Source organism: Dermacentor andersoni, chromosome 4 (assembly GCF_023375885.2).
Source record: "Dermacentor andersoni chromosome 4, qqDerAnde1_hic_scaffold, whole genome shotgun sequence".
In the NCBI taxonomy this organism is placed as follows: Eukaryota; Metazoa; Arthropoda; class Arachnida; order Ixodida; family Ixodidae; genus Dermacentor; species Dermacentor andersoni.
The window spans coordinates 151872119-152150404 of NC_092817.1; the positions used below are offsets into that span (position 1 = coordinate 151872119).

The 278286-nt window shown below is 46.7% G+C and overlaps 3 protein-coding genes, 1 long non-coding RNA gene and 1 pseudogene across 5 annotated transcripts; 3 read left to right on the top strand and 2 right to left on the bottom strand.

The window, feature by feature from the left end:
- Nucleotides 1–2312: 2312 nt before the first annotated feature.
- LOC126523490 (uncharacterized) lies at nucleotides 2313–232523 on the top strand (annotated as a pseudogene).
- On the top strand, nucleotides 95392–96812 carry LOC140217056 (uncharacterized). The gene has a single exon (XM_072287480.1). The coding sequence runs from the start codon at nucleotides 95392–95394 to the stop codon at nucleotides 96538–96540; it is 1149 nt and encodes a 382-aa protein (XP_072143581.1). The 3' UTR covers nucleotides 96541–96812.
- On the top strand, nucleotides 143459–146471 carry LOC140217143 (uncharacterized). Its single transcript, XR_011893652.1, has 3 exons — nucleotides 143459–145540; nucleotides 145678–145837; nucleotides 146034–146471. It is a non-coding gene; the product is annotated as an uncharacterized lncRNA (long non-coding RNA).
- Nucleotides 165593–168580, bottom strand: LOC129385628 (uncharacterized). Its single transcript, XM_055072456.2, has 3 exons — nucleotides 167386–168580; nucleotides 166254–167254; nucleotides 165593–166141 (listed from the first exon to the last, which is right to left on the bottom strand). The coding sequence occupies exons 1-3, from the start codon at nucleotides 168284–168286 to the stop codon at nucleotides 165908–165910; spliced, it is 2136 nt and encodes a 711-aa protein (XP_054928431.1). The 5' UTR covers nucleotides 168287–168580; the 3' UTR covers nucleotides 165593–165907.
- Nucleotides 200639–220970, bottom strand: LOC126537770 (uncharacterized). Of its 2 annotated transcripts, none has more exons than XM_072287949.1 (4): nucleotides 216069–216519; nucleotides 215539–215704; nucleotides 203478–205925; nucleotides 200639–202939 (listed from the first exon to the last, which is right to left on the bottom strand). In XM_072287949.1, exons 3-4 carry the CDS (start codon nucleotides 203485–203487, stop codon nucleotides 200661–200663), a joined length of 2289 nt encoding a protein of 762 aa, XP_072144050.1. In that variant the 5' UTR covers nucleotides 203488–205925; nucleotides 215539–215704; nucleotides 216069–216519; the 3' UTR covers nucleotides 200639–200660. The 2 variants fall into 2 exon arrangements, with proteins under 2 accessions (XP_072144050.1, XP_050040813.3); XM_050184856.3 differs by adding an exon at nucleotides 216526–220970 and having other exon boundaries at nucleotides 202852–205925; nucleotides 216069–216129.
- Nucleotides 232524–278286: the final 45763 nt, after the last annotated feature.

Here is a 278286-nt window from a genome sequence, read left to right on the forward strand (position 1 = left end):
GACTCACCTTAATCCACTCAAATCCACCTTAATTCAATCACTATTGAATCATTAATTAACTTGGCTAATCGTTCTCTTATACAGATGTGGACGTGCTTTGGGTCGCCTCTGGCCTTCCTTGGTTCACGTCGTATTCTCTGTTCACAACACGACCTTGAAACAGAGATCTAAAGGCTTTCACCTTAAAACTAAAAAAAAAAAACGCAATGTGGACTAGCTAACGCTCATTACCTGCAATACGACGGCACTAATTTTTTCAGGGCTTGCATTCATTGTATCTGTCTGACGCACAAATCGACGTAAGCTAGAAATAAAATAGCTCCTCAACAAGCCGCTATTTCAATTTTCAGTAAAACAGGCAACGGATTTTAACAATCGCGAAAAGTGCAATCGAGAGGCTATATCTGCGCACATAATTGTTCACAGCGGAAAGCAGAATATATAGTGCTGCGTTTCCGACTAATAACAACAGTTGGCGACGTACGAGGTGATGTAGCCGCCGCACCAGTGTAAGAATACTGAGGACAACCACATTTTTATGCAACGCACATTTTGCCGCAACAAAAACGCTGGTGAGCAGGCCGGAAGAATGAAAAAAAAAAAAAATGCAGCACTACGGGATCCTTTGCTACGAGCTATAAGAAAGACGCCTCACCTCGCAAACAACGCTGTTCTTTGTCGGAACAAAGTTCTTTCGGACAATGTTATGCAGTCACTGCTTCCTGCGCAAGCCGTCACGCTTGTCTTGTGGTGTCATAAAAACGGCATAACCATCTTCAGGCATCTTGCTGCAGTTATATGCGCAACAGCAGGCATAGCGCTAGCACATAGCGCAGGAAACACAGCGTACAATGTTCGCTACACCGAGTTAAAGCGCCGAGCCGAGGAGAAAAATGGCGCGAACGAAAAAGAAAAAAAAAACAAGCAAAACGCAAGATCCGCGCGTTTCCAAGGACGACAGCAAGGAGACCAATCGTCGCGCAGAAAAACGGGGGCAAGACTGGTTGCCGCGTGGAGGCAACAACCTGTAGAGAACTTAAGGCCTTCTGGCTGACCCTCTCCCCTTGAGCTACGTCACGCAAAAGAGGCCTACATAGAAGTTCCGTGCAGCGTGCTACGAAGCTACGAGCAGCGCACTTGTGTTGAAAATGAAGCGTGGAAGATATACAATGGTTAACACCGGCTATTCGGAGAAGACCGAGGGGACGACGGCGGCGACAACAATTCGGTTAGTTCCAGGAGCCCTGCCGCTCCTTGAATAGCTTCGGGGTTAAACAAGTCCCGGCACATAGCGTCCCGGCATGCTCGGCCACGCTGTTGCATGCTTCCGAACGCACATTTTTTCTAGACGTGACTAGTGCATGTAGTCTCAATACTTGTTCTGTGCTTGCGATTGTGTGTACCGCGAGTCTTCATTGCCCCGAAATGTGGAGTGTCATGCCAAGATGTGCCTAATAAGTGCTGCGTGCTCAATTGCCGGAGCAATTACATGTACAAATCGGGGCAGAAAAATCATGTCTTCAAGTTTCCGCAAGATGAAGAAGCCAAGGAGTGCCTGGATTAGGGCGCTTCCACGTGCAGACTTGATTGTATTACCGCTCTCCGGGGTAAGATGCTCAGATAGTTACTTTTGAAAAATAGGGAAAGGTTAACTGCTCAATTACAGAAAGTGGATTCCTCATAGTTCGACGCCTGCGAGGATGGACACTAATGTGAATTTGTGTTAAGGCATCTCTTGTGGTGTAGCACGAATATTTTATTGAAGAACTACTTCTTCAAGATGAATGACAAGATATTGGATGCCACTGCTAAGTATGCGGCCTGTATATATATATATATATATATATATATATATATATATAGGTGGGCAACACAGCAACAAGGAAGGTCAAACGGAAAGTGAGAGAGGCTGAAATAATCTCATGGCTGGGGACAATGGAAAAGAAACCTGCCATGAGTAACTGCTTAAGAGAAAAAATGAAATCAGGAAAGAAACAATTTATGGTAACTCAAAGCGAAGCTCATTACTTTACGAAGCGAGATGGGGATGCCTTATAACACGCACCTATAAAGCGAGATACAAGTCGAAAGAAGAAGCATGTGCTTGCTGCGGTAAAGCTAGGGATACTATGGAGCATATTTTATTAGAATGTAAAGACGCCTACCCAGCGGTCGATTTAGGCGCCACTGGCCTCCTTGAAGCACTTGGGTTCAGCGAGAGCAGTGGAAAAGTAAACAGGTCCACAATAACCATTAATAAGAGGCGATTAGAGGATTGGTGGAAGAAAAGTATGGAAAGGACAAAAAACGGAGAAGTTCGAAAGCACAGTTCGAAATAGGGGATCAGAAAATGTGGGTGTGGTAGTTCAGTGATTTTTTCTTCTTTTTTATTGTTTAACCTAGGTAGGACAGGACTCTGGTAGGACATTAAGCAGTATAATCATAGGGTATAATGGCAAGAGCTTGGTAGAGCAATCCACCACCCCGTTCCAAAGGGGACGCTCATAACATCCATCCACTTATCTATGACGCCGTTTGAGCCGCTTCCCGCCACCGGATCAATCCGACAGAAGCTGAGAAAAGTTTGCGCAGGCTGTGGCGTGGTACGGGCTGTTCGCAGGCATGGTCAGCACATGCCGGGCTCAGTTGTTCGCGAGTACCCACATGTGGACAATTCCGCGACGAGACGTGTTTAGCGGAGCATTGCAGGCAGCATTTTGGTCCGCTAATGTTGATTGGTGTGTGTTGTCTGCGGCTTGTCAAGATCTGCGCAATGGAAGAAGCGAGGAAATACCGACGCTCCTTGCGTGCCGCAGTGTGCGAAGTGAGCGCTTAAAGGAAAGATTAGTCTTCATACCTTTCCGAATGATGTGGCCAAGAGAAGAGAATCGATGTTGAGACTCTGCATCGACGAGCCGCTGTCGTGGTCGTGCAGCGCGAACTTCGTCTACAACGACTTCTTCAAGGGTAAACATTCATTGACTCGTCCGTATAGATCATAGATCGTTCTCACAACGTGCGCGGCCATTGTATTCGTCGTTGCAAATTGCATGAGGAGACATTATTCGAAAAATGAGCACGAACATGACAAGGACTCAAAAAAAATACGACGAGACTTACTTTCTTTGAGACGTGTTTGGCCGAAACCCCAGAATGAATTGTGCCAGTTCACCGAGGAGCCAACCAACCAACCAACCAACTTTGTGTCCCTGTCCTGCTCGAACTCCCTGTTTTAATGCGAAGCATTCTATGTCAACGTTAGGCACTTAATCATTTGGCCTTTTACGCCTTCGTGATTCCGTCGTGGTCGTTTCTTTAACTGGATCATATCAGGATTTGTGTGATGTGCATGCATGTCATGAATCACATGACGTGCACGACACGATATGAATGTCATGACAGCATGCATTGAAGACATGACATGGATGGAATGTCATGCATGTCATGAGGAGCTTGTTTAACATGACGTCTTGCTTCTGTCGTCACACAGAGGCTTGCATAACACACAATTGCTTACTTAATACAAACACGTTCGCCCATCTAGTAACTCCTAAAACTCCGCCCATCTAGTAACTCCTAAGAAACCCGCCGGGTTGCTTAGTGGCTTTGCGCTGCGAAGCACAAAGTCGCGATATCAAATCCAGGCCGCCATGGCCGCATTTCACCCCTCGAAATGCGAAAACGCCCGTGCACCATGCATCGGGTGCATATTCAAGAACGCCAGGTGATCGAAATTAATCCGGAGTCCTCCACTATGGCGTGCCTCATAATCCTCACCCCTTTTTGGCAGGTTAAACCCCAGAATTAAAATTTAACTAACTCCTTAAAGTGCCCTGAATGATCTTGGATAACCAGCTGCCTGCAAAATGTTTCGTGTATTGTTGATTCCCCAGTACATGGAATGAGGATAATTTTTATCATTGATATCTTACGAACTCACTCAGTTGATTCTTTTGCATGGGGAAATGTTTATACCACTTATTGATTTAACCATGCATTAGGACATTGATAACAATGCCAACCTGTCTAGTATGTGTGCAGCACTTATTGAAGCTGTAGTAAAGTGCGATCTTTTAAGCGTCTCGTCTTCTGAATGTTTGCTTTGCCTCTTGGGTCACTGTGCAGGCAGTGCACGAATTATTCTTTAACTATCACTTTATTTTGTACCATGAATACGATTTACTGTGGAACAGTACTAAGGAATTAACATGTAGAAAAGGCATTCAAAGCAACAAAAAATTTTACGATGTAACTCCAGTACCTCTGTGAATGAAACTGTTTAAGTGTACATTTGTAAAGGTAGACCAGCTCGTACATAAAGTTTCTTAATATAACACCTTGATTGAAATCTGGTGCCATTGTCAATGAGAGTTTCTTAGGGGCCGCTGTGCTGTCATAGGAATGGTGGTATTTGTGTCTGCAAGGCTTGTGTTGGCTGGTGTTGCAAAAGGCTTAGTCTAAAATGTGGATATGGCAACACAAATAACGCATTCTTAAAGTAAAATCTTCATAAAAGGTTTTCATTCACGCATGTGGTTACAACCACAGTGTGGTTTTCAACCACAGCAAAGCCGTGTATCCTCCCTCGGCACAGACTACCTCTCATCTACGATAAGTTTTTGTGAAAACCGCCAGGGACTGGAACGGTCTCTCTGCCGACATCACGCACCACTCCGACGCTCATTACTTCAAGGCTGCTCTCGAATCACTGTTTTGTTAAACTTAGCCCATCCCTCATGTAATACCCCATCTCTGGGGCCTTTGAGGTATAATAAATAAATAAATAAATAAATTATATATATATATATATATATATATATATATATATATATATATATATATATATATATATATATATATATATATATATATATATTGCATCTTCCAGTGAAGTTTATTCACCTACAATGCATAACCAAGCGAAGAAAAGCAAGAATAGACGACAAACTGTTCCAAAGCGAGCACGAATCTTGTCGTCTATCCTCCAACTTTAGCGGCCCGCGGATACTTTTTACGTTTCATGTAGTTGTACATTCAATAACAAATTCTCATAATTAAACAAAACATGTTTTTGTGTAATAACGCTAAAACAACTTCTTACGTGCTGTTTTAGTAGAAAATGAATCATTGTGACAGATGGAATGGTGCTTGCCAGGTGCGTCATCAAGGTGTCCTGGCTCTCCAAGAATGATGCCAATCTTAAGTCACAATATACCGGCCTTCCACAGCACACCAGCATCAGATTTCCCTCTAGGTAATATAATGAGAAATTTTCTGCGCTTGTACCTCCTGGGATGACAGGCACTGTGGGCCTCTTCAATGTGTCGTCCCTGGACAAATTGGCCCGCCCGGGAGTGCTCCAGACCCGCTTCCTTGAGCATCCAGTGAGCATTGGTGTACGCAGGTTTTTGACAGTCCTAGGCTGTCCGGGACGACAAATTGAAGAGTCCCAGGGCTGACACACCTCTTGGCCTGTTTTTCACTGTGAAAGGCCTGAAGGTATCTCCAGGTGTATTGATTTGTGAAGCACTGTTAACATTATTTATGCATGAGTTCTAGAGCACACAGACACATTTTACAACTGTCAACTGTAAGTGGCCTTCACCTCCACGAGTTCGCAATGCTTTTACAACCTGTCATTCTTACACATCCCTGCATGTCTGAAGTGGTATCTTCCAAAAGGAAATTTTGAGTGCTACTCTGCTACTGCGCAGAAACAAAAAATTGGCAGTGGCTTAGCTCGGCTGTTCCAGGATATACGTAGTGAAAGCTAAGGCATAGCATGGTTAGCCTTGGTTAATTTTGATTGCAAGTCCGGGTTAGTCTGGTTGTCTAGCTATGTTGTGGCGTTTAGCCAGTCATTCAGCGCGCTGTTCGTCTGTTTCCTGGGCGATTCGTTTCCTCTTCATCTCGTTTCGATGTCGATTCCATGCCGCCTCCTGCTTATCAGAATTGTCGCCTTCAACACTGCCGCCTCAACTGTGGTTGCGGTGCACGCGTGCTCTCCATTTCAATCCTCCGACACGTTATCAGGCATGCGACGCAGCTGGCGAAGCGAGCAGAGGCGAGCGCAACGACGAGGAACGCAGTGTGACATCATACCAAATGGTGGCGGCGGAAAGGCGCGGCGCTGCGCAGCAGCGGAACACCTGTGGCTCGGTGCTACTAGTGGCGCATGTGCAGTAGTGACTAAGGAGCGAGAGAGAGAGAGAAATATCAACGGCGAGGCACGCATTGTGGCGTCATGTGCCTCCTTGGAGCACATCCACGGCGAAATCGCACATTCGCGGCCAGTAAAGCTTTTGCTTTAATGAAGTGTAGTTCTTTGAGCAGAATGGCTTTCTTTCAGCATCATTCACAATGCAGCACATTCATGCCAGCATTTCTTGGGTGAAAACAAAAACAAAAGACAAGCAGCAGATGCCCACATCTTCCCATCACTTTATTTGCATTGTGGATGTACCCACACAACTTATTGATGACGACTGTAAAGCCATTAACATCAATGCATCTAACTGGAAGGAGGTAAAGCATTGCATGATATAGTAGAGGTTGTGCATGACCCTGTGCAAACCCTGCCCCCACTGAACAGCACCACTGTCATTAAACATGGACTAGTATGGGTTCAAGGGGAAAGCTAAGTAATTCCTGAAAATTTTCAGATAGAAATGCTGCATTCTGAAAATTGTGCAAGTCCTTGTTCTTAATAAAAGTTGCGACAGTGCAGGTCAGCTCTAGTTTCGGAACAGAGTGAAACGCATGTTTCAAGTCTGGAAACTGCAGACACTGCCAGCTTCACTATTTTGTCACTTCTGACAAAGAAATCTGTGGATTTACTGCAGTGGCAGCTACTTGCACTTTGTAATTTGCCACCTGAAAACATTTGCAGGGGAATGTAGCAATATTCTGTTATCCCACCTCGGAAACACTGGCATGAAGATATTGTGATAAAGATAAGACAAAGATAATGATGAATAACAGGGCAAGGGAACAAAAGTTCAGGATCACCAGTCAACTTCTAGAGTCAATGAAGGAGTATGTTTACCTAGGTCAATTACTCCCAGGGAACCCTGATCATGAGAAGGAAATTCACAGAAGAATAAAAATGGGTTGGAGCGCATACGGCAGACATTGTCAGCTCCTGACTGGATGCTTACCGTTATCATTGAAAGGGAAGGTGTACAATCAGTGCATTTTACCGGAGCTGACATATGAGGCAGAAACTTGGAGACTGATGGAGAAGCTTGAGGACAAGTTAAGGACCGTGCAAAGAGCGATGGAATGAACAATGCTAGGCATCACGCTAAGAGACAGAAAGAGAGCGGTTTGGTTCCGAGAGCAAACGGGTATAGCCGATATTCTAATTGGCATTAAGAGAAAAAATGGAGCTGGGCAGGTTATGTAATGCGTAGGCTAGATAACCGATGGTCCATTAGGGTTACAGTTTGGGTGCCAAGAAAAGTGCAGTCGAGGATGGCAGAAGTCTAGGTGGGATGATGAAATTAGGGAATCTGCGGGCACTAGTTGGGAATTGGTTGGCACAGGACAGGGGTAATTGGAGATCACAGGGAGAGGCCTTCGTCCTGCAGTGGAAATAAAATTGGCTGATGATGATGATAGTGATGAAGATGTGCTGTCAGTAACACCACTAGAAAAGCTGCTCAAAGAACTACTTTGCTCTCTTTGTTCTGTACAGAATAAAGGTGCTGTTCAAAAGCTTTTTTTTTTTTTTAGCTCTGGCTTATGCTGTGTTGTTCCAGAGCAATGGGTACATGTACAGCTGGCCACAAAAATATTACGGACCATGAAATCTGGTAAAAATCGAATATTTCCGCAGCCTCACAACGCAGAGTAGTATTTGCATTTTGGCCTTCGTTTAGAATATGCTAACAACATTGCCGTATACAGTTTTACTGGCTAATGCTACAGGCTGCTCGGGAATTGCATTGCCGTATACAGTTTTACTGGCTAATGCTACAGGCTGCTCGGGAATTGAAAGTTTTCTGAGATCTCGTGGTCCATGAGCTTTTGTGGCTGTGTGTACAACACATTTGGTGAATACTATATAGTGTTGCGAACTAGGCGTTGTCAGTTTCCACTTGGCTAACCAGTGTAAGAGTTATCTATACATTCCAGTATTGACTAGCATAATTACTATCATTACTTTTTAATGCTCTCTCCACAAAGAGGTGTTGGGTTTGAGGTATATTGTGCTCAGAAAGAGGCTTGTAGGTGTGCAAGTGCTATATATGTCTGTTGTCTTGACAAACAGCAAACTAATGTATCTTAGCAGATGTATGCCTAATTTTTAATAAATAACTTGCACTTATAGTGCTTGCTGACCTATGGTGTCTTCTATAATTTAAATTTTTTTCTGTGAACTTTGTACCTGTTACTTCATCAAGCATTGTTCCAAGATCAGTTGTAGTGCAATGTTTATCTTGCGCACTTCCCTCTATCTTTTTTAATGCTGGTTAATGGTGAGGCCTTAGCCTTAATCACTAACTCAACTTTCATGTCCTTATGTTACCGGATTTTGTACTTTTCAAACCCATGAGCATGTACAGCAGAGTGACAATTATTGCGGCTTAAGAAAACTGCAGTGCCGTAATAGTGCCTGCTTGTAACGATGGATGATGAACATGCTGAACTGGCACCAATGATGACTCATGATAGTATGTCTGTTAGCCTGTTTTCTACATCTTCAAGTAAAAATTGCGTGACACCGAGTGTAAGCTGTAGACATTTTCATTAGTGTTACTGTGAGCACACTAGCAAGTGAAAACAAGCTGAGGTGCTGCAAAGCGAATGTTCTCCGCCATTTTAGAAACGTTAAAGGCTGCAAGAACATCCATAAAGTGGTGTTGCACTATGGTTGATAATAGTGTGTGTCCTTTTGTTGACACAAGTGAATGTGTCTTGACTTGTGTGTACTGATTCTCCCTCACTAGTGTCGACAGTGCTTCACAAAAGCGACGGCACACATGGAAGACATGAAAGGGTAAGCGCCGACTCCTGTCATCAGATATGTGTTAATTTAACATTTTTTTTTAAACACGGCGTGTCACAAGTGATGGTGCTAGTATACAAGAGGGCCTCTAGGGTTTCTAGTTTACCGTGCATGAAAGCAGTGAAAGTAAAAAAAAAGTAATTGTGGGCTGTGTTGTCTACAGTTATGCTGTCTGTTAAAAAAAAAAAAGAATGCTAATGAGAATCCCATCCTACTAGAAGCTTGTTGGCATTGTGCTAGTGAAACGACATAGCTGTCATGAAGATGGCTAACTGCTATTTGAGCTTAAGTTGTGCACAGACATTAGAGAAGATACCCCACGACTTGTACCTAATGGAAACAATGGCTGGTGAGGAGGAGTCTGGAAGTAAAATGGTCGAAGAGAATAGTTGAAAATTGACTCTAGCAGTAATGTGAAGTTGAAGATTTAAATAAGAAGAAAATGGGTACCCATTACTTCTTTTTTCGCCCGGAAAACGAGATGTGTCCCATCCACAAAGCCCTTTTCACTTCCAGCATGAAGCAGGATGAGCCGACCACCTTAGCCGCTTGGTGCGGGAAGCCCAGTTGTGAGACCCTTGCCAAAGGTGTCCTCACGTGATGACACAATGGTTTCTTCCCACGTTCCCACGCCTTATCTTATGTGTGCCCAGCATTCATCCATGTCTCGTAGAGGTAATATGTAGTCCTGCAAAAGCAAGATAAATATGCGTCATTTTTTTTTTTTGTGAGAGAGGTCACAAAGGACAGAGAAGGCATTTATGGCATGCACCTAACATAATTATACCGTGCAGGCAGGTATTTGTGGCTTTTGGTGGTACTGCAATATACCAAAATAAACATGTTCGTAGAAGGTCCACCATCCACATGACCAGTGAAATGCCGCCATTGAGAGCTATCCATAATTCATTAGAACACGTCGAAACGTACTTGTCCCTTCCTTTGCTGTACCAGAACAGACAAAATACACATCAGAGGCACGGATGCAGGACCGGGCCAGAAAAAATATGCAAACCAAAATGAACGCCAGCATGTATGAGGAGCGGTGTTCCAGCGTCCACAAAGATGTTCTTATTCGTGTACAAATGTACACACAGTCTGGTGCTCATCTGCAGAAATAAATGCCTGCTGACCAATCCGTACATTACTTAAAATGCTATCACTGCCTATGAAGGGTACTTTCCGTTCTTGGAGTCATATATAAATAAAAAAATTCCCTGAAGCATAGCAAGTCAAGTCAAGTCAATTTATTTCAGCATCAGTACCTACCTTTTAGCTTCAGTACCATACCTTCGAATGCGCTGTAGGTGTGAAATCCTTCTGTGGAATGGCTCGCAACCACGCTTTCTTCAGTGCTTTATCTCTTGGAAAGCAGTAAACATGCACTTTTGGGCCATTGTCATAGTTTCCACGGCACCCGGGAATACGGCACCGGCCCATATTTCATGAAGTTACACTCGCCGCAACAAGGCAAGCATTCAGCAATGAACTCTGGGCAAACTTCCTATTTCTACGATAGTAAACATATGCACGCCACAAATGGAACAGCCACATGGAAAAGATACTGTAGACGTTGCAGAGGTGTTTAAGTAAGCACAAGTGAAAATAAAACACTGGTCTACAAAAACAGGAACTTGTATTGCATTAATACCGTTGCTCGGCGAAGAGGTGGCAGCGACTGACTGACGCTGCTGACGCTGCTAGTATAGAGGCTAGAAGGTTATCCTAGTGTCGTGAAGGCGCGAGCTGACGTGAAATACTTTGCTATGCTCCAACAGATGGCGCCAGCACTCGCTGGCGGGTTGCTCTTGCGGGCTCTGGCGCACTTTTCAGCGGGCGCTCGCAAGTGACTGGCGCTTTCCGCCGATTTGCAAGTTCAGATAACAGGCATGCAATAATCTATGAGGGCCACTCAACCTTACAAAATTAGCGAGCACGCTTATTGCGATGAGCGGTGAAATAAAACTGTTTTGGGCTAGTTTGCCCATAGCTGGTTATGACGGCAGCGTAACTGAGATGAAGAGACACAGAAACGAGACGGTGCGCTTGTCATGTGTTTTATGTGCCTTGTCTTCGTCTCTGTTGTGCTGTCATTTTAACCAGAGTGACGGAAACTGCGCAAGCAGCCGTAATAAAATGGGGTTGGTATTTTTTTTCTACAGGATTAGCGACACCAATCAGCCCACAAATGTGGAGAGGAAATTGAATGCATTCTGTTTGTCTCGTGCTTATAATTTATTGCAGCTTTAAAAAATTGCACACTATGGTCCGCAGAAACGCTGCATGGGGAGCGCTTTCAAAACCTATGTCACCAGTTTTTGTTTTTGTTTTATTGGACAACGAAGGTACGTTAGCGACTGTCGTTCTACTGGCATCGCCTCATTTTCAGGAGCTTCTGCTTTTTTCTTTGTGTGTTCCGTTCCATGTTCTTTGCTTTTGCAAAGAAGTGCAGCCTCATCAGTGCATAGAACTTTATTATGTTTGTTGTCAAACTCTGCCTATGCTCACTGCATGCAACCCACTTCTTTAAGCTTCGCTTCCTGAAGGAAATGCAAAAAGCAGACCATGCTTTCAGCATGAAGCTGATTCCTGCTGAAATACGCAGTAAATGTGTCCTCGACATTACAAACCAGCTCCTCAACAGCTTTGGCAGGGTAGATCAAGCCCCCATGATCAAACTGCCTTGTTAGTATGGAATTTCCATCACAATCTGCTTGTAGGGGCAAAAAACGAAGGCGAAAGGCATACTTCGGGCGTGGAAATTTTTTTAGACTTTCTGACAACATAGCGAGCTATATAATATATACTAATCTGCTGTCACTGTGCTTTTTCGACACAGTTGTCATGATCCAACTGCTTGCCTTGTGTTTTTAACACAGATTCTGCACACTCCAAATTGCCATCATCCAATATCTCATCAATAATTTCTGTTAAGTGGCCAGCCTTTCGTTTTCCAACATCAGATGGCTTTGAGAGTTCGGTTACAAAGTCTCCTGGTGAGTTCCCATTTTAAGGAGGCCTTGCCAGACTGTAGAATGACAAGCTGTTTATTATAATTAAAAACTGTTCAGGTGAAGGATGGTTGTTACAACCAAAGGATTGCCTTACGACATCAAACATATTTTCCATTTTGTCCTGACTAAGATTAGCTGTTAACAAGTACTTGTAGCCTAGTGAGCTACTTAAGTAGTCTAAAAGGGACAGAGTGCTTTTTATGGTCACACGCAGACCAAGGGCAGTTCCTGGGCTAAGAAATCCACCACCATGCTTGGCAGCATAATCTTTCCATTCTGAAAGGAATGCAATGAACTCTTCAAGAAACATTGCACTTGGAGAGTTGGGTCGGAGGCCCTTAGATGGTGTTCTTGAAGTCATTAGAAATATTAACCTTTCCATATGCTTCACAAGCTCTTTTGTCAGCTGAGTACTAAAGTGCCTGTCAAATGAACTCTATAGAAAAAAATCCCTTTAGTACCTCCTCGCTAAATAGCTGGAGGGCTAAGTTCATGCGAACAACAAATAAAGCAACACTGTAGATTTTGGCATTACTAATTGCAGTAAGAGTGACAAACTCATCTGAACATTGCACAGATGTAACTCAACTTTATTACAGTAGTGAAATAGTGTGTCGTTGACAGTGAAACTATGCAGAGCAGAAAAAGAAAGCTGGCACCAAAGGAATGTTGGAAGCAATGTGCTTCAGACAAGTTGTGTGCAGTTAGGCAGTAAACATACAAAAACATGACAGCTAATATGAACAATCACTTCTCCAAGGGTAAAGGCAATCTAGGAAGCATAAAGCCTTATGTTTGAGACTAAGTACTTCAGTGATGTAGTCTCAGGTACTCATGTAGATTAGGTGGATGAAGTTCAAAGTATTGAGACACCTGGCTGCCATACAAACATGTGTGACAGTCAGAATAGTGGCTGCTATGCACATGTGAGCGACTTGTCGCAGCAATTTCTGATTCTTTTTAAAATCCAGAAATGCAGATTCAGTGACCACCTTCCCAAATCCCCATTGAACAGCCTGGTGAACACAACTCATGCTACTGTTGAATGCCAACTGCGTTGTCATCAGGGAAGAGCTGTCATAGGGCTTCATTAAGAGTGGCTTTAGTGGGTAGGCAGGATCGCCGTATATCACGAACTGGCGGGTCCCCACCAACATTTCCAGTTTCGCATAGAGGCCACTGCACTGGAGTATCCCTGCAACAACAACAACAGAAAAGGAATTCAATTGACTAACAAAATGAGACTACATTGGTCATGTTAAAATGAGTACTTTAAATAAACAGTTGCGGGACCAACTATGCCTCAAGGGGTCAAGAAAGCTATCTGAATAGCAAGTGTAAACGTACGCGGAAAACTATTTAAAGCATATCAAAGTGGACAATGGAGGCAGAGAAGGTGGGCAGAGTGTTGTCATCGAAGAAGTGCTGTGGTGGAAAGGACGGCGAGCAGACACAGGGAAGCTGGATGATTTTGACCTGAGCGTGTTGCGAAGGGTGGTGCATGACTGCTTCCAGAGAGGGAAAATTCCAAATCTCGCCAAGGTGGTGTCGCATTTCAAAGAGGACGACACGCTACCGCCTGTGTCCACAGCAATGATGCAAAGGACACTGAAGAAGTTCGGCTTCTGATACAAGAAACGATCTCGGAATGCACTGCTGACAGAAGCGACGCACATCGTGCAGTGTCGCCGCCGCAACCTGCGCCAGGTAGTGGAGCTGTGACGCCAGGGTAGACCCCTCTGAAGGCATAACTTGTACAAGTCGAGATCATTTAGTACTGTCGCAGTGAGAGCAGCGAAAATGAGAACAAGAACATCACCAATGAGCCATGGCAGACGCCGTAGTGGAGGGCTCCGGTTTAATTTTGGCTGCTTGTTAGTAGAAAAAGAAATGGGGTCAGTCCCTTTGGAACAAGCGTTGCCCATCAAAAAAAAAAAAAAAAAAAAAAAAAAAAAATGAAAAAGACACGAGCGTTACCTGCAACAAAAATAAACAAGCTAAATATTAGTACACTTCTTTTAACATAAATTTAGCCACCTGTCATTATTATCATGGGGTGACAGGCGTGTAGGAACACAATTTTCTGATGCACTTCATCCTAATTGGCTAAGCGGCCCCTTTCAGCAACAGGTTGTGAAACTAAGTATAGACGTCGGCAGAGACGCCAGCTGCACTCAAGTTCACTGCACGTGCTCCATGCACGTTCGTGGCGAATGCGGGAACAGGGACCGCGTCGGCATTGGTGTTTGCGCTGTCTCTTGCTGCCTCAGTGGTGTCGCTACGTTACACTTGCGGCAGAAATGAAAATAAGTGAAGCGAACAGCAGCTAACCACTCAAGATGGCGGTCGTGCCTGCACTTGTCGTGGCAAGCGCGCCGAGAGAGGTAAGGTGACAAGGGAGTGTAGTGGTCATGCCGGTCAAGCAACCGGATGCATGATGTGACCTAGCGCGTGTGGAAAGGAGGGTCAGGAGAGGCCTGAAGAATATTGAGACAGTGTTGGTCTGTTACGCACGATCGTACCCATCAGTTTGCCGACACAAGGCGTGAGGGAGATGGGGCGAAGGTTCTCCACATCAATAGATTTGCGGGCCTTCGGGATGAAGGTCACAAGAGCAGACTTCAAGTCGAAAGGGAGAAGAGTCTCTTTGTCCCAAACGCTGTTGATCTATTTGAGGAGTGCGGTGTAGGCTGCGTCGGGAAGGTTTAACAAGAGCTTGACTGTAACCTTGTCGCACCCGGGTTCAGTGCCACGCTTCATCTTGCTTAAGGCTGCGTGCAGGTCGTGGAGCTGGAACGGGGTGTCCAGCACATACGAGTATGCAGCCATCCGGAGTTCTTTGGTGGTGCACAGGTATCGGTCCCTGAGCATGTGCGCTAGCTGTGGTGTTTCTGTAAAGTTGTGCATGGCCCTATGTAAGTGGCATTGGGTTTCCGTGCATGTTTGTTTGTGTTGGATCGATGAGAGCGCAGAGCAGGAACCACGTGTTGTGGTCAGGCATCTGACGTGCAGCCGTGTTGCACTGGTTCACCCAGTTATTGTTGGCTAGCTGAACAGCATCTTCTGCGGCCTGCTGTGCGAGTTCACGGATGGGCTTCTTGAGGCGTCTATGTATCTGTTTCTTCCATCGTTTGATGAGGCTGCGGCGGGCCCCCTAAAGATGGAAGAGGTGGTTGTCCACATCCGTTTGTGTTTCCGTGAGCTGTATCTGCTTTTCGTGTTGTCTGAGTGTAGACGTGAGCAATTTGGACCAGGTGTCGTATCCTGACTGAAGGGGTTCTACAATAGGTAGAGTTGCAGAAAGTCGTCCAGTCCTGGACACGAGCTTGTGTTGGTGGGCGTTTAAAGGGACATAAGTAGATGGTTGTGTTGATTTTACAGTGAGCACTACCGAGAGTGTCCTCTGTATTCAGCCAGCCGGCATGGCATATGTTGCATGTAATGTGAGGTCTGGGCAAGTGTCTCGTTGAATCGAATTGCCGACACGTGTTGGGTTGGCAGGGTCAGTGTGGAGGGTGAGTCCAAGTGTGGAAAGAAGTTCCGTAAGCTTCCTCCCATGCGTGTCCTGCCGGGGGTACCCCTAGGGCCTGCTCGGGGCGTTAATGTTGCCGACGATCTGGAGGAGGTCCCTTCTTGTCACCTGCATAGCTTGTCTGAAAATTTCGCTAAACGTAATGTTAACTTTCGGGGGGCAGTAAATGTTTAGAATGTGTACACATAAGTCGGACCGCTTTAGGGGCAGCACCGACACCATCGTGTATGGGAAAGGTGATGCTGGGGGGAGCGTGACCTCCTGCGCAGTATATTGCTTGTGAACACGTATACACGTCTGCAGATTGTGTTGAAATATAGTGCAGTTTGTTAGTTTGAAACTGGTGTCGGGTTCCTGAAGAGTAACTATGGCGACGAGGAACTCAAGGGTCTCTAGGTAGAGGCGGTGATGAGCCCGCTTCTTGCTGTCCTTGACACCTCTGCAGTTCCACTGTGTTAGTTTAAGCGGCTAAGTTGCTCTGGCTCGCGACTTAGGGTTGGGGGCCATGGTCAGAGACAGAGGGTGGGGTTACGTTTTTAAGACTCCCCAGTACGCTAGTGCACGGTGCAGATGTGCAGGAGTGTTCCGAAAAGTCAGACTAACTGGGAATGATTCTCAGGGTGTCTACCAACCGGTAAAACCGGGAATCATCGGGGATTTTGAGTAGTCTGGAAAAACTCGGGGAAAACTCAGGGAACGTGTGCCTCTATCAGGGAAAATTAGCTGTAATTTTGTAGAAAGGGTTGAAAGTCGCGGTAATGCTGGCTCGAGTAACAGACAGGAATCGTAATGAATCGTCTTTGGCGCCCAGTCATCGGCTGGAGGAGTTGCCAGTGTACAGTCAACGACCGGCTATCCGGATTCCCGATAATTTGGACGGCTTCGCAGCACCGCCACGTACCCCATAGAGTCAGTGTATCAGAACGTCTGAAATTTTGGACGCAAGAACTCTTCGCCGTAAGATTTTCCGGATGCTTTGCCGTGACCGCAGGTCCGAAACGGCATTAATCAAAGCCACCACCGCTGCCATTTTGATTACCTCGCCGTTTCGAACCGGCGCTCCCGCACGCAGAACCGCTGGCAGCCGTAGCCACCACTGCGGCAACGCTAGACCTAGCTCCTTCGACGTGCGTTATTAAGCTTCTTGCCGTTGGGGGCCGTATTTTTCATTGAAAGAATTCGCTGCTGTCATCTTGGCACGGTCTCCGCCTTTGTGGTCTAGAAGCTTGGAAAGCTCGGTGCGTTGCATAATTCCGGTTCCTGAAAGTCCACTTCGCCTCTGTACAGAAGTGTTACATGGTGAAGCGTACGCAAGATTATTGCAGTGAAGCATAACAAGCTTGAGAAGGGGCTATTGCCACGGGACACAGTATGTAATCCTTAATTGTACATGCGTTCGCCCGGTATTTCCTGTCAAAGTACGAGCACTTATATGCCTAATACGGGTACCGACAGGCCTTCAGAGCGTTTTCGAATGTGCCTGTGGCGGTTTGAGCCCTTAAGGGCAGTAAATGACATGCATTAATATTTTCAACGCCGATTTTTCGGACGTTTTCGCGGCCCCTAGGGAGTTCAAAAACCGGATGTGGACTGTGCAACTAACCAACAAGTTACTTCAAATGGTCCGTGGTGCGAACGAGTGGCGGAAGGACGACAAGAACAGAAAGGACCTACACATTGTGGAAAGAACGGGAAAGGAAGTGTGCTGCCGCTGTTTTCAAGGAGCTTGAGCTCAAAAAACAGTGTTGGCTGATGCCGAGGTGCAGGTGTCCCTCATCCAAACCAAAATAAACTCTTTAAAGCAGTGAAACACAGCCCTGAGGCGTCATGCGTGGGCTGATAGTATGTCAGGACAGTTGAGGTTGACTTACGAGCTGTTGAGAGAGAATCTCAATTGTGACAAAGTTCGGGCCTCATACCACAGAGTTTGCGATCAGTTGATAGAAATAGCTCATATTCGAAAATATTTGCTTCTATATGCATCTCCTTTTTATTCGTATTTGAGGATGTCCGACTCAATTTGCAATTTTTTTCGAAGACATTTTATTTGCTGTGCATTATACTAACCCCTCCCTTCTATTCCCTTTTTGAATAACATAAACACTACTTCTTAATATTGTTACGTAGGAAGACGCAGACGAAAAGCTATGTACAAATATATTTACAAGGAAAATACGCTGCGCTTGGCCAAGAGGCAACAGCCCGCGCTAGCTTCTAATCGTCGTCGTCGTCTTCACACTGCTGGCCTTTCGTGATCGCGCATATTGTGCCGTAGCACTACCCCCGGCTGCAAAAGCGCCGTCCCGGAGCGACTAAAGATCGGACTCGGAAGCAGTGTAGTAGGCCTTGAGCCTACTGACGTGTACGACATCACTAGATGCCACAGGAGAGGACGAGGTTGAGGCCACAGGAGCAATTTCGTAAGTCACAGGCGTCACCTGGCGCAGCACGCGGTAGGGCCCTGTGTATCGCGAAAGGAGCTTCTCTGAAAGTCCGACGTGACGAGAGGGCGACCACAGGAGCACGAGCGCACCAGGTGAAAACTGTACGTCACGATGGCGGGCGTTGTACTGACACTGCTGAGTGGTCTGTGAGGCCGTCAGTCGAGCACGGGCAAGCTGGCGTGCATGGTCAGCGAGGGCGATGGCGTCGCGCGCATACTCGCTTGTTGAGACCGCAGCAGGAGGAAGTGCCGTGTCTAGGGGCAAGGTAGGTTCGCGACCGTACAGTAGATAAAAGGGAGAAAATCCGGCGGTGTCGTGCCGGGAAGAATTGTACGCAAATGTTACGTAAGGAAGGGCAATGTCCCAGTCGTGGTGGTCCTTGGAAACGTACTTGGCCAGCATATCGGTAAGAGTACGGTTTAACCGCTCTGTCAGGCCATTGGTTTGAGGATGGTATGAAGTAGTCAGTTTGTGTTGAATGGAGCAGGAACGCACAATGTCAGCGATAACTTTCGAGAGGAAGTTTCGACCACGGTCAGTAAGCAGCTGTCGCGGGGCGCCATGAAGCAAGATAATGTCACGCAAGAGAAAGTCCGCGACGTCAGTGGCGCAGCTGGTAGGGAGAGCCCGAGTGATAGCGTATCGGGTGGCGTAATCAGTCGCGACGGCTACCCATTTGTTCCCAGAAGATGACGTGGGAAAGGGACCGAGCAGGTCTAATCCAACACGAAAGAACGGTTCCACAGGGACGGTGATCGGCTGGAGATGACCGGCAGGTAGCACCTGAGGTGTCTTCCGACGCTGGCAGGGATCACAGGCAGCAACATAGCGTCGAACGGAGCGAGCGAGACCAGGCCAATAGAAGCGGCGGCGGACGCGGTCGTACGTGCGGGTTACCCCAAGATGTCCTGAAGTGGGTGCGTCATGCATCTCAAAGAGCACAGTCTGTCGTAGCTGTTTTGGCACGACAAGAAGAAGGTCAGAGCCGTCAGGGAGGAAGTTCCTTCGATACAGAATGCCACCCTGGAGGACATATCGGCGAACGGATGCGTCGGTAGGTGTAGAGCGCAGACGCTCGATAAGTGCTCGCAGCGATAGGTCTCGGTACTGCTCATCGGCGATGTTACCGAAGGCAGAGACAGAGAAAATGCCGTTGGCGCTACTACTGTCGGCGTCGTCAGGCTCGTCGACCGGGTAGCGAGACAGGCAGTCAGCGTCCTTGTGCAGTCGGCCAGATTTATAGGTGACAGTATACGAATATTCTTGGAGGCGTAAGGCCCAGCGACCAAGTCTTCCTGTAGGATCTTTCAGTGAGCATAACCAGCAAAGCGCGTGATGGTCTGTGACAACGGAAAAGGATCGGCCATATAAGTATGGGCGGAATTTCGCAACCGCCCAAACTAGGGCCAGACACTCACGCTCAGTGATGGAATAGTTGCGCTCCGCGGGTGAGAGGAGCCTGCTGGCGTAAGCGATAACACGGTCGTGGCCACGCTGGCGTTGTGCCAGTACTGCTCCAATTCCGTGACCGCTGGCATCAGTACGGACTTCGGTAGGCGCAGAAGGATCGAAATGGGCCAAAACGGGAGGCGTTGTGAGAATGTCGATTAGATGAGAGAATGCAGAGGCCTCGTTATCGCCCCACTGGAAAGGAGCGTCTTTTTTCAAAAGGTCGGTTAGTGGTCGTGCTATGGCGGCGAAATTTCTCACGAAACGGCGGAAGTACGAACAAAGGCCGATGAAGCTGCGCACATCCTTGACACACTTCGGAACAGGGAAGTGCGTAACAGCATGGATCTTGCCTGGGTCCGGTTGCACTCCGTTCGCGTCAACGAGATGTCCAAGGACGGTAATCTGGCGACGGCCGAATTGGCACTTCGATGCGTTGAGTTGCAGACCGGCTCGCCGAAAAACGTCCAGGACTGCTGAGAGGCGCTCGAGGTGCGTAGCGAACGTTGGGGAGAATACGATAACGTCGTCCAAGTAGCACAGGCACGTGGACCATTTGAAACCGTGAAGAAGGGAGTCCATCATGCGTCCAAAAGTGGCAGGGGCGTTACATAGACCAAACGGCATCACTTTGAATTGATAAAGACCGTCGGGTGTGACAAAAGCAGTCTTCTCGCGGTCGAGATCGTCCACGGCAATCTGCCAGTAGCCGGAGCGAAGGTCAATAGAAGAGAAATAGCGAGCACCGTGGAGGCAGTCAAGGGCGTCATCAATCCGAGGTAGGGGATACACGTCCTTTTTGGTAACCCTGTTAAGGTGCCGATAATCCACGCAAAAGCGCCATGAGCCATCCTTCTTTTTGACCAGTACTACAGGTGACGCCCATGGACTATATGATGGTTCAATAATGTTCTTGGCAAGCATTTTGCGAACTTCTGCGTGAATAACTTGACGCTCAGCTGGTGACACTCGATACGGGCGGCGATGAATAGGAGGGGCATCGCCGGTATTAATGCGATGTTTGACAGCTGTAGTTTGGGCTAAAGGACGATCGTTAAAGTAAAAAATATCGTGGTAGGAAAACAGAACGCGGTAGAGTTCACGAGCGTGCTCGGAGGGCAAGTCGGGGGCAATCATTTTCCGTAAGTCAGCGATGGTACAATTTGCCGACTGCGATGGTAGAGGAGTATCGGATGAAGTGTCGTCTACTGCAATGGATGCTACTGAGTGATCCTCGAATGAACAAAGCTGGGCCAAAGACATCCCACGTGGCAGCACTTGTGTCGTCAAGCCAAAGTTGACCACTGGCAGGCAGACGCAATTCGCCGTAATAGATAAAACTGTATGGGGTACTGTGACCCCATGTGTAAGGAGGACGTCTTGCATAGGAGCCGCGATGTAGTGACCGTCGGGGACTGGTGGGGATGACACTAGGTCAACGTAGGTCAGTGCCGAAGGTGGCAAGCGAACGAAGTTGGCGGAACTGAGGCGACTGGGGTGTGGTTCAGCAGGATCCAGAACAGGCAGGTCAAGGCGGAGAGTACTGGCGGAACAATCGATGAGAGCAGAATGTGCGGAAAGGAAGTCTAAGCCGAGGATGATGTCGTGGGGACAGTGGGCGATGACTGTGATTGTTGAGCGATCGGCGAAGGAGACGCGGGCGGTACACATACCAATTACGGGGGCTGTTCCGCCATCGGCGACACGGACAACAGGCGTCGTGGCGGGCGTGATAATTTTCTTGAGCCGGTTACGAAGGTCAGCGCTCATTACGGACAAATACGCGCCAGTGTCTATGAGAGCAGACACAGAAACACCGTCGACTTGCACGTCAAGAAGGTTCAGATGAGTGGGCAAAGTCAGTAGAGGATTTGGCGGCGTAGGGAGCAATGCAGCGTCACCTCGAGGCGCTGCATCGTCTAGTTTTCCGGCTGGGAGCGGCGTCCGAAGGGAGTCGGCGAATAGGAGCGACGGGGCTGGGGAGAGCGAGATTGTCGTCGTTGGGGCGAAGGCGAACGAGAATAGGGGCGGTTCGTTGCAGGAGAATCAGTGGCGGCATTATCGGAGCGTGCGGCATAGGGACGAGAAGGGCCACCTGAGGGGCGAGAGTAGGCAGTATAAGTAGGCCGGCTCGGGGAACTCCAGCGACTACGACAGTGCCGAGAAATGTGCCCGATTCGATGGCAGTGGAAACAAATAGGCTTGTCGTCAGCAGTGCGCCATTCAGATGGGTTGCGGAAACGTGGTGGGTAAGAAGATGCGGGACGGGGCGAAATCGAAGAAGCCGGGCGGGTATTAGGGCGATGGGCCGAGCAGATGGTGTGAAGACCCATGTTTTCAAACTCCTGGCGGACAACTGCCTGGATCAGTGAGACCGTGACTGCAGATGTGTTGGTGGGACTGGAGTCGAAGGCAGCCGGATAGGCGGCCTCGATCTCACGCCGGACGATCCTGGTAACATCGGCAGTGTTGTTGGGACGAGGAGCGTCGGCACAGGAAGATGTCGCTGGGGTGTTGGGCAGACGGGCAAACTGCTGGTCAATACGTCGGCTTTTGGCGAGTTCCAGGCGGCGGCACTCTCTTATAACAGCATCCACCGTCGCTACGTTGTTGCAAACGAGCAAGTTGAAGGCGTCATCGGCAATGCCTTTGAGGATGTGGGAAACCTTGTCTGACTCAGTCATGTGGGTGTCAACTTTGCGGCACAGAGCCAAGACGTCCTGAATGTACGTGACATAGGGCTCTGTTGACGTCTGCACACGGCCGGAAAGCGCCTTCTGCGCGGCAAGTTGTTGACCGTAGGGGTTGCCGAACAAGTCTCGAAGCTGTGTCTTAAGTGAATCCCAACTGGTGAGCTCATCTTCGTGCGTGCGATACCAAACTCGAGGTGTGCCACCGAGGTAAAAGACTACGTTGGCGAGCATAATAGTAGGGTCCCACCGGTTATTGCGGCTGACGTGTTCATACAGGCTGATCCAGTCATCGACGTCTTCCCCATCTTGGCCCGAGAATACGCCAGGATCACGGGGAGCGGGGAGAGTGATGTAGGTCGTCGAAGTGGCAGCAGGTGTCGGAGCCGGCGGAGTCGGGTTGTCGTCGCCGGGAGCCATGAAGGAAGGCTCGACGTACCGTCCACTGCGAAGCTCCGTGACGAGGTACAGGGAACGTCCACCTCCACCAGATATGTTACGTAGGAAGACGCAGACGAAAAGCTATGTACAAATATATTTACAAGGAAAATACGCTGCGCTTGGCCAAGAGGCAACAGCCCGCGCTAGCTTCTAATCGTCGTCGTCGTCTTCACACTGCTGGCCTTTCGTGATCGCGCATATTGTGCCGTAGCAATATTCAAATTGAATTAAGTCGTTCTTATTTAATTTTTTTCATATGCTTAGTAGAGAGCGACAGCATCGGGCGATATGGTTTCAGCCCGTTTTGACATAAAACATAGTTCTGCATCACTCAGGGAATTTTGCAAAGGCACTCAGAGAAAACCTGGAAAACTCAGGGAATTTGAAAATGTCAACTTGGTAGACACCCTGGATTCTGTTAAATGTTTAGGGACGGTTAACGTCCCTGATGGGCCCTACGTGCTTAAAGGGAAGCTGAAACACTTTTCGAAAAAAATGAGTTCTCTTCGGCATTCTACAGTTTTGAGTCCTCTGAACACGAATATCTGGTTCAAAAAGGGCGGAAACAAACGCAAGTGGCTGTTTTTTCATGAAAACGCGCACCAGCGCCTCAGGGCATCGCGCGAACGCCGCTGTTGTCCGTGATTGGTCGGGACCGCTGTGACGTCATTCGCGGCAGTCGCCGGTCGGCGCCGCCGTTTCAGAGCGTAGCACGCTGTTCTGTTCTGGCTTCATAGCTGAGTTGTAAGCATTATGGACATTCTTGCTGTCTCGGACAGCTTGTATTTTCGCCGTACATGTTCGAACCGACAGCCGATACGGAAAACGATGGCGGCAACGACGATGTTGAGTGTGCCAACAGCGAGAGCGATGTGTGCACCTTCTCGCGCGTTGGAAATCTTAGCTGGTACGTATGTTTTTTTTTTTTTTTTTTCATGTAGCTATACGTTCCAATGACGGGAGAAAAAATGCGCTAAAGTGTCACTGGGAATATGCTGCTGGAAGAATGCTGAAGCACTAACTTCTCATTAGATTGTAAACACGGGTGCAATTCTGCGATGTCAAGCACCTTGCCGCTGCTTGTCTAAAGTCCCGTGGTTTTTTTAGTGTTGATACACGATCGCGAACGTAAGTGCTGCGTTTCAAAGCGCGCACATGCAGTGCTGCGATGTACAGTCATGGAAGTTGCTTATCATACACATCCAGAGATGGCCAGAGGTATTATATGTGCAATATTCATACTATGTTTCGACGACTTTGCGATTGTGGCACGATCAAGAATCGGTATGCATGCACCATGATAGTGTTGACATAAAGATATTTGGCAGTTTTAGCACCGCCGTGTGGTAAACACGATAACTGCTACCGTACGTCGAATGTCACTAGGCAAGCCTATACTCCATTTCATACCTCAGGTGCAACGCTGTGGAAGCTACGCACGAAGCCCGGTCACCAGAATTTATTACTGCGCGTGTTTCCGTCTATGCTTCGCAGCGTGCCAGCGGCGTTTGCTCGCGCGAGCATGCACGTGAAGCTGCCACGACGGGCTGCAATTAAAAAATGCCGAAAAGAAAATTGATTTAGAAGAACGTGTTAGCAGCCGTATAAGTACACGGATTGTTTTTATGGGTAAATTCTTTTTTTTTTTTCATTCAGAACTGTGCTTACATATGGAAAATTTTCTCAAAAATCGGGTCAAGAAACACCGAACTTTTTCTAAGTGCGAACGCAGCCACTGCAACAAGTATCTCAAGCCTCGATAGCGTTGCACCTGATGTATGAAACGGAGTGTAGCAACGCTAGCAACAACGTGTTTCCGCATTTGTCGTAAGGCTATCCGGCTATCGCGGAAATGGTCCGAGCACAGCACAGTTGATTTCGTCGGCACGAACTTATCTCTCCCCACCGCACGGACCCACTGCGCTGCAAGCTTCTTGTCCTTCGGGAACCTGTGAAACACCACATCGTCTCGCCCGCCGGTGTTCGCGCAGCCGAATGCTGCACAGAACGAGGGCATGTTGGGCGCCCTTGGCTGTAGGCACTCACGCAGCACAGAAGGAAAGAACAGTTTACGAAAATCGCAAAAGAAAACAAACGTGAGCGGCGGCGGCGGCAGATCTCTCGTAGCGTCGTTCAGTAAAGCGCAGGACGGAAAGAGGCATGCCAGCACATGCCAGTTCGCCGGTCCGGCAGCTCGGTCCCCGCGAACGATGTCACTCTCGCCGGTTCTCTCCTCTGGCAACCACCTCACCCGGCGCTCCGGGAGGCGATGGGGGCGTGTCCGCGGGGGTGATTTAGAAAGCGATTTCCGCCCCTTATATTAACAAAACGAAGAAAAAAATTTCGGACCGTAAATTATTAGGTCTGTTCTTCCCAATCCCAGCAATTCATGGAAATTGAAAACCCGTTTCAGCTTCCCTTTAAGCTTAAGGACGTGTGGATTGTCTTGTATCCATTTTTGGATAATGTGAGTTACGGCTTGTGTCACCTGTGCTATGACACTCTCCGTATGGCGCGTTGCGGTGTGGGTAATTTTGGGGAGGTCAGGCAATTGTGTTTCAATAGCGGTCACCTGGGTCTCCAGGGCCGCGACGCAACTCTCCATAGGAATAAGAATCTCCTTGTCTGTTATGTTTTCCTCCTCGTCGCTCTTGGAGGGTGGGGTTAGCGCATTGGGTTCTGAGTGAGTTAAGCTCACTGGCTAGTTTTTCATTTTGAGCTCGCAAGAGGGCGAGCTCGCGCCTGAGTTCATGTTCTCGGCAGTGCTGGTGGTGAGAGGAGACGACACTTGCCCAGTTGCCTACCTTGGGTTGGTTGTGGGCGGCGGCGCCAGGTGGAATGCTGAGAGCTGAGAACTCCGCTTCTCCGAGTGGTGGCGTTGCTGCTGCTGTCTTGCCAAGGGGTGTGCTCGCACCGCGGCGCGGCATCTCCTGGTTGACTTGCTGCCGCCCGGTGGCATGACTTCCTCGTGTCGCACCGGGATTGATTCCAATGGGTGACTTTATTGCCGCCTCGGTGTTGCGGGGGGGGGGGGGGGGGGCGATGTCCTGGGCCCTGGCTGCTGAAGCCTGATGAATTCCTCGATGCATATTGTCCTGACGACTACGGTAACAGCGTCCTAGGGGAGACAGTGCAGAATGGCCAGTGGAGGCAGACGGTAGCTCAGGTTGGTACTCCGGGTGCATTGCCAGCTAGCAACTGCCCGGCTAATGCTGCCATGGCTTTGAGAGGTGACATTGCTGATTATTTTGTGTCTGCAGAAGGCACCTTGCCATGGCAGTTGAGTGTTTTGACAGGCAAATAGGCTGTGGGGCTCATTGCTTAAGGCACAAGCCATGCTTTTTCACAGCCGCGTTGTAAAACATTGTGTGCAGGGCACTAATTTCTCAAACACGATCATGGTTGAAGGCACCGAACCTGCCTTTTTGGAGTAGTATATGTCATATTCCCAGTGACACTCGTTCGGTCACTTTATCTGCCTTGTCAGCAGTGCATGCTCATGTTGAACAGCTTTTTCCCCACCAAATAAGCGTTGTGTAGCAGAGGGAATACGAACGTTACGTTGCACCGAGAATTATGCTTTTGCAGTTTATTATATCACAGTTAAAATACTTTTGTACATATCACATTCGAAAACTTTATTTTCTATAATATTTGGAACTGCGTTACGTTATCTCAGTTACGTATCACAAAAGTTTGAAGCATGACATGACACACCTTGTGATATTCCAGTGATGAAATTTTGTTATCTGGATAATAAAAAGACAATCAAGAAAAACTGACTTCTCGGTTATCCTCGCTTTGCCTCGTGATCACTAATATTGCATAAAACTTTACAGTGCACTTTGACATCTAAGTCAAGCTGACGCGAAAAAAAAAATTAATATAATGAGAACCTTTGATACAATTGAAATAACAAAGGCCATCTCCACAATAAATTATTTCAAACATACAATACAACACGGTGCAAAACATGTCTTTTTTTTAGGCAGTGCGAGGAACAGCAGCCGTCTGCTTTATTCTGAACACAAGAGCAAAAATCATCGCAAAGTTCCTGAATGATCAGACATCAAATTCAGCAATAATTTCCATTATCCGTACTTTGCATCTGGCTGCTGCTTGCCTCGTCATTCTGACCAGGGTCATGCCTCTGGACAAGCCAAATGCCTCATTTTCGGCCATTATTTGTTGCAGATGGGATAACTGTTGTTCAAATACGTCATTTGCTTTATGTTTTTTTAATGTATTTTTTGGTGGCTGTTTTGTCGCCTGCACAGTGACTTCATCCTCGTGATGTAGATCCGTGTGGCTCGTTGAAAATTGTTCATGGTCGCAGCTGCTGCTCCCTGTTGATGGAGATGTGCCTTGCTGTATAGAGGTAAAAATTGCTTCTGCTGCGGTGTCGTGGTCTACTGCTGATGGTACTTCCTCGAGGTTGCACGTGGTTCTACAGGGAAAAAAAATATACTTTGCTTAAAAAGATAAGCAAGTTCACATGTCAATGTTTCGGATTAAAAATTTGATCAACTGCAATACGGAGTCATGAATTCTGCACTTAACAGTAAATTAGCTAGGTTCCCTTGCAAACCTTCACCTACGGCTTATTAGCACACCAAACAATGTTACTAACTTTTTTTCACTTGTGGACTCCCTTGACAGCCTGGAGAGAGAATAAACATTTTTATTCGGTGAATGAAGCTTCGGAGAGGCGTCCTCATTCCAGAATGCCTTGAGCTCGGGCCGCGTCCTGGGCCCTCGCAATCAGCCGTTGCTGATCCTCGAGGTCGGAGCTGGCCAAGGCTAAAACTAGACTGCATAAGCTTGCTGAGATTATGACTGCACAGAGGAGACAACCTAAACACCAACCTCTACACATAAATTCTCACTTTTAATATATATACATTATATATATACATATTCATACCTGCCATCCCTCCCGATTTGCCCAGGAGACGCCTGTTTTTTTACTGAACTTTCCCATTGTACGATTACTGTCTTATATCTCCCGAAAAGTTGTCTCTGTTCGCGCAACAATGGTTTTTGCGAAACCGGCACCGCGGAATCTGCAGCCACATTGTAATCGTCAGCATCACCAACAACGGCTGCACTAGCGCCATCGGTATCATCGACTAAGCAGCCTACTAAAGTGCCTAGTAAGCCGACCAAAGCCAGAGCCAATGTAGCTCTTGCATTTCATGCATGCCTTCCTCCATGGTGCATTGTTACTGCTGTTTGTGTGTATGATTAGTGTTGGCTAGGCCATGTGTGCGGTGCACCATGTAAAGTTAGAAACCTCGAGTGCTTGATGCAATGGCGCTATCAAAGCCCAAGAAAAGATATTTGCAGAAGTTTTTGCGATCTTGCACTTTTTGACATCAAGAAAAGAACATTTTGCATTTTGTACAACATGTGGATGCGAAGTCAGCGTGCCTCACGGTGGCAAAGGCGACTTCAAACTGCATGTTTCTATGGTGAAGCATCAAAGCTATGTTTGCACCACTGAGCAGCAAGACAACATAGCGAACTTTCTCCGGAACAACTGCGATGACAGTGTCATACGTATGGAGTGCCTGTTTACGGGATTCCTCGCCAAACACAACTTACCCCTTAGTGTCAGCGACCACATTTGGTCCTCTTCTATGGAAAATGTTTCCGAAATACGACGAGGCGAAGCGTTATGGAGTGGACGCTACTCTGAAGAATGCGGAGGTGGCCAACTTGAAATTTATTTCACAGGCATTGCTTTCGAGTCATCGTTTCTTTATTCAGAGTTTCCCTCAGCTGCTGCCCCAAGATTCTAGTGTATTTGCTGAAGATGCTTTAGATGCTCTCAAAGCTGAGTTTGCCACACTACAGGTGCAGTCTTCCAGAGAACATTCCGAATGAAGAAAGGTGGGATGTGCAGTGGTCTATGGTTGGAAAAATGAAAAGCACTCATGGAAAACATGTTTCACCGAGTTGCTAAGGTGATGCTGAATTTACTCGTGATGCCGCATAGTTACGCAGTGTTGATGATAGTTATGCAGACTTGATGATATAGTCCAATACAGGTCGTAGCTTCCCCAGCTTGTCATCAGATGCTGCAAGGTTGCTGTCACAGAGATGTAGATATCGGGAGAGCGCCCAGAAACGTTGCCTGGGCACCACCGTTGCAAAATATGGTGTGCAGATCACACTTCTTTGTGACCAATATGCCTGGATGCTGCTCTTTCGTACCTGGCTCATTAGCACACACAGTGCGAAATAAACTTTCATCTCTCCTGGTGTCGTTTCATGCCATGTGGGGTCCGGCTTAGAAGCCTGTTTCTGCCTTGCATAAGCGTTGCTGTGCCTTGCAATCATGTCCCAAACATCACCTCCAAGGAGAGCATTGAACAAACCCAAAGCACTAGGACTCTCGCCTACTTTGAGCTGGATCGCTCGCTTGACTCCAGGACTTCCGGTAAAAGACAGTTTCGAGACATTATCTGAATGGTCTTTTTCCTCCCACTGCCAATCTTCATTTCTTGGCTTCTTGGAAGGCGGTGGGGAGGAGAGCGGAGTGCCTTCAGATACACACAGATCGCTTTCACAACCATTGCTGTTCTCACCGTCACTCTCATCGTCGCCACTTTCTTGGTCCGAGGTAGCTTCTGGATTGTCACCACAGTCACTTTCATCATGACTTTGAACACCAGCTCGAGAATTTCCTCACATGTGAGAGCTGTTTTCCTTCACGACGCCATGCTCGATTCTCGAGACGCAGCGAACGACTCAACAGAAAAAGAGGAAATGCCAACTTCATTTTTTTTTTTTCGAACCAAGCTCAAAAATAGTGGACAACTATGTCCATCTGGTGTGAAAAAGATGAAACAACCCAACAACAGTGTAGAGGGAAGCGCTATCTATCGGGGCCTTTTAAAAACACATTTCTTCCAGAGGCCGGCGAACCGCCAGCTTATCGCAGTTTGGCCTTGGCCGATACTCCTAGCCATTTTAAGTGACTTCTGTTGCTGAAATGGCTTCGGACACTGTTCAGTGCAACTTGGTTGAATCCATACTTGCATAGTATTCCTGCTATTATTTGGCAAAGGCGAGCCTTTGATGGCAGTGGTAGTAGCTGCATATCAGCAAGTAAAGTGTAGGCCTTCGGGCTTGAGATATGAAGTAACAAACATGTCATAAGCCATTCATCATCATATCGCCTCCCATTTTTTTTACTTTGCTTTTGCAGCCATGAAAGCTGTCTTGAAAGCTAGTTGCTGCCTGGCCGGAAGAATATGAAGAGAGCTGTCAATTGTCTCTTCCGTAATTGCACTAAGCTTCCTCTTCATCAGAGCGACTTCTTCCTTCAGTTTTTCTCGCCTTGTGGTTGTACGAATGGCTTTGCAATGCAGAAACTTCAAGCGAGCAGCCTGCTTTTTCTTGCTATCTTTTTGCTGCTTCGTCCGCTGCAAGAAAAGCTTCTTGAGAGTCCAGCACAGAGCACATCTAGCATTCACACTCAACACCGTGCATGTGTTGCGCCTCCACGTTTCACCATGCTTTGATGCCACCACTGACGAAGAGATTTTCGGGTACTTCTTTGCAGGGGAGCCCTTTCACAGCTTCAGCTGTTCCACATATAGCACGAGGCATGTGAAGTCTTCCATACACTTGAACTCAGTGGTCTGCTTCCCGGCATACACACTGTGTGGCATAACTCGACCATCTGGGCTGACAATTAAGGCTGTCTGACAACACCACAGACATTTCTACAAGCGGGATATTCTTTCTTATCCCAAGCTAGTACAAAACGACCGTTGCCTGAACGTCAAGGGACCAACCTCGAATTTTTGGTCCCTGTTTCCCCATGCTACTGAGCATGTGAAACACATTCTCCACTGGCATGCTGTCATCGGTAAACAAACTCGCTTCGTCCTCGGCAACTCCGACAGCAGCATCCGCACACTCACCTTGTTTCTTATGACGCTTTTGTTTTGCTGGTGATCGTCTGTGAGCTGGTGCTCTGAAGATTCTGAATAGAAGCACACTTGGGAATGTTCACTTCCTTCCTTCTTGCCACTTCCACATACTCTTTGATGTCAGGCCAGAGAAGCAGAACCTGCTCTATCACTGGGATGTTCTCAATCTACTGATGTGCACAGAATTTGAGAGGAAACAGAGTTTGTCCAGTGACAGTTACAAAGTCTTCTCTCCGAGCAAGTGCATCAAGAAACAACCTGTTCACACTTGAGAGCAAAATGTCCAAGCTCTATTTGCTTGCTGTAAGATTTGCCTTGTAGGCATTATGCACAGTGTGCAAGCTACAGCTGCCCAAGTCTAAGCACCTCACCTGATGGTTCTGTAGATGCTCCTGCAGGCCTTTGATTGTCTTGAGATTCACGTTGGGCCCATCCATTGATATTTGCACTATTTTATGTAATGGATGTAGTTCTAAGGCATCAAGTAGTTTTTCTTGCAGGTCTTCAGCCCTGACATGACCCATAAACACAGATGTGAAGTAGCGTACGGTGACTGACTGTGATGCATCCCAATAGCTTGATGAACGTCCATTTGCTTTTGCTGGCAATTCTTATTCAGAGACTTGTCGAACAAGACAAGTAGTCGCTTTTTCCTATCTCCCGCCACAGAGAGGGCAGAAAGAATGGCCTCAAACCATGACATGCAATGTACGAGCACTTCTGCTATCCACATGTAAAAGCTTGTGCCACCTCATTGTCTGGAAACATCCTCTTAACTCTTTCGTTACCACGCCTATTCAGATCGATCACCGGTGAATGGTGCTCTAAATCTGCAATTTCTACCTATTGGAGCCGTTTCTTATCCATATATCGTTAGTACAGGCACTGCACTTTGACAATCACTTTAAATTTTCGCACTCCGGCGATGTCATGATTTTTGACAGACCTTTTTGTTAACTAATGTGCGTATGTTGTAGCGAAAAGAGGTGTGGCTGTCACGTTCTGCCGCACTCGAGAAAAAAAAGCATACCACTCACGATTATGCCACACTAGCATCAAAATTTTGTAATCAAGTGACTTCCAGCACATCACAAATTAAATTATATCGCCGGCTTTGCCGTCTAACAGTGCTGAGCGGTGATAATTAACCAAAAATGACGCCACCTGTTCACTAGTGAGCTTTGGTTTGGAGTCTGAGTCGTTTTATTCCAGTAAACTGTATTTCTGAAGATCTGCCGCATGTCCAACACGTAGACCAGGCTTTTGCAATCAGTTTCCAAGAGTTTCGGTAACGCTTCTCTCATAAAATTCCGCCAAGGGGTGCTGCCGGTGTCACTGCACAGTTATCGAAAGTCACTCCCATGGCGTCGTCCCACGCGGCTGCGTTGCAAGAAAAGTGTCCTGCTCGAAACTATGCTGTACCAGCACTTTAATTTAGTGATGAAGACTCCAGTTGTGATTCTGAAGATGTCAGTAAAGCAGGTTTAAGCTCTGACGGCAACAATGTTTTGAGTCAGCATGGGGACATCCGCAGCTGTTCACCGGCAAGTTTCTTTTACGGCCTTGAGCGATCTCCTTCCTTGTGCGCGCTTATCTGCCACTCTTTTTTCACGACCTGAGAGCTCTACTGATTATCTTCAGGGTGCATACTTCGCTTGGTTATGATGTGCTGCCATCGGCAGCAAAGAAACTTCCGTTTACAGCAAGAAGGCCGCTCGTAGCACATCTCAGCCCAGCACTACAGATCAGCGCAAGACAGTTTACAACACCGTGGGATTTCTTTCTACTGTTATTCTCTGCAGAGGTGATAAAGGCAACGTGTGAAAATGCAAACAGATTTGCTTGGATGCATAATGTTGCAGTTGACCAGCTACGCTGAAAGCGATCAGTCCTGGAAGAGGTGCATGACTCTAGACAACTGGCTAAGTACATTCCTTGAACTTCTAATCGAACCATCCTCAGAAGATGCCTAAAAGGCGGAAATGCACAATGTGTTACAAGGACCACAAGTGGGTTACAAGGACAACAAAAACCATGCGTCTTGTGCGAAAATTGTGGAGTGCACCTATGATTCACAAAATTCAGGAACTGCTTCACTGCATGGCATGAGCAATGACCTGATCTTAGTTTCTTTTTTGTATCCGAAGAACAGCGGTGTACTGAGCATTTATTTTTTCAGACACTATTCTTGGCTTTTTTATCTTTGAAATGTATATTCTTAATTTTCTTTTTATATTTTTGTATATATGCTTTTTATAGTTTTTTTTTCAACTGGCAGTAAGAAGGGCGCTTCCTAGAATTTTTATGTTTTCCCTGATATTTATATTTGTTTGGCAACATATGTTTTTGGAAAGAGCATTTCATTATGCACAATATGCTATGCTGCAATGTGTGCTGGAATATTATTAGTAGTGGAAAATAATTTTTTTTCTGAGACCTGTAAACACCAACCATTTTCTCACGGTAACGAAAGAGTTAAACAATTCATTCACCTTTGATGAATGATATGAATGATGCGATGTTATAACCTTCAATGTGCACAGAATTTCCGCGTCCATCGCAAGTTCATGCTTCTTGCATGCATCCATCAAGTTTGATGACTGCGACGGCACTGGTGGTGGTTCATTTGCTTGACATTCCCTAGATCCTCAGCAAGCTCCTTATCATGCAGCTACTCTGGGCGGCTTGCATGTGCTCTCTATGCTTTGCACTATTTAAGTGGCTCTTTAGTGCCGACTCCCCCATGGCAGTGACGTAAAAACACTTACAGCAAACTTCACATTATGCCTTGTGTGGATTCGACATGTCTGGCACAAGCCACTCCCGGTAGTTGTCGTTATTCAGTCACGACCGCTGAAATTGCATTTTCCAGGCATTGTTGGCACGCTTGTTTACAGGCACACACTGTGCTGCACGTGTACAAAATGTCACGATACCGCTGTATACGCACACATAAGCACTACAAATGCTCTAAATGTTGCAATAGACCGTACATACACATGAGCGCTACACACGCACAAAATGTCACGATACAACTGCACATGCACGCATAAGTGCTACACGTGCACAAAATATGATGATGCAACTGCACACGCAAGTGCTAAACACGCACAAAATGTCACGATTCAACTCCGCAAATTGCACACAATGTAGCGGCCATTTCTCTGCTCAACTGGAAAGTAACACAGGAAATGGGCAAGAGGAAATGGTGGACAAGCACGATGGATGGATGGATGTCGGCTACACCCTTTGTAACGGGCGGCGGCTGGTGCCACCTAGCCTTTAGCTCCCCCTCCTATTTTTTTTCTTTATATCCCCTTCTTAAACTAGTTTTCACACCCATCCTCCCCCAAAATAAATATCTAAAATAGTATAGAAAACATTAGCTCCCCGATTTAAAGTATTATCTCTCCCTTGACTTCCTCCACCAATCCTCTAGCCTCCCCTTCGTTACTGCCACTCTTTTCTCGACTATTTGCCCTTGTTCCAGGGGAAAACCTAATGCCCCTTCCATATCTGTCACTGTTCCCTCATCCAGAATCGGGCGAAGGTCTGTGCATCTCAGCACTATATGCTCTGTGGTCTCAATTTCGGCTCCGCAAGCTGTGCCTAAAAGGTCCACGTCTTCAAATTTAGCCCTGTATGTTTTCGTTCTCAAAATCCCCATCCTAGCTTCGAATAATAGTGAGTGGCCCCCGCAAGTTATCAAATAAGAGCTCTCTTTTTATCTCGTTTCTGTGTCCTATACATAGCTAGTGCTGGCTTTCCGAGCATTCTTTCTTCCCACCTTTTTCTTTCCATCTCCTTCACCTCCTTTCCCACACTAGAACGACGTTGGACCCCCTACCTCGGCTGTAGGTATCTAATCCTCAGCTTTCTAGTTCTGAGTGTTCACTTTGTGTTCAAACTTTTCATGTATAGATATTCGTACACTTTTCCCGCCCACCTTTTTTCCCCCAGTGCTGCGAGCCTCTGTTCATATTTTAGCTTGCTTATTGCCTTTGTACCTTCGAATGACGTACATCCTATGTCCCCTTGCACTCCCTCATTAGGGGTGTTCCCGTGTGCTCCTAAGACCAACCTGCTTACACTTCTTTGTCTTGTTTCCATGCATGCCTGAACTTCCGATTTCATGCACAGTACTGAATTTCCGAATGTGAGGCCAGGTACCATAACCCCTTTCCATACTTTTCTAACCACCTTGTACCTATTATAGTTCCATAGTGCCTTGTGTTTCATTACAGCTGAGTTCCGTTTCACTTTTTCAATCATAATTTTTTCATGTTCTTCCAAGTACTTTTTGCCTTCATTTGGCCATATGCCCAAATACTTGTATTTTTCAACATGATCAATCTTAGTACCTTGTATTTCTAATGGTACCCCCCTTTCTTCATTGTATACTAATATCCCAGACGTCTCTCTACTAAATTGCAGTCCCAATTTTTCTCCCTCCTCTCCACATATCCTCATTAGTTCCTGTAGCCCTACTCGGGTGTCAGCAAGCAGTACAATATCATCTGCATACATCAGTCCGGCTAGTACTTGAGCTACCTTCCGCCCTTCCAGCATATAGCTTATGTCAGTTCCTATTGTGCTCTGTTCTAGTCTCTTTTCCATTTGGCTCATGTAAATCATAAAAAGCAGAGGCGACAATGGACAGCCCTGCCTGAGACCTCTTCTTATTTTAGCTGGCTTTGTAGTTTCCCCCTCCCATGTTATCTCTACCTCATTATCTGTATAAACTTGTTGTAGGAACTCAATCATCTTTCTATCTAGATCATATTCCCTCAACTGGCTCCATAACTTTTCTCGGTTTACATTATCATAGGCTCCTCTAATGTCTAAAAATGCTATCCATAGCGGTTTCTGCCTGGCTGCCGCTATCTCTGTGCACTGTGTTATAACAAATAAATTATCATCTAGCCTTCTGTTCCTTTGAAATCCATTCTGCAGCTCTCCCAAGATCTCTTCACATTCTGGCCATTCCTCCATTCTCATTTTCACCATCTGCATTGCTGCTCTGTATATGACTGATGTGGAAGTTATTGGCCTGTAGGATTTAATGTTGTCCTTGCTTCCATTACCTTTGTAATCTAATATCATTCTGCTTGATTTCCAGTCCTGTGGAACATCTCCCCCTACAACTATTTGTTCAATAAGTTGTCGTAATCTTAATTTACTTTTCTGGCCTAATATGCTTATCAATTTCACAGGTATGTCATCAGATCCTGTCGCTGTTCCCACGGGGACCTTGTGTTGAATTCTGTCCCATTCCTTACTTGTCATCCCTCTGTTCTCCTCCTCTAATTCTGTCCTGCTGTTGTCATTGTTCTCCATTTTGCCACCCTCTGGCTCCGCAAATGCTGCCTCTATTGTTAACCTAATATATTCCTGAGCTTCCTCTCCCTCTACCTTTGTTCCTTCTGGTGTGGTCAGTGAGTGCTGAACCACCTCTGCCTTCTTACTGTGTTGCCTTATGTGTTCCCAAAACTTCTTAGAGGCATTTCTGTCTTTCTTTCGTATCTCTAACAACCACTGTACCCCAACTTTTGCTATCTTGGCTTGAATTAATGCCGATACTTCTCTTTTCATTGCAAGGTAATTCTCCCATTTTGTCTCCACCTCTTCTGGTGGGGCCTCCTTTTCTTTGCTGCTCTGTGTTTTCTGCACGCATCTTTGCATTGCTCTATGGCCTCCTTAACTTCTCGGTCCCACCAGCTTTTTGGTTTATGTTTTCCCTGCTTACTTCCTAGTTTCCTAATCTGTCCCTTCTCTAGCTCTCGTTTAAAAATACCTATTAAGTCGTCGTATGTCCATGCCCTTTGCGGTTGCTTGGATACTATGTTTTCAATGTTTTTCGCCACTTCTTGTAGCTGCCTGTCATTAAGTTTGCTCATACCTTTCCTTTCTTTAGTTTCTATCTGTGATACTGTCTTTACAAAACTGATTTTGAGTCGTTTGTGATCACTCCCCAGGCTTTTTGTACCTTGCTCATCAATTTCCATACCTCCCAACCGTTCATACAGTTTGTGGGACATTAGGCAGTAGTCGATTGTCGAGTGGGAGTTCTTTCCCATGTTATCTTCCCGTCACATTTAATTTCAGTATTAACTATTACAAAATCATGGGCCTCACAAAAATGTGCTAACATCTGCCCTGTTGCATCTGTTGTCCCGTCAAAGTATTCGAAATGTGCATTCATATCCCCTAGGATGATTATCTCCCGTTTCATAGCTAACTCCCTGATGTCCTTGGCCATACATTTGAAATGTTTTCTATTCTGCTCTTTCAACTCATTCCCTGTTTTCAGATACACATCTCCCAGGATTGTCTCTACATTCTCTACGGCGCCCTTGAGCCACATGTGCTCACTGCAGCTCTCCCTTACCCTTTCCCAGTCCTGACCCTTGTCAGAGTTGTCGGACGATCTCGCCGCTGCCACCATTTGAAGGAGTTGACGGTCGTAGAGAGGAACTCGGCGAACAGGATTTATTTACATTATTTACATCTCAGACAGGACATACCTCGACAGTCTAGCGTGACTCCCAAATGGAGCCCACAAGACAAAGCATACAGCAAACAGCTTACGAGCACACAGCTCACGAGTACATTTCGAGCACGACAACGAGCACACAGCTCACTAGTACATTTCAAGCACGGCAACGAGCACACAGCTCACTAGTACGTTTCGAGCATGACAACGAGCACACACTAGCAGCCGACAATCGCTGCTTATAAGCACTCCACTCGACGTCATAGTTCGACGTCATTGAAGATGACCCGCCCTTTTGGAGGAGGCGGGCTCACATACACGTGTTGCACAGGTTTCAGTGCCGCACAGGTTTCAGTGCCGCCTCGAGGGCCGACGACCTTTGCAGAACAGCCGTCGCCTCTAAATTCCAGAGCGGACCTCGCACAGGGGCCTCCACCGCGGTCCATTGTCTGGTGTCTCGAAAAGCGCATGGGAAGGAGCCTTCGTTGGCTTTCTCGCGGCAACTCCCCCACCCGTTGCAGCGTTGCAGATCAGGTCCGCGTTGTCGTGTTGCGCACAAAGCCTGCTTCGTCGAACTCCTTCACTCGCAACGGCGACAAGGCTAGAGCGTAACGGTGGCGGTTCCAGCACAAAGCCTGCTTCGTCGAACTCCTTCACTCGCAACAGCGACGAGGCTAGAGGTTGGCGGCGGCGTTCCAAGATGAGGTTACCACCACTGGCGTAAATGGCTGGCAAACTTGCACTGCAGCTGGCCATTCTTAACACCCTTCACTAGCGCCCCAAGGCCTCCTCCTCTGCGGTCTTTCCCTTTTCTGTTGCACCCTACCCAGGTGTATCCTGCAATGAATGGTGGCTCTTCCTCATCTCTTAAATGGGTTTTGGCGACTCCATAAACCTGAAAATTTTCCGTTTGTAATTGTTCTTCTATTTCATCCCACTTAATGCGATTTCTTCTCCCCTGCATGTTGATGAACACCACATTTACTGCCTTCTTCCTCTTCCTCCTCCGTGCTCCTGTCCTGCCCCCCCTCCCCTGTCCTTTATCTTTTATGTTTTGGCATGCAGGGTTGCCCTGCGTGCCTGCAAAAAAGCCTGAGCCCTACGACCCTCCGTCGTTCCTACCTGCCATCCCGCAGGTGTAGTGTAGTCAATGCCATCCGGGCCGAAAGGGGGGAAGTTTCTCCCCCCGATCATTCTGTTCACATCCACCACATCACACCTGAGGGCTCACCCCCACTTCCTAATCATTACATTGGCCATCACTACCTGTTCTTCAAATATTGCAATATATTGCAAATATTAAATATTAACCCTGGAAAGCCTGCACACAGAAACACAAGAAAAAAAAAGAGATAACTTGTTTATTTACTTCTGTGATGCACATGAGTCGATTAATTCAAAAATACTACAAAAATATGTAAGCATTACGCAACTGCAGTCCGTATCATATTTCATACAATGGGCTTCTTGGTTAGTTCAGGAAGGTTGTGCAAGCCAGATGTTCATTGCTTGTGGCAGTCATTAAATCAATTTCTGTCTTTGTTCAGCCAAAGTGTCACCTCGCATTTGGAACAAATAACAGAACTGAACGTGTTCATACTTGGTGAACAGTTCCTGCATCGCAATCTCTTTTTGGTGACCAGAGGAAAGTGGCCAACACCATCTTTCCGTACTTCACTTTGAGGTCGCTTTGTCGCCACTTTTCTTTTCTTTGGGACTGGTGAAGGGAGACTAGACGGTCGTCCTTTTCTTGTCTTTCCACAGAGCATCAAAGAATCTGACAGCTCTGCAATGAATACTTGTAACTTCATCGCTTTTGTTTTTAGCTGGACACATTGGCGCCTATGGATGTTCCAAGCATTCACCACACAGATAAACAAGCTTTGGTACAAAATATACATGTACCACCGCCTGGATCTGATATTGAATTTGTATAGAACCACCTGATAATTGTGCTGGTCTATACCACCAATGAAACTGTTGTACACCGCAACAATAGCTGGGCACGGTACATCTATGTGGACTTTGGCCTTGCGGTCATATCTCTTTGCCTTCTCAACAGGCTCCACGGACACAATGTTTGAAACTAATGTTACGGCTTTCCCTTCGAACCAGCGTACAACTGCAAGGCCTGCCCCGTTGTCGACACGATGATCGTGGGAACCTTGCCCATGTGGCTTTAGGGCTTTCTCGGACTTGAGTGAACAATCCTTTAGCCGATTTTGGCGCAAAGTGCCGACATACTGGATACCACGGCCAGTAAGTTCTTCAACGAGGTCCAAAGAGCTGAAAGAATTATCTGCGGCCACCTTGAAACCCTTGTCGGAAGGTAGTTTGCTGCACATATCCAGGACGGTGTCGCCACCTAGTCCAAATGTGTAGTTGGCATTGGTCTTGCCTTGGTACACGTCAAACTGATACAGAATACCAGTTGCTCCAGCACGACCCCAAAGCTTGAAGCCCCATGGTACTGGTTTGTTGGGCATATATTGTTTTAGGCTACTTCTACCCGTAAAAGGCACCATCATTTCATCAACTGCATTGTATTCCTCTTGTTCAATGCTTTCAAGGTTCCGCTGCAGGGCGATAATCCAAGGCCGCAGCTTTCAAACCTCGTCTTTTTTTTCTTCTTCGAGAACTGCGAGATTGTCAACAATGTGCAGGCATGCCATCAATTTCAAGAAGCGATTTCTTGACATTGTGTCAGCAACTGGTGAGTGCCTTGTGCCTTGTTCCCAGTAGCATCTTACATTTGGCATTTGGACGAGACCCATTTGCAAGTACTATTATGAGCAATATGAAAGAGAACACAGGAACACATAGAAAACACCCTCAGACCCAGCTATGTGGGTGATACGTAGCTGCCGCCGTCGGAAACAAAGTGGAAAGTTCTAACAACTGTTCGCACTCCCGCCGTGCGTCTGCAAAGTGCAGAACTTCGCATCGCCAGCAGGCGGCGACAACACTGTTAGATATTGCGTCACTGATAACTTTTTGCGCCGAATCGTTACAAAAGGTAGCACTGTTCCTGACTTCGATATTGATTTATGTTAGATCTTGTAACTCAGGAAAAAAATGGTCTTTAAGGGTGAGTTCAAAATAAGTTTATTGGCGCTTGCCAAATATTAAAACGATATTGAAGCAAATGAAATAAGGCAATAGCGTCATCGCAGCTTACGCTCGTCCTTTGTTTGGTTCGTTGGTGGCCTAATAACGCGTGATGCCACCGTCGACTTGAACGACGCCCTCCATTCTTTGCGGCAGAGACGCGTAGAGAGCCTCGATGAATGCGGTATCACACTGAAGGCACTTCCACTCCATTCTATTGCTTCCCATAGTTGGTCGGAGTTCGCCAATTCTAGTGACCTCTTCGAAAGGTTCACATTCATACGGCCCCAAACGTGCTCTCTAATGTTGATGTCAGCACCCTTCGCGCACCACTGAAGCTGCATTACCTCTTGCTCTTCCAAAAGGCGCACCACGTCCTTCGATGTGTGAATGGGAGGCAAGTCCTGCTGGAAAAAATAACACCCATCCGGGTGCGGCCCATTCAACACATATGGGATCATCTGGTGCTTGAGCAGAGTGCAATACGCAGCACAGGTGAACCTCCCATCAATTCTCACCAGTGGGCCTAGGCCTTCGTGGGAGATCGCCCCCCAGACGTTCACAGACACGTGTCCGCTGGCGGCCACCTCCTGGATATTCTGTGGACTAAAGCGTGTATTTGCGGTCCGCCACACTCTCTTTCGTTGGTCCCAGCGGCTCGAGAACATGGACTCATCAGAGAAAACTACATACTTCCACTCGCTCTCGCTCCAGCTGCGGGGTTCAGTAGCGAACCTCAGGCGAGCTGCTTTGTTGGCTGCAGTGAGCAGAGGCTTCTGTGCGGCGATGCGACTTCGCAGTCCTGCTTCTCTAAGCCTTTGTCGTACCGTGCTGTCGCTCAAGTTGTCCAAGCCAAGAGCACCTTGAACGTCCTTTGCACTTAGAAATGGTTTGTCGCTGATGGCAGCCACGATGCAAAGGTCTTGGTCGTTCATTGTTGATCGGGGTCGCCTGCGGTGTGGAGCATCGTTTATGCGTCCTTCGTCTCGGTAAGCCTGGATAATCCGGTTGACCGTTTTCAATGGGCGGCCTGTCACGAGGGCAATATTGCGACATTTCTATTATATTTTCCCGCTGTTTAAGAGGCACTCGAGGCATCTTGAGGCTGCAAAATCAGAGTTGACTGCTCTGTGTAGGCCACTACAGTGTGCTACGTGAATTTTTCTGAACGAACTTCGTGCAACGAAATCGCACGAGAGACAGTTTATCAGTGTTCTTTTTAAAAAGATTTCTTTCTTTTATTCCTCTGTCGTCATTGGTTCGAGCGCCGCCGCTGTTCGAGGTGCCACTGACAACCGGGTGCGTCGATTCAAATAAAGAATTAGTTTGAAATACAGGGCAAACGTGGTCTAAGAGTACTATTAAGTGGTTGCGTGAAGAAAAAAAAAAAAGAATGAAAGAAAAGGAAATGAATCAGTGTAAGTCACTGGCAACGATTACCGTCTTATCGGCTGTTGGACGATCCATGACGTAAGCTGCTTCTTTGTAGAAATGCCAGCGTGGTGGGAGTGCCAACAGTTAGTGGAAGAGCGCCCTCCTTTCCCTCTTTGTTTCTGACAGTGCCATCGGGGTATCGCTCCGAGTCTGTTTCGAGGCTGTTTGCCACGCGTTCCTGTGTTCCCTTTCATATTGCTCATGATAGTACATGCCAATGTACTGTTCGACTTCATGGATACTTGTGTTCGCCGATTTTTCGTATTCCGGCGTACTATACAAGTTTGTTGGTTCAACAAGCATTGCTAGCATATCGTCTGTGAGAAGCCTTCTAAAAAGCTTCACTGGAGATTCAAGATCGTACGGTTCACTAAATGTTCCCGAAAATTCTGGATTGGCAATCTCGAGCAAGGCCTTCTCCCAGTTTCTTCCAGGATGGGATGATGACGCGTCAGCTGAACCACCGCAGAAGTCCTCTGCCTCTTCGTCATCACTTGACACAGAATGGGCATCGCTATTTGTTGCAGTCCATTCCTCTTCGTCGCTGTCCGAAAGGTCACTGAAGTCACTAACATCGTCTCCAACAGCTAAACGCTCCAGGATATCTTTCACAGTGCCACCTAAAACAAAAAGAGTAAGATCACTGAGCAGAATACGCGGTAAACGGCAGGCTGCGCATTTGTAAACATCAATGCAATCCGAACAAAACTACGCAAACAGCATGACTAAATTTCTGCTTCAGGCCTTTTAGAACAGACAGCGAGAATTCTTTCGCGTAGAATGGGCAGCACTACAAGGTATGCTCACACAAGATACAAGAATCATTATGGGGAGAAACACACAAGAAAGGGAGCTCCACTAAAGCCCACTGTATCAAATATGATACGCGCAAATTCTGGACGTTGTCACGCAGCATAATACTGCTGTGTATCGAGGAAAATTACTTCTGGTGATTCGCAAACATACAGGGAACAATTATGAACCTGCAAATGCAATATATAACACACAGCTTACCTTTTTTTGGAGTAGAACGTGCGACATGGTATAGCACGGAGGAAGGAAACTCAGAAGAGGCCCTGACGTCACTCTTTGTGGGGCTAAAGTGAAGCCGGAAGTTGACGTTGCTTATGGCGTTGCTCTGCCTATCGGGCCAGCTCTCCTCTCTTGTTTACATTTCTCGCAAAACCACGCCGCGCTGCGCACAACCGGGCTGCTTGGACGCGCACGCTCTGCAGCAATACTAAACAATCGTTGGCACGTTAGCATGATTCTGCCAAAGAGGGCAAAATTTCCCACGGATATTCCTTCGTCTGGTGCCATTGTCGTGGCGCGGTACATTGCGTACAGCGTTGCATGCGCATTCATTTCATGAACTTTAGTTCCTCCTGTCCCACCTGGCCACAGCAACGTCCGGTAGAGCACGGTCCAAATAACGCAGTGCAACAAAACACGGAGACCAACGTGAACCTACCCGCACAGCGCCTTTGCCACGGTACGAAACCTACGGAGCAACACGTGTGAGCGCACAGAACAATAACAAAGCCACCATTGTGGCCTGAAAGGCGTGGCCACTAGAGCAAAGAAAGAAAAAAAACAGCAAAAAAAAAAAGGAAATCCTACTATGTCATTTCCTCCACACTTTTCCCCTAGCGCGCGGAGGGGGTAGGGCCTCTCCTCAGTTTCCTTCCTCCATGGTTGCTGGTGGACGCCATTTTTCAAAGACAACTTGCGACCTCCTGGTGGTAAGAATTGGAAGCAGCCAGAAGAGAAAAGAATTTTCAACGTGTCAAGAGAGACCCACAGCAGTTTCCGGAGTTCCAGTTTCGATTTGCTCCAAGAGCGGGAGATTTGAATGTCGTATCATTTATGATACGTTGGGCATTGTGGGGTTAAATATTGCAATAACACACTTATGATTATATAATGTATTTATATTCTTTGTTCGCAAATACTACCATATGTACTTGCCCTTCCTGTTATAATCCCATGAGAGATTGACAGTATGTGAAATAAATAAATGAAAGGGCCCTGTCCCCTGACCTCTGGGACAGTACCCAGGGCAATGTGCACAGCCTCAGCGGTTGCCCTTAGTTTCGCCACTCCCTGTTGAATCTGTCTGTCCAGCATTCACCCCCTATTCTACAGGACGTCATTCACTTCAGCATGCAAAATTACTAGGTTTCTTCCCTCCCTATTTTCCTTCAGCTTGTTTTTGGCTCTCTCTGCCACAGCTTCAAATCGCGTACCCGGCATGCATTCGGCCTTCACCCATCTGTCGTACTGCGCTAGGCTGCACGAGAGCAAGCCTGTGTCATTGTGGCCGGACATTCGCGAGCGTCTGCTAGGCGCGTGCTTACTTTGTACGAAGCTTGCACCATAGTTAAAGAAAATCGCAGCGAGAATTCAGGAGGCTTGAAATTTTGTCAAATACGATCACTGGGAGGTTATCAAGAATAAAAATGTATGTCCTGGTGCTCTTTGGCCTTAGATGCCCTTGTGCCAATAAAATGCAATCATCATCATCTACATGAAGTTGATTGTAGTTGGATGGGACTCATCTCCACCGAATGAATGCACTAGTCCAAAGTGTTGCTGAAAAAACATAAGTGAGTGAATTGCTAGCAAATAGTGCAATGTGAATAGTCACAACAAATGTGAACAGTGTGCCTTACCTACAGTAGATCTTGATTTAACTTCGCTTTCAAAACATTGAGCGTGCCTTGACACAGCAGATCATCGACAATGTCTAAAGTTGACATCAGAGTTACTCGCAGTGACTTCGTCCTTTGTCGGGATTCAAAAAGCTTCAGGTTCTTTTGAATTGCACTCTGTTGTGTCAAGTTTAGAAGTTCAAAAAAATCTTTGATCGCCTGAAATTATTAGTGTAACAAGTTTCTAGCCCTCAAGAAATATGCACGAAGTTCAAAGGATGTGGACTTGTGCATAATTTCATCGTAGAATGCCTGTAAGTGGTAATAAAACACGAGAAACCACGAGTAAAAACAAAGTGGTAGCTAGGAAGGGTGCCCTAGCTATCACTTTCTCTTTGTTACTTGTGGTTTTTCTTGTTTCATTGCTGTTTGCTGGCATTGTATGACACAATAATGTAATAACTCGCCCAACAAGCCACCCGTATGACGTATTACCTGTATTTACTTTGAGTGGCACCTGATTCCCCTGGCTGGCAGCTTTGTGTTCAGTGCATCAAACAAGTCATTCAGCATCATGGTAAAAGCCTCTGTGCCTTCCGAGCCTTCCATGCCTGCTGCCTTGGCTTCTCGGTACCCTCTAATACCAATGGCCGTTCCAAGAGCTGTTAAGAAAGAACATCTCAGTTAGTCTTGTGAAATGAAGAAATGATATTTACTGACCCATTTATATAAAAAAGTATGTTCTAACCGATAAAGACCTGTGTAGCTAGTTTGACGCTCTGCTTACGAATATTGTCAGGGGCAACATGGGCACTTGTCAGCTTTGGAACATCTCACACATGTTTATCCTTTTCTGCTTCATAAAGGGCAGTGTAATGTTTAGAGTTGATTTGATGATGACCGGCCTGAAAGAAAACCAAGTTGGGGATGTAACGTGGTCGCTTGATAAAGATAAAAAGTACATGTGTCAATACCCCCCTCTTAAAAAGCATCGCCCTGATGCTGCAAACAAACGAAAGTAATCCTCTGCCGGCGATGAAGACGCCGAAGATCTCGACGGCGTAATGACAAGCCGCCATCCCAACAAAGCCTGGAAGCACAGAATGCACCGGCGAACTACTTGACGACTATATGTACCAGCCACATGTCAACGCGGCTGTGTTAAAACTCCAGGCAATGACTATTGTGTTCTTACCATTCCATAGTCATGTTTCTGTAGATGATTCCTGATGCACTTCATCATATGGGGAACATCACATACGAAGTATGTCTTCTGGGAAAGATCCCAAAGGTTCTTAATGTAGTGACGTGTAAAATGTAACTTTCCAGACAGCCCAATATGATTCCACATTGACTTATTGTTGCCAGCCCCGTCACTGATTACAGCAAGCACTGAGGCGTTGTTCTTGCACAACTCAAGGATGGCACTCAGTACAAGCTCCAAAAGGATCCTTCCAAGCGCTGCTCCTCGTTGTGAAGCTTGCTATCAGCTGTCCTTGAAGAGCAGCACAAACATGAGGACTAGTGCAGGATCTGCGAGTTGATCTGTGTTTGCAGCTGTCACGTTACCATAGTCAACAAAACCTTCCATTTTACAGGAAGTTTTAAATGCAACAGCCTGCTTCAGTTTGATTTCATGAAGCAGTAACATCATTCTGGTTATGCTGATCCTTGTTGTGGAACTGTAGCTAATACTCCTCAAGGCAATTTCATTGAAGCCGAGCCTGCGTGCTTTGGAGAGAACTGGCATCAGTTCCACGTCATAAATTAGGATGAATGCTTTTGGGCATGATATCTGTAGCAAAAGGCAGCCACTCATTGTCGTACTGCCTCCCTTTTTCGGCCTGAGCCCTCGATGCCATCATTGAATAAGAGCTGCTGCTGATGGGAGAATGTGAAGTGCACTGTCTGTCTTCGCTTCAGTGATATTGTGAAGGTAGTTCTTCACGACAGCAAGCTTATGCTTCAGTTTTCTCTTCTAAGTGTTGCCCGAATTTCTTTGCGATGCAATTATTTCGAACCGATGCTTCCTTGCCTTTGTTTCTGCTGCTGGCTCTTTTTCATATGGTCCATGAAGAGTTTACTTAGCGTCTTACATTCTGCGCAGGTGTTTAAGCTTGTGGTAGTACATGTCTTCCGTCTCTACATATCGCGATCTTTCGTGGCAACCGTTGAAAACTCGATTTCTGGATGCTGCTTGGCAGGGGCACCTTCGCACAGTTTCATTTGGTCAATGTAGTCGAGCAGAGATTTCAAGTCATCAAGTGAAGTCATTTGGACAGACGCATTTGTAGCAGAAATGGTTGACGGTACAAGTAGGCCGTTCGCACTAGCAGTTAGCTTGAGCTCGCTTGATATTGTTATGCCTTTTTCAATGCGAGAAATAGCATTTTCCAGTACAAGCTCGAACAGCACAACCGTATCACCAACTGCTTCCGTCATCCAGCCTAGTTATGGTCGAAAGCTCGTTGAAGAGCAATGCAGGGCTTTCGATGACAACCGCATCGTCTGTGGAACACACTCGTTCACCATGGTCAAAATCATTGGGCGCCGCGTTTTCATTTTCACCTCCATTTTGTTTCTTGCAGCGCATAACTTCAAGACTTGGCCTCACAGTGGGTATCTTGTGCTTTTTTGGGCACTTTGATGACTATTTCGGGTGATTCGGAAAGACATTGTACAGCATCTTCCTTTAGCGCCCTCTTATCATGTGGTATGGTGACCACTTCACCATTTATGTTGTGGACGAAATCTTTAACCATGTTTTCTAGCTGGAAGTGCAAGTCACACTCCACACAAGAGCTGGAAAGTTCTATTTTGAGCCTTGGAAGATGCGCTTCATTCGCGAAAGCGGAAATGAGTTTTCAGCGGACTGAAAAAAAAAAAAATGTCTCCTCTTGTTCAAAGATCGCGCTGAGTTGCAGCCAGTCACAAAACACCGAGGCATGTTTGTTCACAAGGCAAGCGGCATTTTCCTGGTGCACAAATAATTAACACAAGCAAAAAATGTGTCACGCACCTATGCGCTTCAGCGTCTCTGTTCGCACCACCTGCCCGGATCCGACAGCACTTGTTGCGCCCCGAGAGCACGACAGAAAGGGGCCAAGTGTCATGGCAGTGTTTGACAACTGAAAATAGAATCTAGTAACATTGCTCACAGCCGTGGTGCTCAACATTTTGTGTTTTACTAGAGTGAAGCGCCGGCGTATGTTTGTGCATGCACGTCTCGTGCATATCGGAACAGCTGTCGTCGGATATTTTGAGGAGTCCTCTATACAGATACTCGTTCCTTGCCTATACCTACTGTTCTCATCTTGTTTTCGGCTCCCTATCTTGACTGGTACATTGGAAGTGCAGGCACAATGTCACAAAATAGTGCGTCAAGTTGTGCATTTAGCAGCATGTAGATCCGGTTACGACCACTCTGCTGTGCTCTCTTGGGCTGTCCTCCATCTATCTGCATTTTGAACATTAACTGTGACCGTTTTTCGCGCATTTTGCCTATATATGGGGTATGGGGCACAAAAGCTTTATCGCAGCACGCCGCGAAATTACGTGTGATATGAAAGAATTGTGATTTGATGTTTATTCACGAAGTAAATCATTTGGTGCCGCAGTGAGAGGAGGCTCAAAATAGCACATGGAGCTCGTTTTACAAATCACTTGGGTACCAAACAATCAAGCTGTGCTTTAGCATATTGAGTCGCAAGATACTATATTGCATTGCATGTCACAGCTTCCTTCGACACAAAAGAAATGAGACTTTCAATTGTGCATAAGTCTGCTATGATTGCAATTCACAACGACACGATAGATAAAGTTGCAGAGTTTGTGGTATATTAGAAACTGTCTTGCAGCCAACCACACCCGGGCTGCCGCTGAAATATATTCCCGCGCTTCAAGCAACAAACGTGCGCTCCAAATACGCAGTTCTTGGCTTATAGAAACATACTTTACTACGTTGCTCATAGGTTACTGCGCAAAGGTTACATTGCGCAATTTGTGATGGCAACCTATAGATTGCTTGCATTTTGCATGTTGTAACCTTTAGACCCCACAAAAATAGCGAAAACATGAAAGCTAACCACTTGTAACCTTTATTTCATAGGTTGCTCACACCTAAATGTTTCATTACAGGTTATTAGAGTTTTAGAATTGGGGGCCCAAGGCTCTGGGTCCCCAAGCCGCATTGCGTCGGTTGCTCTTGGGTTTAGAGGAGCAGCAGAGTTTGAGGATTGGGTCGAATGCAGATAGCGTTGGGTTGAGCGCTCGGGATGTTGTAGTGTGAAAAATATAAAGGTGCTTGAAAGCAAAAAAGAAAAAAAAAGAACCTCTTTTCTTACAAGGGAAAATGAACAGAATGCATTTTTGAGCAAAAAGAGCGAACAATAAAATGTAAGAAATGTAATCACTGTGTTAGTACCGGTTAGTATTATGAATTAGGTGTGCAATTATAAGCCAAGCAAAGCCAATCGAAGCCAAGTGCTCTTAGTTGGTGTTTTCTTGTGACGCACTGCGAAGCTGCGAGTTCACCCACGTGAAATGGCAAAAATCAGTCAACGTACAGCAAGTTTACTCTGCGACCATCTGCTGTACGCTGATTTGAGTTGGGTTGACATCTAAGACCTCTTTCTACCGTTGCCAGAAGCGACTTATTGACGACATGGCCAGTGACAGTATACGTCTTGCAAAGGATGGCTCGATGTCGGAAGTATTGAAGACTATGTCTTTCGGAGAATGTTCCGTTTTGAGAAGGCAAATATGGATGAATTGTCATCTGCTCTCTTAATTCCCGATACGAATGACAGCTTTCAGGGAGTACAAGTATCCGGTAAAGAAGCTCTCCTGATTGCCCTCCGGCAACTCGCATATCCTAATAGGTGGTGCGATTTAGAAGGCGTTTTCGGATGACATACCTCTGTGATGTCCAGCATAGTTGCCTCCATCTTCGGCCACATTGAGATGACCTTCGATCACCTCCTGTCCTTGACAAATCATCGTTGGCTGAACCTCGCCAACATCGCTCTGTTTTCCCAGGTACGTACATGCTGTTGCATTAAGGTTAAAAAACTTACATTATTGCAATTAGGTTAGCGACTGTAGCCGTCGCAGGATAACCAACTGCCACACTTGCCTTTATGGCAACTAAGTGGCAATGTTCTTTCACCTTCGTCCTCCTTCTCTGAAAGAATACCTTGTGTTACGTAACAGGTGAGAGAGAAAAGCTAGTATGAATATTATTTATTTGTCCTATTGAAGCAATAAATGAACTTTGGCTCATGTAGACTACACAGTTTGAAGCTGTAGTGTAACCAAAATGCGATTAAGTTGCTGGAGCAGGAAGCTTTCCAAATGTACAATGTTCACAAATACACATCTTTTGTGTGAATAACCAAAACATTTAATTTCCTTTATTAGCCAAAACTTCCTTCAAAACATCAAGCAGAGCGTTTTGTTGTGCCATAAACATATTTCTCTCTGCTTTGCGTTCCCTGTGTACTGCAGTACGTTCGCTTTGAAGCCTCCTTTCTTCAGCGCGATCTTCCACTTGGGCTTTCCATTCAGCAATATGTTGCTGTAGTTTCACCTGCTCGTGTAACAGTTTCTTTTCTTCAAGCTCCAGGCGCCGCTCTTCTAGTGCAACATCTCTCTCTCTAGTTGACTGTTCAAACCGCAGCTTTCGCTAAAAAATGCAAGGTTGGCTTCAGTAGGAGGATTGGCAGCTCTAATTGAAAGCACGCAATTGTTACATATAACTCTTCGAACAGCTCATAAAAAGTATAACACGCCCTAAAGTGTGTTAAAGTAAGTAATCAAGTTCCCTTTAACGTTCACCCTTTGACATTAAAAGTTTACCTTCACATTATTGTGGAGCTCAATATCCTGCATGGAGTCAGAAAAGCGGAACTGTGAGTTATAAGTGCACTCATGGACTACTTTTCAAAATGTGTATGGGCTAATTATGAACACTTGACCAAATGACTGTTTGCTGCAGCATCAAATTATTCTGAATAACATCATAAAGGTGACCTGCGAGGCATTAAATTATGAGGGAAAGAGGCAAACACTGATTTGCACAAGGCAGCACAGATATTCAGCGCAGAATGCTCTACACAGAGGAGAAAATTATGAGTTGCCTGCCTCTTTTCCTTTGCTGGGTGCTGCTCCTGGCGTGCATATGATTGCTGGGCTGGGCGTTGGATGGTGGAACCGTGTTCCTCCTTCCTCCTTGTGCCAAACTGCTCGTGTCGGGATGATTGGACTATGGTCCAGGTGACTCGGTGCCATTTGGGAGGCTCAGGACTGGAGGTTGCGGCTAGCTGTCTTGGGGTAGTGTGGAGGTGGCGTCTCCTTGTGGGCTGCTCGGGTTGGTGAATATTATTACACTTTGTGTACTTGGAGACGTAACATCTACATAATTGTCATTGTATATGCTATTCAGAATTTGTGATGCCTCCATGGGCTGAAAATCTTCCATGCCTGCAAGGAAAGCGAAAGTATGATTAACATTTCACATTGGTTTATTATTCATGTTGTCATAACTCCATAACCTTTGAATCAGTTAAGGTAAATCGTACTGGATGCAGTAGCTAAACAAACGTTTATTGTATACAAAATGATAATTTGCAGGATACATACTGCAGCTTAACAAAATGCTACAACATGCAATTAGATACAAGCATATTACAGCATCACACTTCTTGTTCCATCTTCATTATTTGATTGAAAAATATGCATTATCGTCCTCTTCTGCGTTTTCCACTTGAGCATAATGAGCTGCTGCTGCTGCTGTATCCCTTGTTTGAGCTGCAACCAATCGCTCAAAATTTGCAGCTCAGCGGTCAGTTGGAGTCGCTGGTTTTATGTCGGGCTGCATTCGAGCAACTACATTTTTCAAGGTGACTCCTCTGATGACATACCCAAATTCCTTTGCGAGAGCTAAAATTTCTGTGAGAAGCTGCTCTTTTTCAGCATACTGTTCCTCGGTTCCCGACCTGCAATAACAGATAATTAGCTTCCTATGTTTTCTGTATGTCACATACTTTATCTCGACTTGTTTCACTATTGTGTTAACCCTTTGGGAGTCACTGACTTAATATATGGCGCTGCGAACAAGTCTCAAATGGTTGATTCCGTTATTTATGGCACTCTCTGGATGTTTCAAATACGTGCCAATTTTTCAACTCTTTTCTGACCCTTGGTAGTACCCTGCAGGGAGGCAATAAATATTTTTCTGACGCCATCGGCCTTGTGTTTCACTTCCACAGTTTGTTTACGCCGGTGCGTCGACTACCGCTCATGTATACGGCGTATGCGGGTGCACGGTGATTAGTGTTGAATTCATCTCACAGGTGGTTCCCCTTTGTTGCGCTGGCAAAAGCTGACATCTCACTGGTTTCTAATCCTTTAAAGGGTGACCGCTCGACACTCACTCATTTATTGTCCATAGGGGCGTGATTACAGCTGTTCAGAGGTGGGCGCCAGCATATACAAGTTCTCTCGCTGCAGGTAGCTACACGTGCAAGGGGAAGAAGATTCGCATTACACTCGCAAGATTACGGAGGCAGCATATCAAAGGCAAACATTACATAAGAGGTTTGTTCGATTCAGAAAAGGTGCATGGCACCGGAAACGAAGAGGTGCAAGTGGTGCCAATACACGGTGCAGAAGTTCTCGGCACCTTGTGCGAGATCGCAAGATAGAACCTGTCTGCAGTGCCACCGCTAAATTGTCAATCGAATGTGTAGGTGCAGGCCTGTCGTCTGCTGCGTCTACAAAAACGTGGGTACTAAGCTGGTGAGATGACCGCAACGATGGCACGCGTGTCCAAAGAAGCCGTTTTATTTATCCTGTTGCGTCCACAAACCTGCTGACTTGGACAACTAAATGGATGACCTGCACGTTGTTATGGAACTCATACAATCTGAGAGCGAAGACGAGGAGCTCGATGCAGTGTTGTGCCAAGTTGGTGCTGAACTGGTCCGCAACGATCGCAACCGCATTCCTAGATATTACGAGGAAGTTGTGGCCAGGTATTTTGATCATGAGCTCAAGCGCCTTTTTCGGCTCTCCAGAGGCACATTTCAGACCCTTGCGGAGCGTTTCAAGGCATCTGTTTTCTTTTTCCAAGCCCTCGGGGAGGTCGCCCGCAAATACCTGCGGAGAAAATGTGCCTAATTGCTTTGTCTTATTTAGGTACTCAGAACAGTATGTACAGAATTGCTGATACCTTCGATGTGTCAGAGTCATCAGTGTCTCCGTGCCTTGAAAGGTTTCTGGACTTCTTATTCAGTATTAGTAAAAAAGAGATTGCTTGGCCTAGCCATGAGGAATGGGCGAATATCAAAGCACGCTTTCTTGCTAGAAGCAATGGCAAAGGACCAAGAAACACTATTGGGTGTGTTGGTGGCTGTCACATTGAAATTCCTCACCAGAAAGAGTCCCCTGCATCCTACTATAACAGGAAAAAATTCCCTTCAGTCGTTCTGCAAGGAATCTGCGATTCAAGCAGCCGTTTCATAGACATTTTCGTTGGATATCCTGGCTGCGCACACGATGCGCGCGTGCTGAAAGAAAGCCCCATCTACAGTGTAGCCGGGACCAAGTGCGCTAAGGACTACTTGCTGGGCGACACAGCTTATCCGCTTCTCCCATGGTTGATGCCTCCATATAGGGACAATAGGGCGATGTTTGAGCGTTACAAGTGGAATTTCAATAAGGTTCACAGCCAACAACGTGTAGCAATTGAGCACGCATTTGGCATTCTGAAACAGCGTTTCAGGAGACTGTATCTTGCAGACGCAGATTTAATTGACCAGTGTTGTCTTATTGTACTTGCTGCATGTGTACTACATTATCTGTGTAGCAGTAGCATGGAATTATTAAGTGACTGTGAACACCCCCCCCAGGGAGGACAACATCGAAAATGAAAACGATGGTGCAATCACCAGCACTGCAGCTGTTAAGCAGATGTGCGAGCTTAGACGCAATAATATTGCGGAAACACAGCGCTGAATGTTTACTGCTGCAGCCTCCACTTTCCTCAAAAATGCACTTTGTTTTCTGACTTGTTCTGACCACTATAATTTTGTTTTGAATGCTTTGCACTGTTTCCAGCCTCGTACCTTCTGTTTCATGTCAATGCCAGAAAACATGATTTGATGAAGACAAGCTGTTTATTTTTTTTGCTTCATAGGCGCTCACAAAGCGCTCCAGCAGGGCCATCTTCTTTTTGTGCCCACTTGCCCTATTTTTTTCAATCTCTTCTGGTTTTTGAAGGAGCTGCAATAAGGGCGGGCCCTTCTTTGGTTTGTGCAGCTCCACATGGGCAGTTGGGCTGTCCACCGCTTCTGGGGCCTGGAGTTCCCTGCAGCAAAAGTATTGTTCATTAGTAGAAATTTACACTTCTTTATAGAGGCTTGCCCGGCGACATGCCTAGCATATTGCTCAAAATTGCTATGATGAAAAATGCAATGTGCACAATGTATGACGGAAGCCTCAACAATCAACGGACTGAAGTATCTCAATGAGACCCGTGTCCTGTGCCTTCATTGGCATAACACGCAGGCAGTGTTAGTTATTGGGCCAAGAAAGTGATACCTGAAAAAATGGCAGTCAATGAATGTTCAGTGTGGAAATTGAGGCTCTTTCTAAGATAAACAGCCTGTAATCACAGATAAAGTGGACTATATCATCATGTATGTTGCACACAAGGCACCAGTATTGACCGTATCCATTTTATTTTAAATGAGAAATGTTTATTATTTGTGCCATTTAGTCAAATGCGGTGTAGGCATGCCCGGTAGTGCATCCTAAAGCCACATGGCATGACAAACTAGCTTATAGGATTGCAAGTACAAATAGGTCAGTACTAGCTGCTGTTCCCGAGTCTGACAGAACACCAAGTCCAGGCAGACAGCATGCAGGATGCTACACAAAACATAAGAGTTGCCACTTTTATACGGTCATGCTCCACCTCTCCCTGTCGTCGGGCACCATTTTACGTCCCTGTGCGTAAGTAACAACAGGACTCACGTGATGTTGTTTTTCCATGAAGTCCTGCAGGTGTCTAAAAAATTAAATGCAAGTAGCACCAGAACTTAGTACACCAGCAAAGCTGGTGCATTTGCACAGGCAAAACTTGGAACATTGTAGCAAAACAAAGTAAGTTTCTGCTCTTCAATTGATTTGTATGCACTTATACATATCCCATTGCCAACAGGGACCAGGCAGGAGTGAGAAACATTGGCATCAAACAAATCACTTAGCCAAATTGCACACATGGCTTGCGGAAAGCATAACTGCATACGACAGTGGTACAATTTCCTATAAATGGACAAGGATGGACAAGGATGCACTACAAGAATAAGCTATTCTCAGAATCTGACACTCGTTAACATTGCATGCTCAGTTATTGTTGATTTATTTAGCATAAAGTATTTCAGGAATTTGCTAGGTCTAGAAACAGCCAGTTTTGTTACTAATTTCATGTACACGCTGTGAATAAGACTTTAGGTACGTCTTAGTTGAACTATGCACTGGCATAAGAGACCATGAATAATATAAAAGCACTGCGAACACTTACCCCTCAAAACTGCACTCGGCAGCCGTGCTGCTGGATTTATTATTGTTCGTCCGCACTCTTATAAGCTCTCTCAAGTGATTTCCATTTATTGGTAACTTGAACGACGGTGAGGCAGCACCCGAATTCTTCATTGAGGGAGTCCGTTAAGAACAGCATCAGCTGCTTTTTGGTCCTGCGTGCAGAACAATACAAAATGCAATGCAAATACAAACACATCGAATGCCAAGCCTCACCTTAGTCCCCCCTTTTGCCCAATGTGGCCGAAGTGTTCCTTGTAACTTTCTATAAGGAATTTTGTTCTTCGGCCGCTCCACAAAGCTTCTTCACTGTCGTGTTGCTGAGTCGAGTTGGCATGGCTGACGCGTCCACGGCAGCAGCTTCGGTGGTCCGCGGCGTGGTTTTTCCGCAACGCGAAGTTTCGGCTCCTGACCGCTCTGTGTGTTCGGAATCGGCGGCGAAACCACCTGGTGTGCAAATCACCCGCACCCTTCTTCCATCTGCAAAAATAAGGGAAGAAATGTCGCCACTTCGCACGTATACAAACCATGCTATTATGCTTACAGAGTACAATGGCAAACTTACCTGCTGTAGTGTAAAGCTCGACGTCTCCATTGAAGGCAATCACGGCAAACTCGTCATAAATTGGGAACAGCTGTCGGGCTGCCATCAATATCAAACAGCACAGACATTATTTGCCGTCGTCTACTGCAACCCGTCTGCTATGGCGGTAGGTTTGCACGGGCTGCACCTCTTCCCAGCCAGGTTCAAAGGTGCACTGCACCGCGGCGACACCTAACCTTGCACCCCGCGCAATCGAGGACGAGTGTGCAGGGGGCGCCTCTGCACCTCAGGGAATCGAGGGGTTAGGTGCAGCGCACCCTGGATGAGTGCAGAAAGTGCAGAGAACCCAAGATGAATCGAATAGACCTAAGGGCAAGCAAAGCGCACAGCTAACCTATGCCTACTGCAAGCGGAAGAAGTTGTACAGTAAATATGTGCTTACTTTTTCAGATTTGCAGTATCCTTGTGCAAAAACTGTGCCATAAGCAACTCGCAGTGGTTGCGTATTGATCGCAGCGAAAACGTCTTGCTTGTTGCCTCTACAACATTTTTCGCAACCTGCGGCCACAGCCTGACGTCTTGAAAGGGATTCGTTCCGAGTACTTCTCGCAATATGCAGAGATCATCGTCTGCAGTAAACTGCGAGCACGGGTGCAAAGTTCTCAGAGCAGTCATGCTTGGCGCCTGAGAGACAACGGCTTTGGGTGGCTGCGTCTCGTTCGGCTCTCCTGGCTATCTCGCGATATCTCGTCACCTGCGAGGGTGGCCCAAGACGGCGTGGGGGCCCACGCTAGTTTTCGATTTTTGGGTCTTGGGTTAACGCGAACGCAAGAACCCAAGACTGGCTTGGGTTCTGCGCATGCGCACTGGCGGCCCGCAACTTTCTTGGGTCTCCAAGCCGCTTGGGCCGCCAGTTCAAAACTCTCTATTGTGTTTAGACTGTGCTGGGAGGATGTGTAGTACTGCTGTTGAGGGCAGGCGGTTCACCAACCCTGCCATTTAGGGCGTCTTGAAACGGGTGCTCTGGCTGCATGGGGTATGAGGGGCGCAGCTTGGGGGCGTGTGTACTGCAGCGACGAGGTGGTCTTGTCAAGAGATAGTTTCCGGTTCTTAGTTTTCTTTTTCGTATAAGTTGCTTACGAACTATATTTGTGATGGTAAAAAAAAAAAAAAAGCTGGTTGATTTAATGTGGAATAACCCAGGTGTACGTAAGAAATCAAATTTTTCTAAAAATTTCTCATTGTACCTACTTTGGCATATCAAGCAAACTTGAAATGATGCGCCATAATGGAACAGCTCACGACAAAACTGGGTGGTTTGGCATGAAATGACTAAAGTAATATGAAATAGTAAGGAAACTATATAAAAAATTGACATCAGAATGTAGTCAAGTATCATAAAGTAGAACACATTTATGCTGGTTTGAGCCACCCAGCGTGGGTTTTTCAGGAGACCAACATAAAATAAAATTGAGATAACAATGTCAAGGCTTACAAAGGCACAACATCTCTATGCTCGTTTGGGAAATTCGAATTGGGCTCTTCAGGAGACTAATGCAACAAACATAAATGAACATAAATATGTCGAGAGTTACAAAAGCACAGCACTTGTGTTTTGGCATGAGGTGTCCAACTTGGGCTCTTTGGAGGCTTTAGATCTCACGCGAGAAGCAAGGCCAGGGTGTTCTTTACATAATGCATGTTGGTACCAGGAAATTTGCGACACGTGAAGCCTGCAAAAACAACAAAAAGCGAGAAGTTTTAAAAACCAAGTTCCACATGCAAGAGTGTGGTATACAGTCGCAGACCGTGTATTTGGACCTCACGGGGACTGCAGAAATGTCCGAATAAACAGGTGTCCGAAAAAGCAGACTAAGAAAAAAAAGAAAGAAATCCTTTATTTCCACGCACTTATTCAGGTTCGGCAGTAGGCTTGAAGAAATCGTGAATGCGCCGTTGCAGGCTGTTCCGTTTACACGCAATCAGATAAGTCTGAATCTCGGAGAGGGTTGTACGGTCACTATAGGCGGCTGAAAGCACAGTCACTGCTTGTACACGTCCGTATGCGATGGCAGTGTAGCACATGGTGCATCATCTTCTGACTCGGAGTCATCGTCCGACAAAGCAGCAGAAACCTGACGAATGATCTCGCCATTGTTGAGTTCTGCGCATGTCAGTACAGCGCAGCACCTGTGTCAACACTTGTGAAATTGTCAAATGAGACGGTGTTCAGAATCACAATGCAACCACTGCGCAGGTCTCTGCAGAACATTTTTGGCGTCAGTAGAGAGCACATCAGAAGGTGACAAATCCTAGGCCTCTCGGCACCCGCTTGCCGGCATTCCCCAGCGCAGTCTGCGCGGGCACTGTCAGCGCCATTAGACACTTGACGCAATGTTTCCGTATGCCACGTTGGATCACTGCAACCTTGACACAGCATGCAAAGCAAACACCACCACGCTATCACGCCGACACCAGTCACACAAACGAAAAACGTAACCTACAAATCAGCTGCTGGATTGCCTTGGCATGGCTTACTAAGCTGGGACCAGAACTGCTGGAGCCACTCTATTGAACCAGGCAGAAACGATGATAAGCGGGGATTTGCAGTAGCGCCACTTCGTGGGGCAGCAAGGAGGCTCCGTTCAAAACAAAAATGGCATTCAGCAAGTCAAACCATGCATTGGTCAGAGTCGGTGCATGGTGCTCTCGATCGAGTTGGCTCAAGGAGTGTTCGAAAAATCAGACGAGAGGTTGCAAGGTGTCCGAACTTTCGGAAGTTGTTATACATTATGGTCTATGGGGAGAATGGCGGTGCTGCGAAGCAGACCGAATAATCGAGCATGTCCGAATTTTTGGAGTCCGAAAAATCAGTCGGTGACTGTATTTGTTTTTCTTTATTCCAACTTTTTGTGGGTACAACTTTGGTACAACCACTGAAATTTATTCACTGTGGCACAGGGTTCCACTTAGTGTCAAATGCAGAAAAGAGCAAAGACGAACAACACATGTAGCAAAATAACAGTATTAATATCCTCGATGTCAAAGACGGGAAATTTTCTTGCTTAGAGACAAAATGGTGAAAAAATACTTCTTGTCGTTTATGAAGAAACCTTAGGGGTGATTACTATAAACTAAAATTATTTTTGTTTTTCTTTTCTTTTTTTTTATTTATTTTTATTACTTCTAACTTTCATAATTAAAATGTGCAGCATTTCATTGTGCTTCTCCATGCTCCAAATGCAATAGTGTCATCTCATTAGAATTGAGTGCGGCTTCATTTGACATTACATTTTACGCGTTCACATGCAACTGGAGTGTACTTCTCGCCTTACAATGGCTTTCTAAGATTTTTCTACTTTAAAGAAAATACTGCTAATAGCAAAGTATTTTCTCTTTCAATGACTGTTATATGAGGATTCTCTGCAGTTGTGCACCAAGCCGGTTACCCTGACAAATGCAGAATGTGACAGATATGAAGCAATGCTCAGTGTTCCAAGAGTCATACGTAAGTGGACTGACTTCTTTAACCTTTTGAGGTTCACTGCCGTACATCTGTGGCGATGGCAGAACACTTAAAAAAAAAATGCACCTTTTCGGAACAAAATGTCGCCTAGCGTCACACTGGAGGTGCTGCAGCCTTCTGGGACATCTAGGAAAAATTATCATCCTACTGTCGCACCTTGGGTTTCTCCAAAACAAATTTTTCTCTTAGCTCTTTGGTGGTTGTGATTGCAGTAGTTTAGAAGTATTGCCATTTCACCTAGTCCACTATAAAACAAGTTTTGTAAGTTTAATTACATAAAAAGATTATGCTTCTTTATCCTGCATAGAATAAGCCAGGTGTAAAACTGCACATACTAAAAGGTTTTGTCGCTTTATTGTCACTTCAAAAATTATTTACCCACTTAAAAAATTATTTACCCATTTTTTTCTCGAAAAGTCACTCCGAACATAAATTTGCAATAAAAATATTAGGGATGTGCAAATAGCGATTTTTGAGACCGAATACAAACCCGCCGTGGTTGCTCAGTGGCTATGGTGTTGGGCTGCTGAGCACGAGGTCGCGGGATCGAATCCCGGCCACGGCGGCCGCATTTCGATGGAGGCGAAATGCGAAAACACCCGTGTACTTAGATGTAGGTGCACGTTAAAGAACCCCAGGTGGTCGAAATTTCTGGAGTCCTCCACTACGGCGTGCCTCATAATCAGAAAGTGGTTTTGGCACGTAAAACCCCATAATTTAATTTTTTGAGACCGAATACGAATCGAATAATGCCAGAAGTGAGTCGAATATTAGAAAGCTTTTGCATAATGAACAGCTGATATCACAATTAATATAAGAATGGTGTTCACATCCTAGTATTCTTAAAGTTAGCAAGTTTTTGTCATGCATACTATGCCGTGAGGAGCTGTTATTAAAAGCACAAATAGAGCACCAAACAAGTAGTTTTCTCGCATGCAGAGGACTCTTCAGTAAGCGTGAATGATTGCTGTACAGCCTCTAGGGTACAGCTACCTAAGTGACGCAGCCTGCTCTACTTCACGATTTCCCGTGTTTTATGTCTATGCTATGTCCTTGGGAGTGAAAATTTACCCGACTTTTGCTCAAATATTGTATCATTGGTGTCTTGAAATATTCAAAAAAGATTCGAAAAATTCGCATTTACATATAGTGACCATTCTAGACGAAGACCAAATTGAATAGGACACTATTCGATTCGTTATTAGAAAGTTTTGAGCATTTGCACACCTCTAAAAAATACAAAACCCCTAAATTGGGGACACGTATTTCACCGCAAAATGTTATCCTCAACAGGTTAAACAAGATCAACTGGAAAGCCCATTCATCTTTTCAGTAAATCTAAGCCCACAGGCTACTTAGCAATGATTTATAATAACCCTCTAAACAGGCAAGTGAAGCCAGGAAGCAGGAGGCACTTCCAACAATTTCAGAATGGGAGTTGCGGACATGTCCCATGGTGCATAAGTAGCTTTAGACAGTAGTCGCCAAAGGCCTATTCTGTGTTGCTCAATTTATTGAAGCACATGGGGAAAAGCCACACAAATACTTTTTTTTTGTCGGGTCTTAGAATATAAAGTGATAAAGTTAATGTTAATAAATAGGTTAGGTCCTTAGAAAGAATAAGCGTTCGCTAAACAGTATTGTTCATAGTGATACTGGCAGCTCTGTCCCTATTGCTGCTTTCATTGAAACAACCAAAGAAAAATACCACACAAGTCATGTTTCCCTCTGCTGAAAGGCTGCTCTATGGCATCGCATGGACCTCCTTCAAGACAGGAGCAAGTTTAATCAAATGTGGTCTGTTAAAATTGCTGAAACCACTGTTTTACATTACAGAACCTGGAGAGCCATTTTGATTGCTGAAATTGGTGGAAGTGCTGCTGCTGCTCGAGTTGAGCAGTAACTGCACTTGAGCATAGCTTCTCATGTATTAGCTTGAGCAGAGCTTGTCATTCATGTATTGTAATAACACTTTCAGGCTATTTAAACATGTCCTCCATGCCACTAGATTTGAAGCCTGCTTCAAAAACTATTCATTGCAATGACAGCCAAGCAGCACTAGTAATGCTCAAATTCACGTCATTTTGTCTGGTGGAGCCGCCAAGAACTTCTGGCAGTGAAGGCAGCTTTTAAATTTTAGAAGCATTTGAGCATGGAGGCATTAGGCACTCAAGAGCATATGAACAGTAATTCCAAATGGTAGGCCATTGTAGCACACCAGTGCAGACGCAGGCTACTTGAAAGTCATTTGTTACGCTAATGGCAAGTTGCTAATTTAAGATGCAAAATGTGAATGCAAAAATGCAACGGGAAAGGATGTACGGTACTTGCCTATAGCAGCGTTGACCCTGGTGGTATCGAGAGCCTCTTCTTGGCCCTTGGTGTTATTTACTAAGAGTAAACGACCCATGAGCTCCTCCTCTGTGAATATATGGTGAAGCAAGGTCCTTGTAAACTTTCCTGGTCCACTATGGCAGGCCATGGTAAGCTGTGCCAGGATAACATTCTCATTGCGCACTCCTCCAACCTATGTGAACCTGCATGTTTAGGTAAATGTTAGCAATGCTGATTTAAGCGTTTTAAACACATTTACAGAACATCCCTACTGCAAATAAATCACAACAGTGCCTGTTGCAGATCTAGAATGCTAATCTTACTTGATTTCTTACTAGCTTCTTATGCTGTTTGGATGCCATGAGCTTCAGAAAAACGCATTTATCCAGCACAAACAAGAATAATACTTGCACACAAAAGAGGAAAACTGTCCTCTGAGCAGCCACTGCCACTAAAATGAGTCTGCACCATAAGTTTCTCCCTCACGGCGCTTCCGAGCCGAGTCCTCGACATGGGCCTTCTTTGTCAGCATCCGCCGATGTGCTCTTGACTCGGCAGTCTGCTTGTCACACATTTCTTTTTTTTTGCGTGTGCTGTCGTGTGATGTGCCAAGAACAATCAGATCTCCAGGTGGAAGCACACCCAGCTCTACCAGTACACATTCAAAGCTGGAGTGCGCTCGATTGAACCATAGAACTGCCAAGGCAGCGGCCACTTTCACAACAAACCTCAAGGCAAATCGAGTCTTCAGACGTAGAAGCCATATTTTGCTATTTAGCAACTCTGCCGCATTCTGTGTTTTACCCTGAACACAATGGGTCAGCAGCTTTTCATCGGTTAGCCTTTTATAAATAGGGAGTATTGCCTTCCCTTGAGCCTTCGTGAGCAAGGCTGTGTGGGTTGGTGCAGGGTTACCCAATGCTTCAGCACACCTGTGTTTGCACCAGGATGCTGCTCCATCTGGGCAGTACTTGTGGCTGTTCGCACCATCTGAGGAGCAGGAATGAAAATACGATGCTGAAATCGCCTGGTGCATTCCTTTTACACTGCCCCTGTTGCTTGTGATGGCAACCTGTTAATAGATTTGCAGCTTCTGGATCACTGGATCCTTTAGCTTCTCCTCTCTTGGCAGCTGCTCTTTTTAGCTCGTGAAGAGCAGTTCTCAGGCCCTTCACCACGTGATTTGTGCAGTCTTCCTTTTCAATGTCTACAGCACCACCATAGACATCTGCCTCTACAACTGCGGTGTAGGCTTTAGAGTCTCCATCGCTCAGGAATTTCTTGAAGCACAATGGTGTGCCGTAGATTGGCTCTTTTGCCATATCCATACGGCGGCTACTGCTTCCGTTGCATGAGATGAACAATGAGCATTTTGCTCACACTGGGCCATGAAATGCTTGCCAGATTTCTTCTTCATCTGGCGGGGCCTTATGCCGACTGCGGGCTAGGCAAAAGTTGGGCAGGACTTCGAAGTCCAGACAAAGTCCAGTGTCAAGGGACACAACAGTTCCAATACCATTGTGGCTCTTATGGCCTTTTTTGAGCCATGTACTGTCATACATGACAGCAATTTCGTCCCCGCCCACGTCACTCGCTGTAAATTGCCTGGCTCGTGCAAGATTTTCGGCGATAGCATTCATTGCTGCATCATGAACTTTCCGGCTGACAGCAGCAAAATATTTGTGATGCATCGGCTTTTGCAAGCCGACAACTGCAGAAAATCTGAACAACTGCTCCCAATTCCTACAGAGCGCACAACCACAACAGCTTTCACATTGACAGCGAAGCTATCGTGTGCACTCTTGCTGTCATAGGCTCTTATTGCGCGCGGTCCGTCGTCTGCAGCACTCGTGCTGGCCTCCCCGCCCGGAGAAACACGCCGTGATGTGTACGTTGCTGAAAGAATGCTTTCGGGGCATGCACTGTTCTTGCAGCGTAGTTCTAGAAACTATGCAATTCCTTTGCACTTGTCGGCCCGTTCCCATACACACATTTCCGAACGGCGACATGTTGAACAAACCGCACCACTCACGAGGATGTTCAATGCGGTTAGATCAGTGATCGCACACCGATTCACTGTCTTGCACACTTTCTTTGTCGTCGAAAAGTCCTACTTTTTTTTAGAAGCACTAACATACTCCAACACCGCGTCGAATTCGCCGGAGCAGCGCCTCCTCTAGGAAGATGCCAGGCAGGTGCCATGCTCGCCCATTGTCACAGGCCGGTCGTGCTGTTGCGAGCTGTGGCCACGCAGTGGTGCCACCCTCTGACACTATCTCGCCCCGCACTTGGTACAGCTGCTTGCTTGCTGCGGAGAGTTATGTGCACATTTTGCAACAATTAAGGCTCAATGCGGCTTTGTCAAAACGCATGATGTTTAAAATGGTGCGCCTTGCATAAACCACGACCGGAAAGCATTTGCAGCGCCTTTTCCTACTAAAATTGACCTGATTTTGCGTGTGAGCACTACCAGCAAGAATAAATTATTCAAAACACGTAAATTAGTTTCATATAATGTTGCAAATTTATTGCCACATGCTTGCAAATGCATCACAGCTTGCGCACTTTGCGGTACAAGGGTTCTTGCTCAAGATTCTTCACAGCAGAGTTTCTGTCTGTAACCACCAAAGCATAATTAGCAAATAAAGGTTTCGTAAATTTTTTTGTGACCAGTTCGAGCAGCTGCTGCCATTGACTTCTGTCCTCGCTGCCACAGGTGAGGATAGGCACATCCATGAGTGTGCTGACACTCCTTTCCACAGAGACTTCCAAAGGCTTTGGGATGGACTTCCTATGGACAAGTACCGTCTCAGCGAACCTTTTGAGTGCTATCAGAAGCTTCACGAGCTCTTGACTAGGGTAGCATAGCCCACCCTGGTCTTATTGTGCAATCAGTCCTTGAAGTGGCGTGTATGCCCTTGCTCCTTGCATAAGTTCAATGCATTTTGCACAGGAGAGACTCTCTGTTGCTGCCCGAACACTGGCCACATCAGGTGTTGGAAAGCATGGCCTTGTCGAAAGACAATCTTCTTTCAGTCGCTCCCTTGCAAGTTGTAAGAACTTCTCGGCAGTGCCCAAGTCTTTGCGGGTGTTCTGCTGGGTTGTGATGAGTTGCCTCGAAGAGAAAGAAGAACTTTGGACATTATTTCCTTTAGATGCAGCAACAATCCCAGTCTTCAGCATCTTTTCGAGTCCATACAATGCACTCTTTACGTCCAGTGCATCATTGCATCCAGCATTTCGGCTTAAAAACCTAAACATTGATTCAATTGGGTTGCTCAACATTTTTCGCATCAACACAAACTTAAACTGTTTTGCTGTTAATAGATAATGGATGCATTCAACATTTGACTTCGCGGTGAACACCAGGGCATGATATGTTTCTTTGCTGAAGTTCTCAGGCCGACTTGCATTCTTGAGGTTTTCCATGTAGCTGAGGAAGTTTGTCTCCAGCCATTCCAGCCTTTTGTCATCGACATCTGTGTAATGTCGAGCATCTTCATTGTTGAGGTGGATGTGTTGCTGACAGTTGCTCACATCCATGAGGGTGAACCATTTCTGTATGGTCTTCATAAATGTTACTGTAGGTCCCACTGAGGCATATTGCAAGTCGCAGGTGTGGCCTGCCTGATCCTTCAAATAGCTGAATGCTGCTGTAACTGGAGGAGAAAACAACTGCATGGCCGACTTGACATTCATCTTTTCAATGTTTGAAGGATATAGATGCTTCCGTGTTAAGAACCGAATGGGCCTTACCGTTGAATGCTGCTGCATCTTGTAGAGAGTCTTCAGGTGCTTGGAGGACACTTCATGCTTTCTGCCAATGTCTTTAGCCAGGAAATGCGATCTAATATTTTTAATTATGTGGCTCTGATCGAATGCAAGAAAAATGGCCTTGGAGGGATCTGAAGGGAGTTTGGCCCTTGTCTGTGCAGCACCGTTGCACAAAATGTCCATAGCTGCAACACTGATTTTATGATTGTCAGTCACAATCCGAACAACATCGAAGCCAATTTCCTGAGTCTTTTTACTAACATAACTTGTCCTAGCAGCAAGCTGTTCACCAGTGCACCCCTTGGCGAAGAAGTAGCCTGCAGGTATCTTGTACCTCCCGTGTAGGCTACACAGCAGAAAACACAGAAGTGAATTTGGAACTCTGGAACAAGGTGTGTTGTAGGTCTGCGCTCATGTCTACGTCACCCACTAATGCATCCCTTTGTTTTTGGTATTCCAACCTTTGCTTGATTCGCACCTCGTCAACCACAAGTCCACATACCTTGGCCTGCGGTGCTTCCAGCATTTGTGGTTCCGTTTCTAAACGGCAGCCGATCAATTCGGTGAAGCCAACTTCTCCTGAAACAGTCCCTATGTATTTCCGGAGGGCATTTCTACGTGGCAGATGGAGGAGTCCTTCACCTCTCATATATTCATAGGACTTAGCAGATAAATTCCTGACCACTATGCAGTGCCTGATTGTCGTCTCCGACCACTGTGGCAGTTTTTCCCTTGATCGAGCAGCAATACTGCTCTGGCATTGCCTTGTTGAGCATCATCAACAACTTCCGTGAATGCGTTAACGTGGCACTGCTCTTTGAGCTTTCGAAGCTCTTCTTTGTAGGCATCAACAGTCTTTTTTAAACTGTCAGTTTTCACCTTTAACGCACGCTGTTTTTCTCGCCATCTCTTCCTTTCGATGTAATAGCTAGATGAATACTCTTTCTTAGTCTGCGGGCCGCAAGTGCGCCTCGCATACGGTTTGGGCATCACCACTCTGTCGGAGTCGGTAGAAGTATGCTACTCGAAAGAGTCAGTACTGAGCGTAATGCTGCCTGTTTCGTTCTCACAGTTGTGTGAAACTACATCAGAGTTTCCTTCAGTCTCTAAGGCTGCCGCAGCCTCATCACTCAAGAAAAAGTCAATAGGAGCACTTGCCTCGCAGTTCGGTGACACAAGTGTTCTGCTCTGAACATTTGAAGTGCTGTTGCTTGCGGGGCTCATTCTCTGAATGGTCCCGCTTGTGCTTTCGAATGCTGACGTCGCTTCCTGCTGCTGCCGCAGGCTTCGCCATATAGGACGGGTAAGCAGGAAACATGCTCAGCACAACACCAGGCTTTAGCTGCCGCTTCTTGCAGTTTTTCTTGAAATCGGACGCTTGAACATGCAAACTGCACACGACAGAGTAGTTAGACGTCATATTTGGCAACCAGTCCTTCCTCGAAATCGCCTTTAGCCATTGTACAAGTGCAGCATTGTCGGCTGGTATTTCGTGAAAAGAAACACCTGGAGCTTTTTTTTGCTGACTAGACGTACACAGTGGCACACAACAGTAACGCATTGCTGCAGGAGTTCATCCACAACAACTGTCAAAAGTTGTCGATCGTACATCGGCACAAAAGAAACATGCAACACATTCGCGCGAACAACATGCACAATAGCTCGGGCCGGTCTGGTTTCGTCTGGGGTTGGATGGATTGATGGATGGATGGATGGATGTTATGAGCGTCCCCTTTGGAAAGGGGCGGTGGGTTGCACCACCAAGCTCTTGCTATTATACTGCCTAATGTCCTACCTAGGTTAAACAACGAAAAAAGAAAAAAAAAAACACTATGAACTACCACGCCCAAATTTTCTGATCCCCTATTGCGAACTGTGCTTTTGTACGTTTCCGTCCTTTCCCTACTTTTCTTCCACCAATCGCCTCTTTCTAATGCCTATTGCGGACATGTTTGTTTTACCACTGCTCCCGCTGAACCCAAAGGCTTCAAGGAGGCCAGTGGTGCCTAAATCGACCACTGTGTAGACGTCTTCACATTCTAATAAAACATGCTCCACCGTTTCCCTCGCTTTACTGCAGCAAGCACATGCTTGCTGATTACAAGCACATGCTTGTAATCATTGTGCTTTATGTACTTTTTTTTTCACATGTAAGATGTGACATCTGCAACTTGGCTGTGTGCTTTTGTCTCTGCGTATAATGATGTGTTGTTCACTTACACAAATTTATGCAAACCTGCAATTTTTATGCTTGTTTTTTCACCTGTATCCCCCCCTCCCCCCAGCTGTGATGCCTGAATGGGCGCTGTGGGTACTAAATAAATAAATAAATAGATAAATAAATACTTGCAAAACGCAGTGTGCCGTGGCAGCGCAATCCTCATGTGGCCCACGAATGGCGGCCTGAAAAAATAAATAGCTAAAACAAGTTTGAAGACGTCTCCTTGACGTGAGGGTGAGCTGATAGGGCAGTTTCGCGTGCTGCAGCCAAACAGCACGGGGGAAGCGCTGGCACGGCGACAGCGAGGAGGAAAAACAGGAGGACAGCCGCACGGAGGAGAGTGTGGCGGCAAAAATCTAAGGGTGGTGCTACTTTCCAGAATAGAAGGGTTTTATCGTGGATGACTGGGATCACTGCTCCTTGAAGGGGCGACGACGAGTGCGAACGGCTGTGGTACTGCACGATGTCAGGCTGTTGCCTTGGCACCGTAGGGAGTTAGTTGGTTGTGCTTCATCGTCAGGGACATTTTGAGGAGAGAGAAGTCTGTTCTCTTCAGGGTAGTATCTGTGCTGTCCATAGATGGGGAGGCCTCCAGTGGGCCCTTGGGCTCTTGGACAGCTGGGTCCACACATTCACACTTTCGCTGAACGCACACTTTCACTGAGCACTCTGCTGTTGGATAAAATAATGAGGGGTGTACGATGAATCGTTCCGGCATCACACTGCTTAATGTTAGCAGACACTGGGTCACAAACCACAGTCATTTTCAGTTATCCTTTTGGATCAATGTTAGGCTCATTGAAAATGATTGCTCGTCTATCTTATCTTAGAAATCTTGGAATGGAAATGCAGGGTACTTATTAAAGTTACCTAAGTACCCTGCATTAAGATACCGGTCTTCAATACAGTCAAAGAAAAAGTTCTTGCTACCACCGTCTGATACACAATAGAGGGCATTTTTTGGGGGGGATTTTTTTCTCCATAATTTGGTAGACTTCCCAAATTGTATTAGCTACATTCCCTGTTTGAAGCTTTAAGTCTTCAAGAACTTGTACACTATCTAGCACAGACAAATATTGTACACAAGGTTTAAAAACACTGTTAGGATACTCTTGGTAATGGGCTTCAAACGTAACAAAGTCCCACTGAGCAGTTGTTACTTCCCATGCATGAATAGCATTCTTGTATTCATCATGGCTTGCATTCCACCACCGTGTCCCAGGTTTGAGCATCCAATATGTGCTATCGCATGTAACACGAGGAGGGCAAACACTTAATCTTCTGATCGCTTGTACAAGCGTCTCGTTATGATTTGAGCCTTTTGGTTGCAACACTGGTTTTGTACATTCCTTAGAGACTTCGCTATGTGGTTTTCCACTTCGTTTACTTCGGTCCGGCTTTATAATCCAATCGGAGCAGAGGTTTTCGCCACTACTGCTTTCCAACTTTCTGAGTTTGGCAGGTGCTGATAATCCTCTGCCCTCCACAACTTTAATTCCATCCAATGCGAAGACGATAGAATTTCCGAGCAGTTCACCGTAGACAAAATGTTTACCTCTTGTAAGGAGATACTCCAACAAGTTTTCGGCATATTGTTCGGTAATGTCTCCATCTGTATAGCCCTTGCCATTGCTGTGCTTAATTGAGGCTCCATTGAGTATGGTGCATCTACATTGTCTTGAGCTGAAAGTGCAGACATGGATGACGTGAAGGTGTCTCGATGCACATCCGGTGTGTATACAGATTTCTGCCTTTTCAAGGGCAGGTCCTCTTTCTGAGATTCTACAGTAGGTGTCATTATACGTTTTCCATGAATCATGTTCGACAATAAAGTAGAATCCTCTACCAATTCTCATTCGGCCTCCGTGATTTGATCATGTGGGTGATGTGGACATTGACCCGTTGTTGCTCGAAGAGGACTCCGAGGAATTGGTGTTTCCTTCCTCGTCTGTGAGACGTGGTGCTTTGGGCGTTGTGGGCACACGTCCGGGAATCCTGCGGACTTCTTGTAGTTTGCAGGTGGCATTCCTTACTCTTGGCGGTGACAGTACTCACAATGCTGTTTCAATGTGAGAACTTGGTAAATAAAAAATACCGCGGTACAGTACGGAAAGCACAGCGCCCCTTGCCACACGTCCTTCTCCTTCTAGTCTCTGTGGTCGTCTCCCCTCCAAGCTAACTTCTCAAATCCCTCGTGCGGAGCCGCGGTAGAAGAGGAGGAGCCTTGAAATGCTGCGTTGAAATGCAAATCCCTCTGTCAGGGGGTTCGCCTCGGTGGCACCAGGTGGGTGTCGGTGGCTGGTGCTGTGGGTGGCGTAGTCTGCTGCTCGTTAGCCGATTCCGCGCTAAGCAGGGAGAGAAGAGGGATGGGCAGCAGGCTGTGGTGCCTTCGCTTCTATTCAGTAATTATAGTTAAGAAAGTTTATTTGATCGCTTGTTGCACGATGCAATGAACACGTGCATCTAACTCCTCTAACGGAAACTCTGCGCATACTTGGGAATGCTGAGGAGGGAGGGCAGCTTCTGGGAGAGCTGTACCACTCACCTGTAAAGGCGTACTCTACGTCTGTTTCTGGTTAGGTCGCGCAGGCTAGTTAGGGTCGTCAGCAGCAGGCTTAGGTTTAGGTAGTTGTTGCCACAAGGATGACGCAGATCCTGTTGATTACATTGCAATTTACCTGTCTCACTGTCTGAAGTCCACCTGCTTGTAGACGGGCTTTGGTTTCTGTTTGGGATGATTTTTACAAGGCTTGCGGGTTTGCCTTCAGCTGCGGTTGCTGCTGCGGCTACGTCTGCAGTTGACGTCGAGGGCCGAATACCGGTTGTTAGTTGGCACGCCGGAGTCCTCTCGAGTAGGCGGTCATGTGAGACGAAGAGCTGCTTGATGATTCGGATTGATGCGTGTCGGTGGTTTGCGTCAGCAAGCTGCCTCCTCTACAGCGCGACGGTGTGGGCAGTTTGTGTCCGTTGCAGGGTAGTCACCCCCGCAGTTGTAGCAGCGCATATCGCACTCATGAGGAGTTGTTGATGTATCTGTTCCAGGTGGGAAATGTTTCCCACAAGATCTGCAGCACGAATATGTCTAGGCGTTTGGTGCAGACATCAGATCTGTGTTTCAGGCTGTAACAATGCCAGCACTTAAGGCATTTTGGCTTGTGTGGGTAGAGTCGGTATATCGCTGAAAACAGCGATGGCACTCTTTGGTATTTCAGGGCCCTCCACTGTGATGATCAGAGGTCTTGCCAAGTCGTCGAAGAGACAGGATTTTTCGGCCCTGTATAAAGAGTTCTTTCCGTATGGCATCTTCAGAAAAGGAGAGTGGCACGCCGTGCAGGACGGTGCAGGCGTTTTGTGGGTCATTGGCGCAGTACGCACTCATAAGGTGCGATTTTCCACGGACATACACAGACTGTAAGGCGAGTAATTTGGTGGTGGCCGATGCACGGTACACGTCGACGGTGATGAGGTTTTGGGCGGTTCGAATTTTCACGACTGTGTCCTGTCTCTCGAATTTGGCAAGGTGAGCCGCCTGATGAATTTGTAGGCTCAACTTGATTGGGGTTACTGAGGAGAGGTTGAAGCCATCAGGCAACTTCAGGACGATGGTGGTGGCCTCGTCCTGCCGTGGTGCTGAAGGGGTCACAGACATAAATGTGCCCTGTGAAGCATCACAAATGTCCATGCCTTGCAGGTTCAGTGTGGTGGATGGCGTGGGCTGCAATGTAGTCGTAGGTGGCGAGGGCTGCAGATCCATGCCGAGCGCGGCAGCGAAGCACCTGCAGTGCAGCGCGGGATCGGAGGGCTTTGTGCTGGGGCGAATGGAGGCCGCCGACGTTTAGGTGAGTCGCAGTGCGGCGGGCCAAAGTTCGTCAGGCCATGACAGTGAGCTTCCAGAGTTCGGCGGAGCTAACTTTCATGGACACAACTCCGCAGTGTCCAAGATGGGCTTCTTATATCGTCTGAGTTGCTCTACGTTGACAATTTTGTCGCTGACCTTGTCGGGCGCATGGAAAACCCTGCTAATCGCCGCGATGCCCTCTCCAGTGAGTTGTTATTTGGAAAGGGCCTTTGTACACTCTTAATCCAGTTACACATAAGTTCCACTTAGTAAGGGCAAATTTTTTACAAAAGAGTTTCCCTTATATAGGAGTAACACGTGAACCGGATAAATATGTAAAACATTGTTTCTCTTAAGTTTACAATGAGGTAAGAAAAACCACCCTCCACACATTAATACATAGAACAATGTTCCTCTTCAGTGCAGAATATTCCTGGAATGCAGTTGTGTATAAATCGACTACTATAGTACCTGGAACAATACTCCATATATTAATATGAGCAACACTTTTTCAGCTAGCCAGGCCGTCTACGGTGATAAATGGCAGGAAGCAACTCTGCAAAGAATTCTGCTAGAAGTCTTGCAGGAAAATGGTGCTGAAAACCAAGTCATGCTGTTTTAAAATTTAGATGCACTTATTCAGTAGTAGGAAACACTATTGTAAAAATTACACAGATGCTGTATTTGATACTTTATTATATAAAAACCATTTTACAGAATTCTTCAGAATCGCAGCAATTCAAAACAATAACATCCATACAAATTTCTAAACAAGCAACAGACCCGTACTCCACAGCAAAAAACAATGACCAAGGAGTAATACTGAAGGCTACTGCATGCCAACATTAGAATGTGTAATTATTAAGAAGAATGCTAAATAATACCTTTTATGCCATTCAAATTTTCTTTTGCCCTCCATCTTAAAAAAAAAAAGAACAGAGTTCTGCCACTGAATTTGGCCCTACGGTCTTCAGGGACCCAGTCAAGCTGCCTAGAGCAGCTTTTAGCCCCGAAGGCCATCCAGATTTTCTGGATAAATAAAGATTGATGAATTGATTAAAAACAGAAGCACAGATATATCAAAATCAAGGTCACGCCCAACAAAATGCAACACTGATAACATGAAACATTCAAACATACCGAGATGTCTTAGCACCACTACTAAAACAAGGTAGTGGTAAAAAAAATATCGATAACTTTTGAATACCACTCACAAGTTATGAAGCATATACAAGGACACACCTTCCTCCAAATAGGACTTTTCTGCCTGGCTAGATAAGACTAGAATATAAGGCAGCTTGTAAGCTTAGACAGGTACAGATACTTGAAATCAAGTATCTGGCTGTGATGCAATAGGGGTTCATGTGTGACATAACGCCAAGTTGTTTTTCATTACTTTTGCTCATTTATACAGTTCTGGTTATTTCGCAAATAAAGATCAGTTGAAGTCAGCACCTCCGTTGTGTTCTTCCTTCAGCCCTCGTCTTTTGCGCTGTGCACACATGTCGATCTTGCAGGAGGCTGTTTCAACTGCTTTAAAAATAGCTTGTTTGTTTGACATCAAGCACTGTGGAAATGGATCCCTCCTAAATAATGCTGTCTGTACCAAACCCAAGGTTTGACCAAATGCATGTGGGTACGTGACATCCAAGACAAATAGGCAAATGATTAGAGCATGCTCCAGTGATGATCTCCCAGTCAGATCAATGGTGTGGCCCTTGCAGATGACTTTGTGCCCTTCATCTCGGGGGACGACAGAAGGCCCTGAGATAGGCATGTCTCATTCATATGTCTCACTGAATAGAAACCTTGGTTCACTGCTGTGCAGCAAAATGCCCTCTGGCATTTGCCACAACTGGTAGCTATTAAATATTTATAAATAGCTATCCATACCTTTGCCAGAAGTAAACAAAATGGCATCTAAGTTAAAAAATAGTTTTTTTTGCTAAAGCATACAGATGACATCGATCACTGATGTTTACAATGTGCTAAAATGTGGACTAGCACGTGAGTGAAGGCGTGTTAGCATGTTGTGCATAAAGAACACTTACCAATGAGATCAGGGCAAATTCAGCCCTTTTTGGCCGAACGTACCCGTCAATCTCAATGAAGCTTGTTCGGCCCAGCATCTTTTGGATATCTGGAAGCTTGGCTTCTATGTCTCCAGACGTAGCTTCAAACCTCACTTCAGCCTCAAGTGCAAGCTGCGAAAATGCACACAAAGCGCTTAGTATACTTAGTAGGCTAGGCACAGTGACAAGGCTCAATCTCTGGAACTACACATATCTGAATTGTGGTGTCCTGTAGGCAACAAAAAATGGTGTCATAGAAAGCTAACACAACACTAGTTTTGTGTTTAAAACAGCAATCAGTTTTGAAAACACAAAAACTGTAATTACACAATGCTTGCACCTTTGTGTAGAAATGTGCACATTAAAAAAAATTCAGCCTGTGTAGTAATGTTCATAGTATCAACTTTTACAACTGTAACAAGCATTACTAAATCAACTAGAAGACAATGTGGACAACACACCTCATGTGCACAAGACATGCACCACTCTAGCCTCATCTATTGTATTTACTTCGGGATTCAACATCACCACCATGATTTTTAAGAAAAGCGAAAACTGTAATAACAATTATGAAAAATGGAAAGTCAAGAACTTAAATATAGTCATATCACATTTAGGTTCAGAAAGTACACAGACAATTCATTCTCTGGTCTTTTCCACTGAGCATCCAGTGTTGCCTCCAGAAAAACTTTCATTCTACTGATATCCAAATCTGCTGGGTCCGAAATGGTATTCTTGTCTGAAAGTAAGCGACATATCATTTTCACAATATGTAGCACACTAAGCATCCATTCAATAAGTATTTACAAATCTCCACTACTATGACAAGGTTTACAGCTGGTCATAAACTGCATCCTGTGATAGTAAAGAAAATATGGCTAATCTATGCTACAAGATAATGTTTACCTTGAGCTCACACTCTGCATCAGTACTTGATATTAAGGCCTGTCAGGACCATTGGCCGCACTCATTGAAGACAACTCAAGTCATATATTCATCCGTAGCTTCCTCTTCTTTCTTGTGCTTACTGACCACATGAAAGTGGTCTTTAAAAAGAAGAGAAGCCAGCATCACTAGGGTGGCTTACCATGAGTAGAAACTCCCTTGGGCAGAATTATTGCTGATTGCGGAAGCATTCTGTCACTTACCCACATTTGCAGTGCATTTGTTTGTGACGCATTTTTGCATCAACTGCTACTAACTCAGCCAAGTTCACAGTCAAGTTTCTACACCTTGCTGGCTCGTTCGGTTTCCCATTTCATTTCTGAATGTGCTTCATAAAGTGCCCCACAATATGCCTGATGCTCCACCTTCCAATTGCACTGTTGTCGCTTTCAATCAAGTGGTTCTTGCTGAAATAATTGCAATATAGTACAGGTACTGCATAAGCCATTTACTGTACCAATTACCAACCACCACACATATAAGTTAGAACAAAGGCACTCCAACAACTTTCTGTTACTTCGACATAGTGTGAAAAGTATAATGAGTCACTTGTAAATTTAGTTTGTTCATGACTCTAGCTCACTTCCTGCTACTTGTGAATTTTTACACCTTCATGTAATTTTGAAAGGTATAACAAAGGCAAATAATAGATAATTTCTACATTGTCACAGTAGAGAAGCACACCAAGGCCTCTGTCCTGGTTATTCAGCATGGCATAGTGCCTGAACCTCGAACCATCACACAGATCCCTCAGGAAACCATATGCAGAGAGAACAAACCTTCGCTGAAGATAGCTACTTGCTTCTGGATGTTGGTACAAATTTTCTAAGAGTGCCCTTAGCGATATATAATAACCACAGGCACCATTGGGAAGTGCTTTTTTGCAAGCTTTAAACATATGTGTTATTACATTAACACTGATCTTTTCTTGCCCTGTCAGTTAACAATCCTGATGCATCTAGATGAAGGCCCTTGGCATGCAACATTTCCTAAATGTTTTTGACAACAACACGAACAGCCGTTTTTGCACATGTGTGCTCACCCTCCAAAAGTCTACACATGTCGGAGAGCCTTGTTTTATCGCTGAGCATAGACTGTTCAAATTCTAAGAACACCTCAGTTTTAATGCACATTCCGTGGTGGACTACTCGACACATGCTGCTATTCATAGGCCACAATCAAGCTGTGAAACTCGTCAAAATGCTGTTTATAACGAGCAACAGCTGCAAAAGTGACCTTGCAAATGGCACAGCTGCTTTTTAGCACAAGGATGAGCAAGTTTCATGTGAGATCTAAAGCAACTAAAATAGTAATATGATAAAAAGTCGCAGTGTCCGCCTTTATGTTGTACCTTAGTCGAGCAACTTGAACACAAACCTCATTCGGATTCTTGCATTATTACTGAGGGGTAAGCACTTCCTGGGCGCTGAACTTCATCGCCTGCTGAACTGTCAAATGAATAATTCGCGACAGATTGTGCACTTCCTTGGTAAATTGTGGTGTTTCTTGACCAGTGGTCACGTGTTTGTCCAGCAAAAGACTGTTGTGCACTGCGAGGTCCGGCTTCCTGCGGACATCCTGTAGAAGCACAAAAGTACAAAGTAGTGAGGCCAGGAAATTTTTTTCAATGCGCACTGTGTGTCCTAAATCCATGCTCAGAAATTTTAGGCTCTACATCACGGTTTTTATAAAGCCAAAAAGAAACTCAGCTGATTACATGTAGGCATGGGCAATCAATTCTTCTCAGCTGCATGACATACGCATATCCAGGACAGGAAACACCAAAGACTGAAATGCCTCCTGGATATATGCTACAATTCCATATTTAATAGCATGTTCTACTATTCTTGCCACAAACAAATTTCCATGGGAGTACTTGAAGCTAAATTCGCTCATTCCTCAGGACTGAGAAAATTGTTGAAGTATTTTGTTTTGAACTACCAAATAATTTGCGATTGAATAATGTAGCAAAGACCACACTTTTTTTCAAAGTCATTGTGGTTGGAATAGAGATTTCACTGCATTGGCCCATGTGTTTCTCATAGATGCCCCAATAAGCCTGGTGCCTCCACCTTTTGCAGGAAATAAATAAAAAAGATGAAGTGCACTTTTCAAGAAAAAATTTATTACTTAGCACCTTTCTTAATGTGCCATGACAGGACTTTTCTATTCTGGGAACTGGACACAGCTTAATAGCAAGAAAAAATACTGTTAGAAAATATTTTTTCGCAGTGCGAAAACAGTTGCTTGAACATTTAACAGGATATGCAGCACTTCTGACAAAGCTTTTGCACTTGCTTTTGAATGCGCACAGCACCTCAACTTAGTCTCAAACAACTTTCACCCATTTTCACGGCCAGCTTTGTGCAGAATTGCCCTGCCATGAATTCACCCTTATAAAGGGCAGACTCAGACTCCTATCTTTATCAATGGCAGCAGAAAAAATCACCCTATTCTGCAAACCTGTTGTCAGTGGGGTTTGTTTGCTGCAGAAACCTTTGACCAAGTTCCTTATCAGTTATCAAAGCAAAAGTGTTATTCTGAAATTAGGTACAAAGGTGATTTTTTGAAGATAGTAATTAGCATAGATGATAAGAGATAGCAAAATAAGACAAGCACTCACTCAAAACTCAAGTTCATTTCAGAAGAATCCTGGATAAATTCACAATTTATCACGCATGTGCAACCTCTGTTTCTAATATACCGTATTTACTCGATTCTAAGCACCCCCTTTTTTTCACGATCATGATGCCTAAAGTGAGCAGGGCTGCTTAGGTTCGAAAAATCTAGAGTGAACCCCCCCCCCCTCCCTCTTTTCGCTGCGACATCACGATGAGACGGGTGCGAGAAATAATATTTTATTTTGCAAACATTCAAAAGAAAAATCGGTGCAGACAGTGAACCCACCGCTCGTGTCGGATGCTCAGTTACTATCACTGCCACTAGAGTTCGTCGCACCGCTTGAAATGCCGCTCTTGGCATCCCACAGCAGGTCGTATTCCGTTCCGTCGAAGTGGTTTGGGATCGAGCAATCAGGTGAGTAGCAGGACCCAGCAAGATGGCCACACGATGGGGCGGGAGGAGTAGGTCTCGCAGATGAAGCCAATGGCTTGAGCTCCTACCCAGTCCAGATACTGTCAAGGAGTGCGTGTTGAGACTTGAAGGGCATGTTATGGTGACGGCGATGACGTCTAGAGGTAGGTAGTGAATACAGCAGGACGGGAACATCAGGCGCCTAGAAGTGCGCAGGCCGACGCCTGGGGCTCGAGTAAGCTGAGGTATGTAGGTGATGGCAGCAGAGCATGATCATCACAGACGTCCAGGAAAGAAGGCCAGGCAGGTGGAGCCGATGCCATAGTCTGCACATGTGGCTAAGGACAAAGAGTGAGAAGGGCCAGAGTGCACACAAGGAGCAAGGGATGGTCATGCAGGCAGGGAAAAGAAAAGGCAGAGCCACGAAGGGTAGAAAGAAAGAAGCGAGCAAAATGAATGATGACGCATGTAGCTAGAGCCAGCTGACATGGGGAAGCCCCGCCAATTGTAGGCTAAAGCAGTGCATTTGGCAGAAGCAAGCATGCAAAAGCAACATGGTTGAAAAGAATGAAGAGATTGAAGAAATGATATAGTCGAGTTATGAGCCGTCAGGAGTACGAGAAGGAGGAGGAGAGGAAGGGGAAACAGAAAGGACTGCTAGGCGCGCTAGACACAGAAGTAACGCTCGTGAGCGTCGAGACTGTAGTAGACCAGCGTAGTTGGTTGGAGTCAATGACTGCACATGGGCGTCGTCACACAATGCCCGAACGACGTGCACTGTGTTCGGGCAGGTGGCAAAATAGTGCGATACGTCCGCGCATATAGCGCCACACGTACACAAGTTGGAAGGATGGAGGTTAAATCTGTAAAGGTATGAGACAAAATGGCCATGGCCGGTAAATACGTGGCCAAGAAGTTTATTCGGCGGAAACCAATTAGGTATATTGTGTACACTCGAAAGCGCGTGCGCACCGTGTTAATGGACGCCGCCGCAACACGGAGGAGTCCCGTGCGAGCCGCCAATGTTGCAGCGTGGTTAATGGGGACGCTTTCTGCAGCTTTTGCCGTACAGTCCAGCTGTACGGTGTACTCACGCCGCGGACTCCGTGCCACCTTGAGAACGGCTCCGGCTCGATGACAGAGTGAGCAAGTGCGCTTGGCGGCCTAGGCTAGCTACATGCTCTTCCTAACAAACAGGGGGTGCTTAGATTTGCATGCAAACTGTTTTCCCAATTTTCTCGCGAAAATGGAGGGGGGTGCTTAGATTCGCATGCAAACTGTTTTCCCAATTTTCTCACGAAAATGGAGGGGGGTGCTTAGAATCGCGAAAATACGGTACCATGCACTTTTCTCGCATTCATTTGATATTGTATTGCTTTGCTCTGCTTGTAATGTTTTCTAGCTCGCAACAAGAATTCGTGATAGCTTGTGTTATTTGTCGACCATTCTTCTGAAATGAAACTCGCTTGCAGTCAGTGCTTGTTGTTTCTTTCACTGTGCCTTGTCTACACTGTTTACGTTCTTCCAAAAGATGGACCAAATTGCCTAACAAGCTATTTTACTACAAGGTCATCACAGTACACGTTAAGCAGATAGGATATAGCGTTTGTGAAACCACTGCTGTAAGCAGCCCCTTCGTACTGAACAAATCATGGAAATATTTAAGACTGAAATAACTTGGAACTGCTCAAGCTTCGCTTACTGTACCACAGCACATCAGCATCTTTATGTTTTCCCTGCATTTCAGGGCATAGTATATAGAAAATATGATGAACTGGGGGGGGGGGGGGGGGAGGGAGTATCCCATTTAGGACAAAGCACATACTCGCACTGCTTTTACAGCGAGAACAAAAAGTTACATCTAGAAGAACGTAAGTGCACCTTACATTTGAAAGGACACAAAAGATAATTTCCTCTGGCATGCGAGTAACCAAATATGGAAGGAAAAATTATGCAGATCCCACGCATTGTGGGAATCGATGTAAGCGAAGCTTTCTATGCTGGATGCTTTGATTGATGATAATTAGTGATGTTGGCAGCTAAAGCTTAATTTCTTCAACATTTAGGCTAACACAAGAGTGGTGAGTTGATGTTAAACGTTACCTTGTGTGCGCCGCTGCTGTTTGTCTGTGTAGTACACAGAACACACAGTGTTTGCTTGAGGCGTTGTTGTGCGCCATATTTTATAACTTCTGAGAGGGTTGCGCGTTGTCATTTCTTCATATGGCACGTCGTATTCTGGCAAAAGTATTAAACTTGAATCAAATTAGGGGTCTGTACGTTCCAAAACCACACTCAGATTATGAGGAAAGCCGTAGTGGCGGACTCCGGATTAATTCTGACACCCTGATGTTCTTTAACATGTCCCAAAATCTAAGTGCACGTGCATTTTCTATTTCGCCCCCGTCGAAATACGGCTGCCGCAATTGCGATCAAATCCATAGCCTCTAGCAATACCATATGCGCAAAGCTAATGCAGCGGCCACAGAAGTGTTGATTTGACGGTCAACCGCTTCTGAGTGTCTCCTGGACCCTGCGGTGTGCTTTAATTAATGCGGCTCTGCTTCTGCACGCCCTGCGTAAGTTAACCACTTGACATATTTGCATGGCGTTTATTTTTTCAGAAATAGCAGCAACATACTGTACCGTATCTTGAACTTAAGCTTATCCTGTTTCCCTGCAACCGCTGTCATATAGTAGTGGGGTTTCCTTGCCTTCTCACATCACCTCCCCCCCCCGTCTTGTATTGGAACTGCCTCTTCTCCCTCTCCTTCTTCTCCTCTGCAGTTCTATCTGCATCCCCTCTGGCCTCGCACATTAGTAGAAAAGGAAGCGCTGCAGTTTCTGCAATGCTTCTAAGGGGAGTCACAGATAATAGGCCCCTTGCAAAAATACGCCACCTGCCGGTAAGTTCCAGTTTCGATTCGAAAAGTACTCTGGGAGAACATTCGCCATCTTAGGGGAAGCCGTCTCGGCTGCCTGACTGCCTTTCCGCTGCGTGTGGAAACACAGTGCTTGCTGAGCTCCGACTCGCTGTTAATGTGCTCAGCCACTTTTAGTATAGAGGCACTGTTTGAATGAGACTGCGTCGAAATGAGTGGCATCGTGTACCCGGTGCATCCATAGGAGAGCGACTTGACCAAGTTGCCGCCGCTTCGGAAGGCGCACGTTGATGCATATGTGTCGCAGTTGACAGCGACCACGAAATGCCAGCGAAAGGCATACAAGCTCGTCTCTGAGAGCTATGTCGTCACGTCATCTGTGTCAGCGAATTATTCCTGCGCGACATAAGCAGCTGGACTTCATTTGGGCATGTTCACTGATTTTAATATCGAACAGATTAAGCACACGTGTAACGACGGAGGAACACTCTGCGCCAGCACCCGCTGTGCTGTGTTTGCTTTGTTTTACGCTGGCGGGTTGCTGTGTGGGTCCTTCTGGTCAACTAACTACTCGCTGCTTTGAAAGAGCCATGTAAAGTCACGCGCAGGAAAGAACACATGCAAGATTCGGGTGTTGACATGTTGTGCATGTGTCATATGCGTCTTGTCTGGTTTAAGGCCTGTGTTCCCAAGTTGCACCTATCAGTAAGATGAATAACCAGGTAACCGCAGTTTTGGCCTTGCTTTGCTGTTGCGGTACAAGGTCTAGCTTGTTTCAAAGTTTCGCATAGGACTCGCTGTGCCCGCGCCGCGCGTAGGGGCTTCGCGCTATTACTGTAACTACAGAGTCTGCTGTCATTGTGTGGGCGTATTACGGCTTTGCGGCATTTCTTTAACTATGTAGGCTTTAAAGCTTCCTCGCAGTGTCAGTGCTTCTACTACGTCAGGCACGCTGCAATGCCCAGGCAATCCTTTCGTATAATGTAAGACGACGGTACTGTTTCAGGCTTGCAGGTATTGCATAGCAAGGGATAAAATAACCCCGTGAGACAGGGACAAAGGGACAGTGCTACGAAGTGTAGTGCTGTCTCTTTGTTTTCATCCTGTTGCGTTGTTCTCTGCCCTTAAGAATTCTTTGGGGTCAGGTTGCAGTAGTCATACAAGAAATGCTGATGCCAGTCACCGGATGCAATTGCCTTTGACCCCTGTGAGCCCTTCCCGTTGGGTACCGTGGAAGTGAAGTGCCCCTATTCGCTGAGGGTTGCCATGAAAGAAGACCTCCTGTCTCAAGACTTTTTCATCGAGTTTGACGAGAACTGCAGACCTGCTCTCAAGAAGGACCATGAATACTATATGCAAGTGCTCGGCCAGGTGGGTGTGACCAAGACGCAGTGGGCAGACTTTGTAGTGTTTCGAACCACAGTTCCTCATTGTACAGAGGCTGCGTTTCTGTGAGGAAGAATGGAAGGACATGGAAAGTGTGCTGGATAGCTTTTATTTCAACACTTTTCTGCCATTTGCAGTAAAGCACCAGGAGAACTGAATAAAACACCATTAGTCTTGCTTCAACAGGCCACAGGATTTGAAAAACGTCACTGTTCGCATTCGAGAATTAAAGGGCTTTGCATGTTGCTTAGCATTGCACAGACTGACCATAACTGGTTGATCAGCGGGCCAAGGGACAGGGGTATGGGGCAGTCAAAGATGTGATAGCACTTGATGCACTGTTTTTGTCGCTCAACCTGGATGCGACAAGATGCAAGATCTTGTGTTTCCTTGATGTCTTCCTCGTTGAACTGCCCTGTCTGAGGAATGGTGGAATGTTACGGCCAACTCCTTTTTCATCAAGCAGGTCCTTGATTTTGAAGCCTTTATCAGCCATGACCGAGTCTCCAGGAAAAAATTCCTAGTCCAGAAATCCACTTCAAATGACTACTTCTCGATCGGACAGTGAACCCATGAAAAGTTCCGAAGCGAAAGTCAGCAGACCATCTGGTGATACACCAACTAGGGCCTTAAATGTGTTGGCTGTTTTATAGTTTGAGCATGTTCCTGACTGCATTACAAGAGAACTAGGTACCTCGCACCTGATCTCTGTGGCGTCGATAAGCACTCTTGTGGATGGGTACAGGTTACTGAAAGTAGCAGGCATGTGGAGGTCAATCACACCAGGGGGTACCCACAAAGGGAGTTTTCCCAGGTGGAGATACATGAAGTTCACCCAGCTGGAGAATACCCTCGACACTGTGCTGGCCACTGTGATGCCAAAAATGTGCCCATGGTGCGGGTGAAAGAATCCTGTCCTGAGTATCACTATCGTGAGGAACAGCTCTTCCTCTGGTGAAAGCTTGCGAGGACGACCCCTGGCCTCATTAGGCAGGCATTCTTTCTTGCTGTATACACATTGCATGCATTTTCACCTGGTTTTAGCAGTAGCAGCAGCTTGTGAAAATCCTGGTAGTTAAGTAGTCCCCTGTAAAACTGCATGCTACTATCGTCATTCTTGAATCGGTCAGAATACCCTTTGGTGTTGCCTTTCAGTTAGAGCTTGCGCTTCTTGGAGTTGCCAAGTGGTTGCAACTGCTGCTGAATATTTCCATTCTGTGCTGCAAGCCCCAAATTCTTCTCTTTTTCTGCAACAACTTCATCTTTCAACTTCTGTAGAGAACTCCTCAGATTTGCTACATAATCATAGAGGCCTTTAAGTTGTTCACACTTTACCTGACGCTCCACCTTGACGATGGGGCACACAGAACAAACTTGGAGTTCCAGATGTCATGTTGGCTCAGCAGGCAAGTTCACTGGCTGGTTTTCCAACTCCATAGATTCGTAGTTAAAATTGCCAAAGACACTTAGGAAATTCTGAAGTGTGCTTGGCGAAAGCCTTGCGGTCAACCCACTGCATATACCATGTTGTACATGGCGCCCCAGTGGAATGGCCACAGTGTTCGCCGATATCCCTTTGAATTACCCAAAGGTGCTTGTAGTAAACGAGGGACTCTGTATACATTCTATGTGTCTTTATTCACGGTCACGTTCATACATTCATTGCACTAACCTGTTACTTCTCTGTGTATGCCATATCACGTTCATCAATTGCTTCGAGGTTGTCCTTCGGGAGGATATCTCAAACCGCTTGGCGTGGAATCACTGGGCCGCTTCGGAAACACTGAATCTGTTGGACTGATAAGGTACTCTGGAAGAACGCTAGTTTCATTGCTTTCAATGCAATAGGTTGGTATATTAGAAGAGAAAATGATGCTCAAAGTACCATTTGTGAATTTCATGCTGATATCCCAGGGTCGGCACATCAGTGTGACATCACGGATGCCACAATATTCTTCTTGCATACAAGTCGTTGTGGTTCATGTAATGTTCTTGAAGCTTCCCAAGATAACAATTTGGCTCTTTTAGAATTCAATGTAATTGATTCTGACCAGTGAAAATATATCCAGGTCTGAGGGGAACAAGTCTGAATCCATGATGTTACAGTGAGACGGTGCAGGAACTTCAAGGAAGTGTCGCCACCAGTCTCCAATTTTTGCATCTTTTCTGGCTTACCAAGCATCTTCTTACCGAAAGAGTGGCTGTTTTGTTATTGCAGAAGAGCAATGTACTAACACTGCTCAAAACAATTTTCTCTTTAGCATCTCTTTAAATGGCCTCAAGACCAAATTTATCATTGAGTATGCAGAAGTATGTCTTGTCACTGCAAACTACTGCAACACATTTTTGTACAGCAGCCATTGGTACTCTGATGTGTTCTCCAGTGCATTTGGCGAGGACAGACTGAGAGAAACTGTTCCTGCAAAATGTCCCCAACACTTCGCCGCACACCCTGAACACTTCTATGTGGAGCATGCATTTCGCATGCCCCTCGGAACAAACAGCAATTATGTCAATTAGATGGCCAAAGTTACCACCCACAAAAACAAAAGAATTTACTCTCTGATTTATCAAGTTCCGCGGTGCAAAATGTGAAGGTGCCTATTGCCATCTTCTTATAGTGAATGCCATCAGTCCTGTGTACAGCCTTGCCATAGAACATGACTTCCCCATTTTTCACACTTCTTTCTCAGCTTGTAGCCCTTTACTAGCATTTGGAAAATGTCGCCAACATCAGCGCTCCTTTTTGTGACATGATGCCATAACAATGGAACAGCCTGCATTAAACAAGACTTTTTGACAATATGCCTTTCAGGGTGCCTGGTACCCCTAACCATCTTTATAAGCTTGCCATTCATAGACACGAATGGGAACGTGGAGTAAGCCCATAGAGGGCCCCATTCTTTTACAGTGTCAGCCAGATGCAAAAGCAAATGCGAATTAAAAGTCACGTTACTAAGGCCACAGAGCTCCTCATATTCCCACAGAAACTTTAACATTCTAATCTTTATAGCACGTAATTTCTCAAGTGCGATCTGGTCACTCAACATGCAATGCATTATGTCCACAAAAGAAAGCCAATGCTTAAAATTTCTTGAAGGTATATACCCAGAGAGAACAACAGGTGAGTATAACAGTAACCAGTTTCGCCAGTCAGCACATTTCCAATATTTCACTTCCTTCAGGGACCTAGGCAGCCTAGACATTTCCCAGGCAGTACTTATGCCCAACAACCTTCCATCAATATCTTCAAAGCGATCACGAAGGTGAAAGCCCTGAGATGCTCTTGACTTCAGCCATATTAATGTTGTCGCTTTAACAAAGCCGGAGCACACTGCATGCATATAATCAACCACAAAGCCAAAACAAAAAGTGAATGAAGCCAGAAGTGTGAGAACACTTGTGCCTTTGACTGCATAACTTGTTTTCTGTCTTTGTGCTCTGGCTTTGTGGGCATGCTGAATGAAAGTCATTTGTGCGCAGCTTGGGCATAGATTTTGGTGCAGAGTAGACACGGCAGTGGCCATTGCCTCGGCAACCACCTGCCCTGGGGATTCACACCAACTGCAGCCATGTTTCCCATTAGATTAGGTTATGCCCATAAGTTCACTCCTGGCTACACTATCAACAGTGCAAGGACCAGGATACAATTTCGTTGTTCTCTCACAACCTTCAAAATCCTGCTACTTTACACCAGTAGAAGAAAGCTCATTCATCTTGAGCACAAAAGGCAAAAGAAAAGTGTTCATAGCAGGTTTCTGGTTACCGAACCACAAACCAGCTAGAATAAGATTATTAGCCCTCTCTTTAAATTGTAATTCCTTTACTTGGGCAAGAAGTCGCCAAATTCCATAGCTGCTGCTCTCAAAGAGTGAAACAGCATCTGTATTGAATGTCAAACTAATATCACTTGCGGAAAGAGGAAGCTTCCCATAACCTATGCTGTCAGTAATATCAGTAATGTCAAGCGAAGCTGACTGCTGAAGAGGTATGGTGCACCTTGTTTTCATGATATCGCGTATTTGCCCTTCGATGTCTAATACAAAAATGAACAATGCTTTTTTTACAAGGTCAGGCACCTGAAGCTGAGCCTTGCATTTGTCACATGTAACCTGTGCCACCTGTTCAAGAGGGTCAAGGTACGATGATCAACTATTGCAATAAAAGTGCCTGGCTTTCTTCATGTCAGCCCCATTAAAATGTCGGAAGAAAGTATACTTTGACGTTAGCAGCAGCGTTCCTTTGCGTACATGCGCATGGAGGAGCTTCAGAAGGCTTTCGATCGCTTCTTTTGAAGCGTTGTGGCGAATGCTGTGCCCCATAATAAGTAGAAGGCTTTCGGCCACAGTGACTTTTGAGCCTGGGTACAATGGCTGGTCCTGTCACAGGTACAGAAAAAGATTCGTGTTAAGAACAGTCTCAATCTGTCGCACTTACACAATGCTTAAATCAAAACTGAATAGCTTGCCTAAATAGGGTTCTGGAAACAAGCTTTAATAGGTCTTAAAATGTATGTTATATATTATATTATATATATTATTAAATATATACAATAGGTCCTACAATATATACAATAGGTCATATACAATGTGCTTTTATCTAAAAATAGAATTGATTGATGTTTTGTGGGACGAGGTACCTGGTGTCTCAATGAGCACACTTTATGGCTGAGCATATTTTTGCCATTGCGTCAGCTTTGAAAACTTGTCAGAATCTTTAATCTTGGTGCATTAGAAAACACCTTGACACAAAATGAATGTAACCCTTAATGTCATTGAAAGAAAGGTGCTGAAAATAATTTGATGAATACAGCAGAATGAAATGCAGGGAACTTAGATGGGAAATAGGTAAGCAATTTGCCAACCACATTATGAATGCAAGCAGCTGACACTTAATAGAATAAGAAGGCCCTGGAGCAAGTCTCTGGCTTGCAGTGCAAGACCTGTGCACACTTATGATGATATTGCAGTATTCATGGCAGGGACGGGACCATTCAACCTTGCACACTGTAACAGTCTGTATATCTCTTAGAAATCTTCTTGTACCAACACGTACAAACTGCATGTTGCAAACAGTAAAATCATTGATATTGTCCTACAGACAGTTTCCATGTTTATTGGATTCTCATTTTAACAGCTGACTTTAAACTTCCATACTGAGAGTTGGACGAGTTAGTGCGTTTTTGGAAGAGTAGAAACAGTGCACAAAGTATGAAGGACAGTGAAAACGCAACAGGAGCACTGACTTGCAACTGAATTTTTTATTCAGGTATACATACAAGAACAATATGCACACACCATGCAATGTGAAAAAAAGCAAGCAAATGAAGTGCAAGCTATTAATCATGATTGACATTGCTAGAAAACACAAGCATGAGTGACGTCGTGAGTTGACTGCGACATGGTACTAAATCCATGCAAAAAGCCATGTTAGAACTTACATGGGCATTATGCGATTCAATGAATTCAACAGTATGCTTATAAACTATGTATTCTAACATTTTACTTGAATAAGGGGCTAAGGAGATCAATCTATATATAGCTACAAATGCCTTAGTCACCAGATTTGAAAAGCGGGAGGACTTTTGTTTGTTTCAAAGATGAAAGAACTATACCTGTTGTGGGAGAATGCTGAGAAATAAAAGCGATACTGAGGAGTCCGTTGGGAATAATATAATGTACCAACATGCATTAGGAATTAAGTCAGGATCTCAAAATTTATTAAATTTGCAGACATACTTCTATATTTTAACAACATTATTAAGGCATACAAATTTAAAAAAGAAATGCCACTACGTTAGTATTTGCCATAGCAAATGATTCCCTAGGGGTGCATGTACAATGGCCCCCAATTGAATATTGTACCACTAATGCTCTACCACATGTGTTTGACCCCTGTTGATTGCAAGTCGTACAAGAGAAACTTGGCCTTCTTTGTAGAGCAAAGACAGTTGGCAAGAAATGAAGCACACAAAGGTAGAGAGGTTTTGGTATAGCCTGTACAGTGAAAGATCCACTCAAGATCCAGGTGCTGTACCGTATCTTCAGAAGATAAAGCATTTATCTAAACACGTGCATAGGGTGTAAATGATCGCACTCCGATTAATGTGATACATAATGACAATCACCACGAAAGCCTATCGCATTACTATTATTTCCACAGGTAATTTTCATGGCTGCTATGGAATGGCTGTCTCACTGCACCACAATCTATAGCAACTAATACACTGGGCATTTCAAATGGTTCATGAAGGCGGGTTGGGCCCTGGCCAGTCTGAAGCAGCGGCACTCCACACACTGTTCAACGCCCAGCCTCGTGTGAGTCACTGGACACTCGTCACGAACACTTGCTGACATTGCCTTCAGGCGGGAACAGGCCTTTCTGTTAGATTCGCGTTTCACGTCCAGGCTTTCGTTACTAGGCTTCTGCGTGCGTAAGGCGACGCGAAATGTTTGAATGCACTTTGCTCATCGACAAAAGGCGCCCTTACTTTGCAAAGCGATGTGGAAATGTGTATGCACCCTACATCGACGTCAATGCCGACGCGCACCACTTCTGCGTTTTCGAGCTCGTGAGCAGTGTGTCGACGTGAAACCAAGGCCAAACAGGCATCCAGCTTTGCCAGAAGGCGTACACCCAACTTAAAGAATCGCTACATATGACACACCCTGCAATATGCATTATCCGTGTCGGCACCATATGCAGTCGGCGCTGTGTTACCACGACTCTTCGAAACCGACAGTCCAAATGAGGCGACATGTCGTGCTGTTTCGTGGATGCAGCACAGTTCGTTCGAAGCTTCTGTAGCTTCGTAACGACAACGTTATTCGTACTCGCCGATATTACACAGTGATCCAGTACTACAGTACACACCACACGGCCACAAGGAATCACAACGGTCCTCCCACTGCGTGCACGCGTGTGTAGGCGCCCACAGTCATTTTCGATTTTAAAACGCAGCATAAAATAAATGCTTTATTTATTTAGGCGTAGTGCATTTACCAAAAAAACGATAACGTTAGCATTTCATGTATTTTTTATTAAGCTTTCTTTTTGTGACGTCATCATGCGTGGCAGCAGCGGACTCTACTTGGGGTCGTCTGCTGCCACGCGCGTGCACCCAGCGCCGGCCTTTTCCTTGCTCGGTTACCGCGCTGATCGCGTTGATTCCTGCAATGGCAGATGCAGACGACGATGTTCTGTCTGAGGACGATGAGCGTTTTGGTCATTGTGTGTTCTCTGCAGTTGCGACGGCGGCGCGCGCAAAAGGCACGCAGATGAAGCACTAGCGCTGTTTGTCGCGGCTGGCTCGGAGCGCTCGGTCGTCGATCGTGGTTCCGCCGCCGCCGCTGGAAGTTAACTTCGGCAGTAGCCAAGAGGTGGCGCTTAGGAGAAAGCCCGGACGTCTCTCATTGGTTCGCGGCACGCGGCAAGCCGCCGAAAATGGCTCCTCGACCCATCCTCTGCGCGGCAGACCAAACCGGTTCCGCGGCAGGTTTTGCGGCACGCGGCGCGCCGCCGGCGGCTTGCCGCGCGCGTTTTGACGCCAGTGTGTCCGTACCTTTAAAGTTGAGGCGGCAGTCGATGTGGAGGCCGAGGTATCGGACTTTTCTCTGCCACGGGAGGGGGCTTCCGTGCAGCGAGAAAGTTGGCACTTCGAAGCGTGCACGGTGTAAGAGTTGAGGAGGACGTCGGGATGAAAACTTGGGAGTTTATTTACATTATTTACAGTGAGCCGACCAAGAAATTAAGTCATGGAAGTCGTTACGGGCCGGCAGCGACTCGGACGCTGCGGCCCGTCGCAAGAAGTTCGAAAGAGATGAATCAAGGAATGCTCTAGGAATGCTCTCTTGCTGCTCCCGGTCTGTGTCTTTTAAGCCCTTCGGTGTCTCGAAGACACGTCACGTTCGGCCAATGGGCGAGCTCGCTCAGGTGACGCCATTTTCGGCCAATCGGCGAGCCCGCTCAGGTGTCGTCATTTCAGGCCAATGGTAGGCGCCCGTGCGATTGTGTCACACCCGGCGGAGAGAGTCGCCTGCTTGGTCCCAATTGTCCGAGTGCTTACTTCTCTCTGCGGTATTGCCGTCCCGGTCGGCAACTAGCGACACCAAGGCGGACAGGGTTTCACGGTGCCTTACAGCCGTCTTGCCTCTGGACCCACGTTACCTGTAACAGTGCCAGGCTCTCGCTTCAATTTCGGGAAGAGTCAAGCAGTGAATAGCTCCACCTGCGGCACACGAGGTGGGGGCCGCCAACTTGTTTGCACGTGCCGCGCCTCGGGAATGTGGTATCCGTGCTTCTGCGCTCCCTAATTAGCTGTGGTGCGATTCGATGTGGTCTGGTGAACTCGAAGTAGGCTCAGCAAACGGTTCCGTATCTAACAACGGCTCGCACGGGGGTGAATTAGTAGCGCCTCGGTTTTTGACGCCGAGAGCTGAAGCCCTATGCTGCCGAGATATTCGTCCACGGCGTTGATCGCCGACTGAAGTGATTGACGCACTTGGTAGCCATAGTCCGTGGGCCCGCAAGCAAAAAGAGCGATGTCGTCAGCGTAAATCGCCACACGGACTACGAAGGCTGTCACCTTCGGTATGAAATCAAGGAGCCTTGCCAGCGCCAAGTTGAAGAGGAATTCGCTGAGGACACTGCCCTGAGGAACATCAGAGGTCACGCTACGGGGGGTGCTGAGCGCGTCACCCACGCGCACTCTGAGCGTTCGGTCCTTAAAGGGGTGGAGACATGAAAATTTTCGTTCATGCGTTTCTTTATTCAAACGTTGCGTCATGCTTCAGGGAGCACGATACACACAGCGGGATTCATATATATCCGATAAATAATTTAATAGCATTATTATACCGAGCGATTTCGGTTTCTGGGCTCCGGGGGATGCTATGACGTCACAGAGGAGGAAACGCAACATGGCTTGGTCACGTGGGCTACAAGAAATAGTGACGTAAAACGATGCTGCGTCGTCTGCTCGCGCGTACGCTTGCTCTCCCAGCAGAGGTAAACAACTGGCGATTCGAAGTGCATGTCGCGATTATTATAATTATTGCGAAGAGCGACAACAACGGTAAGAATATATTGCGGCTTGTGAGAGTCGGTGATTCATTCCGAAGCGCCGTAAGCTTTAGCTTTGAAGTGAACCGGAAAAGGCCTAGCGACGATATCGGCGGCGCCGTACGATCAGAGGCGGTGAGGCTGCCGTCGGTGCCAGAGTGACCACTCCTCGGTCGCTGATTGGCCGCTTCGCCGTACGGCTGCCGCACAAATTGGTCCCGGGCCCGTCCTCTCTACGGCAAGGAAATCTCGCCGTTCGCGAGCAAAACCGCCGTCGCACGGGGGCCCGCGAACGGCAAACGGCGTGCGGCGAGTCTCCGTGCCGGTAACGTGGACGGGCCCTCACATTGGGAAAGGCCAAGCGAACGAGAGACCACTCCGAGCTGCCGAACTATGCGACTATGCGAGGAGAGAAGCGGACAACACGAACGCCGCATATCCTGGTCCCTTTCGGTTCGGCCGGCTAGTGTTACACGCAGTTTGCCGTTCGCGGGCCGCCGTGCGGCGTTCGTCTTGTCCACTTCTCTCCTCTTGTGTCCGTGTCTGCACGCCTTACCCCTTCTTTGCATTAAGAAAGGATTTCTATATGCCTGTAGCTCGGTCATAGTGGAGGCTATGCTCGGTCGCTCGGCTCAGCAGGCTCCGTAATCGGCATTCCATCGCTACTCATCATACGTCACGTTTTTGTGCTAGTGTGCTATGACGTCAATATTTTCGTTCCTCCTCTGTGACGTCATAACTGCCGCGATAGCGATGGGTCTCGACCACGAGAAGGAGTTTTTAATGACTTTTTGGAGCTGAATTAAAATTATTTTGAAATGTTTGCAGCGTCCAATACCTCGTTCTTGGTGTCCTTGCATACAGAAGCAGCCTACAACATGCTTTTTATAGCCTCAAAATTTGGTGTCCCAACCCCTTTAAGAAAGGCCCTGACATAGTCCAGTAGACGGCCGGTGATCAGCAGCTCGCGAAGCGCTTGAATGATGGTGCCGTGCGGAAGGCCGTCGAACGCGCGTTCCACATCAAGCAGCACCAGGTATCCAGCTTCGTGGCGGCTTGCCGCGTCCTCGAGCGTAGCGACAACGTCCGCGAGCCAATCAGCTGTCGAGCGCAGTCGGCGGAACCCGCTTTGTTCAGGGACAAAGGCATCTAGGGCGGAGGCAATCCATTCAAGGCGGTGCAAAGCCATGGACACCATTGTTTTGCCGGGTACCGAGGTTAGCGATACTGGGCGATAGGAGTTGATGTTCGAGGCTGGTTTGTCGCGCTTGAGAATGGGAAAGACGATCGCCTCAATCCAGTCGGCGGGAATGATGCCGCTGCGCCAGACCGAGTCGAAGACCTCGAGAAGTGACAGAAGCTGAGCTGCGTCAGTGTTCCTCAGGACTTCATGAGTAACGCCGCCGGAACCGGGAGCGGAGCGACGTTTGCGTCTGTTCAAGACGATGCGCAACTCGCTGAGCGTGAACTCAGCAGAACACAGCACTTCTACATGCTCCAGAATTGCGCTCTTTGGGAAATAGCGCATAGGAGCGAGGCGTTCAACCATGTTGTGTGGCGGAAGTTCGACGGGGGCTGTGACAGGGCACACAGACGGCGGAGCGAACGTATTCGCAAAGAGTTCGGCTAATTGCTCGGCACTCAAGCCCCGGGCCACTGCGGGGAAAGGTTCTCCGCAGTACGTGCCACATGGCTCTACATTGCGCATGCCCGGCAGTCGCCTGGCAACGGAGACGCGTGCTGCGCGATCGCGGCCGGAAGCAGCCGTAGAGACGTAAGCGGCTACACCTTCGTGTTTAATGCAGCGCGCACTAGCATACACCTAGCGCAGACGACTCAGAGGACCCAATAAAATATGTCGCTTTACAGTAGTCGAAATCAAGCTTCGATGAACTTGAAAGATACGAAAGCTCTCAGGTAGGCATATCTGAAAGAAATGTTGCACTTACAGCTGGTGCAACAGGCATTTATATGTGCTGCATGCAGGCAGCCGCCCGCGGCTGTGTCTTTGATGAAGATATGAAGATATTAAAGGTTAGCGCTAGTGTTGGTCTACTCTATCCGAACGTTTCTGCTGTACAGGTCATTCATTCGAGCATTTTAGCACCGTCCTATGGTAAATGCAGCAAATGCTGCAATTGCTACCACACGCAAACTTGGCGTGGCAAACACTTCGCAACGGTAGCAACGGCTACGCGCTTCCTTATTTACCGTACGGTTGTTGCAGCTGCGCTAAAGCTCTCCATTAACTGGGTGTCAGGAGGGTGCTCTGCTGTGGCGGCTGCGGGTATCTCCAAATAATGCGCATATGGCGCAGCATATGGGGCATATGGCTTTGGGGGCCAGTATACTGGCAACCAAAGCCATGCAAGCTAGACGTCCACGCATGTACAAGCAAAATATCTTGAACAACAACGAAAAGCCAACACTGGCAGCCACACTGACCACTTCATAAATGGCTGTTGCGTGCGCGTGCATTACGTTTATTGCACTGATGGGCATGCAAGAAGAGAAAATGAGGACTGCTGACCACGACGCATGAAGAATCAGAATATAGTTTATTTTTGCTAAAGCTTACTTACTATAAATACAAAGCACATAATTAAGGTCTCGTATTTGAGGACTTGCCGTGGCAAGTAAGACGGATGTTGCTACAAGAAAGCTACATCACAGGCATACATTTATTATACACCGTTACAAATGAGTGTAAGGGATTGGTAAATCAACATAAAACTTAGATTTGAAAGTAATGAGTAATATATATGAGGTAAGTACACATGGGCAGCAGAGAAATAAATATGCATAAAAAGTACTACAAAAACATTGCTGCAACCCACAAGGACACATAAAAGACTGGTATATCTGTAGCATTTCTTCATCTAGCACACAAGACACACCAGGGTGGGGTGAAAACACAGACATGTGCTAACTTCCAACAGATTGATTTTCAGAAGGATCCCACACATATATATGGCAATGAACAAGAGCATGGGCATTTACAACTGCGTTTGTAACATTTGACGTGATACAGGCACAACGAATAGGCCAATACAACAATCAAGAAAGAATTGACTTTCCAAACACATGATGGATAGTTCAGTTGTAAATTGCAATAAAGAAACTAAAATTTTTGTCGGGTGGTTTTTTGTTGTGCTTCCCGCCAAGTCTTTCACTCCTTATGGTTGAGATAATTTTTTGTATTAAATCAACTAATGGTGTGCACTCACACACACGTCCCGGAAAAATTTTCGACCAAGGTTCTCAAAAGCCATGGCAGGCTACGCAACCACTATTTCCAGCTAAGTATGAAATAAATGAAATACCAACATATTCCATATTTAGCATATTCCAGTGAACCACACTGCAGAAGAGCAAAATCACAGAACATCGTTAATGGAGTGTGCAGGAAAGAAACAAATGAAGGTGTCACGCGAAATGTCTCTGTCATCATGCCCAGGATTACAGCCTACCTCTCACTAACTCTAGCAGTACAAACCAACAAAGAATATAACACAACATAATTGAAGCATCGAATACGAGACAGGCACAGCTAAAAAAAAAACATTGGCATAAAAGCTACGAAGGATGAAAATGAAGAAATGGTTTCTTATTATAGTATTTTTACTTCCAAGCACCAAACATATATATAGGCTTACAATTATTACAATGGTGAATTGTAACATTCGCTCACAATTTCAGCCTTTCTGCCCACCCTTCCCTGTGAAACCCAGTGCTCTTTCTGGCGCAGATGGTCCTTGTGCAACTGCAATTTCTTCATTGCAACTCTAGTTGCCGGTGATGCCAATGCTCTTTTTTTTGCTTTCACACCTGAGCACCCTTTTGTCGGTGAACCTCTAACAGCAATTCCATTGCTTGTGGTCACGTTTTTTTTCAGCGAGCATTCTTAGCTCATGTAACGAGCCAAACAACTGCTGCAACACTGTGTCATCATGAATGTAGTGCAGGGAAGACAGTATGCGCTCGGTTTCAGCCCTTATCTTCGATTTGAAATGGTGCCTGCTCTGTTCAGATGTTTTCTGCAAATCACACTCAAGATGTTCAGTGTCTACATCACCTAGCTCTTCAGTGTGTCGTGCATCAGATGTGCAGCCTGTAACAGCATGAGCAGTCATATTCGGCCCTTCCCTGTATTCTGCAGGCAGACGTGAAAAACCCCACCCATCAACAAGCAAAAAAACTGCAGCAAAGTGCTTGCATGGCAATTTTGACCTGTTAAAGTCGAAGCATGTGCAGCTTGGAGTGCTGAAGTTAACTTTATGAAAGCCCCTCCCCTCATTGACAGAACGAATACGGAATGTTCCTTCCTCACTGCCAACTTCCACGTCCTCGGACCTGTAATCAGACGCTCGTGCAAGCCGCTCCATAATGTGTTTTGCTACAACAGGAGGCCTCTCATGGAGGAACTCGGGCACAGCATGGTGGTAAAGATGGTATGAAGGTGAAAAACTCAGATTCGCCTGCAAGAATTGCACCTCTTTCTGCGGAAAAAAATTTTCAACCAAGACTTTCAAAAGCCCCTGCAGACTACGGCGACCACTATTTCCAGCTAAGTATGTCTTGAGCTCCTTGTTTTTTGATTCAGTTCCATTGTTCGTGCCAAAAGGGAGGTCCAACCTATACATCTTTACCCACATTTCCTTTACTGAGAGCCATTGACTGCTTACATAAGGTCCGTTCGATTTACCTTGCACTGCGTGAACTAGTTCCTGGCAGTTCAGAAAAAGTGCCACACTCATGCAGTGCCAGTTCAGCAGTGCAGGCATAGCGCGACACTAGCGCCAAACTGAAACGAATGCTGAAGTGCAGGTAGTGCAGGCCTTCTGCTGGTCTTGGCGCTTCACCAGCTGCACGTCGACTTTTGTTTATGGATTGATCCAGCCTGCCCGCGGTTAGGCGAAAGTGTTTTGAAGGGTGTACAGGCTGGTTGATATGGTGGAAAGCGCTATGGATTGCAGCGCATCATCTGCAGCCATCGTTCAAACAGTTATTGAGCTGATGGACTCGGACAGTGAAGACGAGGACTTCGACTATATTGTCACAATTCTAGCGCTGAAGCTAACTAGGTTGCAACGCAATAGAATTCCTAAGTACTGTGAAGAAGTCGTGAGTCGCTACTTTGATTTTGAATTTAAAAGACTTTTCCGCCTATCGCGTGAGACGTTTGATAGACTTGCTACCGGATACATGGCGTCGCCGTTCTTCCAGAGCGCGACAAGAAGAGGACGTCCAAGGGTTAGTGCCGAAAAGACATGCTTGGTGGTTTTGTTTTACTTGGGTGGACAGTGCAGTATGTGCTCTTTGGCTGACCGCTTCGACCTTGCCGTGTCGACTGTACACAGCTGTGTCGTGCGAATGTTGGATTTCCGCAACAGTGTCAGTGAGGAGGTTATTGCGTGGCCTGGCCGGCAGGAGCAGGAGCGCAGCAAGGCGAGCTTCCTTGCAAAAACCGGTGGCAAGGGGCCCCAAAACACAGTAGGCTGTATTGATGGCTGCCACGTCGAGATCAACAAGCCGACGGAATCTCCTCATTCTTACTACAACCGAAAGAAGTGGCCTTCAATTGTGCTGCAAGGCATTGTCAATGACAGAAACAAGTTCCTGGATGTATTTATTGGATTCCCTGGCTCGGCACACGACGCAAGGGTGCTGCGTGAAAGCCCTTTCTTTGAAGAAGCCGCGTTGAAATGCTGCAATGGATATATCCTTGGAGATTCAGCATATCCCCTCCTACCATGGCTGATGACTCCTTACCGAGACAACGAGGCTACTTTCCCATCGTGGAAGAAAAAGTTCAACGTGGTTCATTCGCAGCAAAGAGTTGCAGTTGAGAATGCTTTCGGATTGCTAAAGCAGCGCTTCAGGCGGCTGTATCTCGTCGATGCTGCAAGCATCAAACAGTGCGTACTTACTGTCATGGGTGCATGTGTTCTGCACAACTTGTGCAACGAAGAGAGAGATTTTTTTGACGAACTGCGGCAGCTGCCAGTGCAAGAAGAAGTTGTCAATGATGAAGACACCGATATCTTCATTGACCGTGGTGTGGCAGGTTTCAGCAAGAGCTTGCGAGAAAATATTGCTCAGAATCAGTGCTGACGCTGTATACATTTGAGTGTACACATCAAGCATTTTTTGTCATGGGCATGTGTGCACAAGTGCCAGCAGCAAAGAACAGTGTATTGAATAGCACATCCATTTCTGGTACCTGCAGGGCTGATACACTGCCTTTATAGCTATTCTAACTACTCTTATAGTCACTGCAGCTATGTACAAGGTGCGGATGCACAGTTGTTGAATTTGAATGTTGCTGAAAGTTAATGCCATTAGCTATTGACCCAATAGAGAAAGTCAATAAATGGTTAATGCATGTTGGGGTGCTGTGTGCGATTTACTACATAGCCGAAATGGGGGCTGATGCAGGATGTGTTGCAAGACACATCGTTAAATGAGGCTTGAGAACCACTGCCAAACATATGCTTGTAGTAAAGCATGTTTTAGTCATCTTATATCAGTGACTGGTGAGAAAGCAACATGACAATCAATGTTTTTGGCAATTTATTCGACCTGGGTAGCTTTAGCCTCAACTGCTGTAACAAGCCGCTCCAGCAAAGCCATCTTTTTTTCAAAGCGCTTGGCCCGATCCTTTTTGGCCTCCTGGAAAACATCCAGGAGGGTGTTGATGGAAGTGTCCCTGCGGCACCGCTTGTGGAGTACATCATCCTGGGGCTGTTGCGATGGCCCTGCCTCGTTGTTGCAACTGGCCTCTGTGTCTGAAGGTGTACTGGAACAAGCATTTTAGGTTGAAAACACTTTTTGGAACTGCTCCATAATTAAGCTCAGGCAGTCTTACCATAAATCTTCAGCCTGTATTACTTTTCCTGGGGCTAAAAGGAATGGGGGTGCAATGTGATGCTCGCACTCCAGTACCTCACCTAGCTCCCTAAAAAAATACGTTCAAAACATTCATGAATGGCAGCTCAAGTAAATCCACAGTAGTAAGAACCTCGGAACATTTCATGATGCAGCACAAAAGGCAAAATGAGCAGGGGGTTTTTGGTGAGCCTCTGTCTGCTAACCAACATTCCAAGAAGTAGACTTGTCTGTCTTGGTGAAAACAAGTCCACTTGTTAAATGTTGGCTATCAGGCCAAAGCTCTCCTCTACCTCTTCTTCAGTTTGCTACGATTTTGACCTCCAGTAAATGTACTTACTCTTCATGGCTGCAGTTGACACGCGAATGGCCTGAGGAGTTGTTCTTCGTCTTTGCTCGTTTGTATGCCCTTTCTAAACTCTTCCATTTATTTTCGGCCTGAATTGGGCTCACATTGCAATCAAAGTGTTTGTTTATTGCATTGGCAAGGGCTTGCCACAGTGCCTTCTTCGTCTTGAAAAGATGCAGAGCATAAAAATAAATTTTTCCATTTAACAAAACAAAAGGCAGCAACAGGGGTTTCTCAACATGTCTGCAGACCAATGAAGACCACTGAGAACATTTAGAGGCTCCTGCACTGGTGTGATGACCTCTAGGGTGGACTCGCAAGGAGCAAGGAAAATGATCTCGTTCAGCACAGTTTCTGAAATTTCATAACTCTCAATGGCCAAATTGGCATTACATAGGGAAGGAAGCTTCATCAAAACGTAGTCATAGCAGCATGTTCTGATGATCATGATGTTACTAACAGGTTAATACCAGTTATTTAAACAGACGAGCTAAACCTACCAGTGCTGGCAGCATGATGAGAATAAATACACATGAAGGAATATTTCGACAGCGCTAAAAAAGACACACATAGACAGGGTCAGGACGGGCACGCCGAACTCCAGCTAGCTTTATTTTTTTTTTTTTTTGAAACAAGTAAAAACGAGAACTTTCTGTGCGGGCTTCACACTGACGGTAGGCATCCGAACCTGTATACATACATACAAATGTGCATATTAGCAGCTATATATATATATTGCATAGCATATATGAAAAGAACCAGGGAATGAAGGAGGAAAACCGCTAATAAAATTATGGTCAGTAAGCTTGTCTAATCACTCAGTAGCTTGGCCAAGCATGATAGAACCCCACAAAGATTAACAAAAAGCTTACCGGAAGCCCCCTTTTTTCCCAAGAAGAGCCTTCTTTTCCTTGTAGTCCGAAATCAGGAACCGTGTCCTGCTTTCAGACCACAGTTCAGTGGTATCTGATTCCGGCACGCCCCGTGCCACTTCTGCAGGTGCCTCCTGTGCCGCCGTTTCTGCTGCTGCTGGCAACTGGGTGCCGGTAGGCGGCTGCTGATCCGCAAACACTACGGACATAACTGTCCCGTCTGGTTAAGAAGTAGAAAATTACTCAGTGCAACATAATAATCTAGTCTGTGGCTGTACAATGCTGGATGTACAAAAGCTAACAATTTTTGTTTTTGTCAAGAGCAGTATATCCCAACAACGTAAACACAACTGTTTAGACGCAAGCGTACCGCACCCAATAGCTAGAATACCATTGAGTGCACATGCGGAATCAATATAAGTATAAAAAGTTACCTTTAAACGCTAACCTACGCACCGATATTGCGCCCCGTTAGCACACACAAAGAGGTATTAGTGCTAATACACACAAGTAGGTATCAGTTTACTACAGATAGTCGTGTGCCAAGGAAAGGTAAGCTGTCATACAGAAACTAACTCGGAGCAGTTAATGATGCGATTAGCGCGCTGACTACAGCGAAATATTTCTTGCGGGTATGACGTTACAAGCAAAATGCTTCGTGCACCCACGTGTCTCATGCAACATGGAGCTGTGCCCAAACATACCTTCTGTCCTGTACGCATAGCCGTTCTCTTGCCAAACACGGCTCCCATCTTCATTGACGATCGGCGTCAGCTTCGTTGCCATGCCGTCTATTGCAACGCAAATGCTGCCGTCGTCTGCTACCATGGCTGTTGCGCTTGTGCACGACCGGCACCACCTCCCAACACGGTGCAGGGTCTGCCTGAACTAGCCCTGCACGACGCCTGCACTTGTTTAAAACGAACGCCGTAGTTCAGAGGGCGCCACGTTGCACTGCCAAAACGAATGGCCGAGTGTGGCACTACATGAACAAGTTCAGGTAGTGCAGATAAATCAAACGGACCTATAGGCTTGCAACTTCTCATTTTTCTTCCATTGTGGTGACTGCTTCACAGCTTCAATAGCTTTTGTTAGATCATCCTCATTCGCACTGGATGCTACTTGCCTGAGCATTTTCTTCACAATGTTGACATCTTCTACTTCATTTTCTTTTTTTGAAATCCACCTGTGCCAAGCCTGTTCTCTGTGAAAATCGCACAGGTCTGGCCGACTGTTCGGGAAGGCAGCAGAAAGTGCGCTGATTTCCGCCTGGCTGTAGTCCACCATCCAAAACTTAGGACTCAGAGTTGGGTTCCAGGCCTTAAAGGTGTTTAGCGCCTCTTCGATGCAATCAGCTGTTTCAAATTGCACCATGAATGCACCAGCAATAGCATAGGAACTTGCAGTCTTCACTACAATAAGGAATAGTGGTAGGGCATAATCCGTTGTTTTATATGTGGCATCAAGACATACCACATCATCACTATACTTGAGCATCAGTTCCCTCATGAACTCAGTCTGAATGCAAAGCAGCAGTGTCTGCTCGCATTCCTGTGCAACAGTTTCCAAAGCGTCACAGTAAGGTAACTCATCCAGCGGCTCCTCTTGCCCTTCTGAATGATGTTCCATTGACTTCACATGATAGGGTCGAAAAAAACATCTTGTTCCAGGTGCTTTCTCAATCATTTGTTCAACATACATTGCTACATTTTCTTGATCAATTGAACTAAATCTATCCTTACGGAGTGCCTTCTGGATATGATTTTTTATGTCTGTCTTTGTAGGGTAGAAATCTCTGCATGTGGTCGGGGGGCACTGCTTGTTTGAGAACAGTACATCTCGGACAAAAAACCTCAGACAGCTCTCAACTGTTTTTACAGATGTCACACCTTGTTGTACAAGCTCACATATTTTTTTTGACACTTCTGAATTTATTGGCTGTGCATAGCCTGCGCACCGGGCATCAATGTCATGGTTGCAGTGACTTTCCCTGTCGGACATGCAGACATAGAAGCGATGGTGGCGCAGAACAGGTTTACCACTAGCTTCTTCTTGCAATGCCAACCGCAGCCGGGACATCATCTCCTTCGAAGCTGTCTCGTGCTGCCATTTGGTACATTGTTCTGAGATGTTAATCTAAAGAGAAAAGAAAAGAGCAGATGGTAAACAGAGTAAACAAAATTAAGTGGTTCTGAATTTTGTCTGAAGGAAATAATAACCTCTTTCAGTGATAGAGAATAGAGATAAATTTGACATACGAAAGCAAAGGCATGACAGCTTAAATGCATAGGCTTAGAAGCTCACGTCATTATATTGGTGACATTACAGAACATCAATACAATAACACTACAATAATTTAAAATAATTTTTTACAGCTTTATCAGCATTTGCCAGGGGGTCTATACATGGCCAAGCATCCTTTATCCACAAATACTGCAATTCAGTGCTATAAAGCGCGCTTTTTTTAATGCTTCTCAACCGACAGTTTCACCTGTGGCATCAAATGCTAAGATTTTGCATCAAGAATTGCAGTATGAATAAGTGAAAAGATCCAAACAAAAGGCAAGAAATAATAATGACAACAAACAAGAAAAATCTTGTACATTTATGCAACAGTCAAATGTATTACAAAATGGAGACTGTCCATGTTTGTCAGGATGCATTTCAAGGTGTCTGTACAACACTCTTGGTTTCTTCGGCCTTGTAACATGCAATTGTACTGTGAAATCAAACTCATGCGTTGACCCAGCATTCCAAAAGAAGTGTAGAGAGGGATATATCTCATCTCAACAAGCATACTTGGATTATGAGGTTATTGCCATGACATAGAAAGAAATTATTAAAACAAGTAGTTACGTTCACAAGCTGAATAACATTTCATTCAGTGACTGCAAAAACAGTCATAAATAAAGCTGTAAGACTTGTAGGTTGAATAATTGTCCATACCATCTCTAAAAAAATTGATTATTAAAACAAGGGCGGAGGCGGAGGCATGTACTTAAAATATAAAATTGCTCATACTCATAGGCATTACCCCGTCAGTTCAGCCACTTTCAACCAGACACATTTCTGCACTCGAAGAGGAGCAAAGAATGTCATTCAGTACTGATTGCACAATCCACATGCATTCACAAAAACATGTCTTTCGTAGCGCATATGTCAAACCACAAGTTTCTTTCACAAAATTAGTGACAACTAGTTGTGCTTAGTGGATGCCCCCAATTTTAACACCCCAAATTGTCCTAAAATAATTAATTAAAGTCAATGTATCGAGAGAGTAAGAGTTTTTTTTATTGGAAAAGAAAAATGAGAATTTAGGCATCATTTGAAATTCGCTGCATGTCAGTTCATTACTTATTTGGCTGCAAAAATCAACATTTTATTCATGACCGCTAAGCTGATGAAGTGAATGTCTAAGCTGAAATGGTCTAATTTCAAGTCCCTTAATTTAAAAATAAACATGCAGCTAAAGAAGGCTGTTTACGTTATCATCAATGTTGATCTTCCTGGGCTTCCAGCGAGTAAATAAATCCGAAAGTCAAAAAGTTATATATAGGCTATGTGTTTTTGCTTACCCTGAATTCCGGAAACTCCACTTGTTTTACATGCATCATTGCAGTGCAGCCCTTCTTCTTCGTTCCTTGTAACTTCACCTTTTTTCGTTGGAAGGTAGTTGCTGACCATTCTGCGTCTTTCTCCTATTGAATGAAGTGACATATCGAACATCAGTACGCTATAAATAATGACAATTACATTTGGATGAGTGCATGCAGTTAGTGCATTCATTATGAGTTCAGTATTGGTTCCTTGCTCATGCTCGTCCTTTATGGAACAATAAGTTCCATGGTCGCTTTAGCTCCTGCCAGTTGTCAATATTATAATTTAGCTTCGGAGCAGCACTTCGCATGTTCCCTTGGGCACAGGCACCAAAACATTTGGCTCACATTTACATTAGCATTATAGATCAACCCTCCCTCCCGAACTCCTCCCCTTTTCACCCCCCACTGAATTCCGTGGATTTTACAAATTTTTTAGTGTATAGTGATAGAAATGCTAATAGGGCTGGGTGCTTAAACACTTTAATCTGATTAATACCTAACATTTGAATAACTAACAATCTTTTAACTATCGCTTTACTGATTTACAAGCATATAGTACCTAAAATGGAAGAAAACTGCATTTGAACGAGACAGGTCATTTTTAATGATGTCCACTTTCACATTATTTGATGCTCCCTGTGCTACTCATTTATGGATTTGCCTGACCTCTGCTGTGTTAATATTGCAGCATGCCATTGGTAACAAATAAACCCTGCAACCAACAAGCTGGTTCCAATGTGTCTTACAAAACACTGGGGAGTTCATGCTCACTCCTGCTTTTTAAGCACTTCATAAGGCACCAAAAGAATGACGTGTGGGATGTGTTTTGCAATATCTTCACCAATTTTCTTCAGGTTAATGTCAATTGTATGAACGTGCCACCCAGTTACCTTCATATTTCTCCATGCTGCTAATAGCAGGCTTACAAATTTCGCTTATTATATTTTTCCGTGAATTCTGCCATGACACACAGCACTGGAAGTCCTGCTACTAGAGTACGGTTAACTTCAGTCTAACCTCCCACAAGTGCGTGTCACATTTTTAGATGGTATTTTTGACTGATATCAAGGTTAAGACCTCCATCGTCATTACGGGCATAATAAATTGATCAACAGGGGAATGGGTAAATTTCCACACTTTAAATATTAACTAATTAAAGAAATATGAAAGAATCCTGAATAAATAGTAAACGTTAACGATGTTGACATGCATAGACTTGAATGGATGCACTGTCCGCTTCTGTTTCTTCAGAAGCATCGCCATTGCTCAGTTTTAACGGTATTTTATCATTACAGAAACTATATAAATACTCACTTGGAATACTTGTCTATAAATCTGTTAACGGTAAGCTCCTGTTCTCTATAATTAAATACTCACGACCAGTTTCCTCACTCCACATCCACCCGGTTCACTTCTACTAACAGCTATTCATTACCACTACCTAGAACTAATCATGGTAAATTCACTACTAATTATTTCCGCCACACAACTCAGGAACTCATTAACTTGTTGTATTAAGATACAATGTCATTTATACACATTTAAATCGACCCTCTGTGAATTTTTTCACTTATGTTAATTTCATCATCACCATTTTATTATCAATTATTTTGTGTTATTAAAATACCTTGCAGTGTTAGCTATAGTATCTCATTTTTATTAGTGCCTTATGTGGCATATAGGTGCGTTGGATTTACTTATTCTACTCATCTCTAGCGGAAGGTTCCTTGTGAAGTCTGTTGACTATGGAACCTCCCTCTGTATGCATGTATTATTTCCCATTTAAAACCTAAAGAAAATTATAACATTTCACTGCAATGATGCGGACGGCATATATGCTATCGTGAACGCGCATAAGCAGAATTTCGTGCGACGTACCGATGCTTGCACGCTTCAGTGCGTAAGATATATGAGCGCGTTCTACCCATATCGGCTCTGCGTGGTATCCGTGCAATTGCCACATACCTGTCGAGCACTTCTTGAATCTTGCACCTTGTGAAGGTCTCGCCCAAAGAGGCAGCCCCTGTCCACGGCTTGGACAACCTTAAAAGGCATGTCTTCATTCACGACCACATGTCCGCGCTGAGTGCTGAACATCAGCCTGCCTGATATAAAATAAATATTTACATCATCGTACCGTCGATCCTGACGCGGTACGTACTATACGTACTACACGCTTTTGGCTTCACGGAGTGCTCAGTTTGGAAGCACACATTGACAGCGGCGAGGTCCCTCAGAAGCTCTTCGTATACTTCTTTGGAGTCTGCATAACCGGCCCAGGTGTTTCCACACTTTTTCAAGTCCCGCAGGTGCCTCTTTAAAACTTCTTCAGGTGCTATCGGCACGGCAGGCTCCATCGTGACCCCCGCCACAGAAAAAGTGGCGCGAAAATCTGCTCACGGCCACAGGCACACGGGCACGCCTGGTGGTGTAGTCGTATATTATAGTTTGTGATTCTCCAGTGCGCCCATTCGATTCTCGTCTGCTGCACGCGCCGGCGCAAGCGGTGGTACCATTGCTAGGCGACGGCCGGGCATGCGCAGTGTAGAGCCATGTGACACGTACTGCGGAAAACCTCTCCCGCCACTGCGATGGAGAGTGCAGGGCGGCGGGGGATCTTGGGACTAAGTAGGGCGGCGAGAATGCGCCAGGTGCGTGTTTTGTCGCGAGTGTCCTCCTAGGAGAGGCAGAGACTCTGCCAGCTCTGGTTGCGACGCTGCCTGGCATGCCGACGGCGCGGGGCATCAAGGCGGTTGTAAAGAGTCCAGTGCTCCACCTTGTCGCTTTTGATGGCGCGGCGTTCAGCGCGTAAGTTCAGAAGTTTGATGTCGGGTGCCGGCGTTCCAGCGGGCGCCGTACACGACTTGGTCGCGGCGACAACTGTTGCACTTCAGGGGCGATCCCACCGTTAGCAACCAGTTTGTTGCGTACTCCAGGGTAGCGTACCGTAGTGCTGCCGAGAAGTAGCGACGCCTGTCTATCGAAGCTCGACCGACATTACTTATTGGGTAATGTGGCGTTGTCGACGGGCTGCAGGCATCTGGAAGACCATGGCGACCGAGCAAGGGCGAGACGATTTGCTAGTGCGAAACTTGCACTGTTTATTCAAAGGTAGTTGAAAGAAAATAAGAAGAGCATGAAGTATGAAGTATAAAAAGTATCTCAAAAGTACATTTCGGAGCCCCTTAAATAGGCTCTCTGCAAGTGTGGGCGGGATCTTGCTTCCGTCGATAACACCTGACAGGCACAGAGAGAGGGCCCCTCCTCCTGCATTACCGAACATGGGAAGGAGAAGTCGATCCTCTTTTCGACGAATCCGGGGAGAAGGTCGGGTGAGTGACCCTCTTCGGCGCCGTGGGGTCCGGCCAAGTAGAAGGTAAGGGGATGACGTACTCGGTGATGCGATAGGTACAGGTCCGGTCGCGGCTCAGACCGAGCGGGTCAAGCGAGATCGGATAATGATCCGACCCCTGAGTGTCAAGGCTGCGTAACCACTCATAGTAGCACCGTTCGCTAAACAGCGATAAGTATATCTCTCCCGCGCACCTTCCGACGCACGAAAGTGGGACTGCCGGTGTTGATGATCAGCAGACCAGAGGAGTGGATGGAGTTCAGCAGGTTCCTGCCATTAGGCTCACAGCGGCTGCTGCCCCATGCCGTGTGGGGAGAGTTAATGCCGCACACAACACAGTCACCGTTGATGCGCGCGGTAAGGCTCTCCACGAAAGACGTATCCCATCGCTGCACGGGTTGCACGTACACGCTGGCTACCCAACTCGCACAGTCACAGCCACACACTCTACGGAGGTGGGAACGATGTCGACCACACGAACGATGGCTTGGGCAAGGCGCGCACGGATGTAAATAGACGCGCGGGAGCGACCGGGTGGATGGAGCGGATCACAGCACTGCACGTTGGCGCAAATCCGTAACTCGCAGGTGGTCGCACTGCATGTGGTATCTCACGAATCCCGGAAGGTTGCACTCCCCGTCACGCGTGTATGTCTCTTGCAACGCGAGCACGTCGTACTCGTGCAGGAGTAGATGTTCGGACAGTTCGGCTTGTCGTCGGCGCAGCGAGCGCACATTCCATTGCAGGATGCGCGGCCGACGTTTGGCTGGGCGACTAGCCATGGTGATTGTGTCGCTGTTGACATGCCACTGCCTGCAGGCAGATGGCCCGGAGCGGATGATCAGCTGGCAGCATGGTGCTGACTGCTTGCATGGTGAGCAGCAGGTTTTCCACCAGCTGATCCATAGTAGTTTGGGCGGCTGGAGCAGCAGTATCCTGTGTCTGCTGGCGTTGAGAGGCACCGGATGCCTGGGTGCAGGGCTGGGGCCCTTCAGCACGCTTGCATAGGACCGCGCCGGAGATAAGGAGGACTGCTGCGGCTGCTTCTCCCGGACTGCTGCCCTGACAGCACGCCTCGACAATGCCGAGGTGGAGGAAGCCATGATGGTGGCCACCTCCCGTTCTTCCTGCCATTTGGGGCAGGCGGGAGTGTCGGCCCTATGGGGGCCCCCGCAGTTCCTGCAACAGACTTTCTGGCAGGAGGCGCCCTCCGCGTGGCTCTTGCCGCAGGAGATGGGCTGACATTTGTGCGCAGCCGTATTGCAGCAACCTAGTTAGAATTGGCAAGCTTGATCGCATACTCTGCCGCCTTCTGGGTATAAGCTCTGCTATGCAAGATTTTAGCTCCCTGTTGTGTTTCTGATGGTACCAGCGGCGGACGAGGTTGTGCCGGGCTTCCCAAAAGTGGAGGAGCTGGTTATCCACATTCGAGACCGCCTCTGAGAGCTGGATCTGTGTTTCCGTAGGATGCAAGCTAGCAACCAATTGCTGGGACCAGGCCTGGTAGCCTTGCATGTGTATGGGAACAGTGTCCTGCCAAATGTGCCTCAATTGCGTCCAATCTGGGATGCGGGCTTGTTTGATGGGTCGTGCCATGGGACGTGTGCGAATGGTTGTGTTGATGAGGCAATGGTCGCTACCGACGGTTTTCTCAGTATTGACCCAGTCGGCGAACTGAATGTTGCGTCTAAAGTTGAAATCCGGACAGATGTTCTTGGTCACGGAGTTGCCAATCTGGGTGGACGGTGTCAGTGTAAATGGTGAGGCCCAGCGTGGATGTACGCTTCGCCAACTTACAGCCACGCTTCTGTTCACGGCGGTACGTTAAAGTCGGCCACAATCAGGAGGGCGTCCCGACCCGCAACTCTCACTGCACGACTGAAGAGGTCCGCGAATGAGACGTTTTGGAGTTTGGGGAACAGTAAACGCTGAGGATGTGAATGGGTGGGTCTTGTTTGTGGAGCGGGAGGAGAGTCATCACATAGGAATAGTCGGTTTTTAGGTCAAGATTGACGTGTTTAGCCATATAATTTCTATGGACGTAGAGACAAGATGAGGGGTCTTGTTGGAACGTCATAATTTGTAAGGGTGGCGCCCTTCCCTGGCTCTTAGAGGGCAACCACCGCGGGCAGATGCTCAAAGGTTGAGAGGAAAAGTCGGAGGTCCGCTCTCTTGGTGCGACAGTCGAGGCCTCTACAGCTCCACTGGGTTATCTGAAGGGGGAGGCCGATTTGGAGGGTGGAGAACGCCTAACTTTAGGGGTAGGGGTTCTAGCCATGATTAGGTTGGGTGTTAAGAGTGACTGAAGCTTCCCCAGAGCCACTAGGCATGACCAGAGGTTTGACTTCTAGGCCTGCCAGGGTGCAGTTTTCGTCATCGTCAATGTCGACAATGCCACGCAAAAATTTGTAGGGGCGGCCAGATACATCCTTAAGGGGAACCCGTCCCGCTTTGCGTAGCGTGCGGAGCTGCGCAGCGACAGCTTAGTTAACTTTAGTCGTGATCAGGTCATCAATTTTCGTGAGCATCTGGGCCTTCGCGTGCCGATCAGGAGCTCAATTTTTGCGCTGATCGCTGGTGTTCTTGGGTTGGTGTGGTCGACGCTTCCCACGCTTGCGTCAGCTTTTCTTGGGCTTCGGCATTGAGTCCGAGCGCTTGGGTTGCTGGGAGCGATACTTCGCTGTACACGTGCGATCTCCTGTCGCATGAGCTCCACTGCACAGCGACCACTTGGCGGTACACTTATGAGGTGGAGGGGCCCCATCGACGAGTTGGGCGGGTTGCCCACAGATGCTGCACTTGTCGTATCGCGGGCCGGGGCAGGCGTCGATGCATTGTCCGACAGCGCCGCAATGGCCGCATGCCGGGATGGTGCGTTGATATGGACGCATTCGGATAAGAACTGCGTCATAGTGGACGTAGTACCTCGGCTTCTCTTTCCTGGCTAAGGTGAGCCGGGCTTTGTTAGACGTCCCGAACTGCGGATGGTCAGTATCTTCCCTTGCCACGACTGGAGCGGAGGGTCCCCTCCGTATCCGTGTTGCGTACGGTGACACAGCCGTAGCATACGTTGCCACCGTCCTGCCGCACGTGCCCCGTGAGGGGGACGCGGCCGGCCGCCAAGTTAAGATCCAAATCCACAATGATCTTGTCGGCGATCACCGGTTTCGACATATATACGAGGATTATGTTTTGCTTTCTTGCCGGAGCACGGTGATGACTTGCACTGAGGCCGGACCCAGATAGACGATGAAAGCCCGGCCGAGTTTAATCCCTTCGGCCCGAGGGATTCAATTGTGTACAAATTTTCTTCTTTTGAGTACAAAATAGCGTCTTTGCGGTCCGGCCATCTCCAATTCTTTTTGGTCATCTCCATAGTGCTGACGGTGTACCCCTCAGGTTTGACTTCCGTCACTCTTCCAGGGAAAAGTTGTCCTTCAAAGTTTACTACGACAAAGTCATCCCCCTTGAAGGTGACTTCTCCAGAACCCATACCGCGGACCCTCAGGACGTTGCTAGTATTTAGAATCACGGAAGTGGTAGGAGTGTCCGTTTCCAACAGGTTGTCAAGACTTCCAGAGAGTACATCGGAATCACTTGCATCACCTGCCGACCACCTTTTGTTGTCGCCGTGCTGACCATCTGAAGACTTCGCTGTCACTGCTTCTGCGCTGTCGTCCTCAAGAGAAGACCTCTTCCTAGGTCGTCCAGCTCTGATACCGGAGGAAGAGCTGCCCTTCTTTCCGGTGGTCGGTTTCTCCCGTCCTGCTGGCTTCTACTTTGGCAACCTATATGCTTTTCCTCGCTGGGACGTTGAGCATCTTCCTCCTCTTGGTGGCCTGCTTTCCAGTCACCTCTTTTCTTTATTTAATTCCTCCAAGGAGACACCCATATACGACGTCTGTCATGGATTTCAAGCTTTCTTCGAGGACTGATTTTGGAAGCCGTTGGTGAACCTGGGTCTTGTCCAGAGGGAAAATCCCAGTCTTCCGGAATCGTGACTTCAGATTTGTTTTAACACTTTCCTTGAATTTGATCGGCATTTCTTTTAGTAGACCGGGCAATTCGTCCTTTGGCACGAATGTGCAGCGGCTTCCAAAGGTTGACTCTTTCCATTCCGCCAAAAGTGAACGCCAAATTATTTTCAGGCTACGAAAAACGGCGACATTGAGAAGCTGCAGTAGATGAGTAGCATTCGGTGGGAGCGCGATGAACTTTACATTATTTTCTTCGCACAGACGAAGCACATTGAGGCTAATAACTCAAATTGTCCCCGATGAGAGCTTCTGGACCATCTTGCTTTTTGAATATGGGGAGCATAAGTGACATGAACCAGATTTCGTTCGATTATACCGGGCCCCCTCTGGTCCATTTGCTGTCTATGTCGACCAAAGCTTTTCTGCTTTGTAATTGACGCAAAGCGGAACCAACTCTCCCGCAGCACTTCCACGAACCATAATCGAAGTACAGGCTTTTGATGCGTTTTGAATTTTTTCTGGATACTTAGCTCCTCTTCTAGTTATTACTTTTTGGCTCCCTGGATCATCCTATACATTTGTTTCGTCGTAGTTCCAAATCTTTTCGTCCGGAATACCATCTAGCTCTCTCCAGATGGCCAAAAAACTTGTCAACCACTTCTGCATCCGTTGAGGCCCTTGCATATGGCATGTTTTTTGACACGCGTTAGGAGAGGATATCTTTGTGACGTTTCATGAAAGAGTTTGCACACTCTTTACCGGGAAAGTTGCCATCTTTGAAAGCACTTCTTCCCGTTCGGTCGAGATACGCCTTCACCACACAACGCAAGTCAAACTTTGTCATTGGGAAGCCAAATAAAGACATTGGGATTGCATGAGCAATCAACCTCTGCTTCTCCTCTTCCGTAAAAACAGGTTGACGACCAACTTTTTAAGCCGGTCGATCGACTAAACCCCGAGCCTGTTTGGTATTCAACCACAAGGCATTCCGATGAATATTGAACCTAAAAGGAAAAACAAACACATAATACAGGTAACAGTAACGTAAGATAACGCTAATGCGTAGGTAAGGACCTAAAAACGAGAAAAAGAAAGATGTTGTAATAGTACTCGCGAACCTTTCAGGTGCTGTCCTCAGTGACAATTTCTTTGAAAGGACCAACTGAACGGCATTATTCAATGTTTCTTGGGTACAGTCTTGGTATGGCCGTGCACCAAGCTTCCTTTTATAGTTCCTCATATCTCTTAAACGCTGCAAAATCAACAACATATAATTTAAGTCAAAAACAGAGTGGGGTAACTTTGTGACAGTTGGCGTGTCGCAAAGTTACCCCGCGAAGTATCAACATGTCAGTTTCCTTTCTATAACCTTAAACAAACTGACTTGATTACATTTATATTACAGTTTATTTTAGCCTACATATTAACAATCAGAAGTACATACCTGTTTTCGCTGTTTTTCTCGTGTGGGCGGTTCGAGCACACACAGTTTACGGTGCTTCAACAATGCGCGCGAAAACAGCATTCAACCTTTCGGTGTCTAGAGTGGCTCCAAAGCGCGGGAACTTCGGCCGGCTACCGCTAGGTGACACGGCATGTCAGGCGAGCTTGTTGAGTGGCTCATAGTTTTTTGGCGACACCTGGTCGTGGCGAGAGATATAAAATACAGAAAACCGAGCGCGTGTCACAAAGTAACCTCATTTTATGGCAGGTGGACTCTTACAGAATACCTCCCCTAATGTGACCATATGACTATGGAGGAGAGTAGCGAAGCCGGTTGCCAGCGTCGGTAGAGTGGCGCAACATAGCATGCTTGGTCACTCGTCTTGTAGCGCTTGGAGACACCTTGCCGGGTTGACGCGTGGCAGCTCGGTAGAAGAGGAAGCGAGGGAGCTTCGTGCCTTCGAAGGTAGCCACCGCCGCCGTGGAGTCGCATAGTTTACGAACCACAAGGATGGTTCCTTGGGGCCAGTGAAGTTCTAACTTGATATTTTGAGGGGTCTCGGCAGGGTCGATGGTGATAACCCCGCTGCACGTTTCCCCGCAAGGGTTGGCGGGATTTTGGACGGGTAGCTGCTAGTCCCTCGCCGGCAGCTGGAAATCTCCGAGGAATTGTTGAGCCTTGGGCAGCATGTTGGTGCTGCAGATGATGTTCTGGTGCCAGATCGGCCACACTTGGATTTGTGTGCTGGTCGGGTAATCCAGGTAAACCTGGATTGCATAGCCCACACGATTGGCCGGGAGGAAGGTTCGGAGCTCGCAAGGAACGCAAGGCTTCAGGACCATGATGTAGTCGTCTCGGGAGAGGCGAGGAGTCTGACGCGGACGCCACTGGCATTGCTTCGCCGACAGCGAGGGAGCAGAGGTGCGCGCTCCGTCTGTGGGATGGGCGCGCACCTGTGCCTTGTGCAGCTGCGGAGTGGCGGCCAGTTGCGGTGTCACGTTGCAGGGATGTGGGCTTGGATTTCACTTGCTTGCGTTCCGAGATGTTCACCATGTCTTCGAGGTATTCGTTATCCGAGGGCCCAAGTTGGTCGTTGGAAAAAGTCTCCATCCTAAGCACTTGCATTGAGGCAGGGTCGTAGCCCATAACCACGGCGGCTGCCGCCATCGTCGGGCAGAGAGCCACGACGAGGGATGCTAGGCGTAATGAAACAGCCTAGCGAGGTGGCGTGGTAGCCGGGAGTCCAAACGGTTTCTCAAGGTGCCGAAAATGGGCCCACCTGGACGAAAGTGGTATTCCGGTAAAGCACAAAACTTGGCAATAACGACTGTGAGGTGGATGGTGATTATGGTGGTGATGGCCCACAGAAAGTCGAGAACATCTGCGGAGCCGATGCGAAGAATGTCCCACGCCGACGAGTGCTCGTAGCACCCCCTGAAGGGGGTGCCGGACACCGTGATGGCTGTGATGCATAGGTAGGCTTGAGTGCGAGTCGATTCCGCGATGCTGATCGTAAAGGTATTGTTGACTGCACTGTGTTGCGAGATGCGGGCAGCAGGTCTTGCAGGCTTGCTATTTGCAGTAAAGTGGCGTATAGTTTCAAGGCTGGAGCTTAGCGGGGTTGACGGGGGTCTTGGGGCGCCCGACGACGTGAATCGTGTCTTGATTCACGGTGGCAGAACACGAGCAGGCATGGTAGGGCATAAAACTTGGAGACTTGGTCAGAGAACATGTCGAGAGTTACGAAGTTCAAATGAAGATTGCATTGCGCGACACTGCGCCGCTGCAACTTTTTGCGTGTGGCGCGATGGGGTACTGCATCTGTGACGAAGCCTGCTTCCTCGGTGTTTCCACCAGGCCGATCGCCTGTCGGCGGGTGATGGGCTGCTTGTATGAAGCGCCTGTCTCTGCAACATGCCGCTGTCACATCAGGGAAGGGAGACACGGGACACAAACCCAAGAATGGATTGATCCTTAGATACAGTGCTGGTGACATATGCGAAAAAGTTGAGAGAAGAGCTGAAGGTTACACTCAGAATGGGAAGGGCCCAAACAGTCTTTATAGAGGTGCCTCCGAGGAAGTAGGTTGAACACGCAGCAGTTTTGTTGTGGCTGGTACGCATGGCAGCACTTTTTGCAGTGCTACTACAAAGTTTGTTATTGTAGGCCCAGTCGTTAACCTTTACGGAATGTACTTATTTCAAGCACATATGCTGTACATCGGCATAATGTTGCAGTGGAGGTGTTAACTTGTTAATCAAACACATTCTGCAAAGGTCGTGTCGTTGTCGGCCTACTATTACAACAATCGTATCTGTTTGCTATTCCCCGCATATTTAGCATAACATCACATCAAGACGTGTTTTTTCGTGTCATTTATTGATTGAATTTTAGAACCTTCAGTAAAAATGTGATAACGGAAGTAGTCACAGAATATGCCCGATGAAAGCGCATGAAATGCATAGAAGCAAGAAAATTCATGCTCATTTCATTGAAGAGGTCGGGCTTATACAAGCTTTGACATTTTGTGCAAGTCGTGGCTCTTTTTTTTCATCATGCTTGTTCTTCAATTGCCTGTAGTACTGACTTATGCGTAGGCATATATAGTAATGCAGCAACTTCGCCATCATTTCTTCTGTGTCCGTACTGCAAGGAAATATGAAGTGGAAATTGTCCGGCACGGCCTCAGTGATTTTGTCGTATGGATACCTGTGACCTGCGTACTTTGTGAACTTTTCCTCTGTGTATTTGAAGAAGTCAAAGAGGTGCATATTTGGATGCGTGAGTCAGTCCCTGGTGTTGCAGTCCACGAGATCGGCTTCGGACACATTTGGAAGACCTTTTTTCCCTTCAGAGCATCCTTGCAAATAGAGCAGGTTGTTCCATTGCGAATTTTTTTGACATGAACCCTGTAACATAGTAGACAATGCAGTCTTAGCGCAAGCAGTTTGCTCTCGATTAAGCCTGATTCTTTTACGAAATAGGTGTCCACGATTGGGTACAGCTGTGCTTGGCTATCGTTACTGCCATCTATGGCAACCGCACTTCTTTTTCAGGGTGCTCGCCGTGCTTTCCTGTGCGTGGCGAGCCATTTCGCCGACAATTTCTTAGAACATGCATAGCGCTTCACAACATCTGACTTCACAAGAATATTTTCCGCAGCAGAGGCCCCATGTGTTCAGAGACGCTCAGCGGGAGAGCAGTTGCATTGAAAACCGTAAAACATGGCATCGCAGTAGAGACGTCTCAGATCGATCGCAATTGGGCTTGCGCAAAACGGCCAACCACATTCAAGAAATTCGTTCCCGATTGGGCTTGAATGCGACCGAAAGTGCTCGGCTGCTTATGCGCCGGTAAGGAAACATTTTCTCTATTGGATATGTGCTCTTAATTCCGCTTTGCTGTTTTCTGACGTAGTTTATGTATTGTAGTGACTGGTATAGCCAGTTTACAGTGGATCGTGTTATAACTCTTCACTGACGTCCTTCCTTTAACACATCAAACACAGAGTGGTGAATAACAAAAAAGTTTGAAGAAAATTCATGGATTTATTTCATATCATGCGGTAACTCCATTCACAGTGCAAGGAAATCGTACAAAGGAAATAGGTTAATGCACAAATCATCTTGTTTATTATACAGAAAAAAAAATGCTGGCATCTTTCTTTCTGCATACACTTTAGCAATGCTGATGACTACTGGTTATTAAAAAGAATGAGCTTGGTCAGCCGTTTTCGAATGTAGGGACCATTTCTCATTCGCTTTCCTTGCCATGTGGTGCATCCGTACCTTTACATAGCACCCAATAATACACTTGACAAGGCGCACAAAGTGGTTTGAGTCTGCTGCTGACTTGAGCATATGTTTGCGGAGTTCTGGATCTAGTTTCTCAAGGTGTCCTGAACGATGCTTCATTATTTTTGACTTTAAGGACTTCAGCAAAGTGTCCGTTTTTAGGGAGCTTTCCCCCAAGTATCTTTTCTTCTTGTCGAATTACCTTTGTAATCGCCAAGATAATCTCCAATTGAATAAGGGCAACACTGGACTTCAGTCAACCAAGGGAACAGGCAGGTTCCATGAAAGGATACTCTACATTGGATCGTATCCATGCCATCAATCAGGGTAAATCCGCAGAGCACAATCAGCTTCTCTATATGGCTTTCATAGATTAAAAAAAGGCGTTTGATCCCATAGAGATACCACCAGTCGTAGAGGCATTACGTAATCAAGGAGTACAGACCGCTTATGTAAATATCTTGGAAAACATCTACCGAGATTCCACAGCTACCTTATCCTACACAAGTAGGAAGATACCTATAAAGAGTGGGGTCACACAAGGAGACACAATCTCTCCATTGCTATTTTCTGCGTGCTTGGAAGAAGTATTCAAGCTATTAAAGTAGGAAGGCTTAGAAGCAAGGATCAATGGTAAATATCTCGGCAACCTTCGATTTGCAGATGATATTGTCCCGTTAAGCAACACTGGGGACGAGTTATAAGAAATGATTTAGGACCTCAACAGAGAAAGTATAAGAGTGGGGCTGAAGATTAATATGCAGAAGACAAAGATGGTCATAAATAGTTGGGCAAGGGAACAAGAGTTCAGGATCGCCAGTCAGCCCCTCGAGTCTGTGAAGGAGTATGGTCACCTAGCTCAATTACTCAGGGGACACTGATCATGAGAAGGAAATTCATAGAAGAATAAAAATGGGCTGGAGCGCATTCAGCACGCATTGTCAGATACTGACTGGAAGCTTACCATTATCATTAAAAAGAAAGGTGTACAATCAGTGCATTCTGCCAGTGCTGACATATGAGGCAGAAACTTGAGACTGACAAAGAAGCTCAAAAACAAGTTAAGGACCGCACAAAGAGCTATGGAGTGAAGAATGTTAGGTGTAACGTTAAGAGACAGGAAGAGAGCAAACGGGTAGCCAATACTCTAATTGGCATTAAGAGAAAAAATGGAGCTGGGCAGGCCATATAATGAGTTGGTTAGGTAATCAGTGGACCATTAGGGTTACAGAATGGGCACCAAGAGAAAGAAAGCGCAGCCGAGGCCGGCAGAAAACTAGGTGGGGTGATGAAAAGAAATTCACAGGTGATAGCTGGAATCTATTGGCACAGGACAGGGGTCATTGGAGATCACAGGAAGAAGCCTTTGTCCTGTATTGGACATCAAATAGGCTGATTGATGGTGGTGATTATCATTAAGTGTCCCGTGCAAAATCATTCAGCATGTCATTTACTCTCATATCGTGGCATTTCTCGATAAAAATACTTTTCATTCATCCCAGCGTGGCTTTCAAAAGGGGTTTCTTATGCGAGACAACTGTCCATTTTCATTCATGATTTGTATGTTAACTTTGACACCAACATACAAACTGATGCCATTTTCTTAGATTGTGCAAAAGTGTCTGACAATGTGGCGCATCAACGATTTCTATTAAAACTAAACCAGTTAAAGCAGTGCACCATGATCTGTACGAACTGACTAACAAAAAAAAAGAAAATAAATATTGAATAAAAATTGGGGCATAAAAAATAAATATTGAATAAAAATTGGGGCATCGTGCATTCTGAAGACAAGGCATCCTCTATGCGTGAGCAAAACATTGAACACTTATGGCAACTCAATAAATCATCGCTAAATAAGCAGAATTAGTGTGGCTGATGAGGAACACATGAATTAAACACAAAACTCGAGCATTCATTCTCATGGCTTAAAAACTTCACAGCAAAGATACACCTCAACTTGTGCAAGGTAGTGTACCCTTCACTATACCATCAGAGCATGCTAAAACAGTGCGCTAAATGTGAAAACACTGTGTACTTAAATTTAGGTACACATAAAAAAATCCCAGGTGGTGCAAATTTCCGGAGTCCCACACTATGGCGTGCCTCACTATCAAATATTGGTTCTGGTACGTAAAACCCCCTAATTTAATTGTTTTAAAATAGTGCACCATGATCTGTATGTACCGAGATTAAGAAAAGAAAGAAAAAGAGCAGTGAACAAGAAATGGGAGCGTCATGCATGTGAATTGAGAGTAAGAAAAGAGTGAAAAAAGAGCACTGAACAAGAAACTGGAGCATCAGGTACAATTAACACTATTTTTGGAGCTTTTCCGTTAAAGCTTTGATCAGCTCCAGCTGGGCAGTCTGGTACACTTGGCTGCTCCGCCTTTCCTCAAGAAGTGCGGCCAGCTCAGTTTTTCGCAGCTCAAGCTCCTGTTCCCTCAGCCTCACGTTGTCGTCATGCTGGCGGATGTGGAGCTGCATCTTGTCGTCGTGCTGGCGTATCTGGAGGGCCAGTCTCTCCCGGTCAAGTTCATGACCGAGCATGCGCATCTGCATTTCTTGGTCTGACCGGGCCTCCAGATACGCCAGGGTGGCTTCATTATGCCCTCATGTGCCTGCACAAATCAAACAAGGAACATAAGAAATGTTATGAAGCGTTTCTGAACTTCATGCTTTGAAGCACAAGCAGTGCTTTTTTGAAGGTGACAAATGCAGCATTCAGTACAAAGACACACACGTGTGTCTTGTACTCAGGGACACTACAGTAAAAGCTCATTAATGCGACACCCGTTAATTTGGAAATTTGGGTAATTCGGATGGCTCTATTGGTCCCGGCCAAAGTGCATGGTAGTCTATGGGCCCAAACCTTCGTTAATTTGTCAGAATTCGGCCCCGCACCGCTTAATTCAGACAAATGCTGACGGTTGCCGCTACACGAAAGCGTGGTAAAGCAGCGCAGTGTCGCCGAATGTCAGTGTCTTCTTTCTTTGCTCCACTGCGCCTTCGATGCCATTTTTCCTTGTGTTGTCGAGTCGGCATCATCTCTTCTTGCGGAGTTGTCTCTTTTCGTTGTGACCATGTTTTGCATGCCACCACCATCCTGTGCTATGGTGATGGCAACGCCGGCAAAGCGGGAGAAGTACGAAGCCAACAACTTGGTGACTAAGGTGGAAATTTTGCAGGCTTTGAAGAATGGCGAATTGCGACAGCACATGATGACCAAGTACAACGTGAAGCAGAGCACGTTGGGAACGTACGTGAAAATGAACAGATTCTTCAAGCATCAAGAAAGCGGTTGCGAACCGCAGCTTATCCTCAGCTCAAAGAAGCTTTGCTCCAGTAGGTTACTGACTGCTGCAACATGCATCTGTCAGTCTGGCAGGCCCTAACTGACAGTCTGGGCCTGCAGAGAACGCTACAATGGATTTTCATAGTAGCCGACGTGAAATTCGCCATTCTCAGGGCGGATTTTCTGCGCCACTTCGGACTGTTAGTCGACGTGCATAACCGGAAGTTACAGGACCCTGTGTCACAAAGCGATGTAAAAGGCAAGCCTTTAAGACATACGCTGCTCAGCCCTATGCTGATCAAGCCAGCAGGCCCTCTTCGTTTCACTTCCATACTGAGCCAATTTTCTGACCAGACACACCAGCGCCAAGTGGGATCCCCAGTAATACACGACGTGTTTCACCACATCACCACTACTGGACCACCGCTTTACGCTAGACTATGTCGATTGTCGCCCGAGAAACTGGTGGTGGCACGACAGGAATTCGACCATATGTTGGAGTTGGGTGTCATCCAACCATCTTCCAATCCTTGGGCATCTCCCCTTCACATGGTTCCTAAGCAATCATCCGGTGACTGGTGTCCTTGTGGGTACTATCGAGCACTGAACAGTGTCACAATGCCCGACAGGTACCCCGTGCCACATATTCACGACATACTGGCACCTGCATTGATGCATTGATGCCTCGTGTACAGTTCGTTAAGGGGTCAACGTGCAACATTGTTGAAGGTACCATTAAAAACAAATAAATGGCCGTATCAAAAAAAAATAATAGAACAGCCTGATCTGGGTGTACAAACCCCCACCACCCTCCTTCTGTCGCATGCTAAATACAACACCCCTTTCTGAATGCATCAGAAGCCACAACGGGCCAGTAACCACTGTTTAGCTCACCCGAAAATGTAAAGTAGAAGTTTTAGCGTGGTCGCAGAACGTGAAACGCAGAAACGCTTATTGAAACCATGTATTACAATCGGCCACTAGGCCAATTTTTATGAAATTTGTTGCACTTGAGAGAAAAAAAGTCTAGTGACTGTTGGAAGCGAAACTATGATTTAAGGCCTGAATCTTTTTTCTTTCGAGGACTTCGTAAGTTTGCAAAAAAATAAAAGCACGAAGTTTACAACTTTGTAGCTCTGCACCAAGAACAGATGCGCAGTTCTGTAAGCTACGCCCATTACAGCACTCAAAACAAATTCGACATCAATTTATATTGTGCGTGGATTTGCTACACTGTTTATAAGAGTATTGCGAAAGTCCCCTACTCACATGTTAGTGGTCTATTTCAGAACCATGCATACTATGTCAACTATGTCCGCTTTAAATGTACAGTTAGATGCAATTCACAGAGTTATATTATTTTTCCTTACTGTGCTACATCGCTGTAAACTTCACAGTAACCTTTTCAGAAAATCTTGGATTTTAAGCCATTTTTATTTTTAAAATTGACAGCGTAAATAAAAAATTTACTACCAACAGTCATTAGATTTAATCTTTTTCTTTGAGATGCAACAAATTTCATCAAATTCGGTGCAATGGTTGCTAATAAAAATGATATCTCATTTTCTGTGGATTTAGATTGAAGCTCCTGAGCTAAACCTTCCTCTTAAGGTTGCAAAAGTTAACTACGTGATGATTCTATGTTCCTTGCTTGCTGCATGGCTCGGTCCTGCTCTCCTTCCCAATTTTTTTAGTGACAGCTCCTTGCACAGCATGCAGAAAACCAAACAGTCATGTCATGGAACTGGCCCAATCCTCAATCCATTCACACTAATTTTCAGAATTGTCCACTCATACATGAATAACACTTCACACTTGCTACAATGAAAGCAAAAGAAAGCACCACGCAGTTCGCACCCGGTGTAACACTGCAGAACCACAAGCTCGACCATGGTCGGAATATGCAACTATCTGCAAACAAGTGCCGAACTGCGCAATTCACGAGCCTATGCTATGCTCCAATCCAACTGACGAGTTTGCAGTGGCCACCGAAACCGAAGACTGTGGTAACAACAGTGCGCAAAACATACATGAGCGTAACACGAAGCACTCCACTGCATTCCACTGCACCCTACTGCCAGACTTGGTCAGTAAGGCAGACAAGCGCTTGTGACACCAGGTTCTTTGTGAAGAAAGTTAATTACCTCTCAGTGGTGTCCTTCGTACACGAGGGGTCGCTTGTATAGGGGCAGCAGGTGGCAATGGTCTGTTGCTGCTGCTGCTGTTGCCATGCACGGTCCCATGGCAGGTGCCCGTTGCATTTGCAGGAAGCTCTTAAAATGCAAAATTTAATATTGCCTGAGTGTGCATTTAGGAATTCTGTAACAGCAGGCAGTACTGGCACTAACTGCAGTAAAGCAGTGCTGAAAATTGGCTTTTCACTTGAATTTCAGACATGCAGTATTCACTGGACTAATGCAGCTTTGCTGAATTGTACATACTACAAACAGTATGACCATGTAGGTGTGACAATACTTTTATAGGCAAGAGGACAGTTATATGACATACACCAATAAAATAGTGTGTTTAAAAACTACCATCATTACCAGTGTGGCCTCACTTGATGATTATTATTTATGCAAGTGCTGACAGAAAGCATTCGGAGTGTGTTAAGTAGGCAGTTGGCAGCATCCAATCAGTTATATTATTGAAGCATAAAATACTGGCCTTACTATTACTGGCTGCACTACTAGTACCACAATGTATACAGCGTGTCTGTGGTGCCAGAGGGAAATGAATGAATGAATGTGTGGTTTTTATTGGCGCAACGGCCAGGTATGGCCAAAGAGTGCCATGCCAGTGTTAGTGATTTCGCAGTGGAGTGATACATTCTATTAAGTTGATGTGACGTGGCTGTAAAGGGGCCTAAAAAATAGTCGCTCTAAAGGCTGTAAAATCTACATGTAGTAAGGTTATGGCGATGGCTAACGACTTGTACTATCAGCCTTAAAGTACATTACGAAAGTGATGATATACAAAGCATGTCAGAATCAAAGACTGGCCACAGCACTATGGCCTCACCAGAGCCCTTGAGACACAAGGTCCTGGAGGCATGTGTTAGGCAATGCTGCTATCACAGCGGCATTCTCTGAAGAGAGGGAGCGCTACGAATGTATGGGACTAATAACATGTAGGAGAACATCATTGAAGAAACTGAGGACTGCTTTGGCGTTAAAATGCGGTTCTTTGCCAAGAAACGTAGCCGGGTGAAGCGGGATACAATAGCGCTATGCCAGAGGAAAATGTTTCTTTCTCTCAGCTTCGGCTTCCCGACACTCAAGTAAGATGTGGAGGACGGTCACCCTCTCCCAGCATCTACAACAGGTTGAAGGTTCATTTCTAGAAAGTATAAAATTATGGGTCCCAAATGTGGGTCCTATTCTGAGATGACAGAATAGGAAATCTGTTCGAATAGGAAATCTGTTTTTGTTGCAGAGGGCCAAGAACCTAATTGTGGCTTTATCACCTGCAGTTTATTATTTGTTTCTATGTTCCACATGCATTGCCAGTGGTTTCGCAGTTTCCTTCGTAAGAAAGGCTTCGGATCTGTGACAGGGACAGCAGCGGTAGGATTAACAGCATGTGATGCAATTGATGTGGCCATCTGGTCCGCCAGAATGTTACCCTTGATTCCCCTATGGCTGGGTACACAGCATATAATGATATGATGGTTAGCAAGATAAGCTTTACACAGCTCGGAATAGAGCTAAATAAGTATGCAATTTTTATGCTTACAGATTGACAACAAGGCTTTCATGACACTTAGGGAGTCTGTATACACAACTGCTTGTATATACATACAAGCAGTTGTATATACAGTATATATATACTGTATATACCTTATTTATGGTGCAAGAGGGAGTGAAACGAATAAGATAGTTACCTTGCAATGGCAAATGGGCGTCATTACCACCTGTGCCCACTGGTGACCTCTGTGTGGGGTTTTCGCGTGTGAAGTCACTGGGACTTGCCGGCTGCCCTTGAGGTGTAAAAAAATGGAGTATAAAATTTGCACATGAATCAGGTCATTGACAAATCTGCAGAGTACAATCAAACTCTCTATGTTGCTTCCATAGATTCAGGAATATAATCGATGTTATTTGTTTCTATTGTTTAGTGTTTTAACATTTTAATGTTATCTGCATGTTTAAGGGTCTAAAAAAAATTGTTCCCCGATATTTCAGAAGTCCTAAATCTGCCACTCACAGCAGTTTTATGTTACTGACTGACAGCTAATAATTGCAGTGTCTGGCAATATTTTCTCATTTATGCAGGACTACCGTATTTATTTCAATATAGGTCACCCTTTATTTTCTGGAATGGTATGCAAAATGACCTATTGCCTCATACTCATTGCAAAAAATTTTGATCTACATTCGTGAAAAAGCTAACAATATTTATGAGCTAATGGAGTTCCTTCGACGCGCAGGCCATAAAGTCAGTCTGGAGATTATCCAGACTAGCTTCAAGAAATGCTGCTATCCAACGAACTCGGAACACAGTATGAGCAAATGCACTGTTCTGTGGAAATCAGCAATGTGGGGGAAGTTTCATGAAAGGAAAGAATTGTGTTATTCATCTGAAAGTAGCCTACAGCGACTAGGAAACCCCCCCCCCCCTCCTTTTCTTTCTTTAAAGAAAGCTGCACAGTTCCAAGAAAATTCATCCTGGCCTTGGGATTCGATCTTGGACTAATGCCTTTCCAGGAGAGTTCCTCCACCGACTGAGCTAACCAGAAGACAAGATGAGGAAGAATTAATTGACAATTCAAAGCACCAGGATACTGATAGAGTAAACGAGTTCTGCGGAAACCCACGAAGTGGCGCCTATTATATGAGCACATTAACAATGTCTTCCTCAAGACAACAGGTAACAGATTACTTGAAGAATCGAGTACAAGCGGCACTATTTTACTGAGCTTTCATCATATGCACTGAGAATAAGGTACTTTTACATACGACAACATGGCTCAGGCGATGCAGGCCATCCGCTTGAGGCCCACCTGCCTGGGTCGTCAGGCTCCTCTTCTGGCTCCGGTACGAATACGTGCACGTCGCTGTTCTCCCCTACAGATAGAAAAGAGCATAAAATTTCATGAAATCTAAAACAAAACCAGTAGCTTTGCCAACACTTAGGGCAGGTTCCTTGTACTGGTTCCCAACAGTTCAATCATAGGGAGGCGCGCGTGGTGAAATGTTTGCCTAAAGAATTTGTGGGAGAAAACTGCACTTTCAAGAGGAAGCAGCAGCACAGTTCTACATAATTTACACATTTTAAAACGCGGTCCCATAAAAATCGCAGGCTTGAGGCATTTAGATTATGGTAATTACAGTAATTACTTGGCTCTCATGATTCAAAACTGCAGCTACACGGCTAAATAAAATGAACATGGTATGCATACTTGAATGCAAGCTTTCAGGAAGCCACATAGCGACCAATCTTAGGTGTGAAATGAATAATGATAGCAATGCATATGGTATGGCACAAGGGCATGTAGCATTGTATTTAGCAATCGAGTTGAGTGCTAACATCTCAACTCATGCACGTCACCCCCCCCCCCTCCCCCCAAAGAAGAATAAAAGAAAAAGTGAAGTATTAAGTCTCCTACCACAATCAGTAGAAGAGGCAGCGAAGCACTCCATGGCAGCTGTCTTGCGGATGCTGGGCTGGCGCTGCTTTGCCCCTGCGGCGCTCGCAGCAGCGCAGACAGGCCTACCCTTATTAGTGCCGCGGTGGCTCCGCACCGCTGATCTTGGTGGTCGGTAGCTGCACTCACGTGCCAGGTCTGCTATCTGCTGTAGCAGCCTGTGCACCACCTCGTAATCTTCCTCCGTCCCTGATCTAGAAAAGCAAACAGGCGCATTTAGAAAATTTGGCCGAAACATGTTAGCTTAGTATATCGACGAGTAATAAACGTCTGGAACACTTACTTTTTCCTGTTTTTTATGTCGTCCCGCAAGAACTGCGCCAGGAGGAGGTCCAGCCGTTCTCTCACGCTGCGGAGATTGCGAACCACTTGCGTGAGTTCGCAAAGTTTCTCGGTGATCTTAACCCACATCGTGGGATCGTCGAACGGGTTATGTGTTAGCTCTTCTTGTAATATAATAATATCGTCGCTCGGCATGAATCGCCTGCGCGAACGAACGACAGGAGGGACAGTCATTTTGTAGTTCTTTGTTTTGTTTTTTTTGGCTTGTCTTGACTCGGCTTATTTGGTCATCGGTGTAGACGCGGTAATCTGGCCACCTGGGTCGGAGCGGACGGTACCGGGATCCGGCAATCCGGTAACGCAATACGGTATCCGGTAAAGTCATGCGCATGCGCAGTTCGCACCCGGTAAAACGCCCCAACGCTAATGGGGCGGCTTTCCGGACAAGCTAAACCTCTCTAATGCCATGGCACACACCCACGATGGGGAATAGGCCAGGGTTCGGCGAGGAGCGTGCCGCGGTCGCATGGATCGCTTTCATTGTCGTCCTTTAGCGCACGCAGTTCTTTAGAAGGGCGAGCTATGGACTTACTTGCAGCATCAGTGCAAGTAGAGCCTTTGTAAAAAATTTAGAGCCGACGGGGTTCGCTTCTAAGCCACACCGCGTAGCTCGTAATGCATTTCAAGCGTTCCATATCTCCTGAAGGTAAGATTTTTAGTCCCCTTACCTCCAATGGGCTGAACGCCCAAAATTTCTACAGGCACCCCACTACACGGCCTAGAAGCAAACCCCGAGAGCTCCGAGATCTTGACAAAGGCTGACCAAGTAAAAGTGCAGTTCCAGTTCATTTATCTAATACCAACTTTCCGCGAACTTGACAGAAGCGCCAATAATAGGTCAGGCAAACTTTGTGCACGGCAATCCAGTCTTAAGGCAGCAGTAGCCCCCCCCCCCCCCCCCCCCTCCCCGCTTAAAGAAAGAATACATGCTCGCATAGAGACATTTCGTCTGCAATCAGCCCGCCGTTACACCTGAAAGGGTCAATTACAGAGGTTTTCTTCAGTGCTTCCAGCATGTTCCGATTGAACCCAGAACTGCCCATGTAATTTGGCAAATACTTTCTGATGGTACATCTGTTTGGAAGCACTAGGATGTTTTGCCTGCGGATGTATTCATAAAGCCTAGGGCTTCGCATCTTCAGGAGGATGCACTCAAGCATCCTATGACATGCCTCGAGTGCGTTTTCTTTTTGCAGCTTGAAAGCACTGCTTTACAGCTAGCTGTTGCTTAGGGGTCAGATTGAATTTTGTCCTGCAGAATGCTCTCGGCGGTGGCTGCAGCAGCTTTCTTCATGCTGGCAATAACACAACTTAGTGTTTTAACTTTGATGCAAGTCTATTAGCTTTTTTGTTTGAAGCTCGCAGTTTGCACAAATTGCTGCAGGTAGTTTCCGTCACTCGGCAGTTCAGGCGTGACTTTCTCGTCTTCAGGGTCTTGCGGAGGTACTTGCAGTGTATGGAAAGCAACACTGTAAAAAAAAATAGAAAAGGAATTGGATCCTCCAAATGCCTTACAAAATGTGTTACAGTACTCTTTAATATTTCTTGTCACATGATAAAACTTACTGAAGCAGGTATGATCATATAAAGAACTTATTTGGAGTAGGTAGTTTTACTTAAATGTATCTCCATGGAGTGCTCTACATTTCGTGAAATAATGAACATTTCAATCTTACCAGCATCTGGTGATCTCCCTGAGCAGTTCACACTGAAGAGGGCTCCTCTTCTTAACTGTATTTGTGCATGAAGAGCTTTTGTGAGCTCACACGAAGCCACAAACGACGCTTCCGCCGCTTCACAGCACACAGGAATGTTTGCAGCTCTTGGCAGGAGCTCTGTTGCTTCTTGTACGGTCATCAAACGTCACTTATTTACCAGCTTTTCTGACACAAACACTTTACACTCGACGCTGTCCTGGCTTGAGCAATAAAAGAACACGGCTCTGTCAATTGCGAACTCGTTTGAGCGGGAGTCCAGTGTGCAGGCCACGCGTGACACTCCAGGAAAGTTTGGAAATTCATGCGGTGCCCATGACTTTGAAGGAAGCGCGAGGTTGCGAAGATCAGCTAGACCAACGCAGTCAGCATTAGCATCGTTTCCTTCGTGTCCCACTGCACCACGATCAACGTAGTCTGATCGAGTAGGAGATAAAGCATCCGTGCGACGACGCTTTATCTTCTTTTCAGGAGTCACTATTTGTCATCGTTTCCTCTCTGGCCTCGGTGCCGGGGTTTTCACGCTCAGGTAGTTGTGCAAGTTCGGCAAGATTGTCAGCACCGCATCGGGGGAAAGAGGTGGTGATCCTCTTGGAATTCGCACTTCAGCACCATTCACAATGTGCACTTAGTCTCTTATTATGCAACGCGACTCAAAATGCAGCTCGCACACTGCCCAGTCGACGTTATGGGTTCCTCTGTACGTTTCCGCGCACGGCGTCGCCAAGTGGCCCCCGAGAAGTGGGGCCTCACGACGCAGCACGACGGCGCACGGCGATAGACCCACCGTAGGTTCGAGCACCGAGCCGAAAGGCCTGGCCGGCTCTGGCCGTACGCATGGGCGCTCTCCCAGGAACACAAGGCGTCCAGGACAGTTAAGGCGTTTATTGATCACAAATGGCCAACACGTACCAGACTGCACCCAAACACACGGAGTACACTCGGCGCCCGCGGTACCCGATGGCGTGGAAGGCGGGTTACACGCTGCGTTGAACAACGGTTTGCGCACGCGGGCCAAAATGCGTTCGCACACGCTACCTAGCGCTTCCCGTCACCGACAATGGTCTGCGACGGTTCGGACACGCAAAATGTGACGTACTGAGCACCTGCGACTACCGCAAGGGCGGAACGCAGAGCCACTCAGCAAGCCACACTTACGCAAGCTGACAAAGCACGTGAACGTCCCCAGGCCGGGGCGTTGGGGACACAAATAGCTGGTCGCTCACGTAACTTGCAGCTTGCCTCTCGTGACCGGCGCTCGTCCCTGCCGCAGCACGACTCCCCCGCGCACGGCGATCGAGCTCGCACTGGGGCCGAACGCGCTTCCTTGAAAGTAAGCTGGTTCGCTCAGGGTGCGACACGTGTCGTTATGAATAGAAGGCAGATTGAGACTCAAATGATAAAATGTCATAGTTTTGGCGAAGTCAAGAACCTCAGTGGCTGCCTATTAGAAGGTAGTCATTCTTCAGAAGCATACACACAAACGATGCTAAAGTTCAGCATTTAGAATGTGTTAGCGACATCCAATATTTTACGATACCTGTTATTTTCTCTGGCCTTAAGCATAACAATTGTGGTTATAGGAAACGTACGGCTCGGTTACTGTCGCTCTCTTTTAGGAGTACACCTCAACCGCGCCGCGGGCGAAGCAGTAGAGTAGGGAAAGAGAGAAGTGCCGTAGTGAAGGGCTTCAGAATAATTTCGACCACGTGGGGATATTTCAGGTTCGTTGACAACGCACTACGCACAGCTGCATTTTGCGTTTCGCCTCCATCGAAACGTTGCCGCCGCAGTCGGGCTCGAACCCGGGTACTCCGGTTTTGTACTCGAGCACCTTGACCACTGAGCCACTGCAGCGGGACGGCATTGAACAGAATTTTCTTAACCTGCCAAAAAAAAGTTTGCTAGAAGCGCAGCTGTTAGGAACTGCCGATCTGACGAACAATTCAGCCTATTAAGCTTACTTTGGCGAAAAGTTCGCGTCGCGTTAACTGAATATTTATTTTTCATTACAGCAAACCACTTGTGAAGAAATCACTGAAATAATCCACAAAAAATATGGTGTAGTGATAAAAAGCTTTGCGACCCCACTCCATCAATTTATTACAACAATGTGCGAAAAAATATGAATTTGCCATAGAAAAAATTATAAGTATACACCAGCTCTATGCACACTATCCAAATTATAGTTTCACTGTAAGTTGACTCCAGCACGCGTTTTGCTTCCGCGGCCGTTGATTTTTTTTTTCCAAGCTTACGCAGGTGAATGCATAACCTCATTCGGGCATAGGTGGAGATGAGAACCTTCGGAACAGTTGCATTGTGTACTTGGCAAGCATTCACGTTGGGCTTAACCATTTTGCTCAAGTACGTCACAATAGCCTGTAAAGGAGATTGTACAGTAAGAAGGCTTTCGGTTTATTTCGTCATCTCCTTGAGTAGTTCCTCGCACGAGTTTAGAATATTCATTACTTGAGCACTGGCGTAATGCAGGTTGTCGCCTTTTCAGATGTATTATTTAACCTTGTCAGGTAAGAATGCTGACTGTCTGTCGAACCTAGCAGAGCAGTTTTGCACTGCTCGCAACTGCTTATCTTTTTGATAATGCCTTTCACGAGGAATGCGGTAATATGAAAGAGGGTGCTACATTCTGTAGATGTCAGCTCTTCAATGAAGAGTATCTCAGAGTCATCCATTTTAGATGGGTCTGGTTCAGCTAGCTCACGCTTGCCATGTGTCAGTAGATCAAACAGATACTCCGAATCATCGGCAGCATAGCTGGTTGTCTTCGGCATGTGCAAAAATTGGCTAAGGGACACAAGTTTGAGAGCATATTTCTTGTCCAAAGAATCTGGAACCGGCTTCTTCGAGCGAACAACAGAGAAAATGTTTTCCAGTCAATCTTGTAGTATTTTGCGAGTGAGAAAGTGTAACTCGAGCTAAAAAAAAAGTAATTTCGAGCTCAAATGAATGTTGTGGAGTTGCAGTACAGCAGGAGTGGTGATTAGAAGGCCTGCTTGTGATGGCTTCCACTGTGAGGTGCTGCCCAGCTTGATAGTACAGACAGCTTCATAATGCTTCTCCATGTCTTGAAGACTAAGAGAAACCGAGGGGTGACGCGATGACATCAGAGTATACCACTTTGGTACAAGTCCTAAGAGCCATGCTGTGGTTTCGGCTTCTTGCTCCAGTATTTTTTTTTTCACGAAGTACCGGATTGCAGCGGGGGTCTCTCTGAGAAATTGCACTGCAAGTCCCACTTTCATCTTTGTGAAATGTCCTGAGGAAACATGTGCTTCAGCTCCCTTTCTTTGTCGAACTCTAGGACAACACGTACGTGCCCTAGTTTCACATTCTGTGAAGACAGGTTGTGCTCGCTCACGGTTGCATCACTTAATGTGAACACGATAGAGTTTAGAAGCTGACCTTTTATATTCTTGACCACATGGGCAGCGTCTGCATTGAAAACTAACTCCATTTCACTGAATGACGGATATGTTATAGAGCACGTAGTCTTGGAGTTCGATGGCTGGAAAACCCGGGGTCGCGCCACATCGCTCGGTTTGATGCGCCCATATCCGACGTTATTAGTTTGACTCTGAGCGGAATATCTGCACACAGGCGGACAATTTCGAGAACGCAGTCCTTGAGAGTATCGCCGTCGACGTGGCTCCCAGTAAAATGGTATGCGATCACCTGTTTCCATCGGCTGTTGAGGCCTCCTACCATGAACACCAGTGCATGACCAGCGGGATTATCTGGCTTAGGTGGAAGCATCACACCTCCGAACAAAGTGTCTTCAGCACGGTCAAGCTGAAACCCTTGCGCTATCTCCATTTCGTCAAATAACAAAACACAGTCTCTTTCGATGTCTTCCATGTCTTCCGCTTTGATCCTGAGGAGTTCAACATCATTCAAAATTCCCGGCGAGAATTTCAACCCCTGAAGGCGACGATTCAATGTTCTATTTGTCGGCAGTGGATACCCAAGCTGTATCAGAGCTCTGTAGCCAGACTTTCCGCAAGCAAACTACAGTTGCAGCCCTTGTTTAATTGTCCGCAGCGACCATGTAGAACATTGATTGCTGCTTCTCGAAAGTGCCTGCACTTGGTCTTCATTAAGAAATTTTATTCGCTTTTCGAAGGTTTCTATTTTACTTTCTAGTTTTTGCACCTTCTTTTTTAGGGACTGAATAGTCACGTTAGCCTTCTTGTGAACATCTTGAAGCTGCATGCAGCTTTGTCTTGCATCGTCTAGTTGTTTTTTTAGCTCGGCACCAGAGCTGGAGGAAGAATGTAGATTGCATACTTGCTCTTGTTGTGTTTGCGACTCATTGCAGACTGCCTCCTGATTGCAGTTCGTGCTGTCTTGTGCACTGCCAGAGTGTACTGGCAAATAATCTAGATGAGATGCTGAAGACATCTCGAAAGCTGCAGAAACTTCCGGTTCTCCTTGTGGCACCACTGTGATGGGTGCAGATGCTAGAACAGGTGTGCTTCTTTCCTTTGGCTCCTTTCAGTGGTGAACCAAATCTGCTCAATAAACAGGAAATTAATATTTAGAGCTCAATGGACTCTGTCAAAAGCATCGAAAGATGACACTATAATTTCCCAGTTGCGTGTACGGCAAGGCAGTTTCAAGTAAAGAAATGTAAGGTTGAGAAGTATGCGCGCTTACAGTTCGCAATTGCGCCAGTATACTAACAGATCAGCAATAGTGATATGCATTGCAAAAGTAATCACTACTGAAAAATTACGTACAACTTACGTCGGAACGAAAATATGGTTGGCACAGCGTTTCCTTTCAGCAGCTTTCGTCCGTCCGCGCGGTTGTTTTCGAAGCAGCTGTCCACAAAATGGGCCTGCGCACCAAATAAATAGTAATATTAACAGTCGAGTAATCACTGCACAAGGAACGAAATCCGCCCCCCTGACATTACATTTATTATACACAAGGTCATGTGATACTTGAGGGGTTGTTAAGCGTTTCACTTTTCTGTTGTTCCATTTTGTCGGCTTTTAGTGGCAAAAATTTTAGGAAATTAGTATAGGAAAGTAAGTCACTAAGACAAACGAACACAGTAGGCGGACGGCATGTCGAAAAAAAAAAAAACACAGTAAGAGCAAAACAAGTCCTTAAGGACGATTGATTCGAAGTAAGTGCGAAAGCATACGCCTCTCGCTTTTTAAGAATCAACGATTACCACATTAAAGTCCTTTACAGCTGCAATTTTTCTGTCTCATTCGATTGATCGTTTGTTCTGCTCAGTCCTTTTAAGCAACACTTAGATGCTGAATAGCTGGAAGTCATATGTATCTTGATCACTTATTTTTGGTGGTCGTTAATGTCGCTGCATTATCTTAAGCCAGTCTAATTTTTCTGCGTCATTCTAAGTCAATATTTATTTTGTTCAATAATTTTAAGCTATAGTAATTTGTATTGAGTAATTCTTAAGCAATAGTAATTGTCATAGTCATTAATCCCAATCTTATGCCTTCTTACTTTTAATTATAGTAATCTCTACTCATTGTACCACTAGCTACACAGTAATTACGCACAATCGTTAGGTTAATTAGTCAATGACATCATAATACACTCAAGTCAGTGACACTAATAATGTATTTATTATAATTCTATCACATATGATGAAGTAATCACGCATAGACTTCTGCGCTGAGACCGCAGACAGACGACGAAGGTCGATCTTTGACGACAAGGCACTTCTAATATGACCCTTTGAAAAAACCCTTCATCACGGCCACCAAACTGGTTTTGGGGTCAGAAATAGGGTGCAGCAAAGGAGACACATATGCCCTGAGCAGTGTCAGGTTCCCTGCCTTCACGCTGCCGCGATAAAGGAATCAGGCGCAGTTCTGCCAAGTGACTGCTTTTGTTGGAGAAGGGTGAAATGAGCCCTGTCAAATTGTTCGCTAAGTGCGAGCAAAGTGGTATGAGGCGTAAAATATTAGAATGTAGAGCTGCACCCAACTTCTAGGCCGGCCCGTCATGGTGAAGGGGCATTTGCTGTGCAGTAAAGTTGGTTTTCAGAATTTTGCAAATGGTGTACGAAACAATCACTGGTCTAGTATTAGAACTACTAATCACCGCAAAGGAAGTAAAAATCAACAGCTCGAAGCATTTCGATGTCATTATATTGGTACTCAACAAATGAAATCTTAAACTTCCATAATTTGTCGTGCAGCCTTCGCGCCTTCACTTATTTTCTTCAAAACCTCAGATAAAAGCTACGGTGTAACGATCTCTGACGCGTTCGCTTTCATCAGTAATCAGTAACATAGACATTTGCAGTGTTAGGCAAACAGATTACGAGCGGCAGAGGGCTAGAGCATAAAGGTCCGGGCACCACTGCAACACATGCATGTATTGTGTTCTGTTCAGATCAAGATCCCCTATTCCTTGCAACTTAGTCTCTTTACATTAAATATGCGATTCATGACCACAACTGTGCGTCCTGAAGTGTACGTTGGCTAAGCATTTTAAACACAATGCATGGTGCCGCGGTTTATGCTGGCATAAACGATCGTACTCAGTATCATGCGCGAAATAAAAATGAATGCCTACAAAAACTCTAACACCGTTTTTAGCACGCATGTTGGGTATTATTTTAAAGCAGTACACTTATCTATAGGGCAAGCAGCACGGAAACGAAACAAGGAATATAGTACTTACACTGCATAGGCGTGAAGTGTTGGCCGGCTGCCACTTGTCACGTTTCACTTTTACAGTCCACAGGAGCCTTCTTTTCGGATCTCTCAGAAATGAAAACATTCTCCAGCCATTTCGGGAGTGACTTGTGCACGCAGGCACGCAACACCCCTACATGTCTTCCCCGTCTTGCGTCCAATAAAAATTGCAACTGACGTGAAACAGGCCGCCGCACATGCAACTGACGCAGGCGGGACAGGCGGCACTGGCCCTTTCAAAGGATGTCCCCAACCTCCACGGAGCGGCGGAGGGGGGCGCGCGCATCGAGACACCCTAGTGAAAAAGGCCGATTGGTTTGCAGTTGGGCACGTGAATCGAACGGACCTATAATATTGTTGTTTACCATGTATAATTTCGGAGCCAAGAACCGTGAGAGGCAGCTTGCCCATGGAGAAAAACAACTTGCAAGTTAGGTCAGATATGTGTATTAGGCCTAACGGGCACTATAACACCATGATTGCAATAAGTAGTGGAACACTCTTGCTTAGTGAACCCATTTATTGAACTTCCGCATGTTATGGTGCTTTAATTGCGCACCCTCTTGCCTTGCCGTGCAGCTTCAGTAAAAAAAGTGCGCAGGTACTTTCTCACTGCGTTGATTCGATGATCCTTAAATGGCTATGGTGCAGGATGCAACTCAATGTACTTTGCCAGGCAGTCTGAAAAATATTGCAGAAGTGATTCTCTGTGGAATGCACTCAAACAACATGAGAGGAAAGAAAAAGTGTAGGGTTCAGTGAAGTTTCATTTAAGTGAAGGACGTGGATTGAGGATATTTAAGTGAAGAACTGTGCTACACTGTATGCTGCTTCATTTGCACAATATGTCTACCTGTGCACAAAAGGTTGCCGAAGAATAGTGCAGCTATCATATTCTGTTTAATGCTAGGTAATTTAATCTAGTAACTTGCTTTGATAGTCTATACCACTAGTCTCCAATTCATCTCTGGCCACGCACTGCATCCAGCCCACATAGCTTTACTAGGCATACGCGGCACTGTTTTCTCGTCTATTCCATTAGATTGTACTGCGGAGGAAATTTTTGGAGTAATGTTATTGAAAAAAAAGGTGCACCTTAAATTGAGACAAATACTGTATAATTCATTGTAAACTGTTTTCACTTCATAAAATGTCCACATGAAGGCCATAAGTGGGGTACCGTATTTTCCGGTGTATAAGACGCACCCTTGTATAAGACGCACTCGCCATATATGAAGGCTCTCATTGAAAAAGTTGGTATATAAGACGCACCCGTGTATAAGACGCACCCCAATTTACCCACTTAGGCTAGTCAGGGTTAATTAAACACGCTTGATCGACCATCACCACTCAACCACTGAGCCACCGCGGCGGCCTGTGAGAAGTTCTTAAGCAACGCTAAGTGATCGCAAAAGGCAACACTCACGCCATACCCGCCCACGTTTTAGCAAAAAAGAAAGAAAAATACGACGAAAGAACTCTCCCATATGTCCATAACAACATTTTATTTTTACTTAAAACCATCGAAGTCTTCATCTTCGGATGCGCTCTCAAAAAGCTCGCCCATTTCTGGAGGCAACGCGGCTGAAGCATTCTCTTCATACTCAGAACCGCTGGTCTGATTGTCGTCGTGCTCGGTTGGCGATGAAGCTAGCAGGCCAGCCTTCCGGAACCCTGCAGTTATGGTTGCCACTCTAACAGCACTCCAGGCCTCATGGACCCACTTCGCAACTTCGCTGTAAGAAGCGCGCCTCATGCGTCCAGTTGCGGTGTAGCTGTGCTCGCCTTCCGTCATCCACGCCTCCCAAATACGTCGCAAAATAGCTTTAAAGCTGCGGTTGACGGAAATATCCAAAGGCTGTAGAACCTTCGTCAAACCACCGGGTATTATTGTAGGGGTACAGTTCTTCGCCTTGATTTGCCTCAGTGTCAAGTCAGTAATGTGCGCCCGCATGCTATCCATAACCAGAAGGCCTTTCCGGGAGTGAAAAAATCCATCCGGGCGCTTCGAAAAGCACTTTTCGAGCCAAAACTCCCATCATTTGCTCATCCATCCAGCCCTTCTGGTTAGTTGTGACAATAACACCAGGCGGAAAGCTTTCTTTTGGCATCGTTTTCCTTTTAAAAATTATCACCGGCGGCAGCTTTGTTCCGTCAGCACAGCACGCAAGTACGACAGTGAAGTGAGACTTTTCATGCCCAGTTGTTCGTACTGTGACAGTCTTATCACCTTTCTGAGCGACACTTTTTGACATAGGGATGTCAAATGTTAGAGGCATTTCGTCCATGTTTACGATGTGGCTGTCGATGATGTTATTCTTTTCGACTTCCTTCTTCACAAATTCATGGAACTTCTCCACTTTCTCTCCGAAATCGTCTGGTAGTTGTTGAGACATTGTCGTTCGCGCTCTTATTGACAAGGCTTTGCGCTGCATAAATCTATAGCACCATGACGGCCCACCAACAAAATCAGCGGCACCGATTTCACTCGCCAAAGTGCGTGCTTTCAAGCGCAACTGCACGGTTGACAGAGCCCTACCTTGAGCCCGTTGTTCAAGAGCCCACTTGAGGAGCCGGTCTTCAAGTTCAGGCCACCGCGCCTTCTTCCCGCGGTCAGCCTTCTTTCCGCTCTTCATCGCCTGCAGTTTGGCGGACGACTGTCGCCACGTGCGAATCATCTTCTCGGTGACGTCGAAATGGCGGCCCGCAGCCCGATTTCCGTTTTCGGTAGCATACTCGACCGCAGATAATTTGAACTTTGCGGTGTAGCTCTTGCGCAACTTCGGTGGCATACTGTAGTAAGACCGAGCACGACAGGTGTAGGTAGTGGAAAACACACGCCGAAGTCACCAACACAGACGTAATACGTACACGGTTGCGAAGTTGCAAAGAATGACTAAAAAAGAACGCCGGCTTGGCTTGTCTTGACAATGTCGAGAAGCGCGACTGTCGCCATCTTTGGGAATTTCACATTACTTTTGCTTGCGCCTCCGAAACGACCGCGTGTTTGCGATTCTGGAAGTCGTCATCCCCGCCGTTTCATGATAAAGTTCACCTAAAAAAAGTTGCGCACGGCGGTCCCCGTATTGAAGTATTAACCGTGCTACTACCGCATCATTGGTAGTGATATTTTTTCGGTGAAAAAAGCTTGAGCATGAACCTGAGTAATTTCTGAACCCGCAAAAATAAAAACGAAAAATTCGCATATAAGACGCACCCTTGTATAGGACGCACCAGCAAGATTTTTGGAAAAAAACCGCCTCTTATACACCGGAAAATACGGTATTTGAAGGAAGGTATCCTCAACGCATTCACTGTGCCTTAACTAACACCAAGACAAATGCAGCAGCTATTGAACACCTCTCTGGGGGGTCACATGCATGCATGCTGATTATGGTTACCTAAGTTCGCATTATCTTGCAAACGCCAACTTTAGATAGAAATAATGCATTTGAACCACTGGAATTGTATGAGCTCCAGCTGGAGCTTTCAGAACAAGATCGAATTAACCGAACTACTTAACGGAAATATACTACAGTCGAACACGGATATATCGAACTCGAAGGGGATCGCGAATTAATTCGATATATTAAAACTTGGACATAAAAAAAACAGGCCCTGAGACTTTAACTGTGGCGGACGATGACCTACCGATCGGTGCATTCAAGAATGACAACTATTTCCGCGCACACATGGCAACGTAATGCTTTATTTACGTGAAAAAAAATCGCTTATGTTGGTCTGCTTCTTCGCCTTGGAAATGAAATTAAAGACGCCGACCTCGATCTTATCGAGGCTGTTCAGGTGCGAAAGCTCGGTTCCTTCCATGTCACCGCAACAACGGCGAATCAAGCTGAACGCTGCCGCCACTTCAGCGGCGGAGTACGAGCGTGTAGCCGCCCCCTCGTCCGGACGATCTTCGTCGCCGCTCGAGCTGTCAGCCTGGATCCCTGCAACTGCAGCTACAATGCCCTCGTCAGCGAGGCTCGCAACAGCCTGAACATTGCTATCAATGTTCACAAAATCGTCAGCAGACACTTCGGCTGGAAAGGTGGCCGGGAAAAGGGACAACTCGCGAAACGCGTCGTCCATACACTCGTTGTCGCCGTCTTCGCAGGTTTTGGGAAGTTTGGCCGTCACGAGGCCTGCCTTCCGGAAGCAGTTGGCCTCGGTATCTGGCTTCACGTCTCTCCAGGCGCCCGTCATCATTTGAATGGCCCCCAGCAGGTCATCCTTAAGCTCGGTGCCCATGCGGAGGTTCGCGAAAACTTTATCAATGAGTTGCCTCCTGTAACCGACCTTGACCGACAATGATGCCCTGGTCGAGCGGCTGCAACTTCGCTGTCGTGTTAGCAAGCAGAAACTTGAGCTCAATGTTTTCGATCTCGCAGGTGGAGTGATGGGCCGAGCAGTTATCGACGAGAAGGCAAGCGTGACGCCCCGACTTGCCCAGTTCGGCGTCCCATGCTTGCAGCCATTCTGTAAACAGCTGGCGCGTCATCCACGCCTTCTTATTGAAGGTGTAGCGGACGGGGAGCTGCTTAGTTTTTGAAGCAGCGTGGTGCCGTTGCTTTGCCGATCACAAAGGGCTGGAGATTTCGAGAGCCATCCATGTTAGCTGCGAGTAGAACGCTCGCGCGGACTTTGCTCATCTTGACCCCGTGACACGTGCTGCCCCGGACGTCGAGCGTCTTGCTGGGCAGCATCTGCGAAAACAACCCAGTCTCGTCGGCGTTGAAGATTTCCGCGGGAGAAAACTTCGCGCAAATTTCTGGCCATTCCTTCGAAATTCACTGCTGGATATCCTGGCTGATGATTTTTGTGGTTTACGAAAGACATCAAGGCCTTCACAACACTAAGGGAGTCCGTATAAATAACTGATTTCTGGAGTTTTGATTTCTTTATATGCTTTACAGCCGACAACAGTGCATAGGCTTCAGCCGTAAAGATACTAGTTTCCGGATACAGTACATCGGCGTCCGAGAAGGATGGACCGACGGCTGCATAGGACACCCCGTCGTGTGACGTCGATGCGTCTGTGTAGAACTCCGTGCAGGAGTGTTTGTACTGGAGTTCCCGTAAATGCATTTGGATTTCAATCTCTGGAGCGTGCTTTGTAACTTGAGTGAAAGATGTATCGCAATGTGTCAACTGCCACTCCCAAGGAGGTAGCAGCTTGGCTGGATGCATTAGGTGAAGCTCGAGGAGTGGAACATGCATTTCTTCACTAAGCTCCCTCACACGCAGCAAGAAAGGCTGTCTTACGGAGGGACGATTGCGAAAGAGTGTAGCATGTCATGTCGTTAACGGTATTAAAACACGGATGTTGAGGATTAGAGTGGATTTTCAGAAAATATGTTTGGCTGATGTATGTTCTCTGCAGATGAAGTGACCGCTCATTCGATTCTGCATATAAACTTTCAACGGGACTTGTCCTGAAAGCGCCCGTGGCTAAGCGGATACCTAGATGGTGAACAGGGTCTAGCATCTTTAGCGCGCTTGGGGCGGCAGAATGATATATCACGGCACCATAATCTAATCGTCAACGAATCAGGCTCTTATAGAGATTCATTAAGCACTTCTTGTCACTACCCCACGTAGTCTTGGATAGAAGTTTGATTAGGTTCATTGTTTTCAGACATTTTTCTTTAAGATGTTTAATGTGGGGGACGAAAGTGAGTCTATAGTCAAGTATAACACCTAGAAATGTGTGTTCTTTGTTTACAGGTATCTGTTGTCCACACAGTTCTAAGCAAGGATCTGGGATCAGGCCTCTTTCTTGTAAAAAGAACACAAGAACTTTTGTTAGGATTGATCTTAAATCCATTTTTGTCGGCCCACATTGACACTTTGTTCAGGCCATGCTGTACCTGTCTCTCGCACACTGCGAGGTTACTAGATTTGAAAGCTATTTGAATGTCGTCCACGTAGACAGAGTAAAAGATGGCCGGTGGTAATGAAGCACGAAGCGTAATCATCTTCACGATAAAGAGCGTGCAGCTGAGCACGCCTCCTTGGGGTACACCCGTTTCTTGCATAAAAGGACGTGAAAGTACATTGCCGACTTTTACCCGGAAGGTACGATTGGACAGATAGCTTTCTATTAGGTTAAGCATATTACCATGGGTGCCCATTTCTAACAAGTCCCTTAAGATTCCGTAACGCCATGTTGTGTCATACGCCTTTTCCATATCGAGAAATATCGATAAGAACTGTTTATGTATAAATGCGTCCCGGATATTTCCTGGTTTTTTAACAAGGTGCTTAGAGTGCTCCGAGGAATCCCGAAGGCGTCTGCCACCGTTTCACTTTTCTCGCCTGCCTCAACACGCTGAATGGCTTTCAGCTTTGTCGCAAAGTCCAGGTTCTTGCGCTTCGGCGGCCGGAGCGGAAGGGGCGTGCGGGGCCTCGGCGTATGTGGCGCTATGTTGCGCCTAGTCGTGGTGGAGCAGTGCTTCCTGCGCGGCGAGAGCCGCGTCAAACATCTGGCGTACATTGCCGTCGATATTTGGGCAGTTGTCCAGCAGGGCACGGAGTGCAGCAGTGAACGCGGCTATGACCGCGTTTTTTGGTTCGCTGCTCGGAGCGGTTGAAGGGCCGAGTGACGGCTCAGCTGCGGCTGTCTGGGTGCTGCGGCCACGCAGGGTGTCACTGTAAGATCGGCCTTGCAGGGTGTGAGCAGACGTAGACGGAGCGGCTGTATGCGTCTCGGTCAATGCGGCGCCGGCCAGCTCTATCGCTTTTTTGCGTGAGAGGGGCCGCTCGGACGACGACAACACGGCTGCTTTTCTCTCGCGCTGCCACTCAGGACAGCTCGGCTCAGTCGTAGAGTGACGGCTGAGCGAGAGGATGTGGATGGCGGATGCGAACGGTTCGGGACTGAGGGCGCAGGCGGGGGTGGGGAAAGAGGGATGGTAATGGGATAGGGTGACAGGGGAAGGGGAGTGTGGGTCTGGAGTCGCCTCCAAAGTGTGGCATGTCTGTTGTCTAGGGATGGGTGAGGTGGGGGGTAGATTTGGGCTCTATAAACCTGCGTCAGATCGCTGGAAGAGTGCATGCGCTCCTTCGTGAATCCCAGATCGGAGGCCACCTGAGCCCGGTTAATAGAACCTCGGGCTAAAAGGTTGGCAGCCTCGTTTCCGGGATTGCCGGAGTGCGCAGGCACCCATATCAGCTCCACATGGCGGGGTGGAGGTGCAACGGGCGAGTCCAGTATGCAAAAAGCAGGAACATGGACTCGGCCTCGTGCAAAATTTAGTATACCTTTTTTTTTAATCTGTTATTTACCGGGCTTCCGTATGGGTGATGGCAATCGCAGCTTCCTCTGCAGCTTCTGAGGAAGTGTGTGGGGGGAGGGGTAGTGTGATGAGAGGGGAGAGGGAGGAGTCCACCATGCGCCAACCGCTTGCTCTCCCATGCATGCGGCGTCCACCCATACGGCGTCCGGTTCGGGGCCGTAACAGCGATGGAGCGCCTTAGCTCGAGCTCGGCGGCGCTCCTCGTGGTGTTGTGGGTGCATGTTCCTCGGGAGCGGCTTAATAAGCGGCTCCCGGTGGATTTGGCATGGGGTGGCGAGTAGTGTAGGGTCGCTGGCCGGTATCCGGATCCCGAGGGAGTCCAGGATGTGCCGCCCAGTGGATGTCTGTGCCAGGCGAATGTATTGCGCCTGTCGGTGGGCTTCTACAAGTTCCCCGATAGTGTTGTGGAGGCCCAAGCCGAGTAGTCGGTCTGTGGGTGTGTTAATGGGTAGTTTTAGTGCTACTTTGTACGCCTTGCGTATTAAAGCATCTAGGGCATTAGTATCGTGTCGGGATAAGTGTAAATATGGGGTTGTGTAAAGCACACGGCTGAGGACGAAGGCATGGATGAGGCGACATAGGTCGCGCTCCTTCATGCCTCTGTGGTGGGCTGAAACCCGGCGAATGAGGTGTGAAATCGCACCTGCAGTCTGCTTGAGTTTCTTCAGGGTGGTGGTGTTTTTACCATCACTCTGGATATAGAGTCCCAGTATGCGGAGGGTTTCAACCTCCGGCACTGGGCGGCACTCCCGTTCTTGTAGCGATTCGGGAGGCTGGTTGAGCGGGGGGATATGTCTTCCGGCGGCCAGGTCGGCCCATGTGAGATGTCGAGCGTCCGAAAGGCGAGAAGCTGCGCTGCCGGAGCGTCGACGCGGGCTGGGACTGGATCGATGGTGTTGACGATGTTCTGTCTTCTTTTGAGTGGACCGCGGCTGGCGTGTAGTAGGACTTCTTCGATTTGCTTTGCATCCACTTGTTCCGGTCAGGTGTCCTCCACCGCAGAGAATGCATTGTGGAGCGTAGGTTGGGGGGTCCACTCTTTCATGAGTTTCGCCACATCTTGGGCATCGGTGGGAGCGGGGCAGGGTACATAAATCTGCTCGATGTCCTGGTTTTCAGCAGTTCGCACAGGCTTCGATGTGTCCCCGGTAGACCGTGCATAGGTGGACACCGCCGCGGTAGATGATTTTCCTCGGAACTGGTCCGTAGGCGAAGGTGACAAGGATTGAGCGTGTTTTCCCCATACGTCGGGCATCAATGATGGGGACTTCGGAATTTCGGGCCTGAAGGTCTGCGATGACCTCGCTGGGGGTTTCATCCCAAAATGCGTTCGTGATCACTCCGCGCACCGCCCCGGCTGGTGGGGCGATGTAGGCTGTGATAGCATATTTTCGGTCGCGAAGTGTAATTTCCTTGAGATTGACGAGTTTGAGGGCGGTCTCTTGGCACGTGGTGGCGATGATGCACGTGTTGTTTGTGGGATGTACTCGGATCTGGATGTCTTGTTGGCCTTGTAGCTGCGCTGCTTGCATGATTGTGGCGATTAGCGAGCGCGGTGGAATGTCGAGAAGCGCGAGCCCTCCCTGCGATCTGTAGACAATCTTGTAAGCGTCGGCAGGCAACGACGCGAGTTGGCGACCTTTGAACGCTGCTGCTCTCGCAGCGCGCAGCAGTTCTTGGCGAGGCTGGAACGCGGGCGGCGATAGCGTCGTGGCGTTTGCGTTCTGTGGCGTCCCCATGCTGGATCCTGGGCATGCGGGAGACGATTTGGAGGCTCCGGTCGTGTTCCGACGGGACGCGTGCATGGACAGGACATGCTTCCAGCCCCGGGGGTTGTATTCGGACGGGTTCAAGTCCTCTGCGGACACTGTGGTCTGCACGCTGGAGTCTGGGAAGTGGCCGCGCGAGGCCTAGTGCGGCGGCTGCGCCGCTGCCAGAAAGGAAGGCTGACGGCTCAGCCGGAGAGCGTCGTATCTCCAAAAATGTGGGGTCCTCGGGAAGCTCTCACCTTGCTGCGTTGATTCCACGGCGGGTTCGCTGGCCGCTGAACAGGTCTGTGTGCGGAGCCGATGCGGAGCGCGTACGCCCCCAAGCGGCCTTGCCGGGGCAGTCGAGCACGAACAGCGCGCAGTTGCTTGAAGAGCCGCACGTTGGTAGGCACGACGCTCCCGACGAAGGTGACAGTGACGTTTGCGCCACTTCGTGAGCATGAAAGCACCGCGACGGGGGCTTCAAGGTTTTCTCTGACTGTGTGGGCATCGAAGGAAGGGTCGACCCCATGGATGATGCCCACATAAGAGTTGCTGTGTAGCGCCTTCGAGCGCAACACCACGTCGCCGATGCCGCACACATCGAGGAGAGGCGTCAAGTCGGCACCGCGCGTCACATCTGCAACAACCACATTCCGACGGAAATTGACACGAACGCGTCTCACGCCTGGTATAGAAGATAGCTGGGCGGCGATAGTGTCCCGCGAGAGGGCCAGGAAAGTGGCTTTGCGCCCCATGGGCCGGTATAAAACCGTGACGGTGGGATCATGAGCGACACCGCCGTCAACGGATGGGGTTTGCGGCTCGAAGTCAACTAACCGTCGAAAACGGCGTCTCCTTCTGCTTGCGGCGTTCTTGAGCTGTACCACTGCGGGCTGGCTGGCTTGGGCGTCCTCGGTGGCCGCGAGCGGCAGCGGAGAGTTGCTCAGGATGTGCTCCCCTGTGCCCTCAGGAACTGGGGGCAGGGGTGGGCGTACAAGGCCGGTTGTCGTTGGATGAGGGGCCGTCGTAGGGATCTTCGTCATCGACGGGAGCAGCCACCGCCGCCGAGCGCGAGCCCTCCTCCGCCATAGGTGCGGTGGGCTCGGTGTTGTTGAGCGGGGGCGACGAGCAGGCCGCCGGCTACGAAAGCGATGGGTAATCCGGCCGGACAGAACTTGTCGCGGGCGAGTTGGTCCCGTCTACGCGGGAGAGCGAGGTGTCGGCATCAATCATACTGGCGGTGGGCAGGAAGAAAGTGCCGGCACTCTCGGTGGTGTCAGCGGTCGACGGGGAGCTGGCACAGTCGTCGGTGGAGGCAGCCGAAGTGGGGGCCTCCTCGGTGGTGTCCGCTGAAATGGACGATGCGGCGAGGTGGCCGCTGTCTGTCGTATTCGGCGCATCGAAACAGAAAACGCGGAGGGGAGTCTCCAGGACAGTTGGGTGTGCACGGATGGCGTCGCATTCACTTGCGTAGGCGGGCATGACGGTGCGGAGCGCGTCGAGTCAGCCGACAGAGCACGTTGGAAACGTGCTTGCAAAACGCACATCCACCGCAAGGCAGGAGGCGATTTGCAGATGCGAGGTTGCAGTCCACGTGGGTGGGGATGCATGGCTCGTCTGGTTTCCTTGGGGATCAGGTCGACGCGGGGGTGCCTGGACTCTGAGTCGGAGGTGGATCCGGGAATTGGCTTTTCCTTCGGCCTCTTCCTCTGCTGCTTTTCCGGAGGGTCATCCATGAGAGATCCGTGAGGTAGCGCGGCTCAGCAAAAGCTGCCAGCTGCCGTGCGAGCCCTGAAAAGGGCTGCGCTCATGAGCGCGGTCGTGGGCGAAAAGCGTGCACGCGCGAGAAGTAGCGGGCGTGCCGTAGTCGTCGGAGCTAGGGGCAATGCGACCGCTCGCTACGAGTGTCTGCAAACGTCTCGGCGATGTACGAGAGAGAGATTCTTGTTTGGGAAGGAGGAACATTGGGTAAAGTGCAGCGCAGTAACCTTCTCTCAGATGAGGACACCTCAACCGCGCTGCACAGGGGGGAAGGGATAGAAAGAGTGGTGAAAGAAAGAGGGAAGGAGCAGCAGCGGTCGAAACGCCGTGAGCGTGGGGAGGGGGCTTAGAGGCGATCATCTAGGGCGATGTCCTCGGCGAACACCATAATCGCTCGGAAGAGGCGCTTCTGGCTCGAGATGCAGCACGAGGGGTGCAGCAGATTGTCCACCGTTGCACAGGGATGTTTGTGTGTATGGTAGACGTTTGCGAGGGCCACGCGCGCGTTCGAGAAAGTCGGACACAAGGCACATTCACACCGAAAGCGGAGCGTCTAAGCGGACAAGCGGATTTTCAAAGCGGCGAGGCGGCGAGCGCCCGCGTCTGTTCAGACCGGCCGCGTTGCCTGGCTGGCCGCGCAGCCGGGAAGGCGGGGCATCTCGAAATTTCTTTAGCATGGATGGATGGATGGATGGATGTTATGAGCGTCCCCTTTGGAACGGGGCGGTGGCTTGCGCCACCAAGCTCTTGCTACTATGCTGCTTAATATCCTACCTAGGTTAACCAATGAAAAAAACAAAAAGAAACCACTATGAACTACCACGTCCAAATTTTCTGATACCCTATTGCGAACTGTGCTTTTGTACGTCTCCGTCTTTTGTCGTTTCCCTACTTTTCTTCCACCAATCCTCCAATCGCCTCTTACTGATGTCTATTGCGGACCTGTTTGCTTTACCACTGCTCCCGCTGAACCCAAGGGCTTCAAGGAGGCCAGTGCCTAAATCGACCGCTGGATAGACGTCTTCACATTCTAATAAAATATGCTCCGTCGTTTCCCTCGCTTTACCGCAGCAAGCACATGCTTCTTCTTCCTTCTTATATCTCGCTTTATAGGTGCGTGTTCTAAGGCATCCCGATCTCGCTTCGAAAAGTAATGAGCTTCCCTTTGAGTTATCATAAATGGTTTCTTTCCTAATTTCGTTTTTTCCCCTTAAGTAGTTACTCATGGCAGGTTTCTTTTCCATTGCCGCCACCCATGAGATTAATTCAGCCTCTCTGACTTTCCGCTTGACCTTTGTTGCTGTGTTGCCCACCCCACAGGCCACATACTTGCTGGTAAGCTTCCTAGTTCTTTTCCTCCACTGTGAATCAATGTTTTGCCTGTACAGATACCTGAACACTCTCCCAGCCCATTCACTTTCCTCCATATTCCTCAGCCGTTCTTCATACGCAATTTTACTGCAAGCTTCCCTCACTTCAAAACTAGTCCAGCCCATATCCCCTTGCACAGCTTCATTTGTAGTCTTCCCGTGCGCGCCCAATGCGAGGCGACCCACTGACCTTTGGTTCCCGTCGAGTACTGATTGTACCCCTGATTTAAAGCAAACAACCGCATTTCCAAAAGTAAGTCCTGGAACCATTACCCCTTTCCACATACCTCGGAGGACCTCATACCTATTGTATCCCCATAGCGCTCTGTGCTTCATTATGGCTGCATTTCTCTTCCCCCTGACTGTTATGGTTTTTTCTGTGTTTCCATATATCCGTTGCCTTCGTTTATCCATATACCAAGGTATTTAGATTGTCAATTTCACGGACGTGCCGCCATCTCGCGGCAGTTTGGGTTTGTACGCGCGCTTTCGATATTTTTTTCGTCGTGGGTTGGCGCGCTCCCGTCCATTATCTTCTTCTGCAAAATGATGAGCTCAGACGAAGAGATCGCTGGCATTTTACTCGCCACTTGTCTAGTCGCTTTTCAAGAACAGAAGCGAAAAGCTCGGAGAAAGAAAGCCCGCCAACGTCGCTGGTGGGTTCGGCCAGCCTTGCAAGAGCGAGATAGAATGGGCCATGCCAATGTGTTACTGCCCCACCTTCGTTCGCGCGACTTGGAGTACTACAGAGAGTGAGTATCCGTTATGTTTCTGGCACGGGCTTTGGGAGTGAAATATACGTTATGCAACACATGTTCTTTCTTCTGCAGCTATTTGAGGATGCCTCCACGGTGTTTCGACACTTTATTAGAACTCCTCAAGCCAAGGATTCAGAAAAGTGACACGAACTACCGAAAGGCGATTCCGCCAGAGCATCGGCTAGCGCTGGCTGTGAGGTAAGGCTGCAGCGGTAATAATTTAGGGCTTTTTGTTACTTCTGTTTTCTTAGCAAATGTCTCAATATACGGCAACTGAATGGCACCATGCGAACACTATTTCATATTTTCTTTTTTCGACGTGTCTTTTGGCGCAGGTTCTTGGCTTCGGGGGAAACACTCCGCTCCTCATCTTTCAGTTTTCTTTCTGGTCGCTCCACAGCTTGCATGATTGTCCCCGAAGTGTGCCAGGCGATTTGGGAAGTGCTTGGGCCGGTTTACGTATCACGGCCGTCAACTCCAGCTGAATGGCTAAAGGTAACCAGTTCATTGTGATCTATGCATGGTTAATGTCTGTAAGCAGTACGCTTACTACATTGCACAAGTAATTGTTGCAATGTCTTATTAACAGGATACATAGGAAATTTGTTTGTAAAAGAAACTTATTTCTGCACCGCACGTCCACAGATGTTGCTTTGTCTGAATTTATTGCATTTTGTGTCACTGACCGCAGGTTGCGAGAGAGTTCGAGGAAAAGTGGGACATGCCAGATTGCCTTGGTGCAATAGATGGCAAGCACGTGAATGTTGAGTGCCCGGCAAACTCAGGAAGCCGAGACCGAAATTACAAAAATACGTTCAGCAAATCACTGCTCGCTGTGAGCGACGCAAACTACAGGTACACACATTCAATCATACCATCTCGCATAGTGGCAGTTCAGCAAAGTCTAATTTTCAGAAATATTTTGATTCCATTTTCTTCTTGTCATGCTTGTCTTTCTTCGAAGCTTTAAATGAACTGCATAACCGCCATGCAGTACTACTTGGTGTTATTTTGGTTACAAGTTGTTTCCCTGACATCTCGTATGCACCAGTAAGCAGGTATGCAAAGTTCCTTCCAGCTATTTTTCGCACTGCAGTATTGGAGGAGTGTTTGTTGAGACTGGAAGAAATGTATCAATAGATGCATTGCGCAAAAACATATGTACCGCTTATGTAATGCTTCCTCACTGTTTCCTCACATGTATCAAACAAACACACATCCGCGGCTGTAAAACCGCACAGTTTGTAAATGCATATCACAAGCTGAAGCGCGGGCGTTGCCGACAGAAACGCGCAATTCGACGTGATCGTCGGATTGCGTGGAGCAACGCTCAAAGTATATATATGTTACGTGTTCAGCGTACAAGTCGCATATTATGCCTACATACGCTTTTTTAAACATCGTCGTGACACCGTCGTTTTAAACCGTCGTGACAACACAACGCGGTAGATTCCTCGTTGGTTTCACCTATTCTCTCACAAAAACATTCTTTAATGGTCCCCTTTGGGTTAAAATGTTCTGAAAAGTCACGGAGAGCACCAAACGCAAAAACCCGGCCCGAGCGAAGATACTGCTGCATGAGAGCAGACCCGGTCTCAAGTACGGCCCCTACTGCAGCACCGGTATAATCAGTGATGGTATTTTTGAAAGTAGAGCGCCGTAAGAAAGAAAGGTATAATTCGGGATGATTGATAAAACACAAGCGCTGCAGGCGCGAGAAAGACTGTCCGAACCACCCGTGCGAGAATAGGCGACACCAACGAGGAATTTACCCATTACGCTATTAACTAGGTGACGTGCACTTACCAGTCACACCCAAATCCTGCGAAATCTTCTTCCATATCTCTTTCTTATAATCCGCTTCCTTGTACCTTGGATGACTTTTGTCGTACAGGACCGGGTACTGTTTGATGATGTCCAGCAGCAGTTCCACGGAGAACACAGTTGACTCCGACATGGTGGACGCTGTTGTGGAATAAGAGACGGAGAACTTTGAACTGATGGAAAAACGACAGACGTCCTTTCGCTTCGAGCGCATCAAGAAGACTGCTTTATTTTTCACTAGAGGGTATGGGAAATGGGAGAGAGTAGTGAGAAGGAGAAAGTCACAATACACCATGCCACACAAGCATTCTTGCACCACGCACGCACCAAAGCCATCGCCACAGGCCGGGCTGCCAGGGTCATGAGCCTCCGGGACATGAACGCTTGAGTGCAGCGGAGCCGTGCGGGGGCCCAAGGACCTGCGTGTCCGCAACTCCCCTGTGTGCAATAAAGTTGTCACCACCACCTCCACACTTGGAAGGCACCACCGCACCGCCGCTCGCCGTTTGTATACAACGCGCCCGCCAGTAAGGCACGTAGTTTGAGGGGTATCAAATGTCCGGCGCCTCTGAGAAGTTCTTGCCACTTCGTCGGCGGCCCGCTGCGCGGGGGTTTATCTGGTGTCTGGCGCCGCTGGGGAGGGGGACATTTTGGCTCCAGAATGGAGGAAATACAACAACCTCCCCCGGATGAGCGAACTATTATTGAGCTCATTGCTCCACAATCTCCAAGGGATACAGCAGCTGTATCGGTCGCTTCACCTCAGTTCCCCCACTTAATACCAGTTTGCAGGACCGCACCCTGCCGTCTCTACCCTTAAATGTTTCCTTAATTCTGGCGGTCTTCCACATGTGGCGTTTCAAAGGGTCTTCCTTCAGGAGCACCAATGCGCCTTTCTTCAGATCACTCGATGTCGTTGGTCGGCACATATGTGCCGATCTGAGCTCCAATAAGTACTCTTTCCGCCACCGTCTCCAGAAACCATCGGCCATGGCAGTCCGGTACTTCCAGCGTCGTGAGAGATGCATTCCACCGCCAGGAATTTCGTCCGGCAGCAGGTGTGGAGGAAGAGTCGTCAACCTTCCGACAAGGAAATGAGCCGGTGACAGCGGTTCTGGTTCTTGAGCATCATCATATATGAAAGTCAGAGGGCGTGAGTTGATCACGGCCTCCACCTCATAAAGAACGGTGGTCAGTTCTTCGAAACTCAAGCTGCTCCGACCTAACACCTTTCGCAATGCTACTTTCACAGATCGCACCATCCGCTCCCAGAATCCACCCCACCAAGCTGCCCGTTCAACAATAAACTTCCATCTGATTTGGTTTCCGGCGAAGTATGACTGCAATTCCTCGACCTGTAACAGCATGAACATTGCCTTTAGATCCCTGGCTGCACGCTTGAATGTGAGCGCGTTGTCCGAATACACCGTCGAGCAAATTCCACGGCGTGCCACAAAGCGTTTAAAGGCCAACAGGAAGGCTGTAGCCGACAGGTCGCTGACAAGCTCAAGGTGGATGACACGTGTTGGCCAATGATAAGTGAGCCGAGCTCGAATGTTAGGGAGTGCCAAATGGAAGAGCGAAAGGTGACGGTGATGCCCATAGTATCATCGTCATCCATGGCAATTTTCAATGTTGAGAATTATAGTTCATTCAGCAGAGTCGTGCGAGTAACCGCGTGGGTCCGCCGCTTTGTCGACAACTGCCACAACAAAGAAGGAAGGACGATCGGCCCATTACGAGCTGAAGAAGTATTCAGCGCCGAAAGATACTGGTTGGCTAAGGCTCAACGAGATGCGTTCAGCGACGACATTTCAAACCTGAAGAATCAAAGACCGCTGCACAAGAGCTCTCCTGTTTTGCCTTTCAACCCGTACTTCGACAAAGAGGGCCTCATGCGAGTGGGTGGACGCTTGCAATTCAGTGATAACAACGAAGAGACTAAGCATCCCATCGTTCTCCCTGGCAATCACCCCCTCACATCACTGCTCATCACTGCTCATCACTGCTCATATGCCACAGCACACGATGTATGGTCGGACTCTGCACTGAGCATTAAAGTATCTGCAGCATCAATATTGCCCACATCAAGACGCATATCAACAAGCTGCTGCTTGCCAGAAGGACCGCTGTGCTGACTGGCATCAGGGCCTAAGAGGGAACTGAGTATTGCAGGCTCACAATTTCCTTTCGCAACCGAGTGAACAAGATTACTGAACGATAGGCAGTTTACAGCAACAACAAACTGCTGTGGCGTAGGATGGGCATTGCATCCACATGACTGCCGCACTATACCAAAAAGGTGCTCAATGGGGTCCTGGCTTGTCCGGCTCGTTAACAGGTATTTAAAACCTACGACTTCACAAGGGTATTTCAGCAATGACAATACACTTGAGACAGTAACTCGGAGCCCTGTTGCAGTGGACTGGCTCAGGAAGCCACGCTGTCCTTTTGTGTGACGTTCCCAGTTGTCCAGCAGTACCAGCATGTTCTTCAGTTTGTCCGCAGATGGTGATGAAAGTCTCAATGCTTCGGCAGGAAACCGGGAAGTCATTATCAAGATGAGGTCACGGATGATCCTGCATAATTAAGACGACATAAATACAATTTTGACTGTGCAATAAAGGTGATGCAGCTAACTAGTTGTCATCACATTTTTAATATGAATTACTAGTGCTATATTATTGGAGTACTTACTCAAAGAAATGTAGTGTTGCTGCAATATCACCGCACCGTTCTTCAATCTTTTCCCGGTAGAGCTGCAGGCCCTTGACAACTTTGTCACTGAATAGCTGGAAAGCTAAAGAAACCCGCATCTTTTCGAAGTTGTTCGGGTTAGTGTGGCTGGTGGTGATGCCATGTAGTGCCTGGAGTGTCACGTTGTTCCCATCCATTGCCACGGCTCTACGTACAGCTCGCAAGGAGACCTGTAATGAACAAAAAATATGCCGCCTTGGTTGATATATGCATATGCATCAGTAAATGAAAGAAGCATTATTTATGTTCGGATGTATTTGGATTGTAATGTATACAGTAGAAAACTCACCCGCCCTTCTGGCACCAAGTACTCATGGCTAAGCAGGCCGTTGCGCAAGCACTTGATTAAATGAGGGAAGTCGGAAAAGAAATGGAGCCGTCGCTTCAAATCCACGGAATGGGGCGCATTAATCCCCGTATTCATAAATGCAACTTAAGTCGAAGCCCATGCTTGACTTGATTTAAATGACGCCTGGCGTTAACGTGCACAAAGACGCTCACTGCGCTTCCTTCGGCGCGTTCGCGATAGGCGTCACTTAGATCAAGTCAAGCATGGGCTTCAACTTAAGTTGCATTTCTGAATACGGGGGTAACCGGTCAGAGATGCTCTGATGCCCATTAAGGCCCACATCTTCCGGTTCCATGTCGCACCGTCCGACGTTATGAAGTCCACCTTGAGGCCTGCTTTCTCTGTCAGTATGACAGCCTCAACCATAATCTTTGTGAGCAGGGTCCCTTTGATGTTGCCTTTTGTTGCGAAAGCCGCCAGGACCTGTGTCCATTTTCCCACGAATGGAACAAACATTATCACCATGCCATGGTCACTTACATTGAGCTTGTCTTCATCAGAAGTAAATGGACCAAGGTCCACAAAGCCATCTATGTGGCCAGCAGAGCTTACGGAGAGATGTTCAGATAGCTTCATCTCATCCACAATGAGACCTCCATGTAGATGGAATTCATCCATGGTGCTAGTAGCTTGTTTCAGCGCATCAAAAACTTTTGTATTGAATCCAAAGCCTGCCTTGTAGCAACTGAGATACTTGCAAAGAGTTGTTTTAGAGGGTAATGCAAGTATGTTCTCTTTTCGCATGTGCTCATAGAGCTTCGCACTCCTCATTTTCATCACTATGCACTCCAAAACCCACTGTGGCGAGTACTTCATGCCTTTCGGACTCTTGCGTGATGACGCTTCAAATACGTGGTGTACCGCTTCGCGCTGTTTCGGAGGAAGCTTAGCGACTCTGGCATCAAAATCTTCCTTGGCAATCTTTTTGTTTTTTGCCGCCATCGCGACAATCCGCTCTTCCATGGAGGTGGTGCGTTTTCTCAGACGAGCTGTTCTTTCCTTTTCCAGCTTGAGCCGCAATGCACACGCTCTCTTCACTGACAGATTGGCTCTGGTGCGTGCCGTCTGCGACTTTCTTGTAAGGAGCAACTTTCGAAGGCCCTTGCATTCAGCGCAAGGAGTTCCTGCAAATTCAAATATTTGACCATAAGAATCACATAGCGCAGTTGTACTTAAAAAAAAAAGGCTAAGAAGCCGAGCTTACCTTCTTGATTCACTTTTCCTTGACATTTTGTGCTGAAAATGCCACGCCCACTCACAATGCTTGCCGCCCGTAGTTTTTCTGTCAAACGCTCCGTTATTTGACTGAAGTCTGTGTCCAGCATGGCTCCCTTGCAGACACAAATTCCCTCTGTCTCTCGCAGCATTGTCCGCTTCTGCCAGCGAACACACGACAGTGTCACTACATATAACGCACCTCTAACGAATACTTGTGCGCGCACTTCATCTCCGGTGGCAGCAAACAAAACAACCTTGTCATGTACAACCTCAAGCCTAGGGCTTGTTTCTATGTTTGTTGTCGCAAAGCCAAGACTTGAGGCACCATCGTACATAAATCGGCACCAGTACTCAGGGGAAACTTCTAAACTACGAAGTGCACCAGTCGTGAACGCTTCAGTTCCCGATGAGTCCACAATTTCATTGTCGTCGTTCGCTGCGCTGCTGACAGAATCCTGGCGCTTCTTCTTATTTGTTGACACGCTTGCAGGAGCTGGTCTTTTCTGCTGAGTCCTTGCTCTCACGGGCTTCACGGAAAGATAGGCTGGGCAACCAGGCAAGAGCGTAGGCACCGCGTCAGGTGCCAGCGATGGCTTACCGCGTGGAATCCGCACTTGGCTGCCGTTGATCACATGAACGTAGTCGCGCAAAATGAAATGCGGCTCAAAGTGGTGCTCACATACCGCAGCGGTTTCTGTGAGAGGCTTGTTCTGTCTTCGCAAACTCCGCTCCCACTTTTTTCGATGCTCCTCGTCCCTCGGAGCAGCAAACAAAGATGCTTTGGGAGCACCCGGATAGCCGCTTCGGCATCCCGGAGCAAAACAGTGAGAGTCCGTCTTTCTCTTTGCCATTGCGTACTTCACATGGTGCTTTCGAAGAGATATAAGACGTCTTCGTTGGTGCTACGCGAAACACACGTGAAATTTCAAGGCCACAAGCAGAAAAACGTGCGCAACGTACCGAACGCAAAGCCGCAAAGACTTCGACCGACGCGCGCGCGGTCCTAGAAAAGAGACCTGCAGCGCCACCAGCGGCCGTCAGTGGCGTCCGGCGTGTCAAGAGCGCCCATTTCCCTTCCGTTCGCGCCACTAGAAAGTATTCTAGTTCACTATAACGTGACGTATGAAGAAGAAATGCTACGCGTTAAACGACGGCCGACCAACTTAGACAACTTCCCTATCAAACTCCGAGGCACAAGCAAGCTTCGATCACATGCCTCGCATATCTTAGATGTGTCAGTCGCTTTCCACTTCTCCCGCTTCACTTGAGCCTCCCACTTCTTTCTTCTCTCAGGGTCTCGGGGAAACCGAAAAGTCCGCAGTCCTTTTTTCCATGAGCCGGTGCACAGCGGAACGCAGCAGCCCGTCATTCTCTTATCTTGTTCACCCACCCACGGGTGAACGATAAGAATACTGTTACACTGCAAGAGCGTGTGCGAAAATGTTTTCAGTGTCGGTTGCTCACGAGAGCACGAAAATGCCGCCTCACCAACTCGTAGACCGCACGGGAGACACGTGCAGCGGGCAGCAACGTCGAACCAAAATGGCGGCGCGGAGCGGTACAAAGGCTGTCACCACCCTGGAACGGCGGCGCGGCGGGCAGGCATCGAGGCACCGTACCGCGCGCAACTCGGCCGTCTGGGTGGCGCAGCGCGAGCTCACGGCGGATTCTCACCGGCGTGGTGTCGAACGAGCTTACCCGTTGCGTGATTTGGGTGCTCGGGTCGCGCGAGCTTGTCGACGGCCTCATTCCCGGCGACACCGACATGTGAGGGCACCCACTGTAGGCGAAGATCGAGTCCCCGTTGCTGCAAAGCGTGGAGCCTGCAGGCGACTCGCTGGGCGAGCAGTGGGGCGCGTTCCTCAAGGAGCAGCAGCTGCAGGGCGGGCCTCGAATCGGTGAGTATCGCCACACGAGAGATGTGCGGCGATTGCTCGAGCACGTCCGCGGCCAGATGAATGCCTACGAGCTCAGCGGTGGTGGAGGATGCTCGGTAGGGCAGGCGGCACTGGTTTTCGATGCCGAGACTCGGGGCGATGCAGGCAGCAGCCGCGGAGCCGTCCTCGAGGACCGAGCCGTCCGTGTAGAGGTGGGCTCTCCCTGCCAGGTCGTCCTGTATCCTCGCTGCAGCCTCCTGCAGGATGGCGCAGAGAGGTGTGCGTTGCTTGGAGCGGACACCTGGCAGTTCGAGACACACGTCCAGGGGCACGGCGAGGCTCGGCGGCGGCCAGGCTGGTGGTGGAGCCGGCGGATCAGCCACGATGTTCTCAAACAGCTGCATCATCTTGCCCACGCTTGATGCAGGGAGATCCCGGAGGAGCGACAGGATGGGGCCCGTGCCGGGGGCTCGAGAGAGGCGCTCAATATAGGCGAGCGCGCGGAGATCAGCCGTCAATGAAGGGGGCCAGGCGCCAGTTTCGGCGAGCGTCTCCGCCACTCGCGACATGCGGGGGAGGCCGTGGCACACTCGAAGCACCCTGCGATGGTCGCGGTCAACGGCGCGCCACAGGGAGTCGCGCACATCACAGAGCGGCAGCGCGTAGAACACCCGCGAGAGCGTTATCGCTCCATAAACACTGACGGCGAATGATGGGGGGCAGCCTTGCCCGCGCGCGAGGAGGCGGCGAACCGCACGTTCAACACGGAGAGAGGCGGCGCGTAGGCGTTTCACAGCCGCGACCCAGGTGAGGCGATGGTCGATAGTCAGACCAAGGTATGACACCGTCGGTTCCCAGCTCAGCTGAACACCATCGATGAGCACGCGGCCGGTGTGGCGGCGAGCGCCAACTCTGTGATGCCGCGGGCAACAGCGATGCCGAGGACTGGCCAACTTGGGGTCCTCGGATTTACAAGGGAGCGCATGATGCGCCAGCCACGGTGCTGGTTTTGCTGGTCGGCGAATGACGCACAGTCTAGCCCAGCTGCGGCGGCGCAGCTGCCTGGCATGCCGTCGGCACACAGCGTCCAGTCTGTTATAAGTAGTCCAGTCAGACGCGGCACCCGTGCGGACGGCGCGGCGCTGGGCACGGCGGCGGGCGGCGCGAATGTTCAGCAGCTTAATGTCCGGGCAGGGAGTGCCGGCCGGCACAACCGCACTCGGCGACGCGCGCCTAGCACACTCCGCTATGTGCGCGAAAAAATCGGTGTCGCGCGACCACCCATGACACAAATCGCGGAAGAGCGTCCACCGAACTACAACGCACCCGCGAACGACTCCGCGGCTGGGGCAGGTGGGTGATAGGGTGATAGGGAAGTGATCCGATCCGCCAGTGTCCGGTGCGCGTTGCCAGAAATACGAGCAGCGCTCTGAGACAAGTGCCAGATCGATCGGCGAGGTTTGTACGCCGCGGCGCACAAACGTGGGCCTCCCGCTGTTTAGGATGGACAGGCCCAGCGTTGACGCGGTAGCAAGGAGCGCTTTACCAAGCAGATCACTGTGAGCACCACCCCAGCTACGGTGGTGAGCGTTAAAGTCTCCACAGACGACACAGTCCGCCGAAAACGAGGCGCTCAGGCGCATGAGGTAAGCGAAGTCGTTCTGCTGGTGGCTGTTGCGGCCGCGATTGGGGCGCATGTAAACAGACGCCACAGAGGTGTCGGCGTCCCGGACGCGCACGGTAGCGGCCACACACTCCACCACAGCACTGCACAGCTGACTTGTGTCGATGAGGACGTGCGGGAGGGTGGCGCGGATGTACAGCGCAACGCGGGGGCGCTTCTGCGGATGGGCGCTGTCGTGGCAAGGCGCAGAAGTACAGTGTGCCAAGGCGCACTCACTGGCACTGCTGTAGCCGATGTAACCAGGCAGCGAGACCTCCTCTGCACGCACATACGTGTCCTGAAAGGCGAGGACATCGTAGTCGCACAGAGGCAGATGCTCGACGAGCTCCGAGTGCCGGCAGCGCAGGGAATTGCAGTTCCACTGCAGAATGCGCGGCCGAGAAACACCCTGAGCTCTAACTGCCATGGTTGGTCAGTGCCCCGTGGGCGGCGAGAGCAGCGGCACACAACGAAAGGGCAGGTGAGTCGTGCGGCAAGAGTTCCGTGGCGCACTTGAGGGGGCAGGGAGCAGCGCGATCACGGCGTCGCGCGGGTCAGCGGGAGCCACGGTGACCGCCGGCGAGGGGGTCGACGTGTTGCCTGCGACAGGCGGCCTCGCCGGACGGTTGTTCGCGACATCGGCGAACGTGCGGCTGGCGTCGACGCGCGATGAAGCTCGAGGGGCGGCGAGGGGTTGAGGGCCTCTCGGCGCTGGCTTCTCGGCGGCACGGACGATGGCGGCTGCCTGGTGGCGCGTGATGGGTTCGATCGACGATGCGACCGTCTCAGCGATGGGGCGTTCCCGCTGCCAGTCAGGGCAGCGAGGCTCGGTCGCGCTGTGTCGGCCGCCACAGTGGAGGCACTTCGCGCTCCTCGCAGTGCAGTCAACCATCGAGTGGTTGCCACCACACCTCAGGCAGCGGCGCGCCGATATGCAGGCCGCGCTGACATGGCCGAAGGCTCCACAAAAGCGACACTGTGTGGGGCGGGGGCGCCTGGGGTTGACGGGCCGACGCATATTGAAGAGCGCGATCTCCTTTGGTGGTGTGCTGCCCGAGAAGCGCACGACAAAGTTGGGCCCCGCGCGATAGCAGCCGAGAACGGGCACCGCAGAATCAATGTTCGTGCGCACAGTGTCAGGGTCGAGGGACGTATCGACGCCGAAAAGGACACCGGTGCACGAGTCCTTTGGGGCCGCTGCGGCGCGAACAGGGACATCGCAGATGTCCGCAACCGCGAGAAGGGGTGCAAGTGGCGAGTCCGGCAGCGTACCGGAGTCGCCAAGTACCCTCTGATATTTCCTCTTCAATTTGTTTGGCCGCTATTTCCACTTGGTCTTCTGAGTAAAAAATCACATCTGGCGTGTTCGCGCACCCATTAAGGGTGCGCGAACACGGCGCTACATCACGCGGCAAGTGGACCTGACTACCTAAATAAATAAATAAAAACTAATAAGAAGAAATAACTAATTATCAGAAATATACTAAAAAGCGGACGGAGCTCCTAACGTGACCTTCTCGGTCGGCTGTCAGAGGCGAACTCCGGCGATGTACGAAAGGTGCGAGCTGTGTTTGGCTGAGCAAAACTCACGAAAAAGTAACGACAGCAAGAAAAGAAAAGGCAAAAGGAGGAGGCTGCCGGCGCCTTCGTTCCTGGCTACCTTTTCCGAGCCGATCACTCGGGGGAAGGATGAGAGACACAGGGAGAGAAAAAAAGAATGGCCAGGCTTAGCTTGGTTAAGCCAAGAATGCGTTGCATATTGCGCGGTCTTATTTTTTTTTTTTTTGAGGGCGAGGTATTGCTTGGCGGCACTCGATTTTCTCGGCAATACTTGGTTATACTTGGATTTACTCGGTAATACTTGGTTTAGCTATTTTAATTCTTGGTCATTCTGTGTGCAAGTACCAGTAGTGAGGCGAGAAGTGCTGTAGCGGCTATATACGTGGTTGCCGGTGAAGCTAATGCAGAATGTACAAACGCAGCTCCAGCACTGGCTACAACGGCGTTCTTGGCACCCATGGAAAGTACATTGGAAACACCCTTGGTTACCCCACTACTCCCACTCCCTATATGGACGTACCCCCAGCAGCAGCAGCGGCTGTAGCCCCAGCGGTTGTAGCCACGTTCCCCTTCGATGTGTGAGGATGTGGTTGTACACTAGTTTCAGCCTCTCTTACGCTAGGTCGTGGCTGAACATCAGTTTCAAGCCTACTCGGTTTAGACCTGAATGTGTAAGGTTGTATTCTAACCGGTGCTGCAAATGTCGGTCTAAGAGCGAAACGAGCCATTAGTTTAGTATTACTAGACTGGTTGATAATCTTAGTTGTACCAGTATTTCATAGCTAAAGAATGACAACGCAGGTGTCACTTTGTCTCATCCTTTATTTTCAAACTTATAAATACGCTTTGATGGTCTGTAAAGTAGTGGCTCTTCGTTTGTACATCACTGATTTCATACTTTCTTGCCACATTTCTATGCAGGATCAAGTCCAAGCTGCTTCCCCAATGGGTCGTAGAGTTTGGTTGCAATGAACACAGGTCGAAGGAGTACCTGGCATCAAGGGCTTCTATGAATGCTGCATCTCTTTTGGGGTCTTTGTTGAAATCTCCTGTGCAGATCAATGTTCTCTTGTCCATTCGTTCAGGCAGTCCATTTGCGAGGATGTTAATGGCATCTTCATAGCCAGTCTGCGGTGATATGTAGACTCCAGCCACAACTAAGTCCAAGGCTGGAATCTGTATGCACAACGCTTCTCCTCGTTCTGTTGGCACTGGGGGTGTTACAATGGTTCCTTGGAGAGGTTTCCTGACATATATAGCCACTCCAGCATTTCTAGTCTGGTTGACACGATGTGCCGAACCCGCATCATGGAAACCATCTATTATCACGGGATTTCTTGTGCAATCTCCAGTTTCTGTAAAGACCAGGACATGGGCAGACATAAGCAAGGAGTCCATACATATACTTTCACTATGGCTAGACAATGACCTAACGTTCAATGTAGCCACTGTAACCGTATTGTTCGCCACCAACTGCTCACATCGGTTGAACGCAGTCTCCAAGGTATGTTTCTGCAAACGGTCAAACTCTGCTTTGAGAATGTTATCCACATTGGGACCTCTGTGGTTAAACTTATGGCACCCTTCCTTGTTATGGCGTTTTTCACTGGTCGATCTGGAGCAGCCGCCTGAATCCTCGAGCGAGCGCTCGGCTTTCACCAATCCGAGTCTGCCAGTGGAGCGCACGAACGCTCCGCGGGAGATCACACAGAAAGTCTGCGTGCACGTGACACAAACCGGTTCCGCAAACTATGCCCAACACAGTGTTGTGCGTACCGACCGGGTACCGATTTCGCTTGAAGACGGAAGTGACGCCATGTGACACGTTCTATTTCCGCCCGAATCCGCGTCTCGGCGGCGGAGCAAGTGAGAGCGATCCGGCGCGGAGCGAGTTGATCCGAAACGACCAGTGGAACGCGCGAACCCGCTCCAGATCGACCAGTGAAATTCGGATTCGTTGCCGCGGAGCAAAAAATCCTGCTCCGAATCGACCAGTGAAAAACGCCATTAGTGAGGTACAGTCCTTCTAAACATGTGGCCCTACTCAGGGCTACATATACAAGTTTCTGCGGGTGGTTTGACGCGTACTCATACACAACAGCATCGAAAGTTCCTCCTTGAGACTTGTGTATGGTCATGGCACTGACAGGTATCAAGGGAAACTGTGTTCGTTTCTCTGACATATGCTTCAGCAATTTCCCCTTGAGTTGAAATTGCATGGACACCAAATCTATGGGTACACAACCGTTTATGTGACGGCCAAACCCACGCTGTGCAAGTTTTGGCTTGGCCATTACGCCAACACCAGCTGGACACCGCAGCCAAACCCTGCATGGTTCTGATTGTGCGTCATACTCAATTAGCTTGAGTGTCCCAACCATTCCATTCACCAATCCATCCGTGATGTCTATATTCCGGAGCAACATGTACGGTTTATCCATACACAAGACAACTAGTGCAGGCAAGTTGCCCGTCTCGGCTCGACTAAAGGTCTCCATTCCCCGATTAGCCAATTCTTTCTCTTGCGACCTGTGGCCCAACACCACATCTCTCGCTGGATGTTCCACTTTGTTTCGACTTAAATTGGCAACCTTTTCATTGTATGAATCCGCTTCGTTGTTGCTGTAGTACAAGCGAACTGCGTCGGGACACTGCGCTGCCCCATCTAGATCGACAAACCGAGACTCCAGTAGCTCAACTTCAAGGTCCTCCAACGGCGCGCCGTCTCCAATCTTGGTTAAGAGATTCGAGAACACCGCGTCGCTCTGGCGGACAACTTGGGTCAGAGGAAAGTATTCCAAGTGATGCCACGGTATAACTTCGGTGATAAACACGGATGCACTCGCCTTTGGTCGCTTGAACACCTCGGCTGCTCTAACGGGTGGCAGCTGCTTAAGTCCCCACAGAGAATGATATCAAAGCCCCCAAAGGGTTCATCCGTTCTATCACACCTTATTTGGCGAAGTCGCCGATCTACATGTCTTAGTAGGTCCGATGATAACATGCTGACCTCATCTATGATGACGCACCTCACTCCTTTAAACAGGACCCGAAATGTGTTCAGGTCCGCTGCAGAAAGGCCCCTGTCTTGTCCGGACGTCATGCCAATCTTGAAGGCCGAGTGCACAGTTATGCCATTAAGTGCAACAGCAGCCTTTCCGGTTGTGGCACACGCAATGTAAGCATTTACCCCGGATATCTCACTATCCCCGTAGCCAATCTTCTTACTTTTGCAGTACCGATTGTAGACATCCATAATTAAACGGAGTGTGAATGTCTTGCCACACCCAGCCGGTTACGTGAAGAATATTCGAAGAGGGTTGGCGTCCTCGTTGGTGACGCGATGTATAACTGCTTCGATTATCATTCTTTGACGATGGTTGGTCATCTTCATTCTCGCATAGAAATCTTCTAAAGGCATACAATCTTCCCTTTTCTTCACGCCTGGGCACCCGGCAGCGACGACGACGCTTGTAACTGTGCTTTCTGGTACAATGTCCGTATCGTCATTTTCTTGCACCAGTCTAGCACGTGATGACTCCCCACCATCTTCCTGTGCATTCCTAGAAGACACTTCCTGGTTATTCTTAGTGTTGATTTCACGAATCTTTTCCAGTAGTTCAGCTGTCGAAACCCCCTTGTCATACTTGGTTTTCACCTCCATGATTCTTTCTTTGTTGTCGTCAAAGATGGTTTCAAACTCATTGCAATCCAGAAAGTTATTCTCTTTTCTGAATGCCAAGTATAGCATCACATGCTCTCGTTTGTAGTTGACGACATCTGAGATTTCATAGCCCCGGCACCGAAGTATTGCCGTCTTCCTTCGCTTAGTCAGCTTGTTGATGTTGTATTCTGTTACAAACTCGGCAAGCGTGATGTCTTCCATTTCAGGAGGCCGCTCTTCATACTTTTCCACGGCACTCTTACGCCATATATTTGTACTGGACAATTCCAACTGTTCTTCATCCATTTCGCGTTTAGTCTTCCTACTTCTGATTCGCTCTTCTGGCCATACAGTGTTCACTAAGATTACATCTGTACTTGTTTGGCTCATTTCAAACTGAAGCAGCATCCACGCAGCTTCTTGGGCAGACATCTCAATGCCATTCAGTGCATGCACACCCAGTTTCCGTATCGCCTGCCCGTAAGTCATTTGAGTCTCATTATCATTGAGCAATCTCCTGATGGCTTTACCGAGAGACGATACACCGCGAGCAGCCTTATTCACATACTCGACTACATAGGCTGCACAAGCATATTCATCCAGAATTATTTGCAGATCCATGTTCGAGTTTAGCACTTCGGCTATCCAGGGATTGAAGGCATTGATGTTGTACTGGTCTAAATCTCGCTTTAACATCATGGTAGGCCGTGAGAGTCCAGAACGTATAACCCTCAGGTAGTGGTCAAAGTCTTCGATACCATGTTGTTCCCACATCGATTCATACGTCTTATAAATCGTTGTGTTCAGGGCTTCGTGAAGCGAATCTCGTTTCTCCTTCAGGATTTCGAAACGCTTGGCACCCTCGGGATCTGTTTCCTTGTCTGGAGAAACCATTGGAGTCAAAACTTTGCTGCAAGGCATCGGCCACAACGGATAATTAAATCTACATTTCCTATTGTACCCTCTATAGCAGGTGTGGGTATGTTCGTGCCGTTGACTTCTTGGTCTTTTCAGGGCATCATGGTTCAGTGAAAGGAGTCGTTCAGCTAATGCTATCGTCTCTGGCATGCCGTTGTTGGTGATCACTTCTTCTGGTGCATCGTTCAACCAAAGGAGAATGTTAGCATGAGCACTGCCTCTGTGTTGGAATTCAATACGCTTAATGTATTCCACCACATGACTGGGCTTAAATGGACTAAGCCGCTTGTTACAGAGAATTTGCATTATCACCCGCACCAAATGTTCAAAGTACACAGCACACATCACCGGATCTTCGTTCACCAAGACTGCGGCATGGTAGCTGTTCATCTCACCTTCGTCTATACCGAAATCAGATGGAGATGCCTTCAAGCTCTTCAGTAATTCTAGAAGCTGTGGCCAATGTACTTCCGATGCCGAAAGAGTTAGGAAAGCCGTTGGTTTGCCCAATTGGCGAATCATCGCGAAGAGTTCGGCTTTACGGGTGCACCAATATTGTAGTGTTGGGCACACCATTTAAGAATCCCATGTCCCTGTGAATTAAACTCTCCACTTTGTCGGGGTTAATCAGCTGTGGTCAACTTCTCCACTCCTTGTTTGTTCTTGAAAGTGGCATTCAGATTATCGCACACACGGTGACGAATTACCTTCATGGCCATATAAAAAACATGCATGGGTAGAGCTCCCCGCCTATCGCTTCTCCTAATCTCGGATGTTGCCATGGACGTAATTGTGGGCCTTGCCTCAGGCTTAATGTATCTCGCATGACCAAGATAAATCTGTGGAAATGACAACTCTTCTGCGTGCGTGTCAAACAGAATGCTTATAGGCCTCTGTCCTTCACCCGGGGCCATTGTCACTGTACGACGAGCTAGAATCCTGTCCTCGTCAAACATCACAGTATGCTGATCCATCGTTAATGCAATGGCATCTGACATGGGGTCACCTCCATCTTCATCACAGCCACATTCCTCTAGTTCCACCTCATTGTCCTGGACTTCATCAATCATCTTGTTTACCCTATCAAGATCGATCTTAATGTCACAGTGCTTATACAATGGGGAATCTTGCAGAACTTCTATCCAAGGCAGCCACTGTTGACGTGAAACCTCGTCGGCCAAATACACACCTTTATCAATGCGGCGCCTCTTTATATTCACCATGATCTGCTGTTGGTCGTCAACATCTCTGGGCAACTGCTTCAACATCAGGTCAGTATCCACTGGCACATTCACAATTGGTCCCTTGATCCCAAACTGACCGTTTCTCCAATTCATTAGTCTCCGGATTTGCACAAACGGTATCCGAGGAGACAGAAGACGCTCGGCAACGGGATTCAGGCGCGGTAGTCCTTCTGGCATCGGCGGATATTTATAACCATTGGAAGCACTGTACAGGGGTATCTTCTGCTCTCTAAGACTAGCCTTGCACGTGTTACACACCACAGCACTGTGTAATGTTTCTTCATCCCACTCCGGGTAAGCCCTCAGTAAAGTAGGAAACATGAGAGCAGTCACTGACGTAAGTTTGTCTCTATGCCATAGTCGGTCGCACACTGAACACGCATAGCCAAACGGATTGTTAGTGAAACGTTTGTTGAACTCACGAGTTGTAGACTCAAACTCTTGCACTCTTATCATGTGCTTCACGTTGGGCAACATCAGCATCAGTGAAACGTCCCTGCATTTCCAGAGCTGCTTCTTCAGCACGCCGTTTTCTGCGTTTCTACTTTTGCCTCTCTCTGGTTGCACGCTCCTTTTCAAGTCGCTGCTGTCGCTGTTCGGGAGTTTCTTGTGCACGCATCTGCCGCTTGGTAGCATTCCGCCGTTCTGAACTAGTAGAAGCACTGTCGGGTAAACTCATAACTGCTTCCTTCGCTTCCACCGTTGCTTCAGTAGAGGAACGTTGCCGCCGAGCTGCATACTGAGCGTGCCGTTTAGCGAGTTGTTCTTCCCGTTCTTCTTCTGTCTCCGTGGCCCGCTGAAGCTTTCGCTTTGCGCTCTGTCGAACTGCTTTACCCGTGGGCGGCATCTGGTTGTAATACCCCTGACACACGGGCAAAACTAAAGTCCTTTCCAGTAAACCCCTTTCGCTACTCTGAAGGACCCTTTGCAGAAAGGAGTTGCGCCGATGACACACGGCACCGTACTGAACTTCTTTAGGAAGTTCCTCAGATGAACGCCGCAAGAAAAATAGCGCTGGCTGTTAAAGCCACAAGAGAGAAAACATTCTTAAAAATTAGCTGTATATTTAATTACACTTAGCTACTGTAGAACCTAAAAATATATTTTTTCATTGTTGATGGCTAATAATGCTTATAATCGTGTATATTATTCGCGTTTTTGCGTTGTTAGCAGCCATTTAACTTGGTCCAGCAACTATGTGCAGCCGGTGTTTTGCTGTGCGTGCTGTTTATTCTGGTGATGCCCACGTTTCTGTCGTCCTTTTTCACGTCTTTGTCGTCCCTTCCTTTGTGCGCGCAGGCGTAACGCGTGTTATTCAATATGTTATTCCAACAACTGTGGTTTCTTCTGGGTATTTCCTGCGGGCGCTGATTGTGCAGTCTCCATCTCGCGACGTGAACACACCACATGCGCTACAGTGCTCTAGAATATTGGGTAGTGGGGTCAGGGAGCGGCTGCGGGTGAAGCGTCTCATGTCGATGACGAGAGGTGGCGCCACCAGAGCACGGGCTGTATGAAACGCGATGCGCTGTGTGTACTCGGCGTGGAATCGTCTGAGCCATCGACGAATAAACAAGGCTCTGTACGTTAATACATGTCCTAAAGTTAGTTACTGCTGTACAGAGGGATAGCCGGGCAACTTAGGAGGCGTAAATGTGATCGCGGCCGGTGGAATCGCCTAGCAAATAGCATGCAATAGCGCGATGGTACGAATGCGCGGGCACGACAGAGTGCACTTCAAATGCTTCGCACGGCAGACTGTGCTCTATTGGCGCTACCACTCCGTGTTTTAACACGTGTACGCGAAATAATTATCGTCACACTAATGAAAGGCTATAGGTAGAGGGACAGGCACAAAAGTGCCATCGATCACGAGACTCTTACGGCAAACCTCAAGCAGCGGGAGAGCAAATGTCAGCCGCATTTATTACAGTTGCGGGCCAACAAGAAATCGCAATGAAGAGACGTTTCTATAAAAGTTCCGCTTGGAAATCGTTCTGCGGAAACTGTTTATCGTAAACTGAAAGCAAGCGTGACTATTGTAAGATTGGCAACTTATGTAAACGACTGCTCTTTTTTAGTGCTCTCAGGCATGCATTTTTATCAAAACGAGCAGTCTTTTGCCGCCGATCTATTAACACGACTGAATACAAAACAAAAGAGTTTCCCAAAAACAAACCAGTTCTTTATTCGAACGCTGCATGCTGTTCAGCTCATCCTCGAATGTTTGACAGTTCTGTCATGCTTTTTTTGTAGATACAACTTGACACTACGCGCAGCGGCCAATCTTGGCATGAAGCTTCTTCTTTCTGCTTGCTTCTCGCGACTCATTCATGCCCCTTACATAAAAGTGCAGCCTTGTCAGCACATAAAACTTCACGATGCTGGCTGTAAGCACATCAGAGTGCTGGCTGCACCCTACACCACATAAAAGCTGAGATTTGCTCAACAGCATAACATCAACTATGCTATTACTGCACAGCTTTTCCTGGCTGAAGAAAGTAGTAAATAAGTCCTCCAGCTTCCTTACTGTCAAAAAAAGCACACGGGACGGGTAGAGCAACCCTCCTTTGTCGCAAATGCCAGTGAACTCACTATCTTCGCTTCTCTCGTTTGGTGCCTGCAAAAGCAAGTTTTTGCACTCTATGCAGTCACTACGCGCAATAAATTTGCGCGCAACATAGCCTGCCATGTAATGAATCAGACGGTCATCACTCTTTTCAATCACATAACCGCTGTGCTCGGCAGAAATGCGACTTAGTTTGGCTTCTGCCAATGACAGGTTTCCAGACTCAATGAATTTGTCAAGGTCAGCCTCTGCAGTGTGAGCATCGCATGCATCCAGCAAGGAACTGACTGGATCGTTACTGTCGGCATTGCCTGAGCTCACTGTGTTTGCCAGATTATAAAACGAGAGGCAATTTACAACTATCAGAAACTGGGTGGGTGTCGGGTGATCATTAGATCCACAGGACTGCCTTACGATGCCAAAGAAGTTCTCCAGTGGATCTTGGCTTAAGCGAGACGTCATCAAATGCCTAAAGCCTTGTGTGCTTAGGTATTCTAACAGTGCGAGGGTGCCAGAAAGTGTGACCTTAAGGCCAACTGCCGTTGACAGACTCAGGAATCCTGCTCCATTTGCATGCGCTTCCCAGCGTGATAGGAGCTGAAGGAAGTCCTTAATTATCTGTGCACTGTTAGAGCCTCGACGCAGTGCTTGTGCAGTGAAACGGGATGTCATGGTCCTGATGAGGCAGTTGACAGTTCTGAAAAAAAAAAATAAATAAACTTTAGCACACAAATGCACAACGACCAAATTATGTTGCTGTTGCAATGCAGCATCAAAGGAGCAAGGGTGTGAAAAGTAAGAAGTGAACAGAGCAATTCAATATGTCACGCAGCTCTAAACAAAGGCTACTCCTATCGGTGCTATTTCTTAGTGCCCGTCAAGCTAATTATCGAGAAGTAGTTGCTTCTAAATGATGTTTGCCCTACCTGAAGAATGATATAGTAGCGTCAATGTTGCCCCAGGATGATTCCAACTTCTCCTTGTAGAAGTGAAGACCGTTGATCACACGATTCCCAAAAAGTTGGAAAGCAAATGTCACCCTCATTTTTTCAAACCCATTTGGCTGAAGGTGCGCCGATGTCAAGCCAGGCATTGCTTTCAGGGTGAGCTGGCTCGAGTCGAGCTTGAAGGCCTGCCTTACAGGCTGGATGGAAACCTGGAACAGTTAACAATGCGAAGTATATAGGTTGAGAAAGATGCTACAGCTAGAACACCGCTTTCATGAGGTTTGCTGCCACAGGTGCATTTCATGACCGCTGAGCACTTACCATGCCATCTGGGGTGTTCAGAGGACCTTTCAGAAGCGAGTTCCTCAGGCATTTCAATAAATGCGGAAAATCCGACAAGAAAAACAGCCGTCTAGAAGGGTCCACAGGGTGTTCTCGGCTGCACGTTATCTTCCCATTCTTGACGCCAATTCCTAAGATGTTCCACATACGTCGATTCCATGATGCACCGTCGCAAGTGATGAAATCGACGAGAAGTCCACTAGCTTCGGCGAGAATTGTGGCTTCTATAAGTATTTTCGCAAGCACTTCAGCCTTGGCATTGCCACTTGTAGCAAAGGTGCCAATAACCTGCGTCCACTTGGCAGCAAACGGGACAAACATTACCACCATCCCATGGTCACAGGGAACATTCTGCCCTTCAGCTGTAAAAGGGCCCAGGTCAACGAAGCCCTCAATACGGCCTGAAGATGTCACATTCAGGTGCTCGGACAATTTAATCTCGTCAACCAGAAGGCCGCCGCGCAGTTTGAAGCTACTGATGTGTCGCGTCTTTTTCTTCAGTTCACACAGTACTTTGTGGCTGAACCCAAATGAGGTTTTATATGCCCGCAAATAGCGCTTGAGCGTACTCTTGCTTGGTAGGCAAATAATGTTGTGCTTTCGGAGGTGTTCATATAATTTTGCACCCCTCATTTTCATTAAGATGCACTCCAGAATCCAAGCCTTTGTATACACGTTTCCCTTGCTGCTTTTGTTTTTCGCTGCCAAGAAACATTGCCGGACACATTCTTGTTGTTTTGGATTGAGTGCCGAGATCTCTGCCTCAAGTACTTCCATAGGCTTAGAAGCATTTTTTTCTTGCATCTTGCAAAGCTCATCCTTCAGGTTACTCAGTCGTGATGACAGCCTTCGGTTCTTTTGCCGTGCTGAACGCAGTTTCTGTGCTGTACTGAGCAGATTCTTTTCAACTGACCGCTTTACCCTTGCGCATCGAGTCAGCAGGGCCTTCCTGAGGTAGCGGCAGGACACGCATGCTTGTCCTGCAAAGAAGAGCAACACAAAGCAAAAATAAATTGCCACAGTGTCGGTGTCGTTAGCCAATCGTATAGTGCGCGCATAAGTTTGAATAAAATTGGCACAATAACAACATACGTGCAAGAAAACTACATACCTTCTGATGGCTCCTTTCCAGCACACCGTTTGCTAAAGTATGTGCCCTCGTGCACAGTCGACTGCGCTTCGAGTCCTTTCGTCAGGCTGCTTTTTGGCACGCTGCTAGTTGACAGTGCTCCTCTGCACAGGCGATATGAATCTACTTTTCGAAGTAGTTGATTTCCCTCCTCACAGCTGGCGATGCGTCCCGTTTCTATCAAGTGGCCGCAGAGATGCGCGCTGTACGCGACGCCGGGCCCATCGTCTCTTGAAAGCACCACAACCCTCTCCGACTCCACGGTTTGATTTTCTTTCATTCGTAGCTTGCAGTACACAGTCCCACTGTAATCAGGTATGCGATTGCAGCTCCAGTATTCTGAAGGCACATCCAGCCTCGTAAAATCGTCCGGTAAAGACGTCTCGCCGTTTTCACAAGTGTCTGGGTCGTTTGTTAACACGCTGCACGCAGTGCGAACGTCCGTACACCTCGCTTCCTCGTCATCTACGGAATGACAACCTGATCGCTTTTTCGCTTCATCGGGGCAGGCACTTGTGCTTTTCCGCTTCCTCGGGGGCCTCTGTAGCGGCGCTTTCTTCGAAAGGTAGCTGGGCGCGTTTGGAAGCAAAGTTGGCACCGCATTCGGTAACAATTCCGGCTTTCCTCGTGGGATGCGGACTTCTTTGCCATCAATGATATGAATATAGTCCCTCAGAATGCATGCTGGCTCGAAATGTAACTCACAGACGGAGCAGGTTTCGTCTAAAACCTTGTCCTTTCGATGCAGGTTCCGTTCCCATTGCTTCCGTCGGCTTTCATCCTTTGGCACTGCGAAAAGTGACGGCTGCTCGCCTTTTGTCCACTGGTATCCTGTTTTACACCCGGGAGCGAAGCAATGACGTTGACGCCGACGACCCGACATTGCCTCTTGATGCTGACGCGTCAAGACGCGTTGACGCCGACAGGCCTCCGAAAAAAAAAAAAACGTCAGGTGCTTCCACGGAAAGTCAGGTCAGGGAGCACAGCAAAGCACGGCGACGCAGCAGCCGAGCAAAGCGAGGAAAGAAGCAGCCGAAAAGGGCGCGCCAGCCAAGCCGTACAGCCCACGCTACAACAGCGCCGCCGCATACATCCGGGACCTGTCGACATTCGCCGCCTCGCGAACTGCGTGTAGCCCGCCGGCTCCTGAACCCACTACCCAATATTCTAGAGCACTGTAACATGCGCGCAGCAAACGACGACGACACTGCCGGAATTCAACATGGCGGCACTAGCGACGTTATGCGAGCGTTTGAGAGTATAGCTAGAGGAAATCTTCACTATTCGACAAATTGTATTACCGCTAACAATTAAAACATTTTCGTAAGGTAAAAAAAAATACCTATGGGCACCGTAGTTGTGTGGCAGGTTTCCTTCTACTGACGAGTTGTGCACGCTGTGTGCGAGAGTTACTCCTTTTTCGCTCGAAAAGTAGTTGCGCGATCTCCTTTCCCGAAAAGGAACTTTGCCGTAGAGGAGATACTCCTTTGTCGTGTGTCACTGCACTTGAACGCCTTTCCGGTAGATGTCCCCTTACCTAAAGAACTTTAGAGTGCCCGTGTGTCAGGGTACAGTGGCTACAAGGGGGAAGTGTGAGGAGCGCGCCCGGGCAGGCGAAGCGCTTTGGAAGGAAAGGGGCAGATGGCGCTGCAGCGCGCATACACGTCAGATTCTTCGGCTGCAGCGTTGGTAAACGCGTGTTTTATACGCGGCGGACGCAGTTTTTCTTTCGTCATGTTTCCATGGCTCTCACTATATTACAGAAATCGGTTCTGCTGGACACTTGGTTGTACAAGAGAGCCGGAAATATTACTGAGTTAATTCCAAATTGAGCAGAATGTCAAGAGAAAGCAGACTTACCGTTTCCATGTTGGATCGCCCAACAGCGTAGATTATTTCGCGACGGGTTGATTTCTGCTGTACTCGGACAAAGCACCACATGTTCAAATGCGCAAAATTTCTGAATAAAGCTTTATTTTGCTAAGCTGCTCTGGTAGCGGCAAAATAAAATGATTTCCTGGTACTTGGGAGTGAAACCTCTTCCAAACAGTCCTTAGGTAACCCGCCTCAGTTTCAAGTGCTTCTTTTTTTCCCGCGATGATTCCCTCTCTTTGTTAAGGGAAATGAAGGCGTGTTAGCAGGAAAAACTTGGTGATGTGGTTGGTAATACTCAGCCCATGAAGTTCACAGCCAATCAAGACATTGTTCTTCCTGAGACAGCATGTCAGCTGATCAAGGCTGTCATAGTGCAGTTGGTTGTTGCTAAACCACATAGAAAAGGTGAGTTCTAACGCCTCTACAAACGAGAAAAGTTCGTGGGATGGGTAGAGCAGACCACCTTTGTCACAAAATTTGGTAAATGTCGAGAGTTCTTTGTTAGCATTCTCCGGATTCACGAGAAGCTGATCAAAACAGTCTTTGCAGTGAGTTTTCAGGATGGTCTTTCGTGCAACATACCCTGCAATGTAAAACACCAGGCGGCTGTCGCTCGTTTTTTCATTGTACACATGGTCAGAGAGAAGCTCAGATTTCTGGAGCCTTTGTGAAGCATCTTCTATCTGTCCTCTGTCAAGAAGTTCATCCACTTCACCGCCTGCTTCCTTCTCACCCAGCAAAAACTGCAGGGTGCCTCCTTCACAGTTTCCGCTGCTCGGCGCTTTCACTAAGTTATAAAAACTTAGGCAATTAACAGTGATGAGGAACTGGGTTGCGTTGGGGTGGTCATTACAGCCGGAAAACTGACGTATGACGCCAAACAGTTTTTCCAGGCTATCCTGACAAAGGCGGCTTGTCAGCAAGTACTTGTACCCAAGCTTGTCATGGACATACTTTAACAGATCTAATGTTGCATGGAGGGTAACCCTCAGTCCTTCAGCTGTGCTTGCTGACAAAAAACCTACTCTGGAAGGTGCCAAGGATCTTTCCCATTTGTTAAGGTACTCGATGAAATCTTTGATGTTTTTCTCTTGAATGGACCCAAGTCTTAGAGCTTCGGATGGAATACGTGCTGTCATCGCCTCTATTAGCTTGGCCATTGTGCTGACAAATGCCTCAGTTGCTGCTGGGTCACCCCAATTCCTTTGAATTTCATTCTTGTAAAAGAAAAGGCCACGAACGACTTCTGAGCTGAAAAGTTGGAATGCTAAGTTCACCCTCATTTTCTCAAAATTATTGGGCTTCACGTGGCATGCACTAATTTTTGGCATGACCTTGAGGGTGACTGCACATTTATCTTCCTCGTGTGCCACCCTGATGTGCTCAATGTAGGCAGCACCATCCGGAGTTTTGTAGAAGCACTTCAGGAAACCGTTCCTTACGCATTTTATCAAGTGGGGAAAATCTGACATAAAAAAAAGACGTCTTTCTTTATCAACAGGATGAGCAACCGACGACTTCACACAGCTCGAGGAACCAGATATTCCAAATATGCGCCACATAGAGCGGTTCCATGAAGCGCCATCAGCTGTCACAAAATCAACCTTCAGGCCAGCTTTTTCGGCAAGAATCACAGCTTCTAGGACGATTTTCGACAACAGAGCTGCCTTCACATTGCCCCTTGAGGCAAAAACACCAAGTATTTGATGCCAAGAACCGCTTAGAGGTTGAAACATGACCACTAGACCGTGATCACAAGGCACATGTTTCTCACTTTCGGGGGTGAATTTTCCTAAGTCCACAAGTCCCTCAATCTTTCCCCCTCCAACTACACTGAAACACTCCGACAGTTTCATCTCATCTATTATCAGGCCACCGTGGCACCTGAATTCATCCATGGTCTTCGTTTTCTTGCCAATCCCTGCAAGCACAAGGGAGTTGAAGCCAAACCCGCTCTTATACTTCCGCATATATGTCTTCAAGCAGGTTCTGTTCGGGAGTGTTAGTATTCCCTCTCTTCTGACGTGCTCGTAGAGTCTTGGACTCTTCATGCGCATTATAATGCACTCGAGTAGCCAATCTGGGTTGTATTTCATCCCTCTCAGTGATTTGCGACGAGCTGCCTGAAAACACTGCAGTACCGCGAGCCTTTGCTTAGGTGGAAGAGCTTTTAATCTGTCTTCCAGGACGCTCTCTTCCAGTTCTACACTCTGCCTCTCAAGATCCTTGATGGTTTGTGTGTAGACTGACAACTTGGCCTTGAGTCGCCGAACAGTTTGCGTTTGAAGTTTTTTCTTCCTTGAGAGTCTGGGAGCTGAATTCTGGCTACGACGCTTTTTTGATCGCTGGTTCAAAAGAGCTTTTCTTAGATGCTTGCACATCACACATGGCCTACTGTCATGCGCTACACCACGACACTTTATGCTTGAAATGATTGCGTCAAAAAAGTGAAATTTCTTGCTTCCCAACGCAAACGGAAATTCATCGACTGTGCCGGCTCCAACACAGACTTCCATGCTGTCGACCTCTTTCAAAAGAGATGTAGGATCGGTGGATGACAGCCCCGACTGGCGCACTCCCTTTAAAAAAACATCTTGTTTCACACAGTTCGCTTCTTGTGAAAACACAACCAGCTTGCTTGCATATAGGACCCGTTTATCCTTCCCTGGTTTGCACACACTGTAAGCCACAGTCAACGGCGAAGGGTTCAACGTGTGCATGCCCCACGAACACGACGGTAAAGTGAGGTCCTGAAACGAAGCTGTGCAGTACGGAACCTCCTCGAAGCCCACACTCACAGAAACGGCACTGTCTTCTGCACATTTCTTCTTGGCTGGAGCTGTGGGTTCAGGCTTTGCGGGCCGCTTCCTGTCAGGCGGCAGTTGCTTCGATAAATACTTTGGTAGGTTTGGGAAAAGCGTGGGCACAGCTCCAGGAAGCAACAGAGGCCTGCTTCTTTCGATTCGGACGAGCTCTCCATTCACTGTGTGCTCAAAGTACCTTGAAATGTACCTTGTGTCGAAATGAAGCTCGCACACCGCAGAGTTCTTCTCGAGTTGTTTGTCAGCACGCGGTATAGCCCGCTGCCACTGCGCCAACGCCAGTTCATTCTTGGGTACACCAAACAGCGACAGTTTCATCTTGCACGATTTGTAGCCAGTAGTGCACCCAGGCACAAAACAGTGGCTCTGTTTTCTGGGCATCACCACACATACAGCGCACAAGAAATAACTCACACAACTGCCGGCAAAGCCGAGAGAAACACGTGCAGCACAGCTCACGCCAGCGTATGCCACCGCGCCTTGCCCATCGACTGACGTGCAAACGTCGTCGAGCGCCGCCTGTCGGATCCTCCTCAAAGGCCTCAGTGGACCGCATACGGCGAGCGGCGCGCTCCTCACACTTCCCCCTTGTAGCCACTGTAGTCAGGGGTAGACTGTCCCGGCGAACAGGGTTGCCGTTGGGAATTTTTCAAAAAGAGCCAGAACTGAGGCTAAAAGTAGCCAAAAGTAGCCACGCCACCTGGTCTTGGCGCCAAATTTGTAGCCAAGTAGAAAAGTACCATTATTATAAGCAACTTTTATTAATGAACAATAAATAATATCATTTTGAATCAACACAGAGTAAATAAAGAGCAAGGAAATTTGGTTCTCTTGCTTGGCCTTCAAGCATCAGGTACGTTGCAAATAAATAAAAGTTCAGTCCGCGTAGTTTATCTAGAGTAGATAGTGTTCATGCCGGAGTAATTTTGGCACATTCTATTCAACAACTCAGCAGGAACGTCAAACGATGATGCTGTTTTTTCTTGAAGTCGTAGCCCAAATTTGATTCGCAGAATCGCCATGAGCAAGTCCAGCTTCATTTTGTTACGGATCTCTGTTTTCGTCAAGTTCACGCAAGAGAACACGCGCTCTGCATCAGCGTTAGAAATTGGAAGGGTCAAAATTTTCAGTGCTCCTTGCGCCAGGTGTTGAAAAGGGCATTCGCCGCAAGACAAGAAAAAAAAATTCGCTGCCTAGTGACGTAAAACAGCCATCAGCAAAATAAACCTGGACACACTATTGTAAGCAACAGCCTCAGCAGGATTGCAAATACGTGGGATTGGACCCCACCTGTGGCAAGTTGTTTTTTCATTTAATTTATCATTTAGCAAGTACAAGTAATTTCCCCTATGTTTTCTTTGGTGTCTTTGTTGGTTTCTGATGATATGATTAAAATTGGGCCCCTCAGTTAACTCCCTTTCTTCTCGTTCTGACATGACGAGGGTCTGGAATCTGGCAACATAGATGCCTTCATGTAGCGTGTGCGGGTTTATTGACCAGTTACCTTTACCCAGAAAGATCACGTACACGTGACGCCTGCAGCAGAAAGGATGTTCCACATCCGCTGCCAAGGTTTGTGAGTGGTGGCACTGGCTAACACTCCCAAGGTTCTAGTAGTAACATAAATACACAAGAAACTGGGTGGCGAAACCGCGCCGCGGTAGCTCAATTGGTTAGAGCATTGTACGCGTAATGCAAAGGCGTAATGCAAGGATCGTTCCCCACCTGTGACATTTGTTTTTTTCATCCACATCCATTGCCATTAATTTATCATTTATTTGATTCAATTAGTAATAAGGTAATTTCCCCTGTTTTCCTTGGTGTCTTTGTTTATTGGCTTCTCATGATATGATTAATAAAAATCGGGCTTCTGAGTTAACCCCCTTTCTTCTTAGCCTCAGGAGGAGGTTATGGCCACCAGTCCTCATCATACACCCATCAAAAACAGAATTTTTTTTTAGAAGGATGCTATCACTACCTGTATGCCATATGTAGCACCTTTCAGATTTAACTTCTGCAGTTGCTTGAAAATAAATACTAAAGCGAAGCGGAATTGTAGCAGTTTGTTTTTGTGCTGCTAAATTGATCCTAGAAATCGTTATCAGCAGAAATATGACATCATAATGGGCAGATTCAAATGGCAGTGTCATTCGATGCAGCAGCAATCTTTAAATGTCTAATGTACACAAAAAAAAAAAATGTGCCCCTACAGTTAATCTTTGACCAAAGTAAGCTCACGTAACACAAGTTCACGGTACTGCTGTGCACTATGCCCACATGTAAGCAAGTGCATAAAGAGCATACTTTGGTTTTTCCCACTTTGCTCTGAGAATGGCAGTGAGGTTTACAAAGTTATCACCCGTGGGTATACTACAACACTGAACTCCCACAACTTATGAAATATCGTTAAACCAGACCAAATAAGCTAAACAGCAAATACTGGACGGTATTTACAACATGCAGTTAATCCTTGGCAAAAACAAGTTTAACGGTCTGCACTAATTACAATCTCAATAAATCGTAAGCAGTGCCCTGTCCATTTACATCTTCGAACAAGCCTGCTGGTGCCTGGCTTGCGCTCGTGAAGCATGGGTGCGCTGCAAGTGCAGGCTGTTGTGTCTCTGCAAAATTGGTAGCGTTACATCAAAATAGTGCGCCATCGTGCTTCTTGAGCTTAAGTGCAATGCTAAAGGACACTGTGGGGGAGCATTATGCCCTTATAACAAAATACAGCTGAACCTATCCATATCAAATTGCATACACTTACATAGTGAACAAATACAATTACAGTAAAACCTCGTTAAACCGTACCTGCCTAAACAGTAGTTTCGTTTTAAATGTAGTCAAGTCAAATCCCTGACTCAGCGGCCATTAAGCATAATGCGGTTTGTATCCGCATAAACCGTACCAGCTTATTGCGTACGTATGGCTTAGCGCGTAGTGTCCCTGGTACGTCTTGTGGTGCAGGCCTCTGTGGGATATCCTCATAGCTGAAAATAAGTCGTTCAGCGCTGTTTGGCTGTTCCCACTACTTTGAACGGCACGCGCCTCGAGGATGTTTATCTCAAACGGGTTAGATTTTGCCGTTTCCAACATGCGCCTTGAGCTTCATTACGTTTCCAAACAGCCGCAAAAGTCGCGTTCCAGGCTCAGTTGCACCTCTGGAGATCGAAACATTATTACCTCTGCACTTATGGCACACAGTCTTGCGAAGCATTTCGTTGACAATATCAATGTCCACGACTGTGTACGTGGTGAAACCGTGTACGAACTGAAAGACATTCAGCGCAAATATCCCCGCGCGATGACCGCAAATGACGAACGCACAACCGCACACCACACAGCGTCCAATTCGGAACTTTGCCAATTCGAACGTGCCGAGTAGTAGTAGTAGTAGAAACATTTATTTCGAAGGGAAAGAAGTAGTTGTGGAAGACTTGGGCGGCGGATGGAGAACTTATTTCAGAACCCCTGTGGCCTGTGCTGCTGCCCTTGCCTGCTGTACCAGGCTGCGCTGGGTTGTCAGGTCCGAGCTGGACAGAGAGGCCTCCCACTGCTCCTTCGTTTGAAGTATTCGTAAGTGTATGGGTTTGTCCCCCGTGCACACCCACGTAACATGGAAGGCGTTGGGGTGACCGTCGCACCATGGGCAGGTAGGTCTGTAGCGTTCTGGAAACAGAATGCGATATTTATACAGGTTGGGGAAAGTGTCCGTCTGGAGTTGTCTCCAGTCGCGGGCTTCCTGCGCAGTAAGTTGTCTATGTGGTGGTGGTAGGAACTGGCGCATGAGACGTTGGTGATGGAGCGTAATATTATAAACTATTGACATTGGTTGAAGTAGTGAGTGGTCGGGGGAGATTCTGTTTTGATCCGCTCGGCTAGTGTAACCTCGAGCTAGACCGTCAGTTATCTCGTTCCCTTCCAACCCAGAGTGTGCGGGGGTCCAAGTGATCTGGTGTTTAACGTGAGTGTTTGATCCTGGGCTGCTTTGAACAAGGTGGAGCAGTCTTTTATGGATTCTTCCTGCTAGGAGGAGCCGACAAGCCGCCTGCGAGTCGGTGATAATATGACGGGATTGGTTGATAGCATTCCCGTGTTGTATGGCGAGTGCTATCGCAGCCACTTCTGCTTCCAGGACGGAGCAGTTTGATATGGTTAGACTTCTGATTTCTTGACGATTGGATCCCACCACAGTTGCTACCGCTGCATGTCAATGGGGAGGTCCGTACAAGGCTCCATCTACGTAGACGGCCCTGCCGCTTCTTCCCATTGTCCGTCGTATGTAGTTCACTCTTGCTGTTCTTCTGCCTTCGCAGGAGTGGGACGACATGTTCTTTGGGATGGGAGCTACGTGCAGGCGTGCTCTGTCTTCTGTTGGAATGTTAGTGGTAGATTGTATGACGCGTAAGTCCGCTGGGTAGCCGACTCGCTGAAGTATTAGTCTACCCGTTTCCGTCTTGAGTAGGCGTTCCCGCTGAGATAGGAGAACTGCTTCTTGGATTTCTTCGAAAGTGTTATGCGCTCCCAGAGCTTCGAGCTTGTGGTTGGCGGTATATGGTGGGAGGCCTAGTGCATTTTTAACAGCTATCCTAATGATGGCATCAATTGTCGTGCGTTCTGCTTTAAGGAGTGGGAGATATGGAAGGCCGTAGGACAGTCGGCTGATGATAAGCGCTTGAACCAATTTCATGGTGTCTTGTTCCTTCATGCCTGTACGGGTTCTTGCCACGCGCCGTATCATGCGCGATACTTGTGTGGCCGATATTTTGAGTAGTTTGATGGCGTGTTTGGCCTTGCGGTCAAATTGTAGCCAAATGCCAAGTATTCGGATGAGTGATACTTCTTGGATGAGTTCTCCTTGAAGTTTAATGTGGATGGGGTCTTGGGTGTTGTAATTGTACCCCTTGATACGAATTACTTGGGATTTCTCCGGAGAGCATTTCAAGCCACACTGGTGTGCTGTTGTTTCAACACAAGTAGCGGCTTGTTGGAGATAGCGCTCCTGTTCCGCGAGGGAGCCTGTCCTTATCCACACCGTGATGTCGTCGGCATATAAGGTGAACCCTATTTTGGGTATGGCCTGTAATGCCCTAGCGACTCTGGTCATGGCGATGTTAAATAGGAGGGGTCATATAATTGACCCCTGCGGTGTGCCTTTGATAGGCATAGCCTGTGGGTCAGATCGTGTTTCTCCCATGCCTATGGTGGCCGTTCGGTTTGGCAGGAACGTTCGGACGTATTCATATATGCGCTCGCCGCAGTTGATGTTAGATAGCTCCTCGAGTACGGCTTGGTGCGATACGTTATCAAAGGCGCCTTTGAGGTCGAGTGCCATGATTAGATGTTCCACGCCTCTTGGTATGTTGGTCAAGACCTCCTCTCGGATGAGTAGGAAGGCGTCTTGTGTGGATAACCCCGATCTGAAGCCGATCATGGATGGGTGAAAGAGGTTGTCGTCTTCAATGTAATTTTGGAGGCGTTTCTGTATTACTCTTTCATAGAGTTTGCCCATACATGATGTTAATGAGATGGGTCGCAGGGCATCGATTGTTGGTCGCTTCCCTGGTTTGGGTATGACTATGATCTCGGCATGCTTCCACTCTGGTGGTAAGATGTTCTTTTGCCACAGAGAGTCGTTGATATATTGGGTTAGCTTTTCAATTTGCTCCTGGCTGAGGTTGCGAATCATGGCGTTGTTAATTTTGTCAGCGCCGGCTGCGGTGTTCTTGGTGCAGGCTCGTGCGGCTGCGTATACTTCGGATTCGGTTATGGGGGCGTCCAGCCCTTTGTTGGCGCGTCGTACGTATCGCTGTGTGCATGGAGGAATAGTCGTCCCAGTTGCACCAATAGTTTTGTCTTGTAATGCTTTTAATAAAGCTCCATCGTCGCCTGGGAAGGTGTGAGCGATGCGTTTGAGAGTTCTGTTTGCTTCGGATTTCGATTTTGCGGGATCAATTAGCTTCCTTAAGACGGTCCATGTTTTTGAGGTTCCTAATGTCCCTTTGAGAGATTCACAGAACTGGTGCCAATTTCGGTGTGCCAATTCAGTGGCGTAGTTTTGCGCCTCTTCCGTGATGTTTGCGATTCGTAGGCGTAGTTGCCTGTTTAGTTTTTGACGTTTCCACCGTCGTATCAACCGGTGACGTTGCTGCCATAGCTGAATGAGGTGTCTGTCGACTTCTGGAGTTTCTGGAGTACGTTGTATAGTCTCCGTGGTCTCTTCGTGTGCCTTACAGATACCGTCAGTCCATTCTGTGATAGATGTGGTCTTTTGACACTTGTCTGTGGTGATTGCACGGAATTGCGTCCAATCAGTGATTCTTGCTATGCCAAGATTTCTTCTGATTTTTGTAGTTGAGATAGAGGTGCTTATGATGCAATGGTCGCTCCCAAGGGTCTCCCCCAGGTTGGACCACGTAGCTTCTTTGACATTTTTGACTATGGTGGGGTCGGGGCATGTGTCGCGGGTGACGCTGTTTCCCTCCCTTGTTGGGTATAGCGGATTGGTGAGGAGTTGTATGTCCAGCACAGTGAGTGCATTAAGGATGGAATCTACTCTGTGCGAATTTGAACGGTACCCCCATTCTGTGTGGGGGGAGTTAAAGTCGCCTACAATGACCATTTGATTTGGTTCTGCGAGGTTGTAGGCTTCTGTGATGATGTTGGTGAAATCTAGCATCATGGGTTTAGGCTGTTTATAGATGTTCGTTATGAATGTACTCTTCCGGCCCCTTTTGTTCGGAACAATCTCAACAACGAGGTGCTCGATGTTCGGGTCCGGAAGGGTATGTTCGATGGCTGTAATGTTCTTTGCTACGAGGATGGCCACCGTAGGCATGCGAGGTTGACAGATTGTGTAATATCCTGATAGGGATGGGGTCTTCTCGGCGCCTATCTCTTGCAGGCATATTACGTCCGGTTTGATTAGTGTATTGGCTATGAACTGTTTGAGTAGGCCTTGTTTTCGTTTGTATCCCCTACAGTTCCATTGCCAGATTTCGAGGGTTTCGTTTACGGCTGCACGGGGGTGTCTCGCCATATTAAGCAAATGTAGAGGTGCTCGCGTAGCTGGTCTCGCTACCGAGAGAGTCTGTGCGGTGCCTCATTTTGGACGGCCCTGCTTCCGTGTTGGCGCACCTTTTACGGTTTCGGTGGGAGTGGAGCTCCTGTATGAGTTGTTTCATGTGTTGCATCATCCGTTCTTCTGATTCCTGGATGGCCTGATGCATTTCTGCTACGATCTGGACTTTGTGAATCTGCACTGCGTGTTCAATCTTATGGTGAAGAACCTCAATGACTTCAGGTGTGATTGTAGTCTCAAAGTGATCGTTCCGTTGTGTTGGCTGCGGTGCTTGTGGCACTGGGATTTGTTCGCTTTGGGTGTTCGTGCTGCGGCTTTGCGTGAATTGTTCGAGCTGCGCTTGCATTCGTGCTATTGTAGCGCTTTGTTCTGCAAGCTGTTTGTTTTGTTTGGCAATCATGGCTTGGAGTTGTGGAACTCTGGGGTCAGCTAGTGGGGTATGGTGCTTAAGCCTCTCTGTCCAGCTCACCCGTTCGTCCTGTTCTTGCTCCATTGGCCGTGGCCCCTGCTGCGGCGACCTGTGGCTCGACGTTGAGTGGTTGGCGCCTCCCGGCACCTGGGGGGCTTGCTTCTGCTTCGACGCCAGCTGCGTGTCATGTTGCTGCGTCAGCCGCGGCGGTGTAATCGGACGCTGCGAGGGTTGCTGCTCCCGCGATCCGGTGTTGGCCGCGGCCTTGGACTGGTTCGGCGCGTGACTCCTCGTTGCGCTCTCGTTGCGTTGTTTGCTTGCGGCCCGCTTTCTGCTGGCGCTTCGGTTGTCGGCCACGTTGCGACGTTGAGTGGACCCGTCTTGGTACTCGGAGCTGAACCACCGTTGTCTGTTTTTCGTTTGTGACGCGTCTTTGCGGGAGACGTGTCTCCTTTGCTGTTCTTGTGGCTTGTTTGAACGGCCGGCTTGAGGCGTTGATGGCATTCCCTGCTGCTGGTGACGTGTGGGCCTCCGCAGAATCCACACTTGTGCTGGCACGTGTGGTCTTCCGGGGTGCTCGGCATTCCGCAACCTCGGCATATTGACAAATTTGGATTTGGGCAGACGTCCGGTCTGTGCCCTGCCTGCATGTAGTATTGGCAGAACTGTCGTGCAGGCCTGTACTGGAAGCAGGGATACTCGCAACCGCCGTGGTACACGAGCTTCGGCAGGTTCGGGCCGTCCATCGTAAGGAGAGCAGTCGTTGAGGACCCCAGAATCCTGGCGTCAAGGATCTTGATTCTTGTATCTCGGGTCCAAAGACCTTGCATCAGCGTTTCCCGTGTGTTGCGGGGGTCCAGCCCATGTATGACCGCACGTAGCAGTTGGGGAGAGAACGGAACGTAGGCCCGCACTGGATAAATTTTGTTGCCGAGCATTAAGTGGGTAAGCTGACGGAGTGTCGCTGCCACGTCTTCATATTGAGTACTGACCACGATAATGTTAAGAGCCCAGGTGTGGCCTTATGATGTATTTTCCTTCAATGAGGGTTGATTGTGGGCAGGAGTGGGTGACGGCTGCTGCGATGGCGTGGTTGGGAAACTCTCTTAGGTTTAGGGCCCGTACATGGTCGCTCCGCCCGTCCGTTCCGCCCTCGTCCGGCCGCGTGCGGAAGCCCGAAAGGCGGAAGGTGTCGCAAAATTCGATGCACGCTCAATCCGCACGAGCGGGACGCACGCGCACTCCTATTGGGCGACGCGGCCTGTTGACAGCTGGCAACCGTTCGGCGGAGCAAAGGTGTTCAAGGTTGGCAACGACCTTTGACAGCAGACGACACTGGCATATTTTTGCAGATATGATTTCAAGTTTCCGCGTTCCGGTGTAAATGCGACTCTAGGCTGCCACATTCTGTTCTGCAGCCGTATGTGTTGCATTGGCACCGTCATCCTTCTTCGAAACATTGCACAGTCGTCTGTCCTGCGCCACCTTTTACAGATGTATTGCAATCGCATCACGTCGCAGCACGCGACGTATTCTCGGATGATTACTTTCAGTGCGCGTTGCCTTGGCTGGTTGAACAAAACCTCTCTAATTATCCAACGTGCTGCGTTCTGCGTCACGCGAAACTGATAGTGTCGCCGGAAGCGCGGTGGCGCGGTTTCTGAGTGCTAGTGACACCTTGCAAGAATATGGAACACACGCACATCTGTCGCGGAATCCCCGCAGGGGCGTCTGCGCAAGCAGGCGTTTGGTGCGTTGCGACACCACGTACCCGAGCACACGAGGGTTGGACCCTCCCGCGTGTAGCCGTGCGCGGCTTAGCCGTGTCTGGGGAAAAGTGGATCCTGGGGGTTGAGCCGATGCTGGGTGTTTGGACCTTTAAGGCCCCCCGGCGGAGGCAACACACCTCTTCGGCCTCGGCTTCACATAATCGGCACCTTCAGACTGACCCACCTGGAGGAAATCGGCAGTCGCCTTTTCCTGTCCTCTTCTCCAATCTTCGTCTTTCTCTCCCACTTTTCCATCTTTTCTGTCTTCTCTTCACTTCTTATTACTTCCGTATTTCCTGGCGGCAAGGGTTAACCGTGTGTTATATATCCTGCCTTGGGTATATATATATTAGGTTATAGCGGCGATGTATGGCTGGCGTCTGCAGGTATTCTTCCAACCTTGTAGCGTCCCCTTGTTGGGCTCGGTGGTGGGTGGCCACCATCGCCGCCGAACTTTCCTGCTCTATATGGCAAATAACTTTCCTCCGCTACCTGATCGCTCCCTGAAGAGGGGGCGCACCGATGAAACATTCACCTTCTTCATGCAGCCAAAACAATCCTTTCCAAAGTACCACGTTGTACATAGTCAGCACGATAAGAAAACAGTCAGAATGATCTCACCATTTGTCGTTGCGAAATCTCTCACTGAAGCAATTGGCCCAGGCTATAAAGTAACTAAGATGGGAAGTGGTGATCTTCTTCTCGAACTTCGCGACAAAGCGCAATATGACAAACTCTCGAAACTTGTTGCATTTGGAGAAATTCCAGTCTCAGTGGGCCCACACAGATCCATGAACACAGTGCGCGGGGTCGTCTCGGAAGATGACCTTCTCGAACTGAGTGAAAGCGAACTACTAGAAGGATGGCAAGAACAGAACGTTGTCAAAGTGCAAAGGATTAAAATAAGACGAGATGACAAAGAAATACCAACTAGGCATATAATCATAACATTTGGAACCAGCATTCTCCCTGAATCAATAGAAACCGGCTACTGCAAGCTTCGTGTTAGACCGTACATCCCAAATCCGCGTCGATGCTTTAAGTGTCAGCGTTTTGGACATGGGTCGCAAACCTGCAGAGGACGTGCTACTTGTGCTAAGTGTAGTTCTTCTGAACACGCTTCTGGCATCTGTACTTCACCAAACCACTGTGCCAACTGTGAAGGAGATCACCCCGCCTACTCGCGATCGTGCCCCTCGTGGAAAAAGGAGAAACAAATCATAGAACTGAAAGTAAAACTCAACCTATCATTTCCAGAGGCACGTAAGCGTTTCTCACTCCAAAATCAGTCCAGTCCTTCCTACACCGATGTGGCGCGCCGGGGGGCAGCGCTACATCTTCAGGCGGCCGCGCAAGTCACACGGAGTGTGACGGCGGTTACGCCATCAGCCCCCCTGGCGGGAGCAGCCACGGCTCTTCCGCCCCCTACCACGAACGGCCAGCAGACCTCCGAGCCTGCCGGTCCCAGGGCCACTGCTCGTGCAGACAGGCCCGAAAAAACCCCGCGTGCCCGCTGAGCGGGCGTCATCCAGCGCCTCTGACGAGGCGATGGACATAACAAAAACTTCTCCGGCGTCTCAGACGCCGAAGGAACGGCGTTGCTCCCTGGAGCGCGCCAAGAAAAAAGAAATACCCCGCATCAAGGGGCCTGAAAAGGTCCCTTGAGCCAGTCTAAGTGATATCTCTTGACACACAGCACATAAACACAAACAATATGGATACACAAATATTACACTGGAACGTGAGAGGTTTGATCCACAACCTCGACGATGTCAAAGAACTCTTACACAAATACAATCCAAAGGTGCTGTGTGTTCAGGAGACACACCTTAAATCTACGCAAACAAACTTTCTTAGGCAATATGCTATTTTCAGGAAGGACCGAGATGATGCTGTTGCATCGTCCGGCGGCGTAGCAATTATAGTAGACAGAGGCGTTGCTTGTCGGCAACTGCAACTCCGAACTCCCCTTGAGGCAGTTGCTATCCAAGCAGTACTATTCAATAAACTAGTTACTATCACGTCCGTATACATCCCCCCAAATTATCAACTCTCTAGCACAACATTTCAAAGCTTTATTGATGAGCTGCGTCACCCTTACATAGTCGTCGGTGATCTAAATGCGCATAGCACACTGTGGGGTGACTCACGCTGTGATGCGAGAGGACGGCTTATAGAAAACATCCTATTCACTTCGAGTTCCTGCTTGCTTAATAAGAAAAAGCCAACGTTTTACAGCTCTACACATAAAACATTTTCTTCGATAGACCTAAGCATAGCGTCTAGTACAATTGTGCCATATCTCCAGTGGGATGTCATTAATAACCCTTATGGCAGTGATCACTACCCCATCGTCCTAAACCTTAAAAAACAAAGTGAGTATCCTGCACATGTTCCTCGATGGAAAGTTGATTCAGCCGACTGGACGAAGTTTCGCGAACTAACGCAGCTGCCCTGGAATGATATCTGTGAACTTAGCCTAGACGACGCAGTAGCATACATAACAGCATTCATTATTGATGCTGCATCAGTATGTATCCCCCAAACAAAAGGGTCGCCCTCAAGACGACGTATTCCATGGTGGAATGAGGAGTGTAGAGAAGCCAGGAAAAAGCAAAACAAGGCTTGGAATCTCCTCCGTAACTCACCAACCGCAGAGAACCTCATTAATTTCAAGGCGATCAAGTCGCAAGGGAGAAGAACGCGCCGCCGCGCTAAACGCGAAAGTTGGAAAAACTACATAAGCAGCATCAATTCATATACAGACGAACGAAAAGCCTGGAACAGGGTTAACAAAATAAAAGGCCGCGAAACTCATCCCTTACCTTTATTAAATACACAAGGAGACACCCTGGAGGATCAGGCAGATTGTCTAGGAGCACATTTCGAGCACATTTCCAGTACATCACACTACACAGATACATTCCTAAAATACCAGCGACTAGCAGAGCAGATGAATTTGGATCGGAAAAGCACATCCAACGAAGCATACAACCGTCCATTTGGAATGGCTGAGTTCCAGGCCTCACTGAACTGTTGCAACAAGTCCGCTCCAGGAAGTGACAGGATAATGTATGAGATGATCAGACACTTACACCCCGAAACACAAAAAACACTACTGTCACTCTTTAATTCCATGTTCTCTGCAGGCTACATTCCTTCTGTTTGGAAAGAAGCAATCGTAATCCCTATTCTCAAAGAGGGCAAGGACCCTTCCTCACCCAACAATTATAGGCCCATAGCTCTGACAAGCTGTATATGCAAATTATTTGAGAAAATGATTAACCGTCGCCTCATCCATTTTCTTGAAAGCAGCAAGATACTCGATCCCTTACAGTGCGGTTTTAGAGATGGTAGATCCACAACAGATCACCTTGTCCGCATCGAGACAAATATCCGCGATGCCTTTGTCCACAAGCAGTTTTTCCTGTCTGTATTTTTAGATATGGAGAAGGCATACGACACAACCTGGCGCTTTGGAATCCTCCGCGATCTGTCTGAAATGGGAGTTCGAGGCAACTTGCTATACACCATTCAGAGTTACCTCTCCAATCGCACGTTCCGTGTAAGACTTGGTAACGTTCTGTCCCGTCCATTTACGCAGGAGGCTGGTGTTCCACAAGGAGGTGTGCTCAGCTGCACTCTTTTTATAGTCAAAATGAACTCGATCCAGACTGCCATACCACGTAGTATGTTTTATTCTGTATATGTAGATGACATCCAGATAGGTTTTAAATCATGTAATCTAAGTATCTGTGAGCGACATGTACAGCTTTGCATAAATAAATTGTCTAAGTGGGCGGACGAAAATGGTTTTAGGCTAAATCCGAGAAAAAGTACGTGCGTCCTGTTCTCTAATAAAAGAGGTATACTGGCGGAACCAGTAATCAATCTCAATGGAGAACGGTTATCTGTGAGCTGTGAACACAAATTCTTAGGGATCCTTCTAGACAGTAAGCTAACCTTTGTGCCACACCTGAAGTATCTTAAGGCAAAGTGCCTCAAGACTATGAATCTTCTGAAGCTGTTGTCACGCACAGCTTGGGGAAGCGACAGGAGATGCCTAATAAAGTTGTACAAAAGCCTAATATTAACACGCCTTGACTATGGGGCCATTGTCTATAATTCTGCTGGACCTAGTACTCTAAGAATGCTAGATCCTGTCCACCACTTAGGCATCCGCCTTGCAACAGGCGCCTTTAGAACTAGTCCTGTGCAAAGCCTTTACGTCGAATCTAATGAATGGTCGCTGTACTACCAAAGGTCATATTTGTGTCTTTCGTATGCCTTGAAGGTAAAATCAGCTGTGGATCATCCATGTCATTCAATTATTCACGACTCCTCCACGGCCAGGCTATTCCGTAACCGCCCAGGTGTCCGGCCTCCTCTGTCCCTCCGGTTGGAAGCACTCTCAGAAAAAACAGGAGTCTCTCTTTTAGAGAATGTCTTAATGGCCCCCTCTCGGCTTCCACCGCCTTGGGAGTGGCAAACTATCCAATGTGACATCTCCTTCTTAGAAATATCAAAACAAGCACCTGAGGCTCACATACAATCACATTTTCTTGAACTTAAAGAGAAGTATTCCTGTGACGAATATTACACAGATGCTTCGAAGTCTCCTGCTGGTGTTGCTTACGCAGCTCTCGGACCCTCATTTTCAACATCAGGGCCACTAAATCCACACACCAGTATCTTTACTGCAGAAGCATACGGTATACTTTCGGCTGTTAAACACATAAGGCGCAGAAATGTCGCTAAGGCTGTTGTTTTTACAGACTCACTAAGTGTCGTGAGAGCCCTGATTAGCCTACGAAAACATAAGAATCCCGTTTTGAATGCGCTGTATAGTTTGTTGTGCTCCGCATATATCTGCAACCAAGCGATTATTATATGCTGGGTACCTGGCCATAAAGGTATAAAAGGCAACGTAGCTGCTGACGAAAACGCTACGTTAGTGAGTTTTAGTGACACAGATGGAAATATCCCCATTCCTGCCACAGACCTAAAGCCCTTCTTACGCCGTAAATTGAGGAAACATTGGCAATCAGAGTGGGATACAGAAACATTGAGTAAGTTACATATTATAAAACCAAGATTGCGGAGTTGGATAAGTGAGAAAACAGCACGGTACAAAGAAGTACTTCTTTGCCGATTAAGAATAGGACACACTTACAGTACTCACTCCTACCTATTGACTGGCGGGGATCCTCCTACTTGTAGTAGGTGCGGCGATGGCCTCACAGTCATCCATGCTCTTATCTAGTGCCCTGCGATAGAAACGGAGAGGAAAAAGTATTTCCCTTCTGCATATCGCGAAAATATACCTCTCCATCCTGCATTTTTTCTTAGTGACGAACCATTTTTCAAACTGCAAACAGTCTTAGATTTTTTAGAAGAAACCGACATCCTGAAAATCATTTGGCCAGGCAATTTTTAGCACGTGACTAACAGCCCTGCATTCAAGGGCTCTCTTAAAACTCTGGTGTCAGTGTTGTTTTATTGCACAGTGTTTTTACGACAGCCCATTGCCATAACCCACATCGCTGCCTAGTCACCTTCATTATTTTAGCAACTATATATTCTACTCCACTTACAGCTACAGATTTTAGGCCCTTTTACAGCCATGTGACATCTACCATAAGGAATTCATTGTGCACGCCATCCATAATACATCAACATTACCACTTGTCATGGCGCTCTTTGGCCAAACCTGGCCCTTGCGCCACAAAACACCACACATCAATCTGTCGCGGAATGCATTTGCGTAGGTCGCCAAGACGCACCTTTTTGGTACTGGGCCGGTATTTTCTAGCGATGCCTTTTCCGATTCTATGCCTTTACAGGCTTTTCGCGCTTGGCCACTGGTCAGAGCGACGGTCTGCCCACATTATCAACGCGATCAGGCGGCCGTGTGTGGTGGATAATATGAATAGGATAGAATAAGGCATAAGGCATTGCTACAAAATAGCGGTCCAGAGCGTACGTGTGAGGCTCCGAGTACAGCTTGCTGATACGCTTGCTCGTGCTTTTTTTTTTTTTCACTCTGCCAATTTTAAGAGAGTGCTTAAAGCAGTTGGATGCATGGAATGCCTTTTCCTTTTTTACAGATATAAAGGCACCAAAGATGAGGCATGAAACATGCACCTTAGAAATTTAATACTTGCTGCTTGTAAACTTTCTAAACAAAATATAACCTTAAATGATGTGCTCAGCAATGAATGAAGTTCTCACCGTGTGCAAGAAGGTTGTGCATAAGTGGTTACTTCATGCAGCAAGGAACTGAAGGTTAAGCAGTGAGTGTACGATTCACTATGACTGGCTTAAAGCAATATGTATGTATAGCAGCGACCTTATGCAGATATAGGTATACTCATGAGATGTTTCCAAGGGGAGTATTTATTTTAAAGCATATAATTTACATTGCTGATAAGAAAACTTATTTTGAGTGAAATCAAACAATTGCATTCTTTCTTGCCAGCCTGGGTGGCCAATATGTTGCCACCTTACTACTTAACATACCTAATTTAACATTTTAACAATGTACAAACATTACCAAAACGCACAAAATTAAGCAGTACCTTGACAGGCATGCTCCCTCTCTCACCCATGGCACCAAACAAGGATGTTCGACTTGAGACTGTTTGATACTGTCGGCATCATACATGCGTGTTCTATTTTGATTGCTCTACATATAAAAAATAAGCTCTACTCAGGTTATACGAGTTAGTTGGGCATGGGCTGCATGTTGTTTATGTATTTATGTAGTAACAACCTTGCTAGCTCATGCGCAGACATATTTTAGGAAAATGAAAAATGTGTAGCATAACAGTGCCTGTGCCTGTATTTATTTAAAAGCAAACCGAGATTATCAAGTGTAGCTTAGCAGTGAGTTCAGTGACCTCTTGTGGTGTGAAAAGGTTGACGGGTTGATGTAGTTAGTAGTTTTGTGTTTGTCTTTCTTAATTAGTTGCTGTTTTAACATGCACATGACAATGAAATGAAGGCACATAGGGCAGAAGACAGGGCCACACAAAAAGTGAGGAAACATTCATTGCCATTTTTTTATTTCCATAACAGAGCAGCGAATAGTTCCTTAGGTTCAGTTTTCTGAATAATGCACAAGGTGCTCTGTGTAAAACTGAAAGATTGTAGTGTTCTATTACCTATTCACTATTCGGGTAGCCAAATGAATGATACTCCCATTAGCACTGTGAGAGCACAGAAATTTGCAGTCAAGAGGCCGTAGTGGCTCAGCCTCTGGGCCAAATTCAGCGCTGTGTGTGTGCAGCGATATAACTTGGTAAATCAAAGCTGTGGTTATTCAGTACACTGAAAGCAACTTTGCGTGTGGGTTAGCTAATATAATGCTCCTACATATGGGTCAGCTTAGTATTATCAGCCGCTTTGTTTACTAGTTCACTGTTACGCCTGAACTATACGGTGCCACTGGACAATGCTGTATCCCTGCAGGCACGTTAGAACAGCTTGGTCATGCACAAACAACCCTTTACATCGCACTTAAATTAAGGTGGTGTAGATTTGCTGTCACAATGTGCTTGTAAGCATAACTGCCGAGCATTCAACAAAGTGTTTGAAATGTAATGGTGGATGCTCAGGTTTGCAGGTGTCACGTTTTACATTTATAGTGCAAGGACACACCAATGAACAGGAAGGATACCACACAAATGCTCGTGTTGTGACCTCGCAGTTACAATGCAAGTAGTTTTCTGTGGTTTTTAGCTATAAACATGTGAAGCAATCTGTAAATTCAAAACTGTATTAAGTAAACTGAGACACCATGAAAAGCAACATAACACTAAGGTGTACACATTTTTTTTGTCACATCAGCTCTTTGTGGTGCAGGTCAAATATGTATACACACTATTTGTAGCTGAAAACAGCATGCATCACATTTAGAGCTCAGAATGTTCAATTCAAAAGATATTTAATGCGTCAGACATACATTTGGTACCTTGTGCAATGCTTTGCACACAGATAGCTATGCTTGGCACAACTTGAGTAGCACATTCATAAGGGACTACTACATGCAAAATCCATTTTGCACCTCTCCTTTGATATTCTACCCTCCGACACAGAAGTACAGACTGGAATTTTTCTTTATGTCAATATTTAAAAGGCAAACAAGTTTTTGGCATCACAGGTCTCAGTCTCCCACACAGGGCACTTATTGCATGTTCTGAATGTGCATTAATTGGCAATGGTATATCTTCTATGGTGAAAATGGTTTGTTCGACATAGTTTTACCCGTTTATTTTTGAACTTACCCACAAGTTCTCTGCCCTACTTGTATATACCTCCTTCAGTACTGGTATCTGTGCTGTGCCTTCATTAGCGCAGTAAATGTTGTGAAAGCTGTTAATTCATAAAGTAGGAAGCCTATCCAATATAAACAAGAAACTTGCAGGCAAGGTAATCACGACAAACCAGCTGAGACGGTGGTACTATTCTACTTGTTTTCGCTTGTGATAGCACAAGTGTTCCCACTTGTGCTGCTAGATGGTTGTGACTGATATGCTCACGAAGGTTTGGGTCATTCACATTTCAAGGGATGAGTAACTGTTACATACGTGCATCATCTTCCTCTGCCTATATCAATGACTTAACTATATGTGGCAGGTTTAGCTGTGTGATTATTGGTGTAGCTGAAGTGATGTATCACACATAGTTTCCGCGCACTACCCAACTGGTTAAAAGCATGCAGGAATTGGTCTTTGAGCTATTGGTTCAGCGGTGGCTTCCCACTAAACTGACTGTTGAAGAGGCAGATTTCACTTCATCGAAAGACCCATGTGAAAATTAGCCTAGAACTCATGACGCCAAATACTGTCACCATGTGTGACTGAAGAACAACACGTTACAGAACAATGAGCAGTGGAATTAATCTCACTAGTATACAAAGAATTGCAGCTGCATTCAGTATTTCACTGCTGGTATACTAAACACAAACCTTTATATGAGTTGTTTGGATGGCATAATCAACAAGATCCCTCTAATAAGCTGTGGCAAAAGCTAACTAAAAAGCTGCTACCCCAGGTACTGCATTGGCCTAAATATGCATTCTCACATGCAGTGAATACAGGTCTTAAATTGGTTTACATAAAGGTATGAAATGTTGCAACTGCACCATGTGATAAAATTTCAATAAGATCAGCTGAATACCACATAGAACATCTTTAATGGGTATAGTTGGTACAACGTCCCTTGATATTAGAAGTTGTGCTGTTTTTTTCACACACACATGCACATAAATGCAAGGTACACATACATTTGTGTTCACGTGTTACTGTGTGCATCAAATGAACAGCACCACTTAGACTACAAGCCATAAAGACAAATAATTTTTTCGTACCAGTCTAATTCCTATTAGCTATGCAGTGGTTTTTTTCTCACATGCAGCAACTCAACTCCGTGCATAAGTTAAGCTGATGTTGCTAATCTAAGCTACACATGGGTGTCATGTCCAGAATACCATAAAATAAAGAAGTGACCATGTGTACGGGCCTAAAATTGATGGTTTGGCAATATCTTGTCTGGCTGGGTAGTAAATTTCTGTCAAAAAAAGAACAATTCAGCATACTGACAAAGCAGTGTGGTTAACATAATATAGGGAGCAGACACTCTGCCTGCAGAGTCACTTGAAAATTTTGCCAGCAGTTCATGCTCATTGGCTGGCTTCGGTCACATAACTAATGCTTACATAAATGTGAAAATTCGTGTTCAGGATAAACTCATAGCAGCCAATAGGCACGTTTTATATTGTGATAGCAGCTGACTTCTCTGGGACAATGCACTGTGGCCATGAACATGCTAAAGAATGACAAGAGGCAAGGTCCTCCTTTCTATAGTCTGGCAGCGCAGCTGAAAACGGTTCAGTTAATGAGTGGAACCGTGGCCTATTCAAAATAAAGATCAGTCAGATAGCCACTTATAGCGTCCAACATCCCACACCCACGAATGATAGGTAGCAGTAAACTTACTGGCAGATGAAAGTGCACTGGAAAAACATTTAATGGACATACTTTACAGGCCCAAGTCAGTTTAATGCACATTATTTGCTAATGACTGTTGGCAGAATGAACACGAGGAAAGAAAATAAAGCACTTATCAGGCATATAATGCTGGTACTTGTGCTATTGTTCGCTTTAAACTGAAGGCTTGTGCCAAAACAGGCGACACGAACCAAATAATCAAATAGGGTGGATAAGCAAAGTAACCACAAACTTTCGCTTACCCAATTCTGCCTGCATTAGTAATGTGACCATGGCTGGCTAGTGAGGAAGAACTCTGGGCAAAATTTCTTTCACACAGTTCTGCTGGCTGCTAGCAGAATATTATAACACCATACCTGTGACACTTACTTGTTACTACTCGTCCTACGTGTTCATTTTTACATTCAAATTGCTTTTTCTCAGCAAGCGTAAAATTTTTAGTTAATAAGAAGGTAGTATCCAGTTCTTACCTATAACATATTCATCTACCATGCCACTGGTGTCTTCACAAACAGACGCTGTGTTTAGTCACTAGTCAAAAACAAGCAGCTCAGATTTTTGGCTATGTAAGCCGCTTGCATCACAATATATAAAGCAATTTACTTCGTGAAATCTAGAAATTCTTGATCTTCACACTAGTTTCCACATGATGAAAATCAAGGCTGCCAGAAATTTGCATTCATGACATTAGTGCTCTCAGGTGCGTCCACATTTCACGACAGCGCTGAACGTCTTGACGTATGCAATTATTATGATGTTCCCTAATTTCCCCCCACCGATAGAAGCATCTTCAACCGTGCAGTAACAACCTTTGAAAGAAAAGATAGATGTACGAAGCAGAAAAGGCCGGTGTGATAGGGCTTATCTGTAAGGGTACTAAATATGAAAACGCGATCGGCAACACTTCTGCACAGTTCACTTCTGAGCAAACGCACATCGCGTAGAACGAGCACTTCTACACCCAGCAACGCTGCGACACATCGCACATACATATCACGGTTTGTAGCTTGCAAACGCACTTCATAACAGCAAGAACACAGCTCGAACGTCGCGGTCACCTCGACGCGTTGCAGCCGGCAAAACGGCTCACACGCAGTATAGGACACACTTCATAACAACAAGAACACAGCTCGAACGTCGCGGTCACCTCGGCGCGTCGCAGCCGGCAAAACGGCTCACGCGCAGTATAGCACACGCGGAATGGCAGCGATAACAAGGCGATAAACATTTATCGCTACTGATCGTATCATTACTTCTGAAAGTTGCGAAGGGCTGGCGTTCACCACTTCGCGGCAACGATCCGCATACACAGAGCAGAAACCAAACGTGTACGCTGGGTGCGCCAATCGGACGCTAGTTATTTCGCCACGCACTTTACATGTGTCCTGCTGCTCAGAATGCACGTGTATGTGATGGACTTCTCGTTTGCGACACGCACGCGAAGCATGGAACAAAATATCACGAAGTCGACGGCTTCAAATATTTCTTCCGAGGCTCTCGTAAACACAACACACACTTCCTGCGCTCCGTCTGTTTATGTTGGCGATCGCACGCACTGATGAGGTCTGGAAGGGTACGCCGGCTTGCTGCTTTCGATGACTATCTCCGTGGGTGCCAGATAACTAGTAAATATCACAAAAAGGAGAAAAAATATACTGTTTCTGACGCGGCTGTAGCTTAGGCCTTACGTCCCCGCTTCGCTTCGCTTCGAGCACGCGCCATGTTTGCTGTGACGACAGCCAAACCGTCCGCCTCGGACCAGCCAATGAGAGACGAGCTGGCGTGCGGAAGGGAAACTTGCGACCGCTCCTCGCTCACCAGTAGAGAGCCATCCGCATGCGACCGGACGAGGGCGGAACGGACGTGCGGAGCGACCATGTACGGAGCCCTCTTGTGGGACGAATGACGATTTTGATGTCTCCTTTAGGCAAAGGAGGGAGTCTTGGCCGGCGAGCCGGGCCTTGTTTATGGGTTTGCTCTGAGGAGTTGTTGAAAAAATCTGGCCACTCACGGTTTGGTTGGCGTCTGTGATGTTCTCTTGTTTGCGGGCCGCTCTACGGAGCTTCTTTGCCCGGGTTTTGTTGATGGCGTATTCCCATGCTGGGTCGCTCGGCCCTGGGTCTTCGGCCGACGGCTGGGGTCCGTGTTCGATGAAGGTTTCATAGTTGGCGGCGTCGGGTTCTGGGGTCTCGTCCATGGAGTCGTAGTCCTCGGGGAGGTGTGCGTCCACAAACGCTTGACGTGAAATACCGCTGGATGTGCCGGTTTCACCCTGTGCACTTCCTGTGGCCATGGTGGTGGTTGTGGTCCCCGTGGGCAACGAGTGTGACTCGCTGGGGCCGGCTGGGCAGGCAGCTGCGTTGGCCATATGATGTGCTGACGTGCTTCGCTGCTCCGCCGTGCGCCGCCAAGGCGGCGTTAGGCTTAGTGCGGCGGCATCGCGTCGGAGGTCTTCGTAAGCCTCTTGTGCAAAAACAAGGGGCACTCACGGGCAAAGAAGTCGTCGTAGAGTGGGACCGAAGGCCCGAGGTAGAAATTTCGGGCACTATAAAGAGGTAAGTTGGTGAAGAAAGTAGGAAATGCGCAGAGCCCATGTGAAGCGCGTCCGCTCCGCTCGGCTCGCAGTCGCGTTCTTCTGGCAGGAGAGGATAGTGACCCGCGCGGGAATAGAGCTAATGATGCAGTTTTTGAATCATTTGCTCAGAACATATGTTGCAGGCGCATAAATTCACAATAATGCTGCACAAATTGGAGAGCATTCTTTATTGCCGGAATGTAGCTCAGTATTCATTCAGGCAGCTCCATTTCGGCCTCAAAAATAAGCGAATGAATCTTAAACAGTATTTCTGAGCGTTTTCTTGCCGGAAGCTTTCGCAGTTTTGTGGCCATCCAATTGGCCGCTTCCTGGCATTCATCTGGTGGGCTTTGGGCCCTGGATACTGCAAGCTTCCTTGCACTCTCAATTCTGCTTAGCGTGCTGCTGCAGCTACCCAACGCTTCTTGCACAGCTTCTTCAAATGTGTCATTCTTTCTTCTTTTACTGTAATGACAATGCCGCAGTTTTAATGGGCAGTTACACACACATAAAATATTTTGCAGGAAAAATGAACAGCAGAGCTACCGAGACTGTGGTGTCGAGGAAAGTCGCGCTTGGGAAGGCTGCGCTGGCGGCTGGGTTCTGTTTGTGCCACTGTTGGATCTTGGTGATGCATGACAAGAAAAATATCATCTGTTAAGAGAGGTACAATGTAACATTCCTTGAGGCAAGCTTACCCAGAAGGTGCTGCAGCCTCAGTCGGGGTTGGACTGAGCAAGCTGAAATACATAGAGAATGTGTTTCGATGCGACAACAGGATATGAAACGTCCAGTATGTGGTGCACAGCATTTTACTGCCAGCAAGACAATTTATGCAATACATTATTATCCGTCTTTGTAAGTAATAAACTATTTCATTTAGCAAGTGTGTTTCATGCATGCGTGTTCTATGATTGATCATTCATAATAAATTCACAAGTACCCACCCACAGCTTTCTTCGTCATCTGAATTGCACATAGGTGTTCTCCCAGAGCATCTGTATTGACATCAACAAATAATAAACAGAAGTACATAGACGTGATACACGGTAGTGCTAACAAAATGTGACAAAGCATACATTTCATCCAGCACTTCTTCAGCAGGCGATGGGCTGGGCCAACTGCATTTAAGATTGATCTATGTTGAATGAATATTTGTCAGAGTACCACATGCAGGTCCCAGTACGTAAACAGAAACAAACAAAATACCAATCGCCTGCAGCACTGCTGGTTGACAGTGCCTCTTCGGCCTGCTGCAGGTGTCTGTGAGGGCAGGAATCATTGTGTAAACACGAAATTTAAGCATTCAAGAACATAGTTAAATATAGGATTACCACCTAGCCATCTTGTAGCAGTGGGATAGTCGTGGTTAATCTGGAAAGCAACCACACAGCGAGTATTGTATTCCAGGATACACGCACATAGGTTAACATTTCTCAATTATGCGGCTATATGCAAATAATAAACGCTGTCCTGCATCGTACCGTAATACCCCCGAGCAACAAAATAATGAAACGAAAAAGTGAGAGTAATTTAATAGTTTTAGAATAGCTGCTTCGATAATGTCGGCTATGCGAGAGAAGTAAAATATGAGTTTGCAAGCACGGGATATCGCAGCCATCAGACGGGGGCAGGAAAATATTGAAAATTGGAATGGTAGGTATGTGGCAACAAATGCAGTCACTAAATGCTGCAACATGGAGAAAGGGCGAGCGCACGGCCGGCAGAAAACAAAAGCGCGAGCAACCGAGTTTATTATTTCTACGTAAAAATGACATGTATGAATGTGTTCTAGGATGAAAACTCCTTATTTAACGAAGAAATGCAGAAATACGTCCAGCCGTGCGCCGCACGAATGCGCCTCGCGCACGGCGCGTAGGCACATGCCTCTTCAAAGTATCGAACAATACAGCACCCTTCTTGAACATAAGAGAGCGGCCGTATTCAGAAAGTAATGTCGCGACTGGGCTTGGTCAACATAAGATTAAGAATCGTCTGTAATGAACATGCCCGAGAGGGTCATTTCGTTTCCCTCGGCGCGTCAGCCGTTCACGTGAGCCACGGCAAAGCTAAGTCGCATTTCTGAATACGGTAGTAAATGTACCCATGCACTAGCGAGCATACATTTACTCAGGGAGCAAATATTCCAATATATGCACCAGATCCTTGTGCGAGCGGGAACAGAGGTGAACCCCAGATCAGATCCCTGTCCGAGCGAAAACAGAGGTGAACCACACTTCACAAGTGCATCTTACTTTTCCGCGTAGTACGGTGTCTTCCGCAGAAAGCTGTCGAGAATATAATAGTAGCTCCACTCAGTTTTTGCTTTCCCGTCCTTGCCGGGAGCACCACTCTTGTAGGCCTTCTTTTTCTCCAGGGCTACCTTAAGCCAGCGGTCGCGGAAGTTCTTAAACTTCCCCGCTGCCTGCTCGCCTGCATGGTATGTACGAACACAATGACATGCTCACACATGTTCCCGCAACATTAAGAAGATTTCACGAATTACTCACCTATCATGCCAAACTGCTGTCCAATAATGTGCCAGCGGTTGGCGCGCAGGTCCTTATCCTTGAAATCGACGTTCGATTTATCATAAAGGCACGGATAATCACGAACAGTTTCCAAAAACGCTTCCATTGCAAGGCGACTTCTTCGACGACGTCTCGGTGGCGGTGTGGGAAGGCTTAACAAAAACAGCCCCCTTGACTGGAAATGGCCTCTGAGATTTTACGGCGTGCGTGTCACTGTTCAATCTCGGAGCCCATAGATTATGATTCTTAGCTTATGCCACAGGTGGCGCCACAACAACGCGGCTCGCTTCTTATTGGTGCTCGTTTTGCGGCTGCCGCGAAAAAATGGGTCTCGCACCCATTCGCGCGTTGCTGCCGCTTTTCGTGAATCTTGCCGCGCGCGACGTGTCGCGCGCGTTTTTGTCACTAGTGTGGGCGTACCTTAACCATCCATCGTTTCTGTTCTTCGCTCCCGATGCGTCAATCTCTCTTCCTTGGGGTCTTCCTCCACTCTTGAGTACAAATCAAGAGATATTTACGGCAAATTAACCACTTTTACAACACGACACGATAAATGCCGGCTGACTCACATGTGCAGCTCCGTTACAGTGTACTAGATAGGGGCAGTGTGTTCAGACGGCGGAGCGCGCCACGCACCGCTTTGAAGCCGGGAGCGTAGACAGGTCCCGGATGTATGCGGCGGCGCTGCAGTCGCACGGGCTGTACGGACGCGTTCTCCGTGTGTTGCGGCCAGTTGCAGCGTGCTTGCCGTGTGTTTGCTCTGAAGGGCTGTGAAGGAATTCCTAGAGTTTTTGTCTCCTTGGGAGTCACATGCAGAAGGATTGCCATTTGTTGGGCGTGTTGGTAGACTGACTTGGAAAGCATATTTAGCGCCAGCGAACTAGGACAGAAGGGAGACGACACCACAATACGCTAACTTCAACTTGATTTTCAGGAAACACCCGCCTATTTAACTGTGCATGTGTTAAATAGGCGGGTGTTTCCTGAATATCAAGTTGTTGAAGTTAGCGCGTTGTGGTGTCGTCTCCCTTCTGTCCTTGTTCGCTGGCGCTAAATATGCTTTCCATTGCAAAAGGGCTTTGCGGCTTGAGCCAGTCGACGGCAGATAGGCTCTGTGTGACATTGTGCAGCACTTTAGCTCTGTTAGAATACTTGGAAGGCGAGGGTTTTAAATACCTATTGACATCTAGACTAAGCCAATAAAAGTTGGAGAACGTCTTGTGAGGTAGTCGTGCGCGGATCCAACGATCATCCAACGACGTCTCAATTTTTTATTGTTGTGAATTGCCTTTTTATATCTTGGCGAAGGCAATGCAAACAGGGAACACAGAGGTCAGTAAAGATTTGGTATCGCTACTTCACTCGCCTGATAATTCTGACAAGGAAGGGGACGTTGCGTCACAATTGACGAGTTAGTTGAAGCTGGAAATCTGACGCTGGTAGAGCAAAGGCTAAACAATACTCCAGCAGGGCACCGGGCTTATGTGGAGGAAAGGAGCGATGACCGCCTCATCCATTATATATGGCAGGGTGTGTCGCACAGAATTTTTTTATTCGCAAGAAATGTGAGGACTGCCGCTCTCTTCTTTTGCAGAACTCTAGTGTCAGTAGCAGTCTCAAAATTCACGAAATTTGTGACAGGGGAGGATTGCTGTATCCCTCCAAGTTGCTTTTCGAAGCACTAAAGAAACTTGAGGGAATATATTTACAACCTTCTTCAGCAAAGAGCTTTGCAGCAACATCGTAGTTGATGTCATAATTCTAGTGAAAGCTTTAAATTTGGCTATGCCATAGGCTGCAAATTACATGCTGAAGATTTCACATCAGCAGTTGTGCGTTTTTATCTCCTAACAAGGCTGTACTTTTACGTTAAAGGTGTTAATCAGTGAAGGGAAGCACGACGAAAAAGGAAATTGCACTTTAAAGTTAGCTATAATGTTCTTAGCAGGCTGGTGCAACATATGTATGCTGAACCTTCTTTGTCTTTTTCGTCTGATGCACAACTTTTTCTGGTACATTCAAAAAGCTAATTTTGTGAATATAATTAAAAATGAATTAATATATTTGCGCATATTAATTCCGCTGTAGGTCTCCATTGTTTGGGTAGGAATGTACTTGCACTGTTTTTCTGTGTTTTGGCATACTGGTGCACGTGTGTAGTTTTGCAGAGATACCTTTTACTTGGCGTCATTCCTACCTGTTTTATTCGTTCCATAGAAGTGTAGGATGTCGGTATGTCTCATACTCGCACATGAGCCTGACGTTCGGGAACACTTCATGATGTAAATAAAAAATTCACGAATAAACTGTGCAAATGTAGTTGCGGGGGGCTCGCAAAACAGAATGAAAGAACGAGGGACAAATGTTTATCGCGAAAGAAGGTAAAGGCCAATTAAGCAGGCAAGCTCTTTGGCTTTGGGCTATGTACGTACATAATGTTTTGCCTTCTCTCCTACAACAGCGGCTGAGGAACTAAGCGCTTGACGTTGGGTCGCGAATGCCACGGCCGCTTTTTTATGAATGCGAACCGCAAAAGAAAATGTGTGCACCTGGAATCCGAGTTAGTTTAAATCAATTCGATTTCCTTTACTACTGCGTTATTTGCAGCGGACTTTTCCGTTCAAATAATTTCTGGTTACGAGGCACCGTGGTTCAAAACAAATTTAACGGCTTTACGCCACTACTTCGGTGTCTGCAAAACCTTTGCTGTCAGATTAATAAATTCGTCTAATGGGCGTTGAGATGCGCTAGGAGTGCACATACAATTCATCTTTTATATGAAGTAAGTTTCGGTTATGCATCTTAACACCCGCCGAGGATTTCCACGTCTATTTGATAGCGACAGAAAATGATTATCAAAATATCAGCATGCAGCGCTGGCGCTGCGTCGTACGTTCCGTACAGCCCATGTTCCTGCAGCGCCATCTCGTGCTATCTACATGAAGCGCCTTAGCGGCGAGCGCTTCCTGAACACACTGCCCCTATTCTAGTACACTGTAGCTCCGTCTGCCACTCCTAACGGAAGCGCAGCGCGTGCTGCCCCCTGGTGCCGCACTGTGTGAGCGCGGAGAACAGAACAGAGTCGGTTTCGTTTTCGTATTTGTGCTCTAGTTACTGGAACTGCAAAATAATTGCTTGACAATTAATTGAATTCTAAAAGAGGAGAACGCTTTCTCTCCCACAAGTTAGTGCGTTTTATACAAAGGGAGAGAGAATGCAAGAAGCAGGAAGGCAGGGAGGTCAACAAAACCCTTCGCTACTGGGGATAGATAACCCCTGTGCTGCAATGAAGTGCAAAGCAGTGCACTGCGATGCGTCCATAAGCTCTAGTATAGTGATAATTTGGGCTGGTTGGTGCATGTAATGAACAGGTAAATAATGAGTTGTGTCATAACATTTACCCATGGGTAAAGCACGTGAAACTAATGGTGTTGCATTCTGGGTCAAAAAGAAATAAAGCTTGAATCGTAAATATCGGCACTGGGCATTCTTTCCTTCCGTCTTCTTTTTTTCTTCTTTTTGACAGTACACACAGTACAAGCACAGTACTAGGTCCTTCATCTTCAGTCGCCTTCCAGTAGTTTGCACACATGTGGGTGCATGTTCGCGTTCTTTATTCTATCGTACAAGAACCAACGCGCTTACCGGTCTTTTTTCACGATGAAGCGCCAAATGTTTGCGATTACATCTTACCGCAAGAATTAACACATGGACAATGAAGATTATGCGTAATCGATTTGTCTCAATGAATGGGCAGTTATTGACAGAGACGAGATATTTTGTAAATATTATGGGAATGAGTTAAACCAACTACATTGCAGTTCAGCAAAGTCCTTTCACACTTGGGCTAATTGCTTCCCGTATTCGCAAATTTCATCCGACCGTTGTACTTGGATCTATGGGCCGCCAGTTCCCTTCGAGACGATTTGTTGCTAAATGTAAACGCAGTTACGTTCATTATACAGGGGTGGAAGCGGGCTTGAGCATTTTGGAGCAGCTCATGGAGCAGTAATAATGCCATTCCGGAGCAGCTTTGGAGCACGAAAGTTATGTTTTGGAGCACAAAAATTGTGTTTTGGAGCATGTTTCTAGAGCAAAGTACTTGTAATAATTGCAACTTCACACTGACATACAAAAAAACGCAAAGAAAATCTATTTATTCAGCATTCAATTTGCTTGTTAGAATTACTTGTTAGATTCCAGCGTGGAATCTATCATTCTAATGCGCTCAAGCACCGCCGGCAATTTGGAATTCACATCAACGAGCAAAACGTTTCCAGTTTCCACTTTGTCCATGTCCTTCGATTTTACTCCTGTGCTGATGAGTTCCTCGGCACTGGTAAGTAATGCCTTCAGGGTGGATAGACGGCACTGCAGGGTGGCCTTTTCCTCTTTCAGCTTTTTTTCTTCGCTGCTTTCTGTCAGTGGCTCATCACATTTCCGTTTGCGTGATTTTGATTCTTCTTCCATTTCAACGCGTTTGCGATAACCACTGTACGACTTTCCAACACACTTCAGGAGATCTCTAGTGATTGGCACCTTTGTGACGTCACCCCCATAACGCTTCAAGTATGCTTTCGTTTGACGAAGGCTTGACACACTTGTTATTGACAAAGAGGCTCGATGGTGAAGCGCCTGCTTGTTTTCGCTGAATCCTCTCTCGCAGTCTGCGTTGCCATGCGGCAAGGAAAGAACAGCCCTTACGAGCCTTCCCAGTCTTGGGTATTTGGGTTCGCCAGTGGGCATTTTTAGTGCAAACACATTAACCCAGTGTTCAACAACATTTGTTGAAACATCCCAGTCAGAAATTTCGCAGCAAAGGCGCAACCACTCATCAGTTAGAGATGATACTTCGCTGGGTGGCATGACTTGTGGCAGGGCATTCGCGATGTAGCGCAGTGACGTTGTGTAGTGGTCTCCTACTACACCAGGCTTCAAAAATCTACTGTGGAACAGCACTTTGTTGTCCAAAGGTAACCTTGACACGAGGTACTTTGTGCAGGATATATAGAAAGCTCTGGTCTTGACATAGAAAGCCTTTTTCTGAGTTGGTGTCCAAAGCTCCATTTCTTTCTCAGTATCTAAGCCAAGCTCAGGTTTCACTTTCCAGTTAGCTTGCGATTCAACTTGAACATTCTTCAAATGGAAACCAGTTACATCTACAAACGACTCCTGCCGCAAAAATCTGCCCATCAGCTGTTTGACCACAGCAACTATTTCATCATAAAATAAATGAAGAAGAGGCTCTTTGCTCTGAAACAAGGTTTGAAACTTGTCAAAGAGCTGGGCTGCATTCTGAACAAAAAGGAGTCGTGCTCGGAGCGTGTTGTCAGAAAATGCAGATGCGAGGCGATTGTGCCTTATAGATGAGGATTTTCTTGGTTCTGCAGCCTTGGAAAAGAAAGACTTCAAAGCATCATACAGCTTAAGCACACGCTGTATACTTGGTAATAGTGTCAGCCACCTGCTGCTTACTTGCCGCAGGAACTCCAGCTGTGGCAATCCAAGTTTCTGTTGGAGATCCTTGATGTCCGCATGTCTTGTGGCATATCTGAAGTACTGATGGATATCAGTGACAATACATTCAATCTCAAAGCAGAAAGTGTTGAGACCAGTGGCAAATGCGTTATGCATCTTATGAAGACTGCACTCCCCAATGTCAATCATGTTGGGGCTAAGTTCTGCTTTTATTTTACCCTTCAAGCTCTTCATAACATTTGGCCCATCAGAGAAGAAGCAGAGCATGTTATTTTTTGGAAGTTCGTTAAGTGCATCTTCAACACAGGAGAAGAGCTCATCTGCAGTGGCATGCCCCATGTGAAATGACTGAAGGTGCTCTACAACGACATCTTGTGCATTAACAGAGAAATACCGGATGAGCACATCCAGCTGCTGCACCTTCATCTCGGGCACTGGGGTCTCGTCGATCATTACGGTATAGAATACCTCAGGCTTTGCAAGTTCTTCAAGCACTTTGGCTTTAAAGTATGGTCCTAAGCCATCAGATATGATGTAAGATACTTTCTTGCGGCCACATTGGAAGGCTTTTGCGATCTGTGAATCAGGGAACATATTGGGGTATGTTGCTGTTGCCACATCTCCCAAAGTGTATGGGAGTGAGTTGGATACCACAGAAAGAGCAAAAACTGTTTCAGCTCTTGTAACATTTCCTTGCAGGGACAGTGACACTGCATTCTTCGTGAAATCTAGGGTGCTTTGGAGGATAGTGCTCTTGGTTAGGACCCCGTCTTTGTTCCGATGTTTTTTTGCATTTTCGATGTGCTTAAGAGACGTTGCATGGCGCATTATTGCTGAGCTTCCATGTTGCGCGCAGTGCACTGTAACATTACAAAGCACACAAAAGCCATCACTGTCTTTTGCACTTGGCCGACACCAGAGGGATATGAGGTCCCCATTGCCATCCTTTTTGGTCAGGACGTCTGCGTTGAATTTGGTGCATCGTTCTGAAAAAGAGTAAAAAAAAGTTGCTCCTGGAACTGTGGTCTACGAAAGAATTTTCAGGCACTTGAGTTCCACAACTATACTAGGATCATGAATAAATATTTATGTCTAAAATGTGTTTGTAGAATACTTTGCAGCGGCTTTTTTTTTTCTCGAAAGTTTAGACTGCACACGAGACAGCTAAATACTGCCCAGGGGCGTATTCTCAACATTCCATTTTCTATGTCGGATCCATTTGCGCTGCTATTTCGAATTATATGAGAAAACGGGGGTCAAATAATCGAGAATTTAGTATGCTCGACAACCTGACCTGATGACAAGCGAGGACCAACAAATACAAGTGGCACTAGCTTGTTTCCTACTGCATACCATATATCACGAAAAATCAAACAATGGCGCCACATTTTCGTCCACTGCAGCATGACCACCCAGCTTCGCTTTTAGACAATCCTGTCTGCGCTGCCCTCAAGGCTGAGCATTTAAGTTACATAACTGCTATAATGTAGCATTTTCTAGATTCGGTAGCTTCAATACACTTACTTTTGCTCATGTCCAGGCTTGCAGGCGACCAGCATCCAACGGCAGCAGCTTACAAACACAACACCAAACAGCTTCGCACGAAGTATCGGATCGGATCGGATTGGATCAGATCGGCTAGCCCACCGTGAGAGGAATAATAACCCATAGGCTTCGCTAAATTTGACGGTAAAACATCGAAGTGGCCGGCGCGGCGGAGTTATGGCGCAAAATTGTGTTTTAGAGCAGGATGGCGCAGGGAAAGCAGTTTGGAGCAGGATGGCGCAAATGGCGCACCACTTCCACCCCTGTTATACCACTCCCTGCGTTTCGTTACTGATTTATAGTGCGCACAATTTTTGGCGTAGAGCACCAATGTCATTCCCAGTGCACCAGCACCTGAGTGCCGCAAGTTTGTTTACGTATGCACATATGCCCACGGCTCTTCGTCCACTTAAATATATATGCTGTATTATTAACTACAAAGCGCTTAATTTCAGAACATTGCAAGATCACACATATATTTGCGCATATGATCAGCGTTACCAGGCCCGTATGCGCGGCAAACTGCGACCGGCATAGAAGATGCGTATATATATTTATACGATCTGTTATTGCAGCTTTTGGTAGAAGGCTAGCTCTCACATTTTGTACGTATCTTCATTATGCGTACAGTTTGCGTGTTCAATAAAATATTGTTAGCTGAAACTTTCAGAGTACGAGCGCTCATTCAGACAGCTTCAATTTTCTCACATTAATACGGATGTTCGCATAACAAAAATACGGAATTCTGTCTGTTTCGTGCAAAACAGTGTATAGCCGTTATATGATTACAGTGAAATGTCCTTAAAGCTTAAAACGGAGAGCACGTTCCGTAAATTAACGGCAGCTTTTGCCATACTTTTGAAATATGACGTACTTTCCGTATTTTTACATGCAACTCTCCGCATAATGACGGAAATGTTTTACAGTGTTCGTATTCCGATAGTGCGCCGTCGCCCAATGTTATCGTCGGCGAAACGAAGGAGTCCTCAAGCCTTTTAACGCATTTCCTGCGCTTTTTCCCGAACTTGTGGACGGTGCGGTACTTCCGATACGGTGGCATATCGCAAGTTCGCACGCCTCTTTATCCGCTCTCAGAATGGCGACACGCGCGAACGATAATCGGGCGGGCGTGCGGCTGAACAAGGCAGAAATCTGGGCTATCACTGTGAAAAATTCTTTTGAAAAAAAAAAACAGACATTTTCTGGCACCTGTCCTGCCAGAAAAAGTGTACAGTTCTGTTTTCCGTTTTTTTACAATGTTAGTTTTTTATCATTTACCGAAAATCCCTGTAAAATTTCTGTGAAATTTCATTTTCTGTTTCGAAGCAAGTCTGTGGTTTTCAGGTTTTTCTTTCTCATTATTTACTGAAAGCTTGTAAAATGTCTGTGAAATTCACTTTTCTGTTTTCAGTGATTGTGTTATTTTAGTGTTTCTTTTCTGTCATGTACAGAAAATCTGTGAAATTCACTTTTCTGTTTTCAGTTATTCTGTTATTTTACAATGTTTCTTTTCTATCATGTACAGAAAATCTGTGAATGCAAATTGAGTTGTCTGTTTTTGGCTGCCCTGTTAATTTACACACAATTTTCTTTTTGGTTTGCAGAAAATATATTTGAAATTCCTGCAAAGTTCTGTTTCCTGTTTGTTTTTCTTTTATTCCAATTTTTTTGCCTGCACAAAATACGGTTTCTGTGCAAGCACAAGGGCTCATTAAATTACAAATACGATCTTTGCATCGTTTATACCAATGAAAGTGTAATTCATTATTCGTTGCTCGAGGGAAGTTGCCTGTAGTAATTTAAGAATATCTAAATATGAAACGTTTGCACAACACACTGATTTTCATCAGTATAGCATTGCCTGAGAACCAAAAGCCAAGCAGCTTGGTATTGCCACGACAAACTTGGTGACATTCAAGTTGCGCGCCCTTTGCATTGGGCACTGTGCACGCCGTACAGTGGTGTTGTTCAGCAACAACAGGAAGCGATCTTCGTGGCACGGGCAGCCAGTTGGACCCGGCTCGCATGCGGCACGCGCACGAGGTGTCACGCGAGAAGAAGAGGAAGACGGTTCGAGCCCAGTTGGAGAACGCGACTGCCGCGGATTCCTGCACGACCGCAGTGACTTTTACTTGTGGGCACAAGTTCGCCTTTAATAAATATCCTTGTTTTACTAACATCGTTACAATATGAATGAACACTTTATTAAAACGAAAGTCACATCAGCAGTCTTCTATAGCTCGAAAACTATTTCTGAGCCCAACATAATAAAATGTTATACAACACAAGCAACAGAAACTAAAAATCTAAAAGTCATAGTCTTTCAAAGCCGTTACGAGTGCAGCCACTCTTGGTGACAGGCAGTGCTGCTTCCCGCCATTCTTTTGCACCTTTGTTCCTCTTGCAGGATTAATACCTGCAATAGCCCTGAAACAAAGAGCCACGAGCTATCACTAACGATCATGCACAAAAACAATTTTTATAGTTGAAAGACAAAAATATATTCGTTCTACACTTGCACAACCATTCTGACAAGGGCGGATGTGTTAAAAAAATCAGGTCTCATATATGATCCGCTACGTTCTGAGGGGTAAAAGCTAAGTAAGAAAAGCACTAATATCTTACCTGTTCCCACCCAGAAATAAAACTCTAGCCTTGTGAGGCGTCACTTTGCTGCTCAAACCTTCTTGTCAAGCTCCTCATAGCGATAAAGCAGCAAGATTCGTTTTATCAACAACCGCGCATCAGCATGACTCACAGGCACTGCTAGGCGGAAAGAGCATACGATGCTTCTACAATGTCATTGTTTACGAGGCATGTGTTGGAGTTTCCGGTCATACAGGTACCATTGGAAACAGAAGTATCTAGGATGCTAGTGAAGTCATTTAAGTACACTCTTAGCAGGGTAACGTTTATTAAAGGGGTATATTCTCACAGATTTGTGCACCTTTATCTTATAAGTTACACATCAACCTTTACAAATTTAACTTCTATTAAAGGTAAGAAAGCGTGCACCTCAACTAGATGTTACAACACTTTAACCTCTAGTATAGGCATACAGTATTGAGTGCATTTGCCTAAATATAAAGGTTACTTTTACAATATACCGGTTGAACGATTAAAATGTTTACACAAAGCGGCTTGCAGGAGGTCCCAGATGGACACCGTGCTGCGCATGCTCCGTATATAGAGCCGGTGTCGCCTAGCAACGGGGACGCGGCTCTTTCTTTCGGGCTTCTTTCTGCGGCATGTTTCATAAAAGCCCCTTGCTCTGCGCATGCTCCGCCCAGGCAGTTGTCTCCTAGCAACAGAGGTGCGTCTCTTCCTTCTTTCGCGCTTCTTTCTGCTTGCGCCTCTTCTTTCTTGCTCGCTTCTTTCCGCGGCCGGATTAAGCAGACTACAACAGTGCGCGGAGAAATGTGAGCCTTCGCGGAGGAAGCCCCTCGGCCAGTCCTTTCCGGACGCTGCCTTTACATACGCTTGCGCTTCGAAATAGTTCACGTGTCCACCTCGTGCGGTTTTCGGGACAAAGGATGTCCCTGTGTCTCTCTCAACCTAAGTAAAAAAAAAAAAAAAAATTGCGTTTTGCAGGCAACCTAGACCTTACGCATACCGTAACATCTCTTGTTTGACCTAAAAAATATTAAGAAAGAATGCAGCCTACTACCCCAAAAAGTACAACAAAGGTGAGCGCGGGAGCCAGAGAAATTTCTTTACTTTCGAATAGTATATTGTAAGTGACAGACTCATATTCTTTTGGGCTACAGTTCTGTAGCTGCGAATCAATAAATGAGGCATATTTTCGCTTTGCCAACTACAAGTGTCCAGACCTGTGGCTCAAGCTGTTGCGGTTTTTATCCTCCTGCACATGCGTTTGTTTACTCGGTGGATTGTTCCTAAGGTATCATTTAGCATGCGAAAATGAAAAAAAAATGAATTTCAGCTGGCTGATTTTCCTTTTTAATTTTTGCATGCTGAATGATACCCATGGTACAATCCACACAGTAAACGTAAATGCGTGCGCAGGAGAAAAACAGCAACAGCACGGGTAAAGGGCCTGAACACTTGCCGTTGTTCATAAGCAAAGCAAAAAAAATGCTTCATTTATTGCTAAACAGCTACACAATTATACCCCAAAACAGTATGCGTCTGTCACTTGCTATGCCATTCGTAAGTAGAGATCTGTACTCCCGCGCTCCTCCTTGTTGTGCTTTTTGATAGCTAGAGAATTTTTGACTAGCTATCATTGCAGTCGAAGAGATGCTACGACTTGCGTAAGTTGCCAGCAAAACGCAGTTTCTTTTTTTTTTTTTTTTTGCTTAGGCTGAGAGAGACACAGGGACACCCTTTCCTGTGGAAACCACACGAGGTGGACAGGTGAACTATTTCGAAGCGCAACGACGTGTAAAGACAGTGTCCAAAAAAGACTGGCCGAGTGGCGTCCTCCACGAGGGCTCACGTTTCTCCGGGCATGGTTGTCGGCTGCTTAATCTGACCGCGAAAAGAAGCGCGCAAGAAAGAAGAGGCGCAAGCAGAGAGAACCGCAAAAGAAGGAAATGACGCACCGCTGTTGTTTGGCGGCAGCCGGCTCGGTGTACCATGCGGAGATTTGGCCTTTCTGGAACAAAACCCAAGGTGGCGCCTCCCCGTTGCTTGGCCGCACCCGGCTCGTCGGGCCATGTAAAGAGCGGGGCCCACATGATATTCTCTGAAAAAAAAAGAAACGCTCAACTGAATGTGGTATCAAGTTTAATTTCATTTAAATCACTTAAATCGTTGTATTTCAGCCAACAAAGGGCTACTATGATACTAGTATACTAGTATCCCTTGGGATTTCTGACGAAATGAAACTCCCCGTGCGACACATTTTGAGCAAATATGTAAGGGTAATGTTCCCAAAAATACAGTTCAAAACACAATTTGAACGCCTGAGGAGGAGGCACCGTTAGCTTGTATAAATAATTTGAGTATAAATTGACAGTTCCACAGGCTGTATAAGGTTAACTTCAGAATGCAACATCTTTATTTGAAAATACAACATAGAATACACCACAAATACAGCAGGTCTTGCAGGCACATGACTAGATCTGAAAATTCAAAAGAATACTATCACTTGCATCATATCACAGGAATTTTTAAAATCATATCACCGTGTTTTTGCCATGCATGTCGTGAATAAATTCGTGTTAACTGTCCATGTAAAAACTTGTACTGCTGTCAGGAAGCAAGAAAACAAGGCAAAGATTAGTACATGAGATTGCAGGTACAAAAACTGGACACTTGTGTTCAGATCCACATTGGACACTACATAAAAAAAGCTTTACACATCCTGTGCAGCATTAGAGCAGGTCAATAAAGACGCTTCCAATGCAATGTAGCCAATGCAAAAAATATACAAAATATTGGCTATAGGTGAACCTAAAAAAGAAGACGGGACCACAAGGCCATGCATGCATGCAGCCCATCTATACCTGAATAACGTTTCCTTAGTGTTAGCATTGGCCACCACTGGCATCAAAACACAACTTGTTGCTCTTACAAACATCAGACAAAGCTTAACCAGGAGATGTGCAAAGTGCTGGCTTGTAGGGACAAATGACAAAAGGCTGGAAGTGGTGATGCTTACAGCATAGCGAACTCTCAGTTTAGATCCTTGTGACAATACACACATGAAATTTTTTTTAAATTAAAATTACTACAAGACACATTTTACTGTCTAGCTAACAATGTCAAGGATGGGATTCAAACTTCTTGAATGCACTACCTATTTAAAATCAATATTGAAAAAGGTCATTTGGACACTACTATGCATAGTACTGCACAATTACTCTATGATCTAGAAGCTAGCAGTTAGAATAACTCAGTGACAAAGCAAGGCCGCCATAATTCACATTGCACGAATTTAAGAATTTTGAGCTGCTAAATAAAATACTTGTGCACAATACTAAGTGACACTTGCATGAATAGATGTATTAGCTCAGTAATTTTCAATAAAACAGTTATAAAAAAGGCATGCAAATGTAGTGCACAAAATGATGCATCTGTTCACTACCTCCTGGCAACAAGTGAACATTAATGCAAGGTGAAAATTGTTAACTAGACTTTGAGTCAAACCACATTCTTTTTCTTCAGAAGGGCAAACAAACACTTCAATCTGTCATTTGTGAGCCCTCTAGGCACAACATTGCTGGGAAGCACAAGTTTCTGCATCAGCGCCAGGAATGGTGCAAATGCATATGGATAATCGAGGTTCTTGATGTAGTAGGTTAAAATACAATAAATTACAGCTAGCTCCAGGCTGCCGTTCGAGACCCAGATTATTTCTTGCCTGCTGCCAGCATAAACGCACGTATGCTCGCTGCATGTATAGACGTGCGGAGCTGCAATCTGGATATCACCACTGGGCAGTGGAGCCTACAAAGACAGTTAGAGCCTATCAACATTCGCCTATCAAACATTAAATATGCACAGTATAATGCGAACTGACGAAGTAAAATTTATCAAAAACGTGCAGTACTGCAGAGCACAACTCAACCCCAAAGAGCCCAACCATTCTACATCAAGAAAAATTAGAACTGGCTCACCTTTAGCTCTCATTATAATAAGCATGCAGGAAAAAGCAATGAAATGTTATTTTACTAAAAGTAATCAGTATAATACTAATTTTCGTTTGTTTGCTGAACTATGTACAACTGAAATCTCAAAGGATAATAGGAACGCTCCTGGAGGCTTTTCATAAGTTCTTGCTGGAAAGGGCTCACAGACGCCACCCCTGCGTCCCTACTATGTACACGTACAATGTAATTTCTCGCACATTGCGTACATTATATACATTACGTATTCAACCACTCCCTGACGCCGCGTGCAGGTCAGCGACAGCAGCAGCAGTGGAAAAGTCGAGGGAAGTGGCAAAGAAAGCTTCGCTTTAAAATATTTGATACACTAGGCAATGAAAAATGCTTTGGCTAACATTCCACATCATACTAACCATATTGCATCGAGAAGAGACTAGATGTGCAAGCTTCCACGGTTTCATCTGACACTGAGGACTCGAATACGGTCCCTGGCACATTGCATTGCGCCTTTGCCTCGGCTGCATTTTTCGTTTCTGAAATTATAGACGCAACGAAAGAACATCATTAATGTTCACAAAGTAATGCAGAGCGCATTGCAGAGCTCTAGGTGAAAAAAAAAAACGCGTACATAAGCAAAATTTGTGCGAAAGCTATACAACATGTATTCTCCGGAACAACGCTGTATATAATTATACATCATTGTGCGAAATTTGAATGCAAGATGTAAGAGAAGGGGTGACGTTGCGGTAAAAAGAGAATTGTGTATTCTTCGCAGTTAGTCAATCCTAACCACCAATTCCCATGTTAAATTATTGGCCCGTTTGACTAAAAGAAAATTGAAAAAACACGCATTTTCACCCAATAAGCGAAGCACTAATAGCGATAGCAATGCATTAGACCACTACTCAAACTAAGGTACGTAGTTTTACCTGCCGTAACAGTAATCATTAGCTTACTAATAACCATGGTGTCACGCGAGCACAGGCATAAATGAACATATCTCATTTGACGACCGCGAACAATCGCTATCAAGTTGGCTTGAAGAACGCAGAGGGGAGCGAACGTTTGTTTTGTTGCTCCCTTCAACGCGTCTCCGAACTTTTGAGATTACGCGACCTGCAGCACTACGCGCACCGAAAGAAAGCGGAAATGCAACCACGAGCCGCCTCGGCTTGCCCGACCTCTGCACACACCGGAGATTACCTCCAGGCCAGGGCGCGGGCAGTCACGCACCACCACAGCATGGCTAACGGAGGGTGCGCGAGGCGAGTTGTACAATACTGAACGATTTCTGTCAACTACATCAGCCCAAAGCACGGTGCCAGTACAAGAAACGTATTGTTGAGGTCATTTAGTTGCTCTGACACAACTCATCCCGCCGACAAGCTCAATATTTTAGAAAGGTCTAGTCCAATATTTGCACAAAATGACAACATCGAATTTAGCTGAAAGTAAATCGAAGAGCATAAAGAACCAAATATATCAACAATAACTTTTTTCAGAAACACTTACGCGCAGCGAGAGCATGCACTGTGTCAAATGTTGAATTGCGAACTATAAAGAATTCACGTACTATCCACCTAAAAATAATTAAAAGCAAAAGTTCTGCTTACCGAGATCACATATTTTTCCGTGTGCATTTGGGACGTGGTCACAATATTCACACCTCACCAGGTTGTCACTTTCCGACAGGCGCAGAATAGTGTATCGCTTGTACTCACAACCCGGCTCGTTGCAGCGACCGCGCAACACACCGAAAAGGTCTCTGCTGCACAAAGGCATGAGGGTGCAGCGGAAGGCGCAAGTTCCCAGTAGAAGCGGTAATAACTACTGCAGGCTGCAAGTGGTGGCAGCAGACAATGGTGATCGGATGGTATCCAAACAAGTCAAATATAATGGCCGTCTCAGAACGACAACTACAACAACGACAGGACGACAGCGCGCTAACTACTCCCACCGGCTCTGAGCCTCCCGCTCCCGCTTAAAGTCTTCCCAGCATGCAACTCGAGTTATCTCGATTGGACCGAGGAGGAGAGATGATAGCACCGTGGATGGCCGCACTCCAGTGTGACTGATGCCTGCTCGCTTCCGCCATGTTAGAAAGAGGCACTTAGAGGCACAAGCAAAAATGAAAAAAAAAATGAGAACAAGCAATGAATTACAGAAATAAATGTCAGAGGTGCCAGTGATGTTATCGGTGTGATGGTGGAAGCATTTCGTGTTTGGACAGTGGTAAAGATTTCATTTCTAAGTTGGCTGCTTCACACATTTAACGCTCTTTTCATCTGTCTATGTCTCCTAAAAAGACAACGGTGCGGACGGCGCTCGCTTTTATGTGAGTGTTGATTTCACTGAACGTTTGGCGCGTTTCGTGTCTGCTGTAACTTAAATTTGCTGTCGTTGTAGTGCCAATCTTCGGCATAGCTTAACATGCCAAAAGAAAGCTGGCAGTGGAATCAGTTGCTAAAAGTTTTATTAAAAAACATTCTAAGTGCAATGCAGAATGGTTCGCCGACATGTAGGTTGTTGTCTATTTCAAAGCAGTTACGCCGGTCGCCTAGCGCGTACCGCATCCCCAGCTCCCTCGCCACGCGTTTATACTTATGTACGCACGCTGCCTAGCTGGTACCGCGTGTAGGCATGGTTTTCTTAGGCACGCGCTTCTTGCACACTAACTATTAACCTCATCTTGAGCGCTTATGGTTGAAGCATGGGAAATTTTTGGTTGACAGCATCAAGGCAGTGCAGGGAATGAAACGAACCCGGTTAAAGGCAGAAAATGTATGTAGACAACTGAAAGGTTCTGCACAGGGACATTTGAGTAGACAAGTTGAATTATATTGATATGTGATAGAACCATCCAATGTTTTCAACAACCTTTTACTGAAAGACCCAACGCGTTCGTGTGCTTTTCTTCTACTGTTCTTTCTCGCCTCGTACATGAAATTTGTTAAAAAATATTAATTTTCGTAAAGAAACTCGGCCGCTTTTGTTTCTCGCGTTGAAATACCGATGTTCCATGCCTGTCTCATGGTGGCTAGAATGCGTGCTAGAGCAGGGGGCTTCCGTCACGTTCGACCGCTGGGTTTCGGCAGGCAGTGCACGCCACATCATTCGATGACACAGTCTTCGTTGCTGATATTTCAAATAAGGCTGTGCGCCAAGTATGGAGGGTCGTCAAAGAACAGCGCGCAGATGAACATGCAAGTGCGATCCTGCAAGATTTCTTTTTTGTTTTTATATTGTGAAAAATGTAACTGCTTGGCTGACAGAAATTAAGACCGAATGCAGCCAGAACTGCCGAAGTCCTACGTTTGTAATAACCAGATCATAAATGCAGAACACGAACACATTAGGATACATTTATCAGCAAACGTCCAATCCATGATGTAGGTCTCCTCACTGATGCGCTGCAGTGTTCTTTAGAGGTTAAAATCTAAAGGTTACAAGGCACTTTGCGCTGAATTAACCTTTAAATCCGTCAATTTTGACTCTTGTAACCTATAGTTATATATATACGTAACAACATTTAATTAAAACATCAACATATTTCGCATGTAACCTTTATTTTATAAGTTACTCGTGATTACAGGTTACCATAAAAGGTACCGTGCTAAGAGTGTACCTTGCTTCTCAGTAATCACCTCATTTTACTACCACATATTAAATGACTTGAGATCGATTTTCATCTCCACAAGTGAGGATTTGATCCAGTGGGTAATGATAAAAGTGTCGGACTCGTTCGTAGCTTATGCGCCCTAGGAACTCATAGCCACTACAGTACATGTGGCCTTATGAATGAGGAGGCGTGAACGGATAAAACAAGGAGAAACGTGCTTTAATAAGACGTTAGGTCTCTTTCGCTTACCTTGCTACAACGGTTTGCCATGTCAGAACGCACCCCTCTCCCATAAAAAAACAGCCTGAAATCCGTACCCCGATTCCATTACCTTAAGTGTGTATGTGTGAGATGCGGCAGAAAAAGAGCGTGAGAGACATTTTTTCCGTCCGATTGATATTTTATATACAGGGTGATTTTTGTCACTTTTGAAGATATTTGTTTTAAATACTTAGCTACGTCGGTGTGGTCTTCTGAGCTGGACTGTACAGCAAGGCAGCCATTAGGTACCTCAAATGTATCTGTAGTTACATAATTAACTTTGACTCACTTTTCTATTTTTCATCAAAGAAGCAAGGTAGGTTATGTTGCACAATTGATGGTCGTCAACTTTGAATGACCTGTTTTAAATATTCCTAAATGGCAGTATCATTCGAGACATCGACCAACAAAAATACACATATGAAAGCTCGTTGAGTCAGCTTTCCACCATTGCATATTCATAGAAAAATCGCTTCTCGCACTTCTAATGCATGCAGCAAGTACAGACGCAGTTAGTGTATTTTTATGATGTATAAGTTAACTAGATTTCGGCGGGAATACGATGAGCAGTTACGGCATTGTATAGTTAGGTAAAGTGGGCCAGCCAGTTGAACAAGCTTTCCTTCGATACTTCGAAATACATTGCCGAGTAACAAAATTTAAAAATAAGCCTAACCTTCGATGTTGACAGATAAATTTTGCGATACAACCTTCCCTTTAAAGCAGAAATAGTAAAGTTTGTTACCTAAATTAAGCTGATTAATCGTCTAATTATTCATCCTTATGAGGTACATAATGTCCACTTTGCAGTACAATCCAGCACAATAGAAAGCATCGGCGCATTTCTCACACTTTTTAAAATAGAAGGCTGCAAAGGTAAAAAAAAATTAGCGCTTATAATACAGTTGCGTGCTTGTCACTTGCTTTGTTTTTGGTGTTGCGCTTTATTATAACAAAACAACAAAGTACCTGATCTCAGACCTTCACGTTTACTAGAATGCATCCTTGACTGTATGCTCTTGCATTAGCCTCCCAGCAGAACTAATAGACAGCACACAGGCGTGATCCCTAGCTGCTGTACTGTTAACTATAGAGACAAAAGGTTTCTTTATGATGTCTCGCTGTTTGACACATATTTTCAAAAATGAGACTGGATAATGAGGGCATGTTATTACGTCAGTCAATGGTAGATCAATTATTAATTTCTTGTACTACAATGTTGCTAAAACTCCCTACCTTAAAGCAAATTTTCTTCGGTGCTGCTCCTATACTACAGCACACTACCAAATATCTTTAGCGTTACTGCGTCCCAGTGCTAGTTCAATGCCAAACTGAAGAAATGCCAACTTTCACCTCTATAAGCAAACTTCATTGATAGTATGATATTCTCGATGAACACGCACACTGTTCAAAAAGCTTTTCAGTTGAAGTGCATTTTCTTCGCATACTGTCAGTTTAGCAGCGTAGTAACCGCTTTTCTAAATAAGGTTTTGGAAGATTGGCAGACTGCAGTATGCATTTGCGCAGGGCGTGCTGTTACGTCAGACAAGTGTACAAGTGAGTGAACATTGGCTTCAGTTCTTACCTCTGTGTGAATTCCAAGCACAGGCTCGTCTCCTTCTGGTACTGGATGTTAAAAGCAAAATGGGCAAAGAACAGCAGCTTGAAGGCCTCGTCTGGCTTCGATGCATGAAGTACTGGATGGGTGTCCACGCAGATTGTGTATGAATTAGCAGTGAGAAAAGTCCATCCTAGAAAAGAGTTGGAAGGAAGAATTATTATTCGCTTTGTCCTTCTGTTTTCATTATGTCTTTCAGTTACGCGTACAGTCTCTCTATTCAGAGGGGTGGGTCCATCACCATTAGGTTTAGGAAGATAAGTGAAAAACGAGGAAGGGATAACGACGAAGATTGCATTGGCCTATACATGATAGGCACATCGAGCCAACAATACTCATTAACCATTTCAATCAGCGGGAAGTGTCTTTTAATAAAATGCATACATTTGTCTAATATAATAAAGATTTGCATTTCGGACAAGGTAGCACCATTTAGTGCATTTTTCAGCAATTTTTTTTTTATGAACTGCCCCTTTAGTCAGTCATCAGTATATTACCTTTCGCGCAGATGAAAGGACAGCTTGGCAGATCCCCCAAGTCATCGTCGCTGGCCGTCTCCTTACATGAAAAATCCAATTCACATGTGCATTAGCGTTAGGATCGGTGAATGGGATGTAATAAAAGAAAAATGTTGCCTTAAGTCCTCAACACAGACGCCATTTCACTTAATATGAGTTACCATTGCGTCGCACGCTAAAACACACCGCAGCAAGTCTGCTGGCTTTGAGGATAAATTTTTGTTTATGGGCAAGGTTGACATAAAACTTCCAGATTTTTCTGTTATCTCAGTACATATGTTAGAGACGTAGGTTTAAAACAATCACTGCACTACTGTTATAAAAGGCAGTGCTGACTTGGTTATTGGGAGGAATAAATTAATGGGATACTTCACATTGTGCATTAACGTGCGACGACTGAAAGGAAATAATGCAAACTACATTTGTCAGTTTTTACCTCTGTTAGCTTGTAGAACAGCTCTTTGTCTTCTCCGAAGATTGCGAGCAGTAGTAGTGGCATGGCTTCGTATTCAACTGCCATTGACTTCCTGTTAGTTTTGGCAGCTTCTATTTCTTGGAGACAAGACTTCACACATTCTTTTTTGACTTGGCTGTGTGCGTAACGAAAAACTTGCCGTCCAACAGTCTTTAGTCGGTCATCAAAAGTCTGTGCAACATTTGAGCCTAGCAAGATGTTTACGTGGTTGGTCAGGTGCTTTGCCTGAAACAGAAATGGCCAGCTTCGCTCAATGTCTCGAATATTTTTGGATGCATTGATAAGTTGACGTTGTGATGCATAAGTCTCCGACATGAGCTGTGCAACCATGGCCTAATCTGGAAACGCAAGCCTGAACTGCGACAGCAGGTCGTCTTTTTTATTCTGTGAGTCAGCGGTCTCGTCAGATGGAAGCTTTGGTTGCCATGCCACACACCCATACGAGTTTCTCTGAATCTTCACTCGTTTGACACGCAAGTCCAGTTCATCGTCCGGTTCGAACTGATGTGGCTGCTCAGAGCTTGGCCTTCGTTTGTTGTTAACACAGTTTTCAAGTTTCCACAAGAGTGTCTCAATACCCGAGCCAATTACTGCCCCATTTAGGGTGTCCTCGAATGTCTTCGGGTAATGGCTGACAATTTCAGCTGCGATGGCCCTCAAGATCTTGCGACCTGGCTTCCTAATTATGGCAAGAATATGGTCACTCACAAGTCGTACCATTTCATTCAAGTCGCTCTTTACTGGACGCTTCCCTTCTTGGCAAGCCTTCATAAGTTGTGGTGGGAAAACCTCCCAAGATGTAGAAAAGCTTGCACCCTGTGTGCTTGTAGGCGATTGAATGTCGTTTGGAGAAAGTGACACTGGTGGGTTAGGCGTAGCCGCTGAGTGAAACCTTTCAAGAAGAATCCTTCTTCTGATGGGCTTTAAAAATTGCAAGTCCTCTTCAACCACATACTTCAGATGTTCCAGGGACTCTACACCACATTGCTGCAGCTTCTGGACTGTCAGCTCTACAGTCTCCTTGTCCAGGGCTGGCAGCCAGTTGGAAATTCGTTGTTCCAACTCCATTAAACACAGTTCAAACTCCATCAAGTAATCCATGCTTCAAAACAAAAACAGGATAACTGCAGCGGGCAAGGTTGTACTGGATTAATGGTGTGTTGTCAAGTAAGCTGTCGAGCTCAATGCACTTGATTGGGCCGTCATTACTTAAGATGTTAAAATACTGCATTCCTGGTTCATATGATGTACTAACAGTTTTTACAAGAAAAAAATGCCGGGCATCTTTTGACAGGATCAACTGTATTTCCCCAAACTTTAGTTCGCCGTTCTGCCGTGACATTACAACTAGCATTTTGCACTCATACAACAGACCCGGAATAGTTGGTTGCTGTGTTGAGAAAATTTCCCCTTCATCAGAAACAACTTCCCGAACTTCGTTCTGAATTTCAGGACTGCAAAGGCTGATCATGAAAGTAGATGCGTTGTCGAGAACGTCAGTACTGCTTCCTGTGTTCTTGTAAGCTTGGAAAAGCTGATGCCGCTGAGATAAAGTCAGCGTTAAATTCTTGAAATTTTGACAGTTTCTAGCACATTTCTTGAAGTAGCTGTATTTGCTCTCGCATCGCATTGTCCACAATCTGATCAGGGGACCAAACTGCATAATAAGCATTGGATAGTGAAGAAGGTAATGGTGTTTTGGCCTCAATGGAATATTTGGGAACAGAGCTGCTCTGCTTGTCATGTAATCTTCGATGATATCTTGGAGCCTCATAGCCATTGCACTTGTAACTGCTGGCGCAGTAACTAAAAGAACAATTTCTGACAGCAACAGAACCTGCTTCCAGACCTCATTCTCTGTAGACTGAACGGAACCGACTAGGAAGAGGGGGAGAAAACGAACCATGTTCCAGTTCTGAATAGCATGGGCTCCAAGTGATTTCTTTACAGGAACCTCACACGGTCTGTCATTGAGGTCGCTGTGCTTAAAAGGAAAGCCACCTATACGGTTATTGAGATCCTCTAGAGAAAGCCACTCGCAAACCGTGACAAAATATTGTATGTACAAAGAAAGGTCGAATGACACTATGCCTTGTGGGAGATAAGGGGTTCTCCTCCGTGCTCTTGGGACAAAGGAACGACAACACAGTAGTGCAAACAATCACAAGGGCATTTATTGCACCTTTCATAGATCAGTGCCTGCTAGCCGAGTTGCTATCCGCAAAACATGCCGATGGGCGCGCGACAAATCTAGAAGTCCAACTCACCGCGACCGGAAAACAAGCGAATATGTTCGCCCCATGCTGGATCCCAACGCCTGGTCATTCGCGTGTACGGTCACGCCAACGGTGGCGCGTTCCAAGGCGGCCACGCGAGACGGTCTCGCAGAAGCATGGGTCGGCGCACGCGCGGCACGGCACGCCCGTCCCGCTCGCTGTCCCGAATCCAAGAGAGAGCGCCTTGTCTTCCGACGCCCAAGTAGCCCCGCCTGTCGGCGGCGTTAGCAGCTAAAACCCCTCAATCTCCCAAAGTAGCGCCATTCATTTCCCTCCTCCTCCGCTCGGCGCGGCCTCGACGGTGGCGCCGCCGGTGGTGGGCCCGCCGTAGCAGACGACGGCTAACACGCTACGGGAGGAAATCCGGAGAAAAGTTAGTTGGAGCCCTGCGGAGCAGTTTTTTCTATCGAGATCTTTCTTCGTCAGTCGGCAACTCGCCTTTAGAATTTCGTGTTGGAATTGCGGAAGAAATAGAGAAAAGGACCATTATTCAAGGCGTATTTAAGGCGTAAAGCGCGCGACGTTGAGAGTTCGTGTTGCTGAAACACGACGCAAGCACGCGGTGTACTCAAACACGCGCGTAATTACCAAAGTTTCAGGTGTTGACAGCGTGAAAGTATGTGTACGTGGTTTCGTAGGTTCATTTACGTACCTGCAGGATACTTTTGTTCGGTCGGCGCGTGAGAGATTGCTGACCGCACACAGCCGGAATGGCTGTGTGCGGTTTTAACTTTGGTTCTAGCTTTGGTGTTCCCGTTGCCGCTTTGGTGCCCTGGAGGCGCCGTCAATAATATGAAATAATGACAAGGTGTTACAACTAGTAAATAAAGCTTATTGAAGAAATACAATCGCGCCGAGGCGCCCACTTCTAAAGCAGCGCTAGCGCGCCCGCGCGAGTATTATGAAACACCAACGAGGAATTTACCGGCCCACGTACGACTCTACGATCAAAGTGCACGTTAAACATCCCCAGGCGAGCTAGATAAAGTTATCCGGAGCCATCCACTACGACCTGCATCCTAGCTTTAGTCGCTTCGGAACGTTAAAAACGTTAATCACCACAAACCAAATCAATACATGCGGGCGTACATTCGAAGCTAAAAGACTGCATCGTAAGTCATATTGAGCCTTGCAAAAGCGTCGAGAATGTGCTAACTTCTGGTGGAGCTCCAAACACACCGTGAATAAGGTCGCTTTTATGTCACAGGCCAGCTGCAGATGCGTGCATTTCACCGCAAGACGAAACTACATGAAACAAAGAGAGCACATTCGAAAAAAAAGTTAAACAACGCGCTAAAAACCACGCAGAGCATGAACACACACTTTTTCGAAGCGGAAGGCGTGAATTAGGCTCGAAATAAGAGGTTGTGAGTAGTTGTGGCCCTTACTTCACTAAGCCGTGCGTTCTTTGCCACTTCCTCGAAGTCAGCCCGCCCGATCCTGTGAATCCACACTTCGTTTTGCGTTGCGCCCGCCGGACGGCAAAGCAAAAAGCTTTTTGCCCTCGCTATGTCTGTTGCGGCAACCGAAGGTGCAGCAGCATGGCATCGCAATTAAGTTGTCGGCCCTACACATTCTATTACGCTAACGCACTCCGTCAGTACGCCTGCCGTACTTTCGTCGCGCAGGTCCAACAATGGAGGTCGGCGCGCGCTGGAAAGAAAAATATATACAAAAGCGCGGCGCCTGCTCCGCGCTGGAAAGAAAAATATACGAAAGCGCGGCGCCTGCTTCCACGTGACACAGATTGGCCAATGGGGGAGCGGAGGAGGCTGGGGCGACAGGAGGACGCGCCAGGGTGAGCGGGGTGGCGGAAAGATCTAAGAATGGCGCTACTTTTGAAAAATTGAGGGGCTTTAGCTTTTCCGCGACGACAGCGAGATCTCGCGGCAGTTTCTGTTTCGGTTTCGCGACTTCGCGAACGAGACGAGAGTTGACGCGAGTGCCTCTCGTTCGCGGGCTTTTGTTGTGTCTGCTTGTATTGCGCCGTTGCTGGGCTTACAGCTGCGAGATACTGAGCACAGCACAATGGCTAGCTTTTCAGAAGACGAGGAAATGTCGGAAGAAGAAGAAATTGTCACGATTCTCCTCTGCAACTCAATGACGGCTATGCTTCAAGAGCTGCGACGGGCTGAGCAACCAAGATCGCGGCGGCGGCGACGACGGTGGTGGGTCCGCCCGTCCTTGCAGGAGCGGGATAGGTTGGGACAGGCGAACAATCTCTTGCCACTGCTTCGCGATCGAGACGTCGAGTACTACAGAGAGTAAGTATACGTGTCTGTACATGGTGTTTTATCAAAGTTTGACTGTGACTGTTGCAGCGCTAAACGCACTGCAATATGCCTCGCTCGGTTTAAACTGCTACTTATTAGCGTTATTTGACTCAGAGATGGCATACGATAGTCTTGCTTTTTAAATATCACGTTTGGGGGATGTACTTGCCTGAATCGATCAGAACTGCTTAGAAATCCGTGTCGGCTGCAGCATCGGAGACCTTAAACAAGCAGCTGTCGTGTTTACTGGTGGTGCCTTCCGAGCAACGCTTGTTTTGTCTATTCTGGAACGATTTACCTTTGAAGCTGCAATATGTATAGGCACCAAATGGCACTACCGGCATCAGCTTTGCGTAAGCTGACTGTTATAGGTCGCCGATGCTGCAGAGGGGCCGATTTCTAAGTAATTGATGGAATCAGGCAAGTACTGTACATCACCCATACGTGGTATTGAAAAAGCAAGACTGTTGTATGCCATCTCTGCGCAAATTAAGCGCCATTAATCGAGCGGTTTAAGCGAGAGGAGCATTTCACGGTACACATTTGGCGTTGCAGCACTCATGATAGAGCACACAGGGGCGTTGTATGTGCTTTCTTCCCACTGCCGGTTCTCTTTCGGCAGCTTCCTGCGCATGTCACCCAGCAGCTTTGACACACTGATGGAGCTCCTTGGCCCCCGCATCGCAAAAAAAGACACTCGGTTTCGCAAGGCTATACCTCCAGACCACCGCCTGGCGCAAGTTATTAGGTGATGGGAACATATTTTTGCTGTTGTGCACGACCTGTTGTACACATGCTGTAATATTGCTTTGCTTCTTGTTTTGCTCCGAAAACAGACTACTAGTCATATCAGGGATACTGTGAAGCTCGTAACGGATACAGCATAACTTGAAAGAATGCGAGGAATTTAGAACACATTTCCTTTCATTATTTCGGCGCCTCATGACTTGGTTCTTGAACTTCATGTGGATTACGGTTGGTGTTATCATTTTATCCAGTGAAAACAGCTGCTGGAACTGGAGGCGATTGGATCCATCGCTTTGGAACCACAGTACACATGAAGGCTTACTTAGCGAGTGTAGCTGAATTTGTTTGTCCCTTCTCTTTCCCTCTTTTCAGATTACTGGCTCCCCGCAGGGGCGTCTGCGTAAGCAGGCGTTTGGTGTGTTGCGCCACCACGTACCCGAGCACACGAGGGTTGGACCCTCCCGCGTGTAGCCGTGCGCGGCTTAGCCGTGTCCGGGGAAAGGGGGATCCTGGAGGTTGAGCCGATGCCGGGTGTTCGGACCTTTAAGGCCCCCCGGTGGAGGCAACACACCTCTTTGGCCTCTGCTTCACGTAGACGGCACCCCCGGACTGACCCACCCGGGGGAAATCGGCAGTCGCCTTTTCCTGTCTCTCTCTCCTGAAACCTTCGTCTTTCCCTTCCACTTTTAGTACTTTCCTGTCTCCTTCTCTCTTCTATTTACTTCCTTCTTCTTGGTGGCAAGGGTTAACCCTGTGTGGCTATCCAACCTTGGGTACACCATATTTGGTTATAGTGGCGGCGTACGACTGGCGTCGTGCAGACTTGCATGCAAGCTCTGCCGCGTCCCCTCGTTGGGCTCCGTGGTGGGCGGTCGGCGCTGTTGCCGAATTTTTATATATTTCATGGAAACTTCTTTTCCCAAACTTCCTGATCGCCCTCAGAAACGAGGGCGCACCGAAGATGTCTTTAAGTTTTTTGGCAATCGTACACAGAACTTTCCCCGCTTTCATGTCATCCACTCCGATAAGCCTGAGAAGACTGTAAGAATGATCTCACCTTTCGTTGTCTCGAAATCTCTGACAGAAGTTTTTGGTCCCGGATACAAAGCATCGAAAATGGCTAGCGGTGATCTTCTCCTAGAGCTCCGCGATCAGAAACAATTTGAAAAACTGTCAAAACTTGTATCTTTTGGGGGTGTTCCAGTCACAGTGACCCCACACCGTACCATGAATACTACCCGTGGCGTTGTATCGGATGCTGATCTGCTTGAATTGTCTGAAGCTGAACTTCTAGAGGGTTGGAATGATCAGAACGTGATCAATGTTAAGAGAATTAAAATAAGACGTGACGGAAAAGAAATCAATACCATGCACCTAATACTTACATTTGGCTCAAGCAACCTACCAGACACTATCGAGACAGGCTATGTGAAAATCCGAGTGAGACCATACATTCCAAATCCCCTACGATGCTTTAAGTGCCAGCGATTCGGCCACAGCTCACAGAACTGCCGAGGCCGCCAGACATGTGCAAAATGTAGTTCCCGTGACCATGCCTCTGAAACGTGCGAAAACGCTCCACACTGCGTGAACTGTGATGGCGAGCATGCCGCATACTCGCGGTCATGCCCGTCTTGGAAAAAAGAAAAAGAAATAGTCACTATCAAAGTAAAAGAAAACATATCATTCAAAGAGGCACGCAGGCGGGTTGCATACCTTCCTAAGGCCAGCTTTGCCGAAGTGGCGCGTCAGGGGGCAGCGTCACAACGGCCTCCGGCGGCTGTCCGACCCACAAGCAGTGAGTCGGCAGTCACGCCATCTGCCCCCGCGGCGGTTGCAGCTAGCGCTGCTCCGTCAACCGAGGAGAAGGGACCATCCACCCCGAAGGTGGGTGCAGCCGAGGCTGCCACAACCTCCGAGGCCCCTTCCAGCGCTGGCAACGGCCAGCGCAGCCAAATCCCTCAGGGAGTCCCATCGACCTCCGGGCTGGTGGGCGCAGGGGTCTTGCCCTCCAAGGCGGGACTCCCTCTGAAAACCTCTCGCTCGCAAGAGCTCTTGTCCGGCGTCTCACACGAGGCAATGGACAGTACACCTGTCCCCAAGGCGCACCAAACGCCTAAGGAGCGTCGAGAATCGCTTGAACGCTCCAAAAAGAACAAAACACCTATTACAGGGCCTCGAAAGGGCTCTGTAATCTAAGGCATCTTTCCGTTTCCGTACACACAGCACTAATTTACATTAAATATGGATACACAAATCATACAATGGAACGTCAGAGGTCTCGTTAGAAACCTTGATGATTTGCAAGAACTCATCCACACACATAATCCAAAAGTGCTGTGTTTACAGGAAACACACTTAAAATCAAAATACACAAACTTTCTTCGACAATATGTTACTTTTCGGAAAGATCGCGATGATGCTGTCGCATCATCGGGCGGTGTCGCAATTATAATTCAAAAAAGCGTAGCGTGCCAACGTTTACAGCTACGAACGGCCCTTGAGGCAGTGGCGGTTCGAGCTGTTCTTTCAAATAAACTCGTCACCATTTGCTCGCTTTATGTACCCCCGCACTTCAAATTAAACAAGCATGAATTTCAGTCATTTATAGACGAATTGCCAGAACCCTATCTTCTTCTTGGCGATTTCAATGCCCACAGCTCCCTGTGGGGCGACTCTCGTACAGACGCGCGAGGTCGTCTTATTGAACAGTTCCTCTTTTCTTCCGGTGCGTGCTTGCTGAATAAAAAGGAACCCACATATTACTCTCTAGCAAACAGAACATTTTCTTCAATAGATCTTAGTATAGTTTCCCCGTCTATACTGCTCGAACTTGAATGGGAAGTTACGAAGGATCCTTACGGGAGCGACCACTTTCCCATACTGATAAGAACATCTAAAGAAAACGAATATCCTCCGCAAGCTCCTAGGTGGAAGATAGACACAGCCGACTGGGAGAAATTTCGAAGTCTCACTAACATCTCATGGGCCGACATGTCTTCTCTAGAAATTGATGCTGCTGTAGAGTATCTTACATCATTCATAATAGATGCCGCATCAAAATGCATATCGGAAGTGAGTGGTCTGGCATGCAAACGACGTGTACCGTGGTGGAACAGCGAATGTAGGATCGCCCGTAAGAATTAGAACAAGGCGTGGGCGTTGCTACGTGCTTCTCCCACTGCAGAGAATCTTATAAACTTTAAGAAAATAAAGTCCCAAGGCAGGCGAACCCGCCGACAGGCCAGAAGAGAAAGCTGGCACAAGTTTTTATCGAGTATTAACTCGTTTAGGGATGAGGCCAAAGCCTGGAACAGAGTTAATAGGATTAGAGGGCGGCAAACACATTCACTCCCCCTGGTAAACACACAGGGCGATACACTACAAGACCAGGCAGACTCACTTGGGGAGTATTTTGAGAACGTGTCAAGTTCATCAAATTATTCACAATCCTTCCTCAAATACAAACAAATAGAAGAACGTAAGCCTTTCAACAGAAAATGTCGTCAAAATCAGCCATACAACCGTCCTTTTAGTATTGCAGAGTTCAGAGCTGCCTTGAGCGCATGCAAGAGCTCTGCACCGGGATCTGACAGAATCATGTATGAAATGCTGAAAAACTTACACAATGACACGCAAGTTACACTACTTACACTTTTCAACACTATCTGGGACGCAGGGTACCTTCCGACTGCATGGAAAGAAGCCATTGTGGTCCCTGTTTTAAAACAAGGCAAAGATCCTTCCTCAGTGGCAAGCTACCGCCCGATAGCGCTCACAAGTTGCATGTGTAAGGTATTTGAAAAAATGATAAATCGGCGCCTGAATCATTTCCTTGAACAGAACAAAATACTAGATCCTTATCAGTGTGGCTTCAGGGAAGGGCGCTCCACAACTGATCACCTTGTACGTATTGAAGCAAACATCCGTGACGCATTTGTACACCAACAGTTTTTCCTATCCATATTCCTCGATATGGAGAAGGCATACGACGCAACGTGGCGATACGGAATCTTAAGAGACCTGTCAGAAATTGGCATTCATGGTAATATGCTAAACCTCATAGAAAGCTATTTGTCCAATCGCACATTCCGTGTAAAAGTCGGCAATGTACTGTCACGTCCTTTTACACAAGAAACTGGTGTACCCCAAGGAGGCGTGCTTAGCTGCACGCTCTTTATAGTGAAGATGAACACGCTCCGTGCTTCATTACCTCCGGCCATTTTTTACTCTATCTATGTGGACGACATTCAAATAGCTTTTAAATCCTGTAACCTCGCAGTGTGCGAGAGACAGGTACAGCATGGTTTAAACAAAGTATCAAAATGGGCAGAGAAAAACGGATTTAAAATCAATCCTCAAAAAAGTTCTTGTGTACTTTTTAAACGAAAGAGAGGCCTGGTCCCGGATCCTTGCTTAGAACTGTGTGGACAACAAATTCCTATCAACAAAGAGCACAAATTCCTAGGTATTATACTTGACGATAGACTCACTTTCATTCCACACATCAAATATCTCAAAGAAAAATGTCTAAAAACAATGAACATAATAAAACTTCTATCCAAGACTACGTGGGGTAGTGACAGAAAGTGTCTAATGAATCTCTACAAGAGCCTAATACGGTCACGATTGGATTATGGGGCCGTAGTGTATAACTCTGCCGCCCCGAGCGCGCTAAGGATGCTGGATCCTGTCCATCATCTAGGTATCCGACTAGCCACTGGTGCTTTCAGAACAAGCCCGATCGAAAGCCTATATGCCGAATCGAATGAGTGGCCGCTCCACTTACAGAGATCATACGTCAGCTTTAGTTATTTCCTTAAAGTGCATTCCATTCCTGAACACCCATGTTTTAATATCATTACCGATATGACGTATGCTACACTTTTCCGCAACCGTCCGTCTATAAGACAGCCTTTCTCGCTGCGTGTGAAGGAGCTTAGCGATGAAATGCATGTCCCACTCCTGGAGCACCGCTTAATGCGCCCAACCAAGCTATTACCTCCTTGGGGCTGGCAGGTCACAGAATGTGACGTATCCTTTCTAAAAGTTTGAAAGCATGCTCCAGAGGTAGAAATTCGAATGCATTTCCTAGAACTTCAGTACAAACACTCGTGCACAGAGTTCTACACAGACGCTTCCAAGTCACATGCCGGAGTATCCTATGCAGCCGTCGGTCCTTCTTTTTCGGAATGCGATGTACTACATCCAGAAACAAGTATCTTTACGGCAGAGGCCTACGCTATATGGTCGGCTGTGAAGCATATAAAGAAAGCAAAACTCCAAAAGGCCGTAATATATACAGACTCCCTAAGTGTGGTGAAGGCCTTAATGTCACCCTACAAACATAAAAATCCTGTACTTACTGAGGTCTATTCCGACATGTGCAAAGCTTATCTGTCTAACCAGCAAATCATCATATGCTGGGTGCCCGGCCACAGGGGAATCGAGGGTAACGTCTTGGCAGACCAGATGGCTACGTCAATTGCACTCCCTGCTGTTAATAATACTGATTTGGTGCCTCTCACAGATCTGAAACCTTACATACGAAAGAAACTGCGAAACCACTGGCAACGCATGTGGGACGCAGAGATAAATAATAAACTGCACGTTATAAAGCCGCAGTTAGGTTTTTGGCCCTCCCCAACAAAATCTCGGCGAACAGATGTCCTATTCTGTCGCCTCAGAATAGGACACACATTTGGCACCCATAATTATCTGCTTACTGGAAGTGAACCTCCAATCTGTGGTAGATGCGGTGAGATGCTTACTGTCCTCCACGTGCTCCTGGAGTGTCGGGAAGCCGAAACGGAGAGAAAGAAACATTTTCCGCTTGCTTACAAACATCACATCCCTCTACACCCGGTTATGTTTCTTGGTAACGAACCGCTTTTTGACACCAAGACAGTCCTGAGCTTCTTAAATAATGTAGTACTACACGTTATATGCCCAAGAAATTCGTAGAGCATCCTCGCTCCAGAGGATGCCGCTGCGATAAGAGTTTTGCCTAGCACATGCCTCCAGGCCCTTGTTTTTTCAAGGGCTCTAAGGAGGCAGTAGTGCTCGAACATATCTTATAACCTTATATATTTTTACGCATCGTATCATTCTATTTAAATGCATTTTAATGTTCATAGTACACGTCATAGGTCATCGCCATAATCTTATTATACAGATTTTGCGCACTTTAGCGCGACCGTTTTTAAGGCCCCTCTACAGCCACGTCACACCAACTTCATCGAACTCATGATTTCACTGCAAGCCCATTAACACGGACATGGCGCTCTTTGGCCATACTTGGCCCTTGCGCCACAAAACATCATTCATTCATTCATTCATTCAGATTACTGGCTGTTGGCGATACCCTGCGGTCATCTGCCTTTAATTTCTTGGCTGGCAGGTCCACAACGTGCAACCTTGTTTCAGAGGTGTGCCTGGCCATTTGGGAAGTGCTTGGCCCTATATATGTTATAACGCCATAATCTCCAGATGAATGGTTGAGGGTAAGTTCTTTGATCTCATTTCCTTGCGCATACTGCATAGAGCGTAAACCAGTGACAGTATCGATAAAATGTAATTTAGGCACTGAAACTTCGTGACCACTGCCCTTGAAACTAAAGCGACCAGTACAAAAAAGTCTGCATAGAAGCATAATTGTCAGAATAAATAATTTCAGTGTCATTGTCGAAGGTACAAATCACTACTACGACTTCTAGGACTGCTATTCTACATGGAGCATGTTGCACATCCCCCGCCCGACGTTATCTTCGAGACTTGTGCTTAACATATCAATTGCGGTTTTTTTTTCTGCCCTAAACTTAGGTCTCTAAAGAGTTTGAGCGCATCTGGAACATGCTACACTGCCTAGGCGCAATAGATGGAAAGCATGTCAATATTGAGTGCCCGAACAATTCAGGCAGTGTGGACAGAAACTATAAGAATGCTTTCAGCAAGTCGATGCTTGCAATCAGTGATGCACACTACAGGTATGCAAGTACAGTTGCTTTACTTACAAGTGCTTGGAGCTTTTGTATATGCTGTGCCTGGCTGATTTTCTTTTCTTGGTAATTGCCAGCTTTCTTGTGTGTGCTGGTGGATCTCAATCTCAGAGAGCACGATGTCATGTGGTAGATGCATAAGAATCATATACGGCCTCTAAGTAGTCATCGGTTGTGTTAATTTCAGAAAACAGCCAGTAAGGGATGCTTTCTTAAGAACCTATAATGAAAACATAGAGATATAATTGATGCAACTTTATTTTACAGAAACACCTTTCAAGTAAAGTGTAAAACCGCTTTTTGCTTTTTACTAACCACTGTAAGTCACTTACGGCTAGACCTTGTCAGATTCTGACTAGAGCCTTTCTAGCTTTGTCACCTATAAAGCTCCTCAAAGAATGAGGAAGGTTGTAGTTGTATCATTTAGTTGGTGTTTGAACTGCATGTTGATGTATGCAACAGTCCAACTGTCATGATTAGTTTTCATGTGAGTGACGTGGCAGCCATAGCAAGTTAAATGTGCCTATGTTTCCTTGAACCAGATCATATGAATATAAAAAAATTTGTTTGCACTCCACTCTTAGGTTCTTGTTTGCAGAAGTAGGCCACAATGGCAGCGAATCAGATGGGGGTAATTTTGGCCGGAGCCCATTCTTCAAGAGAGTTGACCAACGCCTGCAAGGGATTCCTGAAGACTCTCTTTTGGCAGACATTGGCAGCACGCCCTACTTCTTTGTAGGAGACGAAGCGTTTCCTCGGAAAACCTACCTCATGAGGCCGTATGCAAGGAAGAGTAATACCATTACCTTCATCATTTCTTGGCCGTTACAGTACTAGCCATTAGCTAGATCTTGAGGAGTGATTTTACACACATTTAGGGGTCTCGTAATATGATATATGTGTCATCAGCCAGTGCTGCAAAGTTATGCAAATGAGGGATTGTATACAAGCATGAAAAGATCCTTTTCCTCCATTGACCTAAACCACTCTAAATGTTGCCATCGCAGCTATTTCTGACAGGTAGTGATTATATGTAGCACATTTGTTGCGGTAAACATGTAGTGTGCTAGATCTTGGGGATAATTTATACCTGCAAATTTACACAACTTTATAAGGAAACTGAAGCGGCACTCCTTCTGCAGGTCTACCCCCTTTGTTTGGAAACTGTGTTGACGGGCAAGCTCAGCAACCAGATGTTCAGGGAGCACCAAGTCAATTTTCACAGCTACAAGAAAAAAGAATTTTCAACTATAGACTGAGCAGGGCTCGACGAGTTGTCGAAAATGCCTTTGCGATTCTGGCTCAAAGGTGGCGCATCCTGCACCGGCCATTTAAAGCCAAAGATGAAAATGTCAGACGGATTATATCAGCGTGTGTATGCTTGCACAATTTTCTGATGACAGAAACAGCTTCCTCTCGTGCAGTTTACTGCCCACCAGGAACTACTGATTATGAAGATTGGCAGAGACGTCAAACCGATGGAACATGGAGGCAAGAAGCGGATGAGAATGGCGGACTGACTCCTGTGCCTGCCACAGGTTATCACCCAACGAGGTAATCATGTTGTGGAAATATCTGCGAACGAAACTGGAACTGCTGTTTACTTACTATTGCCCCAAATAGCTTGCTTTTATGATTAACAGTTAAAGTGATGTTAATTGCCACATGTTGGAGCGAGCACTTACGCTTCAATGTTCCATTTGTTTTGTGTTTAGGCTTTCCTACACTACACGAGACAGGCTTTGCAAACACTTCATCGGAAGCGGCAAGGTCCCCTGGCAAGAGGAGATGATCAGGAGCAGCAGAGTATAGTTATGGTAACATTTTTTTTACGTACAGCCACTTTAAACACATTTTATATTGCATTGCCTGCTTGCAGTAATGACAGCACCCTCGTACACTTTGCTGTCTTCTAAAAATTATTCTTGAGACATATGTATGTTCAATAAAACTTGGTGCTGGGCTAGTTGGTGATGCATTCTTTAAAACTGATGGTAGCGCTAAAAGGACGGACACAAGATGAAAAGACGACACGACGACGAGGAAACGCTTTCCTCGTCGTCGTGTGGTCTTTTCATCTTGTGTCCGTCCTTTTAGCGCTACCATCAGTTTTAAAGAATATGTATGTTGCAGGTACGGATGCAGACAATAGCAAATGGAGCACGCTTTTGCCTTCTAATATTTTTCACGAGTTCAGTAATTGAAAGTGGCATCTGCGGTACGTGCGGGCTGCTGGTGGACACTAGTGTGCTTCCTCATGGACAAACAGTGTTTCTTCATGTCAAAAGGAAAGGCCTGATTGCAATTAGAACGGAATAGCATGCTCTGTTTACTTGTGTCTGCACCTATATATTTGGCAGCACTTGTGACAGAAAAAGGCACATGCAATCACAGATCATGAAAAGGTGGCAGCAGTTAACCCCATAACAGCTGGCTTTGTAAAAATGTGAATAGTTTTCATTGGTAGTTGCAGGTGAATACCACACCCTTTCAGTACTGCACAAACTGTATTTCCTGACATATTCCATATATCAGTAAATCTGAAAATGGGCCAAGCGAGAAATGCCAAAGGAAGAAATGCCATCCAAAATGTTTGTTTATTTAAGATAACTTACAGGCCCCTGAGCAATGTGTGAAGGGGATGTTATCAACAGTGCGTTTATAAAAGCAATACAAAAAGGGAGAAGTTCAGCTCATAATAAATAACATTTGAACACATGATTACAGATAAAAAGCATGAAGCAATGGACGGTACAGTCTAAATCAAGTAAGAGAAAAAAGAAACAAGATGCATAACAGGTAAACAGAAGTAAAAAGTATAGTGTTACAGTGGTGCAGCAAAGTAGAAGAAATATGTGTGGATGAAGTAAGCATATAAAACATTAGTGAGAATTTTGTTCATTCATGGCTCCTTGGAGTCGGTGATACATCATTGTTTGAAATTCGAATATCGCCTCTGACTGGTCTCTCGGACCAAGCATTCGCAGCTGTGCGGCAAGTGCCATGCACGTATGGTATACGACATCTTGTGGCTCCCGCTGCAGTTGTTGCTTCTGCTGCCTCTCAGTCCGCACCGCCTGGAGGTGCTCCATACAGGCAGCAGTTACAGCAGCATGCTGAGGGGCTTTGAATGGGCTGCAAGTTGAAACAGTTCTTTTAGTAGTCGTGTATTATGTAATCATTCTTGATTTACCTCTGTTGTTTCCTTGGTGACCGCCGTGCTTTTTTCCGCCTTGGAGTCCTACGAAAAAATTGAACCTTTCTCAGCAGCGAAATGCATTCACTCCAGAGGCACTATAGCAAGCAGTTAGATGCAAGCATGTGCTACATGAGAAATGAAAAAGCTCGAGTCACAGTGTTCCACCTACCTATCTGTGTCAGACTCTAAGTCATCTTCTGTTGGTTGGCTGTAAAAATGAGTGTGTAAATGCCATGTTTGCACAGGTTGCAAGGCATTTCAGTGATTGCAGTCTTGTGTGCCTATATTATAAGTTCTTTACCTTTCAGTTGCAGCAGCTGCTGGTGTTGCTGAGCGACTTGACGGAACTGAGGAGCCAGAAGTTCCCGGCACCTCATCTTGGTCCTGGAGATTTCTGTTTCCAGTGCACAACAGTTATTAAATGAATAAACCTATAATTATTTGACGGCCTAAGTTTGGGCAATAACACTGTGATAAATTCATATTAGATATAGTCATGACTGGCAGGAGTCGCAACCTGTACATGATAGAAAGAACATTGTTCGGGAACTTACTCTTCAGGAAGGAAGTCAAGGCTTGAATAGAGCCTGCAAAAATATATTTACGCATAAGGAGAGCACTCTGAAAAGTTACTAACTTGAGAGTGTAGGTTTTGTTCCCTCCTGGGTTTTTGCATGGATAACATAACAAGCAAGGCTACAAATGCTCGTGTAGATTTTGGAAAATTGCTCCACTCACATTGGCTCTTCTGAAATTGGCTCCATTATTGCTTGCATTGACAGAAAGTGTTTCCATTTTATAGTGGCGACGTCTGCGGCACCGGCTCCGCTCTTCATGCTTGTTCGAATTTGGTTTCGAATCTTTGCGAATGTGTCCTTCAGGTTCTTAAACTTTTTTTGACACAGCGAACCTGCAGAGAATAAAAGGCACTTTCGTCAAGTAGAATGAACCGAATTGATGGACTGTTTGTTCGCTTTCATTCGCGCTCTTTCGAGTCATTCAGCAGAGCACCTCTGACAATTTTTAACGGCTATTTACTGTGCTCTGTTGCAATACTCGACCGCCGTTATTTCTTTGGCTGACCACAACACAACCGCCGTTGCCCGCGGCAATAATTGCCGGGCATCGGCTGTCGCCGCAGATCATGAATCGTTAGAAAACTTTACGCTCACCGTTGTAGCACAGGAAAGTTTCTATTTTAACACTGCGCTACTCTCGCGGTGCCATCAGTGTCGCGCGTGCATGCCTGCGCAGGCATTCGAACGACGCACGAGCGGAGCATGCACGGCATAGGAGCAAGCAGCGGCGCGGGAAAAATGTTTGCTGATGTTTGACGGAGAATATGCATAAAAGCAAGGTACTGGCAATGAGAAAGTCTCGTCGCTCCGGCATCGCCGCGAGTAAGCGTGAATAGCAGTTGTACTTACCACTCACTCCCATTTCTTTCCCGATCTTGTCCCATAGCTGCTCTTTGTAGGCAATGTCCTTGAAGTTCAAGTGCCGTTTGTCATATAGTATGGGGTGCTGCTTAATTGCGTCGATGAGCATTTCTACGGAGAAGATCGGTCGCTCAGACATACTGGCCGCCATGTTGACATTGAACGGGTTATGACGTCAAAAACGAAACTTGCGGCTGCGGCGAAAGCGGAAAAAATGGGTCCTGACCGATTGCCTTCACCGCGCCGCTTTCCGCGCTCCTCGGCGTCAAAAGCGGTCGAATCCGCTTCGCTCGCCGGATATTTCGTGTAGTGTGAACAGGCCTTTATACCGATACAGCGGCGGCGACCAGGCCGCCGCGACTACAGAGGCGAAGACATGCTCCACCGCAATACACGGGGGAGCGCAGCAACCGCAAAGTGGGAAACGAACGATCCACCTCCGGGTCGACGTTGCTTGTCGACAGCTAGGCAAGGGACTAGTTCGGCTCGCACGAGTGGCCGGTGCGCCGGCCGCATGACGACAGTCGGCGCGGCGGCCAATGCCGCGAGTCGAAGCCAAAGCGAGAACCCGAGCCCTGGCAGATCTCAAATTTAACGCACACACCACGTTAAAACACGTTGCAAAGATTTCAAATAGCCTTTAGAGGCAATCGTGAATGCGATGAAAATTAAGGGCTGCGTGGTTGAGGTAGCGAGGCCGCGGCACGATTGAGAAGCTAGCACAACGGAAATATGGAATAGACACAAGACGCTTGCCGCTACGGCGGCGTCCGCGGCGGCAAGTGATTCGCGCGTGAGCGCTCGTCCTGTTCATTTTAACTTTTAACTGCGTGTCAAAGCTGCACCTTCACCATGAACAGTTTACGGAGCGTAGGCAGCTTGAAACCGCAAGGCGGAGGATGAAAGTTACACAGGGCTCGGGCTTTCCCGCCATTTAGTGAGATGCGAGCTCTGTGCCCATGCCTTAATATTTCGCTACAGTAATCCACCGCCATCGCACGCAACATCTACAATATAGTTAGGGATTTCCACCGGTGACACAAAGCAAATCACACTGTCTGTATCAAGCGGCAAAGATTGTTCACTCCACCTGTCCAAATGAAACGAATAAATCGACGCACGAAGACACCAAACCCCTCTTCATGCGAAAGTCATCTTGCGAAGTGCAGCTCCGCATCAAAAGCAACCACATAGTACTAGTTGTTCGAAACATTTAGCTTACTACACTCTAGGCTTTAAAAAATAAACGGATATATTTAAGGTTTTCAGGTGCATTATTCGTAGCTTACTTCTTAATAGAGACGCACGTGACTAGACCACGGCGGTCAAAAACAGAAAATGTCTGTTTTTTTGCTTGATCACCTTTCTGTTTTTTCCAGTAACAGATTTTTTCCGTGCGGCAACAGTAAATTTCTGCAAAAACGCCTGTAATTTTACACACTTTTTTTACAGTGCACTTGCTTCGTCGAATATGGTCCTTCGCCGGCGGGAATACTGGCGTTGAGCGTAGCCGTCATCTCTGCGTAGACGCGCGCGTTCCGACTACTTGAGCGCAGAGCGGCCAGATTATCTTCCCAAAGGCGTATCAGTGCCTCAGTTGTCGCGTCAGGCCAAATGATACGCCTTTTGGAAGATATCTGGGACGCGCCTGCGCTGCACTCTAGAGAAGTATCGTCCGCCATTTTGCCTTTTTGCGAAACGTCGGTTACACTAAACCGAGGTTACCAAGCTCGGTTGGCGGTCAACCGCGGTTAGCGGCCTAACCGCAGTTTCGCCTGTCGTGTAACCGCGTTTAGCGATAACCGCGGTTACGTTAACCGCGGTTAAGGTCGCCCGTGTAACAGGGGTGTAAGTGGATGTTCCCTTCAAGCCATCAAACGTGTTGCGCATTATTTGCTGCATGGTCTGCGGAGCCTTGCAAAATCCGAAGGCCATTCGTAGGTACTCGTGTATTTTCCGTCTGGCGTTGCGAACGCGGTTTTGTGAATGTCGCCAGGCTTCACTCGCACCGTGAGAATGGCCGACTTCACGTCAAAGATAGTGAAGTACTTTGAACCGTCCCTCATGATGTCGTCAATTACATCTTCCATGATTGGCATCGGGTAAGGCGGATTGATGGTTTTCTCGTTCAATTTTCTGTAGTCGTGGACCATTCGTCTGGGCGTGGTGGGGTGGTGTGGTTGATCCACTACAATGCTAGGCGCGCTGTACTGGCTCTGGCCAAAGCCACCTGGAAAAATATACAAGGCCTCCGCACACCGGTGTGACATCACGCTAATCTTATGGGCCGGACAGTCGACGCCGTCGGCGTTTCCGCGCCTAGATTCGTTGCGCTTGCAGGGTTACGCGTCGTGGATACTATGGCTTCGGAAAATTAGTGCTGTCCTTAAAGTGACAGCAACCTATAAATGCATATGCTTCGGTTCTAATGCAAGACACGTATAGCTGACGCAAAACATAAGGGGGAGCCGCCGGTTCACCGCAGTCAACACCACCATAGAAAGCAACATTCTTTCATATCTTCCTTAGATTACTCTAATGGCGACATTGTTTTTTGCGTGTATCGCAACATGACCTGCCTTATTGTCCTTGTGATCTTTGGTCGGGGCTAAGACAAGCAAACTGCATGCTGCTTAGCCACTTTAACCTTAGACGGAAAGAAAGAGGAAAACTGCATATTGAAGACACATAATATACTTTATTCACAAATGGTAAGAACTGCATTCAGAAACAAACATTTTAAATCTTCCATATACAAGACTTCAAGTCGGCCTAGTTGGAACAGCTTCATCTTAAAACTTATTGTGCGCAAACAAACAGGGACGAAGAATAGAAGAAACACAAGGACGAGCGCTTTCTAACAACTGGTTTTATTTTTGAAGAACCACGTGCTTATATACCCACAGATCTGCGCGATCTAGTCAACAGAATTCACTTCTATCATCATATCTTTAACGCATTTTATCGTAAGTGGTTGTTTCATGCCCCTTGCTGTTTTTATGTTGACCCGGTGGCTTTGGTCCACGTCTTTGTTTTTTATCACAAGTGTTATATGTACTATAGACGCGCTCTCTTGACTTGATCGCGCAGATCTGTGTGTATTATATGCGCTATAGGCGTGCTCTGTTGACTAGATCGCGCAGATCTGTGGGTATATAAGCAGGTGGTTCTTCAAAAATAAAACCAGTTGTTAGAAAGTGCTCGTCCTTGTGTTTCTTCTATTCTTCGTACCTGTTTGTTTGTGCACAATAAGTTTTGAGATGATTCCATATACAATTATCATTCTGACTCTTGCATTCCGTAAAACAGTCCTCGCTAGATACACGAATATTGAGGTTCGTTTTATTGGTGAAAATTTTATGATTATAGGGTCACGCACAACTAATTGACAAATAGAATAAGCTTCCGTCTTTGTTGTACCATTTCTTGTGTTTCTTTTATTTTCACCTACCTTGTTTGGAGGCCTTTTTTGTCTTCATAAAATGCTGAGATAATGGTGAAAAGTAAGTCAAAAACGAAAAGCCTACTACAGTCCTGAAGGAAAACATGCAATTAATGGATTGCGGTAACACGGAGAGTTCCAATCATAAACAGGTAGCACAATACACTCACACGCTAACATTTGAATCGGCAAAAATGCAGGGTATAAATTTTGATAATGTAGGCAAATAAATCCTAGCTACGCCACAGATTTCTTTTTACGAGGGTTCTGTCAACACAAACATACGTAGATCTTCAATAAAACAGAGCTTCATGAATAAAAAAAATCAATTATGAGAAACATATCTCAGGCCTTCAAGGTCTACCATTTTCGGTCGTTCTTGGCGTTGCGTAATTTGTCATTTTCTGTGCGGCACAAGTTGTTCAGCACTAGATTCGCTGCAGCACTTACAACATGCCCCATTACTTCCTGTGCAGGATGACCAAAATCACACACATCTACAACCTCAAGTTTATGAAGGGTAGCGAACACAAGGCCGGCAAGAGTATCTTTCTGCCTAGGAAGGCTGAAAAATCGTACTGCATATTCTGGTGTCCTGAGCTTGTCCAATATAATTTCAGTAAATAGTACAGCATTAACTACAACTGCTCGTGGAAACTTCAGGATCATCTAGATCGACGTCTTGCACCACAAGGCTTTCACTGCAAGATGCGCATGTCAACTTATTTAGAGCTGTATGGGCACAATAGCCGGCAACATAGGCTAGTGCCGGTAGCCTTGACGTTTTTTCTCAATGTCAGAGTCGGTCACAGTGACGTGAAACTGGCCGTTTCCTGAATTTACACTTGTCTCCAACGTGCTCGCGCGCGGTGGTATATCATGACCAAATCAGGCAGGTCCAGAACCTTCTGAAAATGCAATTTGTTTTCAGATCCACATATCTGCCTTATAGACACGTGGTAATTGGCACCAGACAATTGCCAGTACTTTCCAAAGCGATCCTCCAAGCTATCAGTTTGAAATTTGTCCAAAAGAACATTCTCGAAATGAAGCTCTTTGAGACAGTATATGGCAAGTTTGTGCAAGGCGTGGGTAGTGTGGCTGAAAGCTGTGTGCGTTTCACGTGTCAGGTGGCCATTGTCATGTTTGAGGCTTCCCCAGTGATAAAGCCATTGAACTATTCTCTCTAAGAATTCTAGTTGAGGACATGTCGATGAAACTATTGGACCTTGCAACTGATCTCGCAATCGCTGTCCTTTTCTTGGCGTCTTGACGTTAACAATGTTCCACCAAGTCAAAATGGTGTCGACATATTGAGATGTTTCCTTTGCATGCTGGAACGTTGTGACACTGAGAGCAGCAACAGTAGACGAGTTAAAAATCTTTAAGGCCAGTTTAACGTTCTGCCGTTCCATGTTCGAGGGGTTCAGTGCCTTCAAAGTGAGCGTTGGCGCTAGCTTCAAGAGCTTATGCTTTTCAGCTTCGTGCAACTGGCATAATACCTTGAATACCTAATACCTTGAAGTCAGCTTCATCACTCTTCGGTTCAGGAAAGTACATGCATTTGCCAATGTTTCTTTGATTCAGCCAATTATTGCTTATACACTTTAGTATGTGAACTGGGTCCACCAGGAAAACAGGGGTCGTGATGGGTCAGCAGGATGCTGGTAAACAATGCTGACACTTGCCGTCTTAGCGAAGTAGGACATGGCTTTTCTGTTTACGGAGTTATTGTCCGAGATCACTGCCATTATCCGAAAACCAGATGCCTCTAGATCAAGAACAATCTTCCGAAGGAAGTCGTGCAGCGCCTTAGCATCGATTTGTGCCACAGGAAGAATGTGTACAACATCCTTGTTTGAAGAAAGCAGGCTCTGTATCATAAACGTGGACAGCTATTGCTGCCGTCGATGAATTTACCGCAGCACCAGTAAAAAAGCCAGCCTTGTAATAAAAAAATGATTGAAGGTGAACCTCATCAATCATTAACGTTAAGTCTTTTCATGCTCTTTATATGTACTTACAATACGCTTTGCATAGGAAAGAAAGCTACATTTTTGCTGCTAAGTTTCACGGCTTACATCGTACGATGAACAGTCTTCTGATCGGATCAGAATGCGGCATCTTAAGCTTCATCGAACTTCTCAGGAATCTGTATGCATGAGGTGAAATTGTGAACAGAAGGCTAGCAAAAACCAATAAATCGGGGCGATATCGGCCAGCATTATTCAAAACAAGATCAACTTGACTCTTTAAGAATTTAAGCACTTCCAAATGCCATTCTTGCAACTCGCATGCGAAATGTTTTCCACTTGCTTCCTCTTGCAGTGTCGAAACCAATGTCAGTAGATGACGTGCCTTTTCAGAACGCTCAGTGCTGATATTCTTATGTGTCTGTTGATGATGTGTAACACACTTTTCAAATCTCTCAAGTCGCACAGCTTTTCAGGAACTAACACACCACACTTCCTCACACCCGTTTCACCAAAAAATACTTCGGCGCGCAGGTCTGTGGACACGATCACCTAAAGACATTCTGCAGAAGCAGATTGAAGTGACAACTCCAAAAAGAAAACCTTGGAGCCCCTGTTCAAAACTGTCCAGAATTCCGAATTCTGAAAGCTTGCAAGGCCTTCAGCAAGTCCGTAAAACTACCAACAACATTTTTGGCGTCCTCTTCTGCTTGGGTTTGCCGAGAAAGCATTATTGCTTTTCGCAAAGATGCGGCTTCCAAGCGCGCTCTTTTCGCACCCGGCGCTTATCGAACGCATGCTTGCGGACACGATAAATAGGCAGGACAATTGGGAAACGAGCTCAGAACTGCAGTTTTCTTCAGAAGAATGTTCTAACGCGACAGCGTTAAGGAGCTCTTGTCGCAAATAGCCGGTGTCGTCAGCGTTAGCCGTGCGCGAAAAATGGCGGAAGGCAACTCATAAATAAAAACAACTTGCAAGATGGGCTGGGCGGGAATCGAACCAGGGTCTCCGGAGTGTGAGACGGAGACGCTAACACTCAGCCATGAGTCTTTTTTTTTTTCTTTATTGCCTCGCTTTTCACAGAGTTTACGAGATCAGAAGAGCAGATTAACAAGATAATAGTACCGAGAACCGTCAGCTGTTTGCTGACTACAAGCCATCAGTATTTCGTCATCTGCAACATTTTAAATCTTGGAACCCACTCTGGTACATACGACTGCACCTTCTGCACTTCGACAAAATAGGACAACGATTCGCAAACATATTCGCGAACTGGTCTAGCGTCAATATCCGCATTGTGTACAGCAGTCCGAGTTCGCCACATACTGTGCAGGCCCAGGAGCATAACCAGATCGAAAGGCACACCATCGTTGTTTTCGACTGTGAGATAACGGATTCCATGCGAACTTTATGGCAACTCTTTTTTCAAGGTTCTCTGTAAGATGTCCCAGAAGAACACTCCACCCCAGCAATCTAAAAACACATGCTCAGGTGTCTCTGGTTCTTCGCATAACAAACAATGAGTACCCCACGGAACAAATAAACCCCTTTCTTCTAACCATGTTTTAACAGGTAAGGTTCCTGTGTGCAGCTTAAAAAAAGGTTTTAACCCCTGGCGCAACTAGCATTTTTTTAACGCGTTTCAAAACATATTTTCCTTTGCCTGCACAGTATAGTTCACGGTACAATGGCACAGGAAATAACACATCCACAAGTTCCTTGTACAGTTTTTTGCGTGACACATCAGTCAAATATTGCAAAGAAAAACGCACCGATAAGAAGCGGAAAGATGACACCACTTCTTTCAGATATCCCCGTACTGGTCCTTGCCGACACACCGAAGACACAACAAACTCTGGTAGCACCTTACCCAGCCTCAGTTGAATCATAGTTCTGAGAAAGGTATCATCTACATCTCTGAGAAAAACAAATCGACTGACGAGTTGTCTCACATACACATGCACTAAACCAACCCCACCATCACTCCCTCTTTTAAACAGATTTGTTCGGCTCGTTTTCTCCCATAGAGAGCTCCAGATAAAGACCGCGAACACACTGTGCATTTCCCCGCAGGGGCGTCTGCGTCAGCAGGCGTTTGGTGTGTTGCGACACCACGTACCCGAGCACACGAGGGTTGGACCCTCCCGCGTGTAGCCGTGCGCGGCTTAGCCGTGTCTGGGGAAAAGGGAATCCTGGGGGTTGAGCCGAAGCTGGGTGCTTGGACCTTTAAGGCCCCCCGGCGGAGGCAACACACCTCTTCGGCCTCGGCTTCACATAGACGGCACCTCCAGACTGACCCACCTGGAGGACATCGGCAGTCGCCTTTTCCTGTCTCTCCCTCCTCGAATCTTCGTCTTTATCTCTCACTTTTTGACCTTTCCTGTCTCCTTCTCTCTTCTTTTTACTTCCTTTCTTCACGGCGGCAAGGGTTAACCTTGTGTGGATATCCTACCTTGGGTACACCATATTGGGTTATAGTGATGGCGTACGGCTGGCGTCGTGCAGGCTTGTACAAAAGCTCTGCCGCGTCCCCTCGTTGGGCTCCGTGGTGGGCGGTCGGCGCTGTTGCCGAACACACACACTTTCCTATGGCAGCTCAAATCTCTGTTGTCCAAGATCGGCGTCTGAAGAGATGCCGCACCGAAGTACCATTTCAATTTTCCTTTCAAAACAACACCCCAACATTTCCAAAGTACTATGTAGTGCATAGTGAAAGCAACATACCGGTAAGGAAACTCTCTCCATTCCTGGTAGCGAAGTGTCTGAAAGACAAAATCGGACCAACATACAAAGCATCCAAAATGTCTAGCGGGGACCTCCTCCTAGAACTGAATAACAAAGATCAAGCAGATAAGCTGTCTGAACTTACCAGTATTGGCGAGGCGACAGTGACTGTTTCAGCCCACAGAGCACTTAATACAAGCAAGGGAGTAATATCTGAAGAAGACTTTATTGGTTTGAGCGACGAGGAACTGCTGGAAGGTTTCCAGGAACAAAATGTCACCAAAGTACAAAGAATAGTAATCCGCAGAAACGACCAAGAAATCCCCACCAAAAATGTTATACTCACCTTCGGAACAAGCGTAATGCCTACTTCACTCGATGCAGGTTATGTTAAAGTCTATGTAAGACCATATATCCCGAACCCCAGACGATGTTTCAAGTGTCAAAGGTTCGGACACGCTTCACATGCATGCCGAGGCCAAGCAACCTGTGCTAAATGCAGCTCAAATGATCACCAATCTGACAACTGCACCTCTTCGCCACATTGTGTTAACTGCAAGGGAGATCACCCAGCTTATTCGCGGTCTCACCCTTGCTGGAAAAAAGAAAAAGAAGTCATTGCACTAACTGTTAAAGAAAAAATCTCGTTCTTCGAAGCTAGAAAAAGACTGTCGTACCTTCCCCGAAGAAGTTATGCCGATGTGACGCAGGCGGGGGCAGCGTCACAGAGGCCTCCGGAGTCCTCTGAGCCCACGCGCAGTGGTGCCGCAGTGACTCCTCCCGCCCCCGTGGTGGAAGCAGTCAGTACTGCTCCACCCTCTTCGACGGCCCTGCAGACACCAGTCCCGCTGGGCCCTAAAATCAAACGAACCCCAAGGCCCGAGGCACGTGTCTCGGCGCCTAACTCTCGGTCCTCCAGCGCCTCGGAGAGAGCGATGGAGGTCGACACAATAACCCCGGTGTCATTGACACCAAAGGACAAGCGCTCTCTCGAGCTCGCTAAGAAAGACAAAATCCCCATAACAACTCAAAATAAGAAAGCGTTAACCTAAGTGTTATCGCTCATTTGTATTAGCCTTTTTAAATACATGTCACCTATACCTCACCTCTTAATTTTTCCGTAGTGCCATTTCATATCTTTCCATTTTAGGATGGCTTTTATTATCCACTGGAACTGTAGAGGGCTTTTACGCAACTTAGGTGACATTAAAGACATGTTAATAAACTTCTCTCCTGTGGCCCTGTGCTTACAGGAAACAAACCTGGGCGAAAAACACAAAAACATTTTGAAGGGTTTCACTGTTGTACGGCGCGACCGTACTCAGGCGAACCGGCTGTCAGGTGGTGTAGCCATTGTCCTGCCAGGTAATATAGCAGCCAGAGAAGTTCCCATTAACACTCCCATAGAAGCTGTTGCGGTCACCGTTTTAGCTCACAAAACCATCACCATTTGTTCAGTATACATTCCGCCTCATTCACATTTTACCGTAAGAGACCTAGAGTTAATGTTAAACCAGCTACCCGAACCATATTTATTAGCCGGTGATTTTAATTCACATAACACGTTGTGGGGTAGTCAAACAATTGACAGCAGGGGTCAAACGCTTGAAGATTTTATCCTAACAAATAACATATGCCTTTCAAACACCGGTGCGGCAACTTAATACTCCCCAAGCACAGGAGCTATGAGTTGCTTAGATCTGGCATTGTGCTCTCCATCTGTCTTTGACGATTTTCAATGGAATGTTATTGACAACCCCTACGGTAGTGACCATACGCCTGCTATTATTAAAAGAAAATTCCCTTCTCCTACCATACCATTAAGACCACCCCGTTGGAAACTCCATCTAGCAGAGTGGCCTCTCTTTACTGAAAAAGCCACTCTAGATAACATATCAGATGAGCTAACAGACGAAATGAATGAGAAGATTACCGCCTGCATACTCGCTGCAGCCGAGCAGACAATCCCACAATCCTCTGGCTTCTTAAGAAAAGACCTAAAACCCTGGTGGACGAAGGAATGTACACAAACAAAAAAAAACTACAAAACAAAGCGTGGGGTATCTTTCGGCGATACCCAACACAAGATAATCTACTCTCTTTCAAAAAAGCAAAAGCCAGGTACACACGCAGACAAGCCGAAAGGCAGTCCTGGAAGAATTATGTCTCGTCAATAAATAGCTCGATAACTTGCAAAAGAATGTGGGATCAGGTTCGTAAGTTTAGAGGCGACTACGCTTCTTACACTATCCCCATACTATCACCTCCAGGCACGCAAACAAGTATAGAAGAACAAGCAGACATATTAGGACAACACTTCCATAATATATCAAGCTCGGTAAACTATTCAGCTGCATTTCTAAAACATAAGCAATTAGCAGAAAAACTAAAGCTTCCGACCACAGGAAGTTCAGAAAGACCGTATAATGCCACCTTAACACTACCGGAAATCAATAGAGTACTAACAACTGGCAAAAAAACAGCACCTGGTCCGGACAGAGTTCATTACGCAATGCTCGCTCATCTATCTCCTAATGCAGTTGAAACCTTGCTTAGGTTTTTTAATAAAATCTGGGAAACGGGAAAAATGCCTAAAGAGTGGAAGAAAGCCATTATTATCCCGTTCTTGAAAGCTGGAAAACCTCCCACAACAGCAACCAGTTATAGACCCATAGCACTCACAAGTTGTCTTGCAAAATCCTATGAAGCCATTATCAACATAAGATTGACATACGTCCTTGAAACAGAGAACATGCTAGATAACCATCAGTGTGGATACAAGAAAGGTTGCTCCACAATAGTCCGACTAGAAGACGAGATACGTGCGGCCTTTCTACAAAAGCAATATTGTCTGACAGTTTTCTTTGATCTTGAAAAGGCGTACGACACCACATGGAGGTTTGGTATCTTAAGGGACTTAGCAGATTTAGGAATCCGAGGTAGAATGCTGAAATGTCTAGCCGATTTCATGTCGGACCGAACATTCCAGGTGCGTTTAGGAACGGCACTGTCACGTGTATTCATTCAGGAAAATGGTGTGCCACAAGGATGCGTACTAAGCACAACACTCTTTATAGTAAAAATGAACTCCGTTAACAAAGTCATTCCCCCCTCTGTTATGCACTCCATATACGTCGATGATCTGCAAATAGCGTGCCGCGCCTCAACCTTACAAACATGTGAAAGACAGCTCCAGATAACAATTAATAAACTAACCAAGTGGGCTGAGAAAAATGGCTTCCGCTTCTCTACTCAAAAAACCGTTACAGTGCTATTCTCGCAAAAAGGAGGATTGTACTTAGACCCGGTTCTAAAATTGAATGAGGTCGCGCTGCCGGTAAAACAAGAACATAAATTCTTGGGAGTAATCTTTGACAAAAAACTAAACTTCCTAGCCCACATTAAAACCCTAAAGATTAAGGCAAATAAAGCATTGAATATCCTGAAAGTCTTATCTCATAGGCACTGGGGTTCCGACCGAACCTGTCTTTTACGTATTTACCGGTCTCTTGTGCGTAGCCTTTTAGACTATGGCTCCGTGGTTTACGGGTCAGCCAGGCAGTCCTACATCCAACTACTTGATCCAGTACGTAACCTTGGATTGCGGCTGGCAAGTGGTGCCTACAGAACGTCACCCATTCAAAGTTTATATGTTGAGTGTAACGAACCCTCATTACAGCAGCGCAGAGCATTACTAACATTCTCTTACCTACTCAGAATTCAGTCATCACCGCAACACATATGCTACAACATCCTCACACAGTGCAACTCACGCTTACATTACACAAATAAACCGAACATGATTAGGCCACTTGTCCTGCGGTATGAGCAATACTGTCGGGACTATGACATCCCCCACGAAGTCCTCCAGGTTGCCAAGAAACCACAACGGTTGGCGCCATGGTACAATTTCGCACAGTTGTGCGACTGGACACTAACACATTTAAAGAAAAGAAACACTCCACACGAACACATCATACAAGAATTCCGTGCTTTTCAGGACAAGTATCAAAATCACATGGAATTCTACACGGATGGCTCCAAAACAAGAGAACACGTGGGTGTAGGGGCCATAACAGAAAACTGGGAAACTAGTATCCGTCTACCAATACATGCTTCTGTTTTCACTGCTGAAGTTTATGCTGTATGGGTTGTAGTTAAAAAGATTATCACTGGCAAGCACAAAAACACAGTAATATACACTGATTCCTTAAGTACACTGAAGGCTCTAAATCTAAAATCTGAGTGTGAACCCCTGTTAGGGGACATACTAAACATGGTCGCGCTTAACAAATATGGGAGATCAATCCGCTTCTGCTGGGTACCAAGTCATGTTGGGATACCTGGTAATGAATCAGCCGATAGATGTGCATCTATGGCAGCATTAAAAGACATAATAAACACAACACTTCCATATAAAGATAGTATCCGTGCCATTAGGAAGGCCTTAATGTCAAAGTGGCAACACGAATGGGACCTTTGTAGAGAAAACAAACTATATCTCACTAAACCGGTACTTGGTGAGTAGAAGTCGTGCAACCATCAGGAGCGTTTCTTTGAAGTAGTTCTATGCCGACTACGTATTGGGCACACACATCTCACACACAATTATCTACTTACAAAAGAAGACATGCCAACATGTGAAAAATGCCAAGAACAAATAACAGTCATGCATATACTACTCACATGCACACACATTGAAGTGCAAAGACGGAAATTTTTGCACAACCTATATCAAATGCACATACCTTTACATCCTGCTTTAATTTGAGGAGATTATTCGATAATCCCATTACCTGACCTGCGTAAATTCTTAGACGACACTGGCTTTTTAAACAAAATATAGATTAACTAACTAACACTGTGAATTTTTTGTACATTTAACCTGCTGCAATGCAAAACTTGCATTACATATACCATAGCTTGCTTACAAGAAATAGGTTGCACGTCGTGGCCCGTGCGAAAATCGACTTATCCCATCCTTTTCACTTTTGTGCATTTTCACGTAACACCTCTGTTTTTTTTTTTCCAATAAGGCTCGTTGTCAGAGTAGTACTGCAGGGGTGCTCCTAAGCATTTTGTCGGTGTTTCTTGCCATTTAATGTTCAAGAACACCCCGCAGGGGCGTCTGCGTCAGCAGGCGTTTGGTGTGTTGCGACATCACGTACCCGAGCACATGAGGGTTGGACCCTCCTGCGTGTAGCCGTGCGCGGCTTAGCCGTGTCCGGGGAAAGGGGGATCCTGGAGGTTGAGCCGATGCCGGGTGTTCGGACCTTTAAGGCCCCCCGGCGGAGGCAACACACCTCTTTGGCCTCTGCTTCACGTAGACGGCACCCCCGGACTGACCCACCCGGGGGAAATCGGCAGTCGCCTCTTCCTGTCTCTTCCTCTCGAATCTTCGTCTTTATCTCTTACTTTTTGACCTTTCCTGTCTTCTCCTCTCTTCCATTTACTTCATTCTCCTCGGCGGCAAGGGTTAACCTTGTGTGGTATAGCCAACCTTGGTTATAACAGATTTGGTTATAGTAGTGTCGTACAGCTGGCGCATGCAGGCCGTCTTTTCACGATCCTGCAGCGTCCCCTTGTTGGGCTCCATGATGGGTGGCTGGCGGCGCTGCCGAATTTTCACATATATCTATGCAAGTTCTTTTCCAACACTTCCTGATCGGCCTCATAAACGAGGGCGCACCGAAGAAGTTTTCAAGTTTTTTGGCCGAAATAATGACAATTTTCCAAGATTTCATGTTGTACATTCAGAGAAGAAAGAAAAGGCAGCGAGAATGATCTCACCTTTTCTTGCTGCGAAGACACTTAGTGAAGCTTTTGGCCCAGGTTATAAAGTCTCTAAGTTGGCAAGTGGCGACCTCCTGTTAGAACTGCGTGATAAGACACAGTACGAGAAACTCCCTAATCTAATATCTTTCGGGAGTCTTCCAGTGACGGTCACACCGCACCGCACAATGAAAACCACCCGCGGAGTCGTTTCCGATGCCGATCTGATGGAACTGACTGAAGCCGAACTACTGGAGGGCTGGAGCGATCAAGATGTGACCAATGTCAAGCGAATAAAGATCAGGCGCGATGGCAAGGAGATGGAGACAAAGCACTTAATTCTAACTTTTGCATCAAGTATGCTACCTGAGACCATTCAGGCTGGTTACATAAAGATCCGAGTCACACCGTACATTCCCAATCCTCTCCGATGCTTTAAGTGTCAAAGATTTGGCCACAGTTCACAGAACTGCCGAGGCCGCCAGACTTGCGCAAAATGTAGTGCCCAAGAACACCCATCTGACAATTGCGAGAATGCTCCACACTGCGTGAACTGTGATGGGGAACGCGCCGCGTACTCGCGGTCCTGTCCATCATGGGAAAAAGAAAAAGAAATAGTCACAATCAAAGTTAAGGAAAATATATCGTTCAAAGAGGCACGCAGGCGGGTAGCATACCTGCCAAAGAAAAGCTTTGCCGAAGTGGCGCGTCAGGGGGCAGCGTCACAACGGCCTCCGGCGGCTGTCCGACCCACACGCAGTGAGTCGGCAGTTACGCTATCTGCCTCCACGGTGGTTGCAGGTAGCGCTGCTCCGCCAACCAAGCAGAAGGGACCATCGACCCCGAAGGTGGGCGCAGCCGAGGCTGCCCCAACCTCCTCGGCCCCTTCCAGCGCTGGCAACAGCCGGCGCAGTCAAATCCCTCAGGGAGCCCCATCGACCTCCGGGCTGGTGGGCGCAGGGGTCTTGCCCTCCAAGGCGGGACCCTCTCTGGTAACCTCTCGCTCTCAAGAGCACGTGTCCGAACAAAGCCACCTAGATTTTTTTCAAGGCCTGCGCGCTCCGTCCGTGACGTCACGTACCTTGCCCGACCCCGCCGGAGTGCGCCTGCTTGCTACCGCCCGTTCGCCTTTGAACCGAAGTGAAATGGGAGCGTCCAAGAATTTCAATGCACGACCAGCATTTAGTGTCAATTTATTTCTCATACCCACATGAAGTTCCATATAAAGGCCCGCGGCTAAAACCATTATTTAACGGTGTCATACTGTCATGCAAGCAAGAGAGTGGGCGACAGTAGCATTAAGGAAAAAAGGTTTATTTTCCAATACTAGAACTGATTTAAAAAACACTGAACAATACCCTGACAGATTTACTTCAAATGCACACTGAAGAACGAAAAGGGAGTCCTCACAAACACTGTATAGACACATTGCAATACACTGACTACAAACAATACAGACAAATCCTTGAACCAAACAACCTGTCTGCAGCTGGTCTGCATTACGAAAGCGTTTTGGGCTTTCTTTGCTCTTTTTTTTTGACAGTTCAGTGTTTAAGAGGTCTGTCTTCATTTGGACATAATTTTTAAGCAATGTGTTCGCTGCTGGCCACAGTATATTTTGATAGACATCATCAGGAGGATGACCTTGAGAACAGATATCGAATCGTTCATCGTCTATTACTTCTTGTGTCAAACTAATAAGCAATTCCCTTTGATGTCTGGAAGCATGAAACTGCACAACATTTTCTTGTGTAGTCAATTTCTCAAGAACTAGTTGCATTTGCAGCATGGCATCTATGACTACAGGCCTCGGGAGCTTCAAACCACCCCGGGAGAGGTTCTCAATTATTATGTTGCGATCCAGCTCCATTTCTCTTTCCTGTGCAGTAAGGTTTTCTGCACAAGCTGTGCAAGGAATCTTTTTTAGAGCTGCATGTGCACAAAATCCTGCTATGTATGTAATAGCTGGCAAGCTCGACTCCTTGCTTTTAATGTCTTCTTTTGTTCTTTTTATCTTTTAGTCTTCTATGAGGCGGCTGGCATCTAATGTTCTGCTGCTAGATTTCCACATGTCTCTCATTTCAGGGAAGATAAGCGAGTCTTGCAGCCTTAGCTTCGCTTCCGCCTCATATGTTTGCTGTATGGAGACATGATAGTTTGTCCCACAAAGGCGACGGTATCTTCCAAACCTTTCTTCGAGGCTGTCAGTTTGGAATTTGCTAAGCAAGACATACTCCAAGTGAAGCTCGTCAATGCAATAGCGGCAGACCTCAATTAGGGAATAAGTTGTGAGCCTGAGTGCAGCATGCGTATCAGTTGTCAGAGCACTGGTGTCCATTTTCACCTCTTTCCATACATCTAACCAGCTGACAAAGGAACTCAGGAACTTGCACACCATACAAGCTCGTCACTGGTTCTTGATAGGGACATCTTAGCCGACGGCAACATTTGAACTCTTAATATCTTGTGGCTGGCGCAGCATGGCCTTAGTTGCTTTTGCGCCATTAAACCCGAATTAACTAACTAACTTCAGCATAGGACAGGCCAAGTTTTGCTCCAAGTGACTTCAGGGCGTCAATAACGAATGGATTGAAAACTTTCAGTGCTAGTTTTACGTTCTGTCTTTCTATGTTGGATGGGTGGAGAGCTTTGTATGTAAGCCCATAGCCAAACTTTGATAGACTTTTTCTTTCAAATTTATGTATGTCACGGAGTGCCTTAAAAGAAGCTCCATTAATGCGAACTAATGATGATGCACTTGAAAACTCCGGATAGAAAATGCATGTTCCAGGATTTTTCTGATTAAGCCAATTGTTCCTCACACATTTTAATAAATGAACAGGATCCACTACATAAAATAGGGGCCTAGATTTGTCAGCAGGGTGAGGGTAAACAATATCCAACCTGTTATGCGGCGAAAACATGGACATCACTTTTCTGTTTATTGCATTGTTGTCTGTTATAACAGCAATAACTGTGAGTCCTGCCTTCTCAAGCTCCAAGATAACTTTTTTGAGGACATCGTGCAACTGCCTTGCTTCGATACTAAAAACAGGCAAGATATGTGCAACATCCTTGTGCCCTGATAGCAAACTCTGAATCATGAAAACATGAGCAGTTTTTGCTGCATCAGAACAGTTTGCTGCTGTGCCAGTCAATGAGCCACCTTTGTAATTAAAGTACTGCGTCAAGTGAATTTCGTCCATCCTGAGAATGACGACTTTTTCATGTTGCTTTAGATGATTTGTCCTTTTGATGTAGTTCAAGAAATGTTCATCTGTCTGTTCGTGCGCAGGACTAGCACGATACTCGCCACAAATCCTCATCACTGTAGAAGGGTGTGGCAAAGTTATTTTGCTAGTACTGCGGACCCACCTATAGGCATGTGGGGAAATGGTATAAAGGATGCTTGCCCCGCAGGGGCGTCTGCGTCAGCAGGCGTTTGGTGTGTTGCGACACCACGGACCCGAGCACACGAGGGTTGGACCCTCCCGCGTGTACCCGTGCGCGGCTTAGCCGTGTCTGGGGAAAAGGGGATCCTGGAGGTTGAGCCGATGCAGGGTGTTTCGACCTTTAAGGCCCCCCGGCGGAGGCAACACGCCTCTTTGGCCTCTGCTTCACATAGACGGCACCCCCGGACTGACCCACCCGGGGGAAATCGGTAGTTGCCTTTTCCTGTCTCTCTCTCTCTCCAATCTTCGTCTTTCTCTTACTTTTCATCTTTCCTGTCTTCTCCTAGCTTCCGCTTACTTCCAATTTTCCAGGCAGCAAGGGTTAACCTTGTGTGATTAACCAACCTAGGTTATTTCATATTTGGTTATAGTGATGACGTACAGCTGGCGTTTACAGGACCTGTTCTTACAGTCTCTGTAGCGTCCCCTTGTAGGACTCCATGGTGGGTGGCTGGCGTTATTGCCGAAAATTCAATTCCTTTATGGCAACATCCTTCCCTCCACTTCCTGATCGCCCTCAGAAAAGAGGGCGCACCGATGAAGTATTCCAGTTTTTTGGACGGCAAAAAGAATCTTTCTCTCGTTTTCACGTGATCCACTCTGAAAAACCAGATAAACCAGTAAGAACTATCTCACCCTTCCTTGTTTCGAAGTCATTGACTGAAGTCTTTGGTCCTGGATATAAGGCGTCGAGGATGGCAAGCGGTGATCTCCTCTTGGAGCTACGCGATCAAAAACAATATGAAAAATTGTCAACACTAGTTTCATTTGGGCAAACCCCAATAATTATAACCCCGCACCGCACGATGAACACCACCCGTGGTGTTGTCTCTGACGATGACTTGATGGAGCTCACTGAGGCTGAACTCTTGGAGGGCTTCAGTGAACAAAATGTCATAAATGTCAAAAGAATCAAGATTAGGCGAGATGGAAAAGAAATCCAAACAAAACACCTGATACTCACTTTCAGCTCAAGTGTCCTCCCCGAGTCCATCGAGGCCGGTTACATCAAACTTCGTGTTAGGCCATACGTGCCCAATCCTCTCAGATGCTTAAAGTGCCAAAGGTTCGGCCACAGTTCACAGAACTGTCGAGGCCGGCTGACTTGTGCCAAGTGTAGTGACACTGAACATTCCTCCGAAACATGCCAGAAGACTCCACACTGTGTCAACTGTGATGGCGAGCACGCCGCATACTCGCGCGCCTGCCCGTCCTGGAAAAGAGAAAAAGAGATTGTGACAATCAAAGTCAAAGAGAACATATCTTTCAAGGAGGCACGTAGGCGGGTGTCATACCTGTCTAAGAGTAGCTTTGCCGATGTGGCGCGTAAGGGGGCAGCGTCACAGCGGCCTCCGGCGGCTGTCCGACCCACAGGCAGTAGTGAGTCGGCAGTTACGCCATCTGCCCCCGCGGCGGTTGCAGCTAGCGCTGCTCCGTCTACCCAGAATGAGGAACCATCGACCTCGAAGGTGGACGCAGCCGAGGCTGCCCCAGCCTCCGAGGCCCCTTCCAGCGCTGGCAACGGCCAGCGCAGCCAAATCCCTCTGGGAGCCCCATCGACCTCCGGGCTGGTGGGCGCAGGGGTCTTGCCCTCCAAGGCGGGACTCCCTCTGAAAACCTCTCGCTCGCAAGAGCGCTTGTCCGGCGCCTCACACGAGGCAATGGACACTACACCTGTCCACAAGGCGCACCAAACGCCTAAGGAGCGTCGAGAATCGCTCGAACGCTTCAAAAAGAACAAAACACCTATTACAGGGCCTCGAAAGGGCTCTGTAATCTAAGGCATCTTTCCGTTTCCGTACACACAGCACCAATTTACTCTAAATATGGATACACAAATTATTCAATATAACGTCAGAGGTCTTCTTAGAAACCTGGATGACGTACAAGAACTCATACACAAACACAATCCAAAAGTGCTGTGTTTCAGGAAACACACCTAAAGTCAAAACACACAAACTTTCTCCGACAGTATACAACTTTTCGCAAAGATCGCGATGATGCTATCGCATCATCGGGAGGTGTTGCTATAGTTATCCACAAAAGCATTGCGTGTCAACATTTACAGCTCCAAACGCCTCTTGAAGCAGTGGCAGTTCGAGCTGTCCTCCTAAACAAACTCATCACCATTAGCTCGCTTTACGTACCCCCACACTACAAATTAAACAAACATGAATTCCAGTCATTTATAGACGAATTGCCAGAACCTTATGTTGTTCTTGGCGATCTCAATGCGCACAGCTCCCTGTGGGGTGACTGTCGTATAGATGCGCGAGGTCGTCTTGTTGAACAGTTCCTTTTTTCTTCTGGTGCGTGCCTTTTGAATAAGAAGAAACCCACTTATTACTGTCTTGCAAATACCTTTTCTTCAATTGATCTCAGCATAGTTTCCCCGTCTATACTGCCTGAACTGGAGTGGGAAGTTGCGAACAATCCTTACGGAAGCGACCACTTCCCCATACTATTAAGAACACTTAAAGAAAATGAATATCTACCACAGGCTCCTAGGTGGCAGGTTGACACAGCCGACTGGGAGAAATTCCGAACCATAACTAGCATATCATGGGATGACATGTCCTCGTTACAAATTGATGCTGCTGTGGATTACCTTACAGCTTTTATTATAGATGCCGCATCTAAATGCATACGTGAAGTAAGTGGCTCGGCATGCAAACGGCATGTCCCGTGGTGGAACGATGAATGTAGAGTCGCACGTAGGAATCAAAACAAAGCGTGGGGGTTTCTACGCGTTTCGCCCACTGCAGAGAATCTTGTTAACTTTAAGAAAGTTAAGTCTCAAGGCAGGAGAACCCGCCGACAGGCCAGAAGAGAGAGTTGGCAAAAGTTTTTATCGAACATCAACTCGTTTACAGATGAGGCGAAAGTCTGGAACCGCGTAAATAGAATTAGAGGGAGACAAACATATTCACTCCCTCTGGTAAACACACAGGGTGATACGCTGCAACATCAGGCAGACTCACTTGGGGAGCACTTTGAGAGTGTGTCAAGTTCAAAACATTATTCGAAATCCTTCCTGAAATATAAGCAAATAGAAGAATGTAAGCCACTCAAAAGAAAATGTCCACAGAGTGAATCCTACAACTGCCCATTCAGTATTGCCGAGTTGAAAGCTGCCTTGAGCTCATGCAAGAGCTCTGCACCCGGATCTGACAGAATCATGTATGAAATGCTCAAAAACTTACACGATGACACGCAAGTTACACTACTCACACTTTTCAACACCATCTGGGATGCAGGGTACCTTCCAACCGCATGGAAGGAAGCTATTGTGGTCCCTGTTTTGAAACAAGGCAAAGACCCTTCCTCAGTGGCAAGTTACCGCCCGATAGCCCTCAAGGTATTTGAAAAAATGATTAATCGGCGACTGATCCATTTCCTTGAAATGATCAAAATGCTTGATTCTTATCAATGCGGCTTTCGAGAAGGGCGGTCCACAACCGATCATCTCGTACGTGTTGAAGCAAATATTCGGGAGGCATTCATACATAAACAGTTCTTCCTATCGATATTTCTCGATATGGAAAAGGCCTATGACACAACGTGGCGTTACGGAATCTTAAGAGACCTGTCAGAAATGGGCATCCACGGTAATATGCTTAACATAATGGAAAGCTATCTGTCAAATCGTACGTTCCGGGTAAAAGTAGGCAATGCACTCTCACGTCCTTTTACGCAAGAAACGGGTGTACCCCAAGGAGGCGTGCTCAGCTGCACACTCTTCATCGTGAAGATGAACACGCTTCGCGCTTCATTACCTCAGGCCATCTTTTACTCTGTCTACGTGGACGACATTCAGATAGCTTTCAAATCCTGTAACCTCGCAGTGTGCGAGAGACAGGTACAGCATGGCCTGAACAAAGTCTCAATGTGGGCAGACAGGAATGGATTTAAGATCAATCCTAACAAAAGCACTTGCGTTCTTTTTACAAGAAAGAGAGGAATGATCCCAGACCCTTGCTTAGAACTGGGTGGACAACAAATACCTGTAAACAAAGAACACAAATTTCTAGGTGTCATACTTGACTACAGACTCACTTTCGTCCCCCACATTAAACATCTTAAAGAAAAATGTCTAAAAACGATGAACATAATGAAACTCCTATCCCAGAGTACATGGGGTAGTGACAGGATGTCTTTATTGAAACTCTATAAAAGCCTCATTCGTTCACGCCTAGACTATGGTGCCGTGATTTATCACTCTGCCGCCCCGAGTGCGCTAAAAATGCTAGATCCTATTCACCATCTAGGTATCCGTTTAGCCACCGGCGCTTTCAGGACAAGTCCTGTTGAAAGTTTATACGCCGAATCGAACGAGTGGTCACTTCATCTCCAGAGAACATACATCAGCCAAACATATTTTCTGAAAGTCCACTCTAATCCTCAGCATCCGTGTTATACTGCCGTTAATGATTTGACATATGCTACACTCTTTCATAATCGTCCTTCCTTAAGACAGCCTTTCTCGCTGCGTGTGAGGGACCTTAGTCATGAAATGCATGTCCCACTCCTCGACCTTTGCCTAATGCATCCAGCCAAGCTGCTACCTCCTTGGGAGTGGCAGCTGATACAATGCGATATATCTTTCATGAAAGTCACAAAACACGCTCCAGAGGTTGAAATTCAAATGCATTTCCGGGAATTCCAGCACAAATACTCCTGCACGGAGTTCTACACAGACGCATCGAAGTCACACGACGGGGTGTCCTATGCAGCCGTCGGTCCATCCTTCTCGGAATCCGACGTACTGCATCCGGAAACTAGTATCTTTACGGCTGAGGCCTACGCACTGCTGTCGGCCGTAAAGCATATAAATAAATCACAACTCCAGAAATCAGTTATATATACAGACTCCCTCAGTGTTGTGAAGGCCTTGATGTCTTTCTGTAATCACAAAAATCCAGTATTTAATGAACTCTATTCCGCACTGTGTAAAGCATATATATCTAACCAACAATTGATTATATGCTGGGTGCCTGGACACAGGGGCATCGAGGGAAACATTCTAGCCGACCAGATGGCCACATCAACTTCATCTCATGCAGTTAATTCTACTGCCTCGGTCCCTGTCACAGACCTGAAGCCTTTCTTAAGAAGGAAACTACGAAAGCATTGGCAACGCATGTGGGACGAAGAAATAAATAATAAACTGCATGTAATAAAGCCACAATTAGGTTTTTGGCCTCCTGTAACAAAATCCCGCCGTACAGATGTCCTATTCTGCCGTCTAAGAATAGGGCACACTTTTGGCACACATAACTTTTTACTCACGGGAAACGAGCCTCCAACCTGTGGTAGATGCGGGGAGAGGCTGACCGTCCTCCACATCCTACTGGAGTGTCGGGAAGCCGAATCCGAAAGAAAAAAACATTTTCTCTTAGCATACCGGCACCACATCCCCCTTCATCCTGTTATGCTACTTGGTCCAGAACCACTGTTTGATAGCAACGCCGTCCTAGGTTTTTTGAAAGATGTTGTGTTGCATGTTATTAGCCCCACACGTTCGTAGCGCTTCCTCTCTCAAGAGGATGCCGCTGCGATAATTATTTTGAATAGCACATGCCTCTAGGCCCTTGTTGTTCAAGGGCTCTGGCGAGGCAGTAGTGCTGTAAGCAATTTAACATCTCGCATATTTTAAACAATGCATCATTCTTTTACGATGGATTTTAATGTTCATAGCATTCGTCATTAGTCATCGCCATAATTTTATAGTACATAGATTTTACGCATTTACAGCGACTATTTTTAGGCCACTTTACAGCCAAGTCACATCTTCCATAATACATCGTTAACACTACCACCTGTCATGGCGCTCTTTGGCCAAACCTGGCCCTTGCGCCACAAAACACTACACATCATCATCATCATCATCATCAAAGGATGCTTGGAAATATCATAAGCTCTGCTGGATACCTCAAAGCACTCTTATCCTTAAGGAGCAAGCACAACTGTTCCGTTAAAAATTTAACTGTCTCTAACTGTTCTTGTGGCAAAAGATCCTCGTTCGCAATGTCATCGAGAAGTGAGCACACTAGCTGAAAAGACGCTTTCACTTTTTCATCTGCGTGACATACAGATGGTGCTTTGAACATTTTTACACTTTCTAACACAGACTCAAGAGTGCGCATATCATCTAGCTTGCTAGGCATAGTTACATCATCAGAAGAGAGTTTTGCCTCCCTCCAGAAGGCCGTAACCTTCATAAGGTCACTCACTATAACAGAGCGCTTAACCTCTAGTTCTCCTGAGTCACCTGCAATGTGCACGAAAAACACAGCGTTTTGAACAGTCTTCACCATCCAGAAATCGCACACCTGAACATCTGGAAGCCGTGAAAGCAGATCATTATATGACGCCAGCTTGTTCCTGTGCCCTTCTTCAGCATGTGCTGCCAGTGATAACTGCACGGCTTCATCCAGATGGGATGCTTCAAGGCGCCTTCGTTTGTCTTCCGGTGCATCAAGCACTGGAGCAAAGTGTGATAGGTAGGCAGGGCTATTGGGGAAAATGGTCGGCACAGCCTCTTGTGTCAGACGTGTAAGTCCCATTGGTGCTTCCACTGTCCTCCCATCAGAAGCTGTATAGCTCGAGGTGGTCTTGAGAAACTCTGGCTTGAAATGTAGCTCGCAAACCTTCACAGCAAAAGAAAAGAAGAATTATTAAGGATTGGGTTCGTTCACCATCTCCACCGGCATTTTTGTTTTCATATATAACGCGCCGTATAGATTCGTCAGCAAATAGTAGTCAAGAAGGGCCGTGTCAAGTGTAAGATCAGAGGTTCAGCATCAAGAAGCACTCCAGACGAGTACAGAAGGCACAAGTGACTCGCCAAAACATTAAATGCGAAATTCCAATATTTCTACCAGAAATGCAAACAGAAGCGAACTCTATTTCATTAATATGCCACTAGCTCAACTCGATTTCAGCACGAAGCTAGCAGGCAGCACAGGAACCAAAGGAAATCTTTTTCACCATTTTTACGCAGTAAACAAAATGTCTCCGTAAAAAAATGCATTGATTCAAGAAACGATAGACATTGCTTTAAAACTTGGCGCCTACGAAAGAGAACATGCGGACGTACCACATACCTTGGGATCGCGTAAGGTGCCGATGTCAACGTGGTCACGACGGATGGCTCTCACCCACTGCTTTCTGCGGGCAGCGTCACGCGGCAACGAAAACAGTCTAACTTTAAGACCCTTATCGTAATTTCCGCCGCAGTTGGGCACGCAGCACCGACCCATCGCTGCTCTCGACGCACGCAGAAACCTTGCAGACCTTTGTACCACACCGTAGGCTTAGGCCTAACGCACTGATTCCAGCCTGGTCGTCGGCTTTACGAGCAGTGTCAACGTTGTTTGGAAACTTTCCCACACCACCACTTCACTTAAAAGACTATTCGTGCAGTCTGCACGCGATGTGCTGCACTATGATCACAAAACATTCAAGAAATACAACATCCAAGCATAAGCGTGCACATGCGCCGGTCAACAAAGGTAGGAAGAAAAAAAAACGCGCTGTTGACCGTCAGTGCCACCTGTCGGAAAGCCGAGAAAGCTAGGCCCGCTTCGGCTAGGGCGAAGTGTAGTGACGTCACAACCACGAAAGACGCGAGTGCGGAGGCCTTGAAAATTCTAGATGGCGCTGGTCCGGAGCCTCACAAGAGCCAATGGACACTACACCTGTCCTGAAGGCACACCAAACGCCTAAGGAGCGGCGAGGCTCCCTCGAACGCTCCAGAAAGGGCAAGACCCCGGTTACAGGGCCTCGAAAGAGCTCTGTAATCTAATCTCTCAAATCTCTCTAATTAATACCTGTTTCCGTACACACAGCACTTATTTGTTTCCAATATGGATACACAGATAATTCAATGGAACGTCAGAGGTTTCCTTAGAAACCTTGATGATGTTCAAGAACTAATCCACAAACACAATTCAAAAGTGCTGTGTTTACAGGAAACACACTTAAAATCAAAGCACACAAACTTTCTCCGACAGTATACAACTTTTCTCAAAGATCGCGATGATGCTGTCGCACCATCGGACGGTGTCGCCATTGTTATCCATAAAAGCATTGCATGTCAACCTTTACAGCTACAAACCCCCCTTGAAGCAGTGGCGGTTCGAGCTGTTCTCCTAAACAAACTCACCACCATTAGCTCCCGTTACATACTCCCACATTACAAATTAAACAAACACGATTTTCAGTCCTATATGGATCAACTGCCAGAACCTTATGTTGTTCTTGGCGACTTCAATGCGCACAGCTCCCTGTGGGGCGACTCTCGTATAGATGCGCGAGGTCGTCTTGTTGAACAGTTCCTTCTTTCTTCTGATGCGTGCATTCTCAATAAGAGGAAATCCACATATTACTGTCTTGCAAACAAAACCTTTTCTTCAATTGATCTCTGCATAGTCTCCCCGTCTATACTGCCTGAACTCGAATGGGAAATTGCGAGCAATCCTGACGGAAGCGACCACTTCCCCATACTATTAAGAACACTTAATGAAAACAAATATCCACCACAGGCTCCTAGGTGGAAGATTGAGACAGCTGACTGGAAGAAATTCCGAACTCTTCCTGGTATCTCGTGGGCTGATATGTCTTCATTAGAAATCGATGCTGCTGTGGAGTACTTTACAGCATTCATTATAGATGCCGCATCTAAATGCATATCTGAAGTAAGTGGCTTGGCACGCAAACGGCGCGTCCCGTGGTGGAACGACGAATGCAGGATCGCCCGTAAGAAACAGAACAAAGCGTGGGGGTTGCTACGCGCTTCACCCACTGCGGAGAATCTTATCAACTTTAAAAAAGTTAAATCTCAAGGCAGGCGAACCCGCCGACAGGCCAGACGAGAGAGTTGGCAGAAGTTTTTATCGGGCATCAACTCATATGCAGATGAGGCCAAAGTCTGGAATAAGGTTAATAGGATAAGAGGGCGACAAACATATTCACTCCCTTTAGTAAACACACCAGGCGATACCCTGCAAGACCAGGCCGACTCACTTGGGGAGCATTTGAGAGCGTGTCAAGCTCAACAAATTATTCACAATCCTTTCTCAAGTTCAAACAAATAGAAGAATGTAAGCCATTCATGAGAAAATCTCGCCAGAATGAACCATACAACCGTCCTTTTAGCATTGACGAGTTGAGAGCTGCCTTGAGTGCATGCAAGAGCTCTGCACCGGGATCTGACAGAATAATGTATGAAATGATCAAAGACTTGCACACTGACACCCACGTTACACTACTCGCACTTTACAACACCATTCGGGCTGTAGGATACCTTCCGACCGCATCGAAAGAAGCCGTTGTCGTCCCTGTTTTGAAACAAGGCAAAGACCCTTCTTCAGTGGCAAGTTACCGCCCGATAGCCATCACAAGTTGCCTTTGTAAGGTATTTGAAAAAATGATTAAACGGCGACTCATTTATTTCCTTGAACAGAGAAAAATGCTTGACCCCTGTCAGTGTGGCTTCAGGGAAGGGCGCTCCACAACTGATCACCTTGTACGTATAGAAGCAAACATCCGTGACGCATTTGTACACGAACACTTTTTCCTATCCATATTCCTCGATATGGAGAAAGCATACGACACAACGTGGCGCTACGGAATCTTGAGAGACCTGTCAGAAATGGGAATCCATGGTAATATGCTCCCCGCAGGGGCGTCTGCGTAAGCAGGCGTTTGGTGTGTTGCGACACCACGGACCCGAGCACACGAGGGTTGGACCCTCCCGCGTGTAGCCGTGCGCGGCTTAGCCGTGTCTGGGGAAAGGGGGATCCTGGGGGTTGAGCCGATGCCGGGTGTCTGGACCTTTAAGGCCCCCCGGTGGAGGCAACACACCTCTTCGGCCTCTGCTTCACATAGACGGCACCCCCGGACTGACCCACCCGGGGGAAATCGGTAGTTGCCTTTTCCTGTCTCTCTCTCCCTACAACCTTCGTCTTTTCCTTACTTTCCACCTTTCCTGTCTCCTTCTCACTTCTTTATTACTTCCGACCTTTCTGGCAGCAAGGGTTAACCTTGTGTGAGTAGCCAACCTTGGTTATATCATATTGGGTTATAGCGGCAACGTACAGCTGACGTTTGCAGGCCCTGTTGTTCAGGCCCTGCAGCGTCCCCTTGTTGGACTCCATGGTGGGTGGCTAGCGTTGCTGCCGAAAACTACACTTCCACACATGGCTGTTTCCTTCCCTTCACTACCTGATCGCCCTCAGAAAAGAGGGCGCACCGATGAAGTCTTCCAGTTTTTTGGCCGCCAAAAAGAATCATTCCCACGTTTCCATGTGATTCATTCTGTAAACCCAGATAAACAAGTACGAACGATCTCACCCTTCCTTGTTTCCAAGTCATTGACTGAAGTCTTTGGTCTTGGTTATAAGGCGTCGAGGATGGCAAGTGGTGATCTCCTCTTGGAGCTCCGCGACCAAAAACAATATGAAAACTTGTCAAAACTAGTGTCATTTGGGGAAACCCAGATAATTATTACCCCGCACCGCACGATGAACACCACCCGTGGTGTTGTCTCTGACGATGACTTGATGGAGCTCACCGAGGCTGAACTCTTGGAGGGCTTCAGTGACCAGAATGTTATCAATGTTAAGCGAATTAAGATGAGGCGAGATGGAAAAGAGATCAAAACGAAACACCTGATACTCACCTTCGGCTCAAGTGTCCTTCCCGAGTCCATCGAGGCCGGTTATATCAAACTTCATGTCAGGCCATACATTCCCAATCCTCTCAGATGCTTTAAGTGCCAACGTTTCGGCCACAGTTCACAGAACTGTCGAGGCCGGCTGACTTGTGCCAAGTGCAGTGACAACGAACATTCCTCTGAAACGTGTCGGAACACTCCACATTGTGTTAATTGTGATGGCGAGCATGCCGCATACTCGCGGTCATGCCCGTCCTGGAAGAAAGAAAAAGAAATAGTCACAATCAAGGTCAAAGAAAACATATCTTTCAAGGAGGCACGTAGGCGGGTGTCATACCTGTCTAAGAGTAGCTTTGCCGATGTGGCGCGTAAGGGGGCAGCGTCACAACGGCCTCCGGCGGCTGTCCGACCCACAGGCAGTGAGTCGGCAGTTACGCCATCTGCCCCCGCGGCGGTTGCAGCTAGCGCTGCTCCGTCTACCCAGAATGAGGGACCATCGACCCCGAAGGTGGACGCAACCGAGGCTGCCCCAGCCTCCGAGGCCCCTTCCAGCGCTGGCAACGGCCAGCGCAGCGAAATCCCTCTGGGAGCCCCATCGACCTCCGGGCTGGTGGGCGCAGGGGTCTTGCCCTCCAAGGCGGGACTCCCTCTGAAAACCTCTCACTCACAAGAGCGCTTGTCCGGCGCCTCACACGAGGCAATGGACACTACACCTGTCCCCAAGGCGCACCAAACGCCTAAGGAGCGTCGAGAATCGCTCGAACGCTTCAGAAAGAACAAAACACCTATTACAGGGCCTCGAAAGGGCTCTGTAATATAAGGCATCCACTCCGTTTCCGTAAACACAGCACCAATTTACCTTAAACATGGATGCACAAATCATTCAATGGAACATCAGAGGTCTCCTCAGAAACCTTGATGATTTGCAAGAACTCATCCACAAACATAATCCAAAAGTGCTGTGTTTACAGGAAACACACTTAAAATCTAAACACACAAACTTTCTCCGTACGTATGTTACGTTTCGCAAAGATCGCGATGATGCCGCCGCATCATCGGGTGGTGTTGCGATTCTTACTCATAGAAGTATTGCGTGTCAACCTTTACAGCTACAAACGCCCCTTGAAGCAGTGGCGGTTCGAGTTGTCCTACTAAACAAACTCATCACCATTTGCTCCCTTTACATACCCCCGCATTACCAACTGAACAAACATGAATTTCACTCTTTGATCGATCAATTGCCAGAACCTTATGCTGTTCTTGGCGATTTCAATGCGCACAGCTCCCTGTGGGGCGACTCTCGTATAGATGCGCGAGGTCGCCTTGTTGAACAGTTCCTTTTTTCTTCTGGAGCCTGCCTTCTCAATAAGAAAGAACCCACATATTACTCTCTCGCAAACCGATCCTTTTCGTCAATAGATCTTAGTATAGTCTCTCCTTCTATTCTGCCTGAACTTGAATGGGAAGTTACCGACAACCCTTACGGTAGCGACCACTTCCCTATACTGCTAAGATCATATAAAGAAAACGAATATCCACCATACGCTCCTAGGTGGAAGATTGAGACAGCTGATTGGGAGAAATTTCGATCTCTAACTAGTATCTCATGGGCTGACCTATCTTCGTTAGGAATTGACGCTGCAGTCGAGTTTTTTACAGCATTCATAATAGATGTCGCATTTAAATGCATATCAGAAGTAAAAGGCTTGGCCTGCAAACGACGTGTCCCATGGTGGAAGTTCTTGTGTTCTCTTCACAAGAAAGAGAGGCCTGGTCCCCGATCCTTGTGTAGAACTGGGCGGACAACAAATTCCTGCCAACAAAGAACACAAATTCCTAGGTATTATCCTTGACTGCAGGCTCACTTTCATTCCTCACTTAAAACATCTTAAAGAAAAATGTCTTAGAACAATGAACTTACTTAAAATACTCTCCCACACAACGTGGGGTAGCGACAGACAGTGTTTATTGAATATTTACAGGAGCCTAGTTCGATCACGGTTACATTATGGTGCCGTAGTATACCACTCTGCTGCACCGAGCGCGCTTAAGATGTTAGATCCCGTACACCATCTGGGTATCCGTCTGGCCACTGGCGCATTTAGGACAAGCCCTGTTGAAAGTTTATATGTAGAGTCGGATGAGTGGCCACTCCATCTTCAGCGAACCAACATCAGCTTAACGTATTTTCTCAAGGTTCGCTCTAATAAGGAACATCCGTGTTTCACAACCATTAACGACTTGACGTGTGAAACACTTTTTAATAACAGACCCTCTATGAGACTTCCTTTCTCACTGCGTGCAAGAGAACTTAGCAAGGAAATGGATGTCCCAATTCTCGAACAACGCCTAATGCCTCCAGCTAAGCTAGTACCGCCCTGGGAGTGGCAGCTGATAGAGTGTGACACATCGTTTGTAGAGGTCACTAAACATGCGCCAGAGACACATATCAAAATGCATTTCTTGGAGCTCCAGTACAAGTACTTGTGCACAGAGTTTTACACAGACGCTTCTAAGTCGCATGCCGGGGTGTCCTACGCTGCCATTGGTCCATCCTTCTCGGAATCCGGTGTACTGCACCCTGAAACAAGTATATTTACGGCTGAGGCCCATGCACTATTGTCGGCTGTGAAACATATCAGAAAATCAAATATTCAAAAAACAATTTTATTTACAGACTCCCTAAGCGTAGTGAAAGCCTTGAAGTCACACTGTAAACACAGAAACCCCGTAATTACTGAACTCTATTCCATTCTCTGTAGAGCGTATATGTCTAACCAGCATGTCATTGTATGCTGGGTGCCTGGACATAGGGGCATCGAGGGTAACGTTCTAGCAGACCAGATGGCCACATCAATTTCCTTGCATACAGTTAATCCTGCTGCTTCGGTCCCTGTCACAGACCTGAAGCCTTTTTTAAGAAGGAAACTGCGAAATCACTGGCAACGTATGTGGGACGCAGAAGTAAATAACAAACTGCACGTGATAAAACCACAGTTAGGTTCTTGGCCCCCCGTAACAAAATCACGGCGAACAAATGTCCTATTCTGTCGCCTGAGAATAGGACACACATTTGGCACGCATAACTTTCTACTCACTGAAAATGATCCTCCAACCTGCGGTAGATGCGGGGAGAGGCTGACCGTCCTGCACGTCCTCCTGGAGTGTCGGGCAGCCGAACCTGAAAGAAGGAAACATTTTTCCCTAGCATACCGGCAGCACATCCCCCTACATCCGGTAATGTTACTCGGCCCAGAACCGCTATTTGACACCAACGCAGTTCTAAGTTTCCTGAAAGATGTTGTCCTGCATGTTTTTAGCCCCACATGTTCGTAGCGGGTCCTCTCTTCAGAGGATGCCGCTGCGATAGCTCTTTCGTATAGCACGCGCCTCTAGGCCCTTGTGCTTCAAGGGCTCCGGTGAGGCAGCAGTGCTCCAGGTAATTTTACTATCTCATATATCTTCTATTCTGCATCATACTTTTACGATGGATTTTAATGTTCAAAGTATTCGTCATGAGTCATCGCCATAATCTTATAGCACGTAGATTTTACGCACTTTACAGCGACAATTTTTAGGCCAGTTTACAGCCAAGTCACATCTCCGTAATACATCGTCAACATCACCACTTGTCATGGCGCTCTTTGGCCAAACCTGGCCCTTGCGCCATTAAACACCACATATCATCATGGTGGAACGACGATTGTAGGATCGCTCGTAAAAAACAGAACAGGGCGTGGGGGTTGCTACGCGCTTCTCCCACTGCAGAGAATCTAGTCAACTTTAAAAAAGTAAAATCCGAAGGCAGGCGAACCCGCCGACAGGCCAGACGAGAAAGTTGGCAGATGTTTCTATCGAGTATTAACTCGTTCAGGGATGAGGCGAAAGCCTGGAACAGGGTCAATAGGATAAGAGGGCGACAAGCACATGCACTCCCTTTGGTAAACACAGAAGGCGATACCCTACAAGATCAGGCGGACTCACTTGGGGAGCACTTTGAGAGCGTGTCAAGTGCCAACCATTACTCGCAATCCTTTCTCAAATATAAACAAATAGAAGAATGTAAGCCACTCATGAGAAAATGTCAACAGAATGAACCATACAACTGTCCTTTTAGCATTGCCGAGTTGAGAGCTGCCTTGAGTGCATGCAAGAGCTCTGCACCGGGATCTGACAGGATCATGTATGAAATGATCAAAAACTTGCATAAAGACACCAAAGTTACACTAGTCACACTTTTCAACACCATTTGGGCTGCGGGATACCTCCCGACTGCATGGAAAGAAGCTATAGTGATCCCGGTTTTGAAACAAGGCAAAGATCCTTCCTCAGTGGCAAGTTACCGCCCGATAGCCCTGACAAGTTGCCTTTGTAAGGTATTTGAAAAAATGATCAATCGCCGTCTCGTGCATCTCCTAGAGTCCAGGAAAATGCTTGACCCCTTTCAGTGTGGTTTTCGGGAAGGGCGATCTACAACCGATCATCTTGTGCGCATCGAAGCGAGCATTCGCGATGCATTCGTGCACAAGCAATCTTTCTTATCTGTATTTCTGGATATGGAAAAAGCGTACGACACAACCTGGCGGTACGGAATCCTGCGCGATCTTTCCGCGCTAGGTATCCGCGGCAATATGTTAAATATTATAGAGAGCTACCTAGAGAACCGTACATTTCGAGTGAAAATAGGTCCTGCACTGTCGCGTACATTCATACAGGAAACTGGGGTACCCCAGGGTGGCGTACTCAGCTGCACGCTCTTTGTTGTCAAAATGAACACGCTTCGTGCATCTTTACCACCAGCTATTTTCTACTCCGTCTACGTAGACGATATACAGATAGGATTCAAATCCTGCAATCTCACTGTCTGCGAGAGACAGGTACAGCATGGTTTGAACAAGGTGTCACAGTGGGCAGAGAAAAACGGATTTAAAATCAATCCTCAAAAGAGTTCTTGTGTGCTGTTCACAAGGAAGAGAGGCCTAGTTCCGGATCCTTGCTTACAAATGTGTGGACAAGAGATACCAGTAAACAAAGAGCACAAATTTCTAGGTGTCATACTTGACTACAAACTCACTTTCGTCCCCCACATTAAACATCTTAAAGAAAAGTGTCTAAAAACAATGAACATAATCAAACTTCTATCCCAGACTACGTGGGGTAGTGACAGAAAGTGTTTAATGAACCTCTATAAAAGCCTCATTCGATCACGACTAGACTATGGTGCCGTGATTTATCAATCTGCCGCCCCAAGTGCGCTAAAAATGCTAGACCCTATTCACCATCTAGGTATCCGCTTAGCCACGGGCGCTTTTAGGACAAGTCCCATTGAAAGTCTGTATGTAGAATCAAATGAGTGGTCACTCCATTTTCAAAGAACATACATCAGCCAAACATATTTTTTGAAAGTCCACTCTAATCCTGAACATCCCTGTTTTAACACCATTAATGACATGACATATACTACACTGTTTCGCAATCGTCCTTCCGTAAGACAGCCTTTCTCGATGCGTGTGAGGGAGCTTAGTGCTGAAATGCATGTCCCACTACTTGAGCTCCGCCTAATGCATCCAGCCAAGCTGCTACCTCCTTGGGAGTGGCAGCTGATACAATGTGATATATCCTTCATGCAAGTTACAAAACACGCTCCAGAGATCGAAATCCAAATGCATTTCCGGGAACTCCAGCACAAATACTCCTGCACGGAGTTCTACACAGACGCATCAAAGTCACACGACGGGGTGTCCTATGCAGCCATCGGTCCATCCTTCTCGGTATCCGACGTACTGCATCCGGAAACTAGTATCTTTACGGCTGAGGCTTACGCACTGCTGACGGTCGCAAAGCATATAAATAAATCAAAACTCCAGAAATCAGTTATATATACGGACTCCCTTAGTGTTGTGAAGGCCTTGATGTCATTCTCTAACCTCAAAAATCCGGTAATAAATGAACTCTATTCCGTTCTGTGTAAAGCGTATATAGGTAACCAGCATGTCATCATATGCTGGGTGCCAGGTCACAGGGGCATCGAAGGTAATGATCTGGCGGACCAGATGGCCACGTCAGTTACATCGCATTCTGCTAATCCCACCGCTGCAGTTCCTGTCACAGACCTGAAGCCCTTCTTACGTCGGAAACTACGGAACCACTGGCAGCGCCTATGGGACGCGGAAACAAATAATAAGCTCCACGTGATAAAGCCACAGTTAGGATTCTGGCCCTCTGTAACAATATCCCGCCGAACAGATGTCCTATTCTGTCGTCTCAGAATAGGACACACATTCGGCACTCATAATTTTCTACTCACCGGAAATGACCCTCCAACCTGCGGTAGATGCGAGGAGAGGCTTACCGTCCTCCACGTCCTCCTGGAGTGTCGGAAAGCCGAATCTGAAAGAAAGAAACATTTTCCCTTAGCATACCGGCAGCACATTCCCCTTCACCCATTAATGTTACTCGGCCCAGAACCGCTATTTGACACCAATGCAGTCCTAAATTATCTGAAAGATGTTGTATTGCATGTTGTTAGCCCCACATGTTCGTAGCGGGTCCTCTCTTGAGAGGATGCCGCTGTGATAGCTCTTTGGTATAGCACATGCCTCCAGGCCCTTGTGTTTCAAGGGCTCTGGCGAGGCAGCAGTGCCCCAAGTAATTTTACTGTCTTATATATTTTCTATTTTGCATCATTCTCCTACGATGGATTTTAATGTTCATAGTATTCGTCATTAATCATCGCCATAATTTTATATCACGTAGATTTTATGCACTTTACAGCAACTATTTTTAGGCCACTTTACAGCCAAGTCACATCTCCATAATACATCGTCAACATCACCACTTGTCATGGCGCTCTTTGGCCACACCTGGCCCTTGCGCCATTAAACACCACATATCATCATGGTAATATGCTAATCCTAATCGAAATCTATTTGTCCACTCGTACATTCCGGGTAAAAGTCGGCAATGTTCTCTCACGTCCTTTTACACAAGAAACTGGTGTACCTCAAGGAGGCGTGCTCAGCTGCACGCTCTTTATCGTGAAGATGAACACGCTTCGTGCTTCATTGCCACCTGCCATTTTTACTCTATGTGGACGATATTCAAATAGCTTCCAAATCCTGTAACCTCGCAGTGTGCGAGAGACAAGTACAGCATGGCTTGAACAAGGTGTCCAAGTGGGCAGACCAAAATGGACTCAAAATCAACCCCCAAAAAAGCTCTTGTGTTCTTTTTACAAGAAAAAGAGGCCTGGTCCCGGATCCTTGCTTAAAACTGTGTGGACAACAAATACCCATCAACAAGGAGCACAAATTCCTAGGTATTATACTGGACTATAGACTCACTTTCACTTCACACATTAATTATCTGAAACAAGAATGTCTAAAAACAATGAACTTAATGAAACTTCTATCCCAGACTACATGAGGTAGTGACTGGAAGTGTTTAATGAATCTATACAAGAGCCTAATTCGGTCTCGATTGGATTATGGTGCTGTAGTATATAACTCTGCCCACCCCGAGCGCGCTAAGGATGCTAGATCCTGTTCACCATCTAGGTATTCGCTTAGCCACTGGCGCTTTCAGAACAAGCCCGATTGAAAGCTTATACGCGGAATCAAATGAATGGTCACTCCATCTACAGAGAACTTACATCAGCCTTACATATTTCCTGAAAATACACTCCAATCATCAACATCCATGTTTTAGCACCGTTAACGACATGACGTGTATTACACTTTTCCATAATCGTCCCTCTGTAATACAGCCTTCCTCGCTTCGTGAGGGAGATTAGCGATGAAATGCATGTCCCACTCCTCAAGCTTTGCATAATGCAGAAACCAAGTTGTTACCACCTTGGGAGCGGCAGGTCGTAGAATGTGACATATCCTTTTTAGAAGTAACAAAACACGCACCAGATATCGAAATCCGAACGCATTTCCTAGAGCTCCAGCACAAGCACTCCTGCGCAGAGTTCTACACAGACGCTTCGAAGTCAAATTCCGGGGTGTCCTATGCTTCCGTCGGCCTATCCTTCTCAGAATCCGATGTACTGCATCCGGAAACAAGTATCTATACGGCCGAGGCCTACGCAATACTGTCTGCTGTGAAGCATATAAGAAAATCAAAACTTCAGAAATCAGCGATATATACAGACTCCCTAAGCGTCGTGAAGGCCTTGATGTCACTCTATACACACAAAAATCGAGTACTTATGAACTCTATTCCGTCTTGTGTAAAGCGCACATATCTAACCACCCCGCAGGGGCGTCTGCGTCAGCAGGCGTTTGGTGTGTTGCGACACCACGTACCCGAGCACACGAGGGTTGGACCCTCCCGCGTGTAACCGTGCGCGGCTTAGCCGTGTCCGGGGAAAGGGGGATCCTGGGGGTTGAGCCGATTCCGGGTGTTTGGACCTTTAAGGCCCCCCGGCGGAGGCAACACACCTCTTTGGCCTCTGCTTCACGTAGACGGCACCCCCGGACTGACCCACCCGGGGGAAATCGGTAGTTGCCTTTTCCTGTCTCTCTCTCCCTACAACCTTCGTCTTTCCCTTACTTTCCACCTTTCCTGTCTTCTTCTGGCTTCTTTTCATTCCGATTTTTCCAGGCAGCAAGGGTTAACCTTGTGTGAATAGCCAACCTTGGTTATTTCATATTTGGTTATAGTGGTAATGTACAGCTGGCGTTTGCAGGCAGTGTTTCACAGGTCCTGCAGCGTCCCCTTGTAGGACTCCATGGTGGGTGGCTGGCGTTACTGCCGAAATATCACATATATTTATGGATAGCTCCTTTCCTCAACTCCCTGATCGCCCTCAGAAAAGAGGGCGCACCGATGAAGTCTTTCAGTTTTTCGGACGCCAAGTCCACAACTTCCCACGTTTCCATGTAGTTCACTCGGAAACACCAGGCAAACCAGTACGCACCATTTCACCTTTCATTGTATCAAAGACCCTGACTGATGTTTTTGGAGCCGGTTATAAGGCGACCAGGATGGCAAGCGGTGATCTCCTCCTGGAGCTCCGCGATAAGAAGCAATACGAGAAACTGCCTAAGCTAGTGTCATTTGGGGATCACCAACTAACAGTAACCCCACACCGTACTATGAACACCACCCGCGGCGTTGTGTCGGACGATGACCTGCTCGAGCTCACTGAGGCTGAACTCTTGGAGGGCTTCAGTGAACAGAATGTAATCAATGTCAAAAGAATTAAGATGAGGCGAGATGGCAAAGAAATCCAAACCAAGCACTTGATAATCACCTTCGGATCAAGTGTCCTGCCCGAATCAATCGAGGCAGGGTATATCAAGCTCCGTGTTAGGCCATATGTGCCAAATCCGCTCAGATGTTTCAAATGCCAACGTTTCGGCCACAGTTCGCAGAGCTGCCGAGGCCGTCAAACCTGTGCAAAGTGCAGCGCCCATGAACATACTTCTGAAGCTTGCAAGAACACTCTCTATTGTGTAAATTGTGAAGGGGAGCACGCCGCGTACTCGCGTGCGTGCCCATCCTGGAAAAAAGAAAAGGAAATTGTAGCAGTTAAAGTAAAGGAAAATATAAGTTTCAAGGAGGCACGCAGGCGGGTATCGTACCTGCCCAAGAAAACCTTTGCCGAAGTGGCGCGTCAGGGGGCAGCGCCACAACGGCCTCCGGCAACTGTCCGACCCACAGGCAGTGAGTCGGCAGTTACGCCATCTGCCCCCGCGGCGGTTGCAGCTAGCGCTGCTCCGTCGACCCAGAATGAGGGACCATCGACCCCGAAGGTGGCCGCCGCCGAGGCTGTCCCAACCTCCCCGGCCCCTTCCAGCGCTGGCAACAGCCGGCGCAGCCAAATCCCGCAGGGTGCCCCATCGACCTCTGGGCTGGTGGGCGCAGGGGTCTTGCCCTCCAAGGCAGGACTCTCTCTTGTAATTTCTCGCTCGCAAGAGCACGTGTCCGGCGCCTCACAAGAGGCAATGGACACTACACCCATCCTCAAGGCGCACCAAGCGCCTAAGGAGCGGCGAGGCTCCCTCGAACGCTCCAAAAAGAACAAAACCCCTATTACAGGGCCTCGAAAGGGTTCTGTAATCTAAGGCATCCCGTCCGTTTCCGTAAACACAGCACCAATTTATTTTAAATATGGATACACAAATCATTCAATGGAACATTAGAGGTCTCCTTACAAACCTTGATGATTTGCAAGAACTCATCCACAAACATAATCCAAAAGTGCTGTGTTTACAGGAAACACATTTAAAATCCAGACACGCAAACTTTCTCCGTACGTATGTTACGTTTCGCAAAGATCGCGATGATGCCGTCGCATCATCGGGTGGTGTTGCGATTCTCACTCATAAAAGTATAGCATGTCAACCTTTACAGCTTCGAACGCCCCTTGAAGCAGTGGCGGTGCGAGTTGTTCTGCTAAACAAACTCATCACTATTTGCTCGCTTTATATACCCCCACATTACAAATTAACTAAACATGAATTTCAGTCCTTTATAGATGAACTGCCAGAACCCTATGTTGTTCTCGGCGACTTCAATGCGCACAGCTCCCTGTGGGGCGACTCTCGTATAGATGCGCGAGGTCGTCTTGTTGAACAGTTCCTTTTTTCTTGTGGTGCGTGCCTTTTGAATAAGAAGGAACCCACATATTACTCTCTAGCAAACCGATCCTTTTCGTCAATAGATCTTAGTATAGTCTCCCCGTCTCTACTGCTTGAACTCGAATGGGAAGTTGCCAACAATCCTTACGGCAGCGACCACTTCCCTATACTGCTAAGATCACCTAAAGAAAACGAATATCCACCACACGCTCCTAGGTGGAAGATTGAGACGGCTGATTGGGAGAAATTTCGATCTCTTACTAGTATCTCATGGGCTGACATGTCTTCGTTAGAAATTGATGCTGCAGTGGAGTTTTTCACAGCCTTCATAATAGATGCCGCATCTAAATGCATATCTCAAGTAAATGGCCTCTCGTGCAAACGGCTTGTCCCGTGGTGGACCGACGATTGTAGGATCGCACGTAAAAAACAAAACAAAGCGTGGGGGTTGCTACGCGCCTCCCCCACTGCGGAGAATCTCATCAATTTTAAGAAAGTAAAATCACAAGGCAGGCGAACCCGCCGACAGGCCAGAAGAGACAGTTGGCAGAAGTTTTTAACGGGTATAAACACGTATACAGACGAGGCCAAAGTCTGGAACAGGGTAAATAGCATAAGAGGGCGACAAACATACTCCCTCCCTTTGGTAAACACACAAGGCGATACACTGCAAGACCAGGCTGATGCTCTCGGTGAACACTTCGAGCGCGTGTCTAGCTCCACTCAGTATTCGGCGAACTTTCTTAAACGTAAAGCAATAGAAGAACTTAAGCCACTGAATCGGAAATCCGTCCCAAACGATCCTTATAATCGTCCTTTTACGATTGCCGAACTTAAAACCTCCTTGTCAGTATGTCGGAGCTCTGCACCGGGCCCCGATAGAATCATGTATGATATGCTTAAACACCTGCAATCGGACGCACAAATCACGCTACTTACACTTTTCAATGCTATCTGGGCTGCTGGTTATCTCCCATCGAAGTGGAAGGAGGCTATTGTGATCCCTATATTGAAGCATGGTAAAGACACTTCATTGCTCACTAGCTACCGTCCCATAGCGCTTACAAGCTGCCTCTGTAAGCTTTTCGAAAAAATGATCAATCGCCGTCTGATACATCTCCTAGAGTCTAGTAAAATGCTTGACCCATTTCAATGCGGTTTTAGGGAAGGGCGATCTACAACCGACCATCTAGTGCGCATCGAAGCGAGCATTCGCGATGCCTTCGTACACAAACAATCTTTCTTATCTGTATTTCTGGATATGGAAAAAGCGTACGACACAACCTGGCGGTACGGTATCCTGCGCGACCTTTCGGTGCTGGGCATCCGCGGTAATATGTTAACTATCATGGAGAGCTACCTAGCGAACCGTACATTTCGGGTTAAAATAGGTCCTGCACTGTCGCGTACATTCATACAGGAAACTGGGGTACCCCAGGGTGGAGTACTAAGCTGCACGCTCTTTCTCGTAAAGATGAACACGCTTCGGGCATCATTACCACCAGCTATTTTTTATTCCGTCTACGTAGACGATATACAAATAGGTTTCAAATCCTGCAATCTCACAGTCTGCGAGAGACAGGTACAGCAGGCCCTAAACAAGGTGTCCATGTGGGCAGATCAAAATGGATTTAAAATCAACCCCCACAAAAGTTCCTGTGTTCTCTTCACAAGAAAGAGAGGCCTGGTCCCAGATCCTTGTGTAGAACTGGGCGGACAACAAATTCCTTTTAACAAAGAGCACAAATTTCTAGGTGTTATACTTGACTCCAAGCTTACATTCATTTCACACATAAAATGTCTAAAAACAAAATGTCTAAAAACAATGAACCTACTTAAAATCCTATCCCACACTTCATGGGGTAGTGACAGGAGGTGCCTGTTGAATCTTTACAAGAGCCTAGTTAGATCACGGTTAGATTACGGTGCCGTAGTATATCACTCTGCTGCACCTAGTGCGCTAAAAATTTTAGACCCCGTTCATCATCTGGGTGTCCGCCTCGCCACTGGCGCATTTAGAACAAGCCCTGTTGAAAGTCTATATGCAGAGTCAGACGAATGGTCACTACATTTTCAGAGAACGTACATAAGCTTTACCTATTTTCTCAATGTGCGCTCCAATAAAGAACATCCGTGTTTCAAAACTGTTAATGACTTAACGTGTCAAACACTTTTTAATAATAAACCCTCCATGAGACTTCCTTTCTCACTGCGTGCAAGAGAACTTAGCACGGAAATGGATGTCCCTGTTCTTGAACATCACCTAATGCCTCCAACTAAGCTATTACCGCCCTGGGAGTGGCAGGTGATAGACTGTGACGTATCCTTTGCAGAGGTCACAAAACACGCACCTGATATCGAAATCGCTATGCATTTCCGCGAACTTCAATCGAAGTACAACTGCTCTGAATTCTATACAGACGCGTCTAAATCACATGCTGGTGTATCTTATGCTGCTGTTGGTCCCTCTCTTTCTATATCTGACTTACTGAACCCGCAAACAAGTATCTTCACTGCAGAAGCTTATGCAGTACTGTCTGCAGTAAGACATATACAGAAATTAAAACTCGACAGAGCAATTGTATACACAGACTCGCTAAGTCTCGTAAAGGCGTTAATTTCATTACAAAAGCCTAAAAATCCTGTATTCATTGAACTTTACTCCCTCTTATGCAGTATTTATATATCACACATACATATAGTAATATGCTGGGTACCTGGCCATAGAGGTATCGAGGGTAATGTACTGGCTGATAGAATGGCCACATCACTCACATCACTAAACACTTCTTCTGCAGCTGCTGTCCCGGTCACAGATCTGAGGCCTTTCTTGCGTAAGAAACTGCGACAACACTGGCAACGCATGTGGAACGCAGAAATAAACAATAAACTGCACATTATAAAGCCACAGCTAGGTTTTTGGCCCTCGCCATCAAAATCACGGCGAACAGATGTCCTATTCTGCCGCCTCAGAATAGGACACACATTTGGTACACACAATTTTCTCCTTACTGGAAATGAACCGCCAACCTGTGGTCGATGTGGTGAGAGGCTGACCGTCCTCCACGTCCTCTTGGAGTGTCGCGAAGCCGAACCTGAAAGAAAGAAGCATTTTCCTCTAGCATATCGTTATTGCATACCTCTTCACCCAGCTATGTTTCTTGGCAAAGAACCATTTTTCAACACCAAAGTAGTCCTCAATTTTTTAAATGAGGTTGTCCTACATGTTATGAGCCCAATAAATTCGTAGCGCATCCTCTCTCCAGAGGATGCCGCTGTGATAGTTGTTTTATATAGCACATGCCTCCAGGCCCTTGTGTCTCAAGGGCTCTAACGAGGCCATGATGCTCTAGTTAATTTTAGAAACCTACGCATTTCTTTTTATCATATCATTATTTTGCAATGCACCTTAATGCACATAGTACACGTCATTTGTCATCGCCATAATTTTATTACACGTACATTTTACGCATTTTACAGTGACTATATTTTAGGCCCCTTTACAGCCACGTCACCTCAACTTCACAGAATTCATAACTCCACTGCGAAATCACTAACACTTGCATGGCGCTCTTTGGCCATACCTGGCCCTTGCGCCACTAAAAACCACACATTCATTCATTCATTCATATCTAACCAGCACATCATTATATGCTCCCATCCAAAAATTTCTAGTAACTTCCAATAAACTTTATTTTAGATAAATGTTACTAGAACCTACCAACAGTCTATTGAATTTCTTTATACCGTTTTCAAACTTCTTATATACTTCATACCAACATCCTATCGACTATTTGGCCACCGATATTGAATTGAAACCCTTTTTACAAACTTTGGTTAGACGATGAATGAACATTCTTTCGACACTAAAAGCAGGATTTACTGACCATTTTCATACTTAGAAACATTTTAGTAGCATTCTACTAACTTTCTGTTGCTCGATCTAGAAACATTTTAGTAACTTTCTGTTGCTCGATCTAGAAACATTTTAGTAACTTTCTGCTAACTTTCTGTTGCTTGATTTAGAAACATCCTAGCAACTTTCTATAACTCGACATAGAAAGGGCCTAGTAACATTCTACCAACTTTCTGTTGCTCACCCTAGAAACATTCCAGCAACTATTTTAGTGGGCTTTAAATGTGCTGGTGACAATAAGCAAATTTCTCCAGCATTTGTTTATATATTCTAGTGCTGTTCCAATGTAAGCTTCAACATGGGTACTACATATATATGTATTTGTCTATGAACAAAACACACGAATCTTTTTGAAAACTAACATTTATTAAGCAGATTTCAATATCCGCGTGCAAGCATAGACGACAATGTGTTTTTTATTTCTCCTGATGTGGCGTCAAAATGCCTTGCTGTGTAGCCTAAGGGAAGACAAAAAGTAAAAAGAGTTAGTTTAGCCTTATGTCTCAAGCTGTCAGTGTATATGGGTGCAGGACAGCACAAAGGAGTCATGCACAAGATTTTAACTTCAAATTACGAAATATAGCAAACATGTTAGTTCATACGTTCAATGGCGTTCATACGCCTCGGGTCCAAGGCCTCTTTTTGGGCGCCACCCTTGTGAGCATTTGAACGCCGCCCAAAAAGAGACTTGTTCTCCAACTCTTCCGAGCTGAAGAGAACTTTCAGCAGGCCCCGGGCAAATCTTGACCCCGAGTTCTTGGCGCCTCGCCGCAGTCGTGTCAGTGTGGACTCGTCAAGCAGAATGCCTTCCCCGAGGTCCACCTGAAAACGGAAAGCAAACATTAGTTCTGGCTTTTATGCTTTGTAACTAAAACATTTGTCTTTCCACTGCTATAATATTCGACAAATGATAATCTCTTATTTAGATGGTCTATTGTAAGTCATGCTATGATACAGTAACATAGGTGACTTTGCCACAAAAGCTGTGTTTTACAATATTTACAGGTCTCTCAAACACTTCCAGTGAGTCAGGATGCAGTAGAAATGTGATGGCTTCATTCGGCATTGCTGCATTTATCCTTTCCAGTTCACGTAAAACTTGCGAGAATTGCTGCCCCATTTTGCTCTTCAGAAGTGAACAGTGTTTCATGTTTTTACTTTATTTTATGTCACCTCAGCAGCGAAATCCAGCAATTATGTAAGCTTTGCCACCAACTCTTCCTTCGTCCTAATTAGCCGTTTTTCATTTGGGGCACTCCAACTCTTTGAGCCACACGCATTAAAGTAAGAACTCTTGCTCATATGTCTTTTGCTTTCCCAATCACGCACTGCTGCAGCAGATCACGTATTGGTCCTTACAGCATCAACATCAGAGGTAGCTCACCATGCTATAGTGGCTTGCATGAGTATGGTGTCGGAAGCGTATGCCAGATGGAATGCCAGGCTCAAAGCACCTTACAGCCTTTGAAATAATTGTGTTGAACTTGGCTAGGTGCTACCAACTCATCTTTCGTCTTAATTAGCCAGTTTTTCATTTGGGGCTTTTTCAGCCACACACATTAAAACAAGAACTCCTGCTCCTGGCTTCAGCCCATTTGTTTGTACGTCTTCTGCTCTCCCAATCATGCGCTGCTGTAGCAGATTGCGCATTGGTCCTTACAGCATCAATATCAGAGGCAGCTCACCATGCTAGTCGCTTGGATGAGTAAGGTGTTGGAAGGGTATGCCAGATGGAGCATCAGGCTGAACTTATCTTACAGCCTTCGAAATAATGGAGTTGAACTTGACTAGGTGAACATCATTCAGGACTATACAAGATTTCTGCAACAACATGTTGCACCGCACTGGTTAGTGCGAACAGCGTTTCATCCACATATCAGTGTACTTTTTGAGAAACACTAGATTATGACAGAACATCATGTTTGTCTCTCCATATATGAAATAAGCAATTTGTGTCATACGATGAAGCTTGTGAAACCAAAGGGAACGTAAAGTGTGTGGAGATGCCACGAACTTTGATTGCGGTTAGCCACATGCACTGAGCTGTTGATCACTATAGGAGGGTTACATTGTCTTCAAAAAACAGTAGTCGACTTAGGAAAAACAGGACCCTTCGTTTGCAGAAAAAGAAACCAGAACAAGCAAAAATGAAGCAGAGCCTGGCATATTACCTCTTTACCATGGCCTCTCTTTACCATGGCCATAATGAGGTGTGAAGTTCAGAACAAAGAAGTTTGGTTT

Bases quoted from the DNA above. Each gene is read 5' to 3' on its own strand.
- LOC140217056 (XM_072287480.1), top strand. From the start codon at position 95,392: ATGGATTGCAGCGCATCATCTGCAGCCATCGTTCAAACAGTTATTGAG.
- LOC129385628 (XM_055072456.2), bottom strand. From the start codon at position 168,286: ATGTCGGGTCGTCGGCGTCAACGTCATTGCTTCGCTCCCGGGTGTAAA. The intron at 167,255-167,385 runs GTATGTAGTTTT...TCTTCTTTGCAG, and splicing joins TGGAAAGGAGCCATCAGAAG to GACAAGCATGCGTGTCCTGC. The intron at 166,142-166,253 runs GTAAGTGCTCAG...TAACTGTTCCAG, and splicing joins TGAACACCCCAGATGGCATG to GTTTCCATCCAGCCTGTAAG.